Raw genomic sequence first — 288358 nt, 5'->3', positions numbered from 1 at the left:
GGCTGAAATGTCTTCTTTGCCTGCCACGGGTGAATGAAATTTCAGCATTCAAAACTTCACCCTCAAATCTGAGAAAACATATTGAGGTGAGTTGACGTTAATGTTACTATTGTTAGCCAAGTGATTTCATATTGAAACGTCAAACGTGGCTTGTAAACAGCTAGCTAACGTATATTGATAGCTAACGGTGGTGATAACACACTAATATGCATTCATGCTTAACTAATGCACAGATAATCATGAGTTAATGTATGACCATGGGCGTCGGGACAAGACCCACACACTTTTTACGATCAATGATATTGGACCCACTCACTTTTATCGATTCGGAGTGCACAGGTCTGTTTACCTACACATAACCGATAAACAATTATTAAACACATATTAGACGCTTTATTTCCACTTTTCTAATATTTTCTTCATTTTTATTGAAAATAAATGCCTTTCTAATCTGATATGTGATGGGAAAAGGGAGTAGAGTGAGTTCGGCAAAAGGCGGTCTCGAACCTATTGCTTGTTAAACCCCTATACTGCGTTAAGGTGCTTCATTATCTCTCTGCAAATCTAACAAATTCTTAATTGCAGTATCTAATCTTATCATTTGTTCAATTAAAGCATTGCATATCACTCCCAAAACAATTGATCTGCTTAATTATTGATATTTACAGTCAATTGGAATATTTACTTTTTACTTTCTGTACTTGAGTATGTTTCGGATACTTTTGTACTTTTACTCAAGTGATTTTTGAATGGAGGACTTTCTACTTTTATCATTTTAGTCATAGTCATTTTTTATTTAGGTATATATACTTTTACTCGAGTATAACTTTTGAGCCAATGTGAGTGTGCACACCGTCGCGCAAAACGCCAGGTGTAAAAGCGTCATTTAAAAAAAAAAAGCCTCTGGTTCATTTTTTTATTTTAACGCGGCGCGTTAAAAACTGGCCGACCAATGAGATCTGCGCTTTTGTTCACCTGGAGCTGCTGAAGTTACAGTAAAACACCACTGGGTGGCGCTCAAGCACAAAACAGTTCTGCCGAGCACACGCTGATACGACGAAGAAGTAGTTAGTAGACAAAGAAGAAGATGAGCTGCTAATGCTGTTTGCCAGTTAGCAAAAAGTGTGTGAATGGTTTTGGCCATAGACATGATATGTCTGTGGTTTTGGCAAGCAGGTAAAAACTGTCTCTCTTCTTCTTCTGTGTGACGAGCGAGTGTCAGAAGCGTAAAGTGCACCTTGTGTAGCACCATCATCTACTGAATGTGTTCACTCGCCGCATCGCCAGTGGAAATCGCTTGGGTGTTAATTTTGGCAGCCATTTTTGATTTAGTCTTAGTCTTCGTCTTCAGACGAAAATGCTTATAAGTCTTAGTCAAATTTTAGTCATTTTTTCTTTCATAGTTTTAGTCTAGTTTTAGTTGACGAAAAGTCATTGTATTTTTGTTAAGTTTTAGTCATTAATTTTAGTCAAACTGCGTTACCAACATTAATTTTATTTTCAATTTAATATATAGTCTTTAGACAAAAATGTTCATTATAATGTCTCTATTTAGACCAATTCAGTTTTTAATCTAGGTAATCTAGGCTGTATTGACATCACACTCTTAGTAGTAGCTCTTGTGCAACGCTTCATATCCCTTTTCCTTAGTTGGATAGCCTATATGCTGTGTTGTCCGCTAATTTCTAAGGTAGGATCAAAAATGAAGGATAGATAAAATGGTATTATAGATTAAGAATCAAAACAAACTTTGTTTTTCCCTTTGGCTGTTGTGGAAAAACAGCATTTATTTGAAACTTCAAACTTCAAATAAAAGTGCAATGAACACAGAACACATGTTCAAAAGCAATGTCTGATGAACAAATATTTCTTGTGCATTCAAGAGGACAGTACTTCAAGTATAACTATTGACTGTCAATGCAAGTACTGCAATTACAAACAATGTAATAAAACCATTAAAGGTATATACAAATATATAAAGGTTGATACAAAATAACATTTGAAATCTTAAACAAAAAAGATTACAGGCTTTGTACTTGGACTTTATCTACATTGATAAAAAAAAGTGCCATTGAAAAGTTATTGGCAGAGAAGTTATTGCAAGTAATTGCAAATGAGCAGCTTATAAAAGTTGCTTAAAGTAATACGGCTTAAAGTAATAATATCAAGGAACCATGCAGCAGCAGCGAGGGGTGAGAACTTTGAATCACTAGGATTAAGAAGGTCTTTGGTTTTAGAAGCTGATAGGTAGAGCCATGAGCAGCCCAAAAGTCAAAGGCAGTTCCTTCGTTTATAGGTTGTGACAGCTGCTCCTTGAATTTCTGAATTTCCTGCTTGACACAGAGCTTTTTGTGGCAGTGCCTAGGTCTAGATGGCCGGTTTGCACTCACTTTTGTACTTAGAAATCTAAATCTGGGTCGCTTTGCCTGTGGCTCCTGTTCCTCCTCATTTTCAGTTTCAACAGCCTCCTCCTGTATTACGGGGGACACCATTTGCTCAATGTAATGTTCTGCACTGCTCAGAAGCTCCTGAATTTGTTCGTCGTCATTTTCAATGAGTGCATCAGCTGAGACCGTTGCATCAAGGAACCATGCAGCAGCAGCGAGGGGTGAGAACTTTGAATCACTAGGATTAAGAAAGCAGCTAAAGCGTTGGTCTAGGTTTGCCTTCATCTTCTTTGCCAGAGAAGTTATGTCCTTGTGGCTAGAGACTTGGGTCTGGGGAAACTCAGATAGGTGAGCACTCAGGTCAAGGAGGTCATGAGACCCATCATCCTCTGAAGGTGTTTGAGAGGAGAGTGTGCACCGGACCTGAGGGAAACCACTCGGTTCCGAACAGAGAGAGAGCGCTGTGATGTCAGTTGCGCGTTCGTGTGTGTGTGTGTGTGTGTGTGTGTGTGTGTTCAAGCTGTCTGAAGGGGTCGAGGTCACTGCTCTCACCTGTGGGGTTTCACACGGGCACACGATCCAGTGCATGTGATGTTCAAGTGTGTTCTGAACCGCATGAGCAGAGCTAATATCATTGATCATCATTGGCTCGCACCTGTGGAGTTTCACACGGGCCGCCTCAGGTCACACGGGCTACAAACGCATCGAGTTACTTCTCAAATAAAGCAATTTATCAGAAGGGAATAAGAAAACATTTGAATCCACATTGTGACACAATCAATTTAAACTACCTGCAAATATTCACAAACACAAGGTGTGTGTGTGTGTGTGTGTGTGTGTAAATCGCTTGAAATCACTTTACTTGTTGAGGCACATGACTATTAACTAATTAAGTAACTAATTAAGTTAGTTAATAGTCATGTGGCTCAAGAAGTAAGGTCATAACATAATGAAACCTGTGCTAATCTTTAGCTAATGATGAATTAAAGCAGACACTGGAAGCTGAAATGCGAGGCTTTGACCTGTTGTGGTAATTAACACAATAATTTACACTATTAGTTCAGTCAGGACCACTTTGAGAATGAAATTTATTGACAATCTTTGATTTGGCGAAAGGCTTAGGCTCAAAGATGCTCGAGCTGCCATACTAAACAGCTTGAGATACATCCTTGAAACATAATCCCCCAACACAATAACGTTGTTGAATTCTATACGTCAGAACGTAACTACTAAAGACAGCGTGTCTAAGAGGAGCGCGGCTCCTCAATATCACCGGAGGTAGCGTACCTCAAATAGGGTATGGAACGCGGTTCCTTGAGCTAATTTCGGAATCCGATAATGCGTGATCGGAGGAATACAAGCAAGACTAACTTGATACTTAGGATAACTCTGAATTTATCAAACCCCCAACAAACTAATATTAATGCATGATGATTATCGGTACTGATCATAACAGTTTAAGTCTATAGGTTGTAATGACTCATGGATTTCTGTGCTTGCAAAATGTCATTAGTTCCTGAGCAAATGTAGCACTGGAAACCAGAAGATGTCCATCGTCCCATTCTTTGGAACATAGGAGCAGGGATGGTAGAAGCAGTTGTTGTGGCCGCTCCAATGCGAAATGAGTGCGCTGTGTAGAGGTCAGGGGCGAGACGATAATGTTGGCAAAGAAGACGTAGGTGATGTGTGAACCAGCATCTTGTCATGATGATGTTCTCATCCTCAGTGGAAACAGAGGCTCGTTGGAATGTGAATGAGCACGGTAGTTCAGATACCGGACCATGAAAGAGAGGGGACAAAATTCAGAATTAGTACGAGAAATTGCTACAAACAACTTTTACCAGTTTGTTTTTTTTTCTTCTTCTTCCGAGAGTTAGTAGATATTTTCTAATGAGAGGTCTTTGGAAGGATATAAATGTTTTGAATGTGCAATAAATTCCCCACATCTCAGAAGACCATAATAAGCCGAAATAAAAACCGCTTCCAGGAGTTTTTTAGTATATTGGCTAAAGAAACCCATGCGCAGCTGAGAAACCATAAGATGGACTAGAGGAAGTGTGAAAGGTAACGTTTATCATTAATGGCTGGACTTCCTTTTTAAGACCATTTAGGAGGAGGCTGCATATTGTAGAATCCAGTACGATACCTAAAAATCTAACTTGTGTGCAGGACCTTCTCTTCCGACAAGGAACTCAGAGTTTAACAAATGTTTCTTTAAGTGCGAGTATGGAGTGATTTGGTTGAGAATGTGGATAATCAATAACTAAGAATCGTCCAGTATGTGGAGCACACACAGCAATTTACAATCGTTGGATAATATCCGGCACAAGGCTTCAGATAAGTGTTAAAATGTGCGGGCTACTTTGCAACCGAAAAGAAGCCTAACGGCGAAATATGCCTTGTTCCGCCACCTAACGCCAAAAAAGTGCCACTAGGACGGGTGAAGGGGCAGAATTTTATACGCATCGGTTATATCAGCTTTACGTAACCAAGCACCTCTGCCAGCAGTTTTAATTAAAGGTGAACTCTGTAGGATTTTTGCAGTAAAATATCCAGAAACCAGTAGGCCAGTGTTATATATTTTGTTCAGTTGAGTACTTAGAATATCCCAAATGTTTTCAACTATTTGTAAATCGTGAGAAATTGCTATTTTAACTGAGGAACCGGGACGTGTGAGCTGTGCGTGTGAGGGAGTCGCCTGTCGATTGCGTCATATCTGCGTTACCCTCGGTTTCCGGTTTTATTCTGCAGAAACGCTTTACTCTCACTGCAGTGTGAACAAGTGTCATAGCAGCCGCCGAGCGAACGTCATAACTTCCTTTTCAACACACTCAGATATATCTAATACGATAAACAGAGTTGCGTTACCTCAGACTCATGACTGGAAAAGAGGAAGTGGCGCCGGCAACCGTGTCATAATAAAAGTCCCGTCGGCGACTATGCCATAATAACAGTCCCGCTCTTCAATCACTCCTGTGGCCTTGCTCAGCTGCACAACACTCGGTCCTGCTCTGCTTCAGACTACAGTAATGTTAATAATCGCATACATGAACATGATTTCTGCCCGAGTCCTATCCTGACTCTTTTCCACCGGCTGTGAGGTGAAGACCACATGTCCCAAGAGTCTGCGCTCAAACGTGGTGTCATCAAACTACGCCTTTGTTTTGAACAGGCGACCTCTAGTGGACGGAAAAGTGACATAATGTAGCTTTAATTTAATGGCATGATCGATGGATGCATAAAAAGAGAAAAGGGTTCGGATGGAAACAAGCTATTGATCCTTTTAACTCCATAATTATAGGAGAAGATGTATCAATAACCGCGTTTTTTACCAGTATTTTCGCATTGCGATGCCGATAGGGATTATACGAAACACGTTAAAAGGAGGTTCAGAAAAGGGGCCGATCATATAACCTTTATCTACTTCCTTTGCTAATAAACTATCTACTAGGGGTGTGACGAGATCTCTCGAGACTAACTGTGACGAGATTACTCGTCGAGGTGAAGCGGTCTCGTGTCATATTGTAATGACGAGTGTGAGGGTGAAGTTGAATAGAATATGCCAACACTGCGTTTACATTACGCCTCCACTGTAGTTTGGCTTTTAATAGAAATGAAACACAATTTAATTCATGTGGATAACCGTCACTACAATTCCATCAGCATCAGGTTCCTTCTTTGAGCCGTACATTGTGCACAGCACTGATCGCGTGTCGAGAAGATGAGCGCTCGCATTGAGCGTGTTACATGTTAATGGACTCCGTGGTGGAGGATTCGTTGCGCAGCAGAAGCATCAGACTTATATTTGAAAATGCGTGTCAGCACCACCAGTACTATTCCCTGGGAATACTATTCCCAGTGTACACGTGATCGTGAAATTCAAAGTGAAAGTAAACGCGGGCGGGCATTCAAACGCGATTTCAATACGTTACCGCTGTTAGAAAGCGCTCCCTGAGGCACGTGACTATCTCTTAGCTCTGTATCATGCTTGAAGAAATGTGGTCTATATTTGAACTTTGAATTTTGAACACTTTGATTATGGTATTATGGTTATTGTTTGCACTTAATATCTATGATCAATTCGTGGGAATGAGTTCAGTTAGGTCAGCAGAAGCTCATGCAGTTCTAAGGTCAGAAGAGAGTCATACAGGAGAGAAGCCAGTTAGTTGAGTTATTGGCAAAACCTTTACAGTGCTTGAGTATTGTTGTCTTTAACTGCATGAATTCATACTCAGAAAGTAGAACTGAAATGACATTCATTACAAGATGATGAGTTAAACATTTTAATTGCACCTGCAAACAATTTTTTCTAGTCATGCATTTCATCATTGAAGTTCTTAAAAAATACTATGTAAAATCTTGTCTCATTCTCGTGAACCCAATCTTGTATCTCGTCTCATCTCGTGAGATAAATGTCTCGTCAAACCCCTACTATCTACTATATTGGCTCTTTGATGGCAGATTGAATATTACTACATGTGTACGAGAAGGCAGGAAGAACACGAAACCGTCAAAAAAAAAAAAAAACTTCAGCAAACAATTAACAGATAGATTTTATAAAGCTACTTGAGTTCACTTGTGTTGATAAGAGTAGATGGAACAGCTTTATTGTTTCTTGAAACGACTGTTTCTTCGAGGACAAACTATCTTTGGGTGACTGTTGCCACAATAGCTGAGAACTTTCCCCGCCAGCCGAGATAAATTACTTTAGAACACAAGAAAAACATGTGCGAAAATGAACCACATTGCGAACATGAGAGGGTACGGTGACCAGTGAAGTGTCTGCTGATTAAAGCTAAGTCAAGTACTGATCAGTCCAGTCTCTGGTTGAACACTGAATATAAATGGCTGCTTTGGCAGAGAAAGACGTGATATTCGTAAAACAGCGAGCCGCTGTAAGACATAGCTAGATCTGAAATAATTGCAAGTTGTCCAGCTCTTGCCTTCTTTCAGGTTGAATTTCACAAATAACGTCTCAAAACACTCCAAATTCAATGTTAATTTGCCATTGTGAGGCTCTAAAGAGAGTCTGGGGTCACTTTTCTTTTAGTATCACAGATAGGTCACCACAGTCAACGATTCGTTTATCGCTAGATTCAGAGCATAATATCTTTACTGAATTAATATCGTTACCTGCCAGAATTTGAGTCTTCAACTGAGGAGTGATTGCTGCGGCTGGTTGGAAGAATGGCACTCCAGGTGAAGCTGTTGGAACGGCAAAGCTGAGTGTTCTTCTTAGCAGGAAATCGAGGCTTTTGCGAGACGTAACATCACCAGCGAGCGTCGCCTGTGGGTGATTTCCTAAAGCGTTGTGAATCGGAGAAAAGGTGGTGTGGGGCTGATTCTTAAGCGCTTGTAGCCTTATGTAAATGTCTGTGCGACAGACTGAGGAACAGGAGTTTGAATGAGCTTAAATACTATAGTTGATTAGAGTAGGTGGAGTAACAAATCAGCTGAGCGTCAGCTGATATCATTTAGCGATCAGTGGTCTGCCTGAACTACGCTTGAATTCCATTCGATCACTCAAGCTCCATTTCATATAATATGTTATTAGGGAAATATAATATTACACATTTAATTAATACCAAGTTAATGATTACTTAATCTATTAATCATATATAATCTTCATTAGTTGCTGTAATCATTAATAAATGCTTTAGTTCTTCATGAGTCACACTTTAAGGCCCAATACCAATTCTATTTTATACCCCTAACCCTTGAAACAGTGGCAAGGCGTAGGGGTGAAAATATTCCCCTAAGAAATGGGACACCACTACTACACCATTACACGTCACCATACTCCGTTTCTTTACCCCTAACCCTTGAAACAGTGGCAAGGCGTAGGGGTGAAAATATTCCCCTAAGAAATGGGACACCACTACTACACCATTACACGTCACCATACTCCGTTTCTTTCATTAGTGTTCTTAACATTTAACCAGTGTGAGCAGCAGTGAAGTGCGTAGGCTATGGGGCATGAGGAGATCAGTCTGAGGCGTGAGGAGATCAGACTGAGGCATGAGGAGATCAGACTGAGGCATGAGGAGATCAGACTGAGGCATGAGGAGATCAGACTGAGGCATGAGGAGATCAGACTGAGGCATGAGGAGATCAGACTGAGGCATGAGGAGATCAGACTGAGGCGTGAGGAGATCAGACTGAGGCATGAGGAGATCAGACTGAGGCTCTGCTCAGGTGTTATGAGTTTTCTCTGATAGTGGCCTTCAGCTCTTCTGCATATCTCATCTTCCTCTTCAGATGTTCTATGGGGTTAAGGTCAGTCGAGTTTGCTGGCCAATCAGGAACAGGGATACCATGGTCCTTAAACCAGGCACTGGTTGCTTTATCACTGTGTGCTGGTCCCAGTCCTGTTGGGAAATGAAATCTGCATCTCCATAAAGTTGGTCAGCAGCAGGAAGCATGAAGTGCTCTAAAACTTCCTGCTATATGGCTGACCTTTGACCTCAGAAAACACAGTGGACCAACACCAGCGCATGACATGGCACCCCAAACCATCACTAAGTGTGGAAACTTTACACTGGAGCTCCAGCAGTGTGGATTGTGTGTCTCTCCTCTCTTCCTCCAGACTCTGGACCCTGATTGACTTCATCAGAGAACATAACTCTGGCCACTCAGCAGCTCCAGTCCTGTCTGTCTTTAGCCCAGTCCTGTCTGTCTTTAGCCCAGGTGAGACGCTTCTGACGCTGTCTGTTGGTCAAGAGTGCGACAGCTGAAACCCATGTCTGTCATACGTCTGTGTGTAGAGGTTCTTGAAGCACTGACTCCAGTTGCAGTCCACTCTTTGTGAATCTCCCACACATTTTTAAATGGGTTTTGTTTCTCAATCCTCTCCAGGGTGCGGTTATCCCTATTGCTTGTACACTTTTTTCTAGCACATCTTTTCCTTCCCTTCGCCTCTCTATGAATGTGCTTGGACACAGAGCTCTGTGATCAGCCAGCCTCTTTTGCAATGACCTTTTGTGTCTTGCCCTCCTTGTGCAAGGGGTCAAAGGTCGTCTTTTGGACAGCTGTCAGGTCAGCTTCTTCCCCATGATTGTGTCGCCTACAGAACTAGACTGGGAGACCATTAAACCCCCTCGAGTCGGCAGTCACGCTCTTTTTTTTTCTTATCAGTGCCAAAGAGATTCAAATAACTGTCGTTTTTTTATCCTTCAGACAAGTGTTATACATTATTATATTCTGTTAAGTTTCTATTTTTTTGTGTACAGTCACAATAAAAACAAATTGTTGTGCTTTTTGCAAAATAAGGGAAACAAACATGATTTGCGATCTTCAGCCTCTCTGTAAATGATGTCTAATCTGATTCTCTTCAGAAAATGACCTCTAGCTTAGTGAAACCTTGACACACAAACATGAGATATATGTCTAAAGAAACGTTGAAATGTCAGGTTTTAAATCATGCAAATCAAAACGAAAACAAATATTCTGTGTTTATGTAATCTTTGTGAAAAAAGGTCAGTCGACTCATTACTGCCTCATTATCGCTAATGCGGCCACGCCCACGGGCCACGCGCTCATTCAGATTCAAATACAGACGATCCATGCGGCGACGCATACACACACATCAACTCATGCAAACAGATCAAGTGAAGCTATGGTTCAGATACATCGCTTTGAGTAATAATCCTGGAATAATTCTCCTCACGGAAATCTTATAAGGTAGGCTAAGTTTAAAAGGCTCAGTTAGCATCTGTGAATATGAAACGCAAAAAGACTGTTTAATTATAAATCCTGATGCAACATGACGCAAGACTGTTTAGACAAGATTTATTTGGCCTGTTTTTGTTTTGTATAAATTGTATCTTAATTTTAATCAATGTTTTTAATATAGTTGCTTCTTATTTTATAAGAAGTCAATATAACAGACAATAGCCTTAGCGCTGCATTGCACGCCTCTCATAAATTAACTTGAGATGGAAATTATATTTGAGTATTAATTGCCTTTTTTACAGTGAATTTCGTTTTGTATAAATTGGATCTTAATTTTAATAAATGTTTTTAAAACGAATTTTGCTTCATATTGATGTTTAAATATTATACCCTATGTTTTTGTTTTTTGTTTGTTTTTTAGAAAGTTAATTGCTTTCTTTAAACTGAATTTCGTTTTGTATAAATTGTATCTTAATATTAATCAACGTTTTTAATATATTTGATGTAATATAACAGACTGGTATAATACATATTTTAGTATATTTGATACCAATATAGCAGACAATAGCCTTAGCGTTGGCTCATGCATTTCACGTTTCTGACTGAAGCTCGAAATTATATTTGAGTATTGTGTGTATTTGATCGTTTATAATTGATTCAGAAAATATTTGCCATTGAAATGACTGGGAAAAAGTGTCCCAATCAACCTAGTCACCAGATACTATTTGAAATCATGATTGCATTGCATTATGTCGTTTTAAATCCCAAATACTTTACTTATAACATGCATCATTACCAATTGTCACAATATTACTGTTTTTTTTAGCTCTTCTTTCAAAAACATTTCTGATTGAAATCTTGTTCCTTTTTTAGGCAGATAATTTAGCTTGCTGTAAGTAAAAACTTGAAGTAAAAAACATTTAGATTGCAAATGCAGTCACTGATGAGGAGCTCCAGCCTCCAGGTGCAATCATCCAGCAAACACAGCCTCAATCAAGCCAACAAAGATGAAAGTGTGGCAACTGTGGCTCCATTCGTCATGCCAACAGGTCCCCAGACTGCCCAGCTATCGGTCAAAAGTGTAGGCATTGCGGTAAACTCAACCATTTTGCAAGGTGGTGCAGATCAAAGTCCAGCTCAGGCTATCTTACCTCTCAGCCCTCACCAGCAGTAATTCACACAGTTGGTCCTCACGCAGTCACTTTCTCTACATGTGGCGTACAGCTGAAAGACTGTTGCATTCCACTTCTTCTTGATACAGGGGCTAAAGTGTCATTGCTTAATATGGCCACCTACAATACATTTTTCTCTGACGTGGTGTTATAACCATCACCTCTGAAACTCTGTTGTAACAACAATAAGTTCTGGGGAATAATTAATTCAAATGGTATGAATATTCATGAGTTTATGAATATTATTAGCTTGTTGTACAGAAAAATTTACGTATAACGGAACCTTTAATCAATTAAAAGTAACCTTTATCAAAATTGATTTCTTCATCAATTATCAATCTTACAAACCTTAAGAAACATTGATCTGTTTGATCAGGACAAATAATATCTCTTATGTTTGCACAATTTGTATTACTGAGGGAGTAATACATGAAAATCAAGCTTAAATGGGTAGCTTAGATCTTACGCTTCAGTGACTTCGAGATTTGTGAGCAAAACAATACGGATTCAATTTAATGCAATTATTGGGTTTTAATAAAACACTATAGAATACAAAGCTACGAATCACACAGGGGTAAATATGCATATATATATAGGAGAAACAAACGATATGGTACAAACAAGGAAAAATCAAACTTAACGAATAAAATCAAAAGGAAAAGAATGATGGAAAGAGAGAATCCACGAGGGAGAGAGAGATGAGAGAGATGAGAGAGAGAGAGAGAGAGAGAGAGAGAGAGAGAGAGAGAGAGAGACAGACAGTTCAATCACTTCACCAAAACCCTTCAGACATTTATGATTTCGTGAATCAGGATTAATTAAGACAACCTCGTACAAGCAGTTAAAGGTGGAATATAATACTTGCATTAGGCTCTCTCGTGTACGTGTCTGAGTTCGAATCGTAGTGGAAGTTTCGCTAAGGAGGTGAGTGTCCGGGAGAGTTGCTGTGAAGTTCAGGAAAGTCGCTCCAGAAGTTGCAGGTCTCTCTCTCTTGGCTTGGTGCCAAAGGAATCCCTCTCTCAAGGGAAGGTCAAAGGCCAGGGTCCTTGTAGTGGCGGAATGCAAGGAGTTAATGATAAACTTCTGCATTTATAGATGGAGTGGCCAAGCCCGTTTTATTGAAGGATCCAATCACGTCCGTGGAGAGAGAAAGCGCGCGTGTTTCATTGTTCTCTGAACCCCCTCCTCTTCAGTTAATCGATAGGGTGTAAATTCTAAGCCTCTAATTCTTTAGAAAGCTGGTATTTCTGAAATTATGCATCAAAATCTGGTTTTTGAACCAAATTTGGCCTAGTCATAATTTTGCGATAACAGAGATACTAAGAACGGTCATTCTGCGATTTGCGCGTCCAGATATCCAAGATTATCACAGTTACTGGCATACAGGTTTTGATTTACAACAGTAAACATCCTAGCTATTTTAATACATCGTATAAGGACATCAAATCAACACAATATATATATTTAAACATTATGGAGGCTGTTTTTCCGCATGGTTCCTATAAGTTGGGTATGTGAGATGAGTCCGAAAGTTCCGTGTGTTCAACTATGTGTGTGTGCGTGTTCGAACTTCACGTGGTCAACCGCGTGTGTGTGTGTGCGCTGAAGTCAGCAAAAGAGTTCTGTGTCTATTGTATTGTTAGCCTGTTGCACACAGGATATGTGTGTTCGTTTGACGAGTCACAAGACTTCCCTGAGGCTGTGAAGTCAAACTATTCAACTCTTGAGCCGTTCATTAACTCTAGATAGCCATTCACATAACGAACCTCTGTTTGGTATGATCTGATCAGCAGAGTCATGAGATAATGATGATGAGTCCAAGATTTAGACTTCCTGCCAGCTGCCAATGCTGTTACAGTCCCCCTTTTTGTCGGATGATGTCCGATGGACATTATCGGACAACCCCTCATCACAGTGATCGGATGGCAGGTGAATCGGGACGGTTGGAGAGTAGCTGTTCGTTATGGCTGAGGAGCCAGCTCGATGAGGTTCGCATCTGCTTCTGGCATGGTACCCTCCCTCCGGGGTTTCCATCGGAGACCTCCAGACACGGCTGTCGTGAGTTTGGCTGTAGAGGTTTTCATCTCGTTGAACTTCCTGTACAGGAGAAAGGCTATGCCCAGGGTTAGGGTATTGCCGATGATCATGGAGATACATAGCGCAGTGTCAGCGGCGGTCCAGGTTTGGACAACAGGTGAGGTATTCAGGATGGGTAATCGAGACAATGCTTGGAGGGCTGTGTCGAGGGGAACAATGTCAATGAGCTGAGGCCCCCCTTTTTCAATCCACCGTTCTAGTTCTGGAGCTAGGGTGAAGTCGTGGTCCTTGAAAAAGGCTGGGATTTCTAGCTCTGACTGATACTCTTCACTTGGGAGATGGTACAAAGCCAAATCGTCCAGGTGGAGGATGGCCCCTCGTGGTACTTGGATCCACATGCTCTGGTCCAGCAAGTTGATGCAGGTGGCGGTGTCATGCTGGTCGTAGATCAGCATAGCGGTACGCACCGGAGTGTTGACGAGCCACCTGTCACCTACGATCTCTGCCTGCGTCTCGGTGACTTGGGTACGAGGCGTGGCATCGGTGGGGCAGCGGGTGTTGCTGATAATTGGTTGCAGTCCGCAGATCCCTTCGGTGTTGTCTCTGAGGAAGGGCTTGCTAGGGCAGAGGTAATGAATGTCTTTTGTCAGTGTACACATGTGCAGGTTCGGGGCTAAGTACAGCTGTGTATCGCTGTCGTGGTAGGCGACCACCTCAGGAGTGCGCACCTTAAGGTGTGTGTTACCCTTCCAAAAGCCCACATTGACAATGTCTTTGAGTCGGTAGATTCGGCTCGACTCGATGATGGGTAAGTTAAGAAGGAAACCCATCTCCTTCTGTTCGGGGTCCACATAAAGGGGAATGGCGCTACCCAGAGAGTAGGCCAGGTGTACCTGCAGAGGGTCGGCGGGTGTGTTGATAGCAGACGCCAGCACACTTTGCACCAGGCTTAAGGGTATGAGGTATGGTGATATTCTACCCATGGCTAAGCTGTCGATGGAGGAGCTTATTTCCCGTAGCATGTCAGTCATTAAGGCTGTTACCAGCTGCGTTTGAGCAAAGTCATTCTGGAAGACTGTAAACAGCTGTTTCATGGAGTTCACGGTCTGGTTCAACAGGACACTGTGGGTGTTCAGAATTACCACCGTTCCTCTTAATGTCTGGCCGACGGTTTGTAAAGCTGCACTCTGTGTGGTGAGTTGCTCCTTTAGCTGTGGGAGTTCCGTCTGAATTTCAGCCACATGCCGTCTTATCGTGGCTATGTTTACTGCGTTGACACTGGACATGCCAATGTTAAACAGAGTTCCAACGGCGGCGGCGGCTCCGAGCAACGCTCCCAGGAACCGTTTGGAGCGGCGGTTGTGTCCGCCTAACTCCGCTTGGGTGACTGTCATCTTCTCCAGTTGGTTGAGCATGTGCTTGACATCGGCCTCGGCATGGAGGAGAGAGTCTTCTGTCCACCGGGCACCGGCCCAGCTGTCATGAGCTACTGTTTGGGGGTAGTGTGCTCTGTAGACGTTGCGAGGGTCGAGTCGAACGTACACTTTCTGGGTGTGCGTCCGGCAATTGGTGATCAGGAGCCCCGGTTGTTCTCTCAATACAATGCCAGAGGCGGGGCCTGGTGTGATGAGGTCGGGTGGCGGCTGGCCTCTGGTTGACAGGAGGCACAGGAGGATGATCCACAGCCGCATCCTATTACAGGCAGGAGAGTGAGAGAGGTAGGGAGGAGCAGGGGAGAGAGAGAAGGAACAGGTCAGCAAGGTTTGTCCCGGGTTGGATGGGACAGTCTTTTCGCTTCGGTGACGGCGGTTGAGTTTTAGCTTGCATTGGCCCCTCCCTGTCTTTCTATGCTAGTGGCCCCATGTCTCTTAATCTGGTTCCGGTGGACCCATTTGAGAACTGGTTCTCTGTGTCCCCGGTTTAGCTGGATTTGGTACGCTACTGGGGAGAGTTTGTTCATAACCTCATGGGGTCCCGTCCAGTGAGGCAGAAATTTCTTCGACAGCCGCCGGGGGCCTGTCAAAGGTGGCGGATTGAAGCTGTAGTACAAGACCTTGTCGCCCACATCCAGTTCCTGGTGTGATGCTTTCCGGTCGTAGTATGCTTTCTGCCCTTCAGCGCTTTTCTGCAGGTGTTGCTGGGCAAACGCGAAGGTTGCTTTTAAGTGTCTATGGAGCTCCTCGAGGTACTGGAATGTGGTGTACGCGGTGACAAGATTGGAGTCTCCGGGTTGGTACAGCAAGTGAAGTGGCAGAGTCATCTGCCGCCCAGTCATGAGCTCGAAGGGGGACACCCTTGTCGATTCCTGCGGGGTAGCTCTGAGAGCCATCAGAACGAGGGGGAGTTTCATATCCCAGTCCTTCTGGTTAGCAGACACATACTTTTTCAACATGGCGACCACCGTTCGGTTCGATCTCTCGACCTGGCCGGACGAGATTGGATGGTGGCTGATGTGAAGTCTAGCCCGTACCCCTAGGCATTTCCAGATCTGTTGCATGATCTCGGCCGTGAAATGGGTGCCTCTGTCTGAGTTGACTTTCAGTGGCAATCCAAACCGGGAGAAGATGTGGTTCATCAGGAGGTATGCTGTGGTTTGGGCGGTGTCATTGGGTGCTGGCAGGCACTCTACCCATTTGGTAAACTGGCACACCACTGTGAGGAAGTACTTGTTGCCTCTTGCGGACCTGGGCAGGGGTCCCACCCAGTCGATTTGTAGGTCTGACCACGGGAACGTGATCCCTCTGCGTTGCAGTGGGGCTCTGTGGTTCGGGTTTGCTGGTTGGAACTGGCAGCAAACCAGGCATTCTCTGACATACTCTGCCACATCTTGTTGCATCCCGGGCCAATATGCCACCTGTTTCAGTGTGTCATACGTGGCTCTGGTGCCGTGGTGTCCAGCACATGGTGTGTCGTGGGCATACATTAGCATGACCCCCCTTTACGACCGTGGCACCACAAGCCTTGGCGCTGTGCTGTCATCGGGCGCAAACCACAGAATGTTGTCGTGTATACGCAACATGTGTCTGGAGTTATGTAGATGTCTGAGGCTTGAGTCATCAGTGAGCTCAGAGTCAGTGATAGGGTGGCAGGAGGGGTTAGAGAGGTGGTTAAGAATTGTCTTTATTGCAGTGTCAGAGGCTTGCATATCCGCGATGTCGTTGTTGGAAATCTGCGGAGTTAGCGATAGCGGCTGCGAGGCGGGCATTGTAGCCGGTGCCGGTCGCTTGCTGCGGGTTAGCACTGCAACGTTGGGGCTGGATGTAGGGTTTGGGGGTACCCACATGTCGCCGTGTAGTGCGCCCGTCTTGGCGAGGGCGTCTGTTTGGTCATTCAAGTCTTTGTCGAGACCTGGTAGCTTCGAGTGTGCTTTTACCTTCTTCCAGTACACTGTCAGGTCATGTGTTCTTGTGATGTTGTCACATTCCTGGAACAGGTGTTGGTGTTTGACTGGCTTGTTGTTAGCGGTCTTGAAACCATTCTGTTTCCAGCTTGGAAGGTGGCACACGAAACTGAGTCTGGCATAGTTAGAGTCTGAGCAGATGAGCAGTTCTCTGATGTCATTGGCTGATGCGATCTGCAGGGCTATGAGAATAGCTGCTATCTCTGCATATTGCGATGACTGGGGGCCCAACTTGAAGTGTTGTGGTGGGCACGGCTGATCGTTCACCCACAGCACTCCTGCACCTGCCTTTAGTACGCCGTCGTGGTTGTAGGAGCATCCGTCGACGTAGGCAGTGGGCATGCCCTGGCACGCATTCGGTTCAAAGTATCTGTGACAGGTCAGTTGTTGTTGTTGGGGTTCTTGTTCATCCGCTGCAGCAGCAGGCGTGTTATCAGAGCAGTTTTGGCATGCAGCCAGGCCATTACCCAGTGCAGACTTGTGATTCTGTGCGTACCGTGCCTCAACATTGCGTCCCTGGAGGGCCATTAACCACGTGGCTATACGTGAATTAGTGACAACGCCATCTCGGATGCGTTGGCTGTTGAGGAACATTACGGGCTGGTGGCAAGTCTCAATGATAACTTTCTGTGCCCCAATGTAGTTGGAGAATCGCTGAATGGCCCACACCGTGCAGAACAGAGCTTTTTCACAGTCAGAGAACTTGCACTCTGGTGGGAGAAGTGTTTTGCTGGCATATGCGACCACCTTTTTGTCTTTGTCATGTCGTTGATATAGGCCAGCACTGAGACATTGGTCGGAAAACCCGGCTTCCAGGTAGAATTCCTTCTGTGGATCGGGGTAAGCAAGGCATGGAGCTGTGCATAAATGTCTTTTAAGTACCGTCATGGCGTATTCTTGAGCGTCTGACCAGACGAAAGGACAGTCTTTCTTCAGCAGGGTTGTTAGAGGTCTAGCAATGTCTGAGTAGTTTTCGATGAACTGTCGGGAGTAATTGCATACCCCTAGAAAACTGCGCAGCTCAGAGACATTTGTAGGAGGCTTGATGTTTTGAATGGCATGAATATGGTTTGATTGAGGTTCAATGCCTTGAGATCCGATGAGCAGGCCCACGTAGTTGACCTTGGTCCGGCACCACTGTCCTTTGTGGAGGGCGATCTAGGCACCGGCTGCGGACAGTTGGTTCAAAACATAGTCTATTTCATTCAGGTGGTCGGCCACCGTTGTGCTCTTCATGAGAACATCGTCTACATAGATCAGGTTGCCTCTTACTCTGGCGTCTGGGCAGGCTTTGTTCAGAAAGATGTTGAACTCAGCTGGTGAGTTGGCATAGCCGAACGGACACCTGTTGAAGGTGTATTGTCGGTTGCCGAATGTGAATGCTAGCTTGTGTTGGTCTTCTGGGTGCACTGGAATGGTCCAGAATCCAGAGGCCACATCAAGTGTAGAGAAGATTGTGGCTCCCCTGATTCGGGGTATTTCTTGTTCTAGTTGGGTCATAGGCCATCTTGACAACGGTACCTGTTGATTCAATTTCCGATAGTCGACCGTGGGTCTCCAGGCTCCGCTGGGTTTCAGCACAGGCCACAAGGGGCTTGAAAAGGTACTGTTGCAAGGACGGATGACACCTTTTTCAAGCATGGATTCGATGATCTCCTGCACTGGTTCGTGTGAGGCGATGGGAATCTTGTATTGCTTGACAAAAGTGGGAGGCGCATCAGGGTGCGTTGGGATGCGCACCGTGTGGAGGTTGGTGAGACCGCAGTCTAAAGAGTCTTTGGCAAAGGATTCTTTGAACTTATAAAGGACTTGTTTGAGTCTTTGACGGTCTGTCTCGCTCTGGAGCGCGTCAGCGTCTCGTAGAATTTGCTGCACTTGAGACTCAAAACCTGGGTACGGTTGCTCCGTATGTGTGTCATCAGTCAGGTTGATCTTGGGAGGTGTGGCAGGGTCATCAGTCTCACTGACAGGCTGGTGGGAGACTGTGTATACCGCGAGGTGACTGTCCTCAGTCAGCTCCGTTCGGCACACCTGGTCTTTGGTCATTGGCATGACAGACGTGATGGCAATGAATTTGAAGGGTGCGGTGAACAGTGTGTTATCTGTGCTCCCTTCGGGTATCAGTGCAGGTGGAATGGGCCCAATGATGGGTAGTACAAGTTCAAAGTCATGAAAGTCATGGCTCACTAGCCATCCCAGCCGGTAGGCCTTGGGAATGTTGATGTCAGTTGCTGTGCAGTTGTTGAAGAGGATGTAGACTACACGAGATGACACTTCAGTGAGGGGTGTGGCTTCAAGTGTGAGTCCGAGTTCCACACATTCAGGTGAGGGTTGGAAGAAGCCCAGCGTGTGGTTTAAGGTTTGACCACATCGCATGTTGAGCCGAACAGCGACCCCTTTGGTGTATGCTGGTACCACCGTTCCCTGTTCGTTGACTAGGGTGCAAACCTCGGGGATGGTCTGTCCTGACATGAGGTTGTCATGGCTGATGGAAACATGTGGCTGTAAAGTCAATGGGGCCCATACCACTTCGTTAAACGTGTCCACATGAGCCCGGAGGCAAACCAAAATGTCTGCTCCGATGTAAACATCGTGGGGCGGGTCCGGAAGGACCAGGAAGTAATGGGTCAGGCACCGATGATTCCATGTCAAGCGCAGCGCACAGATTCCTCTGGCGGACACCATAGAGGAGGGGTGTGAGTTCAAAGGGAAACGGGTGCGCTTGCTGGCATAAGGCGGGTCTGGTGCGTGTTCCCTGAGTGCATTGAACAGTGAGAGACTAATGGCTGAGTTGTCTGCCCATAATGCTAGAATAGTGTTCGTTGTGGTGATATCATTCAGCTGCAGGTCAGTCATGACCTTGGGGCTGTAGGTATCAGAGTCTATGGTGAGCTGAAATGTGCAGAGTAGCGAACTTGAAGTTTGCTCTGGGTCTGAGACTGTGTTCTCACGGCTGGCTGCAGGAGTTCCCGTGACCTTTGTGACTTGACAGTCTGGTTCTGTTGGGGTTGCCGTGACCTCTGTGACCTGACAGTCTTGCTCAGAAGACCTGTGTGTCTGGAGGGGAAGAGGTTCTCGCACTTGTGCCCAGAATTTCAGCTGTTTGAAGTCCAGTAAAGGTTCGAAACGGTCCAGCAGGTCTTTGCCGATGAGAAACGGATAAGTGTTCATAGGTGACACATAGACAGGATGTACAAGACTCATAGGCCCAACTGTCAGGTGAATGGGAGCTATGGTTTTGAGCTGGATGTCGTCTTGGCTGTACGACTGCACATTCAGCTTACACGTGTGAAGGTTAAGAGTGCGATTCTGTCTCTGTGCTTCAAATTTGAGTTTGTCAAACAGTTGAATGGATATCAACGTTAGTTCGGAGCCGGTGTCAACCAGGGCTTCGAGCCTCAGTTCCTTTTCCAAGGTGATGGTTAGGTAGAGTTTCCGAGCCATTCCCTTCTCGATCAGGTTCCCCAAGAGTCTGGGTGTTGGGGCCTGTGTGTTGATCGGTTGGCAGTCGGGATATGTCTCTTGTGTCTCACTGTGAGTGCAGATAACCAGGACAGCACTTTCATGTACCTTGGTGTGCGGAGTGACACTGTCTCGGTCAGGAAGTGTTGCCGTCAGCTGGAGTGAGTGGGTGTTGCTGACGTGTGGGGGTGCAACAGTTATTTCGAGAGTCTGTGGTTGGGAAACAGTGTTCTGGGTGTTAGGTTCAGTTGCAGAAAGGTCAGGAAGGTTGATTTCAGGCGTCCGGTCCAGTCATGCGGTGTCTGGTTCATCCTTCTTGTCTGTCTTGCGAGGTTTCTTTTGTAGAAACTCCTTCAGTACCTGCAGCAGTTCTGCAGCTTCGGACTCGACCATACTTTTCTTGTTAGCCGTGGGCTCAGATCCGCGCTTACCAGTACCACGTCGAGAGTGGTCCCTCCGTCGGTTTTCTGGGCTTGGCGTTCTGGGAGAGAGGGTTCGGCTCCTTCTGGGTTGCCGGCCGGCTTCCCATGTGCCCCTCCCCTTTTGGTTGTGGAGGGGGCGAGGCCGGTCCCAGGATCCTCCAGAGCGATCGTTCTGGTACCTTGGATGGGCATTACCACGATCATGCTGCCCTCTGCTGGCTTGGAACGGTGTAGACTCTCTGTTGACGGGTCTGTAACTGTGGTTCTGTTGGGCGCCCTCTAGGGTCAGCTCTGGGCGATGCTCAGAGACAGGGCAAATGGTTGGGTGCTTTACAGTCTTTTCAGAAATAGCCTTTTGCTTGGTGTAAGCCTTGTGAGCTAAGTCTCTTAACTGTTGGGTGGACATGCTGCGTGGACAAACCAGAACTCCCAGATGGTGATTAATCGTGGGGTGGAGGTTTCGGAGGAACAGGGTTCTGAAGCTGAGGTCCTCCTCCATACCTGGTTCGTTTCGTGCGCCGAAGTAGGTATGTCGCAGTCGATTATAAAAGTTCTGTGGGGTTTCAAGTCGACCTTGCCTGAGGCACAGCGATGCGATGAGCCCCTGGACTGATTCTGGATCAGAGTATTCACGAATTAAAGCTCGTCGTAGCTGGCCGTAGTCCGCTTTGACAGTCTCTGGTTGGCGGTCTAGAAAGCTACGCACGTCCCGGTTAGACGTGAGTTTGAGTAGGCACAATCTGTCCCAAGTGCTCGCGTTAGCGACAGTCTGCAGGTGAAAGTCTATGTCTTGTAAATAGGCATAAACATCGTGTCCTCCTGCAGGGTCTGGGCTGAAAGTAGGGATATTTCTGGCCAGCTTGTAAAGGTCCTTATGAGCTACGTGGCTGCTGACCCTGACTTCCTGGAAGGTCTTCCCTTCCTCCGCTGCTGGCGGGGGTTCGTGGAGGCTAGCGGGTGACAGTCTGAGCAGTGGGCTGTCACCCCCCTTTCCAGCTCTTGGTTCTTGGCTAAAAGGTGCGGACCAGCTGGTCGGGGGAAACTTTGTGTGGTGCGTTCCCCCTTCCCGGTCACTTTGCAGTTTATAGGAATGTTTCAGTTCTCTGTGAACAAGGTCAAGTTCATCTTTGAGCTCATGTCTTTGCTGGACCAGCTCATTGATCTCGGCTCGGGCAGCCTGCAAGTGGTTTTCGGAGGCTTTGGCTTTAGCATCTCTGTCTTTGAGCGCAGTGTTGGCTCTCTCTAGGAGAGCTTCGCCTCGCCGGAGCTGTTCGTTGAGTTCTTCCCTGGTGTCTTTCTCTGACTGCTCTCTGCGGTCTTTGTCCAGACGCAGATCTTCCAGGGCCTTTTGAAGTCTTTTTACTTCTTTCTCTCGTTCTGTGTCCGTTTCACCCTTTTCCTCGGTCTCTAGAAGTAGCTGGTCTAGATGACGCTGGGTGAGGGCCTGGTTTCTCCGGGCCTCCTCGGCTTGGAGCTTTAGTGTTGCCGCTTCCTGTTCCAGGTCGGTGTGGCTCTTTTCTCTTAGCCGTGCCTGGGCGACAAGGTTGTGGGCGAGGCTCCCGAGGATCTTGGCCAGTTCTTTGTGAGAGTAACTCTGCGTCGGGTCGTGTGCCGTCAGCTTGTCTAGCTCTGTGTCCAGTTCCTCCTGGCTCAGCAGTTGCAGATCACTGGTGTCCTCCGACGGAACAGTGCTTGTCATCGCTTCCAACCATACCGCTAGGCGATCCCAAGGGACAGCGGGACTGGATGAACAGGACATACTGGTTCACTGTGGGCGAGAGAAACACAGCACACACACACAAAGAGGCCAATGCAAGTTTGTTCTAAGGTTTACGAGCTCTTGTACGGACTATGCCGTTGACAAGAATTTTGGCTAACTGATGTAGACAGTTAGGCAATTAGGCGGGCCAATTTTTGGATCGGCCTGAAATAGAGGCTTTGACGGGCGGTAGCCCTGTGGGTCACCTGGTGACGCCGGCTGCTTGGTTGTCACTCTATTAATTTGCTTTCCTTGGGGTCTCTTGGTGAACTGAAAGAAACAAGATTACGACAGTCCGGACAGTGAAGGTAGGAAAGAACACAGTGAAAACAAACACAAAATGAATTGGTCTGCAATAACAAGGAGAATAAGCGCGAACGCTGGGAGTGTTAGAGAAGTACTAAAGGGGTTAAGCCTGCTACCTTTCGTAAGAGTTTCTGATAGGGCCTACAGCATGTGTGACTATCGGGGTAGGAAACCTAGGAAAAGGGTGCGGCTTAGAGAGAAAAAGGTGGGCCAAACGTTTAGGCTATACTCGGGGAGTATCTAATATTTGGCTTATAATGTGGATTTTATCACCTTTAGTTTATCCGGGGCGATTTGAGGTCGCTCAGGTGGAAACCAGTGGCGCAGTCGGCCTTCCGGGCGTTCCCAAACACCCAACTGCCGTGTCCTCGGTCCTTGTTACTCTGTCGCGTTACGCCCACTCAAACAGTTTAGACTTTAAACACAACCTGACAGCACCCACCCGTCAACCGCCAGCCAGCACAGCAAAGTTGGCACGCTCCCCAGAACCCTCTTTTTCAAGAGTGGCTCCCTATTAAGCCATAGTTTGGGTACGGGCACCAGACATTTGCCTTGTGTGTGTCAGCTGAACTGGTTGACCGGCTTTGGAGTGTCAGATTGCTGATGTCGCCACTGCGTGCCGCAACGGCGGACAGAGGTAAAAGAAACCGAGATTCACACACAGCCGGTGCAGGTCACGTCGGTTGGACAACCTTGCTCGTGGAGACCACGTTGAGACGATTCTCAGTTCACCACAGATGCTTGTGAGCCTTACGATAAATACACAAAAGAGGGTAAACAGGCGAACTCAAAATTAATTAAGACTCTATTGTTTACCGGATCAAGTGATTTATGGTTGCAGGCGAAAAGGAAATGCAAAATCCTATATCGAGAGTGATTTAGAAAAAGGCAAAGGTTTCTATCAACTAATGATACATCAAAAGGCAATTTTGATAATGTTGGTAACTATCAAAATGAACCTACCCAAATGAGAGGAAGAAAATTAAAAAAAATTTTTTAACTAATTAATTTTTTTTTTTATAAAATTAAATTAAATAGAAAATTAAAATTAAAATTAAAATTAAACAAGACAAACTTAATTCAAATTAAATTCAAAACAAGTTTAAAATTTAAATTTAAATAAGCCTGTAGGGAGAATGTAAATAAAAGAAAGCAAGTCCAAATAATATCCTATAACAATTTAATGCTAAGTTGGAGTATCATTAATAACCCCAAAAAAATTAATAATCAGCAAGGGAAACAGGAATAAGCACTTCACACAGAATTGGAAGAAAGTGGAAAAGAGAGAGAGAGCTGTAAGCTGACTTAGCAGGGTACGGCCACACGGTGGCGTCCTTCCAAACGGACTGTCAGTAACTTTAAGAGCCTAATTTCAATTTAAGTTAGAGGAAATTCATTTTTCCTTTTAAACCCAAATTCAAATAAGTGTTTTTAATCAGCGAGAATGAGACCTGGTTGCTGCCTAATGCTTAGTAAAATTGCACAAATGAAAACGTTCCTAACAGTAATCATTAACAATTCACATGCTCAACTTAGGAAGGAAAATTAAGTCTGTCAAGACAAAATTAATAGCGGAGAGTAGAACTATCCGAAAATACCCACGAGATGGCGCAGTCGAGTCCACCCAGACTATTAGTAACCTATTAGTTAGGAGGAATGCCCACCAGATGGCGCTGTTGCGCCTGCTCGGGATAAAGTAATGAGGAAGTGTAATTCGAGAGCTGTGAGCTCGCGCCCTCGGGTGTCTAGCACGCGGAGTTGCAACACACGCTCGTGGGGGTTGAAGACCAAAAATCATATAATGGTCGCACCCAGAATTAACACACAATGACTTTTAGACCACGGCGGGCCCTTTTGTGCTATAATGGCACAAGAAACATGTGGCTACAGGAATTAACATCTGCTTTGCTTCACATTTAAAAGAACTCCAATAGACATTTATCAAACTGGCTGACGGTCCGTCAGCATTTATGAATCATGTGTTAGGTCTTTGCTTTGGATAGCTACTCCAATGCGAAACCAGGAGTTTTATCGTTTATCTTTAACGATTTAATATTATATTAGGCCTATTATTGAATAGGGGAGGCTCGCCCTATTTCAATCTTCCGCTTGAAAGAAGATTTCGTCGTTCAAGTCAAGCGGGACAAAACAATATTACTCATGTACGGACTGAACAGAGATTTCTTTATCTCTGCAGGACATTTAATATTGCCAATTTAGCATCTGTTAATATGCTTTAAACTGAGCTCGGCGTCGTGCCTTAGTGAGTGAGTTTCGCTTTGCGCGATTTGTCTCACAGTTCAAAGAAACGAACGAAAACGCGCGTGCATAATATTAATACCCAAAAATTACACATGAAAATGAATATTAATATTGCTCACAAAAACAAAGTTTGAAACTGCTCGAATATTCTCCACCACTGTAACAACAATAAGTTCTGGGGAATAATTAATTCAAATGGTATGAATATTCATGAGTTTATGAATATTATTAGCTTGTTGTACAGAAAAATTTACGTATAACGGAACCTTTAATCATTTAAAAGTAACCTTTATCCAAATTGATTTCTTCATAAATTATCAATCTTACAAACCTTAAGAAACATTGATCTGTTTGATCAGGACAAATAATATCTCTTATGTTTGCACAATTTGTATTACTGAGGGAGTAATACATGAAAATCAAGCTTAAATGGGTAGCTTAGATCTTACGCTTCAGTGACTTCGAGATTTGTGAGCAAAACAATACGGATTCAATTTAATGCAATTATTGGGTTTTAATAAAACACTATAGAATACAAAGCTACGAATCACACGGGGGTAAATATGCATATATATAGGAGAAACAAACGATATGGTACAAACAAGGAAAAATCAAACTTAACGAATAAAATCAAAAGGAAAAGAATGATGGAAAGAGAGAATCCACAAGGGAGAGAGAGATGAGAGAGATGAGAGAGAGAGAGAGAGAGAGAGAGACAGACAGTTCAATCACTTCACCAAAACCCTTCAGACATTTATGATTTCGTGAATCAGGATTAATTAAGACAACCTCGTACAAGCAGTTAAAGGTGGAATATAATACTTGCATTAGGCTCTCTCGTGTACGTGTCTGAGTTCGAATCGTAGTGGAAGTTTCGCTAAGGAGGTGAGTGTCCGGGAGAGTTGCTGTGAAGTTCAGGAAAGTCGCTCCAGAAGTTGCAGGTATCTCTCTCTTGGCTTGGTGCCAAAGGAATCCCTCTCTCAAGGGAAGGTCAAAGGCCAGGGTCCTTGTAGTGGCGGAATGCAAGGAGTTAATGATAAACTTCTGCATTTATAGATGGAGTGGCCAAGCCCGTTTTATTGAAGGATCCAATCACGTCCGTGGAGAGAGAAAGCGCGCGTGTTTCATTGTTCTCTGAACCCCCTCCTCTTCAGTTAATCGATAGGGTGTAAATTCTAAGCCTCTAATTCTTTAGAAAGCTGGTATTTCTGAAATTATGCATCAAAATCTGGTTTTTGAACCAAATTTGGCCTAGTCATAATTTTGCGATAACAGAGATACTAAGAACGGTCATTCTGCGATTTGCGCGTCCAGATATCCAAGATTATCACAGTTACTGGCATACAGGTTTTGATTTACAACAGTAAACATCCTAGCTATTTTAATACATCGTATAAGGACATCAAATCAACACAATATATATATTTAAACATTATGGAGGCTGTTTTTCCGCATGGTTCCTATAAGTTGGGTATGTGAGATGAGTCCGAAAGTTCCGTGTGTTCAACTATGTGTGTGTGCGTGTTCGAACTTCACGTGGTCAACCGCGTGTGTGTGTGTGCGCTGAAGTCAGCAAAAGAGTTCTGTGTCTATTGTATTGTTAGCCTGTTGCACACAGGATATGTGTGTTCGTTTGACGAGTCACAAGACTTCCCTGAGGCTGTGAAGTCAAACTATTCAACTCTTGAGCCGTTCATTAACTCTAGATAGCCATTCACATAACGAACCTCTGTTTGGTATGATCTGATCAGCAGAGTCATGAGATAATGATGATGAGTCCAAGATTTAGACTTCCTGCCAGCTGCCAATGCTGTTACACTGTGGTTATGGCCAAGCCAGCATTGCAGTGACTGGAATGGTTAAGCTGCCAGTACAATATGGGAAAAAACGTCTGGTGGAGTTCCCATTCTACATCACACAACACGGAGCAAATATTCTGGGTCTGGACCTGTTCATTAGTCTCGGTTTTTCTCTGCATGACAGCAGCGGAGCAACTATCCTTCAGGTGGACTCTCCAGGGCACACACAGTTTCTCACTCTGTTCAGTGGTTTAGGCTGCCTTTCTGCTTTCGCCCACAAACCCTTGCTTAACCCGGATGTACCGCCTGTCATCCAACCACTACGAAGAGTGCCTCTTGCCATGCGTGAAAAGGTCACCACTGAACTTCAGGGCATGCTAACAGCAGACCTCATTGAGCCCATCGATGCCTCTCCTTGGGTCTCAAATCTTGTGATTGTACAAAAACGCTCAGGGGGCATACGTCTCTGTGTTGACCTTCGGGGCCCAAATAAGGCAGTGGTGCCAGACAAATACCCGCTGCCGACAATTGAGGAACTCACAACACTGTTCCATGGCTCCTCAGTGTTCACGAAGTTGGACCTAAAGCAAGGTTACATGCAGATACCCCTGCACAAAGACAGTAGAAACCTGACTGCATTCGTGACTCACATGGGGGTGTTCCGTTTCAAGAGGATCCCTTTCGGCCTTAGTTCAGCACCTAGCTGCTTTCAGAAAATCATGGCCACTGTCCTAGCAGGGCTCCCGGGTACGGCCGTGTACTTGGATGATATTGTTGTACATGGAAAGGATGTGGCCACTCACGATGAATGCCTGGGTCAGGTGTTCACAGCTCTGTCTAGACACAATCTGACATTGAACGTAGAAAAATGTGTGTTTGCAGCACCAGCAATAGATTTTGTTGGTCTTCGGGTGTCCAGCTCAGGTATCACACCACTGCAATCCAATGTGGAGGCCATTATCAAACTTCCTGTACCAGCCTCAGCTGGAAAGCTTGCATCCTTCCTTGGCATGACTGCATACTATCTCAGATTTTTACCTCAGTATTCAGCAATCACTGCCCCCCTACGACAGCTGCTCAAACATAACACCCCCTGGGCATGGACAGCAGAGTGCGAACGTGCTATTCAACAGCTCAAGCACCTCCTCACCTCACCACTAACACTAGCTCATTTTGATCTCTCCAGTCCTACCCTGGTGACATGTGACGCATCAGCAGTGGCAGTCGGAGCAGTCTTGTCACAGATGCATGGCGGAATTGAAAGGCCTATTGCGTTTGCTTCGCGGGCTCTGAGTACAGCTGAGCATAAGTACTCAGTGGGAGAGAGAGAGGCACTGGCGTGCATTTGGGCATGTGAGCGCTGGCACATGTACTTATATGGACGATCCTTTACACTCAGAACAGACCACCAGGCGCTTACTGCTCTCATGTTTTCTGCGGGAACTGGCCACAAGCCACTCAGACTCCACAGATGGGCTGACAGGTTGAACCAATACAATTACCAGCTGCAGTTCACCCCTGGAAAAGACAATGTGGTTGCAGATTTACTGTCACGTTCAGTTGTGGAGTCAACTAGCACAGTCAAGCAGCCAGAGTCGGACATAGAGAGTGACCTTGTGCAGCTAGTGTATGAGCCCTTACAGACCTCAGTCGCTCTTGAGGAACTTCAGAGAGAGTCTGCAGCAGACCCACTCTTCATTACTCTCAGCACCTACATTCGGTCAGGATGGCCAGCTCAGGTGAGCTCTGACCTGATCCCCTACTCACGAGTTAAGACAGAACTGTCATGTTGGGGTGAGTCATGCATTGCACGGGGGCACCGAGCAGTCATTCCTCCGCCCCTTAGGGAGCGGGTTCTATCAATGGCACACGAGGGTCATGTGGGGATAGTTAAACTGAAACAGAGATGCAGAGACTTGGTTTGGTGGCCAGGGATTGATAGAGAGTTAGAAACTCTTGTACGTGACTGCACACCTTGTCTGCTTAGTGGCAAGACAGGAACTCCAGCCCCGCCACCCTTGCAACCTGTCGACTGGCCCGTCAAGCCATGGGAGCATCTCCAGATGGACATCTGTGGGGAGCTTGTTTCTGTTCCCCACCATCAGCGGTTCCTAGTCGTGGTGTATGACCTCCACTCAAAGTGGCCTGAGGTTGTGCCTATGGGCTCAGTTACAGCCTCCGCAATGATTGATTTCCTGGAGCAGCTCTTTTCCCGTTGGGGTATCCCACGGGCCATTACCACAGACAACGGGCCGCAGTTCATTTCCAGTGAGTTTTCATCCTACCCGTCAGCCAAAGGAATAGCCCACATACGTACTGCCTACTACCATCCCCAAGCTAATGGTGGCGTGGAAAGATTTAACCAAACTCTGAAAAATGGCATACGCGCACACCTTGCTCAAGGTTTTCAATTTAAAGCTGCTCTCTCCCAGACACTCCTGCACTATCGCGCCACTCTTCATGCCCTGAGAGTCTCATGCTCGGCAGGGAACTAGAATTGCCTTTGACCAGGCTCCGTCCACCTCGTCAACCCCCTGTGAACACTTCGGCCCGGGCACGGGTTCATCAGCACCAGCGCAACATGAAGGCCAGATATGACAGCAAGCATCGAGCTCGGCCTACCAAGATACAAGAACAGGATTGGGTAAGAGCCTGGAGGCCACACCGTAGCAATAAACTGGGATCTTTCCTGTCTGAGCCCCTCCAGGTCAAACGGCAGATAGGGCCAGTCACTTTTGAGCTTGCTAATGGGTCCCGCTGGCATGCCAGTTGTCTTCGAAGAGTGCCCCCACCTTTCGCTATGGACAAAAGCCTAAATCGATCCATGGTCATGGACTCCATTCTTCCCCCACCGAATCTGGATCCTGATGAAGTCATCAGACAGGAAGTGGGAACTGATCATTGTCAAAGTCCACAATCTGCAGAAACCCCTGTGTCAACTCGTCCTGTGAGGGCGAGGGCCCGCCCTGCACGCTTCCAGGACTTTGAAGCTACATTTAATGCTTAAGTTTGGTGGGAGGGGGGAAAATGTTGTGGTTGGTAACCAGTTCGTTATTGTTATCGTAAATTAATCTGTTGTCGTAATACTGTTGGGAAGTCATGCTTGTGCGCATGTCTCTCAGGGGTACCGTATTAAGTTTCATTGAGTAAACAAACTAGCGTTCAACCAAAGCGCTGTGTGTGTGTGTCTTTTCCTGAACATAACATACTGTACTTATCTAGTAAACCTAAAATCTAGTAGGCCTACCTAAAGCTCATTTATTATGCAGCTCATTATTATGCAGGTCTTTGTTTCTCAGGAGTGATCACATTACTATTCATGAGTCGTTCTCATAAGGCCTGAGTAAAGAAAAAGTGTTTTGCAAAATGTAAATGAATATATTGTTTTATGTGAATGAGTAGGCTCAATGATTCTCACATCAGTTTAAAGCAAAAACTCAATGCAAAAACACCCAATAATCAAAGGGCTTGTGAACACATATCTATTGTGTGTTTTGAAGCCTTCATTTTATTTTATTTTTATTTTTTTCAAAAATTATGCATAAACATTATTCTCTCAAAAATACAAGCATGGACAAACATGTTGCTCACATATTCTGGTAGCCCAGTTTGTGCTGAATACAGTGTAATTACACTTTTGCCATTAATGTGTTTATAAGCAACTGAAAAATGCACAAATGTCAGAGCATGTCAAAACTTCTAAAGGGCACCAAAACAGCTCAGACTCCAGAGGGTTAAGTGAGTTATTTTAGTTTATAGACGATACGTGATATAAATATCGACTGCGTTATGAAGGATGACCAGATATTTTTTTAACTGTATTATTAAAACACATCAGTTGGTGTTTCTGATCTCAGATTGTGATCCATGAGGGTTAAAGCTGTAGATTTGATCTGTAAAGAGCGTCTCATACTGAGATGAGAGGATCATGAGATGTGAAATGTGTTCTCAGTGTCATTACACAGAAACACTGCACAAGTTCATAAACACAGCTCATGCCTTTCACTGATAACAACTTCAGCTGTTTATGTAACGTGTGTTTGTATAGTGAACACTTTCTGTAATATGAACATGTGATTGTGTCCCTCCTCTTGTGTGTTAATCTCTATAAAACACGGAGCACATCTATATTCTCTACTCTCACAGATTCAGTTTCTGCTCTCACAGTTTGAGCTCATCATGAAGCTTCTCATGTTTCTTCTGTTGCCTTGCCTCTCTCTGAGTGAGGTTGGGGACAATTTTAATAATTGCAGTCAGTTCTTTTTGAACGGTGTCCATCCTCATTTCTCAAAACCACTGAGCCCATCGATCAAGCACATCTGTCAGTGTCTTAAGGTCAATGGTAAGGTCGAGTATTTTTATGCAACTTTGTACAACACAGCATGGGCGATCCCCGTCTACTCTGCGTATGAGTTTGGGACTCCAAGCCCTGTAAGGAAGGATTATTGGTACATTGAACCTCAGGTAATTATTCAACTGTATATTATTATAGTATATTTAGTTGAAATGACAATAATACATTTTAATTATTATTGTCTCTAGGTATTTTTTTTTTATTTCCTTTTGTACATTTTTCTCTCCTGTCCTTTAGCTGGATGGAGGAAATAATGCTGAGCCATGTATGGGAACTCAAGGTGAAGCTACTGGTGCTAATCAAGCTTTGAATCGTGACTATGTGGGGTCTGTTGAGTCTGGCTATGACAAAGGTCACCTGTACCCAGTCTATCACACAAACAATTCTCTCTCCATGCAGGCCACCTCCACCCTGACCAACGCCGCTCCACAGAACTCAAGTTTCAATCGGATTGAATGGAAGGAACATGAGAGGAATGTTAGTAATATACTGAAAGTCTGTGATCAGGCTTATGTGGTGACTGGTGTAGTTCCTAAAGACGAAGAATACATTCCTAATAATAACAACCCTAGAGTTCGTGTCTCAAAGTATTACTGGACAGCCACCTGTTGTGTAAAGAACAATGTGTTCACAGGGCAGGGTTACTATGGACCTGATATCGATAATAATGGTGTAAATATAGTGAGGGAATTATCAATTACAGAGCTACAGGATAAGCTGGCCATAGATTACAATTTGAATATTACAATTTTCCCAGGCGTACCCAGACCATCTGATTGTTATGGTGATAAAGTTTCTCTTTCTCCTGTGAGCTGGAATGGATCAGCTGATATATATCTATCTTTGACTGGGGTTGGTAAGAGCTGATATCAGTTCTTCATACTCATGACTTCATGATCCTGACCTGCCTTTCTGTCATTTAGAGAACATCTCTTTCCATCTTTGTCCACTTCACTCTTTCACTGTTACTGGATTATTATGATTCAATAAAGGCTGGATATATAATCATCAGTGTGTAAATGTGTCTTAATGTGTGATGAAACATGTAAAGCATTTATTCAACCTGTGGCTTTCGGCTTGGTCAGTTGGGGACACTAAATATTGATCTATATCACTGACCCGCCTGCAGTGACACCACATGAGAACTGACCCGAGCTGGACGATGACCTCTGCTTTCTCCAGATAAATCAACTCAATTAATAACCACTTCTTTACATCACAAATGCAGAGCTGTAGTAACAGTTGTTCTGGGAAATGTGTGTGAGAGCGGGTCGGCTGGCACACTTTACACCCTCTGTCATGTTTCTCAGTCATGCTATATGTTAAAATAACCAGTGACAGATACAGCTAATGTGCACAAATGATTCCTACAATAGTTTTATTCCTCATTAAAGTCATGTTGTGCTCCAGTATGAGGATATGAGGAGACAAATATAAAGAACTTGAGCATTTCATTCAAACCAGAAAAACATTCAACAGAATTTCTGCCCATTTTAACCAAATTATTACAGTGTGTGTGTGTGTGTGTGTGTGTGTGTGTGTGTGTGTGTATCAGGCCCAGATTAAGAACATGTATTGCCCTGGGGCTATAATAGTAGCCGATCTTGGTGCCACAATGTTTTCTACCACAGAAATATTTATTTATTTATTTAATAATTGTTTAAATCTTGAATGCACAGAGATACAATGAGTATATACTGTCAAAAAATGGTCATAGCGATTGTAAAAAACTGTACAAAGTAATATTGATAGTGGTCTCACATACTATAAAAATACTATAATGTATTTTAATTATTTAATAATTCAGCTGCATTAATAGAAGATAAGTCATATTTTGACACCTATAAGGAGGTTGAAAAGTATGAAAAAAATCATAATAGAAAGGTAGTAAAAAAATGTAAGGTGGTTTTATTGTTAGCTTGACAAAGAAAGAGGAATTTGTTCAAAATGATATGTATTTTTAAAAATATGACCAAAGAACATAAAAGTGCCCATAGTCTAAGAATCCCCCATATACCGTCTGAATATTCAGTTTTAATATCGAGCAGGGCTATATATAAATATTCCAGCATAAACACATTGTCTCCAGATGTGAGCTCAAAGCAAACAGGTTTCCAGAAACAGCAGCAACTGTTGAGCATGACCTGCCTCGAGGAGCTTTAACACCGGTGAGGTCACATTTGAGCTGTTTAGGGGTCAGGGGTCAGGGGTCATGGTCCCCTGTTATGTTAGTGGTCAGTGGGCTTGTTATCAGTGTAAGAGTGGACTCCTGCATATATATATATATATATATATATATATATATATATATATATATATATATATATATATATATATATATATATATATATATATATATATATATATATATATATATATATATATATATATATATATATATATATACATTATAATACACTATTCATTATGTTTTAACATGCGTAAAATGCATTAATTAATACATTTATAACCCAATGGCTATACTAGGGTTGATTGGCACGTGTCCCCAACCCCGCCCACATTAGGACACACCCCTTTACTGAGATGATGTTAGCCACACTGCATCACTCAGAGACTTTTACATTTATATCAATCATCAACTGAAATCCTCACATTGTTTATATCTCTATCTATCATAGATCTCAGTGTATTTAGTGGAGGAACTGTTTTGACACCAGTGTGTAGTGACAGGAGGATTTTAGTGAATGGGTGTGTTTAGGTCAAGAGGGCAGTCATTGTAATGTTAGATTTGTGTGGCAGCGCCCTCTAGTGGACTGGAATTGAACTGTGTGCCAACCAACCCTTAACCCAACATGCCCCACTCTCCCCTACTCTTAAGAGTAGATTTAAATGTGGTTACTTTTACTCTAACTCGAGTACATTTATAATGAAAAAACTGTGCTTTTACTCAATTACACTGGACGATGTTCCTCTCGTTACTTTACTTTATAATAATAATAATAATAATAATTTGTTACATTTATATAGCGCTTTTCTAGGCACTCAAAGCTCTTAATATAGAAGGGGGGAATCTCCTCATCCTCCACCAATGAGCAGCACCACCTGATGATGAAGCGACGGCAGCCATTTTGTGCCAGAACGCCGCCACCCCACCCACACACACACACACACACACACACACACACACACACACACACACACACACACACACACACACACACACACACACACACACACACACACACACACACACACAACACACACAACACACACACACACACACACACACACACACACACACACACACACACACACACACACGTTTGTTTTTGTGAAATGTGAGGACATTCCATAGGCGTAATGGTTTTTATACCGTACAAACCGTATTTTCTATCCCCTTACACTGCCCCTAAACCTGCCCATCACACACACACACACACGCACACACACACACACACACACACACACACACACACACACACACACACACACACACACACACACACACACACACACACACACACACACACACACACACACACACACACACACACACACACACACACACACACACACACACACACACACACACACACACACACACACACACACACACACATGTCTTTAATGTGTGTTTGTATAGTGAACACTTTCTGTAATATGAACATGTGATTGTGTCCCTCCTCTTGTGTGTTAATCTCTATAAAACACGGAGCACATCTATATTCTCTACTCTCTCAGATTCAGTTTCTGCTCTCACAGTTTGAGCTCATCATGAAGCTTCTCATGTTTCTTCTGTTGCCTTGCCTCTCTCTGAGTGAGGTTGGGGACACTTTTGATAAATGCAAAAAGTTCTTTCTGAATGATAGGCCTCCTCAATTCTCACCATCACAGAGCAACTCACAGAATCCAACAGCTAACCCTCCTCTACTCACACTGGACTCAACAGTTGACCCTCCTCGAGTCAGTTCAACAAAGCACATCTGTCAGTGTCTTTGGGATGACGATGGTCAGCAAAAGTTTCTTTATGCAACTTTGTACCACACAGTATGGAGGATCCCCGTCTACTCTGCGTATGTGTTTAAGAGTGCAAGCACTGGGAGATGTGATCCTTGGTTTATTGAGCCTCAGGTAATTATTCAACTGTATATTATTATAGTTTATTTATTTGAAATTACAATAATACATTTTAATTATTACTGAAACAGTCTCTAGGCATTTCTTTATTTTTTTTTTTTACATTTTTCTCTCTCCTGTCCTTTAGCTGCAGGCTGGAGTAAATAATGCTGACCCATGTAAGGGACCTCAAGGTCGCAATCAAGCTATGGGTGATCATCAGGCTCTGAATCGTGACTATAAGGGGTCTGACTATGACAGAGGTCACCTGTACCCAGTCCAGCACACAGACAATGCTTTCTCCATGCTGGCCACCTCCACCCTGACCAACGCTGCTCCACAGGACCCAGGTTTCAATCAGAATGCATGGAATGACCATGAGGCGGCTGTTATTACTGATCTGAAAGACTGTGATCAGGCTTATGTGGTGACCGGTGTAATTCCTGATCTCAGTAAAAACATTAAGAATAGAGTTCGTGTCTCAAAGTATTACTGGAGAGCCACCTGTTGTCTAAAGAACGGTGTGTACACAGTCAAGGGTTACGGACCTGATTATGATAATAATGGTGTAATGATAGTGAAGAAAGTAACAATTACAGAGCTACAGGATAAGCTGGCCAAAGATTACGGTGTGAATGTTATAATTTTCTCAGACCAATCAACCCCCCCACCGCGGAAAAAACAGAGAATTGATTAAAACTAGTTTCTCTTTCTCCTGTGAGCTGGAATGGATCAGCTGATATATATCTATCTTTGACTGGGGTTGGTAAGAGCTGATATCAGTTCTTCATACTCATGACTTCATGATCCTGACCTGCCTTTCTGTCATTTAGAGAACATCTCTTTCCATCTTTGTCCACTTCACTCTTTCACTGTTACTGGATTATTATGATTCAATAAAGGCTGGATATATAATCATCAGTGTGTAAATGTGTCTTAATGTGTGATGAAACATGTAAAGCATTTATTCAACCTGTGGCTTTCGGCTTGGTCAGTTGGGGACACTAAATATTGATCTATATCACTGACCCGCCTGCAGTGACACCACATGAGAACTGACCCGAGCTGGACGATGACCTCTGCTTTCTCCAGATAAATCAACTCAATTAATAACCACTTCTTTACATCACAAATGCAGAGCTGTAGTAACAGTTGTTCTGGGAAATGTGTGTGAGAGCGGGTCGGCTGGCACACTTTACACCCTCTGTCATGTTTCTCAGTCATGCTATATGTTAAAATAACCAGTGACAGATACAGCTAATGTGCACAAATGATTCCTACAATAGTTTTATTCCTCATTAAAGTCATGTTGTGCTCCAGTATGAGGATATGAGGAGACAAATATAAAGAACTCGAGCATTTCATTCAAACCAGAAAAACATTCAACAGAATTTCTGCCCATTTTAACCAAATTATTACAGTGTGTGTGTGTGTGTGTGTGTGTGTGTGTGTGTGTGTGTGTGTGTGTGTGTGTGTGTGTGTGTGTGTGTGTGTGTGTGTGTGTGTGTGTGTGTGTGTGTGTGTGTGTGTGTGTGTGTGTGTGTGTGTGTGTGTGTGTGTGTGTGTGTGTGTGTGTGTGTGTGTGTTTCAGCTGTTCAGTGGATCACTGTGTGTGTGTGTGTGTGTGTGTGTGTGTGTGTGTGTGTGTGTGTGTGTGTGTGTGTTTCAGCTGTTCAGTGGATCACTGTGTGTGTGTGTGTGTGTGTGTGTGTGTGTGTGTGTGTGTGTGTGTGTGTGTGTGTGTGTGTGTGTGTGTGTGTGTGTGTGTGTGTGTGTGTGTGTGTGTGTGTGTGTGTGTGTGTGTGTGTGTGTGTGTGTGTGTTTGTGTGTGTGTGTGTGTGTGTGTGTGTGTTTTTTTACTGCCGATTTCTTGTGGGAAATAAAAACATGAATGTCCATTGTAAGCAGTAGAGGGCAGCAGAGCATCACTGATGGTCTCATTCTACTCCTAATATGAGCTCTTACCACTTCACCTGTACTGAGGTCAGTTTTCAGAATCACAATGAGATTTACTGTCCAGTATCTCTACACACACAAGGAATGTGTCTTAGTGACAGAAGTACACAGTGGACAAAAATAGACTAATAGAATAATATTTATGCTATATTGAATAAATGTGTGTAAATAGTGTTGGTATTGCACATGTGTTTATTTCTCAGTGTGTAGAACATGAACTGTTGGTGAGGTAGATGGCCTGAGGAGAGGAACTGTTCTTGTGTCTGATTGTTCTGGTGCTGGGCAACAGTTTAAAGAGGAAGTGACTGTGATGTCATGTCATGTGATGACATTCAGTTTAATGGAAACCATATAGTCGGGGAGCCAAAGTCTCAAAAATGGGTTGAACCTGACATGGTCTGCCATACTTTTTATTTGTGTTTTTTCTGTTAACGTTGACCCTAAGAACCAATAATTGGAGGGTCTGCTCTGCGCGAAAAAAGATTTGTGAAAAATGATTTTTTTTCCTCAAATCCTCAGTGGGTTGGGAAGGCTGTAAATAAATGTATTCCAGATACACAGAACACGTGTGCTGACAACATCTAATAAAAAAAATAACTCTTAAAACACATTTCTACATGATTTTAATCAATTTAATGCAAAAAAAATGGGCGTTTTCTCACTTTTTTCCCCCAGCATTTTCATCTTTACTTCATTGGCAATCAACTATTCCCCCAAGTTATGAAATCTGTCAAAATGCCATTCTTTTCACCAAATAGTATACTCATTCCACAGAAAAAAAATTATAAAATCCAACCAAAATCAATGGATCTGTGATGATTTCACTACTAGTTGGCGATCAACAAGCTCAGAACCTCTATAGAATTTAAGGCTACTCTCAAAATTACAAAATACATACTGAATATTTAACATGGTTGTTAATGTCCACATTATTAAACATCATGGTCTAGGCATCTTTTTTAATTTCAACATAACCCTGTTCTCCCAATGGAAGAGTGTTGGGATCTTGGCATCTGCTTGGCAGACATCCTGGGCAAGGTTGAGAACTTGTTCTTGCTGCTTAGGACTGACTTTCACCTGGACTGACTTTCACCCGGTCGTCCTCACCTAACTGTGGAGTTGCATCTGTTATCATCCATGCCAGGTGGTTATACAGGTTAGAGCTCACTCTTCGGGATGCGTCCAGGTATGATATCTCTAGCTGCAGTGACGGGTCTTCAGTCATACTTCCAGGCATCTGCTGACTTCCACTGGCTTGATCTGTTCTGGCTTCTCTTGCTTCCTTCAGGATCTGCTTACGTTGGTTCTGGAGGTCCTTCCATATTCTCTTTGCAGTGTTGTAGGAAGAGACTATGGTGTCTGAGAATTTTTTCCAGAAATCAAAAATAATTCTGCATAATTCTCTCGTCTCAGGGGGATATGAGGGGGGAAAGTACCATAATTTGAATATACTACCGGGTTTCTACTGATACAAAGCTTAAAGGTAGGGTAGGTAGGATTAAAACGTTTTTTTCCAAATTTGTTTAAACTTTCTTTATATATCAATACATAATTAAAATGTAAGTATGAAAATTGAGTGTCTGTAGACCTCTCACGACTGTTTTAAAGACAGCTCATTATTTCCATTCACTCCACCTTCTCCCTTCTGGGCTCTTTCCAAAGCCACGCCCCCAAAACACATGAACACGCCCACCGCTGAGTCTATTTACCTGAGGCGAGCGGAGAAGAAGGAGCGGAGTGCATGTAGTGACATCATGTCAGAATCACATCTAATAAAAAATCTAACTTTATCATTATGAATATAAACAAATAAGATGTCTTTTAGTACTCACAATCAAGCTAGAATAACGATACTGGTAAAGTTTAAAATACACACACAACACAGTGTCTATGACACACACAGATACAAGATAAAAACATTGGTAGAGAATATAAAAACAAACCAAGGGCCGAAATAAACGTGCAGGTAAAGTTCCCGGTGAACATGGTAGAAGAGTTTAGACAGAGGGTAGTAGCTAAAGCTAACTTAGTTCTAAAAAAAGTTCCTGGATGCGGTGTACTAGCTTTTACACATGCATTTTGTTATCTAAAGTTACATTTTGCGAAATTCAACACGACAGCGATCAACTTGAGCTAACCATATTGAGTATTTATCATCTCTACTAATGGTTCGCTAAGTGTATAACATTGTAACTTTATGCTAAGTAAGGTTATGTTAGCTATATTAGGCAGCTACGTGTGCTAGTGAGACATGCTTCATGAAAACATAAACCAAAAAAATGTATAATCAAAATGAAAGATTACCTGTCCAGCAGAAATACAGCCTCTTGAACTCCTCAAATCAAACGGGTGCACCAGGGTTGCCAGGTTTTCACAACAAAATCCGCCCAATTGCTTTATATTGACATATAAAGAAAGTTTAAACAAATTTGGACGAAAGTGTTTTAGATCATTCTTACCCACCCTACTTTTAAGCCTCTGCACTTCTGAGCTCCATTTACCAGTGACATTGATCTTCAAGGTAGGGTGAGCTTCCTTCCACCTCTGTGTGGGGTCCCTTAAGAAACTTCCTTATGATAACCTTGGGGCAGATGCCCACTTTTAAGGGGCTTTAGTAGGCGGCTCCCTTTCGGATATGCTGAAGTGTCAAGGTCGCAGCTGCCTTCCCTGATGTGAGGTTATATACGTGTTATCTTTACAGCACGTTGTCTCACTCCCTTTCAAATCATAAATACATCATTAAATTGTCAACAAAATATACATCTAACATGCTGCAGGTAAGTAAAGGGATGATCCGTAATCCTAATTAAAGGACAAAAGGTGGACACTGGTGTAAGGAAATTAATACACTTTATTTCGTGTCACATCAGCACATCTTTTTATTCCAAATATGACACACTAAAAGGGCATGATGAAAAGTCACCTGGGCAAGGCATATAATAAACCCTATACAAATTTTGAAACTCAATACTTTACACTCAAGTAGTCACACCACAGATGAATCAATCACCGTAAACGTGGTACACTGCAAAACCACACACACTACTGTGAAAAAGGGAATTATTGCACACTGCCCAATAATGTAAAACAAAGGGGATAACAAAAGCTAACAAAAACCACAAACAATAAAAGAAACAAAAAATACAACACAATAACAAAAATACAAAGGAGTCTCTTTCTCTTCGCCACTGGGCGCTTAGTCTAGACAACCAAAAGCAAACACGTTCATTTATTGTAATGTGGAGGTAAAAGAAAACAGTGGCTGACAAACTCAATAAAGACTGCACAATTGTGTCCTTGAAAACACGACCTTGCGTCACTTCACTGTTGTACAAAAGCAACAGATCAAAATATATACATACACACGCTTAAAACGTACATCTCATGTCGTGTAAGCTTCTATACCTGCATCCGTTCATTTGAATCAAACTCGAGTACTGGTTAATCGCACAAGAGGTTTAGGTAAACAATTAGTGTCTCCACCAAAGAGTCTCAAACATTGGTGCGTCTACAAATAATTACATAAAAACACCACCCATAATCTTGTGATCACAAAAACCGCTTTGACACAAAACATTCAAATGTAACCGATGTTAGGGCCGAGGGACGATTACCACACTCCGGAGGAGCAGACACCTGAGGATACCAAGAGGCGGACAACAGAATGACTTTCAAAAGGTAAGTTTTTTTATTAATTTAAAACAATAAAAACAGTGCTGAGAATGTTCGTGGCTGGAACCCGATTTGGGAAGAGGAACTGGGGGATATTCCTCTTCTCTACTGACTCGTGGGTGGGACAGTAATCTCTTCGACTCGTCAGAAGGTGCTTGATTCAAGATTCAAGAGTTTTATTTGTCACATACACAGTTATATACACAATATACAACTGGCAGTGAAATGTAAACAGGTCCGCTCCATGGACAGTGCAAATAACAGTTACAAGAAATTAAATAGAAATAGAATAAAATTATAATAAAAAGTATTAACATAAGTAGAATTATAAATAAATCAAGTAAAAGATAAAAATAGGAAATAAGATTAAAAAAAAATATATATAAAAAATAAAAAAATATAAAAAATATGTGGATATGATAAGTGAGATAAACTGTAGACTTAAAAATAAGTGGTTAACATAAAATATATAATATGTATATATAAAGAAGTATAATGTGCAAGGTTTATTACAGGTTGTTACGCAGTAACAATAGGAACGTAAAGTGCAGTGCAATTGCAGTATGTGGATGTTAATGTTAAAAAACTGTATGTTTATGTGTGTGCGGGGGTGAAGTGAAGTCACGTGACTGAGTTCAGGAGTCTGATGGCCTGGGGGAAGAAACTCCTCCTGAGTCTTTCAGTCTTTGCCATCAGGCTACGGAAGCGCTTACCAGATGGCAGCAGGGTGAAGTGAGAGTTTGCAGGGTGATTAATGTCTCTGATGATTTTAGTAGCTCTACCTCTGCAGCGTTTGGTGTAGATGTCCTGCAGAGACGGGAGAGCTGAGCCTGAGATGCGCTCGGATAAGCGCACCACTCTTTGCAGGGCTTTGCAGTCGTGACTGGTGCTGTTCCCGTACCACGCTGTGATGCACTGAGTCAGGACACTTTCTATCGCCCCTCGATAGAAAGTTTTCAGGATGGCTGGTGAAACCCTGAATTTCCTCAGCTGGCGCAGGTGGTACAGTCTTTGCCTGGCTTTTTTCACCTGTGTCTGGATGTGTGTAGTCCAGGTCAGATCCTCGGAGATGTTCACACCCAGGTATTTGAAGCTGCTCACACTCTCTACCGGTGTCCCGCTGATCATGAGAGGGGAGTATGACCGATGCTGTCTCTTCCTGAAGTCCACAATCAGTTCTTTGGTCTTGTTAACATTCAGAGAGAGACAGTTGTCCTGGCACCATGATGTCAGTTGCTCCACTTCGTCCAAGTATGCCGTCTCATTGTTGTTGGAGATGAGACCCAGGACAACAGTATCATCAGCAAACTTGATGATGGAGGTGGAGCTGTGTGTGGACAAACAGTCATGGGTGTAGAGAGAGTAGAGCAGGGGACTCAGCACACAGCCCTGTGGAGCTCCAACACTCAGGGTGATGGAGGTGGAGGTGAACTGGCCTACTCTCACCGCCTGGGGTCTGCCAGTGAGGAAATCTTCAATCCAGAGGCAGAGAGAAGAATTCAGGCCTAGATCCAGGAGTTTGTGTGTTAGCTTAATGGGAACTATGGTGTTAAAGGCTGAGCTATAGTCAATAAATAGCAGCCTGACATAGTTCCCACTTTTGCTGTCGATGTGAGTGAGGCAGGAGTGAAGGACGTGAGAAATGGCATCTTCAGTCGATCTATTGGGACGATAGGCAAACTGAAGAGGGTCCAAAGTGTCAGGAATGGAGGAGCAAATGTTGTTTTTAATGAGTCTCTCAAAGACCTTCATGACTAAAGATGTGAGAGCCACTGGACGATAGTCATTTAGGCAAGAGGGTTTACTGATCTTAGGTACAGGGATGATGGAGGATCGTTTGAAGGAGGTGGGGACAACAGATGTAGCAAGGGACTCGTTAAATATGGATGTAAAGAGCCCTGCGAGCTGATCAGCACAGGACCGCAGAACACGACCTGAAATACCATCCGGCCCAGCAGCTTTCCTGACATCCACACGTTTGAGTGCCCTCCGAACCTCGTCCTCCGAGACAGAGATCACGTGACCGTTGCTGCTCTGAGGGACTCTCTCTGACGCGTCACTCGCCGGAGTCGCGCTGCCGCGATTACCATCAAAGCGAGCGTAGAAAGAGTTTAACTCGTTCACCAGTAACGGATCAGCTCTCACCTCTGCAGAGGATTTAGTTCCAAAAGCACAGATGGTTCTCAGTCCCTGCCACATCCGCCGGGAGTCGTTGAGTTGGAAATGAGATTCCACTCGGTCTTTATAGCGGAGTTTTGCGGCTTTAACGGCGCGCCGGAGGGCGTAACATGAAGCTTTGTACTCCCTCATATCCCCCGTTAGGAGACCGGCATTGTAAGCGGTGGTGCGCGAGTTTACTGCAGTGCGAATTGAACTGTCCACCCACGGTTTCTGATTAGGGAAGGACGTTATAGTTAATGTTTGTGTGGCTTGCTCTGTCAGTGTGTTAATAAAGCAGAGCGCCACTTCTGTGAACTCGCTGACGTCTTCAGAACTCTGTCCGTTGTAGGGATCACAATTCGCCATCGTAGCACTTCTGCTACAATGGCGAATAACTCGGATGTGTGTCTAATGTTACCTTTGAGTGCAGGTGAGGACACGTTCGAGCTGCATTCGGTGCAGTTGGAGTTGGAGTCGTTGGCGAGTCAGATTCGCGGCCTTCTAGACAGACAAGCTGTGCTGAGAGAGCGGCGAACGGCGCTTGAAACATCACGCGCCGATGCGCACAAGTCAGTGGATACTAACATTTTGACTCCGACCTCGTCTACTCCGCGTGTTTCTCTGCACAGGACCCAAGCACCCAGGACGCGATCATCATCCCTGGTTTCGTTCACTCCGGCACCGACACAGCGCCATGGACCCTGGGTGTTTCCACAGCGGAAGACGCGAGCCAGGACCAGAGCGAGGACCTCTCCGCCCCTCCCGGTCTTCGAGATCTCCACCCGGAACCGCTTCTCCCCTCTTCGCGAGACGGAACGCGACGCTGTGGTCATCGGTACTTCCATCGTCCGGCATGTCCACGCTACCTCAGGTAAAGGCAAGGTTATCACTCACTGCTTTCCTGGTGCTCGAGTTCTCGATGTCGCTGCGCAGGTTCCCGAGATCCTGAACGGTGACGAGCGCATCGGAGCTGTCGTGCTGCACGCGGGGACGAACGACACCAGGCTGCGACAGACGGAGGTTCTGAAGAGGGACTACAGGAGCCTGATCGAGACGGTGCGCAGAACATCGCCTGAAGCAGCGATCATCGTGTCCGGACCGCTTCCCACGTACCGACTAGGACATGAAAAGTTCAGTAGATTATTTGCTCTAAATGAATGGTTAATGTCATGGTGTAATGAACAGAAGCTGCTCTTTGTAAATAATTGGAATCTGTTTTGGGAGCGACCTAGGCTCTTCCGTCCTGATGGCCTTCACCCCAGCAGAATCGGAGCGGCTCTTCTGTCGGACAACATCTCCAGAGCACTGCACACCATCATATGACTAGTAAGTCAAAGTCCAAATAACAGTATTTGCTGTCCTAACTTAATTGACATAAGTACCAATGTAGAACATTATATAGAAACTGTGTCTGAACATAACTGTGTAGAACATTATATAGAAACTGTGTCTATTCCTCGTTTAGTGAGGTCAAACATTACATCTACTGTAAGATCTAGGAAAAATCTAATTGTGATTAAACCAGAAAATCTCAATATTAGTGAACAAAACCAATTTTGTACTAACTTAATTGACATAAGTACCAATGTAGAACATTATATAGAAACTGTGTCTATTCCTCGTTTAGTGAGGTCAAACATTAAATCTACTGTAGGATCTAGGAAAAATCTAATTGTGATTAAACCAGAAAATCTCAATATTAGTGAACAAAAACAATTTCTAAAACTAGGTCTTCTAAACATTAGATCGCTCACACCTAAGGCGGTTATTGTAAATGAAATGGTCACAGATAATAGTTTCGATGTACTTTGCCTTACTGAAACCTGGCTTAAGCCAAATGATTATTTCGGTCTAAATGAGTCTACTCCGCCAGGATACTGTTATAAGCATGAGCCCCGTCTGATTGGTCGTGGCGGCGGTGTTGCAACAATATATAGAGATATTCTTAATGTTACCCAGAAAACAGGTCACAGGTTTAATTCATTTGAAGTACTAGTGCTAAATGTCACGCTATTAGATGTAAGAAAGAAATCTGTATTATCTCTAGCCTTAGCTACTGTATATAGACCTCCAGGGCCCTATGCTGCTTTCCTAAAAGAGTTTGCAGACTTTCTCTCAGATCTATTGGTCAACGTCGATAAAGCATTAATTGTTGGAGATTTTAACATACACGTAGATAACACAAATGACGCGTTAGGGGCTGCGTTTACAGATCTATTAAATTCCTTTGGGGTCAAGCAAAACGTCACTGGTCCCACTCATCGTCTTAATCACACACTAGATTTAATTATATCACATGGAACCAACCCAACCGATATAGATATTATACCACAAAGTGATGATGTCACTGACCATTACATGGTAACTTGCATACTGCGTACTGCTGAAATCTGTCATGTTGCGCCACGTTATCGACCAGGCAGAACAATCCTTCCAACCACTATAGATAGATTCTCAAATAGCTTACCTGATCTGTCTCAGCTGCTAAGTGAACCCAAACAAACAGATGAACTAGAGGAAATGACTAGCAGTATGAGCACCATTTTCTCTAGTACATTAGAAATTGTAGCACCAATTAGATTAAAAAAGGTTAGAGAGAAAACTAAAGCACCATGGTACAACAGTGCTACACATGTTATCAAGAGAGAAACTCGTAACTTAGAGCGTAAATGGAAACATACTAATTTAGAGGTCTTTAGAATCGCATGGAAAGAAAGTATGTCACGTTATAAAAAGGCCCTAAAAGCAGCCAGGGCTGAGCATCTCCGCAAACTAATAGAAAATAACCAAAATAACCCAAGGTTTTTATTTAACACTGTGGCTAGACTAACAAATAAACAAGCATCGCCTGAACAAAATATTCCGTTACAGTTTAGTAGTAATGATTTTATGAACTTCTTCGCTGACAAAATAGAAAGCATCAGAAACAAAATTGTAAATGTACAATCATTAATGATGTCTTATGATTCAACCGCAATTATCGCCCCTCAAGAACTACTACACCGCTTTACAACCATAGGACAGGAAGAGCTAAATAAACTTATCATTGCATCTAAACCAACAACATGTTTATTAGATCCAATACCCACTAAACTACTGAAAGAGTTGTTACCTGTAGTGGAAGAGCCTCTTCTCAATATTATTAACTCGTCTTTATCTTTAGGTCATGTTCCAAGAATATTCAAGTTGGCAGTCATAAAGCCTCTCATTAAGAAGCCACAATTAGATCATAATAACCTAGCAAATTACAGACCAATATCAAATCTTCCATTCATGTCTAAAATACTAGAAAAAGTTGTGTCCGCTCAATTGTGCTCTTTCTTGCAAGAAAATGATATCTATGAAAAATTTCAATCAGGATTCAGGCAGCATCATAGCACAGAAACTGCACTCGTTAAAATCACAAATGATTTACTTCTAGCTTCTGACCAAGGCTGTATCTCAATACTAGTTCTACTTGATCTTAGTGCTGCGTTCGATACTATAGATCATAAAATACTATTAGATCGACTTCAAAATTACACTGGTGTTCAGGGACAGGCATTAAACTGGTTTAGATCGTATTTATCAGACCGCTACCATTTTGTCTGTCTAAATGGGGAAAAATCAAAGATAACATCAGTAGACTATGGGGTGCCGCAAGGATCCGTGTTAGGCCCTCTGCTATTCTCAATATATATGCTGCCACTTGGTAATATTATAAGAAAACATGGAATTAATTTCCACTGTTATGCTGATGACACTCAATTATATATTTCATCACGACCAGATGAAAACGCTAAATTATCTAAACTGACAGCGTGTGTTGATGATATTAAACACTGGATGACGTGTAATTTTCTGCTATTAAATTCAGATAAAACGGAGGTGTTACTTATTGGTCCAAAAAAATTGCCCACAAAACCTCTCACAATACAACTTTAACTTGGAAGGATGTCCTGTCGCTTTATCCACTACAGTAAGAGACCTGGGTGTTATATTAGACCGCAACTTATCTTTCGAAAGTCATATTTCATATGTTACAAAAACGGCATTTTTCCACCTTAGAAACATTGCCAAGCTACGTAACATGCTATCTATTTCTGATGCAGAAAAGTTAGTTCATGCATTCATGACCTCGAGACTAGATTACTGTAATGCTTTATTAGCTGGTTGTCCTGCATCATCGATAAACAAACTGCAGTTAGTCCAAAACGCAGCTGCTAGAGTGCTTACTAGGTCAAGAAAATATGATCATATAACACCAATTTTATCATCTCTACACTGGTTACCTATTAAGTTCCGTATCAATTACAAAGTATTGCTACTGACCTATAAAGCCCTAAATGGGTTAGCTCCAGTGTATTTAACTGATCTTTTATCGCCCTACAATCCATCGCGCTCTTTAAGATCACTAAACTCGAGGCTTCTGGTCATTCCTAGGATATCTAAGTCCACTAAAGGAGGGAGGGCTTTTTCACATTTAGCTCCTAAACTCTGGAATAGTCTTCCGGATATTGTTCGAGGTTCAGACTCGCTGTCCCAGTTTAAAACTAGATTAAAGACGCATCTCTTTAGCCAAGCATTCACATTATAATTAAGTTTTATACTACAGTTAAATCGCACCAACAGCATTAATATTCTGAACAGCAGCTATGCTAATTATTTCCCATCTGCTTTTCTGTTGTTATCTCGGGACACTAGTCCCGAGGTAACTAGTTCGTCAGCTCCAGTTTGTATCCAGCCTCTGATGGAGACTTCAGATGCCCCGACACCTGTGATGAGACGACTCGACGCCTGTGAAGAGACGACTCAACGCCAGCGTTGTTATGGCCTAAAATAATACATGATTGATTAACTTATCCTAACATTTTTTTTTTTCTTTAACATTCTCTTTTCTAACATTTTTCAATGTACATTTATGAAATGCACTTTCTGTGAAGCTGCTTTGAAACAATGTGTATTGTGAAAAGCGCTATACAAATAAATTTGAATTGAATTGAATTGAATTCTTCTCGCCTTCAACTTTCCCCACGGGCAGAGCAGGTAAGTATTTGGCCCGTGAAGGTGTTTCTTAGGACAGCCGATCGAATGAACAGTAGCTTCCTCACCTCTTCTGAGGGACAGACAGTGACGGTGGATCAGGCAATAACAAGTGAGACAGGACTGTGGTAATTTACCCGCCTTTACTCTCGTTCCGTGCGTAGCAAAGCGGCGTCGTTGGGAGAGTTCGTGAGACTGGACTTTCGTGGACGTGAGAGACAGTGCTCGTGGAGTGTGGTACTCGGGGTGAGTTGAGCTCTTTCCCTCCACACCGTACACTCAAGTGGGAACCTGGACACAGCTTGAGACAGATCAATTTGAAGGGATCTTCATAGTCATAAGTCAATATTCATCCATCAAAGTTTCAGAGGGAAACGCAGTCGTTTGATCTCACCACACTTGTGCATAAATCACTCTTAAAAATCTTCACACGTGTGCACTTCACTCTTTCAGACACTGCAAACTCACTTCATCTCCACAGTGATTAATCGACTCGTTTCTCTTCTCTCTGTAGGGTGGATGACTCGAGGAATAACGTTTTCAGAAGATCAGCATGAACACAGCAACGATCCTCCCAGCTGTTCCAGTTACTACGCTTCGTTCTGTCAACAAGATCACACACACTGCCCACAAACAAAGGTTAGTTGCACTCTGGTGATGGTCAATCTTCAACTGTGGTTTTCTCAACGGGTAATCAAATGAAGGGTGCACTTAACTTTCCCTTGGTGAGTCACTCAATATCCTGCAGTGGTTTCCTCTCTCACTTACTTCATTACGTTGCTGTTCGTGGTTTCTTCAGAAAACTCAATAAATGAGCATGCCTCGGGGAATCTCACAGTAGAACTCCGATCCGGCATTAAACCTTCAGCCTTCCTCTTTCACCGCCGCTGTCAGAACACACACTGCTGCCTACCCGTCCTCCCACACTGCGCAAACACTGCCTTTTTATGCTCCTTTTCCTGAGCACATGCTCCAATGAAGCACAGCTGATTTGCTTAAGCTGGCGCTCGTTATGGCCAACACTCAACAGAGCCAGATTTAGAACCAATGAGGAATCTTTTTGGATTCACCTGGGGCACGTTCAAAGCTCAAACCGGTGCGCAACATTTTGCTACGGTTTCCGGTTGAACGTCATGTTTCCTGGAAACGGTGTGCAACGGGTTTGAGATGCGTTTGATCTCGTTTGGTGGGTGTGTCAAAAATGACAGCCCAATCAGCGGCAAAATGTATATAAACCACGCAGTATTAAAGAGACAGCTCACACAATGGAAGTAAAGTTGTTTAATGTGTCCGCTGGTATTAGAAGACATGATTGTCGTAAGAGTTTAATATATATATATATATATATATATATATATATATATATATATATATATATATATATATATATATATATATATATATATATATATATATATATATATATATATATATATTAAACTCTTATATATATATATATATATATATATATATATATATATATTAAACTCTTATATATATATATATATATATATATATATATATATATATATATATATATATAATCATCATGATGATGTATTTATTTATATCTTTAGCTTAATTGCAAGGAAAGTTTATTTATATACCAAATTTCATATATGGTAATTGCTTGACATAAAGTGAGAAAGAAAATACAAGCTAGAAATAAAATTATTTAAGTTAGAATTGATTACCAGGAGATGAAAAAGGTTCATTAAATGGGATTGGGATGTTGTCTTTTATTCTGGACGGCAAGGGCAGTGATTGCATGTATTTTGCAGTAGGCTATTAAACTCGTATTTATATCGATTTTATCAGGCTCCGAAAATTCCACAAAAAGAACACAAAGAATGGCCTTCTCGGCTGCCATAGTTACAACTCTTGCGTCAACAGAACAGGGTGTTCAACGCAGCACCGTTACCGTTTAAAAAACGTTTTGCAACGTTTTGTCGGGGCTGAACGCAGCCCAGGTTTTCACCCGGTGACACAAACTTACCACACTTTCACTCCCCCACGCTGTCGAAACGCGGCACTAACTCACTGAAATGGTTCCGCGCAGTCTAAATTACGTCACAATATATAGACGGCTGACCTGAAATCACGTTTGCTGACGCCGCCTACTGACCACACCTCACATCCACCACATACGCAAGCGGCTCCCTCGTGGTAATGAAATCATAGCTGCCTAACCCAGAATTGGGATCCCCTAAGCAGGAGTCTCCTTTATTTATCTAGAGGAAACTGCCTTCCCTGTTTGGGCTCTTTTAATAGGGAGCTTCCCTAGAATGCAAACTTTAGCATATCCTTAAGGTCGTATTTCAGGATCCACATGTGTAAGCAGTTACTGCTGTAAATCCCAAATGCAGCCATAGTAAACACCTTTCCTAATTAGACCTACACCGCATAAACCTCATCTTTTGTGATAAATAATATCATTAGGTAAAAGTTCATACATAGATTAGTTACGGGTATTATTTATTCGCAAATTATTGGTTATTGTTTATTATTGGTTAAATTAGCCAAAGGATTAATCAAATATTCAGAAATAAATCAATAGATTAACCAGGAGGGAAAAATAACTGTGCAATTATTTGATTAATTGGAAAATAGTCTACAGATGAATTGAATAATTTGAAAAATAATAGTTTGTTCCAGCCCTAATTAACACAGTCCAGATTGTTGAAACAGTGACCGTCTGCACTGAGTTTAAGTTCCTTTCTGCATAAATACTGTCCACAAACACAGACAAGGAACAAAACTGTATGTGTGTGTGTGTGTGTGTGTGTGTGTGTGTGTATGTGTGGACTGGTAATCATCACGTTATGGGGACAAAATGTCCCCACAAAGATAGCAATATCCGAAATCCTCATCCTTGTGGGGACATTTTTAGGTCCCCATGAGGAAAACATCTTATAAATCAGACTAAGTGATGTTTTTTGACAATGTAAAATTGCAGAATGTCTCCTGTGAGGGTTAGGTTTAGGGGCAGATGCAGTGTAGGGGGATAGAATATACGGTATGTACGGTATAAAAACCATTACGCCTATGGAAAGTCCCCATAAAAGATGAAAACCCAACATGTGTGTGTGTGTGTGTGTGTGTGTGTGTGTGTGTGTGTGTGTGTGTGTGTGTGTGTGTGTGTGTGTGTGTGTGTGTGTGTGTGTGTGTGTGTGGACTGGTAATCCCTACGTTATGGGGACAAAATGTTTGAAAATGTAAAAATGCAGAATGTCTCCTGTGATGGGTAGGTTTAGGGGCAGGGGCAGTGTGTGTGTGTGTGTGTGTGTGTGTGTGTGTGTGTGTGTGTGTGTGTGTGTGTGTGTGTGTGTGTGTGTGTGTGTGTGATGGGTAGGTTTAGGGGCAGTGTAGGGGGATAGAATATACGGTATGTACGGTATAAAAACCATTACGCCTATGGAAAGTCCCCATAAAACATGAAAACCCAACATGTGTGTGTGTGTATGTGTATGTGTGTGTGTGTGTGTGTGTGTGTGTGTGTGTGTGTGTGTGGACTGGTAATCCCTACGTTATGGGGACAAACTGTCCCCACAAAGATGGCAATATCCAAAATCCTCGTCCTTGTGGGGACATTTGCTGGTCCCCATGAAGAAAACATCTTATAAATCAGACTAAGTGATGTTTTTTGCAAATGTAAAAATGTGAGAATGGAGCTCAGGAAGATCAAAGCGAGGAAGGCTATGGGCCCAGACGGCATCAGTTCCAGGCTACTAAAGACCTGTGCAGACCAGCTGTGCGGCATATTGCTGTACATGTTAGACCTGAGCCTGAAGCTGGGGAAGGTGCCACAGCTATGGAAAACATCCTGCGTGGTGCCTGTTCCAAAGACGTCACGCCCAAAAGACTTTGGGGACTACCGACCGGTAGCGCTGACCTCCCATCTGATGAAGACATTAGAGAGGCTGGTCCTCACTCATCTCCGACCTCTGCTGAGCCCATCAATGGATCCACTTCAGTTTGCCTACCAACCTGGCATTGGAGTGGAAGACGCAGTCATCTTCCTCCTAAATCGGGCTACTTCACACCTGGAAAAGGCTGGGAGCACTGTGAGAGTCATGTTTTTTGACTTCTCTAGTGCTTTTAACACCATCCAAACTGTGCTCCTGAGGGATAAGATGGTGTATATGGGAGTGGACCATCATCTGTCAGCCTGGATACTGGACTACCTCACAGACCGACCACAGTATGTGAGGACTCGTGACCACGAGTCTGACATGATTGTCTGCAACACTGGAGCCCCGCAGGGGACGGTTCTTGCCCCGTTTCTCTTCACCATCTACACTGCAGACTTCATGTTTAGCTCAGCAACCTGTCACCTACAGAAGTTCTCTGATGACTCTGCCATCGTCGGTCTGATCACGAATGATGATGACAGAGAGTACAGAGGACTTATACAGAACTTTGTGGACTGGTGCCAACGGAGCTGCCTCCGGATAAACGCGGTGATTTCCGAAGGCACAAACACACTTCATCACTTCCATTGGTAAACATTCAGGGAAAGGACATTGTGAGAGTGGACTCGTACAAATACCTGGGTGTTCACCTAAACAACAAACTGGACTGGAGTGACAACACTGAGGCAATCTATAAGAAAGGGCAGAGCAGACTCTTTCTGTTGAGGAGACTATGGTCTTTTGGAGTGCAGGGAGAGCTACTGAAGACCTTTTTTGACTCTGTTGTGGTATCAGCCATATTCTATGGAGTGGTCTGCTGGGGTAGCAGCATCTCTACTGCAGACAGGAAGAGACTAGACAAGCTGATCAGGAAGGCCAGCTCAGTCCTGGGGATTCCCCTGGACACTGTACAGGAGGTGGGAGAAAGGAGGATGGTAACAAAACTATCATCATTACTGCAGAATGCCTCCCACCCCCTGTATGAAACTGTTATCTCGTTGAGCAGCTCCTTCAGTAACAGACTGTTACACCCTAAGTGTCTGAGGGAGCGATGCAGGAGGTCTTTTCTCCCTGCTGCTATTAGACTGTACAATATAAGCTGCTCCCAGTGAACCATTTACCAAAATACACACTGCTATTACTGTTCAACTATTTAATAATACTGCCAGTGTGCAATATTAACCTGCAATATGTGCAATATCACCTGGAATACGTGCAATACAACCTGCAATACGTACTTTCCCTCATCTGTATTTATACATTGTGTTGTGTATATACTTGTATATTATAGTGTGTCTTATAGTATGTCTTATTCGTATGTCTTATTCGTCTATTCCTTTATATATTTGCATTTATTCTTATTTATTTTTATTAATTTTTTTATGCTGCTGTAGCAAAGAAATTTCCCCACTGTGGGACGAATAAAGGTTTATCTTATCTTATCTTATACAGTATAAAAACCATTACCCCTCTGGAAAGTCCCCATAAAACATGAAAACCCAACACTATGCTAGACAGACCAAAAGACAATTTGGTTAAACAGAACAGGAATAAAGAGATTTCACCCCCAAATGTCTGACAGTTCCTGTAAAGAAACCCTGTGAAGGCATTGAATATTCACACTGAAGGAAGAGCCGGCGGTAAAAGCATCGACTGATCGGCTGTCTGGACTTCCTGAAAGTTCATTAAATTATTTAGTTACAATGGCCATTATGTTTTTTGAGGAAATGTATTAGAAGTTGATCTCAAAACCTGGAGGAAGTGAAGGAGTGATTGTATGATAATATATGCATTTGAAGCTCATTTAACACAAACAGAATTGTTCTTTCTGCATAAATACTGGCCACACAAACACAATCCACTCCAGAGAAACTAGCATTAGTTTGGCAGCATCTTGACGACACAGAAACTATAGAAGAATACAGAAAAGGTGCACAATGTACAGAGAAGATGGACAAAGGGCTGATGATTTCTACCAAAATATTGATGTTATATCTGGAGTAAAGATCACAGATCATAATGCAACGGGAATCCAGTCATCTGAACTCACAGGTACTGAGATTAATCATGCACTCATTTCATCACAGAACAAGAATGAGCTGAAGGCAGGAGGCGTGTTTTCAGCTGAAGTTAATAGAGAATAACCTGATGTTTGTTACTCTGCAGACAGGGATTGTGTGAGGATCAGACGCTTCAGAGCCGCTGCAGTGTGTTTGATTCTGCTGTGTTTTCTTCTGCTGACTGCACTCATAGTGCTGTGTGTCACGTTCACGAGAGAGAGAGAACGGCTCATATCCACCAATATCAACTTAATTCAACTAAACGTACAGTTAAATCAAGAGAAAAATGAACTGACGAAGTTGTTGCAAGGTAATACTGATCTATACTAAAACCACATTTAGTAATGTTAGATGGTATGGCTTTATATTCTATACATGTAAAATGATGATGATTTTTGTGATGTGAATGAGAATAAAGAGCTATGAGTTGAGCTGTTTGTGTTCCCAGAGGGATGGGTTTACTATCAGTCCAGTTTCTACTACATGCCCAATGAGACCAAGAACGGGACTGAGAGCAGAAGATACTGCAGAGAGAGAGGAGCAGATCTGATCATCATAAACAACAGAGACGAACAAGTGTGTGTGTGTGTGTGTTTATAATGTGTAGCTGCTAAATGAGAGATGGTCAGATGAAATGTGTGTATTGTCTGTTTATGATATAAATGTGCATCTGTTTTCTCTGCTCAGACTTTTGTTGAGAACACGTTTGGTGGAACTTCAGTCTATATGGGTCTGACTGACAGTGATGTGGAGGGCAGATGGAAATGGGTTGATGGCAGCACACTGACCTCTGGGTGAGAAAACTAAACTGATGATCCTCACAGTCGGTATATCATCACACAGAGAGCAGCTCGGAGGATCTAATGCTCATCTGTGGTTTCAGGTTCTGGGGGTCTAGAGAGCCTGATGGAGGTACAGCAGAGAACTGTGTTATGACTATGAATCAGGACCCAAGGAGGCCAACTTTATTCGGGTGGGCTGATGTTGCATGTGATAGAGATTTTCAGTGGATCTGTGAGAAGAGAGTTTCATTATTCATACTGTCATAGGAATATCCATGGATGTAGAATATGTGGGGACTGGGGAGCGACGTGTCCCCCGCACTTTTTGGGGGCAAGTGTGTTTACATAGAGGTTTTCATGGACTGTGTCAATAAACACACAATTGCAATTATGATTTATGATGATATGATTTTTGTGTTTTTTTATTAAGCCATCTCAGGGTATTCTCATAACAATAAAGTATATGATTAATTCACTACTAATTAAAACTATATTACAGTACAGAAACTATACAATACATTTCTGCTTTAGGATACATTTTTATATACAAATATTTTTTTATATACAATCCATAATGCCTTAATTCACAAGTGTTTGTAATACATAAACCAAACACAAATTTGTCATTAGGACAATATGATGAAGAAAATAATAATAATAATAAATGATTGGTTATTGAAGACTATTGTTTAATGATATATTCAGTATAATTATTTTTTATTAGTTGTATTATATTTTGTGAAGTCAGAGTGTGCCTGAACACGTGTCAGGTCAGAGAAAAGAATGTGTATGCAATGTCATTTTCCATTAACCCCTTGCCTGTCATCCTGCTGCTCACAAGTTATTCTGAATAGACACATAACCAATATATTCCTAGAAAGCCAACACTTGAGAGTTTACAGCTGCATACTCTGAAGTACTCAGACAGTTATTAATATGGAGATATATATAGGCTCAAACATAAAAACAAAAATTAAAAATATTAATAATATATTTTTAAATGTATAAAAATATTATGTGAATGTAGTATAACAACTTATAACCACAACTAGAGTGAAGCCACAAGTGTGGTCATGCTTAATTTCAAATCTGAGGCTGTTATGTCCAAAACTATGCATTTTATGAAACATTTTCTAAGACCATGTCAGCATTTTTTAGAGAAGATGGTATTTGTTGGCCTGCAAACACCCATTTGCAGTCTTTTGTCTAATGTCGGGTGAGGAGAACAGATCAATTCATGCTATAATGTCCACACTCGACAATCGTTTTACACTTTTGAGTGTGAGACTTAATCCTCATTAATGTTTTATCGTTATTCTTTTGTTCATATTCAGCGATTAGCAATAGCCTTTATGCTGGCACAAATGGCCCATTAAGCACGTTGCAGTAATCCACATTTGATCTGAAGTCTTTCTAAAAATAAAATAAAAACTAAAACACATCCTTGGAACCTCATGTGAATTATTGTAACAAAATAGACAAAGCTCCTGGTCAAACAGGTGCATTAGAGCTACAGTTAACATCAAGCTAACGAACACAATTTAAAAGATTAAAATTCAACTTTCACTCAAAATGTCACTTTAGACCACCATCTAGTGTTTGTATTAGCATCCTGTCGCGATATAATGGGGATTTCATTCATATGGTGATGTTAAAACAAGTTATATTTAGCATTTTATATGGAGCTCATCGCTACACATGCTAGCAGTTATAATGTAGACATCCATTATTGATATAAAATAGCAAAAATCACATGAAAAATCTCACAAAAACCTTATGCCATAGTTATCATGTCTTTATTAGCTTCTTAGTTCTGCAGGAAAGACTCGGGAGAATTATATCGACAATAGTGCATTTAATAATAGCTCAGCAAGCTAATAATATACAAAGTCAATTTGGCGTAGGCCCCGTCCGTAGGCATAATCCGAGGGTATCGGATCTGCAATTCCTGCCTGAAGACAAGGGCTGGGGCGCAGCCGACCCCCCGGGAGGTATGGACAGGACCATCCTGGTGGTGGTGGGGAGGATGGGGGTAATCGTCGCTTCAGATCTGCGTAATCGTCACTTCAGTATCTGCGAACTCAAACATGTGTAAGTACCGGGCTTTTATACGGTGAGCATGAGAATATAATTGGGTTAGAATGAAGTCAATAAGTGACGTAGTAATTGAGTCTCCCCAGCAGAACTTATGCTAGAGCTTTCATTTCACGTGTAGAAATGTAGAATTGGTTCGTTCTTCACAGAGACAGATTGAGGAAGTGTAAACACAGAAGAGCGTCATGCAGAGAGGGCAGTATTGAGTCACGTAAGATGATTGACAGCTCTAGAGCTGTGAGGACACAATGTAATCGCTGCAGATGAGAGATAATTAATTTGCGTGTGATATTCTATTCAAAATGTTTGCACTTATTTTGCACTCCTGACATAAATTAAGAAATTAATGTCACTATAACCCAGTTTTATCATAAACGGTGTTCAAATATCGAAGCTGGAGTAATCTGGGGCCGTCTGCGATCTTTGTCTGCAAAGGGGTTAATGCATATATTGACTGAAAAATTATCTTTAAGAATGAGGAATGAGGAATGCATTGTACAACCCCAAATCAGAAAAAGTTGGGACAGTATGGAAAACGCAAAAAAAAAAAAAGTGATTTCTAAATTTACTTTGACTTGTATTTCATTGCAGACAATATGAACACAAAATATTTCATGTTTTGTCTGGTCAACTTCATGTCATTTGTAAATATGCATCCTTTCCTGTCATTCAGACCTGCAACACATTTCAAAAAAAGTTGGGACAGGAGCAATTTAGGGCTAGTAATGAGGTAAAATGGTTCAATAATGATGTGATTTGAAACAGGTGATGTCAACAGGTGATTGTAATTATGATTTGGTACAAAAGCAGCATCCAAGAAAGGTCTAATCCTTTAGGAGCAAAGATGGGCCGAGGATCGCCAGTTTGCCAACAAATACGTGAGAAAATTATTGAAATGTTTAAAAACAATGTTCCTCAAAGAAAGATAGGAAGAGATTTGGATATTTCACATTCAACAGTGCATAACATAATTAAAAGATTCAAGGAATCTGGAGGAATTTCAGTGCATAAAGGACAAGGGCGCAAGCCTAAGCTGAACAACCGTGATCTCCGATCCCTCAGGCGGCACTGCATCAAGAATCGTCATCATCTAGAAGCGATATCACCACATGGGCTCAGGACTACTTTGGCAAACCTTTGTCAAGTACCACAACACATAGTTACATCCACAAATGCCAGTTCAAACTGTACTGTGCCAAAAGGAAGCCCTATGTTAACAGTGTCCAGAAGCGCCGTCGACTTCTCTGGGCTCAGAGGCATCTGGGATGGACCATCACACAGTGGAAACGTGTACTGTGCTCAGATGAAGCAGTATTTCAGTTATTTTTTGGGAGGAATGGACGCTGTGTGCTCCGGACCAAAGAAGAAAAGGATCATCCAGACTGTTACCAGCAACAAGTCCAGAAGCCAGGGTCTGTCATGGTATGGGGTTGTGTCAGTGCCCTTGGCAAAGGTAACTTGCACTTCTGTGAAGGCTCCATTAATGCTGAAAAGTACATAGAGATTTTGGAGCATAATATGCTGCCTTCAAGAAGACATCTTTTCCAGGGACGTCCATGCATATTTCAACAAGACAATGCAAAAGCACATTCTGCACACATTCTGCAGTCCTGGCTGCAGAGGAAGAGGGTTCGGGTACTTGACTGTAGTGATGCGCGGGTCGTCTCATAACCCGCGGGTCGGGTTGGGGCGGGTAAAGAAATTGTCACTGTATTTGCGGGGCGGGTTGGGGCGGGTCATTAAAAAATAAATCCATATTTGTTACGTGCAATTCCTTATAGCCATATTAAATATTTGGGAATATCTATTTTCATATGTTATTCGGTTCTTTGATAAGGTTACAATATGAAGGCCGTAGCAACGTAACGTGCGTGACGTCTCCAAACATTTGCTGTCATGTAAATTGGCGCGACAAGCAGCTCCCGTCGCCAGCCACTAAATAAACAGTCAAGATGGAAGACGAGGTGCGGGAGAAATTGAAGTTAGGCATTTACATGATTAAAAGAAAAAAAGATCAGGCTGCTAAATCTAATGTTTGGGAACGGTTCTCAGAAATAGTTTCAGCAGGAGACAACAGCAGTATCGGCTACGTGAAGTGCAACTCGTGTGAAAAAATATACAAACATGAAAGCCACAAAACGGGCACTTCCAGCATGGCAAGACATATTTGTAGGGGGTCTAAGAAAAAGGACGACAGTGGTACGTCTCAAAATATTACCGCTTTCCTCAAAAGTAAAGTACCAGCACATGTCAAGTCCGAGGTCACAGACGCTTGTGTTGAATTGTGCTGTCGAGATCTGCGGCCCTTCGACATAGTATCTGGAGATGGATTTCGTACCGTAGCCCAGAATCGAATTAACATTGGTTCACGTTACGGGCGTGTGGATGCCAGCAGTGTACTCCCTCACAGGCAAACTGTTTGCGACAGAGCCAAAGCGACCGCGCAAGAAAAAAAAGAAATCCTCTCAAAGAAGATAAATAAAGCTCTGGATTGTGGTGGCATAGCGATTACCACTGACATGTGGACTGATGAGTTCAACAAACGAGCATACACAGCGTTTACTGGTCACTTCATCAATGATGACTGGAAATTGGAGAGCCGTGTCATAAGCACAGCTGAATTTGACTCTACTCTCAAAAAGACAGCGCACAACATCCACGAGCAAATGATTAAGGAGCTGCATGACTTTGGTATTGAACCTGCTTGCTTATCAAAAGTAATGTTTGTAAGTGACCAGGGCGCAAACATAAAAGCTGCCCTTCGCAGCTACAAGTGGATGCCGTGCACAGCCCATGTCATTAACATCATTCTCAAACACACATTCGATGTAAAGGAGAACACGCCAACATACATGCGCGACGTGAGTGATATAATTTCAAAGTGCAAAAGCCTTGTGACATACCTGAAAAAATCTGGCACTGTGGTACAGTTCCCACACACCGTGACACAGGAATGCGAAACCCGGTGGAATAGTAAAGTTGCAATGATGCAGTCAGTCAGTAAACAGTACCGTGAAATCCAACAGGCCTTGCAGGAGAAAGATCAGCTCCACAGAATGGATGGCATTCAGCTGGATGTGTTAAACACAGTTACTGAGTTTTTGTTGCCTTTTAAAACTGCGAGTGAAGAGATGGAGGGTGATACGTATCCAACTGTTCAGCTGGTCGTGCTTTGGTTTTTTAAACTGAAGAAACACTGCGAGCCCCAATACGGTGATCCCGAGTACATGGTTTATATTCGGGCACAGGCAACGCAGCTGCTAAATGAGAAAATGTTCATCAGCATCACCCACAAGCTTGGAACGTTTCTTTGCCCCCGTTTTAAGTCCCTGAAGATGTTTCAAGCGGAGGAGAGAAACGCTGTGTACGAACAGGCCAGAAGACTCGTCAGGGAATTTGACAGTGCGCCGCTTACACCTGCCGCAAGTGTGAGGGAGCCAGAGCCGTTGCCTCGACGTGAGTAGCACTAGCAAATATATGCCCGGATCTTGTGTTATAGCTACAGCTTGGGCTGTATGTTTAAAAGTTTAAATATTGTAATATTTTATTTTTAGTTGACGAAACCAAGCCAGTGAAAAGAAAAAGAGATGCGTTCAGTGAGTGGGAGGATGATGGCGAAGAACTGGCCGAGAAAGACGAGGTTCAGCGCTACATCGAGGGCCAGTTCTTCTGGGACGGAGAAGACATTCTGAGCTTCTGGCAGTCGCAGTCCGTCGCTTTCCCTGTGCTTGCCAAGATCTCAAAAATGATTTTCTGCATCCCGGCCACAAGCGCGTCAAGCGAGCGCACATTCAGCTCTGCTGGACGGGTGCTGGAGTCGCGGCGAAATCGATTAAACCCCGGCACGGTGGATGCCATTATTTTTTTGCACAGCGAACATAAAAATTCTAAATGAAAATGTCTGTTTGTTCAGTGATGTAGCGCAGGCTGTAAACTGTTGGCCTATACAAATGTGAAATCTAGCCTATATGTTTTTTTTGTTAGCCTAGATGAATACAAACGCTGCTTTGCAAATGTTGAAAATGTTTATTATTGTTATGACCCGATTTATTCATAATCGTAGGCCTATGTTGTTGCCCGTTTACAAGGCGATGTTTGCAAGCACTTCCATGCCGAAATAAAGGCTGTTTTCATTTACATTACAATGTCTATTGCCTACTATGTCTATTTAATGGTCGCGGGTGCGGGGCGGAGCGGGTTGTAAAAATGAATGCAGTGTGTTCGGGGCGGGCCGGGGCGGGCCAAATCATTTCATAAAAGCGGGACCCGCGGGTTGGAAAAAAAGCCGACCCGCGCATCACTACTTGACTGGCCTGCCTCAGTCCCGACCTGTCTCCAATAGAGAATGTGTGGCAACGAAGACCCCGAACTGTTGCCCACCTTAAGACTTGTTTGCAGGAAGAATGGGACAAAATTACACCTGAAACACTTCATCACTTGGTGTCTTCAGTCCCTAAACGTCTTTTAAGTGTTGTGGAAAGGAATGGCAACATTACAAAGTGGTAAATGCTTTACTGTCCCAATTTTTTTTTAAATGTGTTGCAGTTCTGAATGACAGGAAAGGATGCATATTTACAAATGACATGAAGTTGACCAGACAAAACATGAAATATTTTGTTTTCATATTGTCTGCAATGAAATACAAGTCAAAGTAAATTTAGAAATCACTTCTTTCCTTTTCCATACTGTCCCAACTTTTTCTGATTTGGGGTTGTATTTTGAACATAAACAACACGTTTTTCAGGAAATTGTAAGTTCCTTTGGTCAGCACAGCAACATAAATGCTTCATGTTCAAGTCTACAATTATTGTTCATCAGTGTATTTGATTTCTTAGCTAGTTAAATGTAAGAGATAAGGAAAAACAAACAAATCGATAACACTTTAGATTACTGTCACAGTCACCAGCTCAGTCACCTTCAGCACTTCATATCCCAGAATCCTCCATACTCACCACCTGCACACACTCCACTGTAAGAATGGATTTCACCTGAGAATGAACTCAAGAGATCTATTCTGCAATAAGACTCGCGTCTAGACTGTTCTCTTTTGCGTCTCATGTTCACGCGTCATTTCTTTACACAGAATCATAATTTCAGTTATTTTTCCACTAAACTGAGCAATCTCTGTTTTGAGTGCTCTCTCCCATCTCACTGCCATCACACTATAGCGGCGCAGAGATATTTAATCAAAATATGTGAAAAAAAATCTATTTAATGAGTTCCTTTTCTTTGTATTTATAACATAAATCTATGATATATGAGTTATCACACAAGCAACAGTGCTGTCTTTCAGAAAATCTGCACTGTGACAACAGAAAAATAGAAGTTACTGAGTAACTTTCCTAGACACATTCTGTCAAAGAAAACAGAACAAACTCACCAGTCTCTGAGCAACATTGTGATGTACTAAAGAATTCATGTTTTTGAACAAATCAGATGAGTAAATACAGTCGTTTGCTAAGTTAAATAAATTAGAACTCACTCATTAATACAGCAGCTAAACTACTCGTGGTTTAAGTTACATGTTTAAAAAGTAGCCTATTATTTAATTAATTACTTGCTACCAATTACATCTTCAACAGTGTAATTAGATTACTTTACCAATTATTCTCCTTCTAAAAACTATTCCATTACTTATTACCAATTACTTTCTATGTCCCATATTAATCTCGACCAGTTGAACAAAGATATACATAAATCTGCTCTTTTAATTCTTTCAAATAAGTAATATAAAATTGCATAAATTATTCTTGAACTGAAAAACATTACATTACAGTTTAACATAAGATTATTGATGAATATTTAACACAAAATATTGATGTTAAATCCACTATTTTTTATATAATTGTTGTTGTAGTCTATACAGTATTTGAATCACATCAGAAGTAACTGTAAATTACAAAGAAATAAAAAGAGTAATTACTTACTTTACTTTGAAAGTATAGTAATTAATGAAATAATGCATTACACCAACACTTACAGCTAAAACCCCAGTGTTAAATTAACACTCCTCAGAGTTTATTTGACTTCACACTCAAGAGTGTTAAAGTAACTCTGCAGCAGTGTTGAAGTTAATGAGATAATTAAGTGATGATAGTGGTCACTAAAGTCACCATTATGGTGATCAGTGTTTGTTTTAGTTGGCCTCTTGACCCTGGGTTTTATAACATACATTTTTGTGTGGCTTCTGTAACTGATTTATAGCTACCAGACAAGTCCAGGGGCCTATACCATGAGGCCGGTTTAGCTGCTATCCTGATATGTTTAGGCTTAGTTTGTGCCAGTCCTGGGATTTAGGTGCCATTAAAGTGGTTTGGCTTTTAGCAGTGTTCATCTCCATAGTAGCTTACGCTCCACCGCTAACCTGCTCCAGGGCAGGTTATGTTCTGGATAAGAGATCTCAAACTGAAATTAGACCAATCAGCTGTGAGCAAAGTGACACACCTCTGATGCAATGAAGCCACTCCCCCTGTTTCTACTCCAAATTAAAGGTCACGACATAGCAAATGATTTTTAAAGACTAAAGGGTCTGTCTTTTAACAATGCTTATTTATAATAATAATAATTTTGAATTGTTTATTTATCATTTATGTAATTATTATACCCATAATCAATTACACATGTATCATTTTAGTTAATCAATCATTAATAGGCACTTAGTTAAAATTAATATACATGCTTTAAAATCAATAAATAAAGCTATAAAAATGATAACATGTGAGCTTAAATGTTCAATCAACTAAACCAACTTCACAACATTGACGTATAAGATTTTTCGGTAACACTTTATTTATTAATTAATTAATTAATTAATTAATTAATATTTAATTAATGCTTAACTAATGCAATATTCTGGACCCTTAAAATAAAGTGTTACCGATTTTTCTTTAAGTTGTCCTCTTTCATAGACAGCTCTTTTCTTCTTGCTGTGTACATTTCTTTAAAGTCTTCATATTCATATTTTTCAATCATGTAATATTCTGCAGAAGAGGGAAATGAATCTCGCTGCTTCTCTCGTGAGAAGTGAATCTCAGTTTCACTGATCCACAGCCTGTGATTGGCTGTTCACTGCTGATGTCACAGCCAAACTCCTAAACTCCGGATCAAAGCCTGAGTTGACAGAGAAAGCTGATGGTCAGCATCATGGGTCCAACAAAGCCTGAATAGATTGGTTTGGTTTTGTCAACTCGAAACTAATCCTGTAACCCTGAGTTTGTTAAGCTACCATCATGGTACAGGCCCCTGAGATAATGTGATCAGAGGCCTGTTGCATGAAGCTAGCTGAACAAACTCTGAGTTTTAGAGTTGACAAATCCAGATAAATCCAACCTGGTTTAGATCAAGTTCAACGGCCTCTCAAAGCTTGATATAAACGTTCTCTGTCAACTCAGGTTTAATCCAGAGTTTGTGATTAACTCTGAAGCGCATGCGCCTGAAAGTGTGGCATGTGCGGCAAACAGCCAATCACAGTGTCCGTTTGATTCACTTCTCACAAGAGAGACGGCGCAATTCACTTCTCTTCTGAAGAAAATTATCACAAAATTAAATGCGTCTGCAAGGCAGGAATGAACACTGATCCTGCAGCTGAAAGAATATCTGACTATATCAATGCATGATGTGAATCAAAGAAATATGCCTAATAATTACAGGTTCACAAAGAGCTCAAATGAATACACGTTGTTTAAAAGAATTATGAATGTATGTATGTATATTTATATTAATATCTCAAACTTACCTGGGTAGCAAGTGAAACCAGCTTTGTGCAACAGGGATCAGGTGTTGTCGGTTGTGTTTTGGCATAATCATCATGAGCTTGATCACTGGTGTCATTTAGAGCCTAATCTTTGAGTTAGGTTTACTTTGATTACAGCAGCCCTGTGATTCTACAGCATCTGGTGTTTTCCTTTTTTTTTTTTTTCCAATATTGTTTTTCCAACAATATAACAATTACAATACATTTAGAAAAAGTACTAAAATGTACAATAGAGACACAACAGACCAACAATGAAAAAAAATACATGAACACACACACAAAGCAAGAAGCCAGCAGGGGGCAGTGAAAGCAGGTCTAGTACTACAGTAATGTTGACAGCTCTGTTTAGCAATGAGCCATTTCTTTAAAAATGTTTGTAAAATTTTATGATTTCATTGTTAGGCGGAGCTAATGTGAATAACACTTGCCAACAAGGCACGCTTTTACACTTGGTGTGAATAGACACTTCGTAATAGTAAACACTCATTAGATGCTTCATTTCCACTTTGCAAATATTTTCTTGATTTTTATTAAAGATAAATGCCTTTCTGATCTGAGATATGATGGGATGTGTAGTTATTTATTTTGCAGCTCTAATTCTCTGTCAGCTCTGAGACAGAAGAGAGAGCGATGAGAGGAAACCAACAGGAAGGAATCACATTTGTTCAGATCACAGTTACATTATTCCTCACATTTAAAGATTTAACATCTATACTTACCTGTGGAGCATATCTCCAGATACCATTGAAACCTTTATACAGTAAAGAAACACGGCTGATAAGCATAATGTCTTTCTCAAAATGACCAAGGCAAAAGGATCCACTTCATCCCAATAGAGGCGACAGAGAACGTCTCGGTTACGTATGTAACCCTCGTTCCCTGAAGGAGGGAACGGAGACGTCATGTCGGAGTACCGACGAATAGGAATCTCGCTCGCGAGAGCCAATCTACTTCGAGTGTAACTAAACGAGCCAATGCACATTGGCATGCAATGATTGCACCAGGTGCTCATGCCACGCCGTGCGGGTATAAATGAGACACAGGTGATTGCATCAAATCAGCCTTTTGCTGAGGAGCCGGGTAGGTGGACAGGCACCCCAGCAGGGTACAGAGGACATGGCGACGGGACGTGGCGTCTCCGTTCCCTCCTTCAGGGAACGAGGGTTACTTACGTAACCGAGACGTTCCCATTCAGTCGGTCACTCTCGACGCCACGTCGGAGTACCGACGAATAGGAATCCCTACCAAAGCGCCATGGCTTCTGCCCCCATCCAGTGCCCTGTGTGAGCCGCCTGAGCTCTCTTACCTGATGAGACGGGGCTCACACCGGGAAGTCCATCACTGCTTTTCCGCATGACCCGCTCAGTGATTATTGGATAACACTGGGAAAGCGTGCCCTAGAGAAGGGAACGCTGCGGAGCCCACATCGTACCCCGAAGGAGTTATGTGGAGTACAATGCTGAGCCGTAGCCCGCAAGGAGAAGGGGGCTCAGTCCCACTGCAGGGAAGGCTCTCCCAAGGGAAAGACACTGGCTTCCCGTAGGAGCGACCGTGGAAGAAAATATGGGATCCCCGCAGGGTCACTCATATGGCCCAAGCCCAATACCGGTTCTCAAGGATTCAGCGGCAAGGGGCCTGATGCCAGACGTTCCGCCATGTCCGGCACCGAGGGCGGTGGAGGACTCACAGAGTTTGCTTCTGGAGAAAATAAGCACCGTAGCGCAGCAAGCCGACAAGAGCCGGGGCCTCTCAGTGCTTCTACCCGTTTGAGGTGAGAACACAGGAGGAGACCGGCTCTACACGTAGGCTATAGAATCTAGCGAACGTGTTGGGTGTCGCCCAGCCCGCAGCTCTACAGATGTCTGACAGCGAGGCGCCACGTGCCAGCGCCCAGGAGGATGCAACACTTCTAGTAGAGTGTGCTCGCACCCTGAGCGGACAGGGCACACCTTGTGCTTGGTAAGCCAAGGTGATGGCATCCACTATCCAGTGGGCCATCCTCTGCTTGGAGACAGCCTTTCCCTTCCGCTGGCCTCCGTGACAGACAAAGAGCTGATCTGAGGTCCTGAAGCTTTGAGTTCTATCCACGTAAACCCGCAGAGCGCGGACGGGACAGAGCAAAGCTAGGGCTGGGTCTGCCTCCTCCGGGGGCAGCGCTTGCAGGTTCACCACTTGGGCCCTGAAGGGAGTGGTAGGAACCTTGGGCACATAGCCAGGCCGGGGTCTCAACACCACATGGGTATCACCCGGCCCGAACATTTTCGGGTGTCTTCTCGGCGAGAAGAACACCACTCGACGAACAGGTTCCACTTCAAGGCGTAAGCCTGTCTTGTAGACGGCGCTCGTGCCGAAGTGATGGTGTGAACTACCTCATGGGGTAAGTCACCTAGAACCTCCGCGTCCCCGCCAGGGGCCAGACATGAAGCTTCCATAGGTCTGGACGCGGGTGCCAAAGGGTGCCCCGTCTCTGAGTCAGAAGGTCCTTCCTCAGAGGAATCGGCCAAGGAGGGGCTGTCGCGAGGAGCATAAGTTCTGGAAACCAGGTCCGGTTGGGCCAGTACGGCGCCACCAGCAGTACCTGCTCCTCGTCCTCCCTGAACTTGCACAGAGTCTGTGCAAGTAGGCTCACTGGGGGAAACGCATATTTGCGCAGCCCCTGGGGCCAGCTGTGCGCCAGGGCATCCGTGCCGAGTGTACCCTCGGTTAGCGAACAGAACCACTGGCAGTGGGACGTTTCTGGGGAGGCAAACAGGTCGACCTGTGCCACCCCGAACTGTCTCCAAATCAGCTGAACCACCTGGGGGTGGAGTCCCCACTCGCCTGGGAGCGCAGCTCGTAAAAGCTTGTCGGCCACACGGTTGTGCACACCAGGGACATGAATGGCCCGAAGCGACCTCATACACTTCTGACTCCAGAGGAGGAAATGGCGGGCGAGTTGCGACATGCGACGGGAGCGCAGACCACCTTGTCGGTTGATATACGCAACGGTCGCAGTGTTGTCCGTGCGGACCCGTACATCTTTGCCCCGTAACCGCGCTTTGAGGCGGCTCAGAGCAAGATGCACTGCTAGCAACTCGAGGCAATTGATATGCCAATGCAGGTGCGGGCCCGTCCAAACCCCTGACACTGCATGCCCGTTGTACGTGGCTCCCCAGCCCATGGCAGAGGCATCCGTGAAAACCACAGCGTGCCTGGACACCTGTTCCAGGGGCACTCCGGCCCGAAGGAACGAGGGGTCTGACCATGGACTGAAGGACTGGCGGCAGGCCGGTGTGATGCTCACCCGGTGAGTGCCGCGTTGCCACGCCCATCTCGGGACTCGGCCGTGTAGCCAATGCTGAAGCGGTCTCATATGAAGCAGGCCGAGCGGTGTTACTGCCGCAGCGGCCGCCATATGCCGCAGGAGCCTCTGAAACTGTTTCAGTGGAACCGCCATCCTGCCTTGAAACGTGTTCAGGCAGCTCAGCATCGACTGGACACGCTCCTCCGTGAGGTGCGCTGTCTGTTAGACCGAATCCAACTCCATACCGAGAAAAGAGATCCTCTGCACGGGGGCGAGTTTGCTCTTTTCCCAGTTGACCCGAAGACCCAACTGGCTGAGGTGTCTGAGCACCAGGTCCCTGTGTTCGCACAACTGATCCTTGGACTGTGCTAGAATGAGCCAGTCGTCGAGATAATTGAGGATGCGAACGCCCTGTTCTCTCATGGGCACAAGGGCCCCCTCTGTGACTTTCTAGAAGACACGGGGGGACAGGGACAGCCCGAAGGGCAGGACTCTGTACTGATATGCTCGACCCTCGAACGCAAAGCGCAGAAACGGCCTGTGTCGAGGAAGAATCAAGACATGAAAGTACGCGTCCTTCAGGTCGATCGCTGCAAACCAATCTTGGGGACGGATGCATTCGAAAATGCGTTTCTGCGTGAGCATCTTGAACGGTAGCTTGTGGAGGCTCCGATTCAGCACTCGCAGATCCAAGATTGGCCGTAACCCACCGGTTTTCTTGGGTACAATGAAGTACGGGCTGTAGAAGCCGGTCTTCATATCGGCTGGAGGGACCGGCTCTATCGCGTCCTTCGCCAGTAGGACAGCGATTTCACCGAGGTGAAGCGGACGCCCTTGAACCTGGGGGGGCGCCGGGCGAACTGAATCGCATAGCCGAGCCTGATGGTCCGAATGAGCCAGCGAGACGGACTGGGGAGCTCTAGCCAGGCTCGCAGAGACCGTGCAAGCGGGACCATAGGGACCACCGGCGTACCCACCGTGGGGCAGCGAGGTGGAATGCAGGTACCGGGCTGGGGCGGCTGTCTCGTGGAGGCGGCCCGCAGCGAGGTGAGAGTGTGCTGTGGAACACTTACCTGATTCCACAGGTGGGCAGGAGGAACGTGAGGAGGTCGTCCACTGCTGCCCGCTGGCGAAGGGGGAGGATGAGTGTGGTCCAGCGTTTGACCGGTCACAACTCTCCGAGCCCCCTGAGGACCCAGAGATGGAGGAAACTGCTCTTTTATTGAAAATTTGGGTACCGCTGGGCTTAGACCGCTGGGCGGAACAGAAACAAAACGGAACACAAGATTCTCCTCCCGGCCCTCCTCTGGGGGATGGAGCGGTGCGGTCACCGTCTCCAGAAGAGCAGTCCTCCCCATCTCCGGGTCGCCCGTCTCAGGGCCGCTTGCCCTTGCCCCTGCCTTTGCCACCTCTCTTGGCAGGAGCCTGGACGGGCTGGACGGCCTGCTTGCGCCCGGCTCCACGACGTCGTTTGGGTGGAGGCTGCTGCTGCGACGCGGGAGTGGAGGCAGACGCAGGCGGCTGCCCTCGGCGACGAGCAGACTGAGGTGCTGCCGGCGGCGGGGTGGAGACAGCAGCTGACCGCCGTGGCAGGATGTGACTGATGGCCTCAGTCTGCTTCTGTGCGGCCGAGAACTGCTGGGCGAAGTTCTGGACCGCGTCGCCGAAGAGGCCGGTCTGGGAGACGGGGGAGTTAAGGAACCTGATCTTGTCGGTCTCCCTCATGTCTGCCAGACACAGCCAGAGATGGCGTTCCTGGACCACCATAGTGGACATCGCACGACCCACGGCCCGCGCCGTAACCTTCGTCGCACGAAGCGCGAGGTCTGTTGCGGTTCTCAGTTCTTGGAGAACTGCGGGATCGTGACCACCCTCGTGCAGGTTCTTCAGTGCCTGGGCCTGATGAACCTGCAACAACGCCATAGCGTGTAAGGCGGAGCCTGCCTCTCCACAAGCCTGGTAGGCCTTTCCGATCAGATCGGACGAGTACCTACAGGCTCGGGAGGGGAGACACGGGTTCCCCCTGGATGTGGAGTTAGGGCACAGTTGCATAGCAACGGCCCGTTCCACGGGAGGAACCTGCGTGTAACCCTTTGCAGGTCCGCCATCGAGGGTGGTTAGGGAGGAGGATCCACTGGGCCGGTTTCGGGCAGTAAAAGGTGCCGTCCATGACCTAGTGAGCTCCTCGTGCACCTCCGGGAAGAAAGGAACCGGGGTGGGGCGCTGAGAACCAGCACGGGCCACCCCGAGAAACCAATCATCCAAACTTGAAGGTTCGGGACACGGTGGAGGGTTCCACACGAGCCCGATCTTCTCTGCGGCCCGGGAAAGCATGGCCATCATCTCTGGATCTGTATCGGGCACAGCGGATCTTCCCGAAGGAGCCCCCTGCGCCAACACGTCATCTCCAGAGAAGTCTGACCCTCCCTCCGATGCAGCGATGCACGTTCCAACGGCAGCTCTACTGGCTGCGGAGTGCGAGAGGGATGAGGGTTCCCCGGGGGTTGGTTCCCTGGGGGAAGCGCGCTCACCGTAACCCTCAAATCACCCGTGCTACTGCCTGAAGTAACTCACTGTCTAGACCGCAACTCCGAGATGGTCATGTTCCCGCAGTGAGAACATGAGTCATCCACCAGCGCTGCCTCAGCGTGCTGAACGCCCAAACACGAGATACAGCGCTGGTGACCATCCCTTGGTGACAGGTAACCACCGCATCCAGAAACACACAGATAGAATGTCATCTTGAAAAAGACGCAAGCTCTATCTGTGTTTGCTCTTTCAGAAGTACGCTCTCCTTGGTGCTGAAGCACGCAGGGGGCGGGGTCGCGGCGACACAGTCAGGGGGTGGGTGCAGCCTGACGTGCGCGCTCTCTCACACGAAGGCGCTCTCTTACCAGCCGTAAGAACGGCTTTTCATCGCTCTCCACCTAGCGCACCGAACCAGCTGTGAGAACAGCCTTTGTGATTGCTCTAAACAAACAACACAGAGAGATGATCCGAAAACCACGAGACCGCTGCTGTGCCGTCACACCAACACCGACTGTAGAGATCGCTTCCGAAAGGCGGCTTCCATCTTCAGTCAGGACTGCGAACCTTTTGATCCGAAAACCACGAGACCGCGGCTGTGCCGTCACACCAACACCGACTGAAGAGATCGCTTCCGAAAGGCGGCTTCCATCTTCAGTCAGGACTGCGAAGTAGTGAGTGATATCTGGCGTTACCATCTACCACCCGGCTCCGAAGCAAAAGGTTGATTTGATGCAATCACCTGTCTCTCATTTATACCCGCACGGCGTGGCATGAGCACCTGGTGCAATCATTGCATGCCAATGTGCATTGGCTCGTTTAGTTACACTCGAAGTAGATTGGCTCTCGCGAGCGAGATTCCTATTCGTCGGTACTCCGACGTGGCGTCGAGAGTGACCGACTGAATGGGAACTGATGGATTTTCTGCTCCTACAATTTGAGCTTCATCACTGAACTTGTTTTTCCACTTGTAGCTGTTTGTTGTACACCATTTTGGGGGAATTTCAGCTGAGCACATTTTCCACCCAAAGTTAAATAATGAATGTTTGCCTAAGGTTAGATGTACCAACATTTGCATATCCCAATACTGACACATGCAGAGTAGATAGAGATCTGAACACACCGTATGAAGGAAACTGTGTCACATTATCACAGTATCTGTGTGCTAACTGTTAGTTATAGAGCATGACTCCGATCAGCAGAGATAACTCTAGTTCAGCATTCTGGTAATAGATAGAAATGGAGAGAAAAGGAAAGTGTCCAAAGACAAAATCCTGCCACACATTCCCAGAGGAGATTTCATTCCCGGAGGCCAATAGAGAAGTTCACGGAGGGGTGCAGACCTGCATAGGGGTCAGGGGTCGGCCGTCGCCTGATCCTCACAGGCCAGTTGGGAGAGAGTGGTCTCAGACCAGTGGGTTTTATCCACAATAACTCACGGGTATCGTCTGCAGTTGGACAAAAATTCTTCCATTCCAAATTCTTCCTACAAAGATGGTAATGCATTCCATACGTGCAAGAGAATGGTTCACATCCCTGGATTTAAAAGATGCGTATTTCCATATTCCAGTTTGTCCAGAGCACAGGCCTTTTCTCTGCTTTGCTTTTCAAGACGAAGCCTTTCAGTTCCAGGTTCTACCATTCGGCCTGTCTTTGGCACCAAGAGTTTTTACTCGGGTGATCTCAGCTGGCCAAGCTCCCCTTCAGCTGCGGGGTATTAAAATCCTGCCATACCTGGACGATTGGTTAATTTGTGTTCGTTCTTTATGTGGCAGCTTGGACTAGAGGTACACTAAAGATTTAAAGAAAAGTTACCGACTACGCCACCCCGGGGCCTATTTCCGGGGAAATGCCCTTTAACCACGAGCAAGGCTCAGAGGTTCGTTGTATCAGAGTCAGGTATCAGACATGGGTTGAGTATAAAACAACAAAACACTTTATTGTTCTCAGTAATAGAAAAGATATAATTTTATTTACCACGACAACACCTATAATTCAAAACGAATCTATGCACAAAATGACACACATACGCTCACTTCCACTGCATGAAAAGTGGGATTTTTGTCAGTATGTGACACTGTAGATTGCCGTGAAACTTCAGGTTTAGGACTGTGCACGGCAATTTGCAGGCAACACCGAAAACTGCCGTAAATTGTCTGAAATTGACGTGGGCCTTGCTTGGCAGTTGTCCCCCCATGACCCCCCCTCCCCTTAATTCTAGGGGAGGCTTTATCATGTAAATGAAGATGCTGTGAGCTACACAAATGCAAATCAGAGTAGCAGCAGGGGGAGTTTTATCTAGGTTCTGAATTTTTAACTAAAACAAGTTTAAAGTTTAAGTTAAAATGTTAACTTAAATTTAAGTTAAATGTACTCGTTTTAGTTCACATTACTAAATTTTTAGGGCTACCAGTTTGCTCAAATTTTTTAAGTAGATTCAACTTGTCTGGGCTCACAGTGTAGATTAATTACTCTGTATGTCATTAGCAATAACCAATGTTATGTAAAAAAAAAAAAAAATACAGGACAGCAGTTCATGTCTTCAACCTTTAGAGAGGTTATGTAATGCAACAAGACAATGAACCAAAGCACACAAATAAATCAAGTAAAGCATACAGTTTACATTCCAAAATTAATTTTTCCACCCTGCACTGTGAATGATTTTTTAAATGGCTATTAATCATAAATGTGAAAAGTACAAGTTTGTGTGTTTATAGTTAAGTCAGATTGTGTTTTTCTGTAATTGTCATTTAAATTGAGCTCACACCACATTTTATGAATTATCAATGCAGATTTTCAAGAGGTGGTTTCCTGGACAGGGTTTAAATTATGCCAAGAGTAGGCCTTAATCTAGTTAATCATGAGTTAAAAAATTGTTGCCTGGAACAAAGATTAAGCACAGATTACTAACACCTGGACTATGAGTCCTGAACTAAAATAAACTGGATTCATTTACAGTTTTATCTAATTGCTTACACACAATTTCTGAAAATATGGCTCCATTTCTTGTAACTCTACACACAAAACACACAAAACATCAGACATCGCTTGCAAAAGCAACACTTTGTGAAAAACTATTTTAACTCTTCCAAAAATGTTGTTTTTGCATATATCTAACTACACACAAATATGCACAACTGAGGAATTTACAGTTCAACTGAAATCAACTGAACTGAATCAACACTGAAGTCACTTGAGCTGAATATTGACACTATATTGGCTTGTTAGAGCCGGTTTACAGCAGAATTTGTTTTGAACTTGTTACTGAAGCTGCTATGAAACAATATATTTTGTTGTATGTAAATTCTTTATTTCTCAAACCTTAGTTTTGATTTCTAAGTGATCAATTTATGTATAAGTGTTTTCACACATGATCATTGGCTGTATGGGTCCTCAGTAAATTAATGTGGCATTTAAATGGCAAAAGTTATTCTTGTCTCTATAACTTATGCTTCCTAAAGACACGTTTATGGGTAAATAAAATATTAATAATATAAATAAAATGAATATCAAAACATATTTTAAATATAATAAAGTCATTTTATTATAGCACTCATCAGATGTTCCTGGAAACAAAACAGAGACAGAACAGTATAAACAAACTATACAACAAACTAAACACCAAATTACAAAAACATTATTATGTGAAAGTGAATAAAGTTGTGTGTGTGTGTGTTTTCAGTTATAAATATGTGCGGTGTAAATTAGCCTATACTTTTAGAAATTATATATAGCCTAACTTTAAAAAACAAACAATAACCCATATAGATAAATTATAATAATTGTATAATATTAAGCATTTACTTAATATACATTGTAACATTAGGCTACTTTACTCTAGCACAGTAGTCAGTTAAGCAATTAATTAATATCTTATATTAATATACGTAGCCTAGGCTACATCTAAAGGTAAGTCTGCTTTAAAAAAAAAATATTACACTTCGACATGTACAGAATGTGCGCTTTAAGAAACACGTTCAAAGGTGTCTTCTTAACATTAAAACTGTGCGTGTATGTCTGTTACACGACCAGAATGTGCGTGTCTACACATACAAAAGAAACACGTAAAAAATAGCTGCGTTGACGCGGAAAACAGGGCGTGTTGAAACAGTCATGAGTCACGCGTTTCGTATAAAGAGATTTGGCCCCGGGCGCGTTCCATATTAGAGCCCTAGTCCAATGACGTGCGAGGTCGAGGTCATGGCCATGACGCGTAGAAGACGAGCTTTAAACTTTTTTGTTTTTTTACATTTCCTATGTTTTTTTTGCTGCTTTCCTTTTTCGTGATCAACAATGACAGGACACCGTCTTCAACTCAATCTCTGCATGGACGCGACAAACTTTTTGGACTCATTTTCAGGAGGCTGTCTTCGTCTTCACAACTCTGAGTCAAACTGCAGGCGCTATGAACCACAGCATGGGTAATGTAACGTTACGATTTAAAGAATATGCTTTTATTCAGCTGTATAAGGACATGGAAGGGTTAATAGATCCGAGCTCAAAACTGCACATTTTGTTTTCACAGACTATCCTCGCCTCATAACGAAGCCGTGAGCTCTTATCTGCTTGGAGCGATTTCCACGAGTCCAGATTTAACCGCTGATCACGACGAAATTGTGTGTAAGTAACTTCTAATGTGTTTCTCATTCCTTGTTTAATTTTACCGTGACTGTTTTTATTAATACCAGTCTCATGTAATTGTTTTCCAGCTGCCTGTAAGACGTATTATGAATCGACATGCCGGAGCTTCAGATAAAAACAACCTGAACTTACATCGCATGCGGAAACTGCGAAGTTTAGCTCGGAGTCGATCAAGAAGAAAAAGGGTAAGATTTATTATATTAGATCCGTTTTTTGTCAATGTGAGTATTTTTCAGGTTGCTTATTGTCTTTATGGCTTGTATTACAGTTGCTGAAAGCGAGAGTGTGCTGGATGAGGTGGACATTTGGAAGTCCGTGACCATTGAACTCATATCTAACGAGGAAGACGGCTTTGTTGACGGGGTGTCTGGATGGATTGTGCGGCCACCGCCCTCTCGCAGCCTGGAGCACGCCGAACTTTACATTACATTACGAGACATTACTGCTGCACTGTACATAGTTGTGTGTTTAACAATAAAGCTCTTTCTTTGAGTAAACAGCTGTGTTTTATAAATGAAGCCCTTTCTTTGAATGAACAGCTGTATGCTTAGAAATGAAGCTCTTTCTTTGAATAAACGGCACGGTCCGTATAATTTTCCCATATATTCCTTGATGGTATGAATACTTCATAGCACAATAACATTAATATAAAACAAATTATTACAACATAAATTATATATTTATTATTATTATTGGGGTTTACATTTATAATGAGCCAGGGGGACCAATAATGATTGGTTTGCAGTGATCTGCCAACCAATCACGAGGGATTTTTCTTTTTTAAATGTAGTGGCTTCAGCCAATAGTGAGTGAGTAAATTCAAGTCTGGCCGTTGACTCTCTGGTTTCGCTGCTATTCATATGTTAATTAGAGGCGTCGCACCTCCGCGCGGTCTCTCAGCGGGGGGCTCTCCACCTACGTCATGGTTCGTTTACGACAATTTGTGGCACAGACAAACGTGACGTTCGCTGCCTCTAAATTGTCGAAAACTGCCGAAAATTAGGGAGATTTCCGGGAGTATACAGGCATTTAAGGGGTCGAAAATCCCACTTTTCATGCAGTGTTCAGAATGGGGCGCTGGCTCTCCTTGACAGAATTGATACAGCAATCATGCGTGCACACTCACTGCACACTCACTGCACACTCACGCCACACCTCACTGTGAGCACAGCACTCAGGCAAGAGAACCCACCACCACAACCGGAAAGAGACGCTAATCCTCTGTAACTGGCTGCCCCAATTCTGAAGAGAGAGAGAGAGAAAGAAAAAAAATAATAATAATAACACACACACACACACACACACAGTAAGCCATGTATATCAAAAACAAACAGAACAACTGGCAACAAGCAATCTAAAACAATTTTAAAAGTTCGCCACAGCAATTTGGTTCATGGAATCGAGGCGCCGCGTCCGGTCACCCGACAATGCTGAAGTGGACAGAAATGGGCAAAAACAACCAACACTAATCACAAAAAGAAACAAATTCTATAGGCTGCCCTTAGGCCACCAACACATAAGAAATAAACAAACCAAAAATAAACTTGAAAAAATCATTCACAAAAAGAATATATGTAATATACCCGACTTAAATCAAATTAAAAAAACAAACACACAACAACAATCAATTCACAAAAAAAACATATGTTTACAGAAACAAGCTGCAGAAAATAATGGTGACAGTTAGGTGGCTTTATCTCATATTTAAATACCACTGGAGGCTTTTGATTCGGATTGGTTACTCACAATACACAATCGATGATAAAAATACCACACCAACGGCCCACAATCATCGGCCCAGCTGATGTAGCGCGTTCAACACCATGAACGATGGACGAGGAAATCAGACGCAGCGTTTCAACAACACTCGATCTGAAACTGAGTAAATGAGTTAATGATGCTCGTCTGGCGGTTCAATGGAACAGACAAACTCGTAGTCCCGTCCCTAAACACTGAAAACAGAATAGTCACTGTGACAAGTCCAATGATGGCGAAACCGGAAGCAAAACAATGCAGACAGCAAAAGCAGCATCCGCTTTAGATGAACCCAGAGCCCACTGTAACGTCCCCTGCACGTTGGCCTGCACCTTAAATATAAAATATAATGCAAGATATAAATTTGGCCAGCCCAGCTACTAGCAATCATGTTTTCGTCACTGTTAAACATACCTGTAGTGCGATTCACACGGCACCAGAGCTGTGATGTGTTAAACACGCATCAAATTGACGGCATCCGCTCGACAGCATCCCACAAAGTTCCCCTGTCCAACCTTTAACAAGAAAACCCCTGTAATCCCTGTGAGACAAACCCACGAGCAAACCATACTAGTCACTGCCAGCAGCTCTTACCGTACAAACAGTCATGCGTCCCGCCGGAAAGCACGGTGTCTCGCTCAAATGACGCAGAGAGAACGCACACCCATAGCGACACCCTTATATACAGAAGGAACGCAATTAAAGGGGCACTCCCCCAGCATATTAAATAACCCGGCAGAAATAAACCATACTGCTACAGTCTACCCCCCCTTTTGTCATCGTCGTCCCGACAGTGAAACATCTAACGGGTATTACCCCACAAGACCCTAACTCCAGGGCCTAAACAAAACAGTGACGGTATTAACACCACATACCGGAGGGTTCGGAGTACCCACCACTCCGGACCCTATAGTCCGCGGTAAGTGATGCACATTGGAATGTTGCCCCGCCCCTGCTCGCCCTGTGCGGCGTGGGGCCATCACAGAAGGATCAGACGGTCCTGGGGAAGAGGGCCTTAGTACAGGCGCTGGATCTATGCTGGCCTCCGCTATAGACACTACCTCCAGATCAGTCACATTGGGAGCAGTGGCATGTTCTTCCAATGGAAGCATACCTACGGCGGTCCTTTCACGAGCCAACAAAGGGGCCCTAGATGCAACATAGGCCATATCCCCATCTTCTAGTTCTACCTCAGGCTCCAAGGGCACCGGCGACTCGGCCAGACTCTCAGGGAGACCAACCAATGGTGCCTCCTCCTGGACTCGAGGCTTCAATGCGGAACGATGGACATTCCGACTCAGGTCTCTTACCTGGGCCACTGTATACACTGAACCGCCAGCCGGAGGAGCTCTGACTACCCGATACACAGTGGAACTCCACAGATCATGGATCTTGTGGCGACCCCTGACCCCATAGTCTCGCAGGTAGACCAACTGGCCCTCGCTCAATGGCAGTTCCTTTACCCGTTGATCATGTCCTGCCTTACGACGGCCTGCCACAACTTGCAGCCGTTCTCGAGCACCCTCCATGGCAACCTGTAGCCGTGCCTGGTGCTCCTCTATCCACTTGTGTACTCGGCCTGCCACAGGTTCTCGTATCTGGCCAAGCAAGAAATCTATAGGCAACCTCGGTTCTTGCCCAAACATAAAAAAATGAGGAGATTCACCAGTGGCCTGGTGGGGAGTGGTATTATAACAAAACACCACCTGCGCCAGACATGATGCCCAGTCCCTTTTCCTCTCGGTGGGCAAGGGTCGCAGCAAATTGTGTAGGGTCCGATTAAACCTCTCACACTGGCCGTTACGGACTGGTGCGAGACCGGCCCACCTTGTAGAGACTGCACAACTGCTGGATCAAGTGGGACTCAAAATTGCGGCCCTGGTCGGAATGAATCCGACCAGGAACCCCAAACTTAAAAAAACACTCCTCCACCAGGACCCGGGCCACAGTTGTGGCCTGCTGATCCCAAGTGGGAATTGCCACAGTAAATTTGCTAAAAACGTCAGTCATTATCAACACATTCTCCTGGCCGGCCTGAGATGGCTCCAACACTGTAAAATCAATAGCCACTATTTCATTAGGGCGAGAAGCCAATAAATGCCCCATGTAGCTTCGGGCAACTGGTGCCACATCTTTGGCTTGCTGACAGCGTTCGCACCGCTGATTCAGCGGGCCACATCAGCGGACATACCCGGCCAGTAGCACCGCTGGCGTGCCAGCTCAAGGGTGCGTTCAACGCCCTGATGTCCATGATGCTGATGTAAGGATGTTAAAACCTCTGACTGCAAAATCTCTGGAACTACCACCTGAAGCACCACTTCCCCTCCGTCAGGACGGAAAGCCTTGTGATACAATAGGCCCTCCTGCTGCACAAACCGATCCCATTGGCGAAGGAGCATAGTCACCGGTTTAGGAAAAAGTCTCCGCTCTTGAAGTGTGTGCTGCAACCAGATTTTACAATCGGATAGGATTTTAAAACTCCTGTAGTGTGAGCCAGGCTTAAGTGTGTTTTGGCAACCGCTACATAAAATTTGTTTTCACGTTTATCGATTCGATTTTGGTGGAAATTGGACAAACGGTCTAGGATGAGTTTGAAAAAGTAGGTTTTGATCAAATAAGAACATTGAGGACAGGATGTTTGACCAAATATGGCAAAATTAGTATCTATGTTCTCGGCATGAGCCAATGACTGTATTATGACCAGTTTCATTAAACTAGGCTAATTTAATCAAAAGTTATTAGCATGTTTGTAAATTTTGTTATAACCTCTGACCACAAGGTTGCACTGCCCCAAAACATTTTGAGTACCTTCAAAGCATGGTGCGGAAGACATGAATTTTGGACAAACAGTTCAAAAGTTATAAGCAAAAATAGCCATTTTTTGTATCTCCGGACCAGTAGGTGGCGCTGCGCCGAAACGCTGCATGTTGCCTCAGGTCATGCTTGTGATGACATATACCAAGATTGGTTTGAATACGATAAAGCGTTGTGGAGATATAGGCTTAATGCCTGGCTCACACTACAGGAGTTTTAGGCCGATTTATGCCCGATTTACCCCCTCCCGAGAATCTGAGAAAAAATCTTGTCGAGGACCTCAATCGGTTCCGATGTTCGGCGCAGATTATCTGGTAGTGCAAGGCGTTCACAGATCGAATCTTGCACCTCCCGATCTGCTCGCAGACACATTGGGGCCGCCCCGATAATATCAAACATGTTTGATATCTAGGATTATAAATCGGGCGTAAAACTATGATTACGTCAGTACTTCCACAAATAGCCACTGAGAGACAGGTCTACAAGGAGACGGAAGTGACGGAAGTTTTGAAAATGTCAACCGCGAAAGCAGCTGTACGGGTCCGGTGGACAACGGAGATGGAAGAACGGATGGTGGAGATGTGGCAACAGTATGAGTGTCTATTTAATGTCTCCTCAAAAGAATACCACAACCGGAACGACAAAGAGAAGAGCTGGGGAGAGATCGCTTCAGATTTGAACTTACCAGGTGAGTGTAAAAAGTTGCTAGCGCACTAGCTAGCAAATGTAAACATTAGATCTAGGTCAATTATCATCTGCTACATTCAGGTCTAACAAAAGATGAATGGCACAGTTTGTTTGAATAATATTACTAATATTTAATGATATTAGTTCAGTTGAATTTTAGAGAGGAAACACAGTGTATATCAGTGTCAGTGTATATTTTCAGTGGAGGAGGTGAAAACAAGAGCAACAACATTACGGACACATAACACCAAGCTTCTCAAACCTAAACCAAGTGGGAGTGGGGAGAAAGGGCTCACTCATAAGCAGGCTTGGCTGTTGAGGAATTTGGAGTTCCTCAAAAAACATGTTGCCCAACGCCCCAGTGAGACCAGTGTAAGCAGAGCAGTTTTACGGACAGGCATATTGTGTGCTTAAGTAATATAGATATTTAGATATTAATTATCAGGAAATAATTAGATATTAATTATCAGGAAATTTTCATTTAGGAGTGAACTAATCCTTTAAATTCTTGCACTGACAACATTTTTTTTCAGCTTGATCAATCTGTCAAAGACTTGATTGACGGGCAGGACATGGATGACCCCACCAGCGATGAGGACATTATAAATACATCCGAGGCACCAGGTAAAATAACACTTGTAAATGTAAAGACTAATAAAATGCTGAAAAAGTGATGACAGATTAGTTGTTTTGTCATTCAGGATGCCAGCCAGGTGTCCTATTTTACAGTTTGCGCAAAACAGATCAAGCAGTGACATTTTCATAACTGGTGTATGCAAAATGGTCAATGTTTATGATAATGTCTTTATTCAAATTATTTATTTTTTGTTATTCTTTACATATTATTATTCTTTTACATGTTATGGAGATATTTAATCATTTATAAATATTCTACTATATGCTCTGAAATGTTTATTTCTAAATGGATTCGCTTCTGTGCTGTAATAATAATGTGATTTCTCTTACTTTAATTTTTATCTCATTAACCACAGCACCACATCCCTCTACCCAACAAAGGGGTGAAGAACTCACCACCTCTTTTCCCACTCCCAAATCGGGATCGAAACGTCGCAAAGGGGATGCAGATTCTATTGAGCGACAGAAACTTAATTTGTTACAGCAAGTTACTTCAGTTCTTGCCACTCCAGATCCTTACAGTTCCTTTGGACATCAAGTTGCTGTGGAACTTAAATTAATAAAAAATGTAAGCATACAGACCAGGGCAAAGAAAAAAATAATGCATATTTTGTTTGAGGCCCAGGAAGCTGACCAGTCCACTCCATCACCATCCTCACACATTCCACCAGCTACATACTCACCTACACAAATGCTCTCCTCAACCCCTTCATACACACAGCCACAACATCAACACTACCATCAGCTCCTGCCTCCTCAGGGTCCTGCTCAGCCTCAAAACTATTTCAGGTTGTTAGAAGATTTGGATGAGTAGTTGCAGATAAAATATGCAGTACGATATACACAAAAACTTCATCACACATGCACAAAACTTCATTTAAGGGATAGTTCACCCAAAAATGAATATTTTGTCATTACTTACTCACCCTCATGTTGTTCCAAACCTGTTTATGACAAAATATTCATTTATATTCAATATTCAAATATTCATTCCTTTAACACCTGAAATGTATGACTATGGCATTTGAGGTTACTGTAAGAGATGTGTAGTTCAAAGTGAAAGCTTTTGAAAGTTTTATGAATGAATGAATATTTTAAAATGTTAAGTTGGCAGTTTAATACTTTCTATGTTGAAAATAATTGAATAAAGAACTGAAATGTGATCATGAATACTGTCTTTATTTTAATAATAGCAAATAGACATGCTGTGAGTTTAAATTATAATTTGTTTTTAAATAATTGCAATATTTTAAATGCCACAAAAAATATAAATGTAATCTAGCTATGTACATTATAATTTGTTTTTAAATAATTACAATATTTAAATACCACAAAAATATAAATGATGTAATCTTCTAACTATGTACATTGCTGTGCTACACCTAGCTAATGCTTATGTTTATCAATTCTCTAAACGTAGTCTTCTTGCCATGGCACCTGGCCAGCAGGTGACGTAAAATAATCCTTCAGGACATCACGTTGCTGCTTGGCAGTGAGGGTGGGGTTTCGTGCCCTTCCAGCTTGCAGATTCTGCATGGCCCCCAGACCATCTCTCCTCCATGCTCCTTCGTTGACTCTGTGGTCTGCATCCTCCCAGTCTGCCAGTGCTGGTGGCATGTAGGCCTCAGAACGGCGCTCACAAAGGAAGTTGTGGAGGCATGCTGAAGCCAGTGTGATCTTTGTAACACTGTCTGGATGAAGAAGGATGGTGGAGTGGAAAACTCGAAACCTATTGGCAAGAATGCCAAAGGCATTTTCTACAACTCTGCGTGCCCGTGAGAGTCGGTAGTTGTAGACCCTTTGGTTGTGGTCCAGCTGCCTGAAAGGGTAGGGCTTCATCAGATCTGTTCTTAGTGGGTAAGCCTCATCCCCCACAAGCATATAGGGCAGCAAAACATCTGACCTAGGAAGCTCTTCTGGAGGAGGAACATTTAGGAGCCCCTTGTCCAGCGCTTTCTTCAGTTCAGAACTGGCAAAGAGCCCAGCATCTGAAACCCTGCCCTGAGTGCCAACACTGATATAAATAAACTTATAATTCGCATCCACAGCTGCCATCATAAGAACAGAAAATCTGTTCTTATAATTGTGCCACGTGCTCCCACTGTGGGCTGGCGGCTGAATGTAGATGTGCTTGCCATCAAGGGCACCCAGACAATGTGGAAATTGCCATTTTTCTTCAAAGTTCTTGGCAATTGCTCGCCATTCATCCTCTGATTTTGGTGTCTGCAAAAATAAGAGCAGAATGATAGATTTATTTACAAGGTGAGAGATTTATCCTCACCTGATTTAATAGATTAACTATTGAATCTCAACCCCACCTATACAGAATTTCTCAATTCAGTGAAGTTAAACCTTATGCCAACCACATCTATACATTCTGTTATGTTTGTGTTTTCTCCTCTTTCAGTTTGTCATTTTCGAACTATGTTGGTTGTCTTCATATTTGTAAATACTGTATGTCATACTGTTTGTTATTGTGATACTAATAATAAAAATATTAGGAAATTCTAACCTTTAGAAAATCATCTTTCAAGACCTGATGTAGTGCCGCACATGTGTCCTTCACTATATCAGACACAGTAGTGGCCCCAATTCGGTACTGGAAACTCAATGATTTGTAGGTTTCACCTTCAACAGAAACACACATATTATTTAATTAAAATATAGTGCATTCATTTCATTAAATAATTTTGTTAGTTGAAAATATCACAGGTTTAAAATGGTAAATGTAAGTAGACTATGTCAAAGCTATTTGTATGTTTTCCTGTTTCCCTGTTTTATCATTAATTTAATCTCACTCCATAACAACACCATTTGAGATATCCAATATCCAAGCACAATTTAGCATTCTCAATGTTTATTGACATCATGTTGACTGAGTGTGGTGGCCAATGTAGTTCAACACAGGTGCTTTCAGTGCTTGGGCCCTAATTACTGTAAACTGAAAACACAAGAGACAAACCTGTTCATTTGTAAATACAAACCTGTGGCCAAGAATCTGAGGGTCAAGGAGAGCCTCTCCCTGGCTGTAATTGCCCGCCTCATCTTGGTGTCCTGCCTGGTGATCAGTGGTTCTACTCTCCCTAGCAGGATTTCAAATTCATCTGATGTCACCCGTAGCAGCTCTTTGAAACCTGATCTGTCCTCCAACTATACAAAAAAAAAAAACACACTTTTAATGATCTTAACCCTTAATAAGTATAAATATATATTTTCCACATTTGAGTGACACTAGCGAAAACTCAAAACATAACTTCAAAATCATGTATAACTAGCGCTACACTTGATGTGAACCATCATTAGTTATTTTGAATAGTCTTGAGCTTCTATCATTAAACAGCAGACATTTTGCTTTTGGTTCCTACTCACATTGTTAACAATCTGTTTGTATAATAATTTTTAGCCTATTCAATTACATTTAGTGTAGTTAATGCTCTGTAATTAATGTTAATGTTAGCTTTTCAACGTTTATCGTTTAAGATTCCTTTAAACATGTACAGTGTCATGTATAGAGTCCATAATATCAACTGAAAAAATAAAACATATCAGTACGATACAGTAACAAAATCTGAGAGAAATTGAAATTGAGAGACGGAGCAATCCAACCGATTTAATGTTACATGTCGGTATCTTGCACAAGAAGGCAACAAATTAACGTTACTTGCTGATCACCATTGTTACAGCTACTACACATTCCTGCTTCTGCTTCTAACACCTATTTGATTTAAATTTTACTAAAACACAGTTCTACACTGTAACAGTGTGCAGTACGTTAGCGCTATAAACTAATGGTAACATGTTGCCAAACAACTGTAAACAATCTAGCCCTTGCTAGCGCACTACTTTAAACATTTTAAAACGTTTAAAAATCGTACCTCTAGTTCTCGTTGAAGAACAGACAATCCATGCTGATCCCGTCTTCCCAACCATTTTCTCGTCCACGCTCGTTTTGATTTTCTTTTGTTTTTATTGCTACAAAGAATAAGTATTAATACAGCAAGTTGCCGCGACACACTATCCATTTTGTTTACATGCGCTTCCCCGTGAGATCGCGTCACGTGACGTGCTAAATCTGGCAAGATAATCTTAATAACATTTTGTAGTGTGTGATGCTTCACGAATTTCAAATCTTGTAGTGTGAGCAAGTTTAAGATTTGAGGGAAGAAAATCTGCAAAGATTCTCCTGAAGTGTGTGCTGCAACCAGATTTTACAATCGGATAGGATTTTAAAACTCCTGTAGTGTGAGCCAGGCTTAAGTGTGTTTTGGCAACCGCTACATAAAATTTGTTTTCACGTTTATCGATTCGATTTTGGTGGAAATTGGAAAAACGGTCTAGGATGAGTTTGAAAAAGTAGATTTTGATCAAATAAGAACATTGAGGACAGGATGTTTGACCAAAAATGGCAAAATTAGTATCTATGTTCTCGGCATGAGCCAATAAATGTATTATGACCAGTTTCATTAAACTAGGCTAATTTAATCAAAAGTTATTAGCCTTTTTGTAAATTTTGTTATAACTTTTGACCACAAGGTGGCACTACCCCAAAACTTTTTGAGTACCTTCAAAGCATGGCATGGAAGACACATACCAAGTTTCGTAACGATAGACTAATGCATTTGTAAAATATAGTATTTTAGCACATAATTCAAAATGGCCGAGAGCCAAAATGGCCGATATGGTAAAATTGAATATCAGACAACTCTGAATGCCGTCCTGAATCTAACGAGACAACTTTTATGATTTTTGGACAAACGGTTCAAAAGTTATAAGCAAAAATAGCCATTTTTTGTATCTCTGGACCAGTAGGTGGCGCTGCGCCGAAACGCTGCAGGCAGCCTCAGGTCATGGTTGGCATAACACACACCAAGTTTGGTAAGAATATGCTAAAGTGTTTCGGAGATAAAGCCTGACTTTCATTTTTGCATGCACTTTGTCGATTTAATTTGAGCGTTGTTCAATAACCGTTTGACTAATCATCTCGAGTCTAATACGCTTTTGTCAGCAGAGTCTGAAGATGATCTGGTTCAATTTTCGTGCAAATTGGAGCAACGGCCTAGGAGGAGTTCGCAAAAGTAGTTTTTTCGGTTAATTAAAAATGGCGGGAAAATTATTATGACGGAAAGTGACGTCATAGGGTGCAATCGAATCGGCTTGAGCCAAGGAATCAGAGGAAAAAAGAATTTGGTTTCTAGCCCTTATGGTTCAAAAGTTATTAGCAAAAACATGAGTCAAACTTTGGACAGGTGGTGGCGCTAGAGGGATTGTTTTAGAGATTCCAAAATTGGTGTGGTTAATGCTGGGACTGTCCTCTATCTGTGTGCCATATTTCACAACTTTCCCGCAAGCGGTTCTATGGGCTGCCATAGACTTTCGGCGGAATAATAATAATAATAAATATAGCTGCGAGCAGCCATTAACGGGGCCAAGCGCAAATAAGCCAATATAACATGCCAACACGGCTGGGAGGGTGAGACCAACTGCAACAATGAGCAATTAAAGGCATTTTAAGATGATTTTAGGCCTTAATGGCTGAAAAATCATATATACAGTCACTAATAATATGATTTAATGGTTTGTCACTTTTGACCAATAGGTGGCGCAGTAACGAAATTGATGTGGTGTGGTCAGAGTGAGATGACAATGACAAAGGCAAAGTTTGGTGTCATTATGTCAAAGCAGTGCAGAGATACAGCCTCAAGAGTCATTTTGGCATCATGGCTCAACTTTGTCGCTGCAGTATATGAAAACGGTTTTGTCTGTTGACACGAAATTAATAACTTTTTGCTGTAATAGTCTGAAGATGTTACGATTCGATTTTGGTGAAAATCAGGCAAATAGACTAGGAGGAGTTCGAAAAAGTAGGTTTCTGAAGGAAATCAAAATGGCGAACAGAATGTTTGGCCAAATATGGCAAAATTGGGATCTATGTTCTTGGCATGACCCAAGGAATATATTGAAACCATTTTTATGACAATAGTCAAATTTAATCAAAAGTTATTAGCATTATTGGAAAATTCACTATAACTTTTGTCCACAAGGTGGCGCTGCCTTGAAACTTTTTGTGTACTTTCAGGGCTTGGTGACAAAGACACACACCGAGTTTCGTAACGATACGCCAATGCGTTTGTAAAACATAGCACTTTCTGACAAAATTAAAAATGGCAGACGCCCAAAATGGTTGATATGGGAAAATTGGGTATGGTTTGACTCGGCGTGATGCCCCGACTCTAAAGAGACCAGTTTTGTGATATTTGGCTAAAGCGTTCTTAAGTTATAATCCAAAATATCCAATTTCTGTAGCTCTGGACCACTAAGTGGCACTGCGCCGAAACGCTGCAGGCAGCCTCAGGTCATGGTTGGCATAACACACACCAAGTTTGGTAAGAATTTGCTAAAGTGTTTCGGAGATAAAGCCTGACTTTCATTTTTGCATGCACTTTGTCGATTTAATTCGAGCGTTGTTCAATAACAATTTGACTAATCATCTCGAGTCTAATACGCTTTTGTCAGCAGAGTCTGAAGATGATCTGGTTCAATTTTCGTGCAAATTGGAGCAACGGCCTAGGAGGAGTTCGCAAAAGTAGTTTTTTCGGTTAATTAAAAATGGCGGGAAAATTATTATGACGGAAAGTGACGTCATAGGGTGCAATCTGAGCCAAGGAATCAGAGGAAAAAAGAATTTTGTTTCTAGCCCTTATGGTTCAAAAGTTATTAGCAAAAACATGAGTCAAACTTTGGACAGGTGGTGGCGCTAGAGGGATTGTTTTAGAGATTCCAAAATTGGTGTGGTTAATGCTGGGACTGTCCTCTATCTGTGTGCCAAATTTCACAACTTTCCCGCAAGCGGTTCTATGGGCTGCCATAGACTTCGTGGCGGAATAATAATAATAAGAAATCTAACGATTACAATAGGTGCCTGCACCTTCGGTGCTTGGCCCCTAAATATAGCTGCAAGCAGCAATACCGGGGCCAAGCGCAAAGAAGAAGACAAGACATGCCAAAATGGCTGGCAGTGTCAGATCAACTGGAGCAATGAGCAATTAAAGACCTATTAAGGTGATTTTAGGCAAAATAGCTGTAAAATGATAAATACAGTCAATAATAATGATTTAATGATTTATCACTTTCAACCAATAGGTGGCACAGTTACGAAATTGATGTGGTGTGGTCAGAATAAGGGAACAATGACACATGCAAAGATTGGTGTCAATATATCAAAGCAGAGTGTCAATATAGTGTCAATATGTCTGCAGAGATATAGCCTCAAGAGGCCTTTTCATTATAAGTATGGACCACATGGCGGTGCTGTTTTGAAACCGTTTAAGCAGCTTAAAGAAATGGTGCTGATGGCCAATTTCAAGTTTCGTAATGATACACCAATTCATTTGTGAAGCATAGCATTTTATATCATAAAACTGCATTGTAGTCAATGGGAATTTCATGTTTTGTTCTATTATAGCGCCACCAAGTGGCACAATCCTATCATTTTTTTTATGTGTCCTTGGAGTGAGCCCATACATGTCTGTGTCAATTTTGGTGAAAATATCTTGTTTAGTTTTGGAGTTATATACATTTATATGAAAAAACACATGAAAAATGACTGACACCTGACTTTGATTGGATTTTACACCCCCTTACTATCAATATTTTGACATTTGGGCATTAGCGATTTGCTATCGACCTATGTTTCCGAACTTCTGATGCTGGTTTCGTCTCGATCGGACTAGCGGTTTCGAAGATATCAGCTAATGTTTTTAAAGTGCTAAATTACAACGCTGCACAAATAATACGCCGAAACCTGGCAAGTCTGGTATCGTTGGACTTGGCGACGATTCAGGAGACAAAAAAAGTTACTCTCATGAAAATAAGTCAATCTCACCTAAAGTTATAAGCATTTGAAAAAAAAAAATCTCCACTAGGTGGCGCTACTTCGAAACTTCTTGGGCTCATTCAGGGCACCGTGTTGATGACCCAAACCGAGTTTCGTAACAATCCGTTCATGTGTTCATAAAATACAGCATTTTAGCACATAATTCAAAATGGCCGACAGCCAAAATGGCCGATATGGTAAAATTGAATATCAGACGACTCGGCATGCCGTCCTGAATGTAACGAGACCACTTTTATGATTTTTGGACAAACAGTTCAGAAGTTATAAGCAAAAATAGCAATTTTTAGTATCTCCGGACCAGTAGGTGGCGCTGCGCCGAAACGCTGTATGTTGCCTCAAGTCATGCTTGTGATGACATGTACCAAGTTTGGTTTGAATACGATAAAGCGTTGCGGAGATATTGCCTTAAGTGTGTTTTTGCAACCGCTACGTAAAATTTGATTGCGCATTTATCGCAAACAATTTGACGAATCAACTTGATTTGCAAGATTTTTTGTCAACATGGTCTGAAGATGATCTGGTTCAATTTTCGTGCAAATCGGATGAACCGTCTAGGACGAGTTCGCAAAAGTAGGTTTTTCGGTTAATTAAAAATGGCGGGAAAATTATTATGACGGAAAATGACGTCATAGGGTGCAATTGAATCGTCTTAAGCCAAGGAATCAGAGGAAAAAAGAATTTTGTTTCTAGCCCTTATAGTTCAAAAGTTATTAACATAAACATGAGTCAAATTTTGGACTGATGGTGGCGCTAGAGGGATTGAGTTTGAGACTCCAAATTTGCTACGGTGACATTTCAGACTGTCCTCTATTAGTGTGCCAAATTTCACAACTTTTTACCATACGGTTCTATGGGCTGCCATAGACTTCGTGGCGGAAGAAGAAGAAGAAGATGAATAATAAATATAGCTGCAAGCAGCAATACCGGGGCCAAGCGCAAAGAAGAAGACAAGACATGCCAAAATGGCTGGCAGTGTCAGATCAACTGGAGCAATGAGCAATTAATCACGCTTTAAGATGATTTTAAGCAAAAGGCTGAAAATGCATTGTAGTCTGAGAGTGTCAGACCAACTGCAACAATTAACAATTATACAGTTTAAGAAGATTAGGCAAAATGGCTGAAATATCATATATTGAGTCACTGATAATGTAAGTTAATGGTTTATCACTTTTGACCAATAGGTGGCACAGATACGAAATTGATGTGGTGTGGTCAGAATAAGGGAACAATGACACATGCAAAGTTTGATGCCAATATGTCAAAGCATTGCAGAGATACAGCCTCAAGAGTAATTTTGGCATAATGGCTCAACTTCGTCGCTGCGGTTTACAAAAACGGTTTCATCTATTGATGCAAAATCCCTAACTTTTTGTTGACACAGTCTGAAGATGATACGATTCAATTTTGGTGGAAATTGGACAAACGGTCTAGGATGAGTTTGAAAAAGTAGGTTTTGATCAAATAAGAACATTGAGGACAGGATGTTTGACCAAATATGGAAAAATTAGTATCTCTGTTCTCGGCATGAGCCAATGACTGTATTATGACCAGTTTCATTAAACTAGGCTAATTTAATCAAAAGTTATTAGCATGTTTGTAAATTTTGTTATAACCTCTGACCACAAGGTGGCGCTGCCCCATAACGTTTTGAGTACCTTCAAAGCATGGTGCGGAAGACATGATTTTTGGACAAAGAGTTCAAAAGTTATAAGCAAAAATAGCCATTTTTTGTATCTCCGGACCAGTAGGTGGCGCTGCGCCGAAACGCTGCATGTTGCTTCAGGTCATGCTTGTGATGACATATACCAAGATTGGTTTGAATACGATAAAGCGTTGTGGAGATATAGGCTTATGAGTGTTTTTGCAACCGCTACGCAAAATTTGTGTGCGCGTTTATCGAAAACGATTTGACAAATCAACTTGATTTGCAAGATTTTTTGTCAGCATGGTCTGAAGATGATCTGGTTAAATTTTCGTGCAAATCGGACAAACCGTCTAGGACGAGTTCGTAAAAGTAGGTTTTTTGGAAAATTAAAAATGGCGGGGAAATTATCATGACCGAAAATGACATCATAGGTTGCAATTGAATCGGCATGAGCCAATGACTCTATTATGACCAGTTTCAATATACTAGGCTAATTTAATCAAAAGTTATTAGCATTTTTGACAAGTTTGTTATATCTTTTGACCACAAGGTGGCACTGCCCTAAAAATTTTTGAGTACCTTCAGGGCATAGCAAGGAAGTCACATACCGAGTTTAGTAACAATATACTAATGCATTTGTAAAATATAGCATTTTTTGACAAAATTCAAAATGGCCGACAGCCAAAATGGCCGATATGGTAAAATTGAATATCAGACGACTCGGCATGCCGTCCTGAATGTAACGAGACCACTTTTATGATTTTTGGACAAACAGTTCAGAAGTTATAAGCAAAAATAGCATTTTTTCGTATCTCCGGACCAGTAGGTGGCGCTGCGCCGAAACGCTGTATGTTGCCTCAAGTCATGCTTGTGATGACATGTACCAAGTTTGGATTGAACACGATAAAGCATTGCGGAGATATAGCCTTATGAGTGTTTTTGCAACCGCTACGTAAAATTTGTGTGCACGTTTATCAAAAACGATTTGACGAATCAACTTGATTTGCAAGATTTTTTGTCAGCATGGTCTGAAGATGATCTGGATCAATTTTCGTGCAAATCGGACAAACCGTCTAGGACGAGTTCGCAAAAGTAGGTTTTTGGAAAATTAAATATGGCGGGGAAATTATCATGACGGAAAATGACGTCATAGGATGCAATTGAATCGGCATGAGCCAATGAATGTATTATGACCAGTTTCATTATACTAAGCTAATTAAATCAAAAGTTATTAGCATTTTTGTCAAGTTTGTTATAACTTTTGACCACAAGGTGGCACTGCCCCAAAACTTTTTGAGTACCTTCAAGGCACGGAGTGGAAGTCACATACCGAGTTTATTAACAATACACTAATGCATTTGTAAAATATAGCATTTTAGCACATAATTCAAAATGGCCAACAGCCAAAATGGCAGATATGGTAAAATTGAATATTTAACGACTCGTCATCCCGTCCTGAATCTAACGAGACCACTTTTATGATTTTTGGAGAAACGGTTCAAAAGTTATAAGCAAAAACAGCCATTTTTTGTATCTCCGGACCAGTAGGTGGCGCTGCGCCGAAACACTGCATGTTGCCTCAAGTCATGCTTGTGATGACATGTACCAAGTTTGGTTTGAATACGATAAAGCGTTGCGGAGATATTGCCTTAAGAGTGCTTTTGCAACCGCTACGTAAAATTTGTTTGCGCGTTTATCGCAAATTATTTGACGAATCAACTTGATTTGCAAGATTTTTTGTCAGGATGGTCTGAAGATGATCTGGTTCAATTTTCGTGCAAATCGGATGAACCGTCTAGGACGAGTTTGCAAAAGTAGGTTTTTCGGTTAATTAAAAATGGCGGGAAAACTATTATGACGGAAAATGACGTCATAGGGTGCAATCGAATCGTCTTGAGCCAAGGAATCAGAGGAAAAAAGAATTTTGTTTCTAGCCCTTATGGTTCAAAAGTTATTAGCATAAACATGAGTCAAATTTTGGACTGATGGTGGCGCTAGAGGGATTGAGTTTGAGACTCCAAATTTGCTACGGTGAAATTTCAGACTGTCCTCTATTAGTGTGCCAAATTTCACAACTTTTTACCATACGGTTCTATGGGCTGCCATAGACTTCGTGGCGGAAGAAGAAGAAGAAGAAGAAGAAGAAGAAGATGAATAATAATAATAATAGGAACGGGAACGGTTTCAATAGGTGCCTTCGCACCTTCGGTGCTTGGCCCCTAAATATAGCTGCAAGCAGCAATACCGGGGCCAAGCGCAAAGAAGAAGACAAGACATGCCAAAATGGCTGGCAGTGTCAGATCAACTGGAGCAATGAGCAATTAATCACGTTTTAAGATGATTTTAAGCAAAAGGCTGAAAATGCATTGTAGTCTGAGAGTGTCAGACCAACTGCAACAATTAACAATTATACAGTTTAACAAGATTAGGCAAAATGGCTGAAATATCATATATTGAGTCACTGATAATGTAAGTTAATGGTTTATCACTTTTGACCAATACTTTGACCAGTTACGAAATGTATGTGGTGTGGTCAGAATAAGGGAACAATGACACATGCAAAGTTTGATGCCAATATGTCAAAGCATTGCAGAGATACAGCCTCAAGAGTAATTTTGGCATAATGGCTCAACTTCGTCGCTGCGGTTTACAAAAACGGTTTCACCTATTGATGCAAAATCCCTAACTTTTTGTTGACACAGTCTGAAGATGATACGATTCGATTTTGGTGGAAATTGGACAAACGGTCTAGGATGAGTTTGAAAAAGTAGGTTTTGATCAAATAAGAACATTGAGGACAGGATGTTTGACCAAATATGGAAAAATTTGTTTCTCTGTTCTCGGCATGAGCCAATGACTGTATTATGACCAGTTTCATTAAACTAGGCTAATTTAATCAAAAGTTATTAGCATGTTTGTAAATTTTGTTATAACCTCTGACCACAAGGTGGCACTGCCCCAAAACGTTTTGAGTACCTTCAAAGCATGGTGCGGAAGACATGATTTTTGGACAAAGAGTTCAAAAGTTATAAGCAAAAATAGCCATTTTTTGTATCTCCGGACCAGTAGGTGGCGCTGCGCCGAAACGCTGCATGTTGCTTCAGGTCATGCTTGTGATGACATATACCAAGATTGGTTTCAATACGATAAAGCGTTGTGGAGATATAGGCTTATGAGTGTTTTTGCAACAGCTACGCAAAATTTGTGTGCGCGTTTATCGAAAACGATTTGACAAATCAACTTGATTTGCAAGATTTTTTGTCAGCATGGTCTGAAGATGATCTGGTTCAATTTTCGTGCAAATCGGACAAACCGTCTAGGACGAGTTCGTAAAAGTAGGTTTTTTGGAAAATTAAAAATGGCGGGGAAATTATCATGACCGAAAATGACATCATAGGTTGCAATTGAATCGGCATGAGCCAATGACTCTATTATGACCAGTTTCAATATACTAGGCTAATTTAATCAAAAGTTATTAGCATTTTTGTCAAGTTTGTTATATCTTTTGACCACAAGGTGGCACTGCCCTAAAACTTTTTGAGTACCTTCAAAGCATGGTGCGGAAGACACATACCAAGTTTCGTAACGATAGACTAATGAGTTTGTAAAATATAGTATTTTAGCACATAATTCAAAATGGCCGACAGCCAAAATGGCCGATTTGGTAAATTGAATATCAGACGACTTGGCATGCATTCCTGAATCTAACGAGACCACTTTTATGATTTTTGGACAAACGGTTCAAAAGTTATAAGCAAAAATAAGCATTTTTCATATCTCCGGACCAGTAGGTGGCGCTGCGCCGAAACACTGCATGTTGCCTCATGTCATGCTTGTCATGACATGTACCAAGTTTGGTTTGAACACGATAAAGCGCTGCGGAGATATTGCCTTAAGTGTGTTTTTGCAACCGCTCCGTAAAATTTGTTTGCACGTTTATCGAAAACGATTTGACGAATCAACTTGATTTGCAAGTTTTTTTGTCAGCATGGTCTGAAGATGATCTGGTTCAATTTTCGTGCAAATCGGATGAACCGTCTAGGACGAGTTCGCAAAAGTAGGTTTTTCGGAAAATTCAAAATGGCGCGAAAATTTTTATGACGGAAAATGACATCATAGGGTGCAATCGATTCGTCTCGAGCCAAGGAATCAGAGGAAAAAATGATTTTGTTTCTAGCCCTTATGGTTCAAAAGTTATTAGCATAAACATGAGTCAAATTTTGGACTGATGGTGGCGCTAGAGGGATTGAGTTAGAGACTCCAAATTTGCTAGGGTGACATTTCAGACTGTCCTCTATTAGTGTGCCAAATTTTACAATTTTTTACCATACGGTTCTATGGGCTGCCATAGACTTCGTGGCGGAAGAAGAAGAAGAAGAAGAAGAAGATGAATAAATATAGCTGCAAGCAGCAATACCGGGGCCAAGCGCAAAGAAGAAGACAAGACATGCCAAAATGGCTGGCAGTGTCAGATCAACTGCAGCAATGAGAAATTAATCACGTTTTAAGATGATTTTAGGCAAAAGGCTGAAAATGCATTGTAGTCTGAGAGTGTCAGACCAACTGCAGCAATGAACAATTATACAGTTTAAGAAGATTAGGCAAAATGGCTGAAATATCATATATTGAGTCACTGATAATATAAGTTAATGGTTTATCACTTTTGACCAATAGGTGGCACAGTTACGAAATGTATGTGGTGTGGTCAGAATAAGGGAACAATGACACATGCAAAGTTTGATGCCAATATGTCAAAGCATTGCAGAGATACAGCCTCAAGAGTCATTTTGGCATCATGGCTCAACTTCGTCACTGCGGTTTACAAAAACGGTTTCATCTATTGATGCAAAATTCCTAACTTTTTGTTGACACAGTCTGAAGATGATACGATTCGATTTTGGTGGAAATTGGACAAACGGTCTAGGATGAGTTTGAAAAAGTAGGTTTTGATCAAATAAGAACATTGAGGACAGGATGTTTGACCAAATATGGCAAAATTAGTATCTCTGTTCTCGGCATGAGCCAATGACTGTATTATGACCAGTTTCATTAAACTAGGCTAATTTAATCAAAAGTTATTAGCATGTTTGTAAATTTTGTTATAACCTCTGACCACAAGGTGGCACTGCCCCAAAACTTTTTGAGTACCTTCAAAGCATGGTGCGGAAGACATGAATTTTGGACAAACAGTTCATAAGTTATAAGCAAAAATAGCCATTTTTTGTAACTCCGGACCAGTAGGTGGCGCTGCGCCGAAACGCTGCATGTTGCCTCAGGTCATGCTTGTGATGACATGTACCAAGATTGGTTTGAATACGATAAAGCGTTGTGGAGATATAGGCTTATGAGTGTTTTTGCAACCGCTACGCAAAATTTGTGTGCGCGTTTTTCGAAAACGATTTGACAAATCAACTTGATTTGCAAGATTTTTTGTCAGCATGGTCTGAAGATGATATGGTTCAATTTCTGTGCAAATCGGACAAACCGTCTAGGACGAGTTCGCAAAAGTAGGTTTTTTGGAAAATTAAAAATGGCGGGGAAATTATCATGACCGAAAATGACATCATAGGTTGCAATTGAATCGGCATGAGCCAATGACTCGATTATGACCAGTTTCAATATACTAGGCTAATTTAATCAAAAGTTATTAGCATTTTTGTCAAGTTTGTTATATCTTTTGACCACAAGGTGGCACTGCCCTAAAACTTTTTGAGTACCTTCAGGGCATAGCATGGAAGTCACATACCGAGTTTAGTAACAATATACTAATGCATTTGTAAAATATAGCATTTTTTGACAAAATTCAAAATGGCCGACAGCCAAAATGGCCGATATGGTAAAATTGAATATCAGACGACTCGGCATGCCGTCCTGAATGTAACGAGACCACTTTTATGATTTTTGGACAAACAGTTCAGAAGTTATAAGCAAAAATAGCAATTTTTCGTATCTCCGGACCAGTAGGTGGCGCTGCGCCGAAACGCTGTATGTTGCCTCAAGTCATGCTTGTGATGACATGTACCAAGTTTGGTTTGAATACGATAAAGCGTTGCGGAGATATTGCCTTAAGTGTGTTTTTGCAACCGCTACGTAAAATTTGTTTGCGCGTTTATCGCAAATGATTTGACGAATCAACTTGATTTGCAAGATTTTTTGTCAGCATGGTCTGAAAATGATCTGGTTCAATTTTCGTGCAAATCGGATGAACCGTCTAGGACGAGTTCGTAAAAGTAGGTTTTTCGGAAAATTCAAAATGGCGGGAAAATGTTTATGACGGAAAATGACTTCATAGTGTCCAATCGAATCGTCTTAAGCCAAGGAATCAGAGGAAAAAATAATTTTGTTTCTAGCCCTTATGGTTCAAAAGTTATTAGCATAAACATGAGTCAAATTTTGGACTGATGGTGGCGCTAGAGGGATTGAGTTAGAGACTCCAAACTTGCTATGGAGACACTTGAGACCGTCCTCTATAAGTGTGCCGAATTTCATAACTTTTTACCATACGGTTCTATGGGCTGCCATAGACTTCGTGGCGGAAGAAGAAGAAGAAGAAGAAGATGAAATATAGCTGCAAGCAGCAATACCGGGGCCAAGCGCAAAGAAGAAGACAAGACATGCCAAAATGGCTGGCAGTGTCAGATCAACTGGAGCAATGAGCAATTAATCACGTTTTAAGATGATTTTAAGCAAAAGGCTGAAAATGCATTGTAGTCTGAGAGTGTCAGACCAACTGCAACAATTAACAATTATACAGTTTAAGAAGATTAGGCAAAATGGCTGAAATATCATATATTGAGTCACTGATAATGTAAGTTAATGGTTTATCACTTTTGACCAATAGGTGGCACAGATACGAAATTGATGTGGTGTGGTCAGAATAAGGGAACAATGACACATGCAAAGTTTGATGCCAATATGTCAAAGCATTGCAGAGATACAGCCTCAAGAGTAATTTTGGCATAATGGCTCAACTTCGTCGCTGCGGTTTACAAAAACGGTTTCATCTATTGATGCAAAATCCCTAACTTTTTGTTGACACAGTCTGAAGATGATACGATTCGATTTTGGTGGAAATTGGACAAACGGTCTAGGATGAGTTTGAAAAAGTAGGTTTTGATCAAATAAGAACATTGAGGACAGGATGTTTGACCAAATATGGAAAAATTTGTATCTCTGTTCTCGGCATGAGCCAATGACTGTATTATGACCAGTTTCATTAAACTAGGCTAATTTAATCAAAAGTTATTAGCATGTTTGTAAATTTTGTTATAACCTCTGACCACAAGGTGGCACTGCCCCAAAACGTTTTGAGTACCTTCAAAGCATGGTGCGGAAGACATGATTTTTGGACAAAGAGTTCAAAAGTTATAAGCAAAAATAGCCATTTTTTTTATCTCCGGACCAGTAGGTGGCACTGCGCCGAAACGCTGCATGTTGCCTCAGGTCATGCTTGTGATGACATGTACAAAGATTGGTTTGAATACGATAAAGCGTTGTGGAGATATAGGCTTATGAGTGTTTTTGCAACCGCTACGCAAAATTTGTGTGCGCGTTTTTCAAAAACGATTTGACAAATCAACTTGATTTGCAAGATTTTTTGTCAGCATGGTCTGAAGATGATATGGTTCAATTTCTGTGCAAATCGGACAAACCGTCTAGGACGAGTTCGCAAAAGTAGGTTTTTTGGAAAATTAAAAATGGCGGGGAAATTATCATGACCGAAAATGACATCATAGGTTGCAATTGAATCGGCATGAGCCAATGACTCTATTATGACCAGTTTCAATATACTAGGCTAATTTAATCAAAAGTTATTAGCATTTTTGTCAAGTCTGTTATATCTTTTGACCACAAGGTGGCACTGCCCTAAAACTTTTTGAGTACCTTCAGGGCATAGCATGGAAGTCACATACCGAGTTTAGTAACAATATACTAATGCATTTGTAAAATATAGCATTTTTTGACAAAATTCAAAATGGCCGACAGCCAAAATGGCCGATATGGTAAAATTGAATATCAGACGACTCGTCATGCCGTCCTGAATGTAACGAGACCACTTTTATGATTTTTGGACAAACGGTTCAGAAGTTATAAGCAAAAATAGCAATTTTTCGTATCTCCGGACCAGTAGGTGGCGCTGCGCCGAAACGCTGTATGTTGCCTCAAGTCATGCTTGTGATGACATGTACCAAGTTTGGTTTGAATACGATAAAGCGTTGTGGAGATATTGCCTTAAGTGTGTTTTTGCAACCGCTACGTAAAATTTGTTTGCGCGTTTATCGCAAATGATTTGACGAATCAACTTGATTTGCAAGATTTTTTGTCAGCATGGTCTGAAGATGATCTGGTTCAATTTTCGTGCAAATCGGATGAACCGTCTAGGACGAGTTCGTAAAAGTAGGTTTTTCGGAAAATTCAAAATGGCGGGAAAATTTTTATGACGGAAAATGACGTCATAGGGTGCAATCGAATCGTGTTGAGCCAAGGAATCAGAGGAAAAAAGAATTTTGTTTCTAGCCCTTATGGTTCAAAAGTTATTAGCATAAACATGAGTCAAATTTTGGACTGATGGTGGCGCTAGAGGGATTGAGTTTGAGACTCCAAATTTGCTACGGTGACATTTCAGACTGTCCTCTATTAGTGTGCCAAATTTCACAACTTTTTACCATACGGTTCTATGGGCTGCCATAGACTTCGTGGCGGAAGAAGAAGAAGAAGAAGAAGAAGAAGAAGAAGAAGAAGAAGATGAATAATAATAATAAGAACGGGAACGGTTTCAATAGGTGCCTTCGCACCTTCGGTGCTTGGCCCCTAATAAGAACGGGAACGGTTTCAATAGGTGCCTTCGCACCTTCGGTGCTTAGCCCCTAATAAGAACGGGAACGGTTTCAATAGGTGCCTTCGCACCTTCGGTGCTTGGCCCCTAATAATAAGAACGGGAACGGTTTCAATAGGTGCCTTCGCACCTTCGGTGCTTGGCCCCTAATAATAATAGGAACGGGAACGGTTTCAATAGGTGCCTTCGCACCTTCGGTGCTTGGCCCCTAATAAGAACGGGAACGGTTTCAATAGGTGCCTTCGCACCTTCGGTGCTTGGCCCCTAAATATAGCTGCAAGCAGCAATACCGGGGCCAAGCGCAAAGAAGAAGACAAGACATGCCAAAATGGCTGGCAGTGTCAGATCAACTGGAGCAATGAGCAATTAATCACGTTTTAAGATGATTTTAAGCAAAAGGCTGAAAATGCATTGTAGTCTGAGAGTGTCAGACCAACTGCAACAATTAACAATTATACAGTTTAAGAAGATTAGGCAAAATGGCTGAAATATCATATATTGAGTCACTGATAATGTAAGTTAATGGTTCATCACTTTTGACCAATAGGTGGCACAGATACGAAATTGATGCGGTGTGGTCAGAATAAGGGAACAATGACACATGCAAAGTTTGATGCCAATATGTCAAAGCATTGCAGAGATACAGCCTCAAGAGTAATTTTGGCATAATGGCTCAACTTCGTCGCTGCGGTTTACAAAAACGGTTTCATCTATTGATGCAAAATCCCTAACTTTTTGTTGACACAGTCTGAAGATGATACGATTCAAATTTGGTGGAAATTGGACAAACGGTCTAGGATGAGTTTGAAAAAGTAGGTTTTGATCAAATAAGAACATTGAGGACAGGATGTTTGACCAAATATGGAAAAATTAGTATCTCTGTTCTCGGCATGAGCCAATACATGTATTATGACCAGTTTCATCAAACTAGGCTAATTTAATCAAAAGTTATTAGCATTTTTGTAAATTTTGTTATAACCTTTGACCACAAGGTGGCACTACCCCAAAACTTTTTGAGTACCTTCAAAGCATGGTGCGGAAGACACATACCAAGTTTCGTAACGATAGACTAATGCCTTTGTAAAATATAGCATTTTTTGACAAAATTCAAAATGGCCGACAGCCAAAATGGCCGATATGGTAAAATTGAATATCAGACGACTCGGCATGCCGTCCTGAATCTAACGAAACACCTTTTATGATTTTTGGACAAACGGTTCAAAAGTCATAAGCAAAAATAGCCATTTTTTGTATCTCCGGACCAGTAGGTGGTGCTGTGCCGAAATGCTGCATGTTGCCTCAAGTCATGCTTGTGATGACATGTACCAAGATTGGTTTGAATACGATAAAGCGTTGCGGAGATATAGCCTTATGAGTGTTTTTGCAACCGCTACGCAAAATTTGTGTGCGCGTTTATCAAAAACGATTTGACAAATCAACTTGATTTGCAAGATTTTTTGTCAGCATGGTCTGAAGATGATCTGGTTCAATTTTCGTGCAAATCGGACAAACCGTCTAGGACGAGTTCGTAAAAGTAGGTTTTTTGGAAAATTAAAAATGGCGGGGAAATTATCATGACCGAAAATGACTTCATAGGGTGCAATTAAATCGGCATGAGCCAATGAATGTATTACGACCAGTTTCATTTAACTAAGCTAATTTAATCAAAAGTTATTAGCATTTTTGTAAATTTTGTTATAACCTTTGACCACAAGGTGGCACTGCCCCAAAACTTTTTGAGTACCTTCAAAGCATGGTGCAGAAGACACATACCAAGTTTCGTAACGATAGAATAATGAGTTTGTAAAATATAGTATTTTAGCACATAATTCAAAATGGCCGACAGCCAAAATGGCCGATTTGGTAAAATTGAATATCAGACGACTCGGCATGCCTTCCTGAATCTAACGAGGCCACTTTTATGATTTTTGGACAAACGGTTCAAAAGTTATAAGCAAAAATAGCCATTTTTCATATCTCCGGACCAGTAGGTGGCGCTGCGCCGAAACACTGCATGTTGCCTCATGTCATGCTTTTGATGACATGTACCAAGTTTGGTTTGAATACGATAAAGCGTTGTGGAGATATTGCCTTAAGTGTGTTTTTGCAACTGCTACGTAAAATTTGTTTGCGTGTTTTTCAAAAACGATTTGACGAATCAAGTTGATTTGCAAGATTTTTTGTCAGCATGGTCTGAAGATGATCTGGGTCAATTTTCGTGCAAATCGGTTGAACCGTCTAGGACGAGTTCGTAAAAGTAGGTTTTTCGGAAAATTAAAAATGGCGGGAAAATTTTTATGACGGAAAATGACGTCATAGGGTGCAATCGAATCGCCTTGAGCCAAGGAATCAGAGGAAAAAAGAATTTTGTTTCTAGCCCTTATGGTTCAAAAGTTATTAGCATAAACATGAGTCAAATTTTGGACTGATGGTGGCGCTAGAGGGATTGAGTTTGAGACTCCAAATTTGCTACGGTGACATTTCAGACTGTCCTCTATTAGTGTGCCAAATTTCACAACTTTTTACCATACGGTTCTATGGGCTGCCATAGACTTCGTGGCGGAAGAAGAAGAAGAAGATGAATAATAAATATAGCTGCAAGCAGCAATACCGGGGCCAAGCGCAAAGAAGAAGACAAGACATGCCAAAATGGCTGGCAGTGTCAGATCAACTGGAGCAATGAGCAATTAATCACGTTTTAAGATGATTTTAGGCAAAAGGCTGAAAAATGCATTGTAGTCTGACAGTGTCAGACCAACTGCAACAATGAACAATTATACAGTTTAAGAAGATTAGGCAAAATGGCTGAAATATCATATATAGAGTCACTGATAATATAAGTTGATGGTTTTTCACTTTTGACCAATAGGTGGCGCAGTTACGAAATTGATATGGTGTGGTCAGAATAAGGGAACAATGACACATGCAAAGTTTGATACCAATATGTCAAAGCATTGCAGAGATACAGCCTCAAGAGTCATTTTGGCATCATGTCTCAAATTCGTCGCTGCGGTTTACAAAAACGGTTTCATCTATTGATGCAAAATCCCTAACTTTTTGTTGACACAGTCTGAAGATGATACGATTCGATTTTGGTGGAAATCGGACAAACGGTCTAGGATGAGTTTGAAAAAGTAGATTTTGATCAAATAAGAACATTGAGGACAGGATGTTTGACCAAATATGGCAAAATTAGTATCTATCAGTTTAAGAAGATTAGGCAAAATGGCTGAAATATCATATATAGAGTCACTGATAATATAAGTTAATGGTTTATCACTTTTGACCAATAGGTGGCACAGTTACGAAATTTATGTGGTGTGGTCAGAATAAGGGAACAATGACACATGCAAAGTTTAATGCCAATATGTCAAAGCATTGCAGAGATACAGCCTCAAGAGTCATTTTGGCATCATGCCTCAACTTCGTCGCTGCGGTTTACAAAAACGGTTTCATCTATTGATGCAAAATCCCTAACTTTTTATTGACACAGTCTGAAGATGATACGATTTGATTTTGGTAGAAATTGGACAAACGGTCTAGGATGAGTTTGAAAAAGTAGGTTTTGATCAAATAAGAATATTGAGGACAGTATGTTTGACCAAATATGGTAAAATTAGTATCTATATTCTCGGCATAAGCCAATAAATGTATTATGACCAGTTTCATTAAACTAGGCTAATTTAATCAAAAGTTATTAGCATTTTTGTAAATTTTGTTATAACCTTTGACCACAAGGTGGCACTGCCCCAAAACTTTTTGAGTACCTTCAAAGCATGGTGCGGAAGACATACCACATTTCATAACGATAGACTAATGCGTTTGTATTTTAGCACATAATTCAAAATGGCCGACAGCCAAAATGGCCGATATGGTAAAATTGAATATCAGACGACTCGGCATGCCGTCCTGAATCTAATGAGACCACTTTTATGATTTTTGGACAAACGGTTAAAAAAATGATAAAAGCAAAAATATCCATTCTTTGTATCTCCGGACCAGTAGGTGGCACTGCGCCGAAACGCAGCATGTTGCCTCAGGTCATGCTTGTGATGACATGTACCAAGATTGGTTTGAATACGATAAAGCATTGCGGAGATATTGCCTTATGAGTGTTTTTGCAACCGCTACGCAAAATTTGTGTGCGCGTTTATCGAAAACGATTAGACAAATCAACTTGATTTGCAAGATTTTTTGTCAGCATGGTCTGAAGATGATATGGTTCAATTTCTGTGCAAATCGGACAAACCGTCTAGGACGAGTTCGCAAAAGTAGGTTTTTTGGAAAATTAAAAATGGCGGGGAAATTATCATGACCGAAAATGACGTCATAGGGTGCAATTGAATCGGTATGAGCCAATGAATGTATTATGACCAGTTTCATTAAACTAAGCTAATTTAATCAAAAGTTATTAGCATTTTTGTAAATTTTGTTATAACCTTTGACCACAAGGTGGCACTGCCCCAACACTTTTTGAGTACCTTCAAAGCATGGTGCGGAAGACACATACCAAGTTTCATAACGATAGACTAATGAGTTTGTAAAATATAGCATTTTAGCACATAATTCAAAATGGCCGAAAGCCAAAATGGCCGATATGGTAAAATTGAATATGCAAGTTGAATATGCAAGTGCAAATAATTGTGGTGGTGCAAACTTTTTTTTCATTTCTACAAATTGTAATTACTGTGCCTGCTGTGAGCTGATACACTGACTGAACCACCATTCTATAATTAACAAATTCAACTTCATCTTCACACTCTAAACTTTAAAGCAGGCTTTAGGTTGTTTAATTAGTTACTTCCTTTCACTGTGCTTTGTGCACATGACAGAGAGCTAAATGCAGCACGCAAAATGTAAATCCACATCTCGGCGGACATGTCGTGGACGACCAACACCTCCAGCCTGGTCAAGAAGGCTCACCAGCACCTCTTCTTCCTGAGGACACTGAGGAAGAATCAGCTCTCCTCGGCTATCCTGGTGAACTTCTATCGCTGCCCAATAGAAAGCATCCTGACCAACTGTGTGGCAGTATGGTATGGGAGCTGCTCTGTTGCGGAGCGCAAGGCACTGCAGCGGGTGGTGAAAACTGCCCAGCGCATCACAGGGACTCCACTACCTGCCATCGAGCACATCCAGAGGAAACTCTGTCTGCATCGAGCTCGCAGCATCCTCAAGGACTCCTCTCACCCAGCCCACAGACTGTTTTCTCTCCTGCCCTCCGGCAGGCGTTTCAGGATCCACCGGACCAGGACCAGCAGACTTAAGAACAGTTTTTTCCCCAGAGCTGTCTCTTTACTGAACTCAAACCCCAGCTGATCCACTTCCCTCATAAACTGCTAACTCTCCTACCTCACACCTACATTCACTTTGTTATTTGCACTACCGACTGTTTATTACAGTAACAACTGTTTACTTATGCATTTTGCACTAAAATACCTTAACTGGATTATGCTCATTTGCACTGCCGACTGTTATTTACAGTACCTACTGTTTACATTTGCATTTTGCACCATACTTCTAACTGTAATATGCAATCACTTTCCACTGCACTTTTACACTTTCTTGGATAGCTTCTGTCCATAATTTATTGCACTAACTTAATCCACTGCTATATTCCTCGTTTAGCCTAACATATCATTGTATAACTCTATCTGTAAAATTCTGTTTATAGTAATAGCCATCTGTATATTATATTCATAGTACATATTCACCTGTAAATTCTGTTTATAGCAATATAGCCATCTGTATATTTATTCACTGTACATATTCACCTGTAAATTCTGTTCTGTTTATAGTAATAACCATCTCTCTATTTATATATATTTATATATATTCAGTACATTTCCATGTCCTGCACTTATGCAACCTTTGTATATCCTGCACTTGCTGCTATTGCACTTCTGGTTAGACCTAAACTGCATTTCGTTGCCTTGTACTTGTGTAATGACAATAAAGTTGAATCTAATCTAAAGAGCTGAAAGAATTTTACTTGCCCGACCAGACATAAGTAGTCTGATTAACTGTTGAATAACAAACATAACTAAAGAATAACCAAAACGCAATAATGATTCAGATTGTATTTAATTTAGTGTAAGTGATAGTGGATAATAATGTATGTAGGGCCTACTATAATGTTACTGACGGTAACAAGGTTGCCCTGTTGAGGCTGGTGCAGCCTCTCAAGGAGAAATTAAAACAAATCAACAGCACACACAAAGATTGAAAATGTGATAGTTTCATATAGTGTTAATTTTGTCACCTATTTTTTATTCAGTCTTAGTCTTAGTCTTGTGCCAAATGTCCTTGTTAGTTTTAGTCATATTTAGTCATTTAGATATCTTTTTTTGTTAGTCAAGTTTTAGTCGACTAAAAGTCTCGTCATTTTAGTCTAGTTTTAGTCAAAAAACAACTCAAGGTATCTTAGTCAAGTTTTAGTCTACTAAAAGTCTCGTCATTTTAGTCTAGTTTTAGTCAAAGGAAAACTCTGCATACAACCTGCATAATGTATGTGCCACAACACCACAGCTAACTGGATGATTTACAGTGTAGATGCCTAAAATCAGCATTAGCTTATGAGACGATGGGCACAAATATTGATTTCGATCTTGATTCAGTATGAATTACATATGTATAGGCCTATAGCCTACTGTACATATAAGGAAAACAAGTTTGCCTTTTAGCACTATTTTAAACTTTTTTGGGGGTTATATTATATTTGCTTGCATTCACTATTCACTATTATTAACATCTTAAAATGTAACAAATAAGTAAGCAGTTATAATCTGCAATACTTTTTTGAGCAACTAGACTACATGTATATTTATTAAAGAGCCATACAGGCACCAGTAAAGGCATTACAAGTGAAACTTTTTATTGTTCCAGCCACAAAATGGCTCTAATTTGCCTCTTTGCATTGGAATTCTCTATTTTAACCTTGATTAATACACTAATTGTAATATAAATAATACAAATATTAGAAGAAAAATGTTTTAAGTGGTCATTAATGGACCATAAGTATTGCACAAATAGTATTTAGTACCAAAAGATCACCTCCAAATATTCAATAAATATTATTGAACTAAAATATAGGCTATTTATTTAAAAAAATTGTTAAGATGTACGGTCACATTTGACCATCAATGAGTATAAGTGTGACTTAATTAGAATACCTGAGGGCTAAATACAAGAAAAACATTAACATTAATGTTAACAATGTTGCATCTCCACTACCACTCTCCATAATAAAATGATACTGTAAATGTGGCTGACGTAATAATTAATGCACACTATATGCTGTAGGCTACTGTTTACCAAAAATTGATGCAAACACCTGTGTAGTGAAGCTGTTGTGTAACTTGCGCGGCTGTTGTGTAACTTGCGCAGAAGTATTGAGCGCTCCGTGAACCACGTGACTGACCGCGCGCGCCGCAGCTAGATGACAGGAGGAGAATGAGAGAGACCTGTAGCCTACTCGAGCAACAGCGCGAACTCTTTCGGAATATTTTGAACTGCTGAATTTTCATCTCATGATGAAAAAGTAGAGACGATTGTAGACGAAAATGAAGAGAGATTTTATCTTAGTTTTTATTTTATGCAAAACATTTTAGTCTCGTCCTTTTTCGTCAACAATAGAGCATGTTAATTTAGTCTTAGTCGGCGTTTTTGGACATTGATGCAGTCTCGTCATCGTCTCGTCTTCGTCAGGGAAAAAAAGGTTGTTGACGAACATATTTAGTCTCGTCTCGTCTGACGAAATTAACACTAGTTTCATACAACAGTTTAATAAACAGTTCAAATGAAGTGAATTACATTTTAGACACAATATGTACTTGTTCTTTTTCAGCAGAAAAAAATAGTTAGAAACAAATCACAGCAGCATGTCATGACAGCACCTTATCATTAGTGATTACCCTTTCATAAACAACTGCCTCATTCAATGAATCAGCCGTTTGAACAAATCGTTTGAATAAATGACTCAATGACTCACCCATTAAGATGGTCACCTTCCGCCACCTACTGGATGTTTATGTTCATGTGTAAATTATTTAATTTGATTGGCAACAGCCCTATAGTTAATAATTATTCTAATAGACACTTTTATTCTAATTCTTTTAATGTATTGATTAAATTAAAGAATTGAAAATAAAAATGCATTTAATAACATTAGAGGGGAATGGCCTTCATAAAAAATGGTGAGAATATTGATTAAAAAAATGGTATTTATAAAATAAACATTATATTTTCATCACACACAGACACACACAAACACACAATATATATATATAAACATGTTAGTTGTGGTAATCCTACATTTTTGCTGGTGCTCCTAAATTTTTAATTGGGAGCACTAATGCTACCAAGTAAAAAAAAAAATATTTCAAACACTGACTAATATTAATTATACATGTATTAATATACAATACTAACACAAAAGTGTTTGACATGCTTAATGAAATATAATAACAATCTAAATGAAACATATTAGTCGAGAAGACAAAGTCTTCTTGACTAATATGAAAAATGCATTGTATGTGTCAATATGTCATTGCAAAAATTTAGCCTCAAGAGGCCTTTTCAATATAAGAATGGACCACATGCGGTGCTGTTTTGAAACCGTTTAAGCAGCTTAAAGGCATGGTGCTGATGGCATATACCAAGTTTCGTAATGATACACCAATTCATTTGTAAAGCATAGCATTTTATATCATAATACTGCATTGTAGTCAATGGGAATTTCATGTTTTGTTCTATTATAGCGCCACCAAGTGGCACAATCCTACCATTTTTTTTACGTGTCCTCGTAGTGAGCCCATACATGTCTGTATCAATTTTGGTGAAAATATCTCATTTGGTTTTGGAGTTATAGACATTTATATGAAAAAACACATGAAAAATGACTGACACCTGACTTTGATTGGATTTTACACCCCCTTACTATCAATATTTTGACATTTGGGCATTATTGTATATTTATCGACCTATGTTTTCGAACTTCTGATGCTGGTTTCGTCTCGATCGGACTAGCGGTTTCGAAGATATCAGCTAATGTTTTTAAAGTGCTAAATTACAACGCTGCACAAATAATACGCCGAAACCTGGCAAGTCTGGTATCGTTGGACTCGGCAAGGATTCAGGAGACAAAAAAAGTTACTCTCATGAAAATAAGTCAATCTCACCTAAAGTTATAAGCATTTGAAAAAAAAAAATCTCCACTAGGTGGCGCTGTTTCGAAACTTCTTGGGCTCATTCAGGGCACCGTGTTGATGACCCATACCGAGTTTCGTAACAATCCGTTCATGTGTTCATAAAATACAGCATTTTAGCACATAATTCAAAATGGCCGACAGCCAAAATGGCCGATATGGTAAAATTGAATATCAGACGACTCGGCATGCCGTCCTGAATGTAACGAGACCACTTTTATGATTTTTGGACAAACAGTTCAGAAGTTATAAGCAAAAATTACAAATTTTCGTATCTCCGGACCAGTAGGTGGCGCTGCGCCGAAACGCTGTATGTTGCCTCAAGTCATGCTTGTGATGACATGTACCAAGTTTGGTTTGAATACAATAAAGCGTTGCGGAGATATTGCCTTAAGTGTGTTTTTGCAACCGCTACGTAAAATTTGTTTGCGCGTTTATCGCAAATGATTTGACGAATCAACTCGATTTGCAAGTTTTTTTGTCAGCATGGTCTGAAGATGATCTGGTTCAATTTTCGTGCAAATCGGATGAACCGTCTAGGACGAGTTCGTAAAAGTAGGTTTTTCGGAAAATTAAAAATGGCGGGAAAATTTTTATGACGGAAAATGACGTCATATGGTGCAATCGAATCGTCTTGAGCCAAGGAATCAGGGGAAAAAAGAATTTTGTTTGTAGCCCTTATGGTTCAAAAGTTATTAGCATAAACATGAGTCACATTTTGGACTGATGGTGGCGCTAGAGGGATTGAGTTAGAGACTCCAAACTTGCTATGGAGACACTTGAGACCGTCCTCTATAAGTGAGCCAAATTTCATAACTTTTTACCATACGGTTCTATGGGCTGCCATAGACTTCGTGGCGGAAGAAGAAGAAGAAGAAGATGAAATATAGCTGCAAGCAGCAATACCGGGGCCAAGCGCAAAGAAGAAGACAAGACATGCCAATATGGCTGGCAGTGTCAGATCAACTGCAGCAATGAGAAATTAATCACGTTTTAAGATGATTTTAGGCAAAAGGCTGAAAATGCATTGTAGTTTGAGAGTGTCAGACCAACTGCAACAATGAACAATTATACAGTTTAAGAATATTAGGCAAAATGGCTGAAATATAATATATAGAGTCACTGATAATATAAGTTAATGGTTAATCACTTTTGACCAATAGGTGGCACATTTACGAAATAAATGTGGTGTGGTCAAAATAAGGGAACAATGACACAGGCAAAGTTTGATGCCAATATGTCAAAGCATTGCAGAGATAAAGCCTCAAGAGTCATTTTGGCATCATGCCTCAACTTCGTCACTGTGGTAAACTAAAACATTGTTTCATCTATTGATGCAAAATCCATAACTTTTTGTCGGCACAGTCTGAAGATGATACGATTTCATTTTGGTGGAAATCGGACAAATGGTCTAGGACGAGTTAAAAAAATACTACATTGTAGTCAATGGGAATTTCATGTTGTGTTCTATTATAGCGCCACCAAGACGCACAATCCCACCACTTTTTTTATGTGTCCTCAGAGTCCATACATATGGGTGTCGATTTTGGTAAAATTCTTGTTAGATTTTAGCTCAGCATTTTATGTAATGGATCATAAATTATTGCTGGATAAATTGAAATGTCACATATGTACTTCTTACTGTCTGCATTGGTTTAAAAGTTATCTGTTTAATATGTGACAATGTTTATGTTATTATGGAAGTTATTCAGATTTTAAAGAGCAATGTGGTGTTCCTCAAGGAAGTTGTTTAGGACTATTATTGTCATCATTATTTTTCCAATGATCTTTCTCCTGTTTTAAAGTGTGCACGGACTGTCATGTATTTTTTTTTTTTAAATCACTGCAGAACAATGGACTATAATATATAGAGGAATGAAAATATGGAATGATTTACTATCAGATATTACATATTTTAAGAAGTAAAATTAGTTTTAAATGGAAGGAACATTTAATGGGATTTGTATGTTTAATTTTATTGTTGTTGATTTAATTAGGGCCCGAGTACCGATGGCGGTCTACATGCCAATATTCAGTTGGTTATAGTGCCACCTGTGGGTAACTCCTCATTAAGATTGAACCAGAATCATATTTCGTCAGTCTAATCTTAAGCCTTAGTGATGTTAAATTTCAAAGATCTTGAGTTTTGTTGAACGGCGTGTCCGCGGCATCCTGACAAATTCTGATGTTTTGCCAAAATTTTAGTTAGTCATAGTGCTACCAGCTGGTAGCAGGAAGTGTGGCAAATACAATTGATTGATTTAGTCCTCCTATTTTTATATACTTAAATGCATTTTGCCCACCATGCTCTGTGTTCCTAAAGCCCACAAGGTGGTGGTGGCCAGAGTATGTGAGCGGAGTGGAGTGGGAGCGGAGCGAGGAGTCGAGCGGCGTGATTTTTTAAAAAGTCTCCACTACCGCTCCATCACAAGTGCAATTATTGTCAATGGCCCATAATAAAACTGCTTTTTTATCCACAATACACACACACGTTAAACACGTTTAACTAGCTTCAGTACTGCCGCTTCCACCACACAGATGGATCATTCAAATCAGAAAGAATGTAAAGGTTATGATGACGACGACGGACATGAGCGGGATGTTATAGTTCAAGGAATTTTTTTACCTTCTACATACTGAATATGATCGGGTGAAAGCACATTTTAAATAGGTAGCACTTATTCACACACACAAGCATTCTCTCTAATGCATTCAAACAAATGTAGTCTTACAGTGCTTATCTGCTTATCTGGATCTTATTTTGAATGAGCAGAAATCTGTAATGTATAGTGAGCCGTAGATAAAATAACGGATGAAAACGTAGTACTATTTTCATGATTCTCAACTAAATTTGCACTGCAAAAAGCAGCAATGATATTTAACTTTTAATGCTGATAAAGCCTAATGAGCTTGGCATGTCGTATTTTTTTTTGCACACAATGTTCCAATAAAGCACGTTGAAACTATCGCCTATTATTATTTTTTTTTTTTCATTTAATGAATGTTATAAAGCAAATTTTTGTGACATTTCTGAGCTTACTTAAATAGACGCAAATTTCCTCGGAGCGAAGACGGAGCAGTGTTTCTGATATCAGTGAGTGGGGAGTGGAGCTGGGAGTGGGAAATGGTGAACCCGGAGCGGAGCTGGAGCAGAATGATTATTGAACGCTTAGAGCGTGAATGGGAAATTGATGCCGCTCCACTCTGCTCACATACTCTGGTGGTGGCACAGGTGCGAGGACCCTTTCATTGCTCTTGCAGCTTTAATGTAGGTTTGTAGTTTTTACTTTTTGGGACCTCAGGAAGAGTAGTCACTGCCTAGTTGTTGGCTAATGAGGATCCAAAGAAATAAATAAACTTAGATCAAAGATGGGAAAGAGCATTCACGGCAATACAGGCAATTTAACTAATGAAAAATATGGGTTTTTTTACAGTTATAACACATCTCTGCTTTTTTTTTAGGTGTCCTCAATGTGTGCCCATAAATATGTGTCAAATTTGTTGTAAATATCTCATTTTGTTTTGAAGTTATAGCCACTTATATTTATGAAAGCATGGGCTGCATTAATTGGATTTTTTTGCCACTTCCTTCCAAAATGTTGGCTTTTTGTCATTATTGTTTAGCTATTGACCTATGTTTCTGAATTTGCTGATGTGGTTTTGTTTTGATCGGACTAACTGTTTCGAAGACATTCGCAAAGGTTTTTTAGGTGCTAAAGTACACCTTTTTACAAATCGTAAGGTGAAACCTGGCATGTTTGGTATCATTGGACTCGGCAAGGATTCAGAAGTCTAAGGAGGTGAATGCTGTGAAAAACGTAGGCTTGAAATTTCTCAGGCTCCTTCAGGGCATTGTGGCAATGACATATAGAAAGTTTTTTGAGATACACCAATTTCCTCATAGACTATCATGGCACCCTGGACGAAGACAATGAATGCCCATTTTCATCTGACTAATGTTTGGGTGTGTATATTGCATTTTCATGTGTTTTTCCCCTAATATAGCGCCACCAAGTGGTCAATAATTGCGATTTTTTTCATGTGATCTCAGATTGAGCTCATACATATGTGACCTGAACTTGGTGAAAATATCTCATTTTGTTCACGAGTTATAGCCATTTTAGTAAAAGAGGTCCCGGTCACATCGTACATTTTGGCTCCTCTTACCAATCATGAATCAAAATATGATATTTTTTTTATAATTATTGATAAGCACTCTCCAGAGAAAATTTCTGCAGTGGTTTGGTTCTGATCAGGCAAAGAACCTGGGAGTAATTTGCAAAAGTAGGTTTTACAAAAAACCTAAAATATCTCGAAATTGGCGCCTGAAGGGCGAGCAAATCCGAGGCATGCATTTTGTCCGTCTTGAGCCAAGGATTCCAGCGATATAAGGCACTCGAGGCTACGCCTTACGGTTGAGGAGTTATGAGCCGTTTCGTACTTTTGATCGCCGTTTCGTACTTTTGATCGCTGTAGCGCCCCCGTCAGGCCGATCGGGGCGTGCTTCGGTGACGTCAGTAGTCGTTGTGAGTACTACCAGCCCTGCAAGTTTCAAGTCTCTACGACTTACGGTTTGGTCTGCCCGATCAGTTTTAGCTGGAGAATGATGCATCATGGGAAAATGAACAGTTACAATAGGGTTTCAGCCTGACACCTGACTTTGATTGGATTTTACTACCCCTTACTATCAATATTTTGACATTTGGGCTCACGATCGTGCCTAACGACCTATGTTTCCGAACTTCTGACGCTGGTTTCGTCTCGATCGGACTAGCGGTTTCGAAGATATCGGCAAAAAAGTTTTAAGCGCTAAATTACAACGGTGCACAAACCATACGGCGAAACCTGGCAAGTGTGGTATCGTTGGACTCGGCAACGATTCAGGAGTCCAATGAGATGAGTTTCGTGAAAACAAGTCAACCACACCCAAAGTTCTGAGCATTTTTTAAAAAAAATCTCCACTAGGTGGCGCTGTTTCGAAACTTGTCAGGCTACTTTGGGGTATCGTGGTGATGACCCATACCGAGTTTCGTAACAAACCGTTCATGCGTTGATAAAATACAGCATTTTAGCACATAATTCAAGATGGCCGACAGCCAAAATGGCCGATATGGTAAAATTGGATATCCGTCGACTCGGCATGACGTCCCGAATCTAACGAGGCCCCTTTTATGATATTTGGACAAACGGTTCAGCAAAGAAAAGCTAAAATAGCCATTTTTCGTATCTCCAGACCAGTAGGTGGCACAGTGCCGAAACGCTGCATGTAGCCTCGAGTCATGCTTATGATGACATGTACCAAGTTTGGTTTGAACACGATAAAGCGTTGCGGAGATATTGCCTTAAGTGTGTTTTTGCAAACGTTATGTAAAATTTGTTTGCGCGTTTATCAAAAACGATTAGACGAATCAACTTGATTTGCAAGATTTTTTGTCAATATTGTCTGAAGATAATCTGGTTCAATTTTCGTGCAAATCGGATGAACCGTCTAGGACGAGTTTGCAAAAGTAGGTTTTTCGGTTAATTGAAAATGGCGGGGAAATATCCAAGATGGAAAAAGACGTCATAGGGTGCAGTCGAATTGGCACGAGCTCAGAAATTTGAGGAAAAAAGAATTTCGTTTTCCAGCCCTTACGGTTCAAAAGTTATTAGCATAAACATGAGTACACATTTGGACAGGTGGTGGCGCTAGAGGGATTGAGATAGAGACACCAAAATTGCCATGGTGACATACCAGACCGTCCTCTATTAGTGTGCCAAATTTCACAACTTTTTACCATACGGTTCTATGGGCTGCCATAGACTCCCATGGCGGAAGAAAAAAAGACAGGAACGGTTTCAATAGGTGCCTTCGCACCTTCGGTGCTTGGCCCCTAATAAAAAGGGTCTAAAAAGGGTCTAAAAAGGCCTATAAAAAAAAGACTATAGGGTCTGAGCACTTGATTTTTGAGCTGCTGGTTGCAAAAACTTTATCAAGCCTGGTGACATGTGCATCGGAGAGGTCAAAGGTCAATTTTTGCATTTTCAGCTCATTTATCATGGAAAAGTGGTGGGTTTTTTTACCTTTTAAACTGGTATGCCTCTACTGATGGCCCGATCTCCGTCAAAGTTTGCACGCGTCTTTACAATAATGCGGCGCACATGCTCAGCCGATTTGGTGAAGTTCTGCGCAGTGCAGGCAATTTTTAGTCATTTAAATGTCATTTCGCATAGGATAATTTAGAGCATTTTTTTCACCTTTATAACAGTTAAAGCGCCACGGCGGCCATAAAAGTCTGCAAGCCTCTTTAGGGTCACGTGACGCATGCGCACGCGTGATTTCATGAAGCTGTATGCAAATCAGGCAGGAAGAGGGCCGCTTTCAGGCATTTAATGGGATTTTCCATAGAAATACATCATTGTGACCCCTTTTTAACCGTTATAGCGCCACCAAGTGGCCAATCGCCACATCCTTTTTCATGCGGCCACAGAACGAGCTCTTACATATGCGTGCTGAGTTTGGTGAAAATACCTCGTTCCGTTCACGAGTTATAGCCAATTTAGTAAAAGTGGCTCCTCCCCCTTCCAACGTTTTGGCGGCCCTTAGGGACCGTGAACCCAAATTTCCACTTTTTTTTATAACCTTTGACAATCCGACTCCAGAGAATCTCGCTGCGCTGGTTTGGTTCCGTTCGGGCCAATAACCTAGGACTAGTTCACAAAAGTAGGTTTTGCAAAAAATCCCAAATAGCCGAAATTTTTCCCACTCTGACGAGCAAATCCGAGGCATGCATTTTGTCCGCCTTGAGCCAAGGATTCCAGCGATATAAGGCACTCGAGGCTACGCCTTACGGTTGAGGAGTTATGAGCCGTTTCGTACTTTTGATCGCCGTTTCGTACTTTTGATCGCTGTAGCGCCCCCGTCAGGCCGATCGGGGCGTGCTTCGGTGACGTCAGTAGTCGTTGTGAGTACTACCAGCCCTGCAAGTTTCAAGTCTCTACGACTTACGGTTTGGTCTGCCCGATCAGTTTTAGCTGGAGAATGATGCATCATGGGAAAATGAACAGTTACAATAGGGTTTCAGCCTGACACCTGACTTTGATTGGATTTTACTACCCCTTACTATCAATATTTTGACATTTGGGCTCGCGATTGTGCCTAACGACCTATGTTTCCGAACTTCTGACGCTGGTTTCGTCTCGATCGGACTAGCGGTTTCGAAGATATCGGCAAAAAAGTTTTAAGCGCTAAATTACAACGGTGCACAAACCATACGGCGAAACCTGGCAAGTGTGGTATCGTTGGACTCGGCAACGATTCAGGAGTCCAATGAGATGAGTTTCGTGAAAACAAGTCAACCACACCCAAAGTTCTGAGCATTTTTTTAAAAAAATCTCCACTAGGTGGCGCTGTTTCGAAACTTGTCAGGCTACTTTGGGGTATCGTGGTGATGACCCATACCGAGTTTCGTAACAAACCGTTCATGCGTTGATAAAATACAGCATTTTAGCACATAATTCAAGATGGCCGACAGCCAAAATGGCCGATATGGTAAAATTGGATATCCGTCGACTCGGCATGACGTCCCGAATCTAACGAGGCCCCTTTTATGATATTTGGACAAACGGTTCAGCAAAGAAAAGCTAAAATAGCCATTTTTCGTATCTCCAGACCAGTAGGTGGCACAGTGCCGAAACGCTGCATGTAGCCTCGAGTCATGCTTATGATGACATGTACCAAGTTTGGTTTGAACACGATAAAGCGTTGCGGAGATATTGCCTTAAGTGTGTTTTTGCAAACGTTATGTAAAATTTGTTTGCGCGTTTATCAAAAACGATTAGACGAATCAACTTGATTTGCAAGATTTTTTGTCAATATTGTCTGAAGATAATCTGGTTCAATTTTCGTGCAAATCGGATGAACCGTCTAGGACGAGTTTGCAAAAGTAGGTTTTTCGGTTAATTGAAAATGGCGGGGAAATATCCAAGATGGAAAAAGACGTCATAGGGTGCAGTCGAATTGGCACGAGCTCAGAAATTTGAGGAAAAAAGAATTTCGTTTTCCAGCCCTTACGGTTCAAAAGTTATTAGCATAAACATGAGTACACATTTGGACAGGTGGTGGCGCTAGAGGGATTGAGATAGAGACACCAAAATTGCCATGGTGACATACCAGACCGTCCTCTATTAGTGTGCCAAATTTCACAACTTTTTACCATACGGTTCTATGGGCTGCCATAGACTCCCATGGCGGAAGAAAAAAAGACGGGAACGGTTTCAATAGGTGCCTTCGCACCTTCGGTGCTTGGCCCCTAATAAAAAGGGCATAAAAAGGGTCTAAAAAGGCCTATAAAAAAAAGACTATAGGGTCTGAGCACTTGATTTTTGAGCTGCTGGTTGCAAAAACTTTATCAAGCCTGGTGACATGTGCATCGGAGAGGTCAAAGGTCAATTTTTGCATTTTCAGCTCATTTATCATGGAAAAGTGGTGGTTTTTTTTACCTTTTAAACTGGTATGCCTCTACTGATGGCCCGATCTCCGTCAAAGTTTGCACGCGTCTTTACAATAATGCGGCGCACATGCTCAGCCGATTTGGTGAAGTTCTGCGCAGTGCAGGCAATTTTTAGTCATTTAAATGTCATTTCGCATAGGATAATTTAGAGCATTTTTTTCACCTTTATAACAGTTAAAGCGCCACGGCGGCCATAAAAGTCTGCAAGCCTCTTTAGGGTCACGTGACGCATGCGCACGCGTGATTTCATGAAGCTGTATGCAAATCAGGCAGGAAGAGGGCCGCTTTCAGGCATTTAATGGGATTTTCCATAGAAATACATCATTGTGACCCCTTTTTAACCGTTATAGCGCCACCAAGTGGCCAATCGCCACATCCTTTTTCATGCGGCCACAGAACGAGCTCTTACATATGCGTGCTGAGTTTGGTGAAAATACCTCGTTCCGTTCACGAGTTATAGCCAATTTAGTAAAAGTGGCTCCTCCCCCTTCCAACGTTTTGGCGGCCCTTAGGGACCGTGAACCCAAATTTCCACTTTTTTTTATAACCTTTGACAATCCGACTCCAGAGAATCTCGCTGCGCTGGTTTGGTTCCGTTCGGGCCAATAACCTAGGACTAGTTCACAAAAGTAGGTTTTGCAAAAAATCCCAAATAGCCGAAATTTTTCCCACTCTGACGAGCAAATCCGAGGCATGCATTTTGTCCGCCTTGAGCCAAGGATTCCAGCGATATAAGGCACTCGAGGCTACGCCTTACGGTTGAGGAGTTATGAGCCGTTTCGTACTTTTGATCGCCGTTTCGTACTTTTGATCGCTGTAGCGCCCCCGTCAGGCCGATCGGGGCGTGCTTCGGTGACGTCAGTAGTCGTTGTGAGTACTACCAGCCCTGCAAGTTTCAAGTCTCTACGACTTACGGTTTGGTCTGCCCGATCAGTTTTAGCTGGAGAATGATGCATCATGGGAAAATGAACAGTTACAATAGGGTTTCAGCCTGACACCTGACTTTGATTGGATTTTACTACCCCTTACTATCAATATTTTGACATTTGGGCTCACGATCGTGCCTAACGACCTATGTTTCCGAACTTCTGACGCTGGTTTCGTCTCGATCGGACTAGCGGTTTCGAAGATATCGGCAAAAAAGTTTTAAGCGCTAAATTACAACGGTGCACAAACCATACGGCGAAACCTGGCAAGTGTGGTATCGTTGGACTCGGCAACGATTCAGGAGTCCAATGAGATGAGTTTCGTGAAAACAAGTCAACCACACCCAAAGTTCTGAGCATTTTTTAAAAAAAATCTCCACTAGGTGGCGCTGTTTCGAAACTTGTCAGGCTACTTTGGGGTATCGTGGTGATGACCCATACCGAGTTTCGTAACAAACCGTTCATGCGTTGATAAAATACAGCATTTTAGCACATAATTCAAGATGGCCGACAGCCAAAATGGCCGATATGGTAAAATTGGATATCCGTCGACTCGGCATGACGTCCCGAATCTAACGAGGCCCCTTTTATGATATTTGGACAAACGGTTCAGCAAAGAAAAGCTAAAATAGCCATTTTTCGTATCTCCAGACCAGTAGGTGGCACAGCGCCGAAACGCTGCATGTAGCCTCGAGTCATGCTTATGATGACATGTACCAAGTTTGGTTTGAACACGATAAAGCGTTGCGGAGATATTGCCTTAACTTCTTAACCCGCACCGGTTCGTGGACGGGGGGGTTGACGGAAGTGGGGGGGTGTGTACTTTTATTTACTTTTGTTTTATACAAAATATTCAATCAACTATCACAAACTATGCATCATTTGAAAGCTAAAACACTCAAGATTCATGTTCTGAACTTGTTTTTGCAATAAATACACCAGAGAGGAAAGGGTTAAATGAAACCCTAAAGGACCAGCCATGTAAACATTAGAAAAATATCAGCGTTACTCATCTTTCATCTCCTGTCGTTCAGATCAGATCGGACGAATCCAATAAACACCCGCATACATCTCTGTGTAAGAGTCCACTCTTCAAAATGCATCCCACTTTTTAATCCAAAACAACGAAAAAATAGGGAAAAAACTAAAAATCCTCCGTTGTTTGCAAGAGAGTTTTGAGTTAGCGTGATCAATCATGTCCATTTTCAATGAAATATCGATTCTATTCCGTGTCTGGCAAACTCCCCCTGCAAGAATGGCTTCTCCCACGTATTTTAAACCCTCCCCCGTCTCTCTCCTTCAATCAGAGACTCTTCTGGGATGCATCATATAGAGGAAGTGCCTTACAGGCTTGGTGAGCTGTCAATCATTGCGCCCATGGTTTTCGTTGGATAAAGGCACTCGGTGCCCAGCCAATGCCTTTCCAACAAAGGTTTGATTGATGGACTTAGTAACCAATCAAAAGGCATTATCTTGCGCAGTTTGCGTAAGTAGGCTTTGGTGAATACAGTTTGCGCGCTGGCTGCACGTTCTCCATGGCGCAACTGCAGTGGAGCGCGCTGTCTCTCACTGACGCTTCCCATCAGCTAAATGAGTTTTTTACACTTTGTAATCTCTGTAAATAGTTGCTTTAGTTTTTCAGTAACTGTTTATCCATTATAATTAGTAGTATATTGCAGTTTATTGCAGATTTATTTGAATGAAAAACTACTCTTTACAATAGCAAATGTTCTGAAATAAATGGCCTTTTTGAAATGACGCCTAGACTTTTCTTGACATAAAAGCTCACAGAAGCTACATTACTGAGAGAATCATCCTCATATTTGAATCATGACATGATTAGACATTCAGTTTTATATTTAAGTTATTTTCAGGCTCTTAACATTAAATTATAATATTTTTTTCCCTAATTGAATACAAAAAACAAAAAACGTGAGTCACTTACATGTATATTTACATGTATATTACTCTGTTCCCATATTACTTTGAGTTATTATGACTCTTGGGTAGCAATATTTCAAGTGTCTAGTTTAAAATAAGACCAGGTTTATGAATATAGACCATAGGGTTTAAGAGCTGCAGACATTTTCATTTGGGTATATCGTTTTCAAAAAATTCCACAAAAATGGGGCGCTTGTTAAGAGGTTAAGTGTGTTTTTGCAAACGTTATGTAAAATTTGTTTGCGCGTTTATCAAAAACGATTAGACGAATCAACTTGATTTGCAAGATTTTTTGTCAATATTGTCTGAAGATAATCTGGTTCAATTTTCGTGCAAATCGGATGAACCGTCTAGGACGAGTTTGCAAAAGTAGGTTTTTCGGTTAATTGAAAATGGCGGGGAAATATCCAAGATGGAAAAAGACGTCATAGGGTGCAGTCGAATTGGCACGAGCTCAGAAATTTGAGGAAAAAAGAATTTCGTTTTCCAGCCCTTACGGTTCAAAAGTTATTAGCATAAACATGAGTACACATTTGGACAGGTGGTGGCGCTAGAGGGATTGAGATAGAGACACCAAAATTGCCATGGTGACATACCAGACCGTCCTCTATTAGTGTGCCAAATTTCACAACTTTTTACCATACGGTTCTATGGGCTGCCATAGACTCCCATGGCGGAAGAAAAAAAGACGGGAACGGTTTCAATAGGTGCCTTCGCACCTTCGGTGCTTGGCCCCTAATAAAAAGGGCATAAAAAGGGTCTAAAAAGGCCTATAAAAAAAAGACTATAGGGTCTGAGCACTTGATTTTTGAGCTGCTGGTTGCAAAAACTTTATCAAGCCTGGTGACATGTGCATCGGAGAGGTCAAAGGTCAATTTTTGCATTTTCAGCTCATTTATCATGGAAAAGTGGTGTTTTTTTTTACCTTTTAAACTGGTATGCCTCTACTGATGGCCCGATCTCCGTCAAAGTTTGCACGCGTCTTTACAATAATGCGGCGCACATGCTCAGCCGATTTGGTGAAGTTCTGCGCAGTGCAGGCAATTTTTAGTCATTTAAATGTCATTTCGCATAGGATAATTTAGAGCATTTTTTTCACCTTTATAACAGTTAAAGCGCCACGGCGGCCATAAAAGTCTGCAAGCCTCTTTAGGGTCACGTGACGCATGCGCACGCGTGATTTCATGAAGCTGTATGCAAATCAGGCAGGAAGAGGGCCGCTTTCAGGCATTTAATGGGATTTTCCATAGAAATACATCATTGTGACCCCTTTTTAACCGTTATAGCGCCACCAAGTGGCCAATCGCCACATCCTTTTTCATGCGGCCACAGAACGAGCTCTTACATATGCGTGCTGAGTTTGGTGAAAATACCTCGTTCCGTTCACGAGTTATAGCCAATTTAGTAAAAGTGGCTCCTCCCCCTTCCAACGTTTTGGCGGCCCTTAGGGACCGTGAACCCAAATTTCCACTTTTTTTTATAACCTTTGACAATCCGACTCCAGAGAATCTCGCTGCGCTGGTTTGGTTCCGCTCGGGCCAATAACCTAGGACTAGTTCACAAAAGTAGGTTTTGCAAAAAATCCCAAATAGCCGAAATTTTTCCCACTCTGACGAGCAAATCCGAGGCATGCATTTTGTCCGCCTTGAGCCAAGGATTCCAGCGATATAAGGCACTCGAGGCTACGCCTTACGGTTGAGGAGTTATGAGCCGTTTCGTACTTTTGATCGCCGTTTCGTACTTTTGATCGCTGTAGCGCCCCCGTCAGGCCGATCGGGGCGTGCTTCGGTGACGTCAGTAGTCGTTGTGAGTACTACCAGCCCTGCAAGTTTCAAGTCTCTACGACTTACGGTTTGGTCTGCCCGATCAGTTTTAGCTGGAGAATGATGCATCATGGGAAAATGAACAGTTACAATAGGGTTTCAGCCTGACACCTGACTTTGATTGGATTTTACTACCCCTTACTATCAATATTTTGACATTTGGGCTCGCGATTGTGCCTAACGACCTATGTTTCCGAACTTCTGACGCTGGTTTCGTCTCGATCGGACTAGCGGTTTCGAAGATATCGGCAAAAAAGTTTTAAGCGCTAAATTACAACGGTGCACAAACCATACGGCGAAACCTGGCAAGTGTGGTATCGTTGGACTCGGCAACGATTCAGGAGTCCAATGAGATGAGTTTCGTGAAAACAAGTCAACCACACCCAAAGTTCTGAGCATTTTTTAAAAAAAATCTCCACTAGGTGGCGCTGTTTCGAAACTTGTCAGGCTACTTTGGGGTATCGTGGTGATGACCCATACCGAGTTTCGTAACAAACCGTTCATGCGTTGATAAAATACAGCATTTTAGCACATAATTCAAGATGGCCGACAGCCAAAATGGCCGATATGGTAAAATTGGATATCCGTCGACTCGGCATGACGTCCCGAATCTAACGAGGCCCCTTTTATGATATTTGGACAAACGGTTCAGCAAAGAAAAGCTAAAATAGCCATTTTTCGTATCTCCAGACCAGTAGGTGGCACAGTGCCGAAACGCTGCATGTAGCCTCGAGTCATGCTTATGATGACATGTACCAAGTTTGGTTTGAACACGATAAAGCGTTGCGGAGATATTGCCTTAAGTGTGTTTTTGCAAACGTTATGTAAAATTTGTTTGCGCGTTTATCAAAAACGATTAGACGAATCAACTTGATTTGCAAGATTTTTTGTCAATATTGTCTGAAGATAATCTGGTTCAATTTTCGTGCAAATCGGATGAACCGTCTAGGACGAGTTTGCAAAAGTAGGTTTTTCGGTTAATTGAAAATGGCGGGGAAATATCCAAGATGGAAAAAGACGTCATAGGGTGCAGTCGAATTGGCACGAGCTCAGAAATTTGAGGAAAAAAGAATTTCGTTTTCCAGCCCTTACGGTTCAAAAGTTATTAGCATAAACATGAGTACACATTTGGACAGGTGGTGGCGCTAGAGGGATTGAGATAGAGACACCAAAATTGCCATGGTGACATACCAGACCGTCCTCTATTAGTGTGCCAAATTTCACAACTTTTTACCATACGGTTCTATGGGCTGCCATAGACTCCCATGGCGGAAGAAAAAAAGACGGGAACGGTTTCAATAGGTGCCTTCGCACCTTCGGTGCTTGGCCCCTAATAAAAAGGGCATAAAAAGGGTCTAAAAAGGCCTATAAAAAAAAGACTATAGGGTCTGAGCACTTGATTTTTGAGCTGCTGGTTGCAAAAACTTTATCAAGCCTGGTGACATGTGCATCGGAGAGGTCAAAGGTCAATTTTTGCATTTTCAGCTCATTTATCATGGAAAAGTGGTGGTTTTTTTTACCTTTTAAACTGGTATGCCTCTACTGATGGCCCGATCTCCGTCAAAGTTTGCACGCGTCTTTACAATAATGCGGCGCACATGCTCAGCCGATTTGGTGAAGTTCTGCGCAGTGCAGGCAATTTTTAGTCATTTAAATGTCATTTCGCATAGGATAATTTAGAGCATTTTTTTCACCTTTATAACAGTTAAAGCGCCACGGCGGCCATAAAAGTCTGCAAGCCTCTTTAGGGTCACGTGACGCATGCGCACGCGTGATTTCATGAAGCTGTATGCAAATCAGGCAGGAAGAGGGCCGCTTTCAGGCATTTAATGGGATTTTCCATAGAAATACATCATTGTGACCCCTTTTTAACCGTTATAGCGCCACCAAGTGGCCAATCGCCCCATCCTTTTTCATGCGGCCACAGAACGAGCTCTTACATATGCGTGCTGAGTTTGGTGAAAATACCTCGTTCCGTTCACGAGTTATAGCCAATTTAGTAAAAGTGGCTCCTCCCCCTTCCAACGTTTTGGCGGCCCTTAGGGACCGTGAACCCAAATTTCCACTTTTTTTTATAACCTTTGACAATCCGACTCCAGAGAATCTCGCTGCGCTGGTTTGGTTCCGTTCGGGCCAATAACCTAGGACTAGTTCACAAAAGTAGGTTTTGCAAAAAATCCCAAATAGCCGAAATTTTTCCCACTCTGACGAGCAAATCCGAGGCATGCATTTTGTCCGCCTTGAGCCAAGGATTCCAGCGATATAAGGCACTCGAGGCTACGCCTTACGGTTGAGGAGTTATGAGCCGTTTCGTACTTTTGATCGCCGTTTCGTACTTTTGATCGCTGTAGCGCCCCCGTCAGGCCGATCGGGGCGTGCTTCGGTGACGTCAGTAGTCGTTGTGAGTACTACCAGCCCTGCAAGTTTCAAGTCTCTACGACTTACGGTTTGGTCTGCCCGATCAGTTTTAGCTGGAGAATGATGCATCATGGGAAAATGAACAGTTACAATAGGGTTTCAGCCTGACACCTGACTTTGATTGGATTTTACTACCCCTTACTATCAATATTTTGACATTTGGGCTCACGATCGTGCCTAACGACCTATGTTTCCGAACTTCTGACGCTGGTTTCGTCTCGATCGGACTAGCGGTTTCGAAGATATCGGCAAAAAAGTTTTAAGCGCTAAATTACAACGGTGCACAAACCATACGGCGAAACCTGGCAAGTGTGGTATCGTTGGACTCGGCAACGATTCAGGAGTCCAATGAGATGAGTTTCGTGAAAACAAGTCAACCACACCCAAAGTTCTGAGCATTTTTTAAAAAAAATCTCCACTAGGTGGCGCTGTTTCGAAACTTGTCAGGCTACTTTGGGGTATCGTGGTGATGACCCATACCGAGTTTCGTAACAAACCGTTCATGCGTTGATAAAATACAGCATTTTAGCACATAATTCAAGATGGCCGACAGCCAAAATGGCCGATATGGTAAAATTGGATATCCGTCGACTCGGCATGACGTCCCGAATCTAACGAGGCCCCTTTTATGATATTTGGACAAACGGTTCAGCAAAGAAAAGCTAAAATAGCCATTTTTCGTATCTCCAGACCAGTAGGTGGCACAGTGCCGAAACGCTGCATGTAGCCTCGAGTCATGCTTATGATGACATGTACCAAGTTTGGTTTGAACACGATAAAGCGTTGCGGAGATATTGCCTTAAGTGTGTTTTTGCAAACGTTATGTAAAATTTGTTTGCGCGTTTATCAAAAACGATTAGACGAATCAACTTGATTTGCAAGATTTTTTGTCAATATTGTCTGAAGATAATCTGGTTCAATTTTCGTGCAAATCGGATGAACCGTCTAGGACGAGTTTGCAAAAGTAGGTTTTTCGGTTAATTGAAAATGGCGGGGAAATATCCAAGATGGAAAAAGACGTCATAGGGTGCAGTCGAATTGGCACGAGCTCAGAAATTTGAGGAAAAAAGAATTTCGTTTTCCAGCCCTTACGGTTCAAAAGTTATTAGCATAAACATGAGTACACATTTGGACAGGTGGTGGCGCTAGAGGGATTGAGATAGAGACACCAAAATTGCCATGGTGACATACCAGACCGTCCTCTATTAGTGTGCCAAATTTCACAACTTTTTACCATACGGTTCTATGGGCTGCCATAGACTCCCATGGCGGAAGAAAAAAAGACAGGAACGGTTTCAATAGGTGCCTTCGCACCTTCGGTGCTTGGCCCCTAATAAAAAGGGTCTAAAAAGGGTCTAAAAAGGCCTATAAAAAAAAGACTATAGGGTCTGAGCACTTGATTTTTGAGCTGCTGGTTGCAAAAACTTTATCAAGCCTGGTGACATGTGCATCGGAGAGGTCAAAGGTCAATTTTTGCATTTTCAGCTCATTTATCATGGAAAAGTGGTGGGTTTTTTTACCTTTTAAACTGGTATGCCTCTACTGATGGCCCGATCTCCGTCAAAGTTTGCACGCGTCTTTACAATAATGCGGCGCACATGCTCAGCCGATTTGGTGAAGTTCTGCGCAGTGCAGGCAATTTTTAGTCATTTAAATGTCATTTCGCATAGGATAATTTAGAGCATTTTTTTCACCTTTATAACAGTTAAAGCGCCACGGCGGCCATAAAAGTCTGCAAGCCTCTTTAGGGTCACGTGACGCATGCGCACGCGTGATTTCATGAAGCTGTATGCAAATCAGGCAGGAAGAGGGCCGCTTTCAGGCATTTAATGGGATTTTCCATAGAAATACATCATTGTGACCCCTTTTTAACCGTTATAGCGCCACCAAGTGGCCAATCGCCACATCCTTTTTCATGCGGCCACAGAACGAGCTCTTACATATGCGTGCTGAGTTTGGTGAAAATACCTCGTTCCGTTCACGAGTTATAGCCAATTTAGTAAAAGTGGCTCCTCCCCCTTCCAACGTTTTGGCGGCCCTTAGGGACCGTGAACCCAAATTTCCACTTTTTTTTATAACCTTTGACAATCCGACTCCAGAGAATCTCGCTGCGCTGGTTTGGTTCCGTTCGGGCCAATAACCTAGGACTAGTTCACAAAAGTAGGTTTTGCAAAAAATCCCAAATAGCCGAAATTTTTCCCACTCTGACGAGCAAATCCGAGGCATGCATTTTGTCCGCCTTGAGCCAAGGATTCCAGCGATATAAGGCACTCGAGGCTACGCCTTACGGTTGAGGAGTTATGAGCCGTTTCGTACTTTTGATCGCCGTTTCGTACTTTTGATCGCTGTAGCGCCCCCGTCAGGCCGATCGGGGCGTGCTTCGGTGACGTCAGTAGTCGTTGTGAGTACTACCAGCCCTGCAAGTTTCAAGTCTCTACGACTTACGGTTTGGTCTGCCCGATCAGTTTTAGCTGGAGAATGATGCATCATGGGAAAATGAACAGTTACAATAGGGTTTCAGCCTGACACCTGACTTTGATTGGATTTTACTACCCCTTACTATCAATATTTTGACATTTGGGCTCGCGATTGTGCCTAACGACCTATGTTTCCGAACTTCTGACGCTGGTTTCGTCTCGATCGGACTAGCGGTTTCGAAGATATCGGCAAAAAAGTTTTAAGCGCTAAATTACAACGGTGCACAAACCATACGGCGAAACCTGGCAAGTGTGGTATCGTTGGACTCGGCAACGATTCAGGAGTCCAATGAGATGAGTTTCGTGAAAACAAGTCAACCACACCCAAAGTTCTGAGCATTTTTTTAAAAAAATCTCCACTAGGTGGCGCTGTTTCGAAACTTGTCAGGCTACTTTGGGGTATCGTGGTGATGACCCATACCGAGTTTCGTAACAAACCGTTCATGCGTTGATAAAATACAGCATTTTAGCACATAATTCAAGATGGCCGACAGCCAAAATGGCCGATATGGTAAAATTGGATATCCGTCGACTCGGCATGACGTCCCGAATCTAACGAGGCCCCTTTTATGATATTTGGACAAACGGTTCAGCAAAGAAAAGCTAAAATAGCCATTTTTCGTATCTCCAGACCAGTAGGTGGCACAGTGCCGAAACGCTGCATGTAGCCTCGAGTCATGCTTATGATGACATGTACCAAGTTTGGTTTGAACACGATAAAGCGTTGCGGAGATATTGCCTTAAGTGTGTTTTTGCAAACGTTATGTAAAATTTGTTTGCGCGTTTATCAAAAACGATTAGACGAATCAACTTGATTTGCAAGATTTTTTGTCAATATTGTCTGAAGATAATCTGGTTCAATTTTCGTGCAAATCGGATGAACCGTCTAGGACGAGTTTGCAAAAGTAGGTTTTTCGGTTAATTGAAAATGGCGGGGAAATATCCAAGATGGAAAAAGACGTCATAGGGTGCAGTCGAATTGGCACGAGCTCAGAAATTTGAGGAAAAAAGAATTTCGTTTTCCAGCCCTTACGGTTCAAAAGTTATTAGCATAAACATGAGTACACATTTGGACAGGTGGTGGCGCTAGAGGGATTGAGATAGAGACACCAAAATTGCCATGGTGACATACCAGACCGTCCTCTATTAGTGTGCCAAATTTCACAACTTTTTACCATACGGTTCTATGGGCTGCCATAGACTCCCATGGCGGAAGAAAAAAAGACGGGAACGGTTTCAATAGGTGCCTTCGCACCTTCGGTGCTTGGCCCCTAATAAAAAGGGCATAAAAAGGGTCTAAAAAGGCCTATAAAAAAAAGACTATAGGGTCTGAGCACTTGATTTTTGAGCTGCTGGTTGCAAAAACTTTATCAAGCCTGGTGACATGTGCATCGGAGAGGTCAAAGGTCAATTTTTGCATTTTCAGCTCATTTATCATGGAAAAGTGGTGGTTTTTTTTACCTTTTAAACTGGTATGCCTCTACTGATGGCCCGATCTCCGTCAAAGTTTGCACGCGTCTTTACAATAATGCGGCGCACATGCTCAGCCGATTTGGTGAAGTTCTGCGCAGTGCAGGCAATTTTTAGTCATTTAAATGTCATTTCGCATAGGATAATTTAGAGCATTTTTTTCACCTTTATAACAGTTAAAGCGCCACGGCGGCCATAAAAGTCTGCAAGCCTCTTTAGGGTCACGTGACGCATGCGCACGCGTGATTTCATGAAGCTGTATGCAAATCAGGCAGGAAGAGGGCCGCTTTCAGGCATTTAATGGGATTTTCCATAGAAATACATCATTGTGACCCCTTTTTAACCGTTATAGCGCCACCAAGTGGCCAATCGCCACATCCTTTTTCATGCGGCCACAGAACGAGCTCTTACATATGCGTGCTGAGTTTGGTGAAAATACCTCGTTCCGTTCACGAGTTATAGCCAATTTAGTAAAAGTGGCTCCTCCCCCTTCCAACGTTTTGGCGGCCCTTAGGGACCGTGAACCCAAATTTCCACTTTTTTTTATAACCTTTGACAATCCGACTCCAGAGAATCTCGCTGCGCTGGTTTGGTTCCGTTCGGGCCAATAACCTAGGACTAGTTCACAAAAGTAGGTTTTGCAAAAAATCCCAAATAGCCGAAATTTTTCCCACTCTGACGAGCAAATCCGAGGCATGCATTTTGTCCGCCTTGAGCCAAGGATTCCAGCGATATAAGGCACTCGAGGCTACGCCTTACGGTTGAGGAGTTATGAGCCGTTTCGTACTTTTGATCGCCGTTTCGTACTTTTGATCGCTGTAGCGCCCCCGTCAGGCCGATCGGGGCGTGCTTCGGTGACGTCAGTAGTCGTTGTGAGTACTACCAGCCCTGCAAGTTTCAAGTCTCTACGACTTACGGTTTGGTCTGCCCGATCAGTTTTAGCTGGAGAATGATGCATCATGGGAAAATGAACAGTTACAATAGGGTTTCAGCCTGACACCTGACTTTGATTGGATTTTACTACCCCTTACTATCAATATTTTGACATTTGGGCTCACGATCGTGCCTAACGACCTATGTTTCCGAACTTCTGACGCTGGTTTCGTCTCGATCGGACTAGCGGTTTCGAAGATATCGGCAAAAAAGTTTTAAGCGCTAAATTACAACGGTGCACAAACCATACGGCGAAACCTGGCAAGTGTGGTATCGTTGGACTCGGCAACGATTCAGGAGTCCAATGAGATGAGTTTCGTGAAAACAAGTCAACCACACCCAAAGTTCTGAGCATTTTTTAAAAAAAATCTCCACTAGGTGGCGCTGTTTCGAAACTTGTCAGGCTACTTTGGGGTATCGTGGTGATGACCCATACCGAGTTTCGTAACAAACCGTTCATGCGTTGATAAAATACAGCATTTTAGCACATAATTCAAGATGGCCGACAGCCAAAATGGCCGATATGGTAAAATTGGATATCCGTCGACTCGGCATGACGTCCCGAATCTAACGAGGCCCCTTTTATGATATTTGGACAAACGGTTCAGCAAAGAAAAGCTAAAATAGCCATTTTTCGTATCTCCAGACCAGTAGGTGGCACAGCGCCGAAACGCTGCATGTAGCCTCGAGTCATGCTTATGATGACATGTACCAAGTTTGGTTTGAACACGATAAAGCGTTGCGGAGATATTGCCTTAACTTCTTAACCCGCACCGGTTCGTGGACGGGGGGGTTGACGGAAGTGGGGGGGTGTGTACTTTTATTTACTTTTGTTTTATACAAAATATTCAATCAACTATCACAAACTATGCATCATTTGAAAGCTAAAACACTCAAGATTCATGTTCTGAACTTGTTTTTGCAATAAATACACCAGAGAGGAAAGGGTTAAATGAAACCCTAAAGGACCAGCCATGTAAACATTAGAAAAATATCAGCGTTACTCATCTTTCATCTCCTGTCGTTCAGATCAGATCGGACGAATCCAATAAACACCCGCATACATCTCTGTGTAAGAGTCCACTCTTCAAAATGCATCCCACTTTTTAATCCAAAACAACGAAAAAATAGGGAAAAAACTAAAAATCCTCCGTTGTTTGCAAGAGAGTTTTGAGTTAGCGTGATCAATCATGTCCATTTTCAATGAAATATCGATTCTATTCCGTGTCTGGCAAACTCCCCCTGCAAGAATGGCTTCTCCCACGTATTTTAAACCCTCCCCCGTCTCTCTCCTTCAATCAGAGACTCTTCTGGGATGCATCATATAGAGGAAGTGCCTTACAGGCTTGGTGAGCTGTCAATCATTGCGCCCATGGTTTTCGTTGGATAAAGGCACTCGGTGCCCAGCCAATGCCTTTCCAACAAAGGTTTGATTGATGGACTTAGTAACCAATCAAAAGGCATTATCTTGCGCAGTTTGCGTAAGTAGGCTTTGGTGAATACAGTTTGCGCGCTGGCTGCACGTTCTCCATGGCGCAACTGCAGTGGAGCGCGCTGTCTCTCACTGACGCTTCCCATCAGCTAAATGAGTTTTTTACACTTTGTAATCTCTGTAAATAGTTGCTTTAGTTTTTCAGTAACTGTTTATCCATTATAATTAGTAGTATATTGCAGTTTATTGCAGATTTATTTGAATGAAAAACTACTCTTTACAATAGCAAATGTTCTGAAATAAATGGCCTTTTTGAAATGACGCCTAGACTTTTCTTGACATAAAAGCTCACAGAAGCTACATTACTGAGAGAATCATCCTCATATTTGAATCATGACATGATTAGACATTCAGTTTTATATTTAAGTTATTTTCAGGCTCTTAACATTAAATTATAATATTTTTTTCCCTAATTGAATACAAAAAACAAAAAACGTGAGTCACTTACATGTATATTTACATGTATATTACTCTGTTCCCATATTACTTTGAGTTATTATGACTCTTGGGTAGCAATATTTCAAGTGTCTAGTTTAAAATAAGACCAGGTTTATGAATATAGACCATAGGGTTTAAGAGCTGCAGACATTTTCATTTGGGTATATCGTTTTCAAAAAATTCCACAAAAATGGGGCGCTTGTTAAGAGGTTAAGTGTGTTTTTGCAAACGTTATGTAAAATTTGTTTGCGCGTTTATCAAAAACGATTAGACGAATCAACTTGATTTGCAAGATTTTTTGTCAATATTGTCTGAAGATAATCTGGTTCAATTTTCGTGCAAATCGGATGAACCGTCTAGGACGAGTTTGCAAAAGTAGGTTTTTCGGTTAATTGAAAATGGCGGGGAAATATCCAAGATGGAAAAAGACGTCATAGGGTGCAGTCGAATTGGCACGAGCTCAGAAATTTGAGGAAAAAAGAATTTCGTTTTCCAGCCCTTACGGTTCAAAAGTTATTAGCATAAACATGAGTACACATTTGGACAGGTGGTGGCGCTAGAGGGATTGAGATAGAGACACCAAAATTGCCATGGTGACATACCAGACCGTCCTCTATTAGTGTGCCAAATTTCACAACTTTTTACCATACGGTTCTATGGGCTGCCATAGACTCCCATGGCGGAAGAAAAAAAGACGGGAACGGTTTCAATAGGTGCCTTCGCACCTTCGGTGCTTGGCCCCTAATAAAAAGGGCATAAAAAGGGTCTAAAAAGGCCTATAAAAAAAAGACTATAGGGTCTGAGCACTTGATTTTTGAGCTGCTGGTTGCAAAAACTTTATCAAGCCTGGTGACATGTGCATCGGAGAGGTCAAAGGTCAATTTTTGCATTTTCAGCTCATTTATCATGGAAAAGTGGTGTTTTTTTTTACCTTTTAAACTGGTATGCCTCTACTGATGGCCCGATCTCCGTCAAAGTTTGCACGCGTCTTTACAATAATGCGGCGCACATGCTCAGCCGATTTGGTGAAGTTCTGCGCAGTGCAGGCAATTTTTAGTCATTTAAATGTCATTTCGCATAGGATAATTTAGAGCATTTTTTTCACCTTTATAACAGTTAAAGCGCCACGGCGGCCATAAAAGTCTGCAAGCCTCTTTAGGGTCACGTGACGCATGCGCACGCGTGATTTCATGAAGCTGTATGCAAATCAGGCAGGAAGAGGGCCGCTTTCAGGCATTTAATGGGATTTTCCATAGAAATACATCATTGTGACCCCTTTTTAACCGTTATAGCGCCACCAAGTGGCCAATCGCCACATCCTTTTTCATGCGGCCACAGAACGAGCTCTTACATATGCGTGCTGAGTTTGGTGAAAATACCTCGTTCCGTTCACGAGTTATAGCCAATTTAGTAAAAGTGGCTCCTCCCCCTTCCAACGTTTTGGCGGCCCTTAGGGACCGTGAACCCAAATTTCCACTTTTTTTTATAACCTTTGACAATCCGACTCCAGAGAATCTCGCTGCGCTGGTTTGGTTCCGCTCGGGCCAATAACCTAGGACTAGTTCACAAAAGTAGGTTTTGCAAAAAATCCCAAATAGCCGAAATTTTTCCCACTCTGACGAGCAAATCCGAGGCATGCATTTTGTCCGCCTTGAGCCAAGGATTCCAGCGATATAAGGCACTCGAGGCTACGCCTTACGGTTGAGGAGTTATGAGCCGTTTCGTACTTTTGATCGCCGTTTCGTACTTTTGATCGCTGTAGCGCCCCCGTCAGGCCGATCGGGGCGTGCTTCGGTGACGTCAGTAGTCGTTGTGAGTACTACCAGCCCTGCAAGTTTCAAGTCTCTACGACTTACGGTTTGGTCTGCCCGATCAGTTTTAGCTGGAGAATGATGCATCATGGGAAAATGAACAGTTACAATAGGGTTTCAGCCTGACACCTGACTTTGATTGGATTTTACTACCCCTTACTATCAATATTTTGACATTTGGGCTCGCGATTGTGCCTAACGACCTATGTTTCCGAACTTCTGACGCTGGTTTCGTCTCGATCGGACTAGCGGTTTCGAAGATATCGGCAAAAAAGTTTTAAGCGCTAAATTACAACGGTGCACAAACCATACGGCGAAACCTGGCAAGTGTGGTATCGTTGGACTCGGCAACGATTCAGGAGTCCAATGAGATGAGTTTCGTGAAAACAAGTCAACCACACCCAAAGTTCTGAGCATTTTTTAAAAAAAATCTCCACTAGGTGGCGCTGTTTCGAAACTTGTCAGGCTACTTTGGGGTATCGTGGTGATGACCCATACCGAGTTTCGTAACAAACCGTTCATGCGTTGATAAAATACAGCATTTTAGCACATAATTCAAGATGGCCGACAGCCAAAATGGCCGATATGGTAAAATTGGATATCCGTCGACTCGGCATGACGTCCCGAATCTAACGAGGCCCCTTTTATGATATTTGGACAAACGGTTCAGCAAAGAAAAGCTAAAATAGCCATTTTTCGTATCTCCAGACCAGTAGGTGGCACAGTGCCGAAACGCTGCATGTAGCCTCGAGTCATGCTTATGATGACATGTACCAAGTTTGGTTTGAACACGATAAAGCGTTGCGGAGATATTGCCTTAAGTGTGTTTTTGCAAACGTTATGTAAAATTTGTTTGCGCGTTTATCAAAAACGATTAGACGAATCAACTTGATTTGCAAGATTTTTTGTCAATATTGTCTGAAGATAATCTGGTTCAATTTTCGTGCAAATCGGATGAACCGTCTAGGACGAGTTTGCAAAAGTAGGTTTTTCGGTTAATTGAAAATGGCGGGGAAATATCCAAGATGGAAAAAGACGTCATAGGGTGCAGTCGAATTGGCACGAGCTCAGAAATTTGAGGAAAAAAGAATTTCGTTTTCCAGCCCTTACGGTTCAAAAGTTATTAGCATAAACATGAGTACACATTTGGACAGGTGGTGGCGCTAGAGGGATTGAGATAGAGACACCAAAATTGCCATGGTGACATACCAGACCGTCCTCTATTAGTGTGCCAAATTTCACAACTTTTTACCATACGGTTCTATGGGCTGCCATAGACTCCCATGGCGGAAGAAAAAAAGACGGGAACGGTTTCAATAGGTGCCTTCGCACCTTCGGTGCTTGGCCCCTAATAAAAAGGGCATAAAAAGGGTCTAAAAAGGCCTATAAAAAAAAGACTATAGGGTCTGAGCACTTGATTTTTGAGCTGCTGGTTGCAAAAACTTTATCAAGCCTGGTGACATGTGCATCGGAGAGGTCAAAGGTCAATTTTTGCATTTTCAGCTCATTTATCATGGAAAAGTGGTGGTTTTTTTTACCTTTTAAACTGGTATGCCTCTACTGATGGCCCGATCTCCGTCAAAGTTTGCACGCGTCTTTACAATAATGCGGCGCACATGCTCAGCCGATTTGGTGAAGTTCTGCGCAGTGCAGGCAATTTTTAGTCATTTAAATGTCATTTCGCATAGGATAATTTAGAGCATTTTTTTCACCTTTATAACAGTTAAAGCGCCACGGCGGCCATAAAAGTCTGCAAGCCTCTTTAGGGTCACGTGACGCATGCGCACGCGTGATTTCATGAAGCTGTATGCAAATCAGGCAGGAAGAGGGCCGCTTTCAGGCATTTAATGGGATTTTCCATAGAAATACATCATTGTGACCCCTTTTTAACCGTTATAGCGCCACCAAGTGGCCAATCGCCCCATCCTTTTTCATGCGGCCACAGAACGAGCTCTTACATATGCGTGCTGAGTTTGGTGAAAATACCTCGTTCCGTTCACGAGTTATAGCCAATTTAGTAAAAGTGGCTCCTCCCCCTTCCAACGTTTTGGCGGCCCTTAGGGACCGTGAACCCAAATTTCCACTTTTTTTTATAACCTTTGACAATCCGACTCCAGAGAATCTCGCTGCGCTGGTTTGGTTCCGTTCGGGCCAATAACCTAGGACTAGTTCACAAAAGTAGGTTTTGCAAAAAATCCCAAATAGCCGAAATTTTTCCCACTCTGACGAGCAAATCCGAGGCATGCATTTTGTCCGCCTTGAGCCAAGGATTCCAGCGATATAAGGCACTCGAGGCTACGCCTTACGGTTGAGGAGTTATGAGCCGTTTCGTACTTTTGATCGCCGTTTCGTACTTTTGATCGCTGTAGCGCCCCCGTCAGGCCGATCGGGGCGTGCTTCGGTGACGTCAGTAGTCGTTGTGAGTACTACCAGCCCTGCAAGTTTCAAGTCTCTACGACTTACGGTTTGGTCTGCCCGATCAGTTTTAGCTGGAGAATGATGCATCATGGGAAAATGAACAGTTACAATAGGGTTTCAGCCTGACACCTGACTTTGATTGGATTTTACTACCCCTTACTATCAATATTTTGACATTTGGGCTCGCGATTGTGCCTAACGACCTATGTTTCCGAACTTCTGACGCTGGTTTCGTCTCGATCGGACTAGCGGTTTCGAAGATATCGGCAAAAAAGTTTTAAGCGCTAAATTACAACGGTGCACAAACCATACGGCGAAACCTGGCAAGTGTGGTATCGTTGGACTCGGCAACGATTCAGGAGTCCAATGAGATGAGTTTCGTGAAAACAAGTCAACCACACCCAAAGTTCTGAGCATTTTTTAAAAAAAATCTCCACTAGGTGGCGCTGTTTCGAAACTTGTCAGGCTACTTTGGGGTATCGTGGTGATGACCCATACCGAGTTTCGTAACAAACCGTTCATGCGTTGATAAAATACAGCATTTTAGCACATAATTCAAGATGGCCGACAGCCAAAATGGCCGATATGGTAAAATTGGATATCCGTCGACTCGGCATGACGTCCCGAATCTAACGAGGCCCCTTTTATGATATTTGGACAAACGGTTCAGCAAAGAAAAGCTAAAATAGCCATTTTTCGTATCTCCAGACCAGTAGGTGGCACAGTGCCGAAACGCTGCATGTAGCCTCGAGTCATGCTTATGATGACATGTACCAAGTTTGGTTTGAACACGATAAAGCGTTGCGGAGATATTGCCTTAAGTGTGTTTTTGCAAACGTTATGTAAAATTTGTTTGCGCGTTTATCAAAAACGATTAGACGAATCAACTTGATTTGCAAGATTTTTTGTCAATATTGTCTGAAGATAATCTGGTTCAATTTTCGTGCAAATCGGATGAACCGTCTAGGACGAGTTTGCAAAAGTAGGTTTTTCGGTTAATTGAAAATGGCGGGGAAATATCCAAGATGGAAAAAGACGTCATAGGGTGCAGTCGAATTGGCACGAGCTCAGAAATTTGAGGAAAAAAGAATTTCGTTTTCCAGCCCTTACGGTTCAAAAGTTATTAGCATAAACATGAGTACACATTTGGACAGGTGGTGGCGCTAGAGGGATTGAGATAGAGACACCAAAATTGCCATGGTGACATACCAGACCGTCCTCTATTAGTGTGCCAAATTTCACAACTTTTTACCATACGGTTCTATGGGCTGCCATAGACTCCCATGGCGGAAGAAAAAAAGACGGGAACGGTTTCAATAGGTGCCTTCGCACCTTCGGTGCTTGGCCCCTAATAATAAATATAGCTGCAAGCAGCAATACCGGGGCCAAGCGCAAAGAAGAAGACAAGACATGCCAAAAATGCTGGCAATGTCAGATCAACGACAGCAATGAGCAATTAAAGACCTATTAAGGTGATTTTAGGCAAAATAGCTGTAAAATGATAAATACAGTAAATAATAATGATTTAATGATTTATCACTTTCAACCAATAGGTGGCACAGTTACGAAATTGATGTGGTGTGGTCAGAATAAGGGAACAATGACACATGCAAAGATTGGTGTCAATATATCAAAGCAGAGTGTCAATATAGTGTCAATATGTCATTGCAGAGATATAGCCTCAAGAGGCCTTTTCATTATAAGTATGGACCACATGGCGGTGCTGTTTTGAAATATTGACATTTGGGCATTAATGTCTAGCTATCGACCTATGTTTCCGAACTTCTGATGCTGGTTTCGTCTCGATCGGACTAGCGGTTTCGAAGATATCAGCTAATGTTTTTAAAGTGCTAAATTACAACGCTGCACAAATAATACGCCGAAACCTGGCAAGTCTGGTATCGTTGGACTTGGCGAGGATTCAGGAGACAAAAAAAGTTACTCTCATGAAAATAAGTCAATCTCACCTAAAGTTATAAGCATTTGAAAAAAAAAATTCTCCACTAGGTGGCGCTACTTCGAAACTTCTTGGGCTCATTCAGGGCACCGTGTTGATGACCCAAACCGAGTTTCGTAACAATCCGTTCATGTGTTCATAAAATACAGCATTTTAGCACATAATTCAAAATGGCCGACAGCCAAAATGGCCGATATGGTAAAATTGAATATCAGACGACTCGGCATGCCGTCCTGAATGTAACGAGACCACTTTTATGATTTTTGGACAAACAGTTCAGAAGTTATAAGCAAAAATAGCATTTTTTCGTATCTCCGGACCAGTAGGTGGCGCTGCGCCGAAACGCTGTATGTTGCCTCAAGTCATGCTTGTGATGACATGTACCAAGTTTGGTTTGAATACGATAAAGCGTTGCGGAGATATTGCCTTAAGAGTGCTTTTGCAACCGCTACGTAAAATTTGTTTGCGCGTTTTTCGCAAATGATTTGACGAATCAACTTGATTTGCAAGATTTTTTGTCAGCATGGTCTGAAGATGATCTGGTTCAATTTTCGTGCAAATCGGATGAACCGTCTAGGACGAGTTCGCAAAAGTAGGTTTTTCGGTTAATTAAAAATGGCGGGAAAATTATTATGACGGAAAATGACGTCATAGGGTGCAATCGAATTGTCTTGAGCCAAGGAATCAGAGGGAAAAAGAATTTCGTTTCTAGCCCTTATGGTTCAAAAGTTATTAGCATAAACATGAGTCTAATTTTGGACTGATGGTGGCGCTAGAGGGATTGAGTTAGAGACTCAAAATTTGCTATGGTGACATTTCAGACTGTCCTCTATTAGTGTGCCAAATTTCATAACTTTTTACCATACGGTTCTATGGGCTGCCATAGACTTCGTGGCGGAAGAAGAAGAAGAAGAAGAAGAAGAAGATGAATAATAACAAGCAGCAATACCGGGGCCAAGCGCAAAGAAGAAGACAAGACATGCCAAAATGGCTGGCAGTGTCAGATCAACAGGAGCAATGAGCAATTAATCACGTTTTAAGATGATTTGAAGCAAAAGGCTGAAAATGCATTGTAGTCTGAGAGTGTCAGACCAACTGCAACAATTAACAATTATACAGTTTAAGAAGATTAGGCAAAATGGCTGAAATATCATATATTGAGTCACTGATAATGTAAGTTAATGGTTTATCACTTTTGACCAATAGGTGGCACAGATACGAAATTGATGTGGTGTGGTCAGAATAAGGGAACAATGACACATGCAAAGTTTGATGCCAATATGTCAAAGCATTGCAGAGATACAGCCTCAAGAGTCATTTTGGCATAATGGCTCAACTTCGTCGTTGCGGTTTACAAAAACGGTTTCATCTATTGATGCAAAATCCCTAACTTTTTGTTGACACAGTCTGAAGATGATACGATTCGATTTTGGTGGAAATTGGACAAACGGTCTAGGATGAGTTTGAAAAAGTAGGTTTTGATCAAATAAGAACATTGAGGACAGTATGTTTGACCAAATATGGAAAAATTAGTATCTATATTCTTGGCATGAGCCAATAAATGTATTTTGACCCGTTTCATTAAACTAGGCTAATTTAATCAAAAGTTATTAGCATTTTTGTAAATTGTGTTATAACTTTTGACCACAAGGTGGCACTACCCCAAAACTTTTTGAGTACCTTCAAAGCATGGTGCGGAAGACCCATACCAAGTTGCGTAACGATAGACTAATGCGTTTGTAAAATATAGTATTTTAGCACATAATTCAAAATGTCCGAGAGCCAAAATGGCTGATATGGTAAAATTGAAAATCAGATAACTCTGAATACCGTCCTGAATCTAACGAGACAACTTTTATGATTTTTGGACAAACGGTTCAAAAGTTATAAGCAAAAATAGCCATTTGTTTGTATCTCCGGACCAGTAGGTGGCGCTGCGCCAAAACGCTGCAAGTTGCCTCAAGTCATGCTTGTGATGACATGTACCAAGTTTGGATTGAACACGATAAAGCGTTGCGGAGATATAGCCTTATGAGTGTTTTTGCAACCGCTACGTACAATTTGTGTGCACGTTTATCAAAAACGATTTGACGAATCAACTTGATTTGCAAGATTTTTTGTCAGCATGGTCTGAAGATGATATGGTTCAATTTTCATGCAAATCGGACAAACCGTCTAGGACGAGTTCGTAAAAGTAGGTTTTTTGGAAAATTAGAAATGGCGGGGAAATTATCATGACCGAAAATGACGTCATAGGGTGCAATTGAATCGGCATGAGCCAATTAATGTATTATGACCAGTTTCATTATACTAAGCTAATTAAATCAAAAGTTATTAGCATTTTTGTCAAGTTTGTTATAACTTTTGACCACAAGGTGGCACTGCCCCAAAACGTTTTGAGTACCTTCAGGGCATGGAGTGGAAGTCACATACCGAGTTTAGTAACAATACACTAATGCATTTGTAAAATATAGCATTTTAGCACATAATTCAAAATGGCCGACAGCCAAAATGGCCGATATGGTAAAATTGAATATCAGACAACTCGGCATGCCGTCCTGAATCTAAGGAGACCACTTTTATGATTTTTGGACAAATGGTTCAAAAGTTATAAGCAAAAACACCCATTTTTTGTATCTCCGGACCAGTAGGTGGCGCTGCGCCGACACACTGCATGTTGCCTCAAGTCATGCTTGTGATGACATGTACCAAGTTTGGTTTGAATACGATAAAGCATTGCGGAGATATTGCCTTAAGAGTGCTTTTGCAACCGCTACGTAAAATTTGTTTGCGCGTTTATCGCAAATGATTTGACGAATCAACTTGATTTGCAAGATTTTTTATCAGCATGGTCTGATGATGATCTGGTTCAATTTTCGTGCAAATCGGATGAACCGTCTAGGACGAGTTCGTAAAAGTAGGTTTTTCGGAAAATTCAAAATGGCGGGAAAATTTTTATGACGGAAAATGACGTCATAGGGTGCAATCGAATCGTCTTGAGCCAAGGAATCAGAGGAAAAAAGAAATTTGTTTCTAGCCCTTATGGTTCAAAAGTTATTAGCATAAACATGAGTCAAATTTTGGACTGATAGTGGCGCTAGAGGGATTGAGTTTGAGACTCCAAATTTGCTACGGTGACATTTCAGACTGTCCTCTATTAGTGTGCCAAATTTCACAACTTTTTACCATACGGTTCTATGGGCTGCCATAGACTTCGTGGCGGAAGAAGAAGAAGAAGAAGAAGAAGAAGAAGATGAATAATAATAATAAGAACGGGAACGGTTTCAATAGGTGCCTTCGCACCTTCGGTGCTTGGCCCCTAAATATAGCTGCAAGCAGCAATACCGGGGCCAAGCGCAAAGAAGAAGACAAGACATGCCAAAATGGCTGGCAGTGTCAGATGAACTGCATCAATGAGCAATTAATCACATTTTAAGATGATTTTAGGCAAAAGGCTGAAATATGCTTTGTAGTCTGAGAGTGTCAGACCAACTGCAACAATGAACAATTATACAGTTTAAGAAGATTAGGCAAAATGGCTGAAATATCATATATAGAGTCACTGATAATATAAGTTGATGGTTTATCACTTTTGACCAATAGGTGGCACAGTTACGAAATTGATATGGTGTGGTCAGAATAAGGGAACAATGACACATGCAAAGTTTGATGCCAATATGTCAAAGCATTGCAGAGATACAGCCTCAAGAGTCATTTTGGCATCATGTCTCAAATTCGTCGCTGCGGTTTACAAAAACGGTTTCATCTATTGATGCAAAATCCCTAACTTTTTGTTGACACAGTCTGAAGATGATACGATTCGATTTTGGTGGAAATCGGACAAAAGGTCTAGGATGAGTTTGAAAAAGTAGATTTTGATCAAATAAGAACATTGAGGACAGGATGTTTGACCAAATATGGCAAAATTAGTATCTATCAGTTTAAGAAGATTAGGCAAAATGGCTGAAATATCATATATAGAGTCACTGATAATATAAGTTAATGGTTTATCACTTTTGACCAATAGGTGGCACAGTTACGAAATTGATATGGTGTGGTCAGAATAAGGGAACAATGACACATGCAAAGTTTGATGCCAATATGTCAAAGCATTGCAGAGATACAGCCTCAAGAGTCATTTTGGCATCATGGCTCAACTTCGTCACTGCGGTTTACAAAAACGGTTTCATCTATTGATGCAAAATCCCTAACTTTTTATTGACACAGTCTGAAGATGATACGATTTGATTTTGGTAGAAATTGGACAAACGGTCTAGGATGAGTTTGAAAAAGTAGGTTTTGATCAAATAAGAATATTGAGGACAGTATGTTTGACCAAATATGGTAAAATTAGTATCTATATTCTCGGCATAAGCCAATAAATGTATTATGACCAGTTTCATTAAACTAGGCTAATTTAATCAAACGTTATTAGCATTTTTGTAAATTTTGTTATAACCTTTGACCACAAGGTGGCACTGCCCCAAAACTTTTTGAGTACCTTCAAAGCATGGTGCGGAAGACATACCACATTTCATAACGATAGACTAATGCGTTTGTATTTTAGCACATAATTCAAAATGGCCGACAGCCAAAATGGCCGATATGGTAAAATTGAATATCAGACGACTCGGCATGCCGTCCTGAATCTAATGAGACAACTTTTATGATTTTTGGACAAACGGTTAAAAAAATGATAAAAGCAAAAATAGCCATTCTTTGTATCTCCGGACCAGTAGGTGGCACTGCGCCGAAACGCAGCATGTTGCCTCAGGTCATGCTTGTGATGACATGTACCAAGATTGGTTTGAATACGATAAAGCATTGCAGAGATATTGCCTTATGAGTGTTTTTGCAACCGCTACGCAAAATTTGTGTGCGCGTTTATCGAAAACGATTAGACAAATCAACTTGATTTGCAAGATTTTTTGTCAGCATGGTCTGAAGATGATATGGTTCAATTTCTGTGCAAATCGGACAAACCGTCTAGGACGAGTTCGCAAAAGTAGGTTTTTTGGAAAATTAAAAATGGCGGGGAAATTATCATGACCGAAAATGACGTCATAGGGTGCAATTGAATCGGTATGAGCCAATGAATGTATTATGACCAGTTTCATTAAACTAAGCTAATTTAATCAAAAGTTATTAGCATTTTTGTAAATTTTGTTATAACCTTTGACCACAAGGTGGCACTGCCCCAACACTTTTTGAGTACCTTCAAAGCATGGTGCGGAAGACACATACCAAGTTTCATAACGATAGACTAATGAGTTTGTAAAATATAGCATTTTAGCACATAATTCAAAATGGCCGACAGCCAAAATGGCCGATATGGTAAAATTGAATATCAGACGACTCGGCATGCCGTCCTGAATCTAACGAGACCACTTTTATGATTTTTGGACAAACGGTTCAAAAGTTATAAGCAAAAACAGCCATTTTTTGTATCTCCGGACCAGTAGGTGGCGCTGCGCCGAAACACTGCATGTTGCCTCATGTCATGCTTTTGATGACATGTACCAAGTTTGGTTTGAATACGATAAAGCGTTGTGGAGATATTGCCTTAAGTGTGTTTTTGCAACTGCTACGTAAAATTTGTTTGCGTGTTTTTCAAAAACGATTTGACGAATCAAGTTGATTTGCAAGATTTTTTGTCAGCATGGTCTGCAGATGATCTGGTTCAATTTTCGTGCAAATCGGATGAACCGTCTAGGACGAGTTCGCAAAAGTAGGTTTTTCGGAAAATTCAAAATGGCGGGAAAATTTTTATGACGGAAAATGACGTCATAGGGTGCAATCAAATTGTCTTGAGCCAAGGAATCAGAGGAAAAAAGAATTTTGTTTCTAGCCTTTATGGTTCAAAAGTTATTAGCATAAACATGAGTCTAATTTTGGACTGATGGTGGCGCTAGAGGAATTGAGTTAGAGACTCAAAATTTGCTATGGTGACATTTCAGACTGTCCTCTATTAGTGTGCCAAATTTCATAACTTTTTACCATACGGTTCTATGGGCTGCCATAGACTTCGTGGCGGAAGAAGAAGAAGAAGAAGAAGAAGATGAATAATAATAATAATAGGAACGGGAACGGTTTCAATAGGTGCCTTCGCACCTTCGGTGCTTGGCCCCTAATAATAATAGGAACGGGAACGGTTTCAATAGGTGCCTTCGCACCTTCGGTGCTTGGCCCCTAATAAATATAGCTGCAAGCAGCAATACCGGGGCCAAGCGCAAAGAAGAAGACAAGACATGCCAAAATGGCTGGCAGTGTCAGATCAACAGGAGCAATGAGCAATTAATCACGTTTTAAGATGATTTTAAGCAAAAGGCTGAAAATGCATTGTAGTCTGAGAGTGTCAGACCAACTGCAACAATTAACAATTATACAGTTTAAGAAGATTAGGCAAAATGGCTGAAATATCATATATTGAGTCACTGATAATGTAAGTTAATGGTTTATCACTTTTGACCAATAGGTGGCACAGATACGAAATTGATGTGGTGTGGTCAGAATAAGGGAACAATGACACATGCAAAGTTTGATGCCAATATGTCAAAGCATTGCAGAGATACAGCCTCAAGAGTAATTTTGGCATAATGGCTCAACTTCGTCGCTGCGGTTTACAAAAACGGTTTCATCTATTGATGCAAAATCCCTAACTTTTTGTTGACACAGTCTGAAGATGATACGATTCGATTTTGGTGGAAATTGGACAAACGGTCTAGGATGAGTTTGAAAAAGTAGGTTTTGATCAAATAAGAACATTGAGGACAGGATGTTTGACCAAATATGGAAAAATTAGTATCTCTGTTCTCGGCATGAGCCATTGACTGTATTATGACCAGTTTCATTAAACTAGGCTAATTAAATCAAAAGTTATTAGCATGTTTGTAAATTTTGTTATAACCTATGACCACAAGGTGGCACTGCCCCAAAACGTTTTGAGTACCTTCAAAGCATGGTGCGGAAGACATGATTTTTGGACAAACAGTTCAAAAGTTATAAGCAAAAATAGCCATTTTTTGTATCTCCGGACCAGTAGGTGGCGCTGCGCCGAAACGCTGCATGTTGCTTCAGGTCATGCTTGTGATGACATATACCAAGATTGGTTTGAATACGATAAAGCGTTGTGGAGATATAGGCTTATGAGTGTTTTTGCAACCGCTACACAAAATTTGTGTGCGCGTTTATCGAAAACGATTTGACAAATCAACTTGATTTGCAAGATTTTTTGTCAGCATGGTCTGAAGATGATCTGGTTCAATTTTCGTGCAAATCGGACAAACCGTCTAGGACGAGTTCGTAAAAGTAGGTTTTTTGGAAAATTAAAAATGGCGGGGAAATTATCATGACCGAAAATGACATCATAGGTTGCAATTGAATCGGCATGAGCCAATGACTCTATTATGACCAGTTTCAATATACTAGGCTAATTTATTCAAAAGTTATTAGCATTTTTGTCAAGTTTGTTATATCTTTTGACCACAAGGTGGCACTGTACTAAAACTTTTTGAGTACCTTCAGGGCATAGCAAGGAAGTCACATACTGAGTTTAGTAACAATACACTAATGCATTTGTAAAATATAGCATTTTTTGACAAAATTCAAAATTGCCGACAGCCAAAATGGCCGATATGGTAAAATTGAATATCAGACGACTCGGCATGCGGTCCTGAATCTAACGAGACCACTTTTATGATTTTTGGACAAACAGTTCAGAAGTTATAAGCAAAAATAGCAATTTTTCGTATCTCCGGACCAGTAGGTGGCGCTGCGCCGAAACGCTGTATGTTGCCTCAAGTCATGCTTGTGATGATATGTACCAAGTTTGGTTTAAATATGATAAAGCGTTGCGGAGATATTGCCTTAAGTGTGTTTTTGCAACCGCTACGTAAAATTTGTTTGCGCGTTTATCGCAAATGATTTGACGAATCAACTTGATTTGCAAGATTTTTTGTCAGCATGGTCTGAAGATGATCTGGTTCAATTTTCGTGCAAATCGGACGAACCGTCTAGGACGAGTTCGTAAAAGTAGGTTTTTCGGAAAATTCAAAATGGCGGGAAAATTTTTATGACGGAAAATGACGTCATATGGTGCAATCGAATCGTCTTGAGCCAAGGAATCAGAGGAAAAAAGAATTTTGTTTCTAGCCCTTATGGTTCAAAAGTTATTAGCATAAACATGAGTCAACTTTTGGACTGATGGTGGCGCTAGAGGGATTGAGTTTGAGACTCCAAATTTGCTATGGAGACACTTCAGACCGTCCTCTATACGTGTGCCAAATTTCATAACTTTTTACCATACGGTTCTATGGGCTGCCATAGACTTCGTGGCGGAAGAAGAAGAAGAAGATGAATAATAAATATAGCTGCAAGCAGCAATACCGGGGCCAAGCGCAAAGAAGAAGACAAGACATGCCAAAATGGCTGGCAGTGTCAGATCAACTGGAGCAATGAGCAATTAATCACGTTTTAAGATGATTTTAGGCAAAAGGCTGAAAAATGCATTGTAGTCTGACAGTGTCAGACCAACTGCAACAATGAACAATTATACAGTTTAAGAAGATTAGGCAAAATGGCTGAAATATCATATATAGAGTCACTGATAATATAAGTTGATGGTTTTTCACTTTTGACCAATAGGTGGCGCAGTTACGAAATTGATATGGTGTGGTCAGAATAAGGGAACAATGACACATGCAAAGTTTGATACCAATATGTCAAAGCATTGCAGAGATACAGCCTCAAGAGTCATTTTGGCATCATGTCTCAAATTCGTCGCTGCGGTTTACAAAAACGGTTTCATCTATTGATGCAAAATCCCTAACTTTTTGTTGACACAGTCTGAAGATGATACGATTCGATTTTGGTGGAAATCGGACAAACGGTCTAGGATGAGTTTGAAAAAGTAGATTTTGATCAAATAAGAACATTGAGGACAGGATGTTTGACCAAATATGGCAAAATTAGTATCTATCAGTTTAAGAAGATTAGGCAAAATGGCTGAAATATCATATATAGAGTCACTGATAATATAAGTTAATGGTTTATCACTTTTGACCAATAGGTGGCACAGTTACGAAATTTATGTGGTGTGGTCAGAATAAGGGAACAATGACACATGCAAAGTTTAATGCCAATATGTCAAAGCATTGCAGAGATACAGCCTCAAGAGTCATTTTGGCATCATGCCTCAACTTCGTCGCTGCGGTTTACAAAAACGGTTTCATCTATTGATGCAAAATCCCTAACTTTTTATTGACACAGTCTGAAGATGATACGATTTGATTTTGGTAGAAATTGGACAAACGGTCTAGGATGAGTTTGAAAAAGTAGGTTTTGATCAAATAAGAATATTGAGGACAGTATGTTTGACCAAATATGGTAAAATTAGTATCTATATTCTCGGCATAAGCCAATAAATGTATTATGACCAGTTTCATTAAACTAGGCTAATTTAATCAAAAGTTATTAGCATTTTTGTAAATTTTGTTATAACCTTTGACCACAAGGTGGCACTGCCCCAAAACTTTTTGAGTACCTTCAAAGCATGGTGCGGAAGACATACCACATTTCATAACGATAGACTAATGCGTTTGTATTTTAGCACATAATTCAAAATGGCCGACAGCCAAAATGGCCGATATGGTAAAATTGAATATCAGACGACTCGGCATGCCGTCCTGAATCTAATGAGACAACTTTTATGATTTTTGGACAAACGGTTAAAAAAATGATAAAAGCAGAAATATCCATTCTTTGTATCTCCGGACCAGTAGGTGGCACTGCGCCGAAACGCAGCATGTTGCCTCAGGTCATGCTTGTGATGACATGTACCAAGATTGGTTTGAATACGATAAAGCATTGCGGAGATATTGCCTTATGAGTGTTTTTGCAACCGCTACGCAAAATTTGTGTGCGCGTTTATCGAAAACGATTAGACAAATCAACTTGATTTGCAAGATTTTTTGTCAGCATGGTCTGAAGATGATATGGTTCAATTTCTGTGCAAATCGGACAAACCGTCTAGGACGAGTTCGCAAAAGTAGGTTTTTTGGAAAATTAAAAATGGCGGGGAAATTATCATGACCGAAAATGACGTCATAGGGTGCAATTGAATCGGTATGAGCCAATGAATGTATTATGACCAGTTTCATTAAACTAAGCTAATTTAATCAAAAGTTATTAGCATTTTTGTAAATTTTGTTATAACCTTTGACCACAAGGTGGCACTGCCCCAACACTTTTTGAGTACCTTCAAAGCATGGTGCGGAAGACACATACCAAGTTTCATAACGATAGACTAATGAGTTTGTAAAATATAGCATTTTAGCACATAATTCAAAATGGCCGAAAGCCAAAATGGCCGATATGGTAAAATTGAATATGCAAGTTGAATATGCAAGTGCAAATAATTGTGGTGGTGCAAACTTTTTTTTCATTTCTACAAATTGTAATTACTGTGCCTGCTGTGAGCTGATACACTGACTGAACCACCATTCTATAATTAACAAATTCAACTTCATCTTCACACTCTAAACTTTAAAGCAGGCTTTAGGTTGTTTAATTAGTTACTTCCTTTCACTGTGCTTTGTGCACATGACAGAGAGCTAAATGCAGCACGCAAAATGTAAATCCACATCTCGGCGGACATGTCGTGGACGACCAACACCTCCAGCCTGGTCAAGAAGGCTCACCAGCACCTCTTCTTCCTGAGGACACTGAGGAAGAATCAGCTCTCCTCGGCTATCCTGGTGAACTTCTATCGCTGCCCAATAGAAAGCATCCTGACCAACTGTGTGGCAGTGTGGTATGGGAGCTGCTCTGTTGCGGAGCGCAAGGCACTGCAGCGGGTGGTGAAAACTGCCCAGCGCATCACAGGGACTCCACTACCTGCCATCGAGCACATCCAGAGGAAACTCTGTCTGCATCGAGCTCGCAGCATCCTCAAGGACTCCTCTCACCCAGCCCACAGACTGTTTTCTCTCCTGCCCTCCGGCAGGCGTTTCAGGATCCACCGGACCAGGACCAGCAGACTTAAGAACAGTTTTTTCCCCAGAGCTGTCTCTTTACTGAACTCAAACCCCAGCTGATCCACTTCCCTCATAAACTGCTAACTCTCCTACCTCACACCTACATTCACTTTGTTATTTGCACTACCGACTGTTTATTACAGTAACAACTGTTTACTTATGCATTTTGCACTAAAATACCTTAACTGGATTATGCTCATTTGCACTGCCGACTGTTATTTACAGTACCTACTGTTTACATTTGCATTTTGCACCATACTTCTAACTGTAATATGCAATCACTTTCCACTGCACTTTTACACTTTCTTGGATAGCTTCTGTCCATAATTTATTGCACTAACTTAATCCACTGCTATATTCCTCGTTTAGCCTAACATATCATTGTATAACTCTATCTGTAAAATTCTGTTTATAGTAATAGCCATCTGTATATTATATTCATAGTACATATTCACCTGTAAATTCTGTTTATAGCAATATAGCCATCTGTATATTTATTCACTGTACATATTCACCTGTAAATTCTGTTCTGTTTATAGTAATAACCATCTCTCTATTTATATATATTTATATATATTCAGTACATTTCCATGTCCTGCACTTATGCAACCTTTGTATATCCTGCACTTGCTGCTATTGCACTTCTGGTTAGACCTAAACTGCATTTCGTTGCCTTGTACTTGTGTAATGACAATAAAGTTGAATCTAATCTAAAGAGCTGAAAGAATTTTACTTGCCCGACCAGACATAAGTAGTCTGATTAACTGTTGAATAACAAACATAACTAAAGAATAACCAAAACGCAATAATGATTCAGATTGTATTTAATTTAGTGTAAGTGATAGTGGATAATAATGTATGTAGGGCCTACTATAATGTTACTGACGGTAACAAGGTTGCCCTGTTGAGGCTGGTGCAGCCTCTCAAGGAGAAATTAAAACAAATCAACAGCACACACAAAGATTGAAAATGTGATAGTTTCATATAGTGTTAATTTTGTCACCTATTTTTTATTCAGTCTTAGTCTTAGTCTTGTGCCAAATGTCCTTGTTAGTTTTAGTCATATTTAGTCATTTAGATATCTTTTTTTGTTAGTCAAGTTTTAGTCGACTAAAAGTCTCGTCATTTTAGTCTAGTTTTAGTCAAAAAACAACTCAAGGTATCTTAGTCAAGTTTTAGTCTACTAAAAGTCTCGTCATTTTAGTCTAGTTTTAGTCAAAGGAAAACTCTGCATACAACCTGCATAATGTATGTGCCACAACACCACAGCTAACTGGATGATTTACAGTGTAGATGCCTAAAATCAGCATTAGCTTATGAGACGATGGGCACAAATATTGATTTCGATCTTGATTCAGTATGAATTACATATGTATAGGCCTATAGCCTACTGTACATATAAGGAAAACAAGTTTGCCTTTTAGCACTATTTTAAACTTTTTTGGGGGTTATATTATATTTGCTTGCATTCACTATTCACTATTATTAACATCTTAAAATGTAACAAATAAGTAAGCAGTTATAATCTGCAATACTTTTTTGAGCAACTAGACTACATGTATATTTATTAAAGAGCCATACAGGCACCAGTAAAGGCATTACAAGTGAAACTTTTTATTGTTCCAGCCACAAAATGGCTCTAATTTGCCTCTTTGCATTGGAATTCTCTATTTTAACCTTGATTAATACACTAATTGTAATATAAATAATACAAATATTAGAAGAAAAATGTTTTAAGTGGTCATTAATGGACCATAAGTATTGCACAAATAGTATTTAGTACCAAAAGATCACCTCCAAATATTCAATAAATATTATTGAACTAAAATATAGGCTATTTATTTAAAAAAATTGTTAAGATGTACGGTCACATTTGACCATCAATGAGTATAAGTGTGACTTAATTAGAATACCTGAGGGCTAAATACAAGAAAAACATTAACATTAATGTTAACAATGTTGCATCTCCACTACCACTCTCCATAATAAAATGATACTGTAAATGTGGCTGACGTAATAATTAATGCACACTATATGCTGTAGGCTACTGTTTACCAAAAATTGATGCAAACACCTGTGTAGTGAAGCTGTTGTGTAACTTGCGCGGCTGTTGTGTAACTTGCGCAGAAGTATTGAGCGCTCCGTGAACCACGTGACTGACCGCGCGCGCCGCAGCTAGATGACAGGAGGAGAATGAGAGAGACCTGTAGCCTACTCGAGCAACAGCGCGAACTCTTTCGGAATATTTTGAACTGCTGAATTTTCATCTCATGATGAAAAAGTAGAGACGATTGTAGACGAAAATGAAGAGAGATTTTATCTTAGTTTTTATTTTATGCAAAACATTTTAGTCTCGTCCTTTTTCGTCAACAATAGAGCATGTTAATTTAGTCTTAGTCGGCGTTTTTGGACATTGATGCAGTCTCGTCATCGTCTCGTCTTCGTCAGGGAAAAAAAGGTTGTTGACGAACATATTTAGTCTCGTCTCGTCTGACGAAATTAACACTAGTTTCATACAACAGTTTAATAAACAGTTCAAATGAAGTGAATTACATTTTAGACACAATATGTACTTGTTCTTTTTCAGCAGAAAAAAATAGTTAGAAACAAATCACAGCAGCATGTCATGACAGCACCTTATCATTAGTGATTACCCTTTCATAAACAACTGCCTCATTCAATGAATCAGCCGTTTGAACAAATCGTTTGAATAAATGACTCAATGACTCACCCATTAAGATGGTCACCTTCCGCCACCTACTGGATGTTTATGTTCATGTGTAAATTATTTAATTTGATTGGCAACAGCCCTATAGTTAATAATTATTCTAATAGACACTTTTATTCTAATTCTTTTAATGTATTGATTAAATTAAAGAATTGAAAATAAAAATGCATTTAATAACATTAGAGGGGAATGGCCTTCATAAAAAATGGTGAGAATATTGATTAAAAAAATGGTATTTATAAAATAAACATTATATTTTCATCACACACAGACACACACAAACACACAATATATATATATAAACATGTTAGTTGTGGTAATCCTACATTTTTGCTGGTGCTCCTAAATTTTTAATTGGGAGCACTAATGCTACCAAGTAAAAAAAAAAATATTTCAAACACTGACTAATATTAATTATACATGTATTAATATACAATACTAACACAAAAGTGTTTGACATGCTTAATGAAATATAATAACAATCTAAATGAAACATATTAGTCGAGAAGACAAAGTCTTCTTGACTAATATGAAAAATGCATTGTATGTGTCAATATGTCATTGCAAAAATTTAGCCTCAAGAGGCCTTTTCAATATAAGAATGGACCACATGCGGTGCTGTTTTGAAACCGTTTAAGCAGCTTAAAGGCATGGTGCTGATGGCATATACCAAGTTTCGTAATGATACACCAATTCATTTGTAAAGCATAGCATTTTATATCATAATACTGCATTGTAGTCAATGGGAATTTCATGTTTTGTTCTATTATAGCGCCACCAAGTGGCACAATCCTACCATTTTTTTTACGTGTCCTCGTAGTGAGCCCATACATGTCTGTATCAATTTTGGTGAAAATATCTCATTTGGTTTTGGAGTTATAGACATTTATATGAAAAAACACATGAAAAATGACTGACACCTGACTTTGATTGGATTTTACACCCCCTTACTATCAATATTTTGACATTTGGGCATTATTGTATATTTATCGACCTATGTTTTCGAACTTCTGATGCTGGTTTCGTCTCGATCGGACTAGCGGTTTCGAAGATATCAGCTAATGTTTTTAAAGTGCTAAATTACAACGCTGCACAAATAATACGCCGAAACCTGGCAAGTCTGGTATCGTTGGACTCGGCAAGGATTCAGGAGACAAAAAAAGTTACTCTCATGAAAATAAGTCAATCTCACCTAAAGTTATAAGCATTTGAAAAAAAAAATCTCCACTAGGTGGCGCTGTTTCGAAACTTCTTGGGCTCATTCAGGGCACCGTGTTGATGACCCATACCGAGTTTCGTAACAATCCGTTCATGTGTTCATAAAATACAGCATTTTAGCACATAATTCAAAATGGCCGACAGCCAAAATGGCCGATATGGTAAAATTGAATATCAGACGACTCGGCATGCCGTCCTGAATGTAACGAGACCACTTTTATGATTTTTGGACAAACAGTTCAGAAGTTATAAGCAAAAATTACAAATTTTCGTATCTCCGGACCAGTAGGTGGCGCTGCGCCGAAACACTGCATGTTGCCTCATGTTATGCTTGTGATGACATGTACCAAGTTTGGTTTGAACAAGATAAAGCGTTGTGGAGATATTGCCTTAAGTGTGTTTTTGCAACCGCTACGTAAAATTTGTTTGCGTGTTTTTCAAAAACGATTAGATGAATCAACTTGATTTGAACTTTTTTGTCAGCATCGTCTGAAGATGATCTGGTTCAATTTTCATGCAAATTGGACGAACCGTCTAGGACGAGTTCGCAAAAGTAGGTTTTTAGCAAATAAGATGGAGGACAAGAAAGTTTGCCAAATATGGCAAAATTGGTATCTATGTGCTCGGCATGAGCAAATGACTGTATTATGATCAATTTCAATAAACTAGGCTAATTTAATCAAAAGTTATTAGCATTTTTGTCAAGTTTGTTATAACTTTTGATCACAAGGTGGCACTGCCCCCATACTTTTTGAGTACCTTCAGGGCATGGCGTGGAAGTCACATTCCAAGTTTAGTAACAATACACTAATGCATTTGTAAAATATAGCATTTTTTGACATAATTAAAAATGGCCGACAGCCAAAATTGCCGATATGGTAAAATTTAATATCAGACGACTGATGCCTAAGACCACTGCATGTTGCCTAAGGTCATGCTTGTGATGAGAAGTTCCCAAGTTTGGTTTGAATACGATAAAGCGTTGCGGAGATATTGCCTTAAGTGTGTTTTTGCAACCGCTACATAAAATTTGTTTGCGAGTTTATCGCAAATGATTTGACGAATCAACTTGATTTGCAAGATTTTTTGTCAGCATTGTCTGAAGATGATCTGATTCAATTTTCGTGCAAATCGGATGAACCGTCTAGGACGAGTTTGCAAAAGTAGGTTTTTCGGAAAATTAAAAATTTTGTTTCTAGCCCTTATGGTTCAAAAGTTATTAGCATAAACATGAGTCAAATTTTGGACTGATGGTGGCGCTAGAGGGATTGAGTTAGAGACTCCAAATTTGCTATGGTGACATTTCAGACTGTCCTCTATTAGTGTGCCAAATTACACAACTTTTTACCATACGGTTCTATGGGCTGCCATAGACTTCGTGGCGGAAGAAGTGAATATGTCAAAGCATTGCAGAGATACAACGTCAAGAGTCATTTTGGCATCATGCCTCAAATTCGTCGCAGCGATATACAAAAACGGTTTTGCCTATAAACGCAAAATCCATAATATTTTGTTGGCACAGCCTGAAGATGATACGATTAAATTTTGGTGAAAATCGGACAAACGGCCTAGGAGAGTTTGAAGAAGTAGTTTTTTAACAAATAGCAAGATGGAGGACAGGAAGTTTGACCAAGTATGGCAAAATTTATATTTATGTTCTCAGCAGTAGCCAAGGAATGTATTATGGCCAGTTTCATTATTATAGACAAATTTATTCAAAAGTTATTAGCCTTTTTGTATATCTTGTTATACATTTTGACCACAAGGTGGCGCTGCCCTGAAACCTTTTGAGTACCTTCAGGGCATGGTGCAGAACTCGAACACATAACGAGTTTCGTAATTATACTCCAAAGCGTTATTTAAACAAAGGCCTATAATAAATTTTTTTCATAATCCTGTATTTCATGTTTTTTCTATTATTGTGCCACCAAGAGATATGATACCACGATTTTTTTTATGTGTCCTCGGAGTGAGCCCATACATATGTGTGTCGATTTTGGTGAAAATATCTCATTTTGTTTTTGAGTTATAGACATTTATATGAAAAAACACATAAAAAATTACTGACACCTGACTTTGATTGGATTTTACTTCCCCTTAATGTCAATATTTTGACATTTGGGTATTAACACTTGGCTATTGACCTATGTTTCAGAACTTCTGACGCTGGTTTCGTCTTGGTCAGACTAGCATTCGAAGATATCTGCTAATGTTTTTTTAGCGCTGTTACCATGCTGCGAAATCTGGCAAGTCTGGTATCGTTGGACTTGGCAAGGATTCAGGAGACAAAAAAAAGTTAAACAAGTCAACCACACCCAAAGTAATAAGCATTTAAGAGGGGCAATCTCCACTAGGTGGTGCTGTTTCTAAACCTCTCAGGCTACCTCAGGGCATCGTGGTGATGACCCATACTGAGTTTTGTCAACCCTATGTCAACCTAAAATGTATTACTGAGACCACAAAATATGGCGGAAAATGAATACTTAAACAATAATACTTAAACAATAGGCTTAAACAATAATATTGTTTTATACAGACTAAACATGCACACACACACAAACACACATTTTGTTGTAGATACAGATATGTGAAATATATGGTGGGAACAAAATGTTTACTGCAAGTTTTTTTTCAGGTTTCACATTACTCATCATGTGGCACAATTGTCAATACCAATACTTCAATAGAAAGGAAGTGATGCATTTTACAAAATGTGATTGTAAATGTTATAATAGTGATTTTATAATGTCTAAATATGAATTACAGATCAATATTAGGGAGTAGTATGAGCACAAATTGATGACAATAACTTAGTAGAAGCTGTATCGTTAGATTTTAGCTCAGCATTTTATGTAATGGATCATAAATTATTGCTGGATAAATTGATTGTTTAATATGTGACAATGACTACGTTTACATGGACAACAATACTCTGATATTAATCTGATTAAGACCATACTCTGATTAAGAAACTACCATGTAAACAAAGATTTCTAATTACCTTAATCCGGTTAAAGCCATACTTGAATTAAACAAAAATCGAATTAAGACATGTGGAGTATGCCTATTTTAGTCGCATTATCGAAGTGCATTGTAGACATGTATACACCTTAATCTAACTATCAACGTCGTTGTGTAGGAGTTTTCGCTGCATTTTGTGACAGGACACCCATACACACACACACACACACACACCAGGCAAGTGCAGAGCGGAGGAGGGCTTTGGAGCACGAGCCCCTGCCCTTTTTAAAAATGTATCAAAAGTGCCCCTCTCAACAATCATCAATAATATTGTGACAAATAAAACAGAATTTGAATTATAATTAATATAACAGCGCATACAAAACAGTAACAAGGCACTCAAATGTCCCGTTTATCTTTTACGTATCTGTCAGTTTGAAATGTCGTTGCCATGACGTGTTGCTATGGTTGGTACGCACCAACCATAGCAACACGTCATGGCAACGACATTTCTTGCTTGACTGCTCATTCTGACACTGCCTCCTCTATATTTTTTTCTTTGTGTTGTAATATGTAAAAGTACATTGTAAAAGTAAAATACAATAAGTTTGTATCTGTAATCTCAGATTCATAATTGTCTGCTTACAACAGTGGTCGAGAACCTCTAGGCTCGCGAGCCATATGGCCATTCAGTGAACGCCTGTGGCTCGACGGCAGAAAAAAACAATCCAAACAATCACGATTTTGAAACCTCAATTTTCATCATTAATCAAAGCTATTAATCGAAATGTAGGCTGTCAAGAAAGAGGCAAGATGGGCAGTGTCTCTTCAAAAAAACCTGAAAGACACAACATATAATATTACAAAAATAAAACAACGTAGCCTATATATATATATATATATATATATATATATATATATATATATATATATATATATATATATATATATATATATATATATATATATATATATATATATATATATATTACATTAAAAAGTATAAAAATCACTCATTTTTATAAAGGAACACTGTCCGACAGCGACACCCGCAGGTAGCCTAAAGTTACAGCGGTTTAACTGAGCCTAATGATTTTAACAGACCCACGAAAGTCGCACTATGATTGGCCGTCGGGTGGCATGGAGATGTAATGACGTGCCATTAATCGAGCTATGTTCTATATGTAAAACGGGAACATGAACGGAATATTCTAAAATCAACTCATGTAAACACCTTAATCAGATTATTGTCTTATTCAGATTAAGGGCAATAATTATATTACTGCTGTCCATGTAAACATAGTCACTGTTTATGTTATTATGGAAGTTATTCAGATTTTAAAGAGCAATGTGGTGTTCCTCAAGGAAGTTGTTTAGGACTATTATTATCATCATTATTTTATCAATGATCTTCCTCCTGTTTTAAACTGTGCACAGACAGTCATGTATTTTGTTTTGAAAACCACTGCACAACAATGGACTATAATATCTGGAGGAATGAAAATATGGAATGATTTACTATCAGATATTATAAAATGAGTTTTACAAGGAAGGAACATTTAATGGAATTTGTTAATAGGATTTGTATGTTTCATTTTATTGTTGTTGATTTAATTAGGGCCCGAGCACTGATGGTGGTCTACATGCCAATATTTAGTCAGTTATAGTGCCACCTGTGGGCAACAGTAAACTGTGATTAACTCCTCATTAAGATTGAACCAGAATCATATTTGGTCAGTATAATCTTAAGCCTTAGTGATGTAAAATTTCAAAGATCTTGAGTTTCGTTGAACTGAGTTTTGAGTTTGAGTTTTATCTGTGGCATCCTGACAAAGTCTGATGTTTCCGCAAAATTTTAGTTAGTCATAGTGCCACCAGCTGGTCAAGTCAAGTCACCTTCATTTAAATAGCGCTTTCAACAAGTCCAATTGTTTCAAAGTAGCTTCACAGTGTTAACTATCTAACTATCTAACTATCCAGCTAATTTCAATTTTCATATAGTGTCAATGCGGGCAGAACGGTAATATAGTTGAAATTTAGGTGTCCCCAACTGAGCAAGCCAAAGGCAACGGTGGCAAGGAACCAAAATTCCTTTCAAGGCCAGAATGGAGAAAAAGAAACCTTGGGAGAAACCAGTTTGGGTGCCAGTTGTCCTCTGGCCGACGAACAAACAGTGTATGATTATAATTCTGGCAACATTACAGTTCAGAAGTCATATTAGATCAATAGATATTCGTAAGATTATTCGATAGATTGCAGAGATGTATAGAGTACTAGAGACACATACTTGAATAAAAGTACAAGTTCCTTATCAAAAAAGTGACTTGAGTAGAAATTGAAGTGCTCTTTAAGCACCACACTTAAGTAGAAGTACTAAAGTATTCAACATTTTTTGTACTTAAGTATTGCAAGTAGTTTATTTTAAAATTTACTACTCAAGTACTGAAAGTAAAAGTAGAAGTATTGTGTTATGTAGTTATTAAAGAAAGTAGTCAAAAGTTTGAACATCATATTGTTTTTATTATTTCAAATGATTAAGCTAAAGGACAATCACAATGTTGGTAGGTAATTTTTCTACATATTGTCATATAAATAACCTGAAAATACTGTAGTTCATTAAGATTAAATCTTACTATAACCACTCTTACTAAAAAAAAAATGTTCTTATATTCTCATTTCAAGAGGTGTTCTGAGTAAATGATTTGTTTGTAACACTTTACAATATGGTTTGATTTGTTAACATTACATTAGTTAATGTATTAGACTATTAACAGGAACTAACCATGATCAATACATTTGTTACTGTATTTATTAATCTTTGTTAATCTTAGTTAATAAAAAATACAGCTGTTCATTGTTTGTATATGTTACTTAACAGTGCACATTAACTATGTAAACAAATAGAGAGCAATTTGAGCGCAAGACCCTCGTGTTGTTTTAAAGACAGTGAATGCGCGCTCGCGGGGCTCTCTCGCGCTCTCTCTCTCTCGCGCTCTGTCTCTCTCTCGCGCTCTCGTGCGCGCTCTCGCTCTCTCATGCGCGGTTATGTGGGTTTGGAATGGAATGATTCGTAACATTTTTATAATTGTAACGAGTAACGATGCAGCACATAAAAAAAATATCGGAGTAAAAGTATTAAACTCATCGAAAATGTGTACTGAAGTAAAAGTGGAAGTAGGAGAAAAAAATAATACTCTAGTAAAGTACAGATACTGCCTTTTAGTACTTAAGTACAGTAGTGAAGTAGTTCTACTTCGTTACTATACATCTCTGATAGATTGGAGTCGTAGATGCAGCATTTACAGGGCAGAGTTTAGTTGACACGCTCTCTTCAGACATATCAGGGATGCATTTGTCATGTCCAGGTGCAGGTCCACCATCTGATCTGAATACAGCCCGGTAGCAGGAAGTGTGGCAAATACAAATGATTGATGTAGTCCTCCTATTTTTATATACTTAAATGCATATTGGCCACCGTGCTCTGTTTTCCTAAAGCCCCAAGGTCACCTGGCACAGGTGCGAGATCCCTTTCATTGCTCTTGCAGCTTTAATGTAGTTTTGTATTTTTTACTTTTTGGGACCTCATGAAGAGTAGTCACTGCCTAGGTACTGGCTAATGGGGATCCAAATAAACAAATAAACTTAGATCATAGATGGGAAAGAGCATTCACAGCAATACAGGCAATTTAACTAAGGAAAAATATGTTTTTTTGACACTTATAACACATCTCTGCTTTTTTTTAGGTGTCCTCAAAGTGTGTCCATAAATATATGTGTAAAATTTGTTGTAAATATCTCATTTAATTTTAAATTTATAGCCACTTATATTTAGAGAGAATTGGCTGCATTGATTGGAATTTTTTTTTTTTTGCCACTTCCTTCCAAAATGTTGGCTTTTGGTCATTATTGTTTAGCTATTGACCTATGTTATGTGTCTTGAAGACATTCGCAAAGGTTTTTTAGGTGCTAAAATACACCTTTTTACATACCATAAGGTGAAACCTGGCATGTTTGGTATCACTGGAATTCAGCAATGATTCAGGAGTCTAAGGAGGTGAATGCTCCTTCAGGGCATTGTGCCAATGACGTATACAGAGTTTTTTGAGATATGCCAGTGTCCTCATAGACTATCATGGCAACCTGGATGAAGACAATGAATGCCCATTGTCATCTGACTAATGTTTGGGTGCCTATATAGCCATTTTCATGTGTTTTTCCCCTGTTATAGCGCCAACAAGTGGTTAATTGTTGCGATTTTTTTCATGTGATCTCAGACTGAGCTCACATACATGTGACCTGAATTTGGTGAAAATATCTCATTCCGTTCACAAGTTATAGGCATTTTAGTAAAAGAGGTCCCGGTTACATCAAACATTTTGGCTCCCCTTAGCGACCATGAATCAAAATGTGTTTTTTTTTAAATAATTATTGATAATCACTCTCCAGAGAACATTTCTGCAGTGGTTTGGTTCTGATCAGGCAAAGAACCTGGGAGTAATTTGCAAAAGTAGGTTTTACAAAAAACCTAAAATATCTCGAAATTGGCGCCTGAAGGACGAGCAAATCCGAGGCATGCATTTTGTCCGTCTTGAGCCAAGGATTCCAGCGATATAAGGCACTCGAGGCTACGCCTTACGGTTGAGGAGTTATGAGCCGTTTCGTACTTTTGATCGCAGTTTCGTACTTTTGATCGCTGTAGCGCCCCCGTCAGGCCGATCGGGGCGGGCTTCGGTGACGTCAGTAGTCGTTGTGAGTACTACCAGCCCTGCAAGTTTCAAGTCTCTACGACTTACGGTTTGGTCTGCCCGATCAGTTTTAGCTGGAGAATGATGCATCATGGGAAAATGAACAGTTACAATAGGGTTTCAGCCTGACACCTGACTTTGATTGGATTTTACTACCCCTTACTATCAATATTTTGACATTTGGGCTCACGATCGTGCCTAACGACCTATGTTTCCGAACTTCTGACGCTGGTTTCGTCTCGATCGGACTAGCGGTTTCGAAGATATCGGCAAAAATGTTTTAAGCGCTAAATTACAACGGTGCACAAACCATACGGCGAAACCTGGCAAGTGTGGTATCGTTGGACTCGGCAACGATTCAGGAGTCTAAGGAGATGAGTCTCGTGAAAATAAGTCAACCACACCCAAAGTTCTGAGCATTTTTTAAAAAAAATCTCCACTAGGTGGCGCTGTTTCGAAACTTGTCAGGCTACTTTGGGGTATCGTGGTGATGACCCATACCGAGTTTCGTAACAAACCGTTCATGCGTTGATAAAATACAGCATTTTAGCACATAATTCAAGATGGCCGACAGCCAAAATGGCCGATATGGTAAAATTGGATATCCGTCGACTCGGCATGACGTCCCGAATCTAACGAGGCCCCTTTTATGATATTTGGACAAACGGTTCAGCAAAGAAAAGCTAAAATAGCAATTTTTCGTATCTCCAGACCAGTAGGTGGCACAGTGCCGAAACGCTGCATGTAGCCTCGAGTCATGCTTATGATGACATGTACCAAGTTTGGTTTGAACACGATAAAGCGTTGCGGAGATATTGCCTTAAGTGTGTTTTTGCAAACGTTATGTAAAATTTGTTCGCGCGTTTATCAAAAACGATTAGACGAATCAACTTGATTTGCAAGATTTTTTGTCAATATTGTCTGAAGATGATCTGGTTCAATTTTCGTGCAAATCTGATGAACCGTCTAGGACGAGTTCGCAAAAGTAGGTCTTCCGGTTAATTGAAAATGGCGGGGAAATATCCAAGATGGAAAATGACGTCATAGGGTGCAATCGAATTGGCACGAGCTCAGAAATTAGAGGAAAAAGGAATTTCGTTTCTAGCCCTTACGGTTCAAAAGTTATTAGCATAAACATGAGTACACATTTGGACAGGTGGTGGCGCTAGAGGGAATGAGATAGAGACACCAAAATTGCCATGGTGACATACCAGACCGTCCTCTATTAGTGTGCCAAATTTCACAACTTTTTACCATACGGTTCTATGGGCTGCCATAGACTCCCATGGCGGAAGAAAAAAAGACGGGAACGGTTTCAATAGGTGCCTTCGCACCTTCGGTGCTTGGCCCCTAAATATAGCTGCAAGCAGCAATACCGGGGCCAAGCGCAAAGAAGAAGACAAGACATGCCAAAATGGCTGGCAGTGTCAGATCAACTGGAGCAATGAGCAATTAATCACGTTTTAAGATGATTTTAAGCAAAAGGCTGAAAATGCATTGTAGTCTGAGAGTGTCAGACCAACTGCAACAATTAACAATTATACAGTTTAACAAGATTAGGCAAAATGGCTGAAATATCATATATTGAGTCACTGATAATGTAAGTTAATGGTTTATCACTTTTGACCAAGACTTTGACCAGTTACGAAATGTATGTGGTGTGGTCAGAATAAGGGAACAATGACACATGCAAAGTTTGATGCCAATATGTCAAAGCATTGCAGAGATACAGCCTCAAGAGTCATTTTGGCATAATGGCTCAACTTCGTCACTGCGGTTTACAAAAATGGTTTCATCTATTGATGCAAAATCCATAACTTTTTGTTGACACAGTCTGAAGATGATACGATTCGATTTTGGTGGAAATTGGACAAACGGTCTAGGATGAGTTTGAAAAAGTAGGTTTTGATCAAATAAGAACATTGAGGACAGGATGTTTGACCAAATATGGAAAAATTAGTATCTCTGTTCTCGGCATGAGCCAATGACTGTATTATGACCAGTTTCATTAAACTAGGCTAATTTAATCAAAAGTTATTAGCATGTTTGTAAATTTTGTTATAACCTCTGACCACAAGGTGGCACTGCCCCAAAACGTTTTGAGTACCTTCAAAGCATGGTGCGGAAGACATGATTTTTGGACAAACAGTTCAAAAGTTATAAGCAAAAATAGCCATTTTTTGTATCTCCGGACCAGTAGGTGGCGCTGCGCCGAAACGCTGCATGTTGCTTCAGGTCATGCTTGTGATGACATATACCAAGATTGGTTTGAATACGATAAAGCGTTGTGGAGATATAGGCTTATGAGTGTTTTTGCAACCGCTACGCAAATTTTGTGTGCGCGTTTATCGAAAACGATTTGACAAATCAACTTGATTTGCAAGATTTTTTGTCAGCATGGTCTGAAGATGATCTGGTTCAATTTTCGTGCAAATCGGACAAACCGTCTAGGACGAGTTCGTAAAAGTAGGTTTTTTGGAAAATTAAAAATGGCGGGGAAATTATCATGACCAAAAATGACATCATAGGTTGCAATTAAATCGGCATGAGCCAATGACTCTATTATGACCAGTTTCAATATACTAGGCTAATTTAATCAAAAGTTATTAGCATTTTTGTCAAGTTTGTTATATCTTTTGACCACAAGGTGGCACTGCCCTAAAACTTTTTGAGTACCTTCAGGGCATAGCAAGGAAGTCACATACCGAGTTTAGTAACAATATACTAATGCATTTGTAAAATATAGCATTTTTTGACAAAATTCAAAATGGCCGACAGCCAAAATGGCCGATATGGTAAAATTGAATATCAGACGACTCGGCATGCCGTCCTGAATGTATCGAGACCACTTTTATGATTTTTGGACAAACAGTTCAGAAGTTATAAGCAAAAATAGCAATTTTTCGTATCTCCGGACCAGTAGGTGGCGCTGCGCCGAAACGCTGTATGTTGCCTCAAGTCATGCTTGTGATGACATGTACCAAGTTTGGTTTGAATACGATAAAGCGTTGCGGAGATATTGCCTTAAGAGTGTTTTTGCAACCACTACGTAAAATTTGTTTGCGCGTTTATCGCAAATGATTTGACGAATCAACTTGATTTGCAAGATTTTTTGTCAGCATGGTCTGAAGATGATCTGGTTCAATTTTCGTGCAAATCGGATGAACCGTCTAGGACGAGTTCGTAAAAGTAGGTTTTTCGGAAAATTCAAAATGGCGGGAAAATTTTTATGACGGAAAATGACGTCATAGGGTGCAATGGAATCGTCTTGAGCCAAGGAATCAGAGGAAAAAAGAATTTTGTTTCTAGCCCTTATGGTTCAAAAGTTATTAGCATAAACATGAGTAAAATTTTGGACTGATGGTGGCGCTAGAGGGATTGAGTTTGAGACTCCAAATTTGCTACGGTGACATTTCAGACTGTCCTCTATTAGTGTGCCAAATTTCACAACTTTTTACCATACGGTTCTATGGGCTGCCATTGACTTCGTGGCGGAAGAAGAAGAAGAAGATGAAATATAGCTGCAAGCAGCAATACCGGGGCCAAGCGCAAAGAAGAAGACAAGACATGCCAAAAATGCTGGCAATGTCAGATCAACGACAGCAATGAGCAATTAAAGACCTATTAAGGTGATTTTAGGCAAAATAGCTGTAAAATGATAAATACAGTCAATGATAATGATTTAATGATTTATCACTTTCAACCAATAGGTGGCACAGTTACGAAATTGATGTGGTGTGGTCAGAATAAGGGAACAATGACACATGCAAAGATTGGTGTCAATATATCAAAGCAGAGTGTCAATATAGTGTCAATATGTCATTGCAGAGATATAGCCTCAAGAGGCCTTTTCATTATAAGTATGGACCACATGGCGGTGCTGTTTTGAAACCGTTTAAGCAGCTTAAAGAAATGGTGCTGATGGCCAATTTCAAGTTTCGTAATGATACACCAATTCATTTGTGAAGCATAGCATTTTATATCATAAAACTGCATTGTAGTCAATGGGAATTTCATGTTTTGTTCTATTATAGCGCCACCAAGTGGCACAATCCTATCATTTTTTTAATGTGTCCTTGGAGTGAGCCCATACATGTCTGTGTCAATTTTGGTGAAAATATCTTGTTTAGTTTTGGAGTTATATACATTTATATGAAAAAACACATGAAAAATGACTGACACCTGACTTTGATTGGATTTTACACCCCCTTACTATCAATATATTGACATTTGGGCATTATCAATTAGCTATCGACCTATGTTTCCGAACTTCTGATGCTGGTTTCGTCTCGATCGGACTAGCGGTTTCGAAGATATCAGCTAATGTTTTTAAAGTGCTAAATTACAACGCTGCACAAATAATACGCCGAAACCTGGCAAGTCTGGTATCGTTGGACTTGGCGAGGATTCAGGAGACAAAAAAAGTTACTCTCATGAAAATAAGTCAATCTCACCTAAAGTTATAAGCATTTGAAAAAAAAAATTCTCCACTAGGTGGCGCTACTTCGAAACTTCTTGGGCTCATTCAGGGCACCGTGTTGATGACCCAAACCGAGTTTCGTAACAATCCGTTCATGTGTTCATAAAATACAGCATTTTAGCACATAATTCAAAATGGCCGACAGCCAAAATGGCCTATATGGTAAAATTGAATATCAGACGACTCGGCATGCCGTCCTGAATGTAACGAGACCACTTTTATGATTTTTGGACAAACAGTTCAGAAGTTATAAGCAAAAAAAGCATTTTTTCGTATCTCCGGACCAGTAGGTGGCGCTGCGCCGAAACGCTGTATGTTGCCTCAAGTCATGCTTGTGATGACATGTACCAAGTTTGGTTTGAATATGATAAAGCGTTGCGGAGATATTGCCTTAAGTGTGTTTTTGCAACCGCTACGTAAAATTTGTTTACGCGTTTATCGCAAATGATTTGACGAATCAACTTGATTTGCAAGATTTTTTGTCAGCATGGTCTGAAGATGATCTGGTTCAATTTTCGTGCAAATCGGATGAACCGTCTAGGACGAGTTCGTAAAAGTAGGTTTTTCGGAAAATTCAAAATGGCGGGAAAATTTTTATGACGGAAAATGACGTCATAGGGTGCAATCGAATCGTCTTGAGCCAAGAAATCAGAGGAAAAAAGAATTTTGTTTCTAGCCCTTATGGTTCAAAAGTTATTAGCATAAACATGAGTCAAATTTTGGACTGATGGTGGCGCTAGAGGGATTGAGTTAGAGACTCCAAATTTGCTTTGGTGACTTTTCAGACTGTCCTCTATTAGTGTGACAAATTTCACAACTTTTTACAATACGGTTCTATGGGCTGCCATAGACTTCGTGGCGGAAGAAGAAGAAGATGAATAATAATAATAATAGGAACGGGAACGGTTTCAATAGGTGCCTTCGCACCTTCGGTGCTTGGCCCCTAAATATAGCTGCAAGCAGCAATACCGGGGCCAAGCGCAAAGAAGAAGACAAGACATGCCAAAATGGCTGGCAGTGTCAGATCAACTGGAGCAATGAGCAATTAATCACGTTTTAAGATGATTTTAAGCAAAAGGCTGAAAATGCATTGTAGTCTGAGAGTGTCAGACCAACTGCAACAATGAACAATTATACAGTTTAAGAAGATTAGGCAAAATGGCTGAAATATCATATATTGAGTCACTGATAATGTAAGTTAATAGTTTATCACTTTTGACCAATAGGTGGCACAGATACGAAATTGATATGGTGTGGTCAGAATAAGGGAACAATGACACATGCAAAGTTTGATGCCAATATGTCAAAGCATTGCAGAGATACAGCCTCAAGAGTAATTTTGGCATCATGGCTCAACTTCGTCGCTGCGGTTTACAAAAACGGTTTCATCTATTGATGCAAAATCCCTAACTTTTTGTTGACACAGTCTGAAGATGATACGATTCGATTTTGGTAGAAATTGGACAAACGGTCTAGGATGAGTTTGAAAAAGTAGGTTTTGATCAAATAAGAACATTGAGGACAGGATGTTTGACCAAATATGGCAAAATTAGTATCTCTGTTCTCGGCATGAGCCAATAAATGTATTATGACCAGTTTCATTAAACTAGGCTAATTTAATCAAAAGTTATTAGCATGTTTGTAAATTTTGTTATAACCTCTGACCACAAGGTGGCACTGCCCCAAAACGTTTTGAGTACCTTCAAAGCATGGTGCGGAAGACATGATTTTTGGACAAACAGTTCAGAAGTTATAAGCAAAAATAGCCATTTTTTGTATCTCCGGACCAGTAGGTGGCGCTGCGCCGAAACGCTGCATTTTGCCTCAGGTCATGCTTGTGATGACATATACCAAGATTGGTTTGAATACGATAAAGCGTTGTGGAGATATAGGCTTATGAGTGTTTTTGCAACCGCAACGCAAAATTTGTGTGCGCGTTTTTCGAAAACAATTTGACAAATCAACTTGATTTGCAAGATTTTTTGTCAGCATGGTCTGAAGATGATATGGTTCAATTTCTGTGCAAATCGGACAAACCGTCTAGGACGAGTTCGCAAAAGTAGGTTTTTTTGAAAATTAAAAATGGCGGGGAAATTATCATGACCGAAAATGACAACATAGGTTGCAATTGAATCGGCATGAGCCAATGACTCTATTATGACCAGTTTCAATATACTAGGCTAATTTAATCAAAAGTTATTAGCATTTTTGTCAAGTTTGTTATATCTTTTGACCACAAGGTGGCACTGCCCTAAAACGTTTTGAGTACCTTCAGGGCATAGCATGGAAGTCACATACCGAGTTTAGTAACAATACACTAATGCATTTGTAAAATATAGCATTTTTTGACAAAATTCAAAATGGCCGACAGCCAAAATGGCCGATATGGTAAAATTGAATATCAGACGACTCGGCATGCCGTCCTGAATGTAACGAGACCACTTTTATGATTTTTGGACAAACAGTTCAGAAGTTATAAGCAAAAATTGCAATTTTTCGTATCTCCGGACCAGTAGGTGGCGCTGCGCCGAAACGCTGTATGTTGCCTCAAGTCATGCTTGTGATGACATGTACCAAGTTTGGTTTGAATACGATAAAGCGTTGCGGAGATATTGCCTTAAGTGTGTTTTTGCAACCGCTACGTAAAATTTGTTTGCGCGTTTATCGCAAATGATTTGACGAATCAACTTGATTTGCAAGATTTTTTGTCAGCATGGTCTGAAGATGATCTGGTTCAATTTTCGTGCAAATCGGATGAACCGTCTAGGACGAGTTCGTAAAAGTAGGTTTTTCGGAAAATTCAAAATGGCGGGAAAATTTTTATGACGGAAAATGACGTCATAGGGTGCAATGGAATCGTCTTGAGCCAAGGAATCAGAGGAAAAAATAATTTTGTTTCTAGCCCTTATGGTTCAAAAGTTATTAGCATAAACATGAGTCAAATTTTGGACTGATGGTGGCGCTAGAGGGATTGAGTTTGAGACTCCAAATTTGCTACGGTGACATTTCAGACTGTCCTCTATTAGTGTGCCAAATTTCACAACTTTTTACCATACGGTTCTATGGGCTGCCATAGACTTCGTGGCGGAAGAAGAAGAAGAAGAAGAAGATGAATAATAATAATAAGAACGGGAACGGTTTCAATAGGTGCCTTCGCACCTTCGGTGCTTGGCCCCTAATAATAAGAACGGGAACGGTTTCAATAGGTGCCTTCGCACCTTCGGTGCTTGGCCCCTAATAAATATAGCTGCAAGCAGCAATACCGGGGCCAAGCGCAAAGAAGAAGACAAGACATGCCAAAATGGCTGGCAGTGTCAGATCAACTGGAGCAATGAGCAATTAATCACGTTTTAAGATGATTTTAGGCAAAAGGCTGAAAAATGCATTGTAGTCTGACAGTGTCAGACCAACTGCAACAATGAACAATTATACAGTTTAAGAAGATTAGGCAAAATGGCTGAAATATCATATATAGAGTCACTGATAATATAAGTTAATGGTTTTTCACTTTTGACCAATAGGTGGCGCAGTTACGAAATTTATGTGGTGTGGTCAGAATAAGGGAACAATGACACATGCAAAGTTTAATGCCAATATGTCAAAGCATTGCAGAGATACAGCCTCAAGAGTCATTTTGGCATCATGCCTCAACTTCGTCGCTGCGGTTTACAAAAACGGTTTCATCTATTGATGCAAAATCCCTAACTTTTTATTGACACAGTCTGAAGATGATACGATTCGATTTTGGTGGAAATTGGACAAACGGTCTAGGATGAGTTTGAAAAAGTAGATTTTGATCAAATAAGAACATTGAGGACAGGATGTTTGACCAAATATGGCAAAATTAGTATCTATGTTCTCGGCATGAGCCAATGACTGTATTATGACCAGTTTCATTAAACTAGGCTAATTTAATCAAAAGTTATTAGCATGTTTGTAAATTTTGTTATAACCTCTGACCACAAGGTGGCACTGCCCCAAAACTTTTTGAGTACCTTCAAAGCATGGTGCGGAAGACCCATACCAAGTTTCGTAACGATAGACTAATGCGTTTGTAAAATAGAGTATTTTAGCACATAATTCAAAATGGCCGAGAGCCAAAATGGCCGATATGGTAAAATTGAATATCAGACAACTCTGAATACCGTCCTGAATCTAACGAGACAACTTTTATGATTTTTGGACAAACAGTTCAAAAGTTATAAGCAAAAATAGCCATTTTTTGTATCTCCGGACCAGTAGGTGGCGCTGCGCCGAAACGCTGCAAGTTGCCTCAAGTCATGCTTGTGATGACATGTACCAAGTTTGGATTGAACACGATAAAGCATTGTGGAGATATAGCCTTATGAGTGTTTTTGCAACCGCTACGTAAAATTTGTGTGCACGTTTATCAAAAACGATTTGACAAATCAACTTGATTTGCAAGTTTTTTTGTCAGCATGGTCTGAAGATGATCTGGTTCAATTTTCGTGCAAATCGGACAAACCGTCTAGGACGAGTTCGCAAAAGTAGGTTTTTTGGAAAATTAAATATGGCGGGGAAATTATCATGACCGAAAATGACGTCATAGGATGCAATTGAATCGGCATGAGCCAATGAATGTATTATGACCAGTTTCATTATACTAAGCTAATTAAATCAAAAGTTATTAGCATTTTTGTCAAGTTTGTTATAACTTTTGACCACAAGGAGGCACTGCCCCAAAACTTTTTGAGTACCTTCAGGGCATGGAGTGGAAGTCACATACCGAGTTTAGTAACAATACACTAATGCATTTGTAAAATATAGCATTTTAGCACATAATTCAAAATGGCCGACAGCCAAAATGGCCGATATGGTAAAATTGAATATCAGACGACTCGGCATGCCGTCCTGAATCTAACGAGACCATTTTTATGATTTTTGGACAAACGGTTCAAAAGTTATAAGCAAAAACAGCCATTTTTTGTATCTCCGGGCCAGTAGGTGGCGCTGCGCCGAAACACTGCATGTTGCCTCAAGTCATGCTTGTGATGACATGTACCAAGTTTGGTTTGAATACGATAAAGCGTTGCGGAGATATTGCCTTAAGAGTGCTTTTGCAACCGCTACGTAAAATTTGTTTGCGCGTTTATCGCAAATGATATGACGAATCAACTTGATTTGCAAGATTTTTTGTCAGCATGGTCTGAAGATGATCTGGTTCAATTTTCGTGCAAATCGGATGAATCGTCTAGGACGAGTTCGCAAAAATAGGTTTTTCGGTTAATTAAAAATGGCGGGAAAATTATTATGACGGAAAATGACGTCATAGGGTGCAATCGAATTGTCTTGAGCCAAGGAATCAGAGGAAAAAAGAATTTCGTTTCTAGCCCTTATGGTTCAAAAGTTATTAGCATAAACATGAGTCTAATTTTGGACTGATGGTGGCGCTAGAGGGATTGAGTTAGAGACTCCAAATTTGCTAGGGAGACACTTCAGACTGTCTTCTATATGTGTGCCAAATTTCATAACTTTTTACCATACGGTTCTATGGGCTGCCATAGACTTCGTGGCGGAAGAAGAAGAAGAAGATGAATAATAAATATAGCTGCAAGCAGCAATACCGGGGCCAAGCGCAAAGAAGAAGACAAGACATGCCAAAATGGCTGGCAGTGTCAGATCAACTGGAGCAATGAGCAATTAATCACGTTTTAAGATGATTTTAGGCAAAAGGCTGAAAAATGCATTGTAGTCTGACAGTGTCAGACCAACTGCAACAATGAACAATTATACAGTTTAAGAAGATTAGGCAAAATGGCTGAAATATCATATATTGAGTCACTGATAATGTAAGTTAATGGTTTATCACTTTTGACCAATAGGTGGCACAGATACGAAATTGATGTGGTGTGGTCAGAATAAGGGAACAATGACACATGCAAAGTTTGATGCCAATATGTCAAAGCATTGCAGAGATACAGCCTCAAGAGTAATTTTGGCATAATGGCTCAACTTCGTCGCTGCGGTTTACAAAAACGGTTTCATCTATTGATGCAAAATCCCTAACTTTTTGTTGACAGTCTGAAGATGATACGATTCAATTTTGGTGGAAATTGGACAAACGGTCTAGGATGAGTTTGAAAAAGTAGGTTTTGATCAAATAAGAACATTGAGGACAGGATGTTTGACCAAATATGGAAAAATTAGTATCTCTGTTCTCGGCATGAGCCAATGACTGTATTATGACCAGTTTCATTAAACTAGGCTAATTTAATCAAAAGTTATTAGCATGTTTGTACATTTTGTTATAACCTCTGACCACAAGGTGGCACTGCCCCAAAACGTTTTGAGTACCTTCAAAGCATGGTGCGGAAGACATGATTTTTGGACAAACAGTTCAAAAGTTATAAGCAAAAATAGCCATTTTTTGTATCTCCGGACCAGTAGGTGGCGCTGCCCCGAAACGCTGCATGTTGCTTCAGGTCATGCTTGTGATGACATATACCAAGATTGGTTTGAATACGATAAAGCGTTGTGGAGATAGAGGCTTATGAGTGTTTTTGCAACCGCTACGCAAAATTTGTGTGCGCGTTTATCGAAAACGATTTGACAAATCAACTTGATTTGCAAGATTTTTTGTCAGCATGGTCTGAAGATGATCTGGTTCAATTTTCGTGCAAATCGGACAAACCGTCTAGGACGAGTTCGTAAAAGTAGGTTTTTTGGAAAATTAAAAATGGCGGGGAAATTATCATGACCAAAAATGACATCATAGGTTGCAATTAAATCGGCATGAGCCAATGACTCTATTATGACCAGTTTCAATATACTAGGCTAATTTAATCAAAAGTTATTAGCATTTTTGTCAAGTTTGTTATATCTTTTGACCACAAGGTGGCACTGCCCTAAAACTTTTTGAGTACCTTCAGGGCATAGCAAGGAAGTCACATACCGAGTTTAGTAACAATATACTAATGCATTTGTAAAATATAGCATTTTTTGACAAAATTCAAAATGGCCGACAGCCAAAATGGCCGATATGGTAAAATTGAATATCAGACGACTCGGCATGCCGTCCTGAATGTATCGAGACCACTTTTATGATTTTTGGACAAACAGTTCAGAAGTTATAAGCAAAAATAGCAATTTTTCGTATCTCCGGACCAGTAGGTGGCGCTGCGCCGAAACGCTGTATGTTGCCTCAAGTCATGCTTGTGATGACATGTACCAAGTTTGGTTTGAATACGATAAAGCGTTGCGGAGATATTGCCTTAAGAGTGTTTTTGCAACCACTACGTAAAATTTGTTTGCGCGTTTATCGCAAATGATTTGACGAATCAACTTGATTTGCAAGATTTTTTGTCAGCATGGTCTGAAGATGATCTGGTTCAATTTTCGTGCAAATCGGATGAACCGTCTAGGACGAGTTCGTAAAAGTAGGTTTTTCGGAAAATTCAAAATGGCGGGAAAATTTTTATGACGGAAAATGACGTCATAGGGTGCAATGGAATCGTCTTGAGCCAAGGAATCAGAGGAAAAAAGAATTTTGTTTCTAGCCCTTATGGTTCAAAAGTTATTAGCATAAACATGAGTAAAATTTTGGACTGATGGTGGCGCTAGAGGGATTGAGTTTGAGACTCCAAATTTGCTACGGTGACATTTCAGACTGTCCTCTATTAGTGTGCCAAATTTCACAACTTTTTACCATACGGTTCTATGGGCTGCCATTGACTTCGTGGCGGAAGAAGAAGAAGAAGATGAAATATAGCTGCAAGCAGCAATACCGGGGCCAAGCGCAAAGAAGAAGACAAGACATGCCAAAAATGCTGGCAATGTCAGATCAACGACAGCAATGAGCAATTAAAGACCTATTAAGGTGATTTTAGGCAAAATAGCTGTAAAATGATAAATACAGTCAATGATAATGATTTAATGATTTATCACTTTCAACCAATAGGTGGCACAGTTACGAAATTGATGTGGTGTGGTCAGAATAAGGGAACAATGACACATGCAAAGATTGGTGTCAATATATCAAAGCAGAGTGTCAATATAGTGTCAATATGTCATTGCAGAGATATAGCCTCAAGAGGCCTTTTCATTATAAGTATGGACCACATGGCGGTGCTGTTTTGAAACCGTTTAAGCAGCTTAAAGAAATGGTGCTGATGGCCAATTTCAAGTTTCGTAATGATACACCAATTCATTTGTGAAGCATAGCATTTTATATCATAAAACTGCATTGTAGTCAATGGGAATTTCATGTTTTGTTCTATTATAGCGCCACCAAGTGGCACAATCCTATCATTTTTTTAATGTGTCCTTGGAGTGAGCCCATACATGTCTGTGTCAATTTTGGTGAAAATATCTTGTTTAGTTTTGGAGTTATATACATTTATATGAAAAAACACATGAAAAATGACTGACACCTGACTTTGATTGGATTTTACACCCCCTTACTATCAATATATTGACATTTGGGCATTACCAATTAGCTATCGACCTATGTTTCCGAACTTCTGATGCTGGTTTCGTCTCGATCGGACTAGCGGTTTCGAAGATATCAGCTAATGTTTTTAAAGTGCTAAATTACAACGCTGCACAAATAATACGCCGAAACCTGGCAAGTCTGGTATCGTTGGACTTGGCGAGGATTCAGGAGACAAAAAAAGTTACTCTCATGAAAATAAGTCAATCTCACCTAAAGTTATAAGCATTTGAAAAAAAAAATTCTCCACTAGGTGGCGCTACTTCGAAACTTCTTGGGCTCATTCAGGGCACCGTGTTGATGACCCAAACCGAGTTTCGTAACAATCCGTTCATGTGTTCATAAAATACAGCATTTTAGCACATAATTCAAAATGGCCGACAGCCAAAATGGCCTATATGGTAAAATTGAATATCAGACGACTCGGCATGCCGTCCTGAATGTAACGAGACCACTTTTATGATTTTTGGACAAACAGTTCAGAAGTTATAAGCAAAAAAAGCATTTTTTCGTATCTCCGGACCAGTAGGTGGCGCTGCGCCGAAACGCTGTATGTTGCCTCAAGTCATGCTTGTGATGACATGTACCAAGTTTGGTTTGAATATGATAAAGCGTTGCGGAGATATTGCCTTAAGTGTGTTTTTGCAACCGCTACGTAAAATTTGTTTACGCGTTTATCGCAAATGATTTGACGAATCAACTTGATTTGCAAGATTTTTTGTCAGCATGGTCTGAAGATGATCTGGTTCAATTTTCGTGCAAATCGGATGAATCGTCTAGGACGAGTTCGCAAAAATAGGTTTTTCGGTTAATTAAAAATGGCGGGAAAATTATTATGACGGAAAATGACGTCATAGGGTGCAATCGAATTGTCTTGAGCCAAGGAATCAGAGGAAAAAAGAATTTCGTTTCTAGCCCTTATGGTTCAAAAGTTATTAGCATAAACATGAGTCTAATTTTGGACTGATGGTGGCGCTAGAGGGATTGAGTTAGAGACTCCAAATTTGCTAGGGAGACACTTCAGACTGTCTTCTATATGTGTGCCAAATTTCATAACTTTTTACCATACGGTTCTATGGGCTGCCATAGACTTCGTGGCGGAAGAAGAAGAAGAAGATGAATAATAAATATAGCTGCAAGCAGCAATACCGGGGCCAAGCGCAAAGAAGAAGACAAGACATGCCAAAATGGCTGGCAGTGTCAGATCAACTGGAGCAATGAGCAATTAATCACGTTTTAAGATGATTTTAAGCAAAAGGCTGAAAATGCATTGTAGTCTGAGAGTGTCAGACCAACTGCAACAATGAACAATTATACAGTTTAAGAAGATTAGGCAAAATGGCTGAAATATCATATATTGAGTCACTGATAATGTAAGTTAATAGTTTATCACTTTTGACCAATAGGTGGCACAGATACGAAATTGATATGGTGTGGTCAGAATAAGGGAACAATGACACATGCAAAGTTTGATGCCAATATGTCAAAGCATTGCAGAGATACAGCCTCAAGAGTAATTTTGGCATCATGGCTCAACTTCGTCGCTGCGGTTTACAAAAACGGTTTCATCTATTGATGCAAAATCCCTAACTTTTTGTTGACACAGTCTGAAGATGATACGATTCGATTTTGGTAGAAATTGGACAAACGGTCTAGGATGAGTTTGAAAAAGTAGGTTTTGATCAAATAAGAACATTGAGGACAGGATGTTTGACCAAATATGGCAAAATTAGTATCTCTGTTCTCGGCATGAGCCAATAAATGTATTATGACCAGTTTCATTAAACTAGGCTAATTTAATCAAAAGTTATTAGCATGTTTGTAAATTTTGTTATAACCTCTGACCACAAGGTGGCACTGCCCCAAAACGTTTTGAGTACCTTCAAAGCATGGTGCGGAAGACATGATTTTTGGACAAACAGTTCAGAAGTTATAAGCAAAAATAGCCATTTTTTGTATCTCCGGACCAGTAGGTGGCGCTGCGCCGAAACGCTGCATTTTGCCTCAGGTCATGCTTGTGATGACATATACCAAGATTGGTTTGAATACGATAAAGCGTTGTGGAGATATAGGCTTATGAGTGTTTTTGCAACCGCAACGCAAAATTTGTGTGCGCGTTTTTCGAAAACAATTTGACAAATCAACTTGATTTGCAAGATTTTTTGTCAGCATGGTCTGAAGATGATATGGTTCAATTTCTGTGCAAATCGGACAAACCGTCTAGGACGAGTTCGCAAAAGTAGGTTTTTTTGAAAATTAAAAATGGCGGGGAAATTATCATGACCGAAAATGACAACATAGGTTGCAATTGAATCGGCATGAGCCAATGACTCTATTATGACCAGTTTCAATATACTAGGCTAATTTAATCAAAAGTTATTAGCATTTTTGTCAAGTTTGTTATATCTTTTGACCACAAGGTGGCACTGCCCTAAAACGTTTTGAGTACCTTCAGGGCATAGCATGGAAGTCACATACCGAGTTTAGTAACAATACACTAATGCATTTGTAAAATATAGCATTTTTTGACAAAATTCAAAATGGCCGACAGCCAAAATGGCCGATATGGTAAAATTGAATATCAGACGACTCGGCATGCCGTCCTGAATGTAACGAGACCACTTTTATGATTTTTGGACAAACAGTTCAGAAGTTATAAGCAAAAATTGCAATTTTTCGTATCTCCGGACCAGTAGGTGGCGCTGCGCCGAAACGCTGTATGTTGCCTCAAGTCATGCTTGTGATGACATGTACCAAGTTTGGTTTGAATACGATAAAGCGTTGCGGAGATATTGCCTTAAGTGTGTTTTTGCAACCGCTACGTAAAATTTGTTTGCGCGTTTATCGCAAATGATTTGACGAATCAACTTGATTTGCAAGATTTTTTGTCAGCATGGTCTGAAGATGATCTGGTTCAATTTTCGTGCAAATCGGATGAACCGTCTAGGACGAGTTCGTAAAAGTAGGTTTTTCGGAAAATTCAAAATGGCGGGAAAATTTTTATGACGGAAAATGACGTCATAGGGTGCAATGGAATCGTCTTGAGCCAAGGAATCAGAGGAAAAAATAATTTTGTTTCTAGCCCTTATGGTTCAAAAGTTATTAGCATAAACATGAGTCAAATTTTGGACTGATGGTGGCGCTAGAGGGATTGAGTTTGAGACTCCAAATTTGCTACGGTGACATTTCAGACTGTCCTCTATTAGTGTGCCAAATTTCACAACTTTTTACCATACGGTTCTATGGGCTGCCATAGACTTCGTGGCGGAAGAAGAAGAAGAAGAAGAAGATGAATAATAATAATAAGAACGGGAACGGTTTCAATAGGTGCCTTCGCACCTTCGGTGCTTGGCCCCTAATAATAAGAACGGGAACGGTTTCAATAGGTGCCTTCGCACCTTCGGTGCTTGGCCCCTAATAAATATAGCTGCAAGCAGCAATACCGGGGCCAAGCGCAAAGAAGAAGACAAGACATGCCAAAATGGCTGGCAGTGTCAGATCAACTGGAGCAATGAGCAATTAATCACGTTTTAAGATGATTTTAGGCAAAAGGCTGAAAAATGCATTGTAGTCTGACAGTGTCAGACCAACTGCAACAATGAACAATTATACAGTTTAAGAAGATTAGGCAAAATGGCTGAAATATCATATATAGAGTCACTGATAATATAAGTTGATGGTTTTTCACTTTTGACCAATAGGTGGCGCAGTTACGAAATTGATATGGTGTGGTCAGAATAAGGGAACAATGACACATGCAAAGTTTGATACCAATATGTCAAAGCATTTCAGAGATACAGCCTCAAGAGTCATTTTGGCATCATGCCTCAAATTCGTCGCTGTGGTTTACAAAAACGGTTTCATCTATTGATGCAAAATCCCTAACTTTTTGTTGACACAGTCTGAAGATGATACGATTCGATTTTGGTTGAAATTGGACAAACGGTCTAGGATGAGTTTGAAAAAGTAGGTTTTGATCAAATAAGAACATTGAGGACAGGATGTTTGACCAAATATGGCAAAATTAGAATCTATGTTCTCGGCATGAGCCAATAAATGTATTACGACCAGTTTCATTAAACTAGGCTAATTTAATCAAAAGTTATTAGCATTTTTGTAAATTTTGTTATAACCTTTGACCACAAGGTGGCACTACCCCAAAACTTTTTGAGTACCTTCAAAGCATGGTGCGGAAGACCCATACCAAGTTTCGTAACGATAGACTAATGCGTTTGTAAAATATAGTATTTTAGCGCATAATTCAAAATGGCCAAGAGCCAAAATGGCTGATATGGTAAAATTGAATATCAGACAACTCTGAATACCGTCCTGAATCTAACGAGACAACTTTTATGATTTTTGGACAAACGGTTCAAAAGTTATAAGCAAAAATAGCCATTTTTTGTATCTTCGGACCAGTAGGTGGCGCTGCGCCGAAACGCTGCAAGTTGCCTCAAGTCATGCTTGTGATGACATGTACCAAGTTTGGATTGAACACGATAAAGCATTGTGGAGATATAGCCTTATGAGTGTTTTTGCAACCGCTACGTAAAATTTGTGTGCGCGTTTATCGCAAATGATTTGACGAATCAACTTGATTTGCAAGATTTTTTGTCAGCATGGTCTGAAGATGATCTGGTTCAATTTTTGTGCAAATCGGATGAACCGTCTAGGACGAGTTCGTAAAAGTAGGTTTTTCGGAAAATTCAAAATGGCGGGAAAATTTTTATGACGGAAAATGACGTCATATGGTGCAATCGAATCGTCTTGAGTCAAGGAATCAGAGGAAAAAAGAATTTTGTTTCTAGCCCTTATGGTTCAAAAGTTATTAGCATAAACATGAGTCAAATTTTGGACTGATGGTGGCGCTAGAGGGATTGAGTTTGAGACTCCAAATTTGCTACGGTGACATTTCAGACTGTCCTCTATGAGTGTGCCAAATTTCACAACTTTTTACCATACGGTTCTATGGGCTGCCATAGACTTCGTGGCGGAAGAAGAAGAAGAAGAAGAAGAAGAAGAAGAAGATGAATAATAATAAATATAGCTGCAAGCAGCAATACCGGGGCCAAGCGCAAAGAAGAAGACAAGACCTGCCAAAATGGCTGGCAGTGTCAGATCAACTGCAGCAATGAGAAATTAATCACGTTTTAAGATGATTTTAGGCAAAAGGCTGAAAATGCATTGTAGTCTGAGAGTGTCAGACCAACTGCAGCAATGAACAATTATACAGTTTAAGAAGATTAGGCAAAATGGCTGAAATATCATATATAGAGTCACTGATAATATAAGTTAATGGTTTATCACTTTTGACCAATAGGTGGCACAGTTACGAAATTTATGTGGTGTGGTCAGAATAAGGGAACAATGACACATGCAAAGTTTAATGCCAATATGTCAAAGCATTGCAGAGATACAGCCTCAAGAGTCATTTTGGCATCATGCCTCAACTTCGTCGCTGCGGTTTACAAAAACGGTTTCATCTATTGATGCAAAATCCCTAACTTTTTATTGACACAGTCTGAAGATGATACGATTCGATTTTGGTGGAAATTGGACAAACGGTCTAGGATGAGTTTGAAAAAGTAGATTTTGATCAAATAAGAACATTGAGGACAGGATGTTTGACCAAATATGGCAAAATTAGTATCTATGTTCTCGGCATGAGCCAATGACTGTATTACGACCAGTTTCATTAAACTAGGCTAATTTAATCAAAAGTTATTAGCATTTTTGTAAATTTTGTTATAACCTTTGACCACAAGGTGGCACTACCCCAAAACTTTTTGAGTACCTTCAAAGCATGGTGCGGAAGACCCATACCAAGTTTCGTAACGATAGACTAATGCGTTTGTAAAATATAGTATTTTAGCGCATAATTCAAAATGGCCAAGAGCCAAAATGGCTGATATGGTAAAATTGAATATCAGACAACTCTGAATACCGTCCTGAATCTAACGAGACAACTTTTATGATTTTTGGACAAACGGTTCAAAAGTTATAAGCAAAAATAGCCATTTTTTGTATCTTCGGACCAGTAGGTGGCGCTGCGCCGAAACGCTGCAAGTTGCCTCAAGTCATGCTTGTGATGACATGTACCAAGTTTGGATTGAACACGATAAAGCATTGTGGAGATATAGCCTTATGAGTGTTTTTGCAACCGCTACGTAAAATTTGTGTGCGCGTTTATCGCAAATGATTTGACGAATCAACTTGATTTGCAAGATTTTTTGTCAGCATGGTCTGAAGATGATCTGGTTCAATTTTTGTGCAAATCGGATGAACCGTCTAGGACGAGTTCGTAAAAGTAGGTTTTTCGGAAAATTCAAAATGGCGGGAAAATTTTTATGACGGAAAATGACGTCATATGGTGCAATCGAATCGTCTTGAGTCAAGGAATCAGAGGAAAAAAGAATTTTGTTTCTAGCCCTTATGGTTCAAAAGTTATTAGCATAAACATGAGTCAAATTTTGGACTGATGGTGGCGCTAGAGGGATTGAGTTTGAGACTCCAAATTTGCTACGGTGACATTTCAGACTGTCCTCTATGAGTGTGCCAAATTTCACAACTTTTTACCATACGGTTCTATGGGCTGCCATAGACTTCGTGGCGGAAGAAGAAGAAGAAGAAGAAGAAGAAGAAGAAGATGAATAATAATAAATATAGCTGCAAGCAGCAATACCGGGGCCAAGCGCAAAGAAGAAGACAAGACCTGCCAAAATGGCTGGCAGTGTCAGATCAACTGCAGCAATGAGAAATTAATCACGTTTTAAGATGATTTTAGGCAAAAGGCTGAAAATGCATTGTAGTCTGAGAGTGTCAGACCAACTGCAGCAATGAACAATTATACAGTTTAAGAAGATTAGGCAAAATGGCTGAAATATCATATATAGAGTCACTGATAATATAAGTTAATGGTTTATCACTTTTGACCAATAGGTGGCACAGTTACGAAATTTATGTGGTGTGGTCAGAATAAGGGAACAATGACACATGCAAAGTTTAATGCCAATATGTCAAAGCATTGCAGAGATACAGCCTCAAGAGTCATTTTGGCATCATGCCTCAACTTCGTCGCTGCGGTTTACAAAAACGGTTTCATCTATTGATGCAAAATCCCTAACTTTTTATTGACACAGTCTGAAGATGATACGATTCGATTTTGGTGGAAATTGGACAAACGGTCTAGGATGAGTTTGAAAAAGTAGATTTTGATCAAATAAGAACATTGAGGACAGGATGTTTGACCAAATATGGCAAAATTAGTATCTATGTTCTCGGCATGAGCCAATGACTGTATTATGACCAGTTTCATTAAACTAGGCTAATTTAATCAAAAGTTATTAGCATGTTTGTAAATTTTGTTATAACCTCTGACCACAAGGTGGCACTGCCCCAAAACTTTTTGAGTACCTTCAAAGCATGGTGCGGAAGACCCATACCAAGTTTCGTAACGATAGACTAATGCGTTTGTAAAATAGAGTATTTTAGCACATAATTCAAAATGGCCGAGAGCCAAAATGGCCGATATGGTAAAATTGAATATCAGACAACTCTGAATACCGTCCTGAATCTAACGAGACAACTTTTATGATTTTTGGACAAACAGTTCAAAAGTTATAAGCAAAAATAGCCATTTTTTGTATCTCCGGACCAGTAGGTGGCGCTGCGCCGAAACGCTGCAAGTTGCCTCAAGTCATGCTTGTGATGACATGTACCAAGTTTGGATTGAACACGATAAAGCGTTGTGGAGATATAGCCTTATGAGTGTTTTTGCAACCGCTACGTAAAATTTGTGTGCACGTTTATCAAAAACGATTTGACAAATCAACTTGATTTGCAAGTTTTTTTGTCAGCATGGTCTGAAGATGATCTGGTTCAATTTTCGTGCAAATCGGACAAACCGTCTAGGACGAGTTCGCAAAAGTAGGTTTTTTGGAAAATTAAATATGGCGGGGAAATTATCATGACCGAAAATGACGTCATAGGATGCAATTGAATCGGCATGAGCCAATGAATGTATTATGACCAGTTTCATTATACTAAGCTAATTAAATCAAAAGTTATTAGCATTTTTGTCAAGTTTGTTATAACTTTTGACCACAAGGAGGCACTGCCCCAAAACTTTTTGAGTACCTTCAGGGCATGGAGTGGAAGTCACATACCGAGTTTAGTAACAATACACTAATGCATTTGTAAAATATAGCATTTTAGCACATAATTCAAAATGGCCGACAGCCAAAATGGCCGATATGGTAAAATTGAATATCAGACGACTCGGCATGCCGTCCTGAATCTAACGAGACCATTTTTATGATTTTTGGACAAACGGTTCAAAAGTTATAAGCAAAAACAGCCATTTTTTGTATCTCCGGGCCAGTAGGTGGCGCTGCGCCGAAACACTGCATGTTGCCTCAAGTCATGCTTGTGATGACATGTACCAAGTTTGGTTTGAATACGATAAAGCGTTGCGGAGATATTGCCTTAAGAGTGCTTTTGCAACCGCTACGTAAAATTTGTTTGCGCGTTTATCGCAAATGATATGACGAATCAACTTGATTTGCAAGATTTTTTGTCAGCATGGTCTGAAGATGATCTGGTTCAATTTTCGTGCAAATCGGATGAATCGTCTAGGACGAGTTCGCAAAAATAGGTTTTTCGGTTAATTAAAAATGGCGGGAAAATTATTATGACGGAAAATGACGTCATAGGGTGCAATCGAATTGTCTTGAGCCAAGGAATCAGAGGAAAAAAGAATTTCGTTTCTAGCCCTTATGGTTCAAAAGTTATTAGCATAAACATGAGTCTAATTTTGGACTGATGGTGGCGCTAGAGGGATTGAGTTAGAGACTCCAAATTTGCTAGGGAGACACTTCAGACTGTCTTCTATATGTGTGCCAAATTTCATAACTTTTTACCATACGGTTCTATGGGCTGCCATAGACTTCGTGGCGGAAGAAGAAGAAGAAGATGAATAATAAATATAGCTGCAAGCAGCAATACCGGGGCCAAGCGCAAAGAAGAAGACAAGACATGCCAAAATGGCTGGCAGTGTCAGATCAACTGGAGCAATGAGCAATTAATCACGTTTTAAGATGATTTTAGGCAAAAGGCTGAAAAATGCATTGTAGTCTGACAGTGTCAGACCAACTGCAACAATGAACAATTATACAGTTTAAGAAGATTAGGCAAAATGGCTGAAATATCATATATTGAGTCACTGATAATGTAAGTTAATGGTTTATCACTTTTGACCAATAGGTGGCACAGATACGAAATTGATGTGGTGTGGTCAGAATAAGGGAACAATGACACATGCAAAGTTTGATGCCAATATGTCAAAGCATTGCAGAGATACAGCCTCAAGAGTAATTTTGGCATAATGGCTCAACTTCGTCGCTGCGGTTTACAAAAACGGTTTCATCTATTGATGCAAAATCCCTAACTTTTTGTTGACAGTCTGAAGATGATACGATTCAATTTTGGTGGAAATTGGACAAACGGTCTAGGATGAGTTTGAAAAAGTAGGTTTTGATCAAATAAGAACATTGAGGACAGGATGTTTGACCAAATATGGAAAAATTAGTATCTCTGTTCTCGGCATGAGCCAATGACTGTATTATGACCAGTTTCATTAAACTAGGCTAATTTAATCAAAAGTTATTAGCATGTTTGTACATTTTGTTATAACCTCTGACCACAAGGTGGCACTGCCCCAAAACGTTTTGAGTACCTTCAAAGCATGGTGCGGAAGACATGATTTTTGGACAAACAGTTCAAAAGTTATAAGCAAAAATAGCCATTTTTTGTATCTCCGGACCAGTAGGTGGCGCTGCCCCGAAACGCTGCATGTTGCTTCAGGTCATGCTTGTGATGACATATACCAAGATTGGTTTGAATACGATAAAGCGTTGTGGAGATAGAGGCTTATGAGTGTTTTTGCAACCGCTACGCAAAATTTGTGTGCGCGTTTATCGAAAACGATTTGACAAATCAACTTGATTTGCAAGATTTTTTGTCAGCATGGTCTGAAGATGATCTGGTTCAATTTTCGTGCAAATCGGACAAACCGTCTAGGACGAGTTCGTAAAAGTAGGTTTTTTGGAAAATTAAAAATGGCGGGGAAATTATCATGACCGAAAATGACATCATAGGTTGCAATTGAATCGGCATGAGCCAATGACTCTATTATGACCAGTTTCAATATACTAGGCTAATTTAATCAAAAGTTATTAGCATTTTTGTCAAGTTTGTTATATCTTTTGACCACAAGGTGGCACTGCCCTAAAACTTTTTGAGTACCTTCAGGGCATAGCAAGGAAGTCACATACCGAGTTTAGTAACAATATACTAATGCATTTGTAAAATATAGCATTTTTTGACAAAATTCAAAATGGCCGACAGCCAAAATGGCCGATATGGTAAAATTGAATATCAGACGACTCGGCATGCCGTCCTGAATGTAACGAGACCACTTTTATGATTTTTGGACAAACAGTTCAGAAGTTATAAGCAAAAATTGCAATTTTTCGTATCTCCGGACCAGTAGGTGGCGCTGCGCCGAAACGCTGTATGTTGCCTCAAGTCATGCTTGTGATGACATGTACCAAGTTTGGTTTGAATACAATAAAGCGTTGCGGAGATATTGCCTTAAGAGTGTTTTTGCAACCGCTACGTAAAATTTGTTTGCGCGTTTATCGCAAATGATTTGACGAATCAACTTGATTTGCAAGATTTTTTGTCAGCATGGTCTGAAGATGATCTGGTTCAATTTTCGTGCAAATCGGATGAACCGTCTAGGACGAGTTCGTAAAAGTAGGTTTTTCGGAAAATTCAAAATGGCGGGAAAATTTTTATGACGGAAAATGACGTCATATGGTCCAATGGAATCGTCTTGAGCCAAGGAATCAGAGGAAAAAAGAATTTTGTTTCTAGCCCTTATGGTTCAAAAGTTATTAGCATAAACATGAGTCAAATTTTGGACTGATGGTGGCGCTAGAGGGATTGAGTTTGAGACTCCAAATTTGCTACGGTGACATTTCAGACTGTCCTCTATTAGTGTGCCAAATTTCACAACTTTTTACCATACGGTTCTATGGGCTGCCATAGACTTCGTGGCGGAAGAAGAAGAAGAAGATGAATAATAAATATAGCTGCAAGCAGCAATACCGGGGCCAAGCGCAAAGAAGAAGACAAGACATGCCAAAATGGCTGGCAGTGTCAGATCAACTGGAGCAATGAGCAATTAATCACGTTTTAAGATGATTTTAAGCAAAAGGCTGAAAATGCATTGTAGTCTGAGAGTGTCAGACCAACTGCAACAATTAACAATTATACAGTTTAAGAAGATTAGGCAAAATGGCTGAAATATCATATATTGAGTCACTGATAATGTAAGTTAATGGTTTATCACTTTTGACCAATAGGTGGCACAGATACGAAATTGATGTGGTGTGGTCAGAATAAGGGAACAATGACACATGCAAAGTTTGATGCCAATATGTCAAAGCATTGCAGAGATACAGCCTCAAGAGTAATTTTGGCATAATGGCTCAACTTCGTCGCTGCGGTTTACAAAAACGGTTTCATCTATTGATGCAAAATCCCTAACTTTTTGTTGACAGTCTGAAGATGATACGATTCGATTTTGGTGGAAATTGGACAAACGGTCTAGGATGAGTTTGAAAAAGTAGGTTTTGATCAAATAAGAACATTGAGGACAGGATGTTTGACCAAATATGGAAAAAGTAAGGCCAATTTATACTTCTGCGTCGAGTGCACGCAGAGGGTACGGCGTACCCTACGCATAGACGCGTTGGATACGCCGTACCCTACGCCGTAGCCTGACGCGCACCTCTCCAAAAATGTAACAACGCGTCAATTCTACGCGGACCGCAAGCGCTGTGATTGGTCTGCCAGAACCCTTCCCTCAGGTCAATAAATAAATACAAAATCTGCGATAGGAGTGTGTGTGTGTGTGTGTGTGTGTGTGTCCAGAAATTGGATGATAGTTCCTTACGTCTGCTATAACACACTATTTTGCAGTCCAGCGATTCTTTATGGTAGTAAATAAATACATAGATCCGCTGAATATAGTTTATTTATTTTCTCATTAAAACCAAAGATGTTAATCAGTAATTGTATATCAAGAACAGGGACACATTAGGGTATATTTCGTGAATGAAGTCTCCGCAACAACAATCGATTGCTCGAGCCACCGATACTGAAAACAGCGGCCACGAGCTCCGCATGGTTTCACAAATGCATTCCAGCGCCAGATCGCCTTATTTAACTTTACTAATCAACTAGAGATGCTAAATTTGTATTAGATACAACAACTCAAGCTGCAAGAAAAGCCGCTCTCTCACTGCTGCTGATATTCCGACATGAATGTACAGATTCTACACATCAAGCTGCTTCTTCTTCGGCTGTTGTCTTGATTACACCAACATACCCGAGGACACTGCCTCCTAGCGTCTGCATGTGGAATTGCACATTGACGCAGACAACAGCGCAGAAGTATAAATGCTCACGACGGCGTCGGCTACGCGCGTAGCCTACGGCGTACACTACGGCGTACACTCGACGCAGAAGTATAAATGGGCCTTTAGTATCTCTGTTCTCGGCATGAGCCAATGACTGTATTATGACCAGTTTCATTAAACTAGGCTAATTTAATCAAAAGTTATTAGCATGTTTGTAAATTTTGTTATAACCTCTGACCACAAGGTGGCACTGCCCCAAAACGTTTTGAGTACCTTCAAAGCATGGTGCGGAAGACATGATTTTTGGACAAACAGTTCAAAAGTTATAAGCAAAAATAGCCATTTTTTGTATCTCCGGACCAGTAGGTGGCGCTGCGCCGAAACGCTGCATGTTGCTTCAGGTCATGCTTGTGATGACATATACCAAGATTGGTTTGAATACGATAAAGCGTTGTGGAGATATAGGCTTATGAGTGTTTTTGCAACCGCTACGCAAAATTTGTGTGCGCGTTTATCGAAAACGATTTGACAAATCAACTTGATTTGCAAGATTTTTTGTCAGCATGGTCTGAAGATGATCTGGTTCAATTTTCGTGCAAATCGGACAAACCGTCTAGGACGAGTTTGCAAAAGTAGGTTTTTTGGATAATTAAATATGGCAGGGAAATTATCATGACCGAAAATGACGTCATAGGGTGCAATTGAATCGGCATGAGCCAATGAATGTATTATGACCAGTTTCATTATACTAAGCTAATTACATCAAAAGTTATTAGCATTTTTGTCAAGTTTGTTATAACTTTTGACCACAAGGTGGCACTGCCCCAAAACTTTTTGAGTACCTTCAGGGCATGGAGTGGAAGTCACATACCGAGTTTAGTAACAATACACTAATGCATTTGTAAAATATAGCATTTTAGCACATAATTCAAAATTGCCGACAGCCAAAATGGCCGATATGGTAAAATTGAATATCAGACGACTCGGCATGCCGTCCTGAATGTAACGAGACCACTTTTATGATTTTTGGACAAACAGTTCAGAAGTTATAAGCAAAAATAGCAATTTTTCGTATCTCCGGACCAGTAGGTGGCGCTGCGCCGAAACGCTGTATGTTGCCTCAAGTCATGCTTGTGATGACATGTACCAAGTTTGGTTTGAATACGATAAAGCGTTGCGGAGATATTGCCTTAAGTGTGTTTTTGCAACCGCTACGTAAAATTTGTTTGCGCGTTTATCGCAAATGATTTGACAAATCAACTTGATTTGCAAGATTTTTTGTCAGCATGGTCTGAAGATGATCTGGTTCAATTTTCGTGCAAATCGGATGAATCGTCTAGGACGAGTTCGTAAAAGTAGGTTTTTCGGAAAATTAAAAATGGCGGGAAAATTTTTATGACGGAAAATGACGTCATAGGGTGCAATCGAATCGTCTTGAGCCAAGGAATCAGAGGAAAAAAGAATTTTGTTTCTAGCCCTTATGGTTCAAAAGTTATTAGCATAAACATGAGTCAAATTTTGGACTGATGGTGGCGCTAGAGGGATTGAGTTTGAGACTCCAAATTTGCTACTGTGACATTTCAGACTGTCCTCTATTAGTGTGCCAAATTTCACAACTTTTTACCATACGGTTCTATGGGCTGCCATAGACTTCGTGGCGGAAGAAGAAGAAGATGAATAATAATAATAATAGGAACGGGAACGGTTTCAATAGGTGCCTTCGCACCTTCGGTGCTTGGCCCCTAAATATAGCTGCAAGCAGCAATACCGGGGCCAAGCGCAAAGAAGAAGACAAGACATGCCAAAATGGCTGGCAGTGTCAGATCAACTGCAGCAATGAGCAATTAATCACGTTTTAAGATGATTTTAGGCAAAAGGCTGAAAAATGCATTGTAGTCTGAGAGTGTCAGACCAACTGCAACAATTAACAATTATACAGTTTAAGAAGATTAGGCAAAATGGCTGAAATATCATATATAGAGTCACTGATAATATAAGTTAATGGTTTATCACTGTTGACCAATAGGTGGCACAGTTACGAAATTGATGTGGTGTAGTCAGAATAAGGGAACAATGACACATGCAAAGTTTGATGCCAATATGTCAAAGCATTGCAGAGATACAGCCTCAAGAGTCATTTTGGCATCATGGCTCAACTTCGTCACTGCGGTTTACAAAAACGGTTTCATCTATTGATGCAAAATCCCTAACTTTTTGTTGACATAGTCTGAAGATGATACGATTCGATTTTGGTGGAAATTGGATAAACGGTCTAGGATGAGTTTGAAAAAGTAGGTTTTGATCAAATAAGAACATTGAGGACAGGATGTTTGACCAAATATGGCAAAATTAGTATCTATGTTCTCGGCATGAGCCAATAAATGTATTATGACCAGTTTCATTAAACTAGGCTAATTTAATCAAAAGTTATTAGCATGTTTGTAAATTTAGTTATAACCTCTGACCACAAGGTGGCACTGCCCCAAAACTTTTTGAGTACCTTCAAAGCATGGTGCGGAAGACCCATACCAAGTTTCGTAACGATAGACTAATGCGTTTGTAAAATATAGTATTTTAACACATAATTCAAAATAGCCGAGAGCCAAAATGGCCGATATGGTAAAATTGAAAATCAGACAACTCTGAATACCGTCCTGAATCTAACGAGACCACTTTTATGATTTTTGGACAAACGGTTCAAAAGTTATAAGCAAAAACAGCCATTTTTTGTATCTCCGGACCAGTAGGTGGCGCTGCGCCGACACACTGCATGTTGCCTCAAGTCATGCTTGTGATGACATGTACCAAGTTTGGTTTAAATACGATAAAGCATTGCGGAGATATTGCCTTAAGAGTGCTTTTGCAACCGCTACGTAAAATTTGTTTGCGCGTTTATCGCAAATGATTTGACGAATCAACTTGATTTGCAAGATTTTTTGTCAGCATGGTCTGAAGATGATCTGGTTCAATTTTCGTGCAAATCGGATGAACCGTCTAGGACGAGTTCGCAAAAGTAGGTTTTTTGGAAAATTAAAAATGGCGGGGAAATTATCATGACCGAAAATGACATCATAGGTTGCAATTGAATCGGCATGAGCCAATGACTCTATTATGACCAGTTTCAATATACTAGGCTAATTTAATCAAAAGTTATTAGCATTTTTGTCAAGTCTGTTATATCTTTTGACCACAAGGTGGCACTGCCCTAAAACTTTTTGAGTACCTTCAGGGCATAGCATGGAAGTCACATACCGAGTTTAGTAACAATATACTAATGCATTTGTAAAATATAGCATTTTTTGACAAAATTCAAAATGGCCGACAGCCAAAATGGCCGATATGGTAAAATTGAATATCAGACGACTCGTCATGCCGTCCTGAATGTAACGAGACCACTTTTATGATTTTTGGACAAACGGTTCAGAAGTTATAAGCAAAAATAGCAATTTTTCATATCTCCGGACCAGTACGTGGCGCTGCGCCGAAACGCTGTATGTTGCCTCAAGTCATGCTTGTGATGACATGTACCAAGTTTGGTTTGAATACGATAAAGCGTTGCGGAGATATTGCCTTAAGAGTGTTTTTGCAACCGCTACGTAAAATTTGTTTGCGCGTTTATCGCAAATGATTTGACGAATCAACTTGATTTGCAAGATTTTTTGTCAGCATGGTCTGAAGATGATCTGGTTCAATTTTCGTGCAAATCGGATGAACCGTCTAGGACGAGTTCGTAAAAGTAGGTTTTTCGGAAAATTCAAAATGGCGGGAAATTTTTTATGACGGAAAATGACGTCATAGGGTGCAATGGAATCGTCTTGAGCCAAGGAATCAGAGGAAAAAAGAATTTTGTTTCTAGCCCTTATGGTTCAAAAGTTATTAGCATAAACATGAGTCAAATTTTGGACTGATGGTGGCGCTAGAGGGATTGAGTTTGAGACTCCAAATTTGCTACGGTGACATTTCAGACTGTCCTCTATTAGTGTGCCAAATTTCACAACTTTTTACCATACGGTTCTATGGGCTGCCATTGACTTCGTGGCGGAAGAAGAAGAAGAAGAAGATGAATAATAATAATAAATATAGCTGCAAGCAGCAATACCGGGGCCAAGCGCAAAGAAGAAGACAAGACATGCCAAAATGGCTGGCAGTGTCAGATCAACTGGAGCAATGAGCAATTAATCACGTTTTAAGATGATTTTAAGCAAAAGGCTGAAAATGCATTGTAGTCTGAGAGTGTCAGACCAACTGCAACAATTAACAATTATACAGTTTAAGAAGATTAGGCAAAATGGCTCAAATATCATATATTGAGTCACTGATAATGTAAGTTAATGGTTTATCACTTTTGACCAATAGGTGGCACAGATACGAAATTGATGTGGTGTGGTCAGAATAAGGGAACAATGACACATGCAAAGTTTGATGCCAATATGTCAAAGCATTGCAGAGATACAGCCTCAAGAGTAATTTTGGCATAATGGCTCAACTTCGTCGCTGCGGTTTACAAAAACCGTTTCATCTATTGATGCAAAATCCCTAACTTTTTGTTGACACAGTCTGAAGATGATACGATTCGATTTTGGTGGAAATTGGACAAACGGTCTAGGATGAGTTTGAAAAAGTAGGTTTTGATCAAATAAGAACATTGAGGACAGGATGTTTGACCAAATATGGAAAAATTAGTATCTCTGTTCTCGGCATGAGCCAATGACTGTATTATGACCAGTTTCATTAAACTAGGCTAATTTAATCAAAAGTTATTAGCATGTTTGTAAATTGTTATAACCTCTGACCACAAGGTGGCACTGCCCCAAAACGTTTTGAGTACCTTCAAAGCATGGTGCGGAAGACATGATTTTTGGACAAACAGTTCAAAAGTTATAAGCAAAAATAGCCATTTTTTGTATCTCCGGACCAGTAGGTGGCGCTGCGCCGAAACGCTGCATGTTGCTTCAGGTCATGCTTGTGATGACATATACCAAGATTGGTTTGAATACGATAAAGCGTTGTGGAGATATAGGCTTATGAGTGTTTTTGCAACCGCTACGCAAAATTTGTGTGCGCGTTTATCGAAAACAATTTGACAAATCAACTTGATTTGCAAGATTTTTTGTCAGCATGGTCTGAAGATGATCTGGTTCAATTTTCGTGCAAATCGGACAAACCGTCTAGGACGAGTTCGTAAAAGTAGGTTTTTTGGAAAATTAAAAATGGCGGGGAAATTATCATGACCGAAAATGACATCATAGGTTGCAATTGAATCGGCATGAGCCAATGACTCTATTATGACCAGTTTCAATATACTAGGCTAATTTAATCAAAAGTTATTAGCATTTTTGTCAAGTTTGTTATATCTTTTGACCACAAGGTGGCACTGCCCTAAAACTTTTTGAGTACCTTCAGGGCATAGCAAGGAAGTCACATACCGAGTTTAGTAACAATATACTAATGCATTTGTAAAATATAGCATTTTTTTACAAAATTCAAAATGGCCGACAGCCAAAATGGCCGATATGGTAAAATTGAATATCAGACGACTCGACATGCCGTCCTGAATGTAACGAGACCACTTTTATGATTTTTGGACAAACAGTTCAGAAGTTATAAGGAAAAATAGCAATTTTTCGTATCTCCGGACCAGTAGGTGGCGCTGCGCCGAAACGCTGTATGTTGCCTCAAGTCATGCTTGTGATGACATGTACCAAGTTTGGTTTGAATACGATAAAGCGTTGCGGAGATATAGTCTTATGAGTGTTTTTGCAACCGCTACGTAAAATTTGTTTGTGCGTTTATCGCAAATGATTTGACGAATCAACTTGATTTGCAAGATTTTTTGTCAGCATGGTCTGAAGATGATCTGGTTCAATTTTCGTGCAAATCTGACAAACCGTCTAGGACGAGTTCGCAAAAGTAGGTTTTTTGGAAAATTAAATATGGCGGGGAAATTATCATGACCGAAAATGACGTCATAGGGTGCAATTGAATCGGCATGAGCCAATTAATGTATTATGACCAGTGTCATTATACTAAGCTAATTAAATCAAAAGTTATTAGCATTTTTGTCAAGTTTGTTATAACTTTTGACCACAAGGTGGCACTGCCCCAAAACTTGTTGAGTACCTTCAGGGCATGGAGTGGAAGACACATACCAAGTTTAGTAACAATACACTAATGCATTTGTAAAATATAGCATTTTAGCACATAATTCAAAATGGCCGACAGCCAAAATGGCCGATATGGTAAAATTGAATATCAGACAACTCGGCATGTCGTCCTGAATCTAACGAGACCACTTTTATGATTTTTGGACAAACGGTTCAGAAGTTATAAGCAAAAACAGCCATTTTTTGTATCTCCGGACCAGTAGGTGGCGCTGCGCCGAAACGCTGTATGTTGCCTCAAGTCATGATTGTGATGACATGTACCAAGTTTGGTTTGAATACGATAAAGCGTTTCGGAGATATTGCCTTAAGTGGGTTTTTGCAACCGCTACGTAAAATTTGTGTGCGCGTTTATCAAAAACGATTTGACGAATCAACTTGATTTGCAAGATTTTTTGTCAGCATGGTCTGAAGATAATCTGGTTCAATTTTTGTACAAATCGGATGAACCGTCTAGGACGAGTTCGCAAAAGTAGGTTTTTCGGTTAATTAAAAATGGCGGGAAAATTATCATGGCGGAAAATGACGTCATAGGGTGCAATCGAATTGTCTTGAGCCAAGGAATCAGAGGAAAAAAGAATTTTGTTTCTAGCCCTTATGGTTCAAAAGTTATTAACATAAACATGAGTCCAATTTTGGACTGATGGTGGCGCTAGAGGGATTGAATTAGAGACTCCAAATTTGCTATGGAGACACTTCAGACCGTCCTCTATAAGTGTGCCAAATTTCATAACTTTTTACCATACGGTTCTATGGGCTGCCATAGACTTCGTGGCGGAAGAAGAAGAAGAAGAAGAAGAAGAAGAAGATGAATAATAATAATAATAGGAACGGGAACGGTTTCAATAGGTGCCTTCGCACCTTCGGTGCTTGGCCCCTAAATATAGCTGCAAGCAGCAATACCGGGGCCAAGCGCAAAGAAGAAGACAAGACATGCCAAAATGGCTGGCAGTGTCAGATCAACTGGAGCAATGAGCAATTAATCACGTTTTAAGATGATTTTAAGCAAAAGGCTGAAAATGCATTGTAGTCTGAGAGTGTTAGACCAACTGCAGCAATGAACAATAATACAGTTTAAGAAGATTAGGCAAAATGGCTGAAATATCATATATTGAGTCACTGATAATGTAAGTTAATGGTTTATCACTTTTGACCAATAGGTGGCACAGATACGAAATTGATGTGGTGTGGTCAGAATAAGGGAACAATGACACATGCAAAGTTTGATGCCAATATGTCAAAGCATTGCAGAGATACAGCCTCAAGAGTAATTTTGGCATAATGGCTCAACTTCGTCGCTGCGGTTTACAAAAACGATTTCATCTATTGATACAAAATCCCTAACTTTTTGTTGACACAGTCTGAAGATGATACGATTCGATTTTGGTGGAAATTGGACAAACGGTCTAGGACGAGTTTGAAAAAGTAGGTTTTGATCAAATAAGAACATTGAGGACAGGATGTTTGACCAAATATGGAAAAATTAGTATCTCTGTTCTCGGCATGAGCCAATGATTGTATTATGACCAGTTTCATTAAACTAGGCTAATTTAATCAAAAGTTATTAGCATGTTTGTAAATTTTGTTATAACCTCTGACCACAAGGTGGCACTGCCCCAAAACATTTTGAGTACCTTCAAAGCATGGTGCGGAAGACATGATTTTTGGACAAACAGTTCAAAAGTTATAAGCAAAAATAGCCATTTTTTGTATCTCCGGACCAGTAGGTGGCGCTGCGCCGAAACGCTGCATGTTGCTTCAGGTCATGCTTGTGATGACATATACCAAGATTGGTTTGAATACGATAAAGCGTTGTGGAGATATAGGCTTATGAGTGTTTTTGCAACCGCTACGCAAAATTTGTGTGCGCGTTTATCGAAAACGATTTGACAAATCAACTTGATTTGCAAGATTTTTTGTCAGCATGGTCTGAAGATGATCTGGTTCAATTTTCGTGCAAATCGGACAAACCGTCTAGGACGAGTTCGTAAAAGTAGGTTTTTTGGAAAAATAAAAATGGCGGGGAAATTATCATGACCGAAAATGACATCATAGGTTGCAATTGAATCGGCATGAGCCAATGACTCTATTATGACCAGTTTCAATATACTAGGCTAATTTAATCAAAAGTTATTAGCATTTTTGTCAAGTTTGTTATATCTTTTGACCACAAGGTGGCACTGCCCTAAAACTTTTTGAGTACCTTCAGGGCATAGCAAGGAAGTCACATACCGAGTTTAGTAACAATATACTAATGCATTTGTAAAATATAGCATTTTTTGACAAAATTCAAAATGGCCGACAGCCAAAATGGCCGATATGGTAAAATTGAATATCAGACGACTCGGCATGCCGTCCTGAATGTAACGAGACCACTTTTATGATTTTTGGACAAACAGTTCAGAAGTTATAAGCAAAAATAGCAATTTTTCGTATCTCCGGACCAGTAGGTGGCGCTGCGCCGAAACGCTGTATGTTGCCTCAAGTCATGCTTGTGATGACATGTACCAAGTTTGGTTTGAATACGATAAAGCGTTGCGGAGATATTGCCTTAAGAGTGTTTTTGCAACCGCTACGTAAAATTTGTTTGCGCGTTTATCGCAAAAGATTTGACGAATCAACTTGATTTGCAAGATTTTTTGTCAGCATGGTCTGAAGATGATCTGGTTCAATTTTCGTGCAAATCGGATGAACCGTCTAGGACGAGTTCGTAAAAGTAGGTTTTTCGGAAAATTAAAAATGGCGGGAAAATTTTTATGACGGAAAATGACGTCATAGGGTGCATTCGAATCGTCTTGAGCCAAGGAATCAGAGGCAAAAAGAATTTTGTTTCTAGCCCTTATGGTTCAAAAGTTATTAGCATAAACATGAGTCAAATTTTGAACTGATGGTGGCGCTAGAGGGATTGAGTTTGAGACTCCAAATTTGCTACGGTGACATTTCAGACTGTCCTCTATTAGTGTGCCAAATTTCACAACTTTTTACCATACGGTTCTATGGGCTGCCATAGACTTCGTGGCGGAAGAAGAAGAAGAAGATGAAATATAGCTGCAAGCAGCAATACCGGGGCCAAGCGCAAAGAAGAAGACAAGACATGCCAAAATGGCTGGCAGTGTCAGATCAACTGGAGCAATGAGCAATTAATCACGTTTTAAGATGATTTTAGGCAAAAGGCTGAAAAATGCATTGTAGTCTGAGAGTGTCAGACCAACTGCAACAATTAACAATTATACAGTTTAAGAAGATTAGGCAAAATGGCTGAAATATCATATATAGAGTCACTGATAATATAAGTTAATGGTTTATCACTTTTGACCAATAGGTGGCACAGTTACGAAATTGATGTGGTGTAGTCAGAATAAGGGAACAATGACACATGCAAAGTTTGATGCCAATATGTCAAAGCATTGCAGAGATACAGCCTCAAGAGTCATTTTGGCATCATGGCTCAACTTCGTCACTGCGGTTTACAAAAACGGTTTCATCTATTGATGCAAAATCCCTAACTTTTTGTTGACATAGTCTGAAGATGATCCGATTCGATTTTGGTGGAAATTGGATAAACGGTCTAGGATGAGTTTGAAAAAGTAGGTTTAGATCAAATAAGAACATTGAGAACAGGATGTTTGACCAAATATGGCAAAATTAGTATCTATGTTCTCGGCATGAGCCAATAAATGTATTATGACCAGTTTCATTAAACTAGGCTAATTTAATCAAAAGTTATTAGCATGTTTGTAAATTTTGTTATAACCTCTGACCACAAGGTGGCACTGCCCCAAAACTTTTTGAGTACCTTCAAAGCATGGTGCGGAAGACCCATACCAAGTTTCGTAATGATAGACTAATGCGTTTGTAAAATATAGTATTTTAGCACATAATTCAAAACGGCCGAGAGCCAAAATGGCCGATATGGTAAAATTGAATATCAGACAACTCTGAATACCGTCCTGAATCTAACGAGACAACTTTATGGTTTTTGGACAAACAGTTCAAAAGTTATAAGCAAAAATAGCCATTTTTTGTATCTCCGGACCAGTAGGTGGCGCTGCGCCGAAACGCTGCAAGTTGCCTCAAGTCATGCTTGTGATGACATGTACCAAGTTTGGATTGAACACGATAAAGCATTGTGGAGATATAGCCTTATGAGTGTTTTTGCAACCGCTACGTAAAAATTGTGCACACGTTTATCAAAAACGATTTGACGAATCAACTTGATTTGCAAGATTTTTTGTCAGCATGGTCTGAAGATGATCTGGTTCAATTTTCGTGCAAATCGGACAAACCGTCTAGGACGAGTTCGCAAAAGTAGGTTTTTCGGAAAATTAAATGTGGCGGGGAAATTATCATGACCGAAAATGACGTCATAGGATGCAATTGAATCGGCATGAGCCAATGAATGTATTATGACCAGTTTCATTATACTAAGCTAATTTAATCAAAAGTTATTAGCATTTTTGTCAAGTTTGTTATAACTTTTGACCACAAGGTGGCACTGCCCCAAAACTTTTTGAGTACCTTCAGGGCATGGAGTGGAAGTCACATACCGAGTTTAGTAACAATATACTAATGCATTTGTAAAATATAGCATTTTAGCAGATAATTCAAAATGGCCGACAGCCAAAATGGCTGATATGGTAAAATTGAATATCATACGACTCGGCATGCCGTCCTGAATCTAACGAGACCACTTTTATGATTTTTGGACAAACGGTTCAAAAGTTAAAAGCAAAAACAGCCATTTTTTGTATCTCCGGACCAGTAGGTGGCGCTGCGCCGAAACACTGCATGTTGCCTCAAGTCATGCTTGTGATGACATGTACCAAGTTTGGTTTGAATACGATAAAGCGTTGCGGAGATATTGCCTTAAGAGTGCTTTTGCAACCGCTACGTAAAATTTGTTTGCGCGTTTATCGCAAATGATTTGACAAATCAACTTGATTTGCAAGATTTTTTGTCAGCATGGTCTGAAGATGATCTGGTTCAATTTTCGTGCAAATCGGATGAACCGTCTAGGACGAGTTCGCAAAAGTAGGTTTTTCGGTTAATTAAAAATGGCGGGAAAATTATTATGACGGAAAATGACGTCATAGGGTGCAATGGAATCGTCTTGAGCCAAGGAATCAGAGGAAAAAAGAATTTTGTTTCTAGCCCTTATGGTTCAAAAGTTATTAGCATAAACATGAGTAAAATTTTGGACTGATGGTGGCGCTAGAGGGATTGAGTTTGAGACTCCAAATTTGCTACGGTGACATTTCAGACTGTCCTCTATTAGTGTGCCAAATTTCACAACTTTTTACCATACGGTTCTATGGGCTGCCATTGACTTCGTGGCGGAAGAAGAAGAAGAAGATGAATAATAATAATAAGAACGGGAACGGTTTCAATAGGTGCCTTCGCACCTTCGGTGCTTGGCCCCTAAATATAGCTGCAAGCAGCAATACCGGGGCCAAGCGCAAAGAAGAAGACAAAACATGCCAAAATGGCTGGCAGTGTCAGATCAACTGGAGCAATGAGCAATTAATCACGTTTTAAGATGATTTTAAGCAAAAGGCTGAAAACGCATTGTAGTCTGAGAGTGTCAGACCAACTGCAACAATTAACAATTATACAGTTTAAGAAGATTAGGCAAAATGGCTGAAATATCATATATTGAGTCACTGATAATGTAAGTTAATGGTTTATCACTTTTGACCAATAGGTGGCACAGATACGAAATTGATGTGGTGTGGTCAGAATAAGGGACCAATGACACATGCAAAGTTTGATGCCAATATGTCAAAGCATTGCAGAGATACAGCCTCAAGAGTAATTTTGGCATAATGGCTCAACTTCGTCGCTGCGGTTTACAAAAACGGTTTCATCTATTGATGCAAAATCCCTAACTTTTTGTTGTCACAGTCTGAAGATGATACGATTCGATTTTGGTGGAAATTGGACAAACGGTCTAGGATGAGTTTGAAAAAGTAGGTTTTGATCAAATAAGAACATTGAGGACAGGATGTTTGACCAAATATGGAAAAATTAGTATCTCTGTTCTCGGCATGAGCCAATGACTGTATTATGACCAGTTTCATTAAACTAGGCTAATTTAATCAAAAGTTATTTGCATGTTTGTAAATTTTGTTATAACCTCTGACCACAAGGTGGCACTGCCCCAAAACGTTTTGAGTACCTTCAAAGCATGGTGCGGAAGACATGATTTTTGGACAAACAGTTCAAAAGTTATAAGCAAAAATAGCCATTTTTTGTATCTCCGGACCAGTAGGTGGCGCTGCGCCGAAACGCTGCATGTTGCTTCAGGTCATGCTTGTGATGACATATACCAAGATTGGTTTGAATACGATAAAGCGTTGTGGAGATATAGGCTTATGAGTGTTTTTGCAACCGCTACGCAAAGTTTGTGTGCGCGTTTATCAAAAACGATTTGACAAATCAACTTGATTTGCAAGATTTTTTGTCAGCATGGTCTGAAGATGATATGGTTCAATTTTCGTGCAAATCGGATGAACCGTCTAGGACGAGTTCGCAAAAGTAGGTTTTTTGGAAAATTAAAAATGGCGGGGAAATTATCATAACCGAAAATGACATCATAGGGTGCAATTGAATCGGCATGAGCCAATGACTCTATTATGACCAGTTTCATTATACTAGCCTAATTTAATCAAAAGTTATTAGCATTTTTGTCAAGTTTGTTATATCTTTTGACCACTAGGTGGCACTGCCCTAAAACTTTTTGAGTACCTTCAGGGCATGACATGGAAGTCACATACAGAGTTTAGTAACAATACACTAATGCATTTGTAAAATATAGCATTTTTTGACAAAATTCAAAATGGCCGACAGCCAAAATGGCCGATATGGTAAAATTGAATATCAGACGACTCGGCATGCCGTCCTGAATGTAACGAGACCACTTTTATGATTTTTGGACAAACAGTTCAGAAGTTATAAGCAAAAATTGCAATTTTTCGTATCTCCGGACCAGTAGGTGGCGCTGCGCCGAAACGCTGTATGTTGCCTCAAGTCATGCTTGTGATGACATGTACCAAGTTTGGTTTGAATACGATAAAGCGTTGCGGAGATATTGCCTTAAGAGTGTTTTTGCAACCGCTACGTAAAATTTGTTTGCGCGTTTATCGCAAATGATTTGACGAATCAACTTGATTTGCAAGATTTTTTGTCAGCATGGTCTGAAGATGATCTGGTTCAATTTTCGTGCAAATCGGATGAACCGTCTAGGACGAGTTCGTAAAAGTAGGTTTTTCGGAAAATTCAAAATGGCGGGAAAATTTTTATGACGGAAAATGACGTCATAGGGTGCAATGGAATCGTCTTGAGCCAAGGAATCAGATGAAAAAAGAATTTTGTTTCTAGCCCTTATGGTTCAAAAGTTATTAGCATAAACATGAGTCAAATTTTGGACTGATGGTGGCGCTAGAGGGATTGAGTTTGAGACTCCAAATTTGCTACGGTGACATTTCAGACTGTCCTCTATTAGTGTGCCAAATTTCACAACTTTTTACCATACGGTTCTATGGGCTGCCATAGACTTCGTGGCGGAAGAAGAAGAAGAAGAAGAAGAAGAAGAAGAAGAAGATGAATAATAATAATAAGAACGGGAACGGTTTCAATAGGTGCCTTCGCACCTTCGGTGCTTGGCCCCTAAATATAGCTGCAAGCAGCAATACCGGGGCCAAGCGCAAAGAAGAAGACAAGACATGCCAAAATGGCTGGCAGTGTCAGATCAACTGGAGCAATGAGCAATTAATCACGTTTTAAGATGATTTTAGGCAAAAGGCTGACAAATGCATTGTAGTGTGACAGTGTCAGACCAACTGCAACAATGAACAATTATACAGTTTAAGAAGATTAGGGCAAAATGGCTGAAATATATTATCAGTGACTCTATATATGATAAGTTAATGGTTTATCACTTTTGACCAATAGGTGGCACAGTTACGAAATTTATGTGGTGTGGTCAGAATAAGGGAACAATGACACATGCAAAGTTTGATGCCAAAATGTCAAAGCATTGCAGAGATACAGCCTCAAGAGTCATTTTGGCATCATGGCTCAAATTTGTCGCTGCGGTTTACAAAAACAGTTTCATCTATTGATGCAAAATCCCTAACTTTTTGTTGACACAGTCTGAAGATGATACGATTCGATTTTGGTGGAAATTGGACAAACAGTCTAGGATGAGTTTGAAAAAGTAGATTTTGATCAAATAAGAACATTGAGGACAGTATGTTTGACCAAATATGGCAAAATTAGTATCTATGTTCTTGGCATGAGCCAATAAATGTATTTTGACCTGTTTCATTAAACTAGGCTAATTTAATCAAAAGTTATTAGCATTTTTGTAAATTTTGTTATAACCTTTGACCACAAGGTGGCACTACCCCAAAACTTTTTGAGTACCTTCAAAGCATGGTGCGGAAGACCCATACCAAGTTTCGTAACGATAGACTAATGCGTTTGTAAAATATAGTATTTTAGCACATAATTCAAAATAGCCGAGAGCCAAAATGGCCGATATGGTAAAATTGAATATCAGACAACTCTGAATACCGTCCTGAATCTAACGAGACAACTTTTATTATTTTTGGACAAACGGTTCAAAAGTTATAAGCAAAAAAAGCCATTTTTTTGTATCTCCGGACCAGTAGGTGGCGCTGCGCCGAAACGCTGCAAGTTGCCTCAAGTCATGCTTGTGATGACATGTACCAAGTTTGGATTGAACACGATAAAGCGTTGCGGAGATATAGCCTTATGAGTGTTTTTGCAACCGCTACGTAAAATTTGTGTGCACGTTTATCAAAAACAATTTGACGAATCAACTTGATTTGCAAGATTTTTTGTCAGCATGGTCTGAAGATGATCTGGTTCAATTTTCGTGCAAATCGGAAAAACCGTCTGGGACGAGTTCGCAAAAGTAGGTTTTTTGGAAAATTAAATATGGCGGGGAAATTATCATGACCGAAAATGACGTCATAGGGTGCAATTGAATCGGCATGAGCCAATGACTCTATTATGACCAGTGTCATTATACTAAGCTAATTAAATCAAAAGTTATTAGCATTTTTGTCAAGTTTGTTATAACTTTTGACCACAAGGTGGCACTGCCCCAAAACTTGTTGAGTACCTTCAGGGCATGGAGTGGAAGTCACATACCAAGTTTAATAACAATACACTAATGCATTTGTAAAATATAGCATTTTAGCACATAATTCAAAATGGCCGACAGCCAAAATGGCCGATATGGTAAAATTGAATATCAGACGACTCGGCATGTCGTCCTGAATCTAACGAGACCACTTTTATGATTTTTGGACAAACGGTTCAGAAGTTATAAGCAAAAACAGCCATTTTTTGTATCTCCGGACCAGTAGGTGGCGCTGCGCCGAAACGCTGTATGTTGCCTCAAGTCATGCTTGTGATGACATGTACCAAGTTTGGTTTGAATACGATAAAGCGTTTCGGAGATATAGCCTTAAGTGGGTTTTTGCAACCGCTACGTAAAATTTGTGTGCGCGTTTATCAAAAACGATTTGACAAATCAACTTGATTTGCAAGATTTTTTGTCAGCATGGTCTGAAGATAATCTGGTTCAATTTTTGTACAAATCGGATGAACCGTCTAGGACGAGTTCGCAAAAGTAGGTTTTTCGGTTAATTAAAAATGGCGGGAAAATTATCATGGCGGAAAATGACGTCATAGCGTGCAATCGAATTGTCTTGAGCCAAGGAATCAAAGGAAAAAAGAATTTTGTTTCTAGCCCTTATGGTTCAAAAGTTATTAACATAAACATGAGTCCAATTTTGGACTGATGGTGGCGCTAGAGGGATTGAATTAGAGACTCCAAATTTGCTATGGAGACACTTCAGACCATCCTCTATAAGTGTGCCAAATTTCATAACTTTTTACCATACGGTTCTATGGGCTGCCATAGACTTCGTGGCGGAAGAAGAAGAAGAAGAAGAAGAAGAAGAAGATGAATAATAATAATAATAGGAACGGGAACGGTTTCAATAGGTGCCTTCGCACCTTCGGTGCTTGGCCCCTAAATATAGCTGCAAGCAGCAATACCGGGGCCAAGCGCAAAGAAGAAGACAAGACATGCCAAAATGGCTGGCAGTGTCAGATCAACTGGAGCAATGAGCAATTAATCACGTTTTAAGATGATTTTAAGCAAAAGGCTGAAAATGCATTGTAGTCTGAGAGTGTCAGACCAACTGCAACAATTAACAATTATACAGTTTAAGAAGATTAGGCAAAATGGCTGAAATATCATATATTGAGTCACTGATAATGTAAGTTAATGGTTTATCACTTTTGACCAATAGGTGGCACAGATACGAAATTGATGTGGTGTGGTCAGAATAAGGGAACAATGACACATGCAAAGTTTGATGCCAATATGTCAAAGCATTGCAGAGATACAGCCTCAAGAGTAATTTTGGCATAATGGCTCAACTTCGTCGCTGCGGTTTACAAAAACGTTTTCATCTATTGATGCAAAATCCCTAACTTTTTGTTGACACAGTCTGAAGATGATACGATTCGATTTTGGTGGAAATTGGACAAACGGTCTAGGATGAGTTTGAAAAAGTAGGTTTTGATCAAATAAGAACATTGAGGACAGGATGTTTGACCAAATATTGAAAAATTAGTATCTCTGTTCTCGGCATGAGCCAATGACTGTATTATGACCAGTTTCATTAAACTAGGCTAATTTAATCAAAAGTTATTAGCATGTTTGTAAATTTTGTTATAACCTCTGACCACAAGGTGGCACTGCCCCAAAACGTTTTGAGTACCTTCAAAGCATGGTGCGGAAGACATGATTTTTGGACAAACAGTTCAAAAGTTATAAGCAAAAATAGCCATTTTTTGTATCTCCGGACCAGTAGGTGGCGCTGCGCCGAAACGCTGCATGTTGCTTCAGGTCATGCTTGTGATGACATATACCAAGATTGGTTTGAATACGATAAAGCGTTGTGGAGATATAGGCTTATGAGTGTTTTTGCAACCGCTACGCAAAATTTGTGCGCGTGTTTATCGAAAACGATTTGACAAATCAACTTGATTTGCAAGATTTTTTGTCAGCATGGTCTGAAGATGATCTGGTTCAATTTTCGTGCAAATCGGACAAACCGTCTAGGACGAGTTCGTAAAAGTAGGTTTTTTGGAAAATTAAAAATGGCGGGGAAATTATCATGACCGAAAATGACATCATAGGTTGCAATTGAATCGGCATGAGCCAATGACTCTATTATGACCAGTTTCAATATACTAGGCTAATTTAATCAAAAGTTATTAGCATTTTTGTCAAGTTTGTTATATCTTTTGACCACAAGGTGGCACTGCCCTAAAACTTTTTGAGTACCTTCAGGGCATAGCAAGGAAGTCACATACCGAGTTTAGTAACAATATACTAATGCATTTGTAAAATATAGCATTTTTTGACAAAATTCAAAATGGCCGACAGCCAAAATGGCCGATATGGTAAAATTGAATATCAGACGACTCGGCATGCCGTCCTGAATGTAACGAGACCACTTTTATGATTTTTGGACAAACAGTTCAGAAGTTATAAGCAAAAATAGCAATTTTTCGTATCTCCGGACCAGTAGGTGGCGCTGCGCCGAAACGCTGTATGTTGCCTCAAGTCATGCTTGTAATGACATGTACCAAGTTTGGTTTGAATACGATAAAGCGTTGCGGAGATATTGCCTTAAGAGTGTTTTTGCAACCGCTACGTAAAATTTGTTTGCGCGTTTATCGCAAATGATTTGACGAATCAACTTGATTTGCAAGATTTTTTGTCAGCATGGTCTGAAGATGATCTGGTTCAATTTTCGTGCAAATCGGATGAACCGTCTAGGACGAGTTCGTAAAAGTAGGTTTTTCGGAAAATTCAAAATGGCGGGAAAATTTTTATGACGGAAAATGACGACATTGGGTGCAATGGAATCGTCTTGAGCCAAGGAATCAGAGGAAAAAAGAATTTTGTTTCTAGCCCTTATGGTTCAAAAGTTATTAGCATAAACATGAGTCAAATTTTGGACTGATGGTGGCGCTAGAGGGATTGAGTTTGAGACTCCAAATTTGCTACGGTGACATTTCAGACTGTCCTCTATTAGTGTGCCAAATTTCACAACTTTTTACCATACGGTTCTATGGGCTGCCATAGACTTCGTGGCGGAAGAAGAAGAAGAAGAAGAAGAAGAAGAAGAAGAAGATGAATAATAATAATAAGAACGGGAACGGTTTCAATAGGTGCCTTCGCACCTTCGGTGCTTGGCCCCTAAATATAGCTGCAAGCAGCAATACCGGGGCCAAGCGCAAAGAAGAAGACAAGACATGCCAAAATGGCTGGCAGTGTCAGATCAACTGCAGCAATGAGAAATTAATCATGTTTTAAGATGATTTTAGGCAAAAGGCTGAAAATGCATTGTAGTCTGAGAGTGTCAGACCAGCTGCAGCAATGAACAATTATACAGTTTAAGAAGATTAGGCAAAATGGCTGAAATATCATATATAGAGTCACTGATAATATAAGTTAATGGTTTATCACTTTTGACCAATAGGTGGCACAGTTACGAAATGTATGTGGTGTGGTCAGAATAAGGGAACAATGACACATGCAAAGTTTGATGCCAATATGTCAAAGCATTGCAGAGATACAGCCTCAAGAGTCATTTTGGCATCATGGCTCAACTTCGTCACTGCGGTTTACAAAAACGGTTTCATCTATTGATGCAAAATTCCTAACTTTTTGTTGACACAGTCTGAAGATGATACGATTCGATTTTGGTGGAAATTGGACAAACGGTCTAGGATGAGTTTGAAAAAGTAGGTTTTGATCAAATAAGAACATTGAGGACAGGATGTTTGACCAAATATGGCAAAATTAGTATCTATGTTCTCGGCATGAGCCAATGACTGTATTATGACCAGTTTCATTAAACTAGGCTAATTTAATCAAAAGTTATTAGCATGTTTGTAAATTTTGTTATAACCTCCGACCACAAGGTGGCACTGCCCAAAAACTTTTTGAGTACCTTCAAAGCATGGTGCGGAAGACATGAATTTTGGACAAACAGTTCAGAAGTTATAAGCACAAATAGCCATTTTTTGTATCTCCGGACCAGTAGGTGGCGCTGCGCCGAAACGCTGCATGTTGCCTCAGGTCATGCTTGTGATGACATGTACCAAGATTGGTTTGAATACGATAAAGCGTTGTGGAGATATAGGCTTATGAGTGTTTTTGCAACCGCTACGCAAAATTTGTGCGCGTTTTTCGAAAACGATTTGACAAATCAACTTGATTTGCAAGATTTTTTGTCAGCATGGTCTGAAGATGATATGGTTCAATTTCTGTGCAAATCGGACAAACCGTCTAGGACGAGTTCGCAAAAGTAGGTTTTTTGGAAAATTCAAAATGGCGGGAAAATTTTTATGACGGAAAATGACGACATTGGGTGCAATGGAATCGTCTTGAGCCAAGGAATCAGAGGAAAAAAGAATTTTGTTTCTAGCCCTTATGGTTCAAAAGTTATTAGCATAAACATGAGTCAAATTTTGGACTGATGGTGGCGCTAGAGGGATTGAGTTTGAGACTCCAAATTTGCTACGGTGACATTTCAGACTGTCCTCTATTAGTGTGCCAAATTTCACAACTTTTTACCATACGGTTCTATGGGCTGCCATAGACTTCGTGGCGGAAGAAGAAGAAGAAGAAGAAGAAGAAGAAGAAGATGAATAATAATAATAAGAACGGGAACGGTTTCAATAGGTGCCTTCGCACCTTCGGTGCTTGGCCCCTAAATATAGCTGCAAGCAGCAATACCGGGGCCAAGCGCAAAGAAGAAGACAAGACATGCCAAAATGGCTGGCAGTGTCAGATCAACTGCAGCAATGAGAAATTAATCATGTTTTAAGATGATTTTAGGCAAAAGGCTGAAAATGCATTGTAGTCTGAGAGTGTCAGACCAGCTGCAGCAATGAACAATTATACAGTTTAAGAAGATTAGGCAAAATGGCTGAAATATCATATATAGAGTCACTGATAATATAAGTTAATGGTTTATCACTTTTGACCAATAGGTGGCACAGTTACGAAATGTATGTGGTGTGGTCAGAATAAGGGAACAATGACACATGCAAAGTTTGATGCCAATATGTCAAAGCATTGCAGAGATACAGCCTCAAGAGTCATTTTGGCATCATGGCTCAACTTCGTCACTGCGGTTTACAAAAACGGTTTCATCTATTGATGCAAAATTCCTAACTTTTTGTTGACACAGTCTGAAGATGATACGATTCGATTTTGGTGGAAATTGGACAAACGGTCTAGGATGAGTTTGAAAAAGTAGGTTTTGATCAAATAAGAACATTGAGGACAGGATGTTTGACCAAATATGGCAAAATTAGTATCTATGTTCTCGGCATGAGCCAATGACTGTATTATGACCAGTTTCATTAAACTAGGCTAATTTAATCAAAAGTTATTAGCATGTTTGTAAATTTTGTTATAACCTCCGACCACAAGGTGGCACTGCCCAAAAACTTTTTGAGTACCTTCAAAGCATGGTGCGGAAGACATGAATTTTGGACAAACAGTTCAGAAGTTATAAGCAAAAATAGCCATTTTTTGTATCTCCGGACCAGTAGGTGGCGCTGCGCCGAAACGCTGCATGTTGCCTCAGGTCATGCTTGTGATGACATGTACCAAGATTGGTTTGAATACGATAAAGCGTTGTGGAGATATAGGCTTATGAGTGTTTTTGCAACCGCTACGCAAAATTTGTGTGCGCGTTTTTCGAAAACGATTTGACAAATCAACTTGATTTGCAAGATTTTTTGTCAGCATGGTCTGAAGATGATATGGTTCAATTTCTGTGCAAATCGGACAAACCGTCTAGGACGAGTTCGCAAAAGTAGGTTTTTTGGAAAATTAAAAATGGCGGGGAAATTATCATGACCGAAAATGACATCATAGGTTGCAATTGAATCGGCATGAGCCAATGACTCTATTATGACCAGTTTCAATATACTAGGCTAATTTAATCAAAAGTTATTAGCATTTTTGTCAAGTTTGTTATATCTTTTGACCACAAGGTGGCACTGCCCTAAAACTTTTTGAGTACCTTCAGGGCATAGCATGGAAGTCACATACCGAGTTTAGTAACAATACACTAATGCATTTGTAAAATATAGCATTTTTTGACAAAATTCAAAATGGCCGACAGCCAAAATGGCCGATATGGTAAAATTGAATATGAGACGACTCGGCATGCCGTCCTGAATGTAACGAGACCACTTTTATGATTTTTGGACAAACGGTTCAGAAGTTATAAGCAAAAATAGCAATTTTTCGTATCTCCGGACCAGTAGGTGGCGCTGCGGCGAAACGCTGTATGTTGCCTCAAGTCATGCTTGTGATGACATGTACCAAGTTTGGTTTGAATACGATAAAGCGTTGCGGAGATATTGCCTTAAGTGTGTTTTTGCAGACGCTACGTAAAATTTGTTTGCGCGTTTATCGCAAATGATTTGACAAATCAACTTGATTTGCAAGATTTTTGGTCAGCATGGTCTGAAGATGATCTGGTTCAATTTTCGTGCAAATCGGATGAACCGTCTAGGACGAGTTCGTAAAAGTAGGTTTTTCGGAAAATTCAAAATGGCGGGAAAATTTTTATGACGGAAAATGACGTCATATGGTGCAATCGAATCGTCTTGAGCCAAGGAATCAGAGGAAAAAAGAATTTTGTTTCTAGCCCTTATGGTTCAAAAGTTATTAGCATAAACATGAGTCAAATTTTGGACTGATGGTGGCGCTAGAGGGATTGAGTTTGAGACTCCAAATTTGCTACGGTGACATTTCAGACTGTCCTCTATTAGTGTGCCAAATTTCACAACTTTTTACCATACGGTTCTATGGGCTGCCATAGACTTCGCGGCGGAAGAAGAAGAAGAAGAAGATGAATAATAATAATAAATATAGCTGCAAGCAGCAATACCGGGGCCAAGCGCAAAGAAGAAGACAAGACATGCCAAAATGGCTGGCAGTGTCAGATCAACTGGAGCAATGAGCAATTAATCACGTTTTAAGATGATTTTAAGCAAAAGGCTGAAAATGCATTGTAGTCTGAGAGTGTCAGACCAACTGCAACAATTAACAATTATACAGTTTAAGAAGATTAGGCAAAATGGCTGAAATATCATATATTGAGTCACTGATAATGTAAGTTAATGGTTTATCACTTTTGACCAATAGGTGGCACAGATACGAAATTGATGTGGTGTGGTCAGAATAAGGGAACAATGACACATGCAAAGTTTGATGCCAATATGTCAAAGCATTGCAGAGATACAGCCTCAAGAGTAATTTTGGCATAATGGGTCAACTTCGTCGCTGCGGTTTACAAAAACGGTTTCATCTATTGATGCAAAATCCCTAACTTTTTGTTGACACAGTCTGAAGATGATACGATTCGATTTTGGTGGAAATTGGACAAACGGTCTAGGATGAGTTTGAAAAAGTAGGTTTTGATCAAATAAGAACATTGAGGACAGGATGTTTGACCAAATATGGAAAAATTAGTATCTCTGTTCTCGGCATGAGCCAATGACTGTATTATGACCAGTTTCATTAAACTAGGCTAATTTAATCAAAAGTTATTAGCATGTTTGTAAATTGTTATAACCTCTGACCACAAGGTGGCACTGCCCCAAAACGTTTTGAGTACCTTCAAAGCATGGTGCGGAAGACATGATTTTTGGACAAACAGTTCAAAAGTTATAAGCAAAAATAGCCATTTTTTGTATCTCCGGACCAGTAGGTGGCGCTGCGCCGAAACGCTGCATGTTGCTTCAGGTCATGCTTGTGATGACATATACCAAGATTGGTTTGAATACGATAAAGCGTTGTGGAGATATAGGCTTATGAGTGTTTTTGCAACCGCTACGCAAAATTTGTGTGCGCGTTTATCGAAAACGATTTGACAAATCAACTTGATTTGCAAGATTTTTTGTCAGCATGGTCTGAAGATGATCTGGTTCAATTTTCGTGCGAATCGGTCAAACCGTCTAGGACGAGTTCGTAAAAGTAGGTTTTTAGTAAAATTAAAAATGGCGGGGAAATTATCATGACCGAAAATGACATCATAGGTTGCAATTGAATCGGCATGAGCCAATGACTCTATTATGACCAGTTTCAATATACTAGGCTAATTTAATCAAAAGTTATTAGCATTTTTGTCAAGTTTGTTATATCTTTTGACCTCAAGGTGGCACTGCCCTAAAACTTTTTGAGTACCTTCAGGGCATAGCAAGGAAGTCACATACCGAGTTTAGTAACAATATACTAATGCATTTGTAAAATATAGCATTTTTTGACAAAATTCAAAATGGCCGACAGCCAAAATGGCCGATATGGTAAAATTGAATATCAGACGACTCGGCATGCCGTCCTGAATGTAACGAGACCACTTTTATGATTTTTGGACAAACAGTTCAGAAGTTATAAGCAAAAATTGCAATTTTTCGTATCTCCGGACCAGTAGGTGGCGCTGCGCCGAAACGCTGTATGTTGCCTCAAGTAATGCTTGTGATGACATGTACCAAGTTTGGTTTGAATACGATAAAGCGTTGCGGAGATATTGCCTTAAGAGTGTTTTTGCAACCACTACGTAAAATTTGTTTGCGCGTTTATCGCAAATGATTTGACGAATCAACTTGATTTGCAAGATTTTTTGTCAGCATGGTCTGAAGATGATCTGGTTTTATTTTCGTGCAAATCGGATGAACCGTCTAGGACGAGTTCGTAAAAGTAGGTTTTTCGGAAAATTCAAAATGGCGGGAAAATTTTTAAGACGGAAAATGACGTCATAGGTTGCAATGGAATCGTCTTGAGCCAAGGAATCAGAGGAAAAAAGAATTTTGTTTCTAGCCCTTATGGTTCAAAAGTTATTAGCATAAACATGAGTCAAATTTTGGACTGATGGTGGCGCTAGAGGGATTGAGTTTGAGACTCCAAATTTGCTACGGTGACATTTCAGACTGTCCTCTATTAGTGTGCCAAATTTCACAACTTTTTACTATACGGTTCTATGGGCTGCCATAGACTTCGTGGCGGAAGAAGAAGAAGAAGATGAATAATAATAATAAGAACGGGAACGGTTTCAATAGGTGCCTTCGCACCTTCGGTGCTTGGCCCCTAATAAGAACGGGAACGGTTTCAATAGGTGCCTTCGCACCTTCGGTGCTTAGCCCCTAATAAGAACGGGAACGGTTTCAATAGGTGCCTTCGCACCTTCGGTGCTTGGCCCCTAATAATAAGAACGGGAACGGTTTCAATAGGTGCCTTCGCACCTTCGGTGCTTGGCCCCTAATAATAATAGGAACGGGAACGGTTTCAATAGGTGCCTTCGCACCTTCGGTGCTTGGCCCCTAATAATAGGAACGGGAACGGTTTCAATAGGTGCCTTCGCACCTTCGGTGCTTGGCCCCTAATAATAATAAGAACGGGAACGGTTTCAATAGGTGCCTTCGCACCTTCGGTGCTTGGCCCCTAATAAGAACGGGAACGGTTTCAATAGGTGCCTTCGCACCTTCGGTGCTTGGCCCCTAAATATAGCTGCAAGCAGCAATACCGGGGCCAAGCGCAAAGAAGAAGACAAGACATGCCAAAATGGCTGGCAGTGTCAGATCAACTGGAGCAATGAGCAATTAATCACGTTTTAAGATGATTTTAAGCAAAAGGCTGAAAATGCATTGTAGTCTGAGAGTGTCAGACCAACTGCAACAATTAACAATTATACAGTTTAAGAAGATTAGGCAAAATGGCTGAAATATCATATATTGAGTCACTGATAATGTAAGTTAATGGTTCATCACTTTTGACCAATAGGTGGCACAGATACGAAATTGATGCGGTGTGGTCAGAATAAGGGAACAATGACACATGCAAAGTTTGATGCCAATATGTCAAAGCATTGCAGAGATACAGCCTCAAGAGTAATTTTGGCATAATGGCTCAACTTCGTCGCTGCGGTTTACAAAAACGGTTTCATCTATTGATGCAAAATCCCTAACTTTTTGTTGACACAGTCTGAAGATGATACGATTCAAATTTGGTGGAAATTGGACAAACGGTCTAGGATGAGTTTGAAAAAGTAGGTTTTGATCAAATAAGAACATTGAGGACAGGATGTTTGACCAAATATGGAAAAATTAGTATCTCTGTTCTCGGCATGAGCCAATACATGTATTATGACCAGTTTCATCAAACTAGGCTAATTTAATCAAAAGTTATTAGCATTTTTGTAAATTTTTTTATAACCTTTGACCACAAGGTGGCACTACCCCAAAACTTTTTGAGTACCTTCAAAGCATGGTGCGGAAGACACATACCAAGTTTCGTAACGATAGACTAATGCCTTTGTAAAATATAGCATTTTTTGACAAAATTCAAAATGGCCGACAGCCAAAATGGCCGATATGGTAAAATTGAATATCAGACGACTCGGCATGCCGTCCTGAATCTAACGAAACACCTTTTATGATTTTTGGACAAACGGTTCAAAAGTCATAAGCAAAAATAGCCATTTTTCGTATCTCCGGACCAGTAGGTGGCGCTGCGCCGAAACGCTGTATGTTGCCTCAAGTCATGCTTGTGATGACATGTACCAAGATTGGTTTGAATACGATAAAGCGTTGCGGAGATATAGCCTTATGAGTGTTTTTGCAACCGCTACGCAAAATTTGTGTGCGCGTTTATCAAAAACGATTTGACAAATCAACTTGATTTGCAAGATTTTTTGTCAGCATGGTCTGAAGATGATCTGGTTCAATTTTCGTGCAAATCGGACAAACCGTCTAGGACGAGTTCGTAAAAGTAGGTTTTTTGGAAAATTAAAAATGGCGGGGAAATTATCATGACCGAAAATGACTTCATAGGGTGCAATTAAATCGGCATGAGCCAATGAATGTATTACGACCAGTTTCATTTAACTAAGCTAATTTAATCAAAAGTTATTAGCATTTTTGTAAATTTTGTTATAACCTTTGACCACAAGGTGGCACTGCCCCAAAACTTTTTGAGTACCTTCAAAGCATGGTGCAGAAGACACATACCAAGTTTCGTAACGATAGAATAATGAGTTTGTAAAATATAGTATTTTAGCACATAATTCAAAATGGCCGACAGCCAAAATGGCCGATTTGGTAAAATTGAATATCAGACGACTCGGCATGCCTTCCTGAATCTAACGAGGCCACTTTTATGATTTTTGGACAAACGGTTCAAAAGTTATAAGCAAAAATAGCCATTTTTCATATCTCCGGACCAGTAGGTGGCGCTGCGCCGAAACACTGCATGTTGCCTCATGTCATGCTTGTGATGACATGTACCAAGTTTGGTTTGAACACGATAAAGCGGTGCGGAGATATTGCCTTAAGTGTGTTTTTGCAACTGCTACGTAAAATTTGTTTGCACGTTTATCGAAAAGGATTTGACGAATCAACTTGATTTGCAAGATTTTTTGTCAGCATGGTCTGAAGATGATCTGGGTCAATTTTCGTGCAAATCGGTTGAACCGTCTAGGACGAGTTCGTAAAAGTAGGTTTTTCGGAAAATTAAAAATGGCGGGAAAATTTTTATGACGGAAAATGACGTCATAGGGTGCAATCGAATCGCCTTGAGCCAAGGAATCAGAGGAAAAAAGAATTTTGTTTCTAGCCCTTATGGTTCAAAAGTTATTAGCATAAACATGAGTCAAATTTTGGACTGATGGTGGCGCTAGAGGGATTGAGTTTGAGACTCCAAATTTGCTACGGTGACATTTCAGACTGTCCTCTATTAGTGTGCCAAATTTCACAACTTTTTACCATACGGTTCTATGGGCTGCCATAGACTTCGTGGCGGAAGAAGAAGAAGAAGATGAATAATAAATATAGCTGCAAGCAGCAATACCGGGGCCAAGCGCAAAGAAGAAGACAAGACATGCCAAAATGGCTGGCAGTGTCAGATCAACTGGAGCAATGAGCAATTAATCACGTTTTAAGATGATTTTAGGCAAAAGGCTGAAAAATGCATTGTAGTCTGACAGTGTCAGACCAACTGCAACAATGAACAATTATACAGTTTAAGAAGATTAGGCAAAATGGCTGAAATATCATATATAGAGTCACTGATAATATAAGTTGATGGTTTTTCACTTTTGACCAATAGGTGGCGCAGTTACGAAATTGATATGGTGTGGTCAGAATAAGGGAACAATGACACATGCAAAGTTTGATACCAATATGTCAAAGCATTGCAGAGATACAGCCTCAAGAGTCATTTTGGCATCATGTCTCAAATTCGTCGCTGCGGTTTACAAAAACGGTTTCATCTATTGATGCAAAATCCCTAACTTTTTGTTGACACAGTCTGAAGATGATACGATTCGATTTTGGTGGAAATCGGACAAACGGTCTAGGATGAGTTTGAAAAAGTAGATTTTGATCAAATAAGAACATTGAGGACAGGATGTTTGACCAAATATGGCAAAATTAGTATCTATCAGTTTAAGAAGATTAGGCAAAATGGCTGAAATATCATATATAGAGTCACTGATAATATAAGTTAATGGTTTATCACTTTTGACCAATAGGTGGCACAGTTACGAAATTTATGTGTGTGGTCAGAATAAGGGAACAATGACACATGCAAAGTTTAATGCCAATATGTCAAAGCATTGCAGAGATACAGCCTCAAGAGTCATTTTGGCATCATGCCTCAACTTCGTCGCTGCGGTTTACAAAAACGGTTTCATCTATTGATGCAAAATCCCTAACTTTTTATTGACACAGTCTGAAGATGATACGATTTGATTTTGGTAGAAATTGGACAAACGGTCTAGGATGAGTTTGAAAAAGTAGGTTTTGATCAAATAAGAATATTGAGGACAGTATGTTTGACCAAATATGGTAAAATTAGTATCTATATTCTCGGCATAAGCCAATAAATGTATTATGACCAGTTTCATTAAACTAGGCTAATTTAATCAAAAGTTATTAGCATTTTTGTAAATTTTGTTATAACCTTTGACCACAAGGTGGCACTGCCCCAAAACTTTTTGAGTACCTTCAAAGCATGGTGCGGAAGACATACCACATTTCATAACGATAGACTAATGCGTTTGTATTTTAGCACATAATTCAAAATGGCCGACAGCCAAAATGGCCGATATGGTAAAATTGAATATCAGACGACTCGGCATGCCGTCCTGAATCTAATGAGACAACTTTTATGATTTTTGGACAAACGGTTAAAAAAATGATAAAAGCAAAAATATCCATTCTTTGTATCTCCGGACCAGTAGGTGGCACTGCGCCGAAACGCAGCATGTTGCCTCAGGTCATGCTTGTGATGACATGTACCAAGATTGGTTTGAATACGATAAAGCATTGCGGAGATATTGCCTTATGAGTGTTTTTGCAACCGCTACGCAAAATTTGTGTGCGCGTTTATCGAAAACGATTAGACAAATCAACTTGATTTGCAAGATTTTTTGTCAGCATGGTCTGAAGATGATATGGTTCAATTTCTGTGCAAATCGGACAAACCGTCTAGGACGAGTTCGCAAAAGTAGGTTTTTTGGAAAATTAAAAATGGCGGGGAAATTATCATGACCGAAAATGACGTCATAGGGTGCAATTGAATCGGTATGAGCCAATGAATGTATTATGACCAGTTTCATTAAACTAAGCTAATTTAATCAAAAGTTATTAGCATTTTTGTAAATTTTGTTATAACCTTTGACCACAAGGTGGCACTGCCCCAACACTTTTTGAGTACCTTCAAAGCATGGTGCGGAAGACACATACCAAGTTTCATAACGATAGACTAATGAGTTTGTAAAATATAGCATTTTAGCACATAATTCAAAATGGCCGAAAGCCAAAATGGCCGATATGGTAAAATTGAATATGCAAGTTGAATATGCAAGTGCAAATAATTGTGGTGGTGCAAACTTTTTTTTCATTTCTACAAATTGTAATTACTGTGCCTGCTGTGAGCTGATACACTGACTGAACCACCATTCTATAATTAACAAATTCAACTTCATCTTCACACTCTAAACTTTAAAGCAGGCTTTAGGTTGTTTAATTAGTTACTTCCTTTCACTGTGCTTTGTGCACATGACAGAGAGCTAAATGCAGCACGCAAAATGTAAATCCACATCTCGGCGGACATGTCGTGGACGACCAACACCTCCAGCCTGGTCAAGAAGGCTCACCAGCACCTCTTCTTCCTGAGGACACTGAGGAAGAATCAGCTCTCCTCGGCTATCCTGGTGAACTTCTATCGCTGCCCAATAGAAAGCATCCTGACCAACTGTGTGGCAGTATGGTATGGGAGCTGCTCTGTTGCGGAGCGCAAGGCACTGCAGCGGGTGGTGAAAACTGCCCAGCGCATCACAGGGACTCCACTACCTGCCATCGAGCACATCCAGAGGAAACTCTGTCTGCATCGAGCTCGCAGCATCCTCAAGGACTCCTCTCACCCAGCCCACAGACTGTTTTCTCTCCTGCCCTCCGGCAGGCGTTTCAGGATCCACCGGACCAGGACCAGCAGACTTAAGAACAGTTTTTTCCCCAGAGCTGTCTCTTTACTGAACTCAAACCCCAGCTGATCCACTTCCCTCATAAACTGCTAACTCTCCTACCTCACACCTACATTCACTTTGTTATTTGCACTACCGACTGTTTATTACAGTAACAACTGTTTACTTATGCATTTTGCACTAAAATACCTTAACTGGATTATGCTCATTTGCACTGCCGACTGTTATTTACAGTACCTACTGTTTACATTTGCATTTTGCACCATACTTCTAACTGTAATATGCAATCACTTTCCACTGCACTTTTACACTTTCTTGGATAGCTTCTGTCCATAATTTATTGCACTAACTTAATCCACTGCTATATTCCTCGTTTAGCCTAACATATCATTGTATAACTCTATCTGTAAAATTCTGTTTATAGTAATAGCCATCTGTATATTATATTCATAGTACATATTCACCTGTAAATTCTGTTTATAGCAATATAGCCATCTGTATATTTATTCACTGTACATATTCACCTGTAAATTCTGTTCTGTTTATAGTAATAACCATCTCTCTATTTATATATATTTATATATATTCAGTACATTTCCATGTCCTGCACTTATGCAACCTTTGTATATCCTGCACTTGCTGCTATTGCACTTCTGGTTAGACCTAAACTGCATTTCGTTGCCTTGTACTTGTGTAATGACAATAAAGTTGAATCTAATCTAAAGAGCTGAAAGAATTTTACTTGCCCGACCAGACATAAGTAGTCTGATTAACTGTTGAATAACAAACATAACTAAAGAATAACCAAAACGCAATAATGATTCAGATTGTATTTAATTTAGTGTAAGTGATAGTGGATAATAATGTATGTAGGGCCTACTATAATGTTACTGACGGTAACAAGGTTGCCCTGTTGAGGCTGGTGCAGCCTCTCAAGGAGAAATTAAAACAAATCAACAGCACACACAAAGATTGAAAATGTGATAGTTTCATATAGTGTTAATTTTGTCACCTATTTTTTATTCAGTCTTAGTCTTAGTCTTGTGCCAAATGTCCTTGTTAGTTTTAGTCATATTTAGTCATTTAGATATCTTTTTTTGTTAGTCAAGTTTTAGTCGACTAAAAGTCTCGTCATTTTAGTCTAGTTTTAGTCAAAAAACAACTCAAGGTATCTTAGTCAAGTTTTAGTCTACTAAAAGTCTCGTCATTTTAGTCTAGTTTTAGTCAAAGGAAAACTCTGCATACAACCTGCATAATGTATGTGCCACAACACCACAGCTAACTGGATGATTTACAGTGTAGATGCCTAAAATCAGCATTAGCTTATGAGACGATGGGCACAAATATTGATTTCGATCTTGATTCAGTATGAATTACATATGTATAGGCCTATAGCCTACTGTACATATAAGGAAAACAAGTTTGCCTTTTAGCACTATTTTAAACTTTTTTGGGGGTTATATTATATTTGCTTGCATTCACTATTCACTATTATTAACATCTTAAAATGTAACAAATAAGTAAGCAGTTATAATCTGCAATACTTTTTTGAGCAACTAGACTACATGTATATTTATTAAAGAGCCATACAGGCACCAGTAAAGGCATTACAAGTGAAACTTTTTATTGTTCCAGCCACAAAATGGCTCTAATTTGCCTCTTTGCATTGGAATTCTCTATTTTAACCTTGATTAATACACTAATTGTAATATAAATAATACAAATATTAGAAGAAAAATGTTTTAAGTGGTCATTAATGGACCATAAGTATTGCACAAATAGTATTTAGTACCAAAAGATCACCTCCAAATATTCAATAAATATTATTGAACTAAAATATAGGCTATTTATTTAAAAAAATTGTTAAGATGTACGGTCACATTTGACCATCAATGAGTATAAGTGTGACTTAATTAGAATACCTGAGGGCTAAATACAAGAAAAACATTAACATTAATGTTAACAATGTTGCATCTCCACTACCACTCTCCATAATAAAATGATACTGTAAATGTGGCTGACGTAATAATTAATGCACACTATATGCTGTAGGCTACTGTTTACCAAAAATTGATGCAAACACCTGTGTAGTGAAGCTGTTGTGTAACTTGCGCGGCTGTTGTGTAACTTGCGCAGAAGTATTGAGCGCTCCGTGAACCACGTGACTGACCGCGCGCGCCGCAGCTAGATGACAGGAGGAGAATGAGAGAGACCTGTAGCCTACTCGAGCAACAGCGCGAACTCTTTCGGAATATTTTGAACTGCTGAATTTTCATCTCATGATGAAAAAGTAGAGACGATTGTAGACGAAAATGAAGAGAGATTTTATCTTAGTTTTTATTTTATGCAAAACATTTTAGTCTCGTCCTTTTTCGTCAACAATAGAGCATGTTAATTTAGTCTTAGTCGGCGTTTTTGGACATTGATGCAGTCTCGTCATCGTCTCGTCTTCGTCAGGGAAAAAAAGGTTGTTGACGAACATATTTAGTCTCGTCTCGTCTGACGAAATTAACACTAGTTTCATACAACAGTTTAATAAACAGTTCAAATGAAGTGAATTACATTTTAGACACAATATGTACTTGTTCTTTTTCAGCAGAAAAAAATAGTTAGAAACAAATCACAGCAGCATGTCATGACAGCACCTTATCATTAGTGATTACCCTTTCATAAACAACTGCCTCATTCAATGAATCAGCCGTTTGAACAAATCGTTTGAATAAATGACTCAATGACTCACCCATTAAGATGGTCACCTTCCGCCACCTACTGGATGTTTATGTTCATGTGTAAATTATTTAATTTGATTGGCAACAGCCCTATAGTTAATAATTATTCTAATAGACACTTTTATTCTAATTCTTTTAATGTATTGATTAAATTAAAGAATTGAAAATAAAAATGCATTTAATAACATTAGAGGGGAATGGCCTTCATAAAAAATGGTGAGAATATTGATTAAAAAAATGGTATTTATAAAATAAACATTATATTTTCATCACACACAGACACACACAAACACACAATATATATATATAAACATGTTAGTTGTGGTAATCCTACATTTTTGCTGGTGCTCCTAAATTTTTAATTGGGAGCACTAATGCTACCAAGTAAAAAAAAAAATATTTCAAACACTGACTAATATTAATTATACATGTATTAATATACAATACTAACACAAAAGTGTTTGACATGCTTAATGAAATATAATAACAATCTAAATGAAACATATTAGTCGAGAAGACAAAGTCTTCTTGACTAATATGAAAAATGCATTGTATGTGTCAATATGTCATTGCAAAAATTTAGCCTCAAGAGGCCTTTTCAATATAAGAATGGACCACATGCGGTGCTGTTTTGAAACCGTTTAAGCAGCTTAAAGGCATGGTGCTGATGGCATATACCAAGTTTCGTAATGATACACCAATTCATTTGTAAAGCATAGCATTTTATATCATAATACTGCATTGTAGTCAATGGGAATTTCATGTTTTGTTCTATTATAGCGCCACCAAGTGGCACAATCCTACCATTTTTTTTACGTGTCCTCGTAGTGAGCCCATACATGTCTGTATCAATTTTGGTGAAAATATCTCATTTGGTTTTGGAGTTATAGACATTTATATGAAAAAACACATGAAAAATGACTGACACCTGACTTTGATTGGATTTTACACCCCCTTACTATCAATATTTTGACATTTGGGCATTATTGTATATTTATCGACCTATGTTTTCGAACTTCTGATGCTGGTTTCGTCTCGATCGGACTAGCGGTTTCGAAGATATCAGCTAATGTTTTTAAAGTGCTAAATTACAACGCTGCACAAATAATACGCCGAAACCTGGCAAGTCTGGTATCGTTGGACTCGGCAAGGATTCAGGAGACAAAAAAAGTTACTCTCATGAAAATAAGTCAATCTCACCTAAAGTTATAAGCATTTGAAAAAAAAAAATCTCCACTAGGTGGCGCTGTTTCGAAACTTCTTGGGCTCATTCAGGGCACCGTGTTGATGACCCATACCGAGTTTCGTAACAATCCGTTCATGTGTTCATAAAATACAGCATTTTAGCACATAATTCAAAATGGCCGACAGCCAAAATGGCCGATATGGTAAAATTGAATATCAGACGACTCGGCATGCCGTCCTGAATGTAACGAGACCACTTTTATGATTTTTGGACAAACAGTTCAGAAGTTATAAGCAAAAATTACAAATTTTCGTATCTCCGGACCAGTAGGTGGCGCTGCGCCGAAACGCTGTATGTTGCCTCAAGTTATGCTTGTGATGACATGTACCAAGTTTGGTTTGAATACAATAAAGCGTTGCGGAGATATTGCCTTAAGTGTGTTTTTGCAACCGCTACGTAAAATTTGTTTGCGCGTTTATCGCAAATGATTTGACGAATCAACTCGATTTGCAAGTTTTTTTGTCAGCATGGTCTGAAGATGATCTGGTTCAATTTTCGTGCAAATCGGATGAACCGTCTAGGACGAGTTCGTAAAAGTAGGTTTTTCGGAAAATTAAAAATGGCGGGAAAATTTTTATGACGGAAAATGACGTCATATGGTGCAATCGAATCGTCTTGAGCCAAGGAATCAGGGGAAAAAAGAATTTTGTTTGTAGCCCTTATGGTTCAAAAGTTATTAGCATAAACATGAGTCACATTTTGGACTGATGGTGGCGCTAGAGGGATTGAGTTAGAGACTCCAAACTTGCTATGGAGACACTTGAGACCGTCCTCTATAAGTGAGCCAAATTTCATAACTTTTTACCATACGGTTCTATGGGCTGCCATAGACTTCGTGGCGGAAGAAGAAGAAGAAGAAGATGAATAATAAATATAGCTGCAAGCAGCAATACCGGGGCCAAGCGCAAAGAAGAAGACAATACATGCCAAAATGGCTGGCAGTGTCAGATCAACTGGAGCAATGAGCAATTAATCACGTTTTAAGATGATTTTAAGCAAAAGGCTGAAAATGCATTGTAGTCTGAGAGTGTCAGACCAACTGCAACAATTAACAATTATACAGTTTAAGAAGATTAGGCAAAATGGCTGAAATATCATATATTGAGTCACTGATAATGTAAGTTAATGGTTTATCACTTTTGACCAATAGGTGGCACAGATACGAAATTGATGTGGTGTGGTCAGAATAAGGGAACAATGACACATGCAAAGTTTGATGCCAATATGTCAAAGCATTGCAGAGATACAGCCTCAAGAGTAATTTTGGCATAATGGCTCAACTTCGTCGCTGTGGTTTACAAAAACGGTTTCATCTATTGATGCAAAATCCCTAACTTTTTGTTGACACAGTCTGAAGATGATACAATTCGATTTTGGTGGAAATTGGACAAACGGTCTAGGATGAGTTTGAAAAAGTAGGTTTTGACCAAATAAGAACATTGAGGACAGGATGTTTGACCAAATATGGAAAAATTAGTATCTCTGTTCTCGGCATGAGCCAATGACTGTATTATGACCAGTTTCATTAAACTAGGCTAATTTAATCAAACGTTATTATTATTTTTGTAAATTTTGTTATAACCTCTGACCACAAGGTGGCACTGCCCCAAAACGTTTTGAGTACCTTCAAAGCATGGTGTGGAAGACATGATTTTTGGACAAACAGTTCAAAAGTTATAAGCAAAAATAGCCATTTTTTGTATCTCCGGACCAGTAGGTGGCGCTGCGCCGAAACGCTGCATGTTGCTTCAGGTCATGCTTGTGATGACATAAACCAAGATTGGTTTGAATACGATAAAGCGCTGTGGAGATATAGGCTTATGAGTGTTTTTGCAACCGCTACGCAAAATTTGTGTGCGCGTTTATCGAAAACGATTTGACAAATCAACTTGATTTGCAAGATTTTTTGTCAGCATGGTCTGAAGATGATCTGGTTCAATTTTCGTGCAAATCGGACAAACCGTCTAGGACGAGTTCGTAAAAGTAGGTTTTTTGGAAAATTAAAAATGGCGGGGAAATTATCATGACCGAAAATGACATCATAGGTTGCAATTGAATCGGCATGAGCCAATGACTCTATTATGACCAGTTTCAATATACTAGGCTAATTTAATCAAAAGTTATTAGCATTTTTGTCAAGTTTGTTATATCTTTTGACCACAAGGTGGCACTGCCCTAAAACTTTTTGAGTACCTTCAGGGCATAGCAAGGAAGTCACATACCGAGTTTAGTAACAATATACTAATGCATTTGTAAAATATAGCATTTTTTGACAAAATTCAAAATGGCCGACAGCCAAAATGGCCGATATGGTAAAATTGAATATCAGACGACTCGTCATGCCGTCCTGAATGTAACGAGACCACTTTTATGATTTTTGGACAAACAATTCAGAAGTTATAAGCAAAAATAGCAATTTTTCATATCTCCGGACCAGTAGGTGGCGCTGCGCCGAAACGCTGTATGTTGCCTCAAGTCATGCTTGTGATGACATGTACCAAGTTTGGTTTGAATACGATAAAGCGTTGCGGAGATATTGCCTTAAGAGTGTTTTTGCAACCGCTACGTAAAATTTGTTTGCGCGTTTTTCGCAAATGATTTGACGAATCAACTTGATTTGCAAGATTTTTTGTCAGCATGGTCTGAAGATGATCTGGTTCAATTTTCGTGCAAATCGGATGAACTGTCTAGGACGAGTTCGTAAAAGTAGGTTTTTCGGAAAATTCAAAATGGCGGGAAATTTTTTATGACGGAAAATGACGTCATATGGTGCAATCGAATCGTCTTGAGCCAAGGAATCAGAGGAAAAAAGAATTTTGTTTCTAGCCCTTATGGTTCAAAAGTTATTAGCATAAACATGAGTCAAATTTTGGACTGATGGTGGCGCTAGAGGGATTGAGTTTGAGACTCCAAATTTGCTACGGTGACATTTCAGACTGTCTTCTATTAGTGTGCCAAATTTCACAACTTTTTACCATACGGTTCTATGGGCTGCCATAGACTTCGTGGCGGAAGAAGAAGAAGAAGAAGAAGAAGAAGAAGAAGATGAATAATAATAATAAGAACGGGAACGGTTTCAATAGGTGCCTTCGCACCTTCGGTGCTTGGCCCCTAAATATAGCTGCAAGCAGCAATACCGGGGCCAAGCGCAAAGAAGACAAGACATGCCAAAATGGCTGGCAGTGTCAGATCAACTGGAGCAATGAGCAATTAATCACGTTTTAAGATGATTTTAAGCAAAAGGCTGAAAATGCATTGTAGTCTGAGAGTGTCAGACCAACTGCAACAATTAACAATTATACAGTTTAAGAAGATTAGGCAAAATGGCTGAAATATCATATATTGAGTCACTGATAATGTAAGTTAATGGTTTATCACTTTTGACCAATAGGTGGCACAGATACGAAATTGATGTGGTGTGGTCAGAATAAGGGAACAATGACACATGCAAAGTTTGATGCCAATATGTCAAAGCATTGCAGAGATACAGCCTCAAGAGTAATTTTGGCATAATGGCTCAACTTCGTCGCTGCGGTTTACAAAAACGGTTTCATCTATTGATGCAAAATCCCTAACTTTTTGTTGACAGTCTGAAGATGATACGATTCGATTTTGGTGGAAATTGGACAAACGGTCTAGGATGAGTTTGAAAAAGTAGGTTTTGATCAAATAAGAACATTGAGGACAGGATGTTTGACCAAATATGGAAAAATTAGTATCTCTGTTCTCGGCATGAGCCAATGACTGTATTATGACCAGTTTCATTAAACTAGGCTAATTTAATCAAAAGTTATTAGCATGTTTGTAAATTTTGTTATAACCTCTGACCACAAGGTGGCACTGCCCCAAAACGTTTTGAGTACCTTCAAAGCATGGTGCGGAAGACATGATTTTTGGACAAACAGTTCAAAAGTTATAAGCAAAAATAGCCATTTTTTGTATCTCCGGACCAGTAGGTGGCGCTGCGCCGAAACGCTGCATGTTGCTTCAGGTCATGCTTGTGATGACATATACCAAGATTGGTTTGAATACGATAAAGCGTTGTGGAGATATAGGCTTATGAGTGTTTTTGCAACCGCTACGTAAAATTTGTTTGCGCGTTTATCGCAAATGATTTGACGAATCAACTCGATTTGCAAGTTTTTTTGTCAGCATGGTCTGAAGATGATCTGGTTCAATTTTCGTGCAAATCGGATGAACCGTCTAGGACGAGTTTGCAAAAGTAGGTTTTTTGGATAATTAAATATGGCGGGGAAATTATCATGACCGAAAATGACGTCATAGGGTGCAATTGAATCGGCATGAGCCAATGAATGTATTATGACCAGTTTCATTATACTAAGCTAATTAAATCAAAAGTTATTAGCATTTTTGTCAAGTTTGTTATAACTTTTGACCACAAGGTGGCACTGCCCCAAAACTTTTTGAGTACCTTCAGGGCATGGAGTGGAAGTCACATACCGAGTTTAGTAACAATACACTAATGCATTTGTAAAATATAGCATTTTAGCACATAATTCAAAATGGCCGACAGCCAAAATGGCCGATATGGTAAAATTGAATATCAGACGACTCGGCATGCCGTCCTGAATGTAACGAGACCACTTTTATGATTTTTGGACAAACAGTTCAGAAGTTATAAGCAAAAATAGCAATTTTTCGTATCTCCGGACCAGTAGGTGGCGCTGCGCCGAAACGCTGTATGTTGCCTCAAGTCATGCTTGTGATGACATGTACCAAGTTTGGTTTGAATACGATAAAGCGTTGCGGAGATATTGCCTTAAGTGTGTTTTTGCAACCGCTACGTAAAATTTGTTTGCGCGTTTATCGCAAATGATTTGACGAATCAACTTGATTTGCAAGATTTTTTGTCAGCATGGTCTGAAGATGATCTGGTTCAATTTTCGTGCAAATCGGATGAATCGTCTAGGACGAGTTCGTAAAAGTAGGTTTTTCGGAAAATTAAAAATGGCGGGAAAATTTTTATGACGGAAAATGACGTCATAGGGTGCAATCGAATCGTCTTGAGCCAAGGAATCAGAGGAAAAAAGAATTTTGTTTCTAGCCCTTATGGTTCAAAAGTTATTAGCATAAACATGAGTCAAATTTTGGACTGATGGTGGCGCTAGAGGGATTGAGTTTGAGACTCCAAATTTGCTACGGTGACATTTCAGACTGTCCTCTATTAGTGTGCCAAATTTCACAACTTTTTACCATACGGTTCTATGGGCTGCCATAGACTTCGTGGCGGAAGAAGAAGAAGAAGAAGAAGATGAATAATAAATATAGCTGCAAGCAGCAATACCGGGGCCAAGCGCAAAGAAGAAGACAAGACATGCCAAAATGGCTGGCAGTGTCAGATCAACTGGAGCAATGAGCAATTAATCACGTTTTAAGATGATTTTAAGCAAAAGGCTGAAAATGCATTGTAGTCTGAGAGTGTCAGACCAACTGCAACAATTAACAATTATACAGTTTAAGAAGATTAGGCAAAATGGCTGAAATATCATATATTGAGTCACTGATAATGTAAGTTAATGGTTTATCACTTTTGACCAATAGGTGGCACAGATACGAAATTGATGTGGTGTGGTCAGAATAAGGGAACAATGACACATGCAAAGTTTGATGCCAATATGTCAAAGCATTGCAGAGATACAGCCTCAAGAGTAATTTTGGCATGATGGCTCAACTTCGTCGCTGCGGTTTACAAAAACGGTTTCATCTATTGATGCAAAATCCCTAACTTTTTGTTGACACTGTCTGAAGATGATACGATTCGATTTTGGTGGAAATTGGACAAACGGTCTAGGATGAGTTTGAAAAAGTAGGTTTTGATCAAATAAGAACATTGAGGACAGGATGTTTGACCAAATATGGAAAAAGTAGTATCTCTGTTCTCGGCATGAGCCAATGACTGTATTATGACCAGTTTCATTAAACTAGGCTAATTTAATCAAAAGTTATTAGCATGTTTGTAAATTTTGTTATAACCTCTGACCACAAGGTGGCACTGCCCCAAAACGTTTTGAGTACCTTCAAAGCATGGTGCGGAAGACATGATTTTTGGACAAACAGTTCAAAAGTTATACGCAAAAATAGCCATTTTTTGTATCTCCGGACCAGTAGGTGGCGCTGCGCCGAAACGCTGCATGTTGCTTCAAGTCATGCTTTTGATGACATATACCAAGATTGGTTTGAATACGATAAAGCGTTGCGGAGATATTGCCTTAAGAGTGTTTTTGCAACCGCTACGTAAAATTTGTTTGCGCGTTTATCGCAAATGATTTGACGAATCAACTTGATTTGCAAGATTTTTTGTCAGCATGGTCTGAAGATGATCTGGTTCAATTTTCGTGCAAATCGGATGAACCGTCTAGGACGAGTTTGTAAAAGTAGGATTTTCGGAAAATTCAAAATGGCGGGAAAATTTTTATGACGGAAAATGACGTCATAGGTTGCAATCGAATCGTCTTGAGCCAAGGAATCAGAGGAAAAAAGAATTTTGTTTCTAGCCCTTATGGTTCAAAAGTTATTAGCATAAACATGAGTCAAATTTTGGACTGATGGTGGCGCTAGAGGGATTGAGTTAGAGACTCCAAATTTGCTACGGTGACATTTCAGACTGTCCTCTATTAGTGTGCCAAATTTCACAACTTTTTACCATACGGTTCTATGGGCTGCCATAGACTTCGTGGCGGAAGAAGAAGAAGAAGAAGAAGAAGATGAATAATAATAATAAGAACGGGAACGGTTTCAATAGGTGCCTTCGCACCTTCGGTGCTTGGCCCCTAATAATAAGAACGGGAACGGTTTCAATAGGTGCCTTCGCACCTTCGGTGCTTGGCCCCTAAATAGCTGCAAGCAGCAATACCGGGGCCAAGCGCAAAGAAGAAGACAAGACATGCCAAAATGGCTGGCAGTGTCAGATCAACTGCAGCAATGAGCAATTAATCACGTTTTAAGATGATTTTAGGCAAGAGGCTGAAAATGCATTGTAGTCTGAGAGTGTCAGACCAACTGCAACAATGAACAATTATACAGTTTAAGAAGATTAGGCAAAATGGCTGAAATATCATAAATTGAGTCACTGATAATATAAATTAATGGTTTATCACTTTTGACCAATAGGTGGCACAGTTACGAAATGTATGTGGTGTGGTCAGAATAAGGGAACAATGACACATCCAAAGTTTGATGCCAATATGTGAAAGCTTTGCAGAGATACAGCCTCAAGAGTCATTTTGGCATCATGCCTCAAATTCGTCGCTGTGGTTTACAAAAACGGTTTCATCTATAGATGCAAAATCCCTAACTTTTTGTTGACACAGTCTGAAGATGATACGATTCGATTTTGGTTGAAATTGGACAAACGGTCTAGGATGAGTTTGAAAAAGTAGGTTTTGATCAAATAAGAACATTGAGGACAGGATGTTTGACCAAATATGGCAAAATTAGAATCTATGTTCTCGGCATGAGCCAATAAATGTATTACGACCAGTTTCATTAAACTAGGCTAATTTAATCAAAAGTTATTAGCATTTTTGTAAATTTTGTTATAACCTTTGACCACAAGGTGGCACTACCCCAAAACTTTTTGAGTACCTTCAAAGCATGGTGCGGAAGACCCATACCAAGTTTCGTAACGATAGACTAATGCGTTTGTAAAATATAGTATTTTAGCGCATAATTCAAAATGGCCAAGAGCCAAAATGGCTGATATGGTAAAATTGAATATCAGACAACTCTGAATACCGTCCTGAATCTAACGAGACCACTTTTATGATTTTTGGACAAACGGTTCAAAAGTTATAAGCAAAAACACCCATTTTTTGTATCTCCGGACCAGTAGGTGGCGCTGCGCCGAAACGCTGCATGTTGCTTCAGGTCATGCTTGTGATGACATATACCAAGATTGGTTTGAATACGATAAAGCGTTGTGGAGATATAGGCTTATGAGTGTTTTTGCAACCGCTACGCAAAATTTGTGTGCGCGTTTATCGAAAAAGATTTGACAAATCAACTTGATTTGCAAGATTTTTTGTCAGCATGGTCTGAAGATGATCTGGTTCAATTTTCGTGCAAATCAGACAAACCGTCTAGGACGAGTTCGTAAAAGTAGGTTTTTTGGAAAATTAAACATGGCGGGGAAATTATCATGACCGAAAATGACATCATAGGTTGCAATTGAATCGGCATGAGCCAATGACTCTATTATGACCAGTTTCAATATACTAGGCTAATTTAATCAAAAGTTATTAGCATTTTTGTCAAGTTTGTTATATCTTTTGACCACAAGGTGGCACTGCCCTAAAACTTTTTGAGTACCTTCAGGGCATAGCAAGGAAGTCACATACCGAGTTTAGTAACAATATACTAATGCATTTGTAAAATATAGCATTTTTTGACAAAATTCAAAATGGCCGACAGCCAAAATGGCCGATATGGTAAAATTAAATATCAGACGACTCGGCATGCCGTCCTGAATGTAACGAGACCACTTTTATGATTTTTGGACAAACAGTTCAGAAGTTATAAGCAAAAATAGCAATTTTTCGTATCTCCGGGCCAGTAGGTGGCGCTGCGCCGAAACGCTGTATGTTGCCTCAAGTCATGCTTGTGATGACATGTACCAAGTTTGGTTTGAATACGATAAAGCGTTGCGGAGATATTGCCTTAAGAGTGTTTTTGCAACCGCTACGTAAAATTTGTTTGCGCGTTTATCGCAAATGATTTGACGAATCAACTTGATTTGCAAGATTTTTTGTCAGCATGGTCTGAAGATGATCTGGTTCAATTTTCGTGCAAATCGGATGAACCGTCTAGGACGAGTTCGTAAAAGTAGGTTTCTCGGAAAATTCAAAATGGCGGGAACATTTTTATGACGGAAAATGACGTCATAGGGTGCAATCGAATCGTCTTGAGCCAAGGAATCAGAGGAAAAAATAATTTTGTTTCTAGCCCTTATGGTTCAAAAGTTATTAGCATAAACATGAGTCAAATTTTGGACTGATGGTGGCGCTAGAGGGATTGAGTTTGAGACTCCAAATTTGCTACGGTGACATTTCAGACTGTCCTCTATTAGTGTGCCAAATTTCACAACTTTTTACCATACGGTTCTATGGGCTGCCATAGACTTCGTGGCGAAAGAAGAAGAAGAAGAAGAAGATGAATAATAATAATAAGAACGGGAACGGTTTCAATAGGTGCCTTCGCACCTTCGGTGCTTGGCCCCTAATAATAATAATAAGAACGGGAACGGTTTCAATAGGTGCCTTCGCACCTTCGGTGCTTGGCCCCTAATAATAATAAGAACGGGAACGGTTTCAATAGGTGCCTTCGCACCTTCGGTGCTTGGCCCCTAATAATAATAATAAGAACGGGAACGGTTTCAATAGGTGCCTTCGCACCTTCGGTGCTTGGCCCCTAATAATAATAATAGGAACGGGAACGGTTTCAATAGGTGCCTTCGCACCTTCGGTGCTTGGCCCCTAATAATAAGAACGGGAACGGTTTCAATAGGTGCTTTCGCACCTTCGGTGCTTGGCCCCTAATAATACGCGGTTTGTTAATTGGCCAGAGGAGAACTGGCACCCCGACTGAGCCTGGTTTCTCCCAAGGTTTATTTTTCTCCATTAGGTCACCTAATGGGGTTTTGGTTTCCTTGCCACTGTTGCCTCTGGCTTGGCGTGCTCAGTTGGGGACATTATTATTTAGATTAATTTCGATGTTTAGTTGAAAAATTTAAACTAAATTAACCATTTAAACTAAATTACTGATCAAATTATTGATCTAACGCCCACACTGTCACTGTATGATACTTGAAATGTTTCCAGAATGGCTATACAGCTGATTAAAATTATGCTGCATTTTTTTTCCTGTTTAACACTGTAAAGCTGCTTTGAAACAATCTACGTTGTTAAAAGCGCTATATAAATAAAGTTGACTTGACTTGACTTGGTTTGAGTCTTTTTAGCTGAATTTTAGCAGTTCAGGGAACATTACATTTTGAGGTTTAGGGCCCTATCTTGCACCGACGCAGTCTTCGCATTCCATTGTGACCAAGTGTATACCTTATGCTCCTTATAATCATTTTCATCTCTTCCAAATTTTGCCAGCTTATCTTGCTTAAGTTTTTTGGATAGTTGTTCTAAATCTTCTTTAAGTTTCTCTTTAAACTGAAAAAGCGATTCATACCCATCTGATGGAATCTCTTGCTTGATTTTAACAATCTGTTTTTGCATTTCAGTCTTCTGTTTTTTTGCTTCTTCAATTAGTAGCAGCATAAGGTCTTGGGAGCATTATTTAGTATAGCTTCCCACTTTTGTCTAAACTCTGTATCTCCATGACCAAACGAAGGAATTGTTTTTATTCTGAGTCCTCTTGGGATCATATTTTCTCTCCAGTAATCAGATAATGTGACCATGTGAAGATGTAGTCTCAGTTCTTTTTCTGAATGTCTCTTGAGTTCAAAACACAGTTTTTTTTTAATCTGCATGCTGCGGTCTATCTTGACTCAACAGTGTGTCTGTAACAATGATCTTCTCACCTTCTTCTTTAGAGTAGGAAAAGTAACTCGTCGTCATCTTTTGATGAAAAGAATGTGTCGATCCCCTAGAACGTCTCTTTGACGGAGCAACTTCTGCACAAGATGATCCCTCAACGTCCTTAATTCATCAAAGCAAGGAATGCAAGAAGTGCTGCACAGGGTGTAAAATCTCAGTGCTCTTTGGTTGTATGGGATAATTAAGTTCAGAAACAAAGGTAGTCCAAGGCACTCGATGGGTGTGTTGAAAAAGTTAAAAAGCCTTTATTTTTTCATGGCTTAAACATTTAAAATTGGTGACAGGTACACCTACGCGTTGCGGCTTTACATGCCTTCGTCAGGGTGTGTATAACAAACAACATCTCAAGCTCATTTTTAACCAGCCATTAATTGATCAAATTACAGACACCTGGTCACTCTGTGTGTGTGAGAGAGAGAGAGAGAGAGAGAGAGAGAGAGAGAGAGAGAGAGAGAGAGAGAGAGAGAGACTTTTAAACATCTTTTTATTTGACATTGTAACATTAAACAAAAAAAGGTGTTTAATATAACTTTACACCTTTCCCATTACTACCACGGGAAAAGTAACTCTCCATCCTCCATCAAAGAAAACAAATTTGTGCTTAAGCACCACTTCATTCGAAAACTTATCATAGCATCATTCATTTTATAATATTCATATTCTAATTTTCTCTTTGAGAACGTGAATATTTACACCCAAAAATAAATAGTGTTTTTGAAAAAACCCAACCAAGACTTGATAACATACACTCTAAAAAATTAAAGAGAGCATACAGTCTTTGACATTCGCAAAAAGTATGAAACACAGTTTCTAATACATTGCAAAAACTACAAACTGGTAATATATCAGGATTACATTTAAACAGAAAGGATTTTGTTGGCATTGCACAGTGCAAAATACGCCACTGAAGGTCTCCTGAGCGCTTAGGTAAAGGACTTTTATAAAACAACCGCCAAGAAGGTGACTGTTCTTGGGATACAGATAAGAAACTTCTCCATTTTGTATCTTTCTTCTCTATTAGTTGTTTAGAAAATGTAATTTTAACACATAAAATATATAATTGTCTTTTATTTATTTCTAGAAATGATTCTTGTTCTAGCTCTCGAAATGAAAGGAGCGGTCTTTCGTCTTTATCATCTTGATAATTATGTGGAGTAATAAACACCTCAGGAAAGAGGCATTGCTTGAACCCAGTAGACAGAAACCTCTCAATAAACTGTCTCAGTAACACTGGAAAAGATTCTTTCAGCTTGTTTAAGATATTTCCAACAATTCTATCAGATTTTCCCCCAACTTGTCCACAAATTTCTTGTACTGAATTCCATTTTCTTTCCTCTAAATCAATTAAATCTTCTACTTTTGAAATACCTGCCGAAACAAAATTCTTAATTTCGGTATCTGATATAACTTTTTGGTAAAACCATGAATTATAAAAAAGTGGTTCGTCAAGGCCAAAATGCTCTTCTCTGTCCGTTTTAAATTGATTCCAGACACTTATGACATTCTTATAGAAACTAGTAAAAGAGACATTTTTAAACATTTCATTTGACATCAGAAATAATTGTCTGTCAAGTCCTCTCCCACCAGAGTTCCGTAAAATGGCTTAACTGAACATTATCCATGGCTGAGGGTTTCGATCATAGAGCAGTCTTTGAGCTATCTGTAATCTCATTGCCTTTTGAGGCTAGATGAATAAGGCTTTGACCTCCCTCAAATACTGGCAAACACAAGACTCCTGATTCAGCCAGTGATATCCTCCCCAAAAGAAATCCACAAAGTGTTTCTGGAGTAGTTGTAAAAGGTCTGTTGGAGGGTCTAAAACGGACAGACGATGCCACAACATCGAAGCAGCCAAATTATTAACAACTAATACCCTTCCTCTATAGGACAGCTGAGGTTGAATCCACTTCCATTTCTGAAGTTTCCCCAACACTTTTTCTGCTATTCCATCCCAGTTCTTTGTCATGTATTGATCAGTACCAAAGAAGACTCCAAGTATTTTAAAACCGTCTGTTTTCCACTGGCACATTTGAGGAAGATGAGGTGGACTTTCTTCTTGCCAATGGCCCAGAAGTAGTGCATTGGTTTTATTCCAGTTCACCTGTGCTGAAGACGCTTTCTGATACAGGTCAAGACTCATTTGCAAGTGCTCAATATCTTCTTGAGATCGTATTATCACGGTGATGTCATCCGAGTAAGCTGTAAGGCTTAGGTTAGTTACTTCTGAGATATCAGAATTAAGAACTGAAATACCATGTAGATTTTTCCTCAAAAGTCTCAGCAAGGGCTCTATGGACAAGGTGTATAAAAGTCCAGAAAGGCTGCAGCCTTGTCGAACACCTCTGCACACTGGAAAAGTTCTTGTTAAAACTCCATTAATCTTCAACATACTGTATACATCAGTGTATAGTAGCTGGATTTGTGAAATAAATTTCTCTCCAAACCCAAAGGCAGTCAGAGTTTTAAAGAGGTAGTGATGGTCGACTCTGTCAAAAGCCTTCTCCTGGTCAAGGGACAGAAGTCCAACATCAAGCTTGTATATGTCAGTTAACTGTAGTAGATCACGCACCAGAGACAAGTTATCAAAGATGGAGCGTTTTGGAACACAGTATGATTGATCTTCATGGACTATGGAAGCCAAGCATTCTTTCAGCCAATTCGTTAATGCCTTTGAGAGTATCTTGTAGTCTGTGTTTAAAATTGAGATGGGGCGCCAGTTTTTTAAGGACCTTAAGTCACCTTTTTTAGGTAATAGAGTTATTACGGCTCTTCTGCAACTCAGAGGTAACACTTTCAATTTTTCACTTTCAGTAAAAACAGAGTGTAAATCAGGTCCAATAAGTGACCAAAAAACTCTGTAAAATTCAGATGTCAGACCGTCCAACCCTGGGGATCGTCCAGCAGACTGTTGTTCACAAGCTGTACTTAGTTCTTCAAATGACAGTGAATGTTCCAGTTCTTTCTTGTTGTCGTCATTTAATTTAAGGACATCATTAAGAATATGTTCCACAGCTTTAGGATCACAAGACTGGGCACTGTAAAGTTTTTCGTAGAATGACAAGGCTTGTAAGATAATCTCCCCTTTATCTGATGTCTCTCTCCCATCGGGTAGTTTAAGATGATCGATTGCTTTTCTCTCTCGAACTTTCCTTTCCAAGGCAAAAAAGAATTTTGAGGAAGTGTCCATGTTGTGAAGTTGAGCGATTCTATTGCTCCTTGGTCTCTTTCTTCATACAGATTTTTTAAAATAAATTTATTCTGTTCAAGCAGGTCTTCACTTTTCCCATCTTCTCCACTTATGGAGCTACTTAGCTTTAAAATGTCTTCTTCCAAAAGTTTTATCTTCTTTTTAGTTTCATTCGTATTATTTTGTGTATACTGTTGGCAGAAAGACTTCATCTGGATTTTTCCAATGTCCCACCATTGGCTTAAGGATTTAAACTGTGACCTTCTCTCTCTCCAAGCTCTCCAGAAAAGAGTAAAAGAGTGCACGAAAGAGTGATCTTTTAACAATCTATTATTAAAGTGCCAGTAAGATTTATTATGAGTATTCAATGTTGTGACCGTGACAGATATGTAGTGATGGTCAGATAGGGGTGTGGGACTAATACTGCTGTTAAGAAAATACTGTCTTTTAGTTTTTTGAACATAGATTCTATCTAACCTGGCTCCAGATATAATTTTTGAACTCATCTTCATCCATGTGTATTGTTTTTCTTTAGGAAAGGATTCTCTCCACACATCAACAAGTGCATGATATTTTAAAACATTTCTAAGCGCTTCTGATGATTTTGGGTGAGGCTCATCGTGATTCCGATCAACTGTATGATCAATTGTGCAATTAAAATCTCCGGCTACAACGATTACTCTTTCTTGGGGAATTCCATTAATCACTTCTTGTAATTTTCTAAAGCATTCAATTCTGTCAGATCCAACGTTAGGGGCGTAAACATTAATGAATGAAAAAGATAAACCTTGCAAAAAAATATCTACTTGCTGCATTCTACCAGGTATAATATCTATCATACTGAAATCCTGTCCTTGGAGTTTAGCAGATATCAGAATAGCAACACCAGCACTGACAATTTACCCATGGCTGAGAAAAACCTGCCCTTTCCACTCACTAAGCCATTCTGTCTGGTTATATTTATCAGTGTGAGTTTCCTGTAAAAAGATTACACCTCTCTTCTTTAAAGTTAAAAAATAAAAAAGAGCAAATCTTTTCCCTACACTACGGCATCCATTAACATTTAAGGATCCAATGTTCAAGGATGCCATAATTATTAACAGGGAAATATTAATGCAGCTGAGTACCATTATTGCAAGCTTCATCTTAACCTGTTACACTTTTTTATCGCTACGTTGGATCATCTTTTTTACTTTAGTCATAATTTTCTTGAGACAATATCGTTTTTGTCTATTGAATTCTTCAAGAGTTGCATTTGTCATTACATATCTAGAAGAGGCAAGAAAGCCTTTCAAATCTGGAAAAAACATTTCCATCTGGGGATTTCTGGTGCCTTTAGTTTTATCAAGGAAGATACTGATTTGTTTTATAGAATATAGTCTGGAGTTTGTATCACTCGTTTCTAAAGATCCTGCTTGTGAACTGGTTTCTTCCATGTCAACAAAACTCCCTTCACTTTCACTTCCATGATCTGAATCATCATCTGACAGAATATTATCTATACTTACATTTGACCACTGACTAAATTTCCCTTCTTCAGATTCATTTTCATTTGTCACAATACTTTGTTCTTCTGTGTCTTTTTGTGGTAAACAGGTAATTTCCTCACTTTTAGACTGAGAAGCTGCGTTTTCTGACTGACTTACATCAGAAATCTCAGCTCTCTGTTCTGGTTGTTTACCATCGTTTATATTTTCCTCTCGGTTTTGAGGCTCTGAGTTTGTCTCTTCTCGCACATTAGAGCTGTCCTCTCCTGCACTGTTAACAGATCTAGGGCACGTCTGCCGAACATGACCATGGTCACCGCAAACATAACAGCGCATCTGTTCCGTGCTGATAAAGATTGTGTAATCTTTACCTTCGATTGATATCTTTATCGCTACTTCTAGCGGGTCATATTGTGCGTTCGGTATTATATACGTAAATCGTCGGAAGGACATGATGTGCTTTATATCAGGATTTTTGAGTCCTAAAGGGATCATCTTGATCGGCGCAGTCACTTTACCGTAACGCTGAAGTATTCCTTTCAAAGTTTCATCTTTTATGAATGGCGGTACATTGGAAATAACTACTTTTTTGGAGGGACTAGATAACGGCAGTAATTGTAAAAACATATTGTTTACCTCAAGCCCTGTCTCGATTAATTCATCAACCATCTCAACTTCAGTAAGAAAAACAACAAGTGCTTTGTTCATCCTGGCAGCTGATTTAATATTTAATCCACCAACCTTCTGACTGACGGCTAGCAGAACGTCTTCAATGTTCATGTTCTCCTGTGGCATGCACTTGAATCCGTGTTTGAGAGTTAGACGCGAAAAAGCGTCGTTTGACTCCATTATTACTCGCAACCCTGCGCTATGCGCAGTCTGCGGGTAAATACTTTAACAATCCTTACGTTCAATTTATGAATGACTATAAACAATGAAAGTTGAAAAATAAAAACAGAAAAGTTTTTGCACGCGTGCTCAAGCACCTGCAGTCTTCAAGCTACCCACAATCCCCTGAGCGAGAGAGAGAGAGAGAGAGAGAGAAATAAATATTCATAAATATCAAAGATGTATACAAGTCAAAATTGCACGAATCAATATTGTATATAGTTAACAATGAAATTAAGTTAGACATAGAAATACATAAATCAAGTAATTCATATAATTGAATTCAACATAATTCGTAAACATCAAATAATTCATAATGTAACATATTACTAGAAAGAACTAAATTACATTACAAAAATGGTACAAAATCTAACTCTCCGTTTAAGCCTGGAGAAGTAGTTGCTTTCAGTGTATAGATCCAGAAAGACTCTCTTTTTAAAAGCCTGTTAACCCTATCTCCTCCTCTTATTGATTTAGGAATATGCTCAATGCCGATTATTTTCAGTGTACTTGGGCTACCATGATTTGTATCTCTATAATGTATAGCCATAGGGTATAGGGGGTTACAGACTCAAATAGCATTTTTATGTTCTGATAATCTTGTCTTTAATTTTCTTGTAGTCATCCCTATGTAAAAGCAGCCACATGGACACTCCAACATATACACCACGAATGAAGTATTGCAATATTCTCAATATTCAATAATCTCTCTCGGTTTCCTTACACAGAGTGACCAGGTGTCTATAATTTGATCAATTAATGGCTGGTTAAAAATGAGCTTGAGATGTTGTTTGTTATACACACCCTGACGAAGGCATGTAAAGCCGCAGCGCGTAGGTGTACCTGTCACCAATTTTAAATGTTTAAGCCATGAAAAAATAAAGGCTTTTTAACTTTTTCAACACACCCATCGAGTGCCTTGGACTACCTTTGTTTATGATATACAGTATATTTCTGTGATTGGTCTGATCCATGTGTGCCTACATTTGTAGTATTTACCTTTCAGTGTTTGTATTACAATAAAAAAAGTTAATTTCAACATGGAACTATTACTTTTCTTTCACTTAGATGTTATCTGATGGGATTATGCCTATTCTTGTATTAACTCAAGATAGATTATGTCTATAACAATCAGTACACGTTATATGATAACCCTAATTAACAATATTTATTGGAAACAAAATAAATGGAGATTTAACAGGAAAATAATGGTAACACTGCTGCTAGTTGATTCCTGTTTTTTCTGTGATTCACAGTAAATTCCTGTTGAAAAACATTACTGGGAGTGCACTGTAAAAAACACATTAACAGGAATTAACTGTTTAAATAACAGGAAAATAATGGTAACCCTGCTGCCAGTAATTTCCTGTTATTTAACAGGGACATAATTAACAGTGTACCGGTTCTTGTAGTGGAGAAATAAACGGATACATTTGCAAATTAATGCGACACTGTATGTAATAGGACCAAAACACACTTTAAAATTCCAGAAACAAAACATCAACTCTGACAAACACACAAACCGGGAAAATTTTGAACCTTAAACCGTCATCAACTGAGGAGGCATAACTTGCCTATCTCTGTCTTTGGTTAAACTCACGCAAATTAAAACAAATACTCCATGTAGCTTCTTGACAGCGACGCAACCGCTCCAAGCCCCTCTAGCTCAGATCGCTACATCAAACTGCTGAACTGTTAATTAACAATCCACGAGTGTTTCAAGTGTCGACTCTTGCTCTCCACCAAAGTTTCTGACAGATTTTTACAGTGCATCACTCTCCGTGTTAGCAAGAGCGTCAAAGTTGTTACTGCGTTCTGGGTCTTCACTCTCTGCATCCTTACCAGTGAGAAAGCTTTCGGCGTCCGGCGGCGAGTGAAACTCGTGAACCTCACCGCCAATCTCTCTAACCTTTAAGATGGCAGGATAAACCAAGAAAGGATAGTAGCCTTTTGCGTAGAGCTGTTTCTTGATTACATCAAAGGCCTTCCGTTGAGAAGTTGTCTCGGGCTGTAATTCGCGAAAAAGTACAGATTCGACTTGGCGTAGGATGGTGGAGATTTCAGAGTCCTGGCCTCTCGGAGGATTTTCACTCAGTCCCTGTACCTCAGCAAGCAAAAGATTAGCGTGCACGGACGTCCACCGGAGCGGGGTCCATAAATCTGATGTGCGCTCTGAATTTCAATTTTGCAGAAACCCAATTGGGTCAGAACCTTCAACGCCTTCCGGTAGATTTACAAGTCGCAAGTTAAGACGTCTGGCTCTGTCTTCTTGGCTTATAATTCTTTCTCGTAATTGACTCACTTCTCCGCCGTGATCAGCCAACTCCTTCTTCACTCCACGAAGTGAGACATCAGGGGTGTTTTGTTGCTTCTTTAAAGTGTCGGACACTTCGGCTTTCGCTTTCACATCCTCTGTAAGGTTTTCGATGGCTGAAATAGACGTCTCGAACATCTCCTTCATATGCTTAAATTCACCTGACAACCTCCTGCACAGGTTCCTTTACAACTTGTTTCAGCATTTCCCGCATTGATGTCTCTTGCTGCTTTAGCGCCAATAACACAGCCGGGGCCGTTCGGTCTTCCGATGGGTCTTTGGCCGGAGTTTGGTTATTTTTAAGCCTGGTAGTGTACGATTTTAGATTCATTTGTGTGCCCGCACTTGTCTTCTTGTTTTCAGAAGCCATTGCCTTTTAAGTTAAGCAGTAAAATCGCTTGGATTAAAGCAGAAAATAAGACCTGAGACGGAGCTCTCGACTACACATGCATCCCGGCCATAGGGCTACCCGGAAGTCGCTCCTGAATACATTCTGATAATTTCCATTGCTAGGAAACATCCGGAATTAATGAGAAATGTGTCAATTTTACTAATATATAATTTTAGCTCGCTTAGAGGGAAGCAAATGTAAAAAATGTCTCACTTTACCCCACTCTCCCCTACACATGTTCATAAAACACAGCTCATGTGTTTTACTGATAACCCCTTCAGCTGTTTATGTGACGTTTGTGTAATGTTTTAACTTAGGAGAAACTGGTTGAGGACTCAAGTGCAGAAAATGGATGATTTATTAAACAAAATAGGAAAGGCAAGGCAAGGCAAGTTTATAAGCCTTTATTTGTATAGCACATTTCATACACAGTGGCAATTCAAAGTGCTTTACACAGAAATGAAGTTAAAATAGTCATTAGTGAATAAAATAAAAATAAACATAATACAAAAACAAACCCCACGAGGGGGGAAAAAATCAAACATGAAAACACAAAACCAACTGGAACATAACAGGCTAGGATCACGGTGAAAACGGGAGACGAAGACAACGTACCAGCACAGGACAGAAAACAGAAGGAGATTAAATAGGAGACAAACAAGGCAGGTAACAAGGACAACAGGTGGGGCAAATTAAATCCCTAATTAGATGACAAGCAGGGTGGGGTCAAGACTGCAGACAGGAGCACATGGCCCAAAATAATAAAACACCACATGTGCAACACGAGTCAGGACAGACATGTGACAGTTTGTTCGTAGTGAAAGCTTTCTGTAATATGAACATGTGATTGAGTCCCTCCTCTTGTGTGTTAATCTCTATAAAACACGGAGCAGATCTATATTCTCTACTCTCACAGATTCAGTTTCTGCTCTCACAGTTTGAGCTCATCATGAAGCTTCTCGTGTTTCTTCTGTTGCCTTGCCTCTCTCTGAGTGAGGTTGGGAAGGATTTTAGTAAATGCAAACAGTTCTTTCTGAACGGGGTCCCTCTTCAATTCGCACCATCACTGAGATCAACAGTCAAGCCCATCTGTCAGTGTCTTAAGGACGATAATGGTCAGCAAAAGTATTTTTATGCAACTTTGTACAACACAGCATGGAGGATCCCCGTCTACTCGGCGTATGTGTTACGGAGCCCAAGCCCTGAAAGGAAGGATTATTGGTACATTGAACCTCAGGTAATTATTCAACTGTATATTATTATAGTTTATCGGTCACGCTTTATATTAGGAGTCTTTAAATACTATTTACTTACATCAAAAATAGGTACACCGTACCTTATTTGTGTTGATGTGTTGTGAAACTCTTGTGCTGATATTGAGGAGGATACAGGTACGGTTAGCACAGGTTAACTGTGGCATTATAGATGGAATTACAGAAATTACTTACAGCTGCAAATATTTTATAAAATATAAGTACAATGTAAAAGCATATGTACAGAATAAGTGCATAATAACAAATAATTAATTAAAATGTTAGTACATAGAAGTTATTTAAAGTGTGACCGGTATGAGTATTTTTTTCTTCTCTCTTGTCCTTTAGCTGGATAAAGCAGATGCTGATCCATGTATGGGACCTCAAGGTAAAACTACTGGTGATCATCAGGCTCTGGATCGTGACTATGATAAGTCTGGCTATAACAGAGGTCACCTGTACCCAGTCCAGCACACAGACAATGCTTTCTCCATGCTGGCCACCTCCACCCTGACCAACGCTGCTCCACAGAACTCAAGTTTCAATCAGGGTGCATGGAGGGTCCATGAGGCGGCTGTTATTACTGATCTGAAAGACTGTGAGAAGGCTTATGTGATGACTGGTGTAGTTCCTGATCTCACTAAAAACATTAATAATAGAGTTGCTGTCTCAAAGTATTACTGGAGAGCCACCTGTTGTGTAAAGAACAATAAGTTCACAGGGCAGGGTTACTATGGACCTAATAACAATTACAAAGTGGAGCCATTATCAATTGCAGCCCTACAGAATAAGTTGTCTGGAGATTACAAGGTGAATAAAGTTGTAATTTTTCCAGGCGTATCCAAAACTGGTTGTAACTAGTTTAGGCGTTATCCTGTGAGCTGGAATGGATCAGCAGATATATATCTATCTTTGACTGGGGTTGGTAAGAGCTGATATCAGTTCTTCATACTCATGACTTCATGATCCTGACCTGCCTTTCTGTCAATTAAATGTAATGGGCCCATCTTTTCCTTTATAAGCTGTTGCTTTTGTTCATTTGGGTAGGTCAGTTGTAGCTTGTTGGTTTGTTTGTTTGTTTGTTCGTCCGTTCGGTCTTTTGTTTGTTTGTTTCTGTTTGAATTGTTTTGACCTAATTTTCTGTTTGTTTATTTGTGTTAAGAAATGTATGAGTTTGTAAAGTTTAATTTTGGGTTCAAATAAAGACCCATTTTTCAGTGGAAAGCTTGTGTGCCTTGTTCCTGACTTCTCGGTCCCTCACACCATCTTTGTCCACTTCACTGTTTCACTGTTACTGGATTATTATGATTAAATAAAGGCTGGATATATAATCATGTACATTTAAAGCTGCTGTCCGTAACTTTTTTTGTGTTCAAGATTTGCAAAAATTATATAATGAGAATGTACAACATGAATCCATTTTCCAAACTGTGTTTTTGTCTTACCCTAAATCATTATGGTACACTTATAATAAGTGTTTATATTGGGACTATTTCACACCGGAACCGCTGCGAAGGAGCACAAAGACATAACAGAGAGAAGTAGCTTCGGCTGCAATGTTCGGTAACACTTTATAATAACTACACGCTATGAAGCATTAGTTAAGCATTAGTAAATAGTTAATTAATCACTTATAAAGCATTCATATACATAAATAGGCAGTTTATAAATACAGCTATAAATGCTGTATTCTTGATTTATAAGCATTTCTATACTGTGTTTAATAATTGTATTTTCATACTTTATAAATAATCAATTTATCATTTCTAAATTATTACATTATTTACAAACCAGTTATTTAGGAGTTGTCAGTTGTTCATATGATCATTTAGAAAGTGTAAGTAAAGGATTAATAAACTACCTAAATGTACATTTATACATCAGGTTATTAAGACGTATAGTAATAGTTACTCAGTGTGTTAATAAATACTTTATTAACATGTATTCCTACTGTAATTCAAGATTAATTCAGATAGTTATAAAACATTTAGTAGTTGTGAGTTAACTATTTTTGTGAGCTCATCTAAAATGGGGACTTTTTATGCCTCGTAAAGCTTTTACAAAGGAGATATAAAGGCTCAGAATGTACAGCCTTTGCCCTTTCCCTGGTCCATCTGAATACCTACAGATCTGGAAAAGCTGGAAAAGCTAACCTCAACTTCTCCAACACAAGCCGTATACAGCGTTCGGTCATGTTCTGGGAGTACACCAGGATGTCACTGATGTAGACCAGGATAAAGCAGTGCAGGTTCTCCAGAACACCTCATTCATGAAGCCTTGGAACACAGAAGGGGCGTTTGTTAGACCATATGGCACGATCCGGTATTCATAGTGGCCTGTAGGTTTCACAGATGTGGTCTTCCACTCATCCCCTTCTGGATCTGAATGAGGTTGTAGACGCTGCGAAGGTCAAGCTTTGTGAAGCCAGCCGCTCCTCTTAAAAGTTCTCAGCTGAAGTCAGATCGACAGGGCTTTCAGTGATGTTGGCATTGACTAAGACACAGGAGAATTAATGGATTGCAGGAGTTGACTTGGGGCAAGAAGGATCCGGAAAGCATCCTGGGTAGCAATTGTTAACCCACCTCAGGACATCTCCAGAGGACCAGGACAAGACTGGAGCTGGTTAGATATGCCAAGGGGGATGCTCCTGGGATGATCTCAGCAGTCAATCGCTCCAGAACCAGAATGGGATGTCATTAAAGTTCATGTGCGTGTAAATGCAGACATCCCAAAACTTTAGGTAATATATTGTATATCGGCAGCTGTGCGTGATACAGTTGTGAACAATGTGTGTATATCATTTTGAGATTATCTCTTTCCAAGGGGCATCCAAGGGGAAACCCAGATGAAAAGCTGGATGAACCTCCCTAATCACATGGAGTCGTCATAAGCTGAGAGGTGTGTTGACAGGGAAGGGTTACTATGGACCTGATAACAATGGCGTAGTGAAGCTATTATCTATTAGAGACCTACAGATAAAGCTGGCCATAAATTTCGATGTGAATAAAATTTTAATTTTCCCAGGCATTGTAGCTAGTTTAGACTTTATCCAATGAGCTGGAATGGATCAGCTGATATATATCTATCTTTGACTGGGGTTGGTAAGAGCTGATATCAGTTCTTCATACTCATGACTTCATGATCCTGACCAGCCTTTCTGTCATTTATATCTCGTCTTCTGACCAAACACACCTTGTCATCTGTAAAGAATGATTGTCTTTTACGTACGTCAGGTGACCTGTAGATGCAGAAAAACTGTTTCCATTGCAGTTTTGCGGAAATTTTATTTTCTGAATTGCCTGAAAATCCACCTCATGCGAGCATATAAACTTGTTTGTGATATATGGGAGTTTTTACAAAATTGACGCGTTTCCATTGGCAATTCAATTCAATTCGCAATTTCAGTTTGCGCAATATGAAGGGTAATGGAAACGCTGCTAATGACCACAGGAAAGACTGCAATCAAAAAACACTTGACTGAACAAGAGGAAACTCAAAGAAAAGCTGTGGAATGTGTGAAGCCCTTAAAGGGACATGGTGAAGGGAAAATAATATGAAATGGGACACTGTTTATTTGTCAATGCTTTGCATTCTCTCACAAATGTTTAGGGTTCCCCGAGAAACTTTGCATTTACAAAAATATTGAGGGCAAACACAAAGATTCCTCTCTCCCCCTTCCGAGCAGGACTTGAACCCGGGTCTCCAACATGGAAGGCATGCTAACAAGGACGCTAGTCAAGTCAAGTCAAGTCAACTTTATTTATATAGCGCTTTTAACAATGTAGATTGTTTCAAAGCAGCTTTACAGTGTCAAACAGGAAAATAATGCAGCATAATTTTATTCAGCTGTATAGCCATTCTGGAAAAATTTCAAGTATCATACAGTGACAGTGTGGGCTTTAGATCAATAATTTGATCAGTAATTTAGTTTAAATGGTTAATTTAGTTTATTATTTAGATGTATTTCGATGTTTAGTTGAAAAATGTAGTGTCCCCAACTGAGCACGCCAAGCCAGAGGCAACAGGCTAGTCTAATGTCAGTCGCTGACACACCTCTTGAAGCCAGGGAAGGGAAGTTTAAACACAGCTCTTACTAGCTTGCCTCTGTTACATACATATATATATATATATATATATATATATATATATATATATATATATATATATATATATATATATATATATATACACACACACACACACACACACACACTGTACATATACATTTGTAAACTGACATATCCCAAGTAATCTATGGCTTCTTTGAAACACAACGTTAATCTGAAGTTAACCCTTAGGACCTATTAGGCTATTTTGTGGCCCTGAAGAAGTTTTGACTTGCGCTGACATTTGTTTTTTTTCAGTTGCTTTAAAGCATATTAATGGCTAAAGTCTAATTTCACTGTATTCAGCACAAACAGGGCACAGTAATATGTGAGCAACATGTACATAAAAGTTTTTTTAAACTACGCATTAACATTATTTTCTCAAAACTATAAACTTTTAAGTCTCTGAAAAAAACTGTTCAGTCTCTGAAATAAGGCCATCTAACACACATTAAACATTTGTTCACAAGGCTTTTCAGAATGGGATGTTGTTGCCTAGAGTTTTTTCTTCAAAACAATCTGAAAGCCATTTTGATCACTCATTCACACAAAACAATATAGTCATTTAACTTTTGTAAGACACTTATTGTCAGAATGGCTGTATGCGGGGAGGGTGTGGATCAACATGAATAATGCAGTGATTCACACCTGAGGCGTCAACGACTCCTCCCCTGGGAATATCAATGAGGAATATGACAGAGGGAACTATAATGAATGTGAGGAGACTTAATGATTGAATGTATTGTTTGTAGCTTATTCACAAAATCACGTTTAATTTAAAAGAAGTAAACTGACTATACCCAATCTCTGGACATGGAATCTGGCTTTAGGGACGTGGAATGTCACCTCGTTGGCGGGGAAGGAGCCTGAGCTTGTGCGGGAGGTCGAGCGGTACCGACTAGAGATAGTCAGGCTCACCTCCACGCACAGCTTGGGCTCTGGAACCACACTGGACCAGGCTGGACTCTCTACCATTCTGGAGTTGCCCATGGTGAGAGGCGGCAGGCTGGAGTGGGTTTGCTTACAGCCCCCCAGCTCAGCCGCCATGTGTTGGAGTTCACCCCGGTGAACGAGAGGGTCGCTTCCCTGCGCCTTCGAGTCGGAGATAGGTCTCTCACTGTTGTGTGTGCCTACGGGCCGAATGGCAGTGTGGAGTACCCGGCCCTCTTGGAGTCTCTGGGAGGGGTGCTGGTGCTCCTACTGGAGACTCCGTCGTTCTACTGGGGGACTTCAACGCCCACGTGGGTGATGACAGTGACACCTGGAGGGGCGTGATTGGGAGGAACGGCCCCCTGATCTGAACCCGAGCGGTGTTCTGTTATTGGATTTCTGTGCTAGCCACGGTTTGTCCATAACGAACACCATGTTCAAGCATAAGGGTGTCCATCAGTGCACATGGCACCAGGACACCCTAGGCCGGAGGTCGATGATCGACTTTGTGGTCATCTCATCAGACCTTCGGCCATATGTCTTGGAGACTCAGGTGAAGAGAGGGGCGGAGCTGTCAACTGATCACCACCTGGTGGTGAGTTGTATCCGATGGCGGGGGAGGAAGCTGGACAGACTCGGCAGACCCAAACGTACTGTGAGGGTCTGCTGGGAAAGTTTGGCCGAGCCCCCTTGTCAGAGAGATCTTCAACTCCCACCTCCGGCAGAGCTTCGACCGGATCTCGAGGGAGTCTGGAGATATTGAGTCTGAGTGGACCATGTTCTCCACCTCCATTGTCGCTGCGGCCGCTCAGAGCTGTGGCCGTAAGGTCTCCGGTGCCTGTCGAGGCGGCAATCCCCGAACCCGGTGGTGGACACCGGAAGTAAGGGATGCCGTCAAGCTGAAGAAGGAGTCCTGTCGGGCCTGGATGGCTTGTGGGACTCTAGAGGCAGCTGACAGGTATCGGCAGGCCAAGCGGACTGCAGCCCGGGTAGTCGTGGAGGCAAAAAATTGGGCCTGGGAGGAGTTTGGTGAGGCCATGGAGAAAGAATATCAGTTGGCCTCGAAGAGATTCTTGGCAAACCGTTCGACGCCTCAGGAGGGGGAAGCAGTGCCCTACCAACACTGTTTACAGTGGAGATGGGCGGCTGTTGACCTCAACTGGGGATATCGTCGGGCGGTGGAAGGAATACTTCGAGGATCTCCTCAATCCCGCCATCACGTCTTCCATTGAGGAAGCAGAGGCTGGGGGCTCAGAGGAGGACTCGTCCATCACTCAAGCTGAAGTCACCGAGGTGGTCAAGAAACTCCTCGGTGTCAAGGCATCGGGGGTGGATGAGATCCGCCCTGAGTACCTCAAGTCTCTGGATGTTGTGGGGCTGTCTTGGCTGACACGCCTCTGCAGCATCACGTGGCGGTCGGGGACAGTACCTCTGTGATGGCAAACCGGGGTGGTGGCCCCTCTTTTCAAGAAGGGGGACCTGAGAGTGTGTTCCAACTACAGGGGGGTCACATTTCTAAGCCTCCCCGGGAAAGTCTATGCCAGGGTACTGGAGAGGAGAATTTGGGCGATAGTGGAACCTCGGATTCAGGAGGAACAGTGTGGTTTTCGTCTGGGCCGTGGAACACTGGACCAGCTCTATACCCTTTCCAGGGTGCTGGAGGGTTCATGGGAGTTTGCCCAACCAGTCCACATGTGTTTTGTGGTTTTGGAGAAGGTATTCGACTGTGTTCCTCGTGGCGTCCTGTGGAGGGTGCTCTGGGAGTATGGGGTCCGGGGTCCCCTGCTTAGGGCTGTTCGGTCCCTGTACAACCGGAGCTAGAGCTTGGTTCGCATTGCCGGCAGTAAGTCAGACTTGTTCCCGGTGCATGTTGGACTCCGGCAGGGCTGCCCTTTGTCACCGGTTCTGTTCATAATTTTTATGGACAGAATTTCTAGGCGCAGCCATGGGCCGGAGAGTGTCCGGTTTGTGGACCACGTGGTTTCGTCGCTGCTTTTTGCGGATGATGTTGTCGTATTGGCCTCCTCAGACCAGGACCTTCAGCGTGCACTGGGACGGTTTGCAGTAGGGCTTGGCAATATATCGCATGACATTGTAAGGCGCATCTCGTCAGTAAAGCCGGTTCCTTGATTAGTAGTAAATCGCCATCACCTGCTTTCAGATAGAGCGGCATTTACTACACAGAGCCGTAGTTCACTGACAAGCTGAGCCATATCGCATTAATTATCGCAGGCGATACGTCCGTGATAATTAATGCGATATGGCTCAGCTTGTCAGTGAACTATGTCTCTGTGTAGTAAATGTCGCTCTATCTGAAAGCAGGTGATGGCGAGTGTGAAGCGGCTGGGATGAGAATCAGCACCTCCAAGTCCGAGGCCATGGTTCTCAGTCGGAAAAGGGTGGATTGCCCACTTCAGGTTGGTGGAGAGTTCCTGCCCCAAGTGGAGGAGTTCAGGTATCTTGGGGTCTTGTTCACGAGTGAGGGAAGGATGGAACAGGAGATTGACAGATGGATCGGTGCAGCTTCTGCAGTAATGCGGTCGATGTACCGGTCTGTTGTGGTAAAGAAGGAGCTGAGCTGTAAGGCAAAGCTCTCGATTTACCGGTCGATCTGCGTTCCTACTCTCACCTATGGTCATGAGCTGTGGGTCATGACCGAAAGGACAAGATCCCGGATACAGGCGGCCGAAATGAGCTTTCTCCGCAGGGTGGCTGGGCGCTCCCTTAGAGATAGGGTGAGAAGCTCGGTCACTCGGGAGGAGCTCAGAGTAGAGCCGCTGCTCCTCCACATCGAGAGGGGTCAGCTGAGGTGGCTCGGGCATCTATTTCGGATGCCTCCTGGACGCCTTCACAGGGAAGGTGTTCCAGGCACGTCCCACCGGGAGGAGGCCCCGGGGAAGACCTAGGACACGCTGGAGAGATTATGTCTCCCGGCTGGCCTGGGAACGCCTCAGGGTTCCCCCGGAAGAGCTGGAGGAAGTGTCTAGGGAGAGGGAAGTCTGGGCGTCTCTGCTTAGACTGTTGCCCCCGCGACCCGGCCCCGGATAAGCGGAAGATGATGGATGGATGGATGGAATCTGACTATACATTTTCTTTATGTAGCCGGCCCGCTCTGCACGTCGCCTACTTTTGCGTTGTGTTCTGGTGCATTAAAGACAGGACACTGACATTCCTCAAGGCACTTTATTCTGTACAAATTTCAAAGAGAGCAAAAGATCAGGATTCTATCTTCGATCAGAATCAGCCTCTCTCAGTCAAGAAGAATGCAAACTCTGAATATTTAAATCACATTCAAAAATCAGAAAATAAAATACAGAATAATTATCATGTGTATGTCATATTGCATATTATTCCTACCATCAACTATTGGCTTTTAGCTTTTACATTATAATATGCAACATAAAATAAACCATCTTCCTTTCAATAGTTACCGTATATTGTATACTATGCAAGAAACAAAATGTAAATGTTTTGTTCAGTGCCAGTGAACATCAATCAATACAAGAAAACTATTTAATAAACACATTCTATTTTAAACCTGGTATTGGGAGTACATACCTGTACAAATTACAAAGAGAGCAAAAGATCAGGATTCTATCTTCGATCAGAATCAGCCTAACATAAGAAATAGAACAACTGAAACATCACAAAATGATAGAATGGCAAGTGCTGGCATACAGCAAAACAACACACGAGGTTAGCTATGTTAGCAATCTCTTAAACTCTCAAAACAGCAAAGTTCTCGACACATCTCAAATAAATGTATATGCATTCATCATAAAATACACGTACAAGTTACCATGTGCATTAAACTAAAGTCAGAACAGGTATATTTCAAATTTACATCGCACTGAAGTGAGCACGTACCTCTCTCAGTCAAGTAGAATGCAAACTGAGAAAGGCACACGAAAATTCTATATATGACCATCATTCCAGCCTCTATCCAATAGAGGGCGCACTTACACAACAAATAACTCTCCCAATACCTATAAAATAAATGAACAATACAACATTTTGGTGAAATAAACTTTAGACCTACAGCACCGTTCAAAAGTTCTAGATCTTTATGTTTTAATAAATAAATAAATAAATACATACATACATAAATAAGTCTCTTCTGCTCACCAAGGCTGGATTTATTTGATCCAAAATAGTAAAAACTGTAATATTGTGAAATATTTTTACAATGGAAAATAAATATTTTCTATGTGAATACATGGTAATTTATTCCTGTGATGTCAAAGCAGATTTTTTCATCATTACTCCAGTCTTCAGTGTCACATGATCCTTCAGAAATCATTCTAATCTGATGATTTGATATATATGCTCAACTTATTATCTTATTATTATGAATGTTGAAAACAGTTGTGTAATTTTTTCAGGATTCTTTGATTAACGGAACATTTTATCTGAAATAAAAAGATTGTGTAACATTATAAATGTGTTTACTGTGTTTTTGTAATCAATATAAGGCATCTTTGTGAATAAAAGTATTGATTTCTTTAAAAAAACAAAACAACAGCAACAAAAAACTAAACTCTTACTCTGCCCAAACTTCTGAATGGTAGTGTATAATGTTACCACATATTTCTATTTCAGATAAATGCTGTTGTTTTGAACTTTCCATTCATTAAAGAATCCTGAAATAAATTGTACACAGCTGTTTTTAACATTCATAATAATCAGAAATGTTTCTTGAGCAGCAAATCAGCATATTACACTGATTTCTGAAGGATCATGTGAAACTTAAGACCGGAATAAATTGCATTTTAAAAATATATCCAAATAGAAAACAATTATTTTAAATTATAAAAAATACTTCACAATATTACTGATTTTGCTGTATTTTGGATCAAATAAATGCAGCTTTGTTAAGCAGAAGAATCTTTTGAAAACATTAGAAAATCTAAAACTTTTGAACGGGTGTGTATACTTGGATTTACACACGAAAACAACACAGAGCAGTGGTACCGTGCAAAAGAGACATTCAGGGCAAAAGTGCAAACAGGGACAGTGCAAGGTAAATTAAAACGAATTAGTCTTCAGTGCATACAGAGAGAGACAAGAGACTGAAGATGGACGGTTTGTAAAAGCCCACTCGTCCCCCTATGTGTATAGCATTCTCGCTCACATAATATTGCACAAAGCATTGTCAACTTTGAAATGAACAGTTCACAGCACACAGAGAATACAGTTATGTGCTTAAATGTGTACTTACTCTTTCTGATTTATGATTGTGTTGCTGCTTGCCCTCCTAGTGCGAGTTGCTTAAGGCGTGAGCGATGCAGCTGCATTCCTTTCAAAAAAGGTGAAAACTATCATTATCATATATTTTACAGAGTACTATACCAGCACATGCATAACTGTTTGGTATTAGCATATGCTGATAACACAAAGAAATCATATAACATTACCAACCACTAAAAGCCTACGAATATCGCTCAGCCACACCCCCAAATAAATAAATAGCAAAGTCTCATACAGGCTCATATTGTACTCACTAATTATATAAACACAATTAAACTGACATCAGTAAAATAGTGGGTAAATGTGCACTCACTTCCTAGTGGAAGTTGCGGGTGAAGGCAAGAGTGATGGAGCTGCATTCCTTTCAAAAAAAGTTGAAAACTATTATTATATAGGTTATATATTTCGAGGTATAGTATCAGTAGCCTAAATGCATAACTGATGGGAAATTAATGGATAGGCCTATAGACGTGTGCTGTATGCGTGTCAATGGGCCATTACCGGAGATAGCGCTCCGCAAACATTTACACATTAGTGCACTTCATAGACCGCGCATACAGCGCATTTTACACATTTACAACAGATATTTGCGAGCACAAGCTTCGTTAATGATAATGAGGCAGTATAAACACTATATTCATTTCAAATACGCATACAATTTAAAGATAACCCAGCATTTAAATGTAGCTAACTAAAACGTGCCTATTAGGACATAGGCCTACTTCAAATTTCAATACTCTGAATACTGGCTGGCTAAAATATGTACGTTTATATAAAATAGCATGTAGGGCTGCAGCTATCGATTCTTTTTGTAATCGATTAATCTAGCACTTAATCAATCGATTAATCGGATAAAAATTTCTGTGTTTTTAAACAACCAAAACAAATAATGCATAACGAAAATGAAGAGGAAAAGCAATTTAATTTATTAATATGCACAACAGGTTTCATGCTGTAATCTAGCCCTGACATCAAAGTAAATATCTTTTATGTAGATTTCTACACCTACCATTAGGCTACTAACAAATAATACATAATTTCTGGGGTGAGCCTATTTGCTATGGTAACCTAGCAACCTGTGTGTGTGTGTGTCTGTGTGTGTGTCTGTGTGTGTGTGTGTGTGTGTGTGTGTGTGTGTGTGTGTGTGTCTGTGTGTGTGTGTGTGTGTGTGTGTGTGTGTCTGTGTGTGTGCGTGAGGCTTCATTGCAGTTTGGTACAGCAGAAATACATACATTAATTTTCAATAGAACGCTGCATTTGGCTTGCATCACTTGCATTGCGGTGCATTTTAGGTTGAAGCATCCGTTCGAAAAATCGCGTCCCAGTGTATACAGTGAATGCTGAAATTATTGTTGCGTGGCTACATAAAAGTTTAAGCATATGTGATACATTGCCACGATTGGTCTGACTGGCGCGAGAGAGAGGAGGGTGCATGCGTGTGTGTGTGTTACTGATTTTCTACTGTAACAGACTTTATTTGATCCTGTCATGATGTATTGATTTAGTACGTTCTGGCGCTCGTTGTGTATATGTGTGTGCAATGTATTTTTCCCCTCGGGGCTTGCCGTATATAGGTTGGTGCATGCGCACTTTTTGGTACTGGAGTGTCGCGGGTTTTTGAAGCTGAATTTTACACATGTGACAGAGAATAAAGTGAAGCAAAGTTCGGACGACTGTCGTTGATTGTTTTCTTATTCCTAAAGTATTTTAGGCGAACCCTGCACGAACGCTCGGTCACATTGGTGGCAGCGGTTTTGTTTTGTTTAGTTTGCTTTACGTGGCTCAGTGTTACGGCGTGTGTTTAACTAGTTAGTTTGCAGTTAAAAGTTCTAAGCCAAGTTAGCACGCGCGGGTTCAACATTGACGGCCATCATGTGGTACAAAGACGAGGATGATTTTTATTCGAGACGGGACCGCGAAAAGGTCAACAGACACGTGAAAATCGAGCTGCCTCCGCCGTTCTCCGGTGATGAGAAGCAGAGCTTTCTATGCTGGACGCGGCAGTTCGAGGTTGCCGTCAGAGCGATCACAGAGGGAGACGGCGCTGCGTCAGTTAATTATGAGCTGGTGAGGATTCTGCCGACACGTTTGGCCGGCGCGGCGTTTCTTCTGTGGGGCAGTGGATAGATTAACAGAAGAAATGAGAGACATGAGAATGGAACTGATGCGCTTGGGTGACGAGAACCAAAGACTGAAAGCCAGAGCGAGTCCTAGAGCAATGGATGAGTGGAGTGGAGATCGCTCTCAGTCTAGTGGAATGTGCCAGTGTGTCTGCGGGGGTCGTGGATGCCAGTCACGTGTCTTTGCCGCACGGAGGGGTCGTTCGCCTGAGAGAAAACCGTTCCAACAGCATGATGAGCACACATCAGGTATGGATGATCGTGGTTATAAAGACTCATACTCTGCTCGGTCCCCTGCTAAACGCAGCCCTAGCCCCAGTCCTCGCAGATGGAACAGCTATGAGAATGACTCCAGAAAGCGGGGTGTGCGTTTCATGTCTCCTGGCGGATCAGAGCGCCGCAGTGGGCCGGGAAACGGATTTTAGCTGATGTTGCGGCCCAAACACCAGCTATGCTGCCTGCGGGCCTTAATATAGACAATGTTGATGATAGTGACTCCATTTCAAAAGACGTTAATGTGATTGCGGACACTGGTCGGGATGGGCTAGTGTCGTATGTGAGAGGGGTGATTGAAGGTGTGGAGGTTCAAATGCTAGTCGACTCCGGTTCCAGTGTATCTCTCATGAGTGCAGACTTCCGTATGTCAGTTCCAACACTTCGTAATCGTCCATTGAAAAAGGACTATGTGTCAGCCCGTGCTGTGAATGGACAATTGCTAGATACACTCGGCACCATCACAATAACATTTCAGCTGGGTACTGAGTCGTGGCAGCATGTCTTTCATGTGCTAAGAGAAACCACACAGACTGTGTTGCTGGGCTGGGACTTTCTTTTGAAAAATCATGCTTTGATGGATCTCAGCCATGCTAAGCTACAACTCTGGGACATTTCAGTTCCTCTCCTTACCAGCAAAGATTTTGTTCCGATGTGCTGCAACGTGTCGCTGGCCACCGCTATGAACTTACCACCCCTCAGTGAGTCAGTTGTGGCAGTTAAAGTGTGTTCACCCAATGCAGCCCATTTGGCAAGTGACTTTGTTGGCTATCTGGAACCCAATGTGGCGGATTCTTCCGGTCTAGTGGTTGCTCACACGGTGGCCACGGTTCACAATGGACTGACAAAAGCTCGGATTTTGAATCCTACTGGACAGGACATTTCATTGAAACAAGGTATGCACCTGGGTGAGTTTTACTCAGTTGATGACTCTGATGTTCAGCTGTTTCATGATCCAGCTGATATAACTACAACAACAGTGTCCAGTGTTGCGCCTCCTGTGTCGCTGGATGAGTCGCCTATTTCTGAATCCGAGAGAGCTGCGCTTTCAGCATTGCTACTGGAATACAATGACATCTTCAGCTCCTCCAAACGGAACTCTGGTAAATGTACACTAGTGAAACATCACATTAGAACTGGTGAGCAGACTCCCATCAAACAGCGTGCATATCGTGCATCCCCTGAAAAACGTGCCGAGATAGAGAAACAGGTGGCTGGCCTGTTAGCGGATGGCGTCATTGAGGAGAGCTGTAGTCCCTGGGCGTCACCAGTTGTTTTGGTGAAAAAGAAGTGTGGCACATGGCGCTTTTGTGTAGACTACAGACGCTTAAACAGTGTGACTATTAAAGACTCTCATCCTCTACCCCGTGTGGATGATACACTGGACGCGTTAGCAGGCGCAGTGTGGTTCAGCACACTAGATTTCTCTAACGGTTACTGGCAGGTGGAAGTTGCTGAGGAGGACCGAGAAAAGACAGCCTTTACGACAGGACAGGGCCTCTATCAGTGGCGGTCCATGCCGATGGGGCTATCCAACGCCCCCGCCACATTTCAACGTTTGATGGAGCTGGTCCTCAGGGGGCTCCCGTGGCACATCTGCATGGTATATCTCGACGACATTTTGATTTATAGCAAAACCTTTGAAGAGCACCTGTCAAGTCTGAAAGAGGTGTTTTTGAGAATCCAATCTGCTGGTTTAAGACTGAATCCAAGCAAATGTCACTTTGCCAGAGATCACGTGGTCTTTTTGGGCCATGTCGTTTCTAAAAAAGGTCTTCAGCCTGATCCAAAGAACACAGAGAAAGTCTTAAACTGGCCAATTCCCCGTTCTCCTTCTGAGGTGAGAGCCTTTGTGGGACTGTGTTCCTATTACAGACGTTTCGTTAAGGACTTTTCTAAACTTGCTGCTCCACTAAATCAACTTGTTGGGAAAAACGTGCCCTTTGTGTGGACTGCTGAGTGCGACAAATCATTTGACCTTTTGAAGAGTGTGTTGTCATCTGATCCTGTGGTAATATTGCCTGACTTCAGTGTGGCTTTTAAAATTTACACTGATGCGTCCAACTTGGCTGTTGGTGCAGTCCTTGCCCAGGACAGAGATGGACTAGAGCATGTGGTTGCGTACGCCAGCCGGGCATTGAATTCCACACAGAAGCGTTGGTCCACCTTTGATCGTGAATTGTGGGCTATTGTGTGGGCAGTAAGGGAGTTCAAGCATTACATCGGACTTGCCTCATTTACCATTATCACAGACCATCGACCACTCATGGCGCTTCGGCGTTTGTCCATTGATAATGATCCAACAGGAAGAAGAGGGAGATGGATTCTGGAGCTTGATCCATTGAATTGGGTCATTGTGCACAAAGACGGAAAACAGCACAAGAATGCTGATGCACTTTCTCGCCGCCCTGATACACCTAGCCCTGGTGAAGCAGAGGCCAGTGTGGAGGAGGTAATGGAAGTGAATGTGGTGAGTTCTAATCAAAAAGACTACATTCAATGTTCATCTGAAGTCACTGATTCTGCAGGAGATGCGACTGCTGCGAACTCGCTTGACAATTCAGACAGTATGTCTTCCATGAATGTTTTGTCTCACAGCTTATCAGATATTAGGGCAATGCAGCGGGCTGACCCCGATATTGAGACTGTGTTGAGTTGGGTGACACAATCCCAAAGACCATCCAGGAAAAAACTGCAAGGGGCTTCTCAATGTTTACGGAAGTTTTGGACTGAATTTAACCGTCTTTCTATCATTGATGGACTGTTATGCACAGTTTTCTGTCCCCTCACAAGCAGCCCTGTAATCCAGATGGTTGTTCCCTCTGCTTTAATATCTGACATTCTTTTGCAGTTGCATGGTGCCCCAGCTTCTGCCCATTTCTCTTCTGAGCGTGTGTGGGAACGGGCGAGACAATTTTGTTACTGGCCGTCCATGCACAGGGACATCAAAACATGGTGTGAGCAGTGCAAAGCATGTCAAACACGACGCGGTCCGACTCCAGCCCACTGTGCACCTATGGGTGGGTCCCAGTCAGTGCGGCCATTTGAAAGAGTGGCTATGGACATATTAGAGCTGCCTGTGACTTCGAAAGGAAACCGGTATGTGCTGGTTGTCGAGGACTATTTCACAAAATTTGTCAATTTGTATGCTTTGCTCAATCAGTCGGCACAGACAGTGGCTCGTTGTCTGTTTGAGGACTATGTTTTGATTCACGGCGTTCCAGAGACTTTGCATTCGGACCAGGGTCGTCAGTTTGAGGCGGAGGTCGTTCAGAATCTCTGTCATCTGCTGAACATTAAAAAGACACGCACCACTTCCTACCATCCGAAGTCGGATGGTATGGTTGAGCGCTTTAATCGGACTTTGATTGATCAACTAGCTAAGACTCTTTTGACCTATGAAGGCGAATGGGATGATTACGTGAAGCATGTGGCTTTTGCTTACAACACAACGACTCATTCCACCACTCGTTTCACACCTTTCTTCTTAACCCACGGTCGGGAAGCACGGGTCCCTGCTGATGTACTGTTGCCCACCCGTGCTCTTGACTCTCAGATGTCAGCATCACATGCTGAATTTGTTTCCTCATTGCTGACAAAACTGAACTCTGCCTTTAGCAGTGCACGGATGCACGGTGATGCAGCTCACGATCGTCAAAAACTGTACCATGATGTTGGCTTACGTCACCAACCTTATGATGTAGGTGCTATGGTGTGGCTCCACAACCCAGTGGAGAGCCGCATGAAGCTGGCACCCCACTGGAAGGGACCTTATAAAATTGCACAGGTCATGGACTCATGTGGGGAACAGGGACTGACCTACAGGATTGAAAATCCTTTTGACTCTGGTGAGAGGGCACAGGTAGTACACTATAATAGGTTGCGGCCTTACACATTGCCTGTGTCTCCTTTGTCACAGAACCAGACACTTTCTAATCCTCAGGACTCACAGCCTGAGTCTCTTTCCTTGGAGTCGGGAGTTTCTGGTAGAGAGGTGTGTGTTCCTCCCCAGGAGGATCTGAGTGTTTTGTCTGACCCACCGTGTTCATTTAGGCGGTCTGTACCAGACATGAGTAGAACTGGGAGGGTTCGTAAACCTCCTAGTCATTTAAATGATTTTGTTTTGTATTGAGGGACCTGAATTTCTCTGGGAATGAGAATTTGTTCTATTGCTGAGCATGTTATTGCTGAGAAAAAAATTGTGTTTGTTGCAATATGAGAAAAAAAAAAACAAAGGGAAATGACAAAAGTACTTTGTTCTCCGTTTCATTGTACACAGCTGTTTATTGTTTATGACTGTGAATGTTGTTATTCTGATACATAAACGGGGACGTTTATTTTGTGAGGGGGGGACGTATGTAACAGACTTTATTTGATCCTGTCATGATGTATTGATTTAGTACGTTCTGGCGCTCGTTGTGTATATGTGTGTGCAATGTATTTTTCCCCTCGGGGCTTGCCGTATATAGGTTGGTGCATGCGCACTTTTTGGTACTGGAGTGTCGCGGGTTTTTGAAGCTGAATTTTACACATGTGACAGAGAATAAAGTGAAGCAAAGTTCGGACGACTGTCGTTGATTGTTTTCTTATTCCTAAAGTATTTTAGGCGAACCCTGCACGAACGCTCGGTCACACTACTATTAAAGTTGGAATTTTTCCAACAAATGCAAAAATTTTAATTACTTGAAGGAAACGGTTCACTTTCAGCAGTTATTGTCTATGTATGGGGCAGATTTATGTTTGTTGTACATCAGATACAGATACATTAACACAGTAGTAGACCTACATTACATTTATTTGGATGCATTAATGAGAGAGTGATTGTGTGTGTGTGTATATCATATCGTCTCTATTCATTATGAAGCTGTGGTTTGTACTTACTTCAAAGGTATTCAAATGTATGCCTATAACGGTTGAGTTGAGTTTCTAAGCTACTTTAGTGACTTTACTTTAGTCACAGGACAGCGTTGACACTGCGTTTCTGCGCTGCTCTCCGCGCGCGATCTTCACGTGTAAAGAGGTCTGCCTTCAGGGCGCGCGCGTTGTCAGAGACGCGACACGGCTCAACTCTCCGTGTCACAGAAAAAAGCTGAGCACTGAACGGAGAAGTTTTCCGTATTGTTGTTTTTGAATAGTGCACAATCGCTTCAATGTTCAAACTGGCAAGGCTTTAAAAGCATTTACTTGACAAACTTTATGAGGACGAAAGTGAAAGCGATTTGGCTTCGGGGCTTGTGCGCGCCGTGTGTGTGTGTGTGTGTGTGTGTGTGGCAGCTATAAAAACGGTAATCAACTTACATAAACTGTGTAAAACATGCAGTTACTATAGTGATTCTGGGCATCTAGAATCTAAACTAAATTCAAAATGTATCACGCGCTATGGTGAGCTTCCTGAACATTGAACAGCGGTCCGTGTGAATCAGATTCCTGCGCGTATAGTGCGCGTCATAGGAATTTCTGCTTCGAGGCAGAATTTTTGCCTCAAGGAATTTTTGTAATCGAGTTAATCGAGTAACTCGATGAATCGTTTCAGCCCTAATAGTATGTCAACAAACATAAATAAAACGACACTCTTCAAAATGCAAGCGTTCATCGTCGGAGTCCCGCTCTTCTTCTGAGGAAAAGGACCAGGACCGTCTCAAGAGCTTCCTCACCTGTGTAACGTGCCATCTTCCAAACGCGTGATGAAACTTGATGCTTTTTAAGCCATTGTTGTGGCTGTTTACCATTTTGCATAGATCGCCTCGGTACATTATCTTATGAATGCGTGAGGGTGTGGTCACATTAACGTTAACGAGTTGAGCTGTGAGAAACTGTACATCTCTTTAGTTTCATATGGATAACATTGCAGGAGAATATTTGTTTTAAATGAGAATTGTTTTATTTAAAAGTAGACATTTCAAGCTTTCTTTAGACGTACGTTTCATGTTTTGGAGAAAAGTATTTGCTGAGTTTCAGTTCATTATTCAGACATCTTTCAGAAAGTATCTCGCGGAGAGAGAGACAGCTGAAAGCGCACCCTGTTTATCTTCTTTATTTTACAAAAACACAATGTTTTGTTGTTATTGCATGCAACAAGAAACTCTGCTTCTAACCGCAGTTTGAGTGCTGTCGTTCCAACCACAACTTTGCGATGTTGTTTGAGAATGTTCGTTCAAGCGATAGTTTCGGGAAACACCGACTCATTGAACTATGTTGGAACTTGCCACCATAGATGGTTAACGATGCTTTTGAATATTCATTTAATCTTGCACAAACAAATCTTTACATTAGCGCTTTCACTATGACAGCAGTAGATAGCGTTGTTTTTCTGACCAAACATTTTCTTTACAAACATTGAAGGGCTCTATTGGCTCTGTGGAGCAGCGTTGGTGAAGGTGAAGGTGAAGGTGAAGGTGAAGGTGGCATTAACTCCATCATCACTGTGGTTTTTACAGTTATAACAGGCGTTGCAATGGTCCTGTTGGAGGTCAGTTGATTTGACGATGTGTTCCTTTCCATCTAACACCTGAACCCTACATTAGGGATAGGCCTACAGCGCCAGCTTCTGCAAACATTGGCATGAGCAGAATATACTGGGATTCTGTTTACAGTCTTAAAGTGTGGAAAATCTCAGGGCTGATGGGATTTCTGTCTGGGAAGATCTGTTTTTACTAAAGAGATCAATCACGACTCAGCATGAGGATAAAAGCAGGCAGCTCTATGATCAGGTGAGGAGGAGGATGGAGATGAAGATGCTGATCAGATTATGTGTAGTTATTTATGTTGCTGGTCTAATTCTCTGTCAGCTCTGAGACAGAAGAGAGAGCGATGAGAGGAAACCAACAGGAATCACATTTGTTCAGATCACAGTTATATTATTCCTCAGATTTAAAGATTTAACATCCATACTTACCTGTGGAGCATATCTCCAGATAGCATTGGAACCTTTATACAGAAAAGAAACACAGCTGTACTTCTTCTTTCAACTTAAGCATAATGTCTTTCTCAAAATGACCAAGGCAAAAGGATCCACTTCATCCCAATAGAGGCGACAGAGAATTGATGGATTTTCTTCTCCTACAATATGAGCTTCATCACTGAACGTGTTTTTCTACTTTTGGCTGTTTGTTGTATATCATTTTGGGGGAGTTTCAGCTGAGCACATTTACCACTCTAAGTTAAATAATGAATGTTTGCCTAAGATTAGATGTACCTACATTTGCATCTCCCAATACTGACACATGCAGAGTAGATAGAGATCTGAACACACCGTATGAAGGAAACTGTGTCACATTATCACAGTATCTGTGTGCTAACTGTTAGCTATAGAGCATGGCTCCGATCAGCAGAGATAACTCTAGTTCAGCATTCTGGTAATAGATAGAAATGGAGAGAAAAGGAAAGATCAGGAAAGACGGATGTCACTATTCAATTCATCACCCAAGTGGTGCAGGTGCCTTGTGTCCCTGTGAATTGTGGTGTTTTATTGCGTATTTTTTGTATTATTCAGTGCCATCACAATTCATGCTGTTGTGGATGTGAATTGTGTTGAGTTTATTCGGTTGCACTTAATTTTAAGTAAGAAAAAATGTAAGTCATTTTTACAAGTGCTAACAGTGAGCTCTCCTAAGAGACACTGGGTAATATAAGGTGATGCATGGGTTAAGGTCAGGTTTAGGGGCAGGTTCAGGGTTAGTACCTAGATATTACCCAAGTATTGCAATTGCTATAATAAGCACATGTACATGGGGAACAGGACTGTGAAATAAAGTGCTACCCATTATTCAGATATTCTGAGGCTAGTTTCCAACATACTAGCCATTCAATATGATGGATTATTTCTGTTTTCTTTCAGAGTATCTATCAGTTAAACCTAGTGAATATACTTCATTACACAATGTTGGTGGGTATTGTGCCCTATATCCCTGTTCGCAGTTGTTGGGGTTGATATAGGCCTGCTAGGTATGTGTGTGTACTGGTGCGGTGTGTGGGCTTCGTGTACCCGTCACTGCTGTTCACAGTCAGTGGATTGTGTGTGGTCTTACCTGGTGTTACAGGAGTATCATGGCCTCTCATTGCTGCCGATTGATAATCAGCTATGAACCATCGTGACGGGCATAGGGGATGGCTCATTTGAGAGAGGATGTGGATGCTCTCTGCAGTGCAGCTTGTGATCTGTCCAGAGAGGAACGACTTCACAGTACTAATACGGTAGGTGTTTCTGTACCTGAGCGTGATAGAGAGAGGGTACGCTCATCAGACAGGCCTAGTCATAAGAGTTCTCACAAACACTCACATGATCATAACACACAGATCAAGCTGTGAGATGGTGATGGAAGTAGCTCAACACCCAACTGCTCCACCAGCCACAGACACTCAACTACAGATCCTGGCAGCTATTCAGAGTTTAGCACAGAGGATGGACAGAGTTAAAGCTCATCACTCATTCTCACCATCACAACCTCCTGGTCAGGAATGCGTTCCGTACTATCAGTAAATAGTGTCCACCAAACAACTGTGGTAAGTTGGATTAATCAACAAACACGGTAAGCCATGTCATCTTCTCCTGTCATTGTCACTTGCACTGCCTGCTACATGTTCAGTATATCGTTCTCCGTTGGCGAACAAGGCTTGTGATAAATGTAAGGAGATAGTCAGGCTGACGGAGAAGATTTCAGAATTAGAGACACTGATTTGGATGCGAATAGCGCAGCAGGGCAACTGGGTGACTGTGAGACGGCATAGTCGCGGATCTAAAACCGCTCTTCCGCTCCGATTAGAACATCAAACAGGTTCTCCCCTCTCAGTGAAGCACCCACTGAGTATCCTGTTGAAAGTGCCCTAGTCATTGGTGATTCTATTACACGGAACGTGAAGATAGAGACACCAGCCACCATAGTCACTTGTTTACCGGGAGCCAGAGCACCTGACACAAGCAAATTTAAAAGTGCTGGTAAAAGCTAAACGTAAATTCTCTAAGATTATTATTCACGTCGGCACTAATGATGTTCGACTTCGTCAGTCGGAGATCACCAAAATTAACATTAAAGAGGTGTGTGAACTCGCTAGTCCGATGTCAAATGCTCCCTGTTATGCGGAGTGATGAGATACTTAGCAGACTATCATCACTCAATGGGTGCCTGATGGCTGACTCAATTGTCTAAGTGGTGTCCGCAAAATAACATAGGGTTCATAGACAATTGGAAAAGCTTTTGGGGCAGACCTGACCTGTTGAAGAAGGATAGCATAGGGGTGGTGCCGCTCTTCTCTCTAGTAATTTGGCACATAGTCTTAGAGCTAAAACTTGACTCTCTAGGGCCCAGGTCAGGAAGCAGACACACTGGCTAAACCGACCGTCTGCTAGCTGTCTCACGTTACCGGAGTCAGATAAATCCCAGCTCATAGAGACTCTTTCACCTAGATATTATCACATAGAGACTGTGTCTGTTCCCCGAATTAGCAAATACAACAAAACATCAAAACCATTCAACATTAAAAATTTAATTGATGTCCAACAAATAAACAGATAAAATACAGATGAACAATTGATAAAGCTTGGGTTGCTGAATATTCGATCCCTCTCCCCAAAAGCGCTTATTGTTAATGATATGATTACAGAAAATAATCTAGATGTGCTGTGTTTGACAGAAACCTGGCTAAAACCTGACGACTACATTACCTTAAATGAGTCCACCCCCAAAGATTACTGTTATAAACATGAGCTGCGTCTGAAAGGTAAAGGGGTTGCTGTAATTTATAATAATATCTTCAGTATTACTCAGAAGTCTAGTTTCAATTATAATTCATTTGAAGTGCTGGTGCTTTGTGTAAGGTTATGTAGTGTAAATGATTTTTTCGTTTAAAATTTGTGTTAGCTACTGTACACAGGCCACCAGGGCACAATACAGACTGTACCAAAGAATTTTCTGATTTTCTATCAGAGTTAGTTCTGGCTGCAGATAAAGCACTAATTGTTGGTGATTTTAATATCCAGACAATGAAAAAGACGCATTGGGATTAGCATTTAAAGACATTCTAAACTCTATTGGAGTTAGGCAACACGTGTCAGGAGCCACTCATCGCCATAATCATACTTTAGACCTAATACTGTCACATGGAATAAATGTTGATACCGTTGAAATTCTGCAGCAGAGCGATGACATCTCAGATCATTACCTAGTATCATGTACACTTAATTTAGCTAAGGCTGCAAAGCTTTCCCATCGCTTCCATTATGACAGGACTATCACTGCTTTCACTAAAGATTGCTTTTTAAATAATCTCCCTCATCAGTTTCATCTCCTCAGCATCCCAGATAGTATAGAAGAACTCGATGTTGCAACAGAAACTATTGACTCTCTCTTTTCCAGTACTTTAGACACAGTTGCTCTCCTGCGCTTAAAGAAGATTAAAGAAAATAGTCCAACGCCGTGGTACAACGAGCGCACACACACACACACACACACTCAGGCCCTTAAAACAGCAGCCAGAAAAATGGAGCGCAGCTGGAAGAAAACAAAACTAGAGGTCTTTTGTAATTCGTGGAAAGAGCGCATGATCGCACACACATACACAAACACACACACTCATTCACTGCTATTGGAGAAGAAGAATTGTCTAAACTCGTTAAATCATCTAAATCAACAACATGTATGCTCGACCCTATACCGACTAGGCTATTAAAATAAATGCTACCAGAGGTCATAGAGCCTCTTCTTAACCCTCTCAAGTCAGCCGTCTTCAGTCTGATGACCTCTAGCTTAGTGAATACTTGTCTCACAAACATGAGCCATATGTCTAAAGAAACGCTGAAATGTCAGGTTTTAAACACTGTAAACCAAATCAAAAACAAATATTCTGTGTTTATGTAATCCGTTTGAAAGCAGAGCGATGTTAGTAGTTCCTGAGTGGCTCATTATAGACTAATGCGACCACGCCCACTAAGCGCGCGCTCTATTGAGATTCAAATACTGCGGTGACGCCCACACACACATCAGCTCAAACAAACACATCGTGCACGAGGACGCACTGAAGCTTTCTTTGTTTAAATTAGCTCAAAATTACTGTCAGATGTAAGTAATTACCTTGACAAACTATACATCATTTAAAAGATCTAAGACTCAAGCTTCCATTTTTGACCTCTGTTTTATTCTCAAAGTCTTATAGTGACCGTAATTTGTTAATATGTGTCAGGAGTTATGAATATGAAAACCGTCGGTACCTTCTAAAGATTGTAATACGAGCGTCAGCTACTCTCATTCATAAAAAACTCTTCATACTTCATACTGGCAGCCGGAGGGCGCTCCGTGCACATGTAGTCCATATATAGCACGCATGAAGAAGATACCATGTGACATTGGCTGCGTTCGAAACCGCATACTTCCCTACTATATAGTATGTAAAAAGCAGTAGGCGAGCGAATAGTATGTCCGAATCCTTTGTATTTATAAAAGAGTAAGCGAGAAGGACCGGGGTTTTGGACTATTTCTCGCGAGATTCGGACGTGCGTATACTGATGTTGCCCTCGAATATTTCTACTTACCTACTATATAGTGGGAGAAAACAGTACGTGAAAGGAGTAGTATGTTCAAAACCTCAGTAATCATAAAAGAGTATGCGAGAAATCCCCGGATGGCCTACTGATTCCGCCCAGATTGTGAAGCACTCACCGTCGGATACTTTTCTATCCCTGCCTTCCCATGAGGCCACAGGAAAGGAGACGTCAGGCGGAGAAAAGCGAATCAAATGTGAGTATTACAAACCAAAATCACGGTTCCTTGTGTTAAAATCGCATTTGTTGAGCTACTGTAGAGTAAACTGTTGAATTGTTGAAGGTGCAAAGACGACAGACAGTATAGTGTAGTTGTGATTGTGCTGTGAAAACACGTTTTATTATGTATGAGCTCCAGTAACACACACACGTCTCCAAAGTGGATTTACATAAACCATACATCTTAAAGATAAAGATAGCTTACTAAATGTTTATTTAACATCTGACAGGAACATTTTCGATAAGTATTGCAGATGACATCACAGCATGAAATAGACATCTGATCAGAATGATGTGTGTGTGTGTGTGTGTGCTATAATGTAGAGTTCACTGTTGTCAACACTGTTAACTTTACATGAACGTCAGTAATGTTAATAAATCTACATAAAGTAACTAAACATAAGTTATTTTTTTATTTGTCCATTAGTACTGTTGATGAATTGAGGAACATTAACACATCAGCAACCACCTCAACATTTAAATGTAGTATTGAGCACACAAACGTGTATGCTTTTATCAAGGTGTTGTTTAAGGTACAGGTAACGTGAATGTTGTCTGATGTTACAGGGTGTAGCGTCTGGGGTGTCTCCCAGCTAGGATCAAAGTGATCAGAGATGCTTTCCTCCAAACAGCTCTGCATATAAATTAAATTTCTGCCCCACTGGCTCCAACCTGACTGGGACAAATGGCGCCTCCGACTGTTTAATGACCAGCTAGAGCCTGACCAGAATTGTTAGTGATGGCCCTTTCTGAACTTCAATCAGATGTTAATCAGCCAGAACAGTTCCCTCACCCTTCAGTCTGGAGGGGCCATGGGTCGTGTGACTCTAATACACACACACACACACACACACACACACACCCACACACAAGCATTCCCCTCTATTTAGCCTTTAATTAAACTATCCCAGAAATTACATATATGATGATTTCTTAAGTGTATGCATGCTCCCTATATTTCTTATGCTTGCGTGATGTAAGAGCCATCTTAAACGCTCCAAATTGCTCTGTATAGAAGATGCACTGCCTTCATGTCTATAAACCCAGGCATGTCGGATGTCTAAATGTTCCTTTTCCTGTGTCTTAGTCAATGGTACAAAGTATATGATTATGAGATGTACCGCTAATATGTGAGTCCTTTGGGAGTGAAACTTTACTAGTTCTGGCTTCCAGCAACAACATTCTATTGAGTAATAAAGTCCGAACAAAGAAACTCTCTCCCGCCTGAAATTCACACCAACGATTGGTGGCCGCAGGGAAAGTGGGCGTAGTTAATGGACGTTAAAGGACAGAAACACCTACACATTGTGGCTCAGTCATCTTGCAAGGACCCCGGACGAGACAAATTCCCTTTTCCTCCCATCTCATCAGCGCGGCTCGCGGGTTTTCAACCTGCGAGCCGGCGCGGTCCAGCCAAGCTGATGTTTCCTTTGAAGATCGAAGATCATTTGATTGTCATTGTTTGTTCACGGAACACAAGTCCCTTTAATGTCAGATCTAAGCTACGAGCTCTTATAAGCATCGTTGAATGCTTTAATTAATACCATAACTCGGAAAGTTTGTCCTTTGTGGCCAGAGGGATAAACTTCCCAAAAATTGGGTAGGAAGAATAGACCTGGTGAGTGGATAAGGAATCTCCGCTCGTCCTTTAAACGGAACGGAGAGGAATTTTGAATCAACTCCCTTGAGGTTATTCTGTGATTATTTAATATAGATATATCTGTAGTTAATTACAATAAATTGTTGTTAACCATATTTATATATATTATATTGCATAAATACCAAGGTGAGGTATTCCCATTTTGGGTGATTTTGGAGATTGGTGATTAGATTATAACCCGTTATGATTAATCATAAATCCCTAAATATTAATACCCACAATTCCCTATTGAGCTAATTTTTAATTTAAATATATATGTAACCCTAATACGCTACAAGGGGCAGAAGAGCATGTGTGTGTGTGTGTGTGTGTGTTTATCTGGTGGAGACTGGAGAGAGGGTGATGAGGAAGGCTGTCATCAAAGGCTTTGAGTGAATATACTACCGAAATGAATAAAACATCAATTTAAATGTTAAGTTGTATTTTATTTTAATTTCAAACAGAGTTATTTCAGCACTTTTCTGATTCTTGATGTCTGTGCATTTGCTGCAGAGCTCCTGTGGATCAGCCTTACTCAAGGACACACTGGTGTGACGGCTGCGGAGATCCAAGCAGAAACCTGCTGCTTATCAGTTCAGTGCTTAGCCCACTACACCACAAAAGTCATAAAGCTACAATACAAATAGCATTTAATTGTAAAAATATTACATTGAATATGGCAAGAAATGGGATGCTGACAATGAATTGTAAAACGTTTTAAGAAGTCATGCTGATGGAGAGCATGTTTGGAGCAGACATCAGCAGTCAGAGATTGTCCCACACACGGGCGTCGGAACCATTGTATATGGGTGGGACAAGACCCACCCACTTTTTACGATCAATGATATTGGACCCACTCACTTTTATCGTCTCTAACATTCAGCACATGTCTGTTTACCTACCCCTAATCGATAAACACTTATTATTAAACACATATTAGACGCTTTATTTCCACTTTTCTAATATTTTCTTAATTTTTATTGAAAATAAATGCCTTTCCGATTTGATATGTGATGGGAAAACGGAGAAGATTAATTTCGGCGAAAGCAGGACTCGAACCGCGGGTCGATTTGTGTCAAAACTAGATGCCGTGCGTCTTACCCCTACACTACTATCGCTCTCAATGTTATGGCGATTTACGTAATTTTGTCTTTCTGACCTATACGTTTACCAAGTAAAGCTGTATTTGTACTTAATGTAATTGGCATCTACTCCAGTAAAAAAAATTCTGAGGACCCACCCACATTTTTTTTGCTTCCGACGCCCATGGTCCCACACATGTTCTTCACTCTTGCTTCAAGGTTGTGGGGTTCAGGAGGGACATGATGGACGGCTAGGACAGGCGAAAGTGTCCACGTGGTCAACTGCTTCATCAATATAAAGCCACAGAATGGATGGCAGCAGATGTGGGGTTCACCGCCTGTAAATGCGTGATGGTTTGTTAGAACAATACGTTTGAATAAAGCTTTTGTAGCATGTGGCTGATTTGTAATGACTACGCCACCCCGAAAACGGGGAAATTATCAAAAAGAACACGCAAATAAGCTCCACTTGGAAAGGGCAAGAGGTGTGAGTTTCCGTTTAAACAGATATTTTTATTAAAGTTAAAGAGTTTACAAAATTTAAAATCCCAAACACAGCATTTTATTGTTGTAGTCAGATGGAAAAGAAAACAAACCAAAAATTTATAAATGCAGGGGGGGGGGGGGACTGAGGCTTCCTTTATGAGAAGCGGGCTAGTATGGTGCACCCAGTGCACAAAATAAATCCCACCAATCAGAATCACATCCACAAAGAATCACTGCAAATAATGACCAGAAATAGTGACACAGCAATAAATGACAACCCGTATTAAAGTGAAGCCTGTGCAACCCAACACCAGCCGGCTTCCAAGGAACACTCAGCTCCTGCAAAACACACAAGGAAGAGAATCACATTAGAAGACAAACAAACAAACAGGCAAAACAGTCAGAATCAAAGTACTGAACAGATATAAACAAAACCAAAAAAGTACAATACTCAAATGAGAAAAACGTAAAAGTATTAATTAAAGAAGGCAACGTATACTGTCACAGCAGCAAAGATCAAACTCAGAACTGATCACGGCTCAAGATTGCAATATAACCGAGATCACTGATACCACATAGCGGTAATCACTCCAATTAATAGTGACTGTTAACAAAACAGTCAAAATCACAAAAGGAACTGAGAGTTGGTGACAGTAATACAAAAGAAAACTCAATACAAACAACTAAAAAACAAATTAAGCCAACCAAAATAACGACCATGTGGTGACCCACAAGTTAAACAGAGAGACATTCCCCCAGAGACTGTACCTTTAAGGGAGTGGGTTTTCGAGTTAAGCGCTTCCGGGTTAACGTTGTGTGACTGTTGTTTACATTTTGCTATACAGTAATGTAAATTATTGAAGTGGATAGTAAAGCTGACTCGACGCATCTCTGTCTCCCGTCTCCTCACTTATAACACTCCACATTGGTGACCCCGATGCGAGTTGAATTATGTCACACAACGGCGGTGGTGAAAATGATGCAGCCGCGGCGCCGGCCACTGTCAGCGGCGCGGCTAATGTCGTCATAGTGATGACGATTTCAAAACACGGCCTCATGAAGCTTCGAAGTGTTATGAATCAGCGAGTCGATTCAGCGGTTCAGAGCGTTATGAATCAGTGAGTCGATTCAGCGGTTCAGAGCGTTATGAATCAGTGAGTCGATTCAGCGGTTCAGAGCGTTATGAATCAGTGAGTCGATTCAGCGGTTCAGAGCGTTATGAATCAGTGAGTCGATTCAGCGGTTTGAATCGCCAAATTTCAGCAGTTTGACACGCGATCCGAATCATCAATCAACTCACTGATTCATAACGCTCTGAAGCTTCATGATGCCGTGTTTTGAAATCGTCATCACTATATAAGTCGTTATTTAGGGTTTTTTTGCGCACAGAAACTATTCTCGTCTTCATAAAGTTATTGTAGAGCCGCTGTAGTGAGATGGACTTTGTAACTTTAGTCTTTAGTGTCTTTTAAGGGTCTTGAGAGTGTAAAGTTGAGCCAATGGAGGCCTTTCAGAGCATCAGATTTACACTAAAATATCTTCATTTGTGTCTGAAGATGAACGGAGGTCTGACGGGTGTCCAACCACATGAGGCTCAGTCATTAATGACACAATTTACAGTTTTGGGTGAACTAACCCTTTAATGATGGTGACGTTTCAAACACGTCACAAGCATCACTACACTTTGTTTCATGTGTTGTTGACTTTTATTCATTTATTGTGATGTTTACTTTTATTAATTCTTTTACTCATTAATTCGTGTTTCCTATTGTTGTCAGTAAATACAATATTTTATTAACTTAGCATTTATTCATTGCTTGACTGAAAATGGATATGTATTCACATCGGCTGCATTTGTTCTAGTGTGTATTCATGCATCGCTATGTCATATAACAGCAACATTTTGCTTGTTTTACTAAAATGATATAATTTTTATTAAAAGTAATATAATTAAGTATTGGTCAGCATTTGTCATTATTATTGTAAGTGTTTTAATGGGCTAGCAATGCAATTCATTCTGGGGTAATCTTAATTTTGAATAGTGATACTTACATTTTTTGAGTATAAAATCCACAGTTTTCTCCAAAGGTGAGATCCTTGAGCAGCTGAAAGACGTCTCTGTGCAAACACTGAGGGAAACCGCACAGGTCGGGCTGTGGAGTTACTGATGCTTTGAGCTCTCACTGCACCTGTCACTCATATCTTTTATTTTATAATTACATGGTTGTATCTTTAACAATCATAATGATAAAAAAAAACAAATATCATGGGTTTGCATACATTATATACAAAGAAAAAAAACAATAACAAGGTTAGATATCTTTGAATAATTCATCATAATGCAATAAAAATTATATTTCATAAGCCTGAGGGATGAAACGAGTTAAATTTAAGTAGAAAAAGGACAATATAAAGGAGATTTAGGCCAAATTTGCTTGTGGATGAATTTTTTTGCAAATAAAATAAAGAAATTAACAACATATTCAAGAGATCACGATTGTGGGTTTTGGTAAGGATAAAACTGGGTCAGATTAGTAGGGTTAATATCACAAAATAAATGGGCAGCTGTTTCTTCAACAAGCCCACAAAATGAGCAATTTTAATCAATATTAAGATATTTATAGATCGATGAATTAAACCTGTCACTCGTCTTTCAAGTCGTTGCGCTTGAGATAACGTCGTAGGTCACATGATAACGTCAACATGGCGCATAAAGTGCGGCTCGCATTCATACTTAACGAGATCTGGTAATATAGTACCTACTCTTTTAGAGCTCGTTAAGTAAGTACTTATTAAAAATGAGTACCTACTCAATGAGTTTGCGGTTTCGAACGCAGCCACAGACATAAACAGCTTTGAGAAATCGCTCTAACATGCAGGCAGACAGGTTTGAAGATAATAAACACACAATCGCGACAATATATGGCTTATCTGTGTTATTTATACCATGTTGGGTGTTTTCATAATAGATTATATTTATAATGCAATGCTACTCGAGCTTTTATAATTATGCAGAATATTGTAAAATATATTTTCTGTCTGATTTTGTGATCCAAAGCCAAATGAGATCACATAAGGCTATTTAAAACAGTTGACTTGTGATATAAAGTAAGTTTGGAGTAAAAACATGGTTTTAATCTCATTAGCTAATTGTTGTGTTTTAATAAATTGGTGTAATAAATCATAAATTATAGTTTAATAATCATAAATTGTTGTGGCAGAGAATATAGATTGTTTTAAGTTATCTGGTCTACCTTTATGAAGCAACTCTGCACTGTGCCCAAGCAGAATTTCCCCTTGGGGACAATAAAGTTAACTATCTAAGCAAAAACTCACTTCATTTTGATTTCCCCCCCAGAAATGTGTACTTATCTAGTAAATTAATGTTGATTTAAGAATTTTAAATATTTGGACTGGAAACAAGAAAAAATACCAAATAAGAAGAGCATTTTTTGCAGTGTAGTCAAATCTTTTGAACATTAAAATATAATAGGCCTTTGTTGACTACATTCCAAATAAAATAAACTACAAAAAATATATATTTCCTTTGCTCTGTTGCTCTCTGTCACAGACTTACCTGAAGCTCATTCATTATGCAGCTCATTAATGCGAGTCCTTTGTTATCTCAGGTGCTATCTCATCATTATTCATTAGATATCACGCCTCCTCGCATATTGGCTTTGTGAAGAGAAACTGTCTTACAAATTATAAATCAGTGTATTGTTTTATGTGAAAGAGTAGGCTCAATGATTCTCACATCAGTTTGAAGAAAAAACTCCATACAAATACAGACAGAAGTCAAAAGTCTTGTGGACACATATCTATTGTGTGTTTTGAGGCCTTAATTTAATTTTTTGTTTTGTTTTTTCAAAAACCGTGCATAAACATTATTCTCTCAAAAATAAAAGCATGTACATACATGTTGCTCACATATTCTGGTAGCCCAGTTTGTGCTGAATACAGTGTAATTACACTTTTGCCATTAATTGTCAGGGTTCTGTCACTTTGGTCTAGTTTATTCATGGTTTTGTGACAGAGCCCTGACACTCCTGAAGCAGCAGGTGAAGCGGCAGGTCAGATACCTGTCTCTTCTTTTATACACATATCCTTTTCAATTATTCTTTTTATTATATCCATAACCTGAATAATCAAGGATAATCAAAATAAATATCTCTTTCTCTGCTTTCATATTTAATCTAGAGATGATTGTAATTCTGTGTGATTTCATACCTTTATATATCTAGTTTGAGGATGATTTTGTAGTATTAAAACAAGTCTCCCCAGATGCTCTACTCCAGCCATGCATGGCTCCCTCTCGCGATAGTTATGACGGAGTCGTTGTTTGGGTATTGAGTGTTCTCTAGATAAACGGTCATAATCCCCTGACATTAACTAGAGTGTGATGCCCTAGTGCTTGTATGTGTGTGTGTCTTTACAAGTTCTGTGCAGGTTTGTTGGAGCTATCTGATCGGGGCCTGACCCCCCTCCCGACAGGCAGTTGCCCTTTACGACGTCCGAGGCCAATCTTACCCTTGTGGGATTGATGTTGTGACGAGCATCCCGACTAAACTACGCCATTCCGGCATATCTATACATGTGTGACAAATGTTTAGACTTTTAGGTCTCCGTAGCGAATTAAGGCTTAGGCCATCTGTTATTGTTGATGTAATCAATGTCCTTGTAACCAGTATAACTGGTGGGGCAAAATTCTCTGTGAGTTAGAGTCTGGCCTGCGATTCCACTAGAGACTCTGACGCTGGCTTCTGCTGATGAAACTGCAAACTATTCTTCAGTAAAATTTTCTTTAATTAATCTGACTCCTGACTCCTGGTCTTCATTCAACATATCTGGTCTCTGGGTCTAAAACTGGGTCCCCAACACTCCTGTATTGTTTGTCTTGTCTTGTGTGAGTGCGCAGCTTTGAGCATGCTCGAGCTGCGTGCTCTTCTGTCCTGGTGTTTTGTGTGCGGGCTTGGTGTTCGGATCCCAGCACTTCGGTCTAGTTTGGGTTTCAGTTTTGTGTTGGGATTTGGACATTCATGCTCCGCGTGTTTGTTTTGTCTCGAGCGCACAGAATGAGCATTCGCTCGTTCTCGTGCGCTCTGTCTTGTCATGTGAGCGTGTGCTCTTCTGTCTGTGTGTTCTGTGTAGCACACGGTTCATGTTTACATCGGCCGTGTGCTTTCATGTAATGTTTTGTCTTATGTTGTGTAGCACGTGGTTGGTGTTTTTTCACTGGCTACGTGCTACGTCATGTTGTCATGTTTTGTGTGAACATGCAGCTGATGAGTTCTCATTAGCTGCATGTTCATGTCATGTTTGGTGTGAGCACATGTCTTGTCAAGTGTTTCTTTGTGCCATGTGCTCGAGTCCATTGTCTAACCCCGCCCACCTTGTTTCCTGATTATTGGTTCATTTGCCCCACCTGTCTTCCCTCGGTACCCTCTTTTGTTTGTTCCCTATTTAATATCCTTGTGTTTGCAGTCCAGTGCGGAATCGTTGTCGTCTTTACCTCATGTTTCCCTGCTCCCTGCAAGTCAAGTCGTGCCAAGTAAAGTAAAGTAAAGTAAAGTAAAGTCTGTTTTTCCCCCTCGGGGTAGTTTTGTTTTGTCTTGTTTTAATTTATTATTATCATTAAAAGCCCATTTTCACCTGCATCTTTGAGTCCTCGCTCCTTTCCCTTCAACAACCCTGACATTAATGTGTTTATAAGCAACTGAAAAACACAAATGTCAGAGCATGTCAAAACTTCTAAATGGCCCTGAAACAGCTCAGACTCCAGAGGGTTAAGACTGTAGTGATGGTCATCCTTCAGTCTCACAGATCCATAGCTATATTCATAACTTTGTTCATTTGTATTGTACATGTGGCACTTTTGATGATTCATTTTCTTTTCAGTGATAACTTCCGTTATACCATCTGTCTTCTCATGGTGGTTATCAGTGTGTTCTGATGTTTGTGTGGTACAGGTAAATTATCCGTCACGAGCTGTGGTGCAAGACAAACACACGATGAAGAAGAATGAAGTATAACCGGCTTTAATATTCCATAAAGCAAATGCCAGATCAGATTAGCAGTTCAACACAACGTACACACGGATGAGACCCGGCCATGAAACTCAAACAGAACTGAAGGAAGCAGTGGAGTGATGTAATATTTGTCCTCTAAATAGATGAGAAAAGGATGCGGCTGAAAATGCAACATCAACATCGAGGAGAATAAAAGTTTAAATGCGACACACACACACAGTCACATTATCTATCACTTCACTATATCTCTAAACACACTCACTGACTTTATATTTAACTCTCGCTCACACACACACACTTCTAACTCTCACTCTCTCACACACACACACACACACACGCACACACATACACACACACACACACACACACACACACACACACACACACACACACACACACACACACACACACACACACACACACACACACACACACACACACACACACACACACACACACACACACACACACATGTTTGTTTTTGTGAAATGTGAAGACATTCCATAGGCGTAATGGTTTTTATACCGTACAAACCGTATTTTCTATCCCCTTACACTGCCCCTGCCCCTAAACCTACCCCTCACACACACACACACACACACACACACACACACACACACTGCACCTGCCCCTAAACCTAGCCCTCACAGGAGACTGTGCAGTTCACTTTCTGTGAAAAAAATCTTGTTCTGTGTGATTTATAAGCATTTTGAAAAGTGAGGACATGGGGAACGTCCTCATATTTCACCCTCTTTTTGTAATACCCATGTCATTATACACATTTGTGTCCTGATATTTCACAAAAGCATGCCCACACCCACACACACACACACACACACACACACACACACACACACACACACACACACACACACACACACACACACACACACACACACACACACATCATGAGATGGTCATTGCTCTCTTCTAACCCATGGCATCATGTCATCATGTTGTATTGTTCAGGTTTCTTCAGTCATGATATGCTTTATCAAACACAGATCTCTACTCATTATTGAATTAATCAAATACAGAGGTGGAAAGTAACGAATTACATTTACTCGCGTTACTGTAATTGAGTAGTTTTTCTGCGTACTTCTACTTTTTTAAGTAGTTTTAAAAATATGTAATTTTACTTTTACTTAAGTATGTTTTGTTTGAAGTATTGTACTTCGCTACATTTTAAACCACATCCATTACTGAGTAAAAATAAATGATACAAAGGGGGGAAAACGCGATCCGGAAAGGACTGCATTGAATTGAAGGCGGGAGAACGAACGCAAAAATCACAAAAAGATGGAGACAGACGGACTGACATACGTCAGACCCAGCTGAAAGCGAAACGCCGCCGTGAACCCCTGGATAGTATGGAAAAACTTTGGATATAGACAAAAAATAGCCGGGTGTTGTCCTGGAGGATATCATAAAAAGGATATAAAATAAATAAAAAAAAATATATATATATATTTCTGTGCTAGACTAACTGAGACTTGTGACAGCACTTGCATATTGCTGATATTGTTGCCCTTTGACTGCTCTAGTTGCTTCTATTGCCCCCATTTGTTAGTCGCTTTGGATAAAAGCGTCTGCTAAATGACTAAATGTAAATGTAAATGTAAATATCAAATTAGCAAAAAAATGTTGATGCAAAGGAGGAAACACATAGAACATGTTCGGGAACACCATCCCTCTGTGCGGATAAAGGTACGTTTATAACTTAAGGCCGAATGTTTTCTGTGATGCAGAGGGAATCCCGGAATTACAGTATAACGCAGATGTCACGTAAAACACGCAAACTGATGGATGAATGAATACATCAACCGTAAAGCTGTACAATAAATCAAATCGCGACATGGTCTGTGAATATTAAAGCTCAAAACACTGCTATATGAATATATGATTGGCTTGTTCTGTCTCTGTGTAAATGAGCAGCGCCGTTTCGTCTACTAGCCTACATACTTAAGTGGCCTACGCGATGCTTGTGGTGTTTAACGTCTCAAAAAACATATTTGGGCATGAACATACAGTATGAACATTTCCAGAGCTGATCTGAGATCCCCAATGAACATTTTCATAATTTTATTTGATTAAAAGCCATTATCAAATACATTCTGAATTGAAACAGATCTTCCCTGAAATAGGTCCTCACTAAAACCCATCAAAATAAACGGTTTAACTAGATGAAATTGTGAAAGAAATATATTATTATTGTAGGCCTATAGAATACTTGTCAAAATAATAATAATAGCAACAATAAAAATATTACATAATTTAAACATTATTTAAGAATATATTTTTAAATCTATGGTTTAATTTAGTAAAACAGCAGCGCTTTGCCCAAAAAAAGAAAGGATAAGCATTTGATAACCACCGTTTTGGACTCTATTATTCTTAAAGGACTCTATTATTCTTAAAGTTGTTAATCTAATTCATAATAATTTATTTAGTTCATTAGACATGTTTTATTGAAATTTTAATAATAAAAAAATGGTTTCAAGTTTGTTATAATAAAGCATTTGTTCAACCAAAAAAATAAATAATCAGTTTTCATTAATTTAATGCCATTTTAACTGGTGATAATCATAATTTAATGATACAGTTTATTTATTAAATCATTAATACTGTGATGCTGTGAAACATCATTCTATTACAACCCTACACGGGAGAGTTCCCCACCCCGCTGTTAAAAAAAGTAACTCAGTAACTTTTACTCTGAGTACATTTTAAATGAACTACTTTTTACTTTTACTTGAGTATATTTTTAGACAAGTACTTTTACTTCTACTTAAGTAAAATCTCATTGAAGTAATAGTACTTTTACTTGAGTAGAATATTTTGTTACTCTTTCCACCTCTGATCAAATGTGACTGTCCATATATAAAGACTAATGAGCTGAAAACAAACATACAAAATCCAATCGGTTTACAGTACATCTTTAACACTTACACATTAGAAATAAGAACCCTTTCCACTGATCATGTACAGTATAAGGGACTAGGGGTCAAAGGTCAAAAGTCATAATGCACATTAGGAGATGTAGTTGAACTTTAAAACACATCAGTTGGTGTTTCTGATCTCAGATTGTGGTCCATGAGGGTTAAAGCTGTAGATTTGATCTGTAAAGAGCGTCTCATACTGAGATGAGAGGATCATGAGATGTGAAATGTGTTCTCAGTGTCATTACACAGGCGTGAGAATACTGCAAGTTCATAAACACAGCTCATGCCTTTCACTGATAACACCTTCAGCTGTTTATTTAATGTGTGTTTGTATAGTGAACACTTTCTGTAATATGAACATGTGATTGTGTCCCTCCTCTTGTGTGTTACTCTCTATAAAACACGGAGCAGATCTATATTCTCTACTCTCTCAGATTCAGTTTCTGCTCTCACAGTTTGAGCTCATCATGAAGCTTCTCGTGTTTCTTCTGTTGCCTTGCCTCTCTCTGAGTGAGGTTGGGACGGATTTTAGCAAATGCACAGAGTTCTTTCTGAAGGGTGTCCCTCCTCTACTCAAACTGGACTCAACAATAGTCAAGCCCATCTGTCAGTGTCTTTGGGACGACGATGGTAAGCAAAAGTTTCTTTATGCAACTTTGTACAACACAGCATGGAGGATCCCCGTCTACTCTGCGTATGTGTTTAAGAGTGCAAGCACTGGGAGATGTGATCCTTGGTTTATTGAACCTCAGGTAATTATTCAACTGTATATTATTATAGTTTATTTATTTGAAACGAAAATAATACATTTTAATTATTACTGAAACAGTCTCTAGGCATTTTTTATTTTATTTATTTATTTATTTATTTATTTATTTATTTATTTATTTATTTATTTATTTATTTATTTATTTATTTATTTATTTATTTATTTATTTATTTATTTTTGTTGCATTTTTCTCTCTCCTGTCCTTTAGCTGCTGGATGTAGTTGCTGATCCATGTATGGGACCTCAAGGTCGCAATCAAGCTATTGGTAAATATCAGGCTTTGAATCGTGACTATAAGGGGTCTGGGTCTAAGTATAACAAAGGTCACCTGTACCCAGTCAATCACACGGACAATTCTCTCTCCATGCTGGCCACCTCCACCCTGACCAACGCTGCTCCACAGGACTCAAGTTTCAATCAGAAGCAATGGAAGAACCATGAGAGGGATGTTATTACTGATCTGAGTGGCTGTAAAAAGGCTTTTGTGGTGACTGGTGTAGTTCCTGATCTCAGTAAAAACATTAATAATAGAGTTCTTGTCTCAAAATATTACTGGAGTGCCACCTGTTGTCAAGACAACAACGATAAGTTCAAAGGAAAGGGTTACTATGGACCAGATGACACTGGCGAACTGAAGTCATTATCAATTGCAGACCTACAGGATCACCTGGCCAAAGATTACGGTGTGAATATTGTTATTTTCCCAGGCGTACCCAGACCATCTGATTGTTCTGGTGATAAAGTCCCACCAACCCCCCCACTGCGGAAAAGACCGAGAACTGGTTGAAACTAGTTTCTCTTTCTTCTGTGAGCTGGAATGTATCAGCTGATATATATCTATCTTTGACTGGGGTTGGTAAGAGCTGATATCAGTTCTTCATACTCATGACTTCATGATCCTGACCTGCCTTTCTGTCATTTAGAGAACATCTCTTTCCATCTTTGTCCACTTCACTCTTTCACTGTTACTGGATTATTATGATTCAATAAAGGCTGGATATATAATCATCAGTGTGTAAATGTGTGTAAATGTGTGATGAAACATGTAAAGCATTTATTCAACCTGTGGCTTTTGGCTTGGTCAGTTGGGGACACTAATATTGATCTATATCACTGACCCGCCTGCAGTGACACCACATGAGAACTGACCCGAGCTGGACGATGACCTCTGCTTTCTCCAGATAAATCAACTCAATTAATAACCACTTCTTTAAGTCACAAATGCAGAGCTGTAGTAACAGTTGTTCTGGGAAATGTGTGTGAGAGCGGGTCGGCTGGCACACTTTACACCCTCTGTCATGTTTCTCAGTCATGCTATATGTTAAAATAACCAGTGACAGATACAGTTAATGTGCACAAATGATTCCTACAATAGTTTTATTCCTCATTAAAGTCATGTTGTGCTCCAGTATGAGGATATGAGGAGACAAATATAAAGAACTCGAGCATTTCATTCAAACCAGAAAAACATTCAACAGAATTTCTGCCAATTTTAAAATTATTAACCCAACCAGAGTTGTGTGTGTGTGTGTGTGTGTGTGTGTGTGTGTGTGTGTGTGTGTGTGTGTGTGTGTGTGTATGTGTGTGAGTGCGTGTGCGTGTGAGTGTGTGTGTGTGTGTGTGTGTGTGTGTGTGTGTGTGTGTGTGTGTGTGTGTGTGTGTGTGTGTGTGTGTGTGTGTGTGTGTGTGTGTGTGTGTGTGTGTGTGTGTGTGTGAGTGAGTGTGTGAGTGTGTGTGTGTGCGTTCGTGCGTGCGTGCATGTGTGTGTGTGTGTGTGTGTGGTGTTTTTTTAACTGGTGATTTCTTGTGGGAAATAGACACATGAATGTCCATTGTAAGCAGTAGAGGGCAGCAGAGCATCACTGATGGGCTCATTCTACTCCTAATATGAGCTCTTACCACTTCACCTGTACTGAGGTCAGTTTTCAGAATCACAATGAGATTTACTGTCCAGTATCTCTACACACACAAGGAATGTGACAGAAGTACACAGTAGACAAAAATTGACTAATAGAATAATATTTATGCTATATTGAATAAATGTGTGTAAATAGTGTTGGTATTGCACATGTGTTTATTTCTCAGTGTGTAGAACATGAACTGTTGGTGAGGTAGATGGCCTGAGGAGAGGAACTGTTCTTGTGTCTGATTGTTCTGGTGCTGGGCAACAGTTTAAAGAGGAAGTGACTGCGATGTCATGTCATGTGATGTGTACATTCAGTTTAATGGAAACCATATAGTCGGGGAGCCAAAGTCTCAAAAATGGGTTGAACCTGACATGGTCTGCCATACTTTTTATTTGTGTTTTTTCTGTTAACGTTGACCCTAAGAACCAATAATTGGAGGGTCTGCTCTGCCAGAAATATCGCGAAAAAAGATTTGTGAAAAATGTTTTTTTTTCCTCAAATCCTCAGTGGGTTGGGAAGGCTGTAAATAAATGTATTCCAGATACACAGAACACGTGTGCTGACAACATCTACTGAAAAAAATAACTCTTAAAACACATTTCTACATGATTTTAATCAATTTAATGCAAAAAAATGGGCGTTTTCTCACTTTTTTCCCCCAGTATTTTCATCTTTACTTCATTGGCAATCAACTATTCCCCCAAGTTATGACATCTGTCAATATACCATTCTTTTCACCAAATAGTATACTCATTCCACAGAAAAAAAATTATAAAATCCAACCAAAATCAATGGATCTGTGATGATTTCACTACTAGTTGGCGATCAACAAGCTCAGAACCTCTATAGAATTTAAGGCTACTCTCAAAATTACAAAATACATACTGAATATTTAACATGGTTGTTAATGTCCACATTATTAAACATCATGGCCTAGGCATCTTTTTAATTTCAACATAACCCTGTTCTCCCAATGGAAGAGTGTTGGGATCTTGGCATCTGCTTGGCAGACATCCTGGGCAAGGTTGAGAACTTGTTCTTGCTGCTTAGGACTGACTTTCACCTGGACTGACTTTCACCCGGTCGTCCTCACCTAACTGTGGAGTTGCATCTGTTATCATCCATGCCAGGTGGTTATACAGGTTAGAGCTCACTCTTCGGGATGCGTCCAGGTATGATATCTCTAGCTGCAGTGACGGGTCTTCAGTCATACTTCCAGGCATCTGCTGACTTCCACTGGCTTGATCTGTTCTGGCTTCTCTTGCTTCCTTCAGGATCTGCTTACGTTGGTTCTGGAGGTCCTTCCATATTCTCTTTGCAGTGTTGTAGGAAGAGACTATGGTGTCTGAGAATTTTTTCCAGAAATCAAAAATAATTCTGCATAATTCTCTCGTCTCAGGGGGATATGAGGGGGGAAAGTACCATAATTTGAATATACTACCGGGTTTCTACTGATACAAAGCTTAAAGGTAGGGTAGGTAGGATTAAAACGTTTTTTTCCAAATTTGTTTAAACTTTCTTTATATATCAATACATAATTAAAATGTAAGTATGAAAATTGAGTGTCTGTAGACCTCTCACGACTGTTTTAAAGACAGCTCATTATTTCCATTCACTCCACCTTCTCCCTTCTGGGCTCTTTCCAAAGCCACGCCCCCAAAACACATGAACACGCCCACCGCTGAGTCTATTTACCTGAGGCGAGCGGAGAAGAAGGAGCGGAGTGCATGTAGTGACATCATGTCAGAATCACATCTAATAAAAAATCTAACTTTATCATTATGAATGTAAAAAAATAAGATGTCTTTTAGTACTCACAATCAAGCTAGAATAACGATACTGGTAAAGTTTAAAATACACACACTGTAAAACCGCATGAATTCGCTCCAAGGATCGGCAGCGAACCGCGTTGAAGGCCTTACGCGTTCAGTGTCTCAGCTGGAAGAATGGATTTGATTATAATATTCTTTATCTGACTCCATTTATCAAAGTTGTCGCATTTAGAAGAGAATCCCAACCGAATGTTTGGTCATCTATATTTGGTAGTTAATCATACATTTGATCGTTCCGTTTTAACCCTTTGTTACAATTATAACGTTCCACATTGGAGATAGTTAATAATTACAGATTAATTCAGAAAGGATCAAAATGTAACAATTTATTAACAATCAAGTAAATGTAAAATGTCAATTACATCATAGACATAAATCTCTTCTAAAAGGAAACACAAATTCTGGTTATGGTTACACTTAAAATCGTTTCAAATAAATGTAAAACATAAACCCTTAATTATGCTCTGTAGGCCTCTGCCTAGAATGTTACCTGTGAGAGAGAGAGATAGAAAGAGAGAAAGAGAGAGAGAGAGAGAGAGAGAGAGAGAGCTAAAGAATAGCTCTCTCCAGAGAAAGCCAGAGAAACCAAAGAGAGCGAGCTACAGATGAAATCCTCTTTTATCCTCTTCCCTGATGTCACCAAATTCAAACCTGACTCTTGTAAAACTGACCAATCAGACCAACCCGTGAGACATTTGAAAATAACCAATCAGACAAAACTTCCCCCATTGTATCAAAGGTGCGAAAACCTGTTGGCCAGCCGGCCAGTCATTCTTTTGTCTTTCTAACTCAACCTGGCCCTTCTGATGGCGTTAAGGGGGAAGGGGTTGAGTCAATTTCAATATCTTGATCACGACGATGGCAGTTAACAGCAAAGCAGAGGATTTTGTTCCATTTCAAATATCTTTGATTATTTTTCACCTTACAGTTCCCCGTTTGGCACCATTGGCCACAACCATTGAGTCCAAAGGTGGCATTGTCCACAAAGATATGCTTTCTGTTGTGTGTAAATGTTATTCTTCAGACTTCTCGTCCAGACTTGTTGCAAAAGCAGCTGATCAGTTTTCAGCCTTTGTTGTCCTTGTAGCCCTGCATGAGAACTTCATCATTGATATGCAAAACGTCCATTGATTACTTCACACCTCAAGAACAGTCACTCTTTTTGAGGACACAGGAGCGAACTTTTGCTGCAGGTATTCTGTGATTAAGCACAACAAAGAACAAAAGCATACATGGCATTTTTCATTGGTCAGAAGTCTGATGTGGTCATATTAAAATGGTCTCCGGCAATAAGCCCTTAAATCGATATACTTAATAAAGTGGTCAGGGTTTGAGAATAAAAAGAAGATTCCACAAGCTCGTACATTGTTTCTGGGAACATTGAAATAAAATGCATTATAACAAAACAAATCATTGTTGATTTTAAGTCCCCCTTTTCATGAGGAGTATTAGCAAAATATTCAGTGTAACCAAGACTCGGAAATCAAACTCAAAGTTCATGTAACTTTCCACTATTTCGGTGGTAGTGGAATTTGAGCATTTTGGTCTGAATTTCTCGAAGGAAATGTAGCAAAAGTCAGTGCAATTGATACATTAAAAAAAGATGGTACTCATCAATAAACCATAAAAGAAAAACAACAAATCAATCACATTTATGAAAACATATATATATATAATAACCACTGTGTTTGTTCAGGAATCTTCCAATGTAATTAATGTAGATCTAAATATGATTAGTCATACAATAATGGGTATTCCTGGTAACTGTGTGTGTGTGTGTGTGTGTGTGTGTGTGTGTGTGTGTGTGTGTGTGTGTGTGTGTGTGTGTGTGTGTGTGTGTGTGTGTGTGTGTGTGTGTGTGTGTGTGTGTGTGTGTGTGTGTGTGTGTGTGTGTGTGTGTGTGTGTGTGTGTGAGTGTAGCTATCTGGATCTGTTAGTGTGAAAAGATGAACAATAGATCTTTAGTGAAGTAACACTTTTAGACTCTATGTCATCTTTGTCGTTTATGATGTGTAGTGTTCAGCCTGAATAGATTTGGTCTATTCCAGGTGATGTTGTCGTGAGTGTAGGGTGTGTTCTGTGTTAATGTTTTGGAGATGGGTGGAATCTAATCAATATCAATCTGTGTTGCATAATTTAATTCCAGTTTTTTCACTGGGAGGTCATGTAGACATATTGTGAGGTGTGATTGACCTCATCGAATATATATAAAGATATTCGCACCCATCTCTCACATCTCCAGTTTTGAGATGCAGGGGGAGGGGGGCCTTTTGGCCGTCCGTCCTCCAAGGAATTGCAATTGTCATCCTGAGATAGAAACAAATTACAAATTTAAAGAGAAACAAATTTAGAGAGAAACACAGTTAATTGCTGCTGTAGTTTCTGTGTATTAACAATTAAGACTGTTCTGGCAGTCGAGCCTTCACAATCTGAGACTTCATTACAGTCATTTTGAGTGAAGGATGAATTGGTTATGAATTGGTTTTCTATTATCTGTGCCACATTTAACTATGAATTGGTTTTCTATTATCTGTGCCACATTTAACAGCACAATTCCCCTCCTTTTTGGCACTGGGAATTGAACCAATGAAGAGTATTAGAACTTGCTCAAATTAGAAATAGCAAAGGTCAGAGTTATTGAGTCCTGTTGCGATGAAGACATTTTCATGGTTAATGCAATTGTAATTCACACTGTAGCCAGATGGCAATTCTATGTTCCTGTTTATGGTTTACTGCAGCTATATGGGAAATAGCAGAGCTTCCACTATAGGAGACAAACAAATTCAACATTGACACATGCAACTTGAAATTGCTGTACAATTCCAGTATTAAAGTTATTCCAATTTACACAAGATACATGGCCTAGAATGCGCAGCATCTACGACCTTTATCCTAAGTGTTTCATCACTTACAGTAAAGCAATCATGTGTTTTAAAGAATAAACTTGACTAGTCTATGTGTATCTTGTAACACAAACAACTATTATGTGTAATCAATGCGCACAATGTGTTATACAATTACAAATTTGAAAATACAAACAGGATCATTGCAATCTGGATGTTTTATTATCAAACTCCTTGCTAAGAGGCTGCTAGCCCGCTGGCAAGTGAAGTTAATAGCTGAAGGCCTTGCATGAACACTGCAGTTAGCTCACTGAGAGTTTTACCTGCAAATGAGCGCTTTTCTTTGCCTTTAAAAAGTAATTTCCTATTTTTCTGAAAATACGGTGGAGGTCGCCCGTTACCCAGTGACCAGCATTTCCCATCGACATGTCCGATTTTCTGACAGGATCTGCAAAACCTGTTCTTTTTGCCATTGGGTTGTCTGTTGGGTTGTCTGCTACCTTCTCCTGGAGTTTCAGTATATTCATGACTCTCGGATGCTTGCAAATCATCCTGCATCCCCTTAAGAGCTAAAATAGACACACTTTCCTGTGCATTTTCTGAACTAAATGCTTCAGATTCATTAGAGCAAGTCACCTCATCTACGAAGTGAACATGCTTTTTAATCCCATTGCTGTTAAGCATTATGGGAGTCATGCACTTTTCAGCATTTAGCTTAGATTTCCATCTATTTTCTATTCTTGAGCCCCAGTCTACTATGGATTGGAATGTGTTTTTAACTGGATCGACGCCATTTGACAAAGCCCGTTGGATTGGGATGCCAGCATTATTTTTCACAAGTTGTAATAATGCGTCATGGTCTCGATCTGCATTTTCTAATCCTGAGTGTTCTCTGTACGTTATCCATAACCGCTCGGCGTATGTCTCAAATGTTTCATTACTCGCCTGTTTGATTTCTAGTATTTTGCCCCAATCTGCGTGTGTCGATCCCCTCATTTCTAATAATGCCTGTTTTAGTCGTTCATATATGTCTTTGTCTGTTTCGTTGCGGACTCGGTCTATTATGCTGCCAGACTTCATGCCTTCGGTTAGTTTCGGTCTGAGCTCTTCAGGGAGAGTGAGAAGTGCTATTTGCCACACGTCTCTAACTTCTAGCTTATACACCGTAGCCTGTAGCATCAATGTTTCCCAGTAGGGTTGAAACGGCCCTTTTCTTGGCATTACTCCAACGACTTGTTTGTGTCTGGAACATTCTTCGCAGGTTAACGGACGGCTGATCGTTGTGGTTTCGTCGTTCGCATTAGTCATAGTTTTAAGCACGGCGACCTTAACAGATTTCTTAGCTGTGTCGTTAGCTTTTGTGCGAGTCTTTATCAGGCTTCGTTGTTTTAGATGTTCAGGCATTAACACAGGAGCTCGGTTATGAGTTTCTCTCTGTGGCCTGTATCCTAACGCAGCGTCATCGTCATCACTATCATTTGGCTTTGCTAGCTCAAAAGTTTCATCCAGTGCTGCTTGTTTTACTGCGGCCACTGGAAATCCTACATTATCACAGCAGCCTTCGAGAGCAGATATGTAATTACTGCCGGTTTGAAGTTTTCTTTGTAATTGATCGATTTGTGTCGCCATTTCTTCGCGCTGTCTAGCCCACCCTTGTTGCTCGTATGCAACCGCTTCGACCTTTGATCTTAACTTTTGTAATTCGTCAGATCGCAATCTTTCAATTTCTTTGATATTTGCTATCGTTCGTTCGCCCTCGGCCATTGTCTCGAGATCGTTACGACGAAGCAAATAAACAATTGCAGCGGGGATTTTCTTGTATTTTGATTCAGATTTGAGCTGTGCGCCCTTAGCAGAATACCAGGATATAATTTCGGTGTTACTCCATTTCAGGTTCAATCCTTTATCGCTTAATCGAACGAGGAGATCTTGTAATTGTACGCCTAAAATTGCCATAATTTCCTCATCTACACTGCTGCTGTTATTTCCCTGAAAAGTCATATTTCACGTCTAATTCTTACACAATATCGGATTTCTACGGTTCCGATCTATAGTGGGCATACCGACCCGTTCTAGAAATGTGTCTATATGTGTGAGTTGCAAATAAAATTTTCCCTCAACAATTCTAAAAGGCAAAGAAGGGTTACTTACTCATTCTGGTCGGAGGGTCCGCTTTAATCCATTCACAAGATCAACAGAACAGCTGAGGAAAGAGAAGCTCAAATCTCTTGTTGATTTTAAATCCAATACTTCACTGAAAACACGTTGCTCGTCTGCTCGCAACATCACGTCGAGGTCACCAACTGTAAGACCGCATGAATTCGCTCCAAGGATCGGCAGCGAACCGCGGTGAAGGCCTTACGCGTTCAGTGTCTCAGCTGGAAGAATGGATTTGATTATAATATTCTTTATCTGACTCCATTTATCAAAGTTGTCGCATTTAGAAGAGAATCCCAACCGAATGTTTGGTCATCTATATTTGGTAGTTAATCATACATTTGATCGTTCCGTTTTAACCCTTTGTTACAATTATAACGTTCCACATTGGAGATAGTTAATAATTACAGATTAATTCAGAAAGGATCAAAATGTAACAATTTATTAACAATCAAGTAAATGTAAAATGTCAATTACATCATAGACATAAATCTCTTCTAAAAGGAAACACAAATTCTGGTTATGGTTACACTTAAAATCGTTTCAAATAAATGTAAAACATAAACCCTTAATTATGCTCTGTAGGCCTCTGCCTAGAATGTTACCTGTGAGAGAGAGAGATAGAAAGAGAGAAAGAGAGAGAGAGAGAGAGAGAGAGAGAGAGAGCTAAAGAATAGCTCTCTCCAGAGAAAGCCAGAGAAACCAAAGAGAGCGAGCTACAGATGAAATCCTCTTTTATCCTCTTCCCTGATGTCACCAAATTCAAACCTGACTCTTGTAAAACTGACCAATCAGACCAACCCGTGAGACATTTGAAAATAACCAATCAGACAAAACTTCCCCCATTGTATCAAAGGTGCGAAAACCTGTTGGCCAGCCGGCCAATCATTCTTTTGTCTTTCTAACTCAACCTGGCCCTTCTGATGGCGTTAAGGGGGAAGGGGTTGAGTCAATTTCAATATCTTGATCACGACGATGGCAGTTAACAGCAAAGCAGATGATTTTGTTCCATTTCAAATATCTTTGATTATTTTTCACCTTACAAGACACAATAATCTGATGTTACAATGAAAAAAGACAAATGGAGGAAAATGTAAAGTTCAGAAGAAAAAGTTTAAGCTTGCTTGAGACGGACTCTTAACATGCGACCAGTGTTCATTGTGACCACAGTGTAGCAGTTTAACATGTTCACACCACTCCTTATCTCTTCAGACGCTTGGGTGTTGAGTCAGCAAAACGCTTTCTGAGCAGAATTTGGGTATTAAAGGTTTATTCCTCTCTACCAACCAAAGACAATAACAACCCTTTTTAGCAGCTGGATGTGTGTTTTTATGTTTTATGACACATATGGTTTAATATCTAACATGGACTATCAGTGATTGTCGCATACACTTCACTTAACTGTAATGTTGTGTGTTAGGTTTTTGATTGTTATAATGGTGATGAAGTTCAGAATGACTCTTCCTCTCATCTTTCTGCTCATGACTTATAAATGGCAGTAACTGTGACTCACCATATGTCATTTTAAGAGTGCTGTAAGTGACAATATTTTTGTGTTTTGTAATCATGCATTAACTTAAGTATCCATGGTCCACCAATAAGAAATACTTTCAGCCTGTCAGTCATTTTGCAAGTTAACAAAATGTCTGAAATGGCTTCCACACCGTTAAATGGTTGATGTGTTTGTTTTTCACAGTTCAATGTCAGCATGATCATTTCTGCTTTTCCACAACAGCAAAACCCTCAGTATTTGTGTGTGTGTGTGTGTGTGTGTGTGTGTGTGTGTGTGTGTGTGTGTGTGTGTGTGTGTGTGTGTGTGTGTCATCTCTCCAGCAACAAATTGTCCATATTATTGATTATTTACAAATAACTCTTTTGTAAATAAGTAGCTTAGTAGCTTTGCTACTTTTCTTTTCTTTTGTGTTGCAGGAGTTTTTGGAAAAGAGTGGGATGTGATTTATGAAACCAAATCAATATATGCTCTCAAAGGATCCTAAGTGAACATCAAGCACATATAGATACCCTCAAGAATACAATCTCAATTCTACATTTTGGATAAAGTGTGTGAAACAGAACAGAATAGAAGATATAATACGTTTAAAAGAATATCACGAGTATAAAGACAGGGTTGAATACATTGAAGACAGACAAAGCAAAACTGCAATCCTCAGACTGCACAACGTCACTGAAAATGACACGAGCATATTGTTTCAGATTAATAACTGAAACTGAAGGATATCTCTCTTTGGATTTGGGTTGCTAGGGTGATTGATAATGGTTGCTAGGGCATGGCTAGGAAGTGTTGAAGGTGATTTGTGATTGGCTGTTGATGCCCTGAGTCAAACAAACCCACCTTCGTGTTTCTATGACACTTCTATCCAAAGATATCCCTTTGATGTTTTTCAATGGAAGTCTATGGGATCTGTTGCTAGGGAGCCCTACATGGTTGCTAGGGCGTGGTTTAATGTCTTTACGACGATCCTGAGATAATGATTGATTGTCTGAGAAAATTGAACCCCCTTGTCTCTGAGACACTGTGATCCAGAGCTATGGTAAATACAAAATCCCTATGCAAGTTACCATAGTAGGAAAAACATGCGTTCAATGGGACATCCCTCCCCATAGTAAGTCAATAGGGAAATTTGGGCCGCTCTTGCACCCCAGGGGTACAACTTATACCCCATTGTGAGGCATGTTCTTACAGGGCCTGTCAGCCTTTTCAAATGGGGTGACTCATGAGTTTCTACAAAATACTCACTCGGAGTTATGAGTCATCAAAGTTCGCCGCAATGTTAAGTCAATGGGATTTTTCGCATTGGGCACGAATTGGACGCAAATTGAGCATCTTGCGCGATACGCGCGTTACACGCGAATGGTGCTTTTGTGCATTCACGCGTTTTAAGCGAATTCGCGTCTGACGCCCGAGTTGAAAAATTTGAACTTTGGCGTCAAGTGTTAACCAATCAGGAGCCTACTTGCTGCTGTCACGTGGTAAAGTGACGTGTATGAGAAACCCTGCATAAATTAAAAATAGTACTATTGTGTCACAAAATGTAGTTTTAAGACTTTTTCAGGTGGGAATGTAGTTGTTTAAAGCTCAAATCTGTGGTTTATTTCTAAAGAGAGCGCCTATTTAAAAAAAATATTCTTGTGTTTTTGGAGTTGTGAGATCCAGGCGATCACCGGGCAATCAGCGCTCATTAACCCCGGTGAGAGCAGCCTTTCCTCCGCCAGTCCTTCTGCCGTCTGCCGCTGGCTCT

At 40.6% G+C, this 288358-nt stretch overlaps 3 protein-coding genes across 3 annotated transcripts; 2 read left to right on the top strand and 1 right to left on the bottom strand.

The window, feature by feature from the left end:
• Positions 1–30819: 30819 nt before the first annotated feature.
• Positions 30820–32038, top strand: LOC307121346 (endonuclease domain-containing 1 protein-like). The gene is made up of 2 exons (XM_079808879.1): positions 30820–31141; positions 31269–32038. Exons 1-2 carry the CDS (start codon positions 30857–30859, stop codon positions 31896–31898), a joined length of 915 nt encoding a protein of 304 aa, XP_079665005.1. The 5' UTR covers positions 30820–30856; the 3' UTR covers positions 31899–32038.
• A 49981-nt stretch (positions 32039–82019) lies between these two features.
• Positions 82020–234918, bottom strand: LOC307121311 (uncharacterized protein; the record flags this gene model as incomplete). Its single annotated transcript, XM_079808829.1, has 5 exons — positions 82020–83083; positions 83373–83488; positions 83845–84010; positions 234160–234432; positions 234775–234918. 5 exons carry the CDS (start codon positions 234916–234918, stop codon positions 82271–82273), a joined length of 1512 nt encoding a protein of 503 aa, XP_079664955.1. The 3' UTR covers positions 82020–82270.
• A 41102-nt stretch (positions 234919–276020) lies between these two features.
• LOC307121554 (endonuclease domain-containing 1 protein-like) lies at positions 276021–277366 on the top strand. The gene is made up of 2 exons (XM_079809175.1): positions 276021–276342; positions 276568–277366. Exons 1-2 carry the CDS (start codon positions 276058–276060, stop codon positions 277144–277146), a joined length of 864 nt encoding a protein of 287 aa, XP_079665301.1. The 5' UTR covers positions 276021–276057; the 3' UTR covers positions 277147–277366.
• Positions 277367–288358: the final 10992 nt, after the last annotated feature.

The sequence above is a fragment of the Gobio gobio genome, assembly GCF_949357685.1.
Source record: "Gobio gobio genome assembly, chromosome: 25".
Taxonomy (NCBI): domain Eukaryota; kingdom Metazoa; phylum Chordata; class Actinopteri; order Cypriniformes; family Gobionidae; genus Gobio; species Gobio gobio.
The sequence above is the reverse complement of the archived record's forward strand: the minus strand, read 5'-3'. Positions and strand labels throughout refer to the sequence as shown.

Excerpts from the sequence above, each read along its gene's own strand:
- LOC307121346 (XM_079808879.1), top strand. The coding sequence starts at position 30,857 with ATGAAGCTTCTCATGTTTCTTCTGTTGCCTTGCCTCTCTCTGAGTGAG. Across the intron at positions 31,142-31,268 it reads ATTGGTACATTGAACCTCAG|CTGGATGGAGGAAATAATGC; the intron begins GTAATTATTCAA and ends CCTGTCCTTTAG.
- LOC307121554 (XM_079809175.1), top strand. The coding sequence starts at position 276,058 with ATGAAGCTTCTCGTGTTTCTTCTGTTGCCTTGCCTCTCTCTGAGTGAG. Across the intron at positions 276,343-276,567 it reads CTTGGTTTATTGAACCTCAG|CTGCTGGATGTAGTTGCTGA; the intron begins GTAATTATTCAA and ends CCTGTCCTTTAG.